The sequence below is a fragment of the Delphinus delphis genome, chromosome 16 (assembly GCF_949987515.2).
Source record: "Delphinus delphis chromosome 16, mDelDel1.2, whole genome shotgun sequence".
Lineage (NCBI taxonomy): Eukaryota > Metazoa > Chordata > Mammalia > Artiodactyla > Delphinidae > Delphinus > Delphinus delphis.
This window is the reverse complement of record NC_082698.1, coordinates 54,245,531-54,533,888: the sequence shown is the minus strand read 5'-3', so window position 1 is coordinate 54,533,888 and position 288,358 is coordinate 54,245,531. Positions and strand designations below refer to the sequence as shown.

At 51.2% G+C, this 288,358-nt stretch overlaps 2 long non-coding RNA genes across 2 annotated transcripts; both read right to left on the bottom strand.

Moving 5' to 3' along the window:
- Positions 1-11,266: 11,266 nt before the first annotated feature.
- Positions 11,267-14,671, bottom strand: LOC132439425 (uncharacterized). Its single transcript, XR_009522350.1, has 5 exons — positions 14,540-14,671; positions 13,624-13,876; positions 12,836-12,958; positions 12,058-12,308; positions 11,267-11,837 (listed from the first exon to the last, which is right to left on the bottom strand). It is a non-coding gene; the product is annotated as an uncharacterized lncRNA (long non-coding RNA).
- Positions 14,672-66,574: 51,903 nt separating this feature from the next.
- LOC132439426 (uncharacterized) lies at positions 66,575-260,699 on the bottom strand. The gene is made up of 5 exons (XR_009522351.1): positions 260,581-260,699; positions 104,299-104,442; positions 71,835-71,978; positions 67,948-68,029; positions 66,575-66,764 (listed from the first exon to the last, which is right to left on the bottom strand). It is a non-coding gene; the product is annotated as an uncharacterized lncRNA (long non-coding RNA).
- Between the last annotated feature and the right edge of the window lie 27,659 nt (positions 260,700-288,358).

The following is a 288,358-nucleotide window of genomic DNA, read 5'->3' as shown; positions in this document are numbered from 1 at the left end:
GTGGGGGCCTCATTTGGGGGGCTGTCATGGGGGTGGAGTGGGAGAGGGGCTGGCCTGAGAGCTGGAGTTGGACTTGGGGAAGAAGAAGGAAGCTGCCCTGGAGTGGAGGCAGGGAGTGAACCCCGGGTGGCCTGCAGCAGAGCCCAGCTCCACCCTCCCCAAGCACTAGCCATTGCCACCATCGCGGTTCATTCATTGTTTGAACGACGTGCTTTATATTTTATAAAAGCAATTGCATATCTTTGCTCTTATTTGACTTACTCTAAGGTATACGTGATAACCCATTTTATAGACGAGAAAAAGGAGGTTCGGAGGAGACTTCATAGTTCACGAGGGACAAACAGAATCCAGGTTCCCCCATTGCCCTGTGTTCTGAACATGCAGGTTACAATATCTGGTCCCAGGAAACCACAGACCACATCTGTCAAGGGATTGTAAAGAAAAGAGAGAAAGTTTACCAAAGGAGCTGGACACTGTGTGTGTGTGTGTGTGTGTGTGTGTGTGTGTGTGTGTGTGTGTGCTTGTAGACAGAGAACCAGTGATTAGATCCAGCCAGAAATTTTGTTAGCAATTTTATTTTGTGCTTCTGAGTGTTTTCCACATTTCTTACAATGTTACTTTTGTAATTAGATATAAAAAAGAAACAGTAGATGATATTAAAATCATTTTAAATAATGAGAGAGGGAAACTGGGTCATGGGGAAAGCAGCATGGAGCTGGAGTCAGGAAGCTTGGCCTCTGGTTCTGAATCTTTCCCTTCGCAGCTGTGTGACCTTGGCCGTGCAGCGTCACTCTCTGAGCTTCAATCCCTTTGTCGAGAGCTTGAACATTGGGCTAGAAGTTCCTGCAGAACCTTTCCCCAGTGGTCTCTCTGGGTCATGAATCGTCACTTCTAAGGAGAAAGCAGGTCAGGGATTCCCAGTCTGAAGCCCTATACTCCAGACTTCCACCCCTTTGCTCTGGGGGATCTGGACTCAGGGCATGGCCACGTCCACTCCCTGCCACGGGGGAAAGAGTGAGAAGAGGCAATTCCCTGTGAATCTGACAAGTTGTTTCCAGCTGCTGCTAACATGTCATTAGCAGCATTTTCCTAAACCTCACATCCACTTTACAAAATCACACCAGGCACAGTGGCCTTCTTTCTTGTCCTCCTTGGCCCTCAGAGCCTGAGGAGGAAAGAATGCACGCTCGAATTTCTGATCAGAGCACTGCCTGCCTCTCCTAGCCGGCTCCTCGCAGGTTACAGCTTAGAAGCCTGATCGAGACGTCTGGACACACTGATCCCTGCTTTTGCTCTGGGGCTGTGTCTCTACTACTTCCAGATGTTTACACAGCTGGCTGCATTACTTAACTGCCTTGACATCATACACCTTGATATTTCCTCTGCACAAAAACAGTTCAGATGGGAAAGAAACTGGCTATTGAGAATCCGTGCTCCACAGAACTAACCATTTGATAACCACTTGTAGAGCACCTACAATGGGCCAAGTATCGGGGTAAGTCTAGATGGACACAAAGATGGAAACACAATCATGCTAACGAGTGTACCCAGTGATTCCTGTGTGTCAGGCTCTGTGCTGAGCCCTTTGTGGCTAGTGTCTCTTTTTTAGCCTCATAACAGCTCCAGGAGATCTGTATGTTTTGCTTGGTTTTATAGATAAAGGGACAGACACTTAGAGATGTTAATTCACCCAAGGTCACAAAATCTGGTGCATCCAAGGATATCAACCCACATGTGATTGATTCCAGAAGTCACACCACTAAGCATCACTGTGTACCTACCGCTCCCTGAATAGTTCCTACACACACGTACCCACTGGTCGAAAAAGAGACACAGCCAAGTAAAGAATAAACATTTGCACCACCAGAAGTTGGCAAGTGCCACAATCAAGACATGCGTCAAGTGCTAGGAGGGCTCTGGCTGTTGGGGAAAGGCTGCCTGGAAAAAGGGCCATTTGGGCTGGACTTTGAAGGCTGAGTAAGAGTCTACCTGACAGAGGCAGCTCGGGGGAGGACACTGCCACTAGCTGATGACGTTGCCAGGCCCTGACACGGTTCAGTGCTTCCTGCACACTGCCGCTTTCACAGCCTTCTCATTTTAGGAACCGCCCAGAGGGTTCTGGGTCTAGATGTCACTTTGCGGCCAACAGTGGCTTCTTAGCACAGTCTCTCCCTGCCCGTCAGCTCTGTAAAGCCAGGGTCAGGGCCCATCTGGGGTTTTGCCCTGGCACCTGGCACCAAGCAGAGCACAGTCTGTACTTGCTGGATAAATAAACGTTTCATTTTGCAGGACCCATTTCCCAAGCAGCAGCAGCGTTAACAACTAAATTTGTTGAGGGGGGTGTGCCAGGCATCCTGCTAAGTCCTTTTCATGCATCATCTTATTTAATCCACCCAAAGCCACGCTCTGAGTGAAGAACGATTATTTTCCCTACTTGACACGTGAGGTTAAATAACTCATCCAAGGTCACACAGTGAGCAAGTGGTGGAGCCGGGATCATGCCCAGCCTGCGAGGCTTCAAAGCCCGTGGCTTTAACCCCTCTGCCACCGGTTTCTCTTTGTCGTGCCCTCGCCGCCCTCTTTGTTCCCCAGGGAGAAGGGCTGTTGCAAGCAGGCCTGATGTGCCACAAACCTCCCAGCACATCCTGCCCCTTTGTCCTCTGACATCTGTTTATCATTTCCCTGCTCCGGAGCCGGCTGGGCCCTGCCTCCTGCCTTGCCATGATTCAGATGTCAGGGAGGATGGAAGCCAGAGCCTGGTGTCTGAGCATCTGAACTGGCAGAGAGTAGGACAGCCGGTACGCACTTGCGTTTGTTTTGTCAGCCTGCAGCACGGTGTTTGTCAGAGACGGGGACTCGTGGATGCCACCCAAGTCTCCCCAGGCTTCTTGCCGTGGCCCGCCAGGCAGCCTCTCGCGGTCGCCCCCAGCTCTGGGGAAGGTGACACAGGGGGCACCCTGCTTCTTGCCCGCCCCCCTCTCCTCCACTCGCTGATACCACTGCCTCCCCCACCCCCAATTCTGCTGCGAGCCTCCACCGGGATGGAATTCCTCCTTCCCTTTGGAGTAAAAGCAGGAGCAGCTCTGGAAATTTCTAAAGGCAGCATTTCTTCAAAGCATGTTCTCTACAACATTGGCCCTGAGAGATGTCCTGCGAAAAAAACAAAGGAAAAGAAGAAGAAGTTTGGAGAGATGCTTCATGCTCTGCTCTGCTCTCGTGGTTCCCAGTGCACACTGGAGTGATCCAGGCACTGAGAAGGCCTGCAGCATTTCCCAGATGACGCTTTATCCTCGGAGCACTTGCTCTGAATGGGAGAACACACTCCAAGGCTGGAGGGGAAACCAGGCTCAGGCGGGAGACGCAGCGCACACGCCCACCAGCAGGAGACACTCTTCTCTGTGGACCTGTGCAGCCTGGAGTCCCTCCCTCCTGCTGTGTGCGCTGGGCATCTCCTACCCTGCCAGGAAGTCCCTGATTCACTCAGCATCCCCAGGATGGAGTTTTCCTGGAAGTCCTCAGGGCGAGAGCAAAACCAGTGTGGGGAGGCAGGGACAGACTCTGCATAAGCGCATTGCACTTATGCAGAGCTTCTCCGGACCGCGATGAAGATGTGTGTGCGAGGCCAGGCAGGCCGACTATGGGGGCGGGGGCGGAGGGAGTCAAGCTTCAGAGGGAGGCTGGCCTCTTCCTACCTTTCAATTCTAGGACACTGGGAATGCGCTCAGGGAAACTCGAGTGGCCCTGGATAGACCCTCCAGGTGCAAACCCCTGTGACGGCCCCCAACACACTTTACACTAAGATGTGCTTACCTGTCTGGTTCCCCAGACGGAGAGCCCACGGACGGGAGCCCACACAAGGTGTTCCATCTGTACGCCTGTCCCCGGTGCCCGCGTATGTCTGGTCCATGATGGGACTAGATGCAGATTTACTGAATATGCGTTACGTTTAGGTCAGTGACTGTTGCATGTTGGGTCCCCTGGGAAGCAGGCTCTGAGCAGGAGATTAATGTGGGATGTTCCTGGGATCCACACCTGTGGAAGAAGGGCAGAAAGCAGGCGTGGGCCGAGGGAGAATCAGGCTGCAATGAAGTCAGGGCAAGCCCTCAGCTGCCCCATGGGAGAACGCTGAAGCTGGCGGCTTTCCACAGCGGTGCTGCGTTTAGGCGTAAGGGCTGGGCCTCTCCACCTTGCCTGCTGGGGTTGGAGGGTGTGACCTTGACAGTGCAACTCTCTTCAGTCAGCTAACTCCTAAAGAGGGCTGACCATGGAACACTCTCAGCTGAAAACCTTCCCAGCAGCTGGAGGAGAAAGTCCTCCTTTCCTGCGGGGGAGACCTGGACACCCAGGACATCACGAGAGTCCCATACTGCTGACCCCGCCCCCGGCTTTGCCATCCACTGATCTGGGTCTTCCTTCTCCTCCTGGCCCCTCTGCCCAGGCCAGCTCTCCCCTTCCCTCCTTCAGCTTTACTTAGTGCAGGACAGGGGCTCCTCCGAGGGACAGCCCCCTTGCATTGGGGGCTGGAGCAGGACATGGTCATGCTCCGTGTTCAACCTGGTACTCCAGGACCCTGGAGCAAAGAAGGGCTCCTTGGGCTGTCCCTGCTGGGTCACCCATCTGGGCACCCCTCAGCCGTGTGGCATGTGAGACACCGCCGCCAGGTCGTGATCTCTGGGCTGTGGACCTGTTCTGGACAGAGCCCAGCAGCCCTGCCGTGAACCAGGAGGGCCAGCACCCAAGCCCACCGCGGCAACCATCGCTAAAGAGCATCCCAGAGTGGGGGACACATGGGGCTTTGTAGACCGCAGCTCACGTTTCAGGACATGAATAACTGTGTGCATTTCTGTAGGAACTCATGTCTCCCAGCATCAGTTTCCTCTGTAAATGAGATCGACGAGAGGCACAGAGGAGACACTGGATAACTGTTTGTAGGGCAGATGGGGGAGAGCGTGGTGTGGACCACACTGCTGGGCGACCCCGGCCGGCGAGTGTCCAACCAGGGCCGGGATCAGAGCGAGCTGACAGCATCGCGGTTAAGAACAAGGGTGCAGCCCAGCAGGTCCTCCATCCATCCACTAGCTGGGTGACTTCCACAGTTTGCCACACCTTCTGCTGTTCATTTCCTCTTCGTGAAGCAGGGATGATGGGGCTCAGCTCAAGGGGTGCTGCACCCCGAGGCTGGAATGAGAGTATGAAGAGCGCCATCCACACTCAGCACACGCGTGATTTTGTTCTCACTATTATGCTCAGTTCTGCTTGACTCCATGTTCACACAGCTCTTCGTCGCCCCACACAGCCCACCCCCTCCCCTCCAGCATGAATATTCTCTGCATCATTTCGTGAATAAACTCATGATCCAGACCTAGCAGGGCAGCCCGCTGCTTTTGCCTGGAGTCTGAGCTGGTCCCTCCTGCATCGAGCCCTCAGAGAAGCTAGTGAGGTTCCCAGGAGGAAGAAATGGATTGCTCGGCCAGGGACTTTCCCCTGCTGTTCTCTGAGCTGGCTGGGGGTCCCATTAGTGAACCAGCCCAGCTTTCCCCCAGCAGGAGAGGGCACTGGCATGTAGGATGGCCTGGAGCTGCGGGAGTGCCCAGCTCTTAATGGAAGGGGACGGCAACCCCAAAACGCTGTCCATTAGCAGCCTCTGCTGTGACCCCAGCCACTCCCCACAGAGTGCATCTCACCATCTCCCGGTGTCCCATCTTTGCGGATGGCAGACGTTTTCCTGGCCCAGGATTCCTTGTTAGCGCTGATGGAAATGCTCATGCCTCAGAAGGACTTGGCTGCAGGGCGTGAGGGGGCTTTCTCAGCAGGCTGGTGAGGAGAAAGGAAGGGGCCTTGAGTGGGCAGTGGCTGGTCTGCCAAAGGGGTAGCTGTTGTTTATGCACGGTGGCCCCAGCCAAGGGTGGCCATGCAGTAGCAGGAATCTTCAGCTAGTGGTGATTTGGGGAGTTTGGGGGGGCCACAGCTCCATGGTTTTGGGGTTGGCAGCAGTTGGGAGGAGTCTGTTCGGTTCCACATTGGGCTCCCATCAGCGAGGGAGGTGGAATAAAGACAGCTCTTAGATGGGGTGTGTTTGGGAACTGGAGTATGAGGAATGCTGACACAGGGGATGACACAGGGGCAGGGCTGCAGGCACAGTGCAGAAGTGGGGTAGAATATGGGTGGTGGGGGACTCTCTTTGCAACCACAGTCCAGGAAAGGGCCCGGTTGTAGTGCCTGGGCAGGCCCACAGGAGTGAGGGAGGGAGGAGGTCACACCCCAGCACAAGGCTTAGGAAAACAGCAATGAGATTTTTTAGAATCACTAATCGAATGTCATCATTCCACTGCTTAAACCTTCCAGTGATTGCCTGTGCCATGTGCCCTGGCCAGTTCTTCACCCCACCTTGCGTCACCTTCCTCTCCTCCCAATGGTCTAGCTACTGCCGATTCCTCACAATTCCTCTTGAACACTCTAAAAGTCTTTCCCTACCCCAGGCCCTTTGTACATGCTGCTCTGTCTGGCAGGAAAGCTCTGACTGCCTTGGGCTTCGGTACCAGCCCCTACCCCGATCTTCTCAAAGTCTTTACTTAAGTATCAACTCCAGGGAAGGACCATCTCTGCCCACCTTATCTAAATTATCCCCACCATCCTAGTATCCTCTATTTTAACATCCTGTTTCGTTTCCTTTAGGCTTCTTATCAGAATTCATAGTTATCTTGTTTATTTGGTAATTCACTTGTTTATTGTCTGTCTCTCCCTCAAGTTGAAAGACTCCAGGAGGGTAGGGACCACCTCTGTCTCTCTCACTTGCCATTATTGCCAGCCCCAGACATTCAGGAAGCTCTCAGTAAGTGTCAGCTGTTATTTCTACTATTTTCTTACTGCCGTGGTGGTTGTTACTGTAGGCGCGCAATAAATATCGCCTGAACGTTGAATGAATATCAAGATTCACTCTAGGCCCCACTAGCCGGGGGGTTGTGACACCAGCCGTGCTGCAGGCCCTGGGCGACAGGAAAGACCTCCGTGCTCACTTCTGCCCCTGGTCCTTTCGGGGGCCATCTCGGCGGGGCATGCCAACCCCCGGCCCAGGATCACTCGGGCTCCATCCTACCTCTTGCAGGCTTGCCCAGCTGCTGGAGTCATCCCAGTGTTTCCCCAGCACACATACTATCATCTCTTCACCGTGAACTGTATTTAAAATGTAAATAAAAAAAGGCTTTTAGGAGATTTAACTGTTTCCCTTGGTATTTAAATTATTCAATTATAACTAAAGCTATTAAAATACAGTTAATTAAAATTGTTAGATTGTTTTCCTTTGCACTGATCACAGCGTTGCCCGACTTCTCCCTCTAGCTGTTGAATTCCTATTAAAAATGATAATGCCTCGCTTTATTCATAAATGCAGCAACCTTCCCGCACATTCTTCAAGTGATCTCCTCAGTACAAACCGCGCTGTTTTCTTTTCTTCTAGCAGCGAAGCGGAAATTCTGCTGTAGTCTTTAGAGGTTTAATCAGCAGTAAAAGTACTCAAAATTTAAACATTAGCATTACCGAGTCACAACAAATAATACAAACCCCTGTAAAAAACTGTCTAGTTCTGATGCAACGTAATGTCATTAGAGACCAGAGGAGAACCCGGAGGTTTAATAAAAGGTGGGACCTAAATAAAGGTTTCATAACTCGCAACATAAAATCACCAGATCCACACGTTAAATATTTTATTTGAAAGGTTTCACGGCATTTCTAGTGGGAATAGATCTGTCGTGGAAGTATGGATGGGTTAGTGCTGCCAGAACAAGAAAAAGAAAAAATGAAGGAAGGAGGAAAGAAGGCTTCTAGGACCAGCTCACATCTCGAGTTTGGCGTGTTTAAGATGATGCACCCCGAGAAACTAATTGGTTTTAGTGTTTAAACTCCTGGGCTATGTGTTCACACAAGGATAATGGCTGTTCCAGGTAATGGTGGGCAAGGTGGCAAAGGCACTTAACTTTTCAGAACGTGGCAGGTGCCACTTCCGGCATTTGGAGTGATTTGTGAGCCACGTGAGGTGGTGGCAGTGACAAGTCCTAGTTCCCACGTGCACAAGGGGAAGGTGTAGTACAGAGATGCACTGGATTCCGCTGGGGACTAGCTGACTAGGAACCTTCTGTGCTAAGATGGGGGCTGGGCAACAGCATCCTCCCCTTCAGGAGCTCACAGCCCCCCGAAGCCCCCGTAAACTGTGTACGGATGCAAGTTCAGACAGTGCTGACCCTGAAAGCCTTCCTGTGAGGGTGAGGAGGGCGACAAGGGAGGCTTGGTGCTGCGGCCGGCTGAGAAAGTCTCCATCGTCCAAGAGAGGGAGAGCACGTGGGAAGATTCAGGCAGGGAGGCGGGAAGGAGCTGGCAAGTCTGGGACACTGGGACTTTGTAAGATCTGGAACACGGGCTTGGGTGGGTGTGGAAGGATGGGGTGGGAGAAACTAAATTTAGGAACTTGATCAAGAAGGGCCTCAAAGATCATCCGTAAAGAGTTTTGGCATTTTGTCAACTACTCGGAAAGCTGCCAACAACCGGAGCCCATCAAAGACTTATACTGGTCACAGAACTGAACACTGGGAGGAACTTCGATTGCTAAGCAAACAAATCAAGCCTGAGGGTTAGGACCTGATGCATCCTACGTACTGAAGACCTACGGAGAAGCTCCAGGATTGGCTGCTGAGCGAGTGGATACCCTGTCCGAAGGGTGGTCTCTGCCAGTCAGAGCCACGGGGCCCATACCTTGGTCTGCAAGTGCCCTGGGCCCTCACGTGGTCCTCCAGTCTTCATCCTGGGCCCATCCACTTGCACGTTCTCTGGTGGGGACTTGAATGTTCACCTCTAAGCTGCAGGGTCAGTCCCTGAGCTTCCCAGGCTCACTGCATGTGCCTCTTCACCCAGAAGCGCACAGTGCCCCAGAGAAGCAGGAAAGGGAACGGCAGGGTGATAACATCCACACTGCTGGTCATTAGGAAAATGCCAGTGAAAAGCACAATGAGACATCACTGCAAGTCCATTGGAAGGGCTCTAATGAAAAAGACTGGAAATGCCAAGTCAGTCCATGGAGAAACTGGAACCCTCTCATGCTTCTGGGGGTAGAGCCACTTTGGAAAGCCACTTTGGGCAGTTCCTTAAACAGTTAACACATACCTACCATATGATCTAGGCATTCTGCTGAAATGAAAGTGACGTCCACACAAAGACCTGTACGCAAAGCGTGGAAGCTTGATTCATGACTGCCAAAAACTGGAAACAACCCGAGTGTCCATCAACATGGGACTATATAAACCAACTGTAGTATATTCATCAGATGAAATACTACTGAGCCCTAAAAAGGAATGAACTATCAATGCATGCTATAACATGGATGAATCTCAAAGCAAATATGAGTGAGAGAAGCCAGGCAAAAAAGAGTACATACTACTACTACTATTTATATAAAATTCTAGGAAATGCAAACCAACCTATAGTAAACTGTTCCCTGGGGCTGCTGGGGCTGAGAAGGGCTGGTAGGGAATTGTGACAAAGGAACAGGAGGGGGCTTTTCAGGGTGATGGTTATGTTCATTTTCTTGGTGGTGGTGATGGCGTTATGGGTGTATACATATGTCAAGCTTATCAGCGCACTTTAAATGCAGGCAATTCATCATGTGGAAAGTATACCTCAATAGAGCAGCCTTTAACAAAATTTAAAAAGCCAGGACTTTGGAGTTTTCTGTTTTACAGTGTTAATGTTGACATAGCTTTAAATGCATTGAGTGGCAAGAAGAGTCAAGCATCCCCTGCACATCCTTCCCCAGGTTCTCCAGTTGCCACATTTGTCTCAGTCATTTTATTATTCTCTCTCTCTCTCTCCCTCCCCACCCCACCCCCATCTATTTAAGATGGGGACACTGGGGACACTGTTCCCTATTATTCTTAAACACTAAGTGTGTATTTCTTAGGAACAAAAACTTCTCCTACATTTCCATAGTATAGTTATGAAAATCAGGAGATTTAACATCCATACAAAACTATTTTCTGATCTGGATTCCATATTCAGATGTCACCAGTTGTCCCCATAACATCCTTTATAGCTATTTTTCCTGCCCCCCAGGATCCTCTCCGTACTACGTTTGGCCACCGCGTGTCTAGCCCCCTCTGACTGAGCTCAAATCCTGACTCCATCACTTACGTATCCTGTGACCCTGGGCGTTCACACCTGTGGTCTCTGAGCTGTGCAACTCAACCCCGACGCCTACTCCTGGGGCCTGAGGGAGAGAGAATGAGAGGACTTCTGGACTGTGTCTTCACCACAGGGCTGCACACAGGAAGCATTCAGGGAATAGGATTATAGTAAAACAGCCCAACGCACTAGAGCCATCGTCGCAGACCCTCTGCAAACGCCCAGGGCATACAGGCTGACCCCCAGCTGGGCCAGGGCCCTGGCAGCCCTCTCCTCCTGCCCAGCCTCTCCCTGCCCACCCCTTCCATCACCGGCTGCTGTCACACCGACCCAGAGCACTGAGCTCTTCTGAGCAGTGCATCCTCCAGTGAGGGAGGCAAGCGGGTTGCAGTGTTGACTTTTCAAAAGCTTCCGTTGATGACACTTTCCTTCTTACATCTGAAAAAAGTGCCTCTTCCCTTTCCTCTCCCTATTGCATATTATTCAGTTCTGTAGGAAGCTCAGTCTCAGCAGTGAAGGTGCCACCAGCCTATCTCCAGTCATCTGTCCTGCCCTCCTGGAGCCTCCCTACGCAGATGGGAACACATGGCCGGCCTCCCTGGCCGCAGCTGAAGGAGCAGGGCGGAGGGCCGCTGCCTGTGAGGTGGCCTGGGGTGAAAGCTTTGCCCTTTGGAGATCATGTGGTGAGCTAAACCACCAGGTCACCTCTCTTGGATACTTTGAATGTAGTCAGAGAGTTGGCTGGTCGGTATATGTAAAACACGGAAAGACCAACAAGCAGACGGACGCAGCTCGGGCTGCAGAGAGCCTCCAGCGAAGCAAAGCCCCCGCGTGCGGGCCTGAGATTGAGGCACACAGAGGAGGGGGAATTGGTGGGCTGGTGGCAGCTGGAAGTCAGCGCAGAGAGACCGAGGGGCTGAGAGCTGCCAGGGTGAGAAGGAGAGTGGGGAACCCACACATGATGGGAAGGACCAAGGGCCCCCTGACCTGCTGGTCCTTATGGCCTTGGTGGGCTTCCCCTGTATTCTTACACTGTACAGTTGTATTCACTTCCTAGGGCTGCCTAGGTAACAAATGACAACAGTCGGGTGGCTTGAAGTAAGAGAACTTTATTCTCTGACAGTTCTAGAGGCCAGAAGTGTCCGCAGGATTGGTTCCTTCTGGAAGCTCTGAGAGCAAATCCATTCTAGGTCCCTCTCCTAGCTTCTGTGATTGTCAGCAATCCCTGGCATCCTCTGGCTTATGGACCCTCACTCCAACCTCTGTCTTTGTCTTCACGGGAATCTTCACAAGGCCTTCTCTCATGTGTCTGTACGTCTTCTCCTTTCTGTCTCTGGTAGGGACACTTGCCACTGGATTGAGGGTCCACCCTCCTCCAGGATAAGCTCGTCTCAAGATTCTTCCAATAATTACGTCTGCCAAGATCCTTATTCCAAGTAATGTCCCAGCTTGTGGGACTACAGATTCTGGTCTTCACTATGGCTCCCTGGATCCTTACTGTAAAACTTGAAACCTTTGCGAACCTCATGCTCTGGAAGAATTGGTGAATCTCCTGGGAGGGAAGAGTCATGGGTTTTTCCATGAATCAAAGTGTCTCCGGTGATCTGTGAGCCTCATTCTTCCAGGCCTTCGCTTTCCAATGGCCCTGCTGGTCCAAGGCTCTTGGGCAGCTGGTGGAGAAAACATGAGGAAGGAAGTGAGGGTTTTGCAGAGGAAAGACAGGTGTAGCCCTAGAAACAGAGGTGGTTAGTGCGCTGTAGATGGTGCAGAGATGCCAGAGCAGGCAGAGGGGCAGGGAGGGGTCATGACAGGAGAGGGACACCAACTGGGCTGCTTCCCAGACAAGTGGCATTCGACCCATCTGACCACTCTGAGCCTCAGTGTTCTCACCTGTAAACTCGATTTCACCAGTGCCAGTTGAGTCCCTACAAGGTGCCAGAACCACGCTGGGTGGAGGGCATAAGGCAGTGAGGGGGCATGACTCGTAGGCCCGACGAGCTCCCAACGTGGTGGAGGAGGCTGGTGCAGGAAGGACCCAGGAGACCCTCAGGTGGTGAGAAATGCAACAGCCTTCGGTATAAGCCCTCTGGTAACACTGGCAGCCAGGTGGGCAGGGGACCCCTGAAGTGGGTGATGCTGAGCTGCTGTTAAAGAAGCATAAGAGCCGGTCAGCAGGATGAGAGAGGCCAGAGGTCCAGCCTGAGCTCATGACCAAGCAGAGGCACGGCCCCTGGAAGAACTTGGTGTATTCAGAAATCACAGCATCACCTCCAAAGACTGGACGGTGGGGCTATGGTGGAAACTCCAAGGAAAGGGGCTTGTAGAGAGAGGGAGCAGTCCTTGAATGCACGGGAGTTGAGACTTTAGTCTATAGCTTGTGGGGCTGTTGGAGGCTATGACACCAACCGCAGGATGAAAAAATTTGCGGTACAAAAAGATCACTCAGACAGCAAGAGCGGACGAGAGGGCACAGGCTGGGAGCACGAGACCATGAGAGGCTATTGCAATATCCCCAAGAGATATACAAAGGGCAGTGGCGGAGCAACGGAGAAGAAGGAACGGACGCGAGAGGCATTTGAGGGGCCGCACGCGCGGGGCTTGGTGACCTCACATCAGCCTGCTTCTCGAGCCTGTCTGCAGGTCACGGGAGATAATGGATGCAACGCACTCTGAAGACTGCAGAGCACATCGTCAGGGTGCTGCGGCGGGTTTCTGCTGGATGCTGGAGGCTTTCATGAAGTGAAGCCTCTCTCCTCCTCCCTGGCTCATCTCTGATGATGCTTTCTTTTGCCTGTAAGCAAGGGGGAGGGGGGGCGGGTGAAAAACAGAGACATTAAGTGCCAAAGCTTATGTTAATATAGCATTAAGGTTGAAAATGTAATCTCCTAGGAGTCAGGAAATTCTGAACCCGGGGTTTCCATGGTAACCCAGCCACACTGCTCCTCTGTCCATTCGGGCCCTGTTTTCCTTGTTAAATATGATCCCGTCGTATATTATATTTTATCGAGCTAAATGTGTTACCCACAGCATGCAGAGCCCCAGTCAGCAGCAGCGCGGAGCTGCAGGAAATGTGGTGTGTGTGTGTGTGTGTGTGTGTGAGAGAGAGAGAGAGAGAGAGAGAGAGAGAGAGAGAGAGAGAGAGAGAGTGTGTGGTGTGTGTGTGGCAGGGGTGGACCTTCCGAATTCACCTGATATAACACAGCCACATCTTAGGTCCTTGTATCTAATAAATGGAATGTAATTCTATTAAGAGCAGCTCCTGTGAAAATAAATTGAGCAACAGTGCTGCAGCCCTGTGCTCTGAGGGGGGTCTATCAGGGTGCCCACTCCTCCTGGAGGGACCCAGCCGGGGTCTCACAGCCTTTTCTCAGCACCCTCTCAGCCCCAGGAGCAGGGGCCACACTCCACCCCGGGATCCCTCCTGGACTGAGTTCTGAGGAGGTGGATTGGAATTACCTGGTCCAGTGGTTCTTCACCCGCGCCAGCCAACTGAAGCTCATCTGTCACTGTTCGTTAGCATCCCAGGGTGCACCAGGCTCCGCAAACAGATGCAGAAAGGAAATTCGATTCTCCTCCAAACCCTCTCTCCCACTAAGGCAGCACAATGGACAAAAGCCTTCCTTGGTGGCAGCAGAGATATTAGGAAGGAGGAGGGAAATGGCTTGTCAGGGAGGACAGCTCAGTGGTGGAATGTGTGACAGAGAAACATCTGTAGGTTAATGTGGTGGAAAGACCATGGAATGTTAGAATCAGGCTGCCCGGGACTCGGCTATCTCCCAGCCATGTGGTCTTCAGCAAGTCTCTTTATTTCCCTTTGTCTTAGTTTTTTCATCTGCAAAACTGGGATAAAATTACCATTAACCTCACACAGGCTTGTTGAAGGATTAAATGGGATAATTGATGCAAAAGCTCACTGTAAACGTCTAAATCCCTACACAAATGTTACTCTTACAGGGAGCTCTAGAAAACCATGCTGGATTCTAGACTTATGGGTTCCAGAATTAAAGGATAGATCTAGAAGAGAAGTTGGCAAATTTTTTTCCATAAGGGCTCAGATGGTAAATATTTTAGGCTTCGAGGGCCGTGCTGGGACTAGTCAACTCTGCCACTGTTGCTCAAAAGCAGCCAGTGATAATACATAAATGAATGACCGTGGCTGTGTGCCAATAAAACTTTATTAACAAAAACAGGAAGTAAGCTGGAATTGGCCTATAAGCTGTGGTTTGCCAGCCCCTGGCCTAATACTGCCTTTGTAGAAAGCTGTTTTCTTTTTTTGAATGCTGCTTTTTTCTGCTCAGAATTTAAATCTGCTTCCTCTCCATCCTCCACGCCTTGCCCTGCCCACCTCCCACCCACTCAAACACATACCTACTTCTTTATCTGGACAACTTGTAAATCTTCTAGAGTCAGTAGAGTCCCCTCCTCCAAAAGCAAATAGCAATAATCCCTTGGCCTTTGTCTGCTTCCCTCATAGCCTGTGAGATCCTTAGGGCAGCCAACTCTGTCACCCCAGGCCCTAGGCCCTGGTAGAAGTTCAGTGGATCTTTGCAGAATGGATATAAGGGAAGACACAGCATCCAAGGGAACTGGGACATTGCCGTTCTCTCACGAGGTCTGTGAACTGGGGTCGTTTCAAAACTCTTAGGTCTGGCATCTTTCATCAGGAGCTGCTCCATCAGAGCTTCTAGAACAATCAGAAGGCAGAATCACCTTTGCAGACCCGGGTCAACATACGCGCCTACCTCATGAGCCAAGGGGCTCACGTTCTCTCTCTGGAGGCATGCTGGAGCCCTGGGAAGCAGGCCGGATGAGCAGGAGGGGTCAGTGCGGAGGGTCTGGCTCTGAGGTCGTGACAGTGTAGTAGCTACTCACTCTGCCCTCAGGGAGCCTCTGCCTCCACTAGCCTGGACAAGTGACATGACATGTGGAAGCTTCCAGAAGTGCAGCAGCCCTTTCAGAGTTCACATTTGCAAGCCTTCCTCCTCCTCCCCCTCCTGGGCAGAGCACACAGGCAGAATGGAGTTGTGTAACTCACCTCTGAGTCACACTTCCCCCTGCACAGTATTTGCTTTCTGCCTGACAAAGCCCAGTTTCCCCAGGACAGCCAGACAGGCTGCTATTGTTCCAAAGTCAGGGCCCGGTGGTGGGCTCTTCTGCCCCCAATACACCAGCTAAGACATCATTTTTCATTGCCACGTTGGGGGAGTAGACATGTGGGTGGGTGAGCCTGCAGGGTGGGAGTTCACGGGTACATGCAATGTTCGTGCATGCGTTCACACATGGCGTCCATGTGTCCTCAACAGTTTTGTGTGCTGCATAGGTGTGTGACCGGGGCCCATGTGCCTACGTGTGAGTATTTAGGCATATGCTTTCTTGTATATGCGAGGCTGTGTTGTTCCGACACGTGCCTGGGAATGTCTGCTGGTCGGGCATGTGCGTTTGTCTGGCTCTGTGCATGTCTTTAATTTAGGACTCTGCTTCTCCTGGAAGAAACGATCAGTTCCGTCCTCTGGCCTCAGCAGATGAATATTTTATTACCTTGCTTTTGCCATGGCATTAGGCAGTTTTCCTGTGAAAAGCCAGAGCATGACACACTTCAGGGAGGTGGAGATGTGGACTCTGATATTGGAGCACCAGCAAGGAAATCACCCCCTCCTCCTGAGACGAAGCCCCAGGAGGGCTCACAGATGCTGCCTGCTAGTGTCATTAGGAACTGATGAGTCAGCCGCTTTTCCCCTGTCCCTTGATGGCGTTCTCTCTAAATACAAAGCCGGCACACCCATTTCACAGGAGGCGTGGGAGAACCCCCTCCTGCCCCTCCTGAAGCTAGCCTAAAGCAGTTTCATTTTTTCCCACCTACCTGGTCCTCCCTTGGAGGAAGGTGCTTATGTCCTGGGAGCCGAAGGTCACTGTATGATCCAGACGGCCAGCAGAAGGTCCTGACTTCTCCCACACCTTGGCATGGGGGTGAGGCAGCCACGTTGAGGAAAAGCCAGGCGACACTGGAGCCAGGAGGCCATGGAGACAGCATCTCCCAGCCACAGGGCCCTCCCAGTCCCCAGCCATGGAGTGACCCAGCCACACATTTCTCTGTAGCTGGGCTGCCAGGAGCAGTCCCTAAGACTAGGATTTGGGTGCGAGTAGTTTATCTGGGAAGTGACCCCAACCTAGGAGCTCGGTGGGAACACAGGGAACAAGAGAGTAAATACAGACAAGCAAATTAAGCACGTATTAATGCAGAGGTATCTAGCTCATTCCCCCGGGGGCCGTCTGTGAGGCCGAGGGACTGAGGCGTATGCCCACCAACTCTTACCTCACCAGTCCAGGCTTGGCTGCCCCATAGGCAACTAGCACCCTCTGCTGTAGAGCCTGGGCAGGCCAGGGGCGTAGGACTCTGCTGTTCCCCGGAGGGGCACGCAGCCTGGCCCACATCTCTAGGTGGCAGGTGCTAACCCAGCCCCCGGACCTCTCTCGGTTGCCCTCTGCGTCCTCCCTGGTCCTCGGATGGTGGTGGAAGCTCTCCAGGCTGCCCTCTCCAGAAGGGAGCAGGGATTCCCCACTGGGCCTGTGTGGGGCGGGGAACGCTGACCCCCGCTGGCCATGAGTACCCGATGGAAGCTCTGGGAGCCAGACATTCTGGAGCTCCTGCTCTGTGTCAGGCCTGTGCTCAGCACACATTATTTTATGTAATCTCCACGGCAATGCGATAAATTAGGCACAACTACCTGTGTTCTACAGAGAAAGAAACTGAGGTTCTGAGATGCCCTCTCACTTCAGGTCACTCTGCCCAGAAGGGACAGAGATGTGTCCGGGCCGGTGCCAGTGGAGTGGGTCTTCACACATCTGCATCTACTTCCTACTGGTCTGTGAGCTCCTGGAGGGCAGGGCCTGACCCATTCCCTCCAAGCTCCTCCAGAGCCTGGAGCCTTGTCCCCTGCGGGTGGTTATTAACCGGAGGCCCTTTCATCTCTTCGATTATCTATCTACCCAATCAGGAGTCACTGTGCCTTGGCCAACGTCCAGTGGAAGGGCCTGCGAGCAGCTCCAGCCTCGGGCTTCGAGCCGGCCGCAATGGCCTTCCACACCGCTCCAACCAAAGAGCTGAGTGTGGGTCTGCCCCGGTGGAAACAGGCAGGCGGTAGCGTCACATGGACTTGGGTTTAAAATTCACTCCCCCATGACCCAGCTGTGCGGTCCTAAGCAGGTTGCCTAGCGTCTCTGCACCTCTGTGAGCTCCAGTGGCGGATTTGGCCTCCCACACAGCATGCTATGAGGCTGGAATTCGAGAGAAGCATGTCAGACCCCTAGGCTGACTTTCAGGAAGCTCTTAGTAGAGCTTATGGGTTCCACCCCGACCAGAATGTGAGCTTTCTCAGGGCAAGGAAAGGGGTTTATTTGTCTCTGTCTTGGCCACACCCATCCCAGGACCTAGCCCTGCGTGGACGCGTGGTAAGTGGCGGTGCCGTTGAGCTGTCCTCAGTTCAGTGGTGTTTATAAGGACTTGCCCTAACGCACAGGCTTCAACCAGAGGACGGACAACTGAGTGTTTTGCAGCCAGGACTCCAGCCTGTGTGTGCAGCTCTTTGAAAGCATAGTGGTTCCCTTCTTCCCGTTTGTTTTCCTTTGGCCGGCCTCCTCCGTTCCACACCTGCAGTCAAAGGCTGCCAGGGCCAAGTCCCCAGGCTGCGCTGAGTGAGAGCTCAGGGCAGGGGGAAGAGCTGGAGGGCCTGCAGACGTAAGAGTGAGGCAGGCCAGCTGTCAGGATGTTAGGCTTGTCTCCAGCTCCCTGGCCACTGCAGGGCCACACCCTGCCACCCAGCCCTGACCTCTCTTGCTAGCCTAGCTCTGCTGGGGTGGTGGTACCATCTTCCAGCTGCCAGAACCCCGAGCTGGGGCCTCCATGGCAGCCCGTGCCTCCTCCTCCCCTCACATTGCTTTCTTCCTGCCCCATCTCCCAAGGGTGTCCAGGGGTGGTCCCTCAGCCCCCTTCGCTCCTCTCCTTCCCCGTCCTCTGTGTTTGGAGATGCTCACCCCTGCTCTAAGTTTTTCTGGTGCCACAATGCTTTTCTCTTTCCCCTTTGATAAAATCCTTGCTTCTAGCTTCATTCTGTACCTTCCTGACTGTGGATGGTGGTGCCGCACTGATGAGTCTGGCTCATCCGTGGGCTGTGGAGAAATTCCCACGTGGTACACACCATCCGTACATCAGGACCCTTCCTGCCAAGTGATTGCTCCGTGTGCGGCCAGATCTCCGCTTGTTTCCTTGCTGCTTCTCCCAGCGCAGGATGCCTCTTTCTCCTCCACCACATCTGGGTGGACTGGGGAGCCGCTGAGCCCAGTTCTGCCCCGTTCACCCACTCCTCCTACAGCTGGGGGCTCACGTGCCAAGCCTGGCACTGGCGGCAGGCGCCACGGAGGGCAGACGACTAGCTAGGGGATGAAAACCTCTATTCAGGACAATATCAAATCCCTGGCTCCGGACAGAGAGACAGGTTTGCTCCCGGTCCGAGACATCGCCTGCAAAGCGAAAGCCGATACCAAGAGAGGAGCGTCTCGTTAATACGGGCTCTGTTCTTTTCACCTGGCAGGCCAAGCACAGCGGCTCACTTGTGCCTCTGAAATCCTAACTGGCTCCTGGCTGGGAGCTTTGGGAACTGCTTGGGAGACGTTAGGCAGAGTGTGCCAGGTGTACACCTAGCCAAGTCCCAATTCAGCCAGGGCAGGGACTGGAGAGAAAGACCCCTGGACGGCGGACCACACGCGCGCCATGCGGTCACTGTCAGGACGAGGCTGGAGCCGCGTGCTCCAACCTCCCCAGTGTCCTTCAATTGCCTTTTCTTCCCCCCAGACTCCTTTCCAAGCGTATGCCATAAGGTGGGTAGAAAGGACTCATACAATATGGGTATGGAGGGCCATGAGTAATTCTTTCACTCTGTTTCTCAACTTTTTAGGGTCAAAAATCTCTCATAAACCTTGAATGCCATAGTCATTCTCCCGAAAAAAATGTACACCCCCAAATTGAGCATATAATTACATGGTATTCACAGACCCCAAAAGCCCCCCCTTGGCTAGCTCCATGGGGTCCATGTTAAGAACATTTTCCAATATCTCCTTCAACGGTTGGGAGAACGAAGGCCAAATAGGGCGACCTCACTTTCCCAGGAAAACAGCATGCTGCTGGCAGAGACTTGATCATATTTAAATTTTATTTGGTTAAAAATAAGTATGACAATTCACAGAATGTATTTTTCAAATAAGAAATATCAAACTAAGACAAGCCAGTGGGCTTGCACAGCATCACTAGCTTTTCTTCCATAGATCCCTTCTCTCCATCCTCCACAGTGGAAGAAGTTTTAGATGGGCACATGGAAGTCTACAATTCCCAGCATCCCTTACAACTGTATGGTCTTGCCTCTAAGTGTGGCCAATGGCATGTTATCAGATTTCTAAGTCATATCTTTGAAAAGAACGGGTGCACTCCCTTCCTCCTTTCCCTTATCCCACCGGTTGGAATGCAGATGTGTCAGAGGGAGTTGGAGCAGCCATTCTGGGCCACATGATCAAGGCTGGGTATCAAAGATGGCAGAGAAACGAGATAGAAGGAGTCTGGGTCTCTGACTATCGTGGAATCACCATAGCAGTCTGGGACTGCCTACCCAGTCTTTTATCTTCTTTCAGCCACTGATTTGAGTTTCTCTGCCATAGCATTAGAATCCAAATTTTAACTTACAATCTAAGAGACCAGAACATCCCTAGATCCCACTTCCCACCTCATCCCAGTGGTCCCCAATCCCATCAGCAATGAGCATCACTATCTCTCTTTCCTCTTCTTCTCCACCCATTGCCACTACTCTACTCCAGGCCATCTCCCTCTTGCCCCTGAACCACTCCAGGGATCCCCTGGTTGGTAACTGCGTTATAGCCGTTCTGCCATCCAGTCCAAAGCACCTTTCCTGAAATGGACACCCAGACCGGACGCTCTACTCTTCAGCCCTTCAATGGCTCCTTGTTCCAGCAGAGTGAACCTCACCCCCCCCCCCCGCAGTCTGGCCCCTCAGCCTGCCTCACCAGCCCCAACTATTGCGACTTCCTTTACGTACCCTCTGCTCCCAAAACATGGAATTGCTTGCCCTTTTCCAAGCACCCTGCAGCCTCAAAAGCCTTTCCACCATCTCCTGGACAGACTGGTGTGTTCATCCTTCAAGGCTGACCTCCTTGGCCAGCCCACCCAGCACCTCCTCCTGCGCACCCCCCGCTACCCTGTCCACAACTCCAATACAGCCTGTAACCGTGTCATTGTTATTGTCCGTCCCCCGTGCATGACTTTCACTGCCAGAGAACTAGAATGGCTCCCCTAGGTGCCCACCACACAGCGGGAATAGAGGCTCTGCTCAAGAAAGCTGTTGAATAGAAATGTATTTGCTGGAATAAGAGCTAGAGCTGAGCTTCCTTGACGCCTCTCTCAGGGCCCAGTCTGCTTTGTGGGGCTCTATCACCCTAGTGAGGAATTTACTCCTTCCTTCCTGCCCTCTTTCCCTCCTTTATTTCCTCTTTCTGTGAGCATAACCCCAGTGCCCCCGTGATGCTGGTAGAAAGAGCAGAAGAACTGCTGAGTATTTGTAGAATTCATAAACACATGCATTTAGTGAGTGAGTATTTTATTTTACATTTTTGCTGGTCTCTGTGCTGGGCACTGTGAACACAGATGTGGAGAAGGCCCCGACGTGCCCTCCAGGCCTTCCCAGCCTGAGAGCTCAGAGGAAGCCCCAGCTGTGGAGGAAGTGGAGGCATCAGCTCCCCAGCACCTCATGGGTGGGTCTCTGTAACATTTACTTTTGCCTGAGAGATGCAACAGGACTCGAGGAACTGGTCTTTCCCGATCCCATGGGCGGGCTGGAAGAGGTGAGAGGTGGAGTGATCCGAGCCTTCTGGCAATGTGATGAAGTCATTTGCAGAAAGACAGGTTTGTTCTGAGTGTTTTTCCACATGACTTCATCCCCCAGCAGGCTATGCTTGGGCCTTAGTTTGCGATGGGCCCCAGCCCCAGCTACCTGGAGAGAATGGCCCCGATCCCTTTTCTGGGCAGCTGTGCCAGGACAACCTGAGTCGCCTGCCGCCCTGTGAATGGCCCAATCGTGGGCAGCACCCACCATGGCAGGAAGAGGCTACAAGGAGCCTGAACTAAGTACTGCAGGGGCTCCAATAAGTGGGCGCTCAACCCTGTGGTCAGGATGGGGTGAAAACTTCTCAAAAAGGGACTCTTGAGTTGGGTCTTAAAAGATGAGAAGCAGTTTTCAAAACAAAACCAGAGGAAAGGGCATTCCAGGCAGAGGGATAAAAGAGGCTGACTCAGACATCTATTAAAATGCATCTAGGAGCTGGAGGAATCAGGCTCCTGGACTTTAGACTATACTACAAAGCTACAGTAATCAAGAGAGTATGGTACTGGCACAGAAACAGAAATATAGATCAATGGAACAGGATAGAAAGCCCAGAGATAAACCCACGCACATATGGTCACCTTATCTTTGATAAAGGAGGCAAGAATATACAATGGAGAAAAGACAGCCTCTTCAATAAGTGGTGCTGGGAAAACTGGACAGCTACATGTAAAAGAATGAAATTAGAACACTCCCTAACACCATCCACAAAAATAAACTCAAAATAGATTAAAGACCTAAATGTAAGGCCAGACACTATCAAACTCTTAGAGGAAAACATAGGCAGAACACTCTATGACATAAATCACAGCAAGATCCTTTTTGACCCAGCTCCTAGAGAAGTGGAAATAAAAACAAAAATAAACAAATGGGACCTAATGAAACTTCAAAGCTTTTGCACAGCAAAGGAAACCATAAACAAGACCAAAAGACAACCCTCAGAATGGGAGAAAATACTTGCAAATGAAGCAACTGACAAAGGATTAATCTCCAAAATTTACAAGCAGCTCATGCAGCTCAGTATCAAAAAAACAAACAACCCAATCCAAAAATGGGCAGAAGACCTAAACAGACATTTCTCCAAAGAAGATATACAGATTGGCAACAAACACATGAAAGAATGATCAACATCATTAATCATTAGAGAAATGCAGATCAAAACTACAATGCAATATCATCTCACACCAGTTAGAATGGCCATCATCAAAAAATCTACAAACAATAAATGCTGGAGAGGGTGTGGAGAAAAGGGAACCCTCTTGCACTGTTGGTGGGAATGTACATTGATACAGCCACTATGGAGAACAGTATGGAGGTTCCTTAAAAAACTAAAAATAGAACTACCATACGACCAAGCAATCCCACTCCTGGGCATATACCCTGAGAAAACCATAATTCATAAAGAGTCATGTACCACAATATTAATTGCAGCTCTATTTACAATAGCCAGGACATGGAAGCAACCTAAGTGTCCATAAACAGATGAATGGATAAAGAAGATGTGGCACATATATACAATGGAATATTACTCAGCCATAACAAGAAATGAAATTGAGTTATTTGTAGTGAGGTGGATGGACCTAGAGTCTGTCATACAGAGTAAAGTAAGTCAGAAAGAGTAAAACAAATACCGTATGCTAACATATATATGGAATCTAAAAAACCAAAAAAAAATGGTCATGAAGAGCCTAGGCGCAAGACAGGAATAAAGACGCAGACCTACTAGAGAATGGACTTGAGGACACGGGGAGGGGGAGGGGTAAGCTGAGACAAAGTGAGAGAGAGGCATGGACATATATACACTACCAAACGTAAGGTAGATAGCTAGTGGGAAGCAGTCGCATAGCACAGGGAGTTCAGCTCGGTGCTTTGTGCCCAGCTAGAGGGGTGGGTTAGGGAAGGTAGGAGGGAGGCAGATGCAAGAGGGGAGAGATATGGGGCTATATGTATATGTATAACTGATTCACTTTGTTATAAAGCAGAAACTAACACACCATTGTATAGCAATTATACTCCAATAAAAATGTTAAAAAAATTCTAATCACAATAAAAAAAGGAGGTAGTGAAAATTAAATACAAGTAATAAAAAAAAAAAGATGCATCCAGTGCAAACCAGGGAGACCCCAAGAGCAGTGGTATCTGCAGAGGGGCATGTCATCGCTACCCAAGAGCAGCATGGTCCCGGGGTTATATGGAGGCCCAACAATGCCCGCAAAGACCCAGACTCACCCACGTTTCTGCTCAGCCTTCCTTAGCGTACTGGCTTTTTGTTCATTGTGTGTTATCACATGATCAAAAGATGGCTGCTGAGGCTCCAAACATCACATCCGCTCGCAACCATGTTCCAGAGGGGAAGAAGAGGATGGGGAGACTCAAGGGAATGCTTCCACTTTCTGTCCTGAAGCTCTCTGGCATATATCCCTGTCTAAGCCTGTTCGGGCTGCTATAACAAAGTATCATAGACTGGGGGGCTTATAACTACAGAAATTTCTTTCTCACATTTCTGAAGGCTGAAAGTCTGAGATCAGGGTCCCAACACGATCAGGTTCTGATGAGAGCCCTTTTCCGGTTGCAGATGGCCAACTTCTTATTATATCCTCACGTGGTGGAAAGAGGGAGAGAGAGCTCTCTGGGGTCCCTTTTATAAGGACACTCATCCCATTCATGGGGGCTCCACCCTCATGACCTAATCACCTCCCAAAGACCCCCACGTCCTAATACCATCAAGGGTATTAGGTTAGGGTTTCAACACATGAATTTGAGGGGTTCACAAACATTCGGTCCATAGCGATCCCCTATTCTCACTGACTTTGTCATTGGGCTGGTCACCACCATCTGTGAGGAAGGCTGGGGAAGTGCCTGGCAAAGGGGATTAAGATAACCATGCCTTGTTTACACTGGGGCTGCTGAGGGACTGGGTACCAGAGTGTCTGCCCACCACTCCCACAGCATCAGAGCTCTGCTAGCAGGGAACACAGCTGGTTGGAAGAGAGGAATGGCTGTCGGGTCGCCAACGAGCAGGGCTGTCACATGTATCACATGTTGGTAAGCGTGAGTTTCCGTGGGGCTCAGTATAGTGAAGATGGCAGGAGAGGAGGCTGGCCAGACAAGAATTTGAATAGAAAGATTAGGGTCTGGGGCTTTAAACTAAGAGCAGCCCATCCAAGAGCTGTGGACATGAGGTTGGTTCGTGTTTTAGAACTAGAACTCTGCCAGCAGCGAGCACTACCTGGGGGGACAGAGATACCCCAAGGATGGTCGTGTCATTGTCACTTTCCGTCTGGGCAAGTCTGTGGGTCCCTGAGAGTAGGGGCGGCATTCACGTCACCGTCCTTAGTGCCTTCCACAGCGCTGCTCCTACCGAAAAGGATGGCTGACTGAGTGAATGAATGAATGAGTGAGTGAGTGAAATTCACAGCCTCTCCTAGCATCAGCTCCCTCCTCTCTATCCTGGGATCAATAATAGCAGTTCTTGTCTCGCAGGGCTGCTGGGAGAATCAGATGAGCTGATGGCTGCCACAGTGCTTAACAAACGGGAAGGCAGTGGGCAGAGAGGGGGAGGCAGATAGGGAATGTGGGTCGCCTCGAACCCACACGATGCCAAGCACAGGCCCCCGCCTGCTGGCACCACTCACCGCCTGACCACACGGAACTGCCTGGAGGGGCCTGAATGGCCGTCCGGGATTTTCAGAAAAGAAAGCAAGGCGACGCCCAGTGGGTCCTGCCAAAGACAGTGATGGGAGAGTGATGAAGATAAACAGCTGTCTGTCTCTGGTAACGCAATTAGGAGCTAAAATATTAAACGCTTTACGGCAGGACATATATCTCCCACGTAAGGAGCTGCCTCTTGCAAAAGCAAGCATTGCCCAGGCGGGAGGCAGGCAGGCAGGCCCACATCTCAGACCCAGCAGCCTCTGAAAAGGGCAACGACTTCACATTCCATCATCATTTGGGGAGCTCCTCTTACTTCCTCATCACCATCATTGCAGTTACCGTTTACTAAGTGACTACTGTGTGCCTGGAGCACTGTCAGAGACTAGCTTGTAGGCTGAACCACTTTTTCTTTTCAAGGGAAAAATGGCCAGTGGGGTAAGGGAGATATGCAGAAACCAAACTCAAAGATATTAAGTAACTTGCCTACCGTCAGCCACCTCGCGAGAGGCAAAGCTCCTTGGCAAGTACTGTCCTTTGCAGGAAGCCAGCACAGAAGCTGGAGATGGAGTGACTTAGTAAGTGGGGAGGGTGAGATTTGGCTTGTCCTGGGATGTCCCACAGAGCAGGTGCCCTGCTGTGCCCCTGGCTTCCCAGGTGCTGGGATAGATGGACGTGAGACTGATTTGGATGTGAAACACACAGATTTCCTGGTTGTCTGTGTCTCAGGGAAAGGTCTGTCTCGCCACCTCTTTGCTTTGATGGTGAATGACTGATTACTCTAATGGGCTTTGAGTTGACACAGATTTGTGGTAAGAATGGTGGAATTTCAGGCATCAGCAAAGAGTCAGGGCACCTCATAGCACTTCTGAAAGCATACTTCTTAGGCAGCCAAACACTTCTGGGCACGTGTTTTCAGAGCCCTGTCTATGTCTAAATCAGGGTCACTGCTGATTCTCGTTGGGAGGTTCAGGAGGAAAATCATGCAGCCCTCACATGAGGTTAGAGGATGTTTGCCAAAGTCCATTTGCATTCATCATCTCATTTTCTTCTCAAAAGAACCTTGTGAGAGAAATGCAGTTTCAACCCATTTTATAGATATGGAAACTGAGGCCATAGGCTTTTAAAATGGCATGTGTGGCCCAAGAGACAGAACGCATGTTTGCTGAGCACTTGCTATGCACTAAGCTTTGGCTGTAAGAAACAGAAGGATGGGTGTGTGCAAAGGCCCTGAGGTAGGAAGGACCTGCCATGTTTCTGGAGCTGAGAAGTGGCCAGTGTGTCTGTGGGAAGGTGAGCAAGGCCCCCCTACACTTGCAAGGGCCCCTAGGTTGTGCTGTGCCTTCTGGTGGGTATCTAACTTTGGTCTAGAGCCCTCTCCATGCATCCGGAGGACGTGGTCAGCCCCGGCTTTGAGCAGCAGCCCCATCTTGCTGCTAGGAAGCCCCCCTCTCTGCCTGCCCCCCTCATCTGTCAGAATCCCCCAGTGTGCACAGAGCCCCACCACTGTGGCCCCGTGCTCCCTGCCGGGTGTGGTCCCTTCACCTCTCCTGGCCCCCCTCCTTGTGTCTGCCTCCATCTCTAACTGGCAGCATTCCTAGAAGCCAGTGGGTGGGTGCTGAGGGGCCAGCCGAGGGAGGGCTGTGCAGGTTTCCACGAGCGTTACATCTGGAGAGGGAGACCGGAATGTTTGTGTCTGAAATTTAGCTAATATCCCAGGAATTTCTCCTGGCGTTTCAGAGGGTTCCTAGGGGGACTGCAAAGCTGGGATGTCTGGGTTCTGGGGGCGGGCTGGCCTTGCTCAAAGCCTCTTTGTCTACATGGCTATGCCTGTGTCGATCTGGCTCTGCATCTGTGTGGCTTTGTGTGTGTCTCTTTCTGTTTAGAGTGGATGTGTGCATCTCTGTGCATGCCAGTGTGTGTCTGGGTGTGGATGTGTGTCTGTGTGTGCCTGTGTATGTGTGTTGTATCTGTGTGTGTCTCTGTGTGGGTCAGTGTGTGTGTATCTGAGACACACACACTGTCGGCGTCACAGTGTCTCTCGGTTTCTTGGTGTGTTGGTGGGTCACCACAGGCCTGCCTATGTACCCGTCCCTCTCTGAGCTTTGCCTCTGCAAAGAGGTAACTCTCTCTGGGACTCTGGACTTCTGCTTTTGTCTCTCCCTCACCACCCTTGGGCTGGGGTTGGACCTTGCCCTCCCTGTGAGTAGCGAGTGGACAGTAGGGAGAAAAGAGAAAGAGTAAGTAAGAGGCAGGGGTGGGAGGGAAGGAGAGAGTCAGAGAAACAGGCTCCTCTGTGAGTCTGTGTGGGTCTGAGTGTGTCTGTGTGTGCACACATGTGTGTATGCATGTGTGTGTGCATGGCTGCCTGGCCGGGAAAGCGTCCTCGCAGGCCAAGCCTTGCTTTCAGCACCACCACAAAGAGACCTGAGATGCCCTCAAGCTACATTTTGGTTCTCTGGACTCTGCAGCCGGAGCCATGACCCACCCTCCTGCCCTCGCCCCTCCACGCATTTGGTCACAAGGCATTTCAGCATACATTCTCCAGCTGAGTCAGCCTCTCCCCTCGGCCCCCGCAATACCTTTGCCTCTCCCCCCATAGCCCACTGCTCTGCCCTGCACCCCCCCCCCCCCACCAAGTCCTGTACACAGCCACGGCCACATCACACTCCCTGGAGCATCTCACGGCTCCCTGCTCAAAGACCATGCAGACACCGCCACTGAATGGTCAAACTTCATGGAACCAAACCTACCGCTTCTGCCAGGAAGTCTCCCTGGACACCCCAGCCCGGGGAGAAGCCTCTTCCACCTGATCCCCTTGCATTTTGCCTGCATGCCTCTGTGACTGTCACCCTTTGGGCTCCAGGTGTCCACCTCACCGACCCCTGTAGACAGGAAGGGACAGGGCAGGATTCAGCTCTGGTTTCCCACCACGTGGTCCACTGCCTGGAACTCAGTAATCTCCACTATACCGGTCCCTGGACCAGTAGATCACTCCCAGGGCCTTCTAAGGTAGATAAAGAAGCTGGGGGACTTGATTTTCCACAGTCCCCTGACAGCCACTGTGTTCTGTGTCTCCTTTAATGTATCACCACCTCCCAGAAACACAGCACTCCAATGCCCACCTCCAAACTCCTAAGTGGGCCGAGGCACCCTGGCTCCTCAAATGCGCTCAGCATCCTTAAAGCCCAGGTGCAGGCCGCCTCCCAGCAACGTTGCTCACAACCTGGCTTGCTGGCCTCGCAGCCCCCCAGAGCCTCCACTGAACAGTGAGGCACCCCTCAGGGCCCTCCCACTCCATCAGGGGACCTCATCACCCCACCACTCTGAAAACATCTCAAACACATGGGTAGTCTCTTTATCTTAAATTTTTTATTTTTCATGGGGTGTATTCGTCGCCTAGGGCTGTGGTAACAAATTACCACAGATTGGGTGGCTTAAGCAGAAATGTATTCTCATATGGTTCCAAAAGCCAGAAGTCTAAAACGAAGGTACCGGTGGGGCCTCAGTTCTCCCCGAGGCTCCAGGGAGACCCCTTCCTTGCCTCTTCCAGATTCTGGTGGTCACTAGCAATCCTTGACGTCAAGTTCCTGGGCTTGCAGACGCATCACTCCAATCTCTGCCTCTATCCTCACCAGGCTTTCTCCCTGGGGCTCTCTGTGTCTCAGATCTCTAGCTCCTTATAAGGATACCAGTCAGTGGATTTAGGGCCCACCCTAAATCCAGATGATCTCATCTCAAGATTCTTAACTTAATTACCTCTGCAAAGGCCCTATTCCCAAATAAGGGAATATTCCACATTCACAGGTACTGGGGGTTAGGACTTGGGCATATCTTTTGGGGAGACACAATTCCACCCACTTCATGGAGTTATCATGCTAGAAACTCAAAAATACCTCTTTGGCCTAAACAGCTGATGATAACAAGTAACAGAGACTGCAGGGTTGTCTGGGTTGGAGGTGACCTAACGCACTTGGTGATAGATGCCCTACATGATCTGCATGTCGGCTGAAACATCTGCAGGGACAGGTAGCACATCGCCCGCTGGGCACGCCAGCTGGCGAGAGAGGCTGGGTGACTGGTGAGGCTGTCAGGGAGCCCCGGAAGGAAGGATGGTCACGCACTCAAGACTCCTCCCCCTTTCCTGAATACGTGCGGCTCCTGCGCTTTTTGACATCAAATCAAAGAGTGGATCCTGGCAAAACGAAGAAGAATAACTCAGGGGGTAAAAGGCAGCAAGTGCTTCCAGGCCTTCGGAAGCAAGGCTCTCCCCAGGACGTGACCGTGAGCAGTGCGGTGGCAGAGTCCTGCTTGCAGATCTCTGTGCTAATCCACGCTTACAGAACGGCCCTGAGGGAGGCCAGCCTTCAGGGCTCTCTGGGCGTCACCTATGTGGTGGAATCACCAATGCTGTGGCCCTACATGTCTCAAGGTCACTGCAAGGCCCATGTAACCTATGGACCCGAGCCACTGTGTGCCTGTGAAGGCCAAGGCTATGCTCATGGTGAGGGAAATTGCAGCATCTGGGGCCCAGCAGGAGCACAGCAGGCAGCTTGCTTCTATGAGCTCCTTAACCCCCAGGAGCTCTGAAAGGCGGGAGGACAGGCAGGCTCGTGGCATTATTGTGCACCTACTACGTGCCAGGCATTCTGCGAGGCCATGGCCTGCAGGATCTCATTTAACTCTGCCGAGCGTTCTGCCCGGCACAGGGGTTAGGAAACGCATGTCTTTTTACAAGAGGAAAGTGGAGCATAAAAACTGACCAAGGTCATGTCACCAGAAGACTTTTGAGTGTCTACAAAGAAGTCACCAAAAAGTGGCTTGAGGTGAGAGCCAGTGTGATGAGGGTCAGGTTTAGAAGCTCAAGTTCATTCTGAGACCTGGATAGACGTTCTGGAGCCAAAAATAAATAAATAAGCCACTGATTTCCCTGGAGGGGACTCAGGCCACCTTACATTATTTCATTGGCTCAGGAGCCATAACAGCTGCATTTTATCATTCCTCAGAAATCCATAAAAGGGTTGGAAAATGCTGGTGCTTGTGGGGAAAATGGATGAGCATTTCAATTTAATTGTGGCCCACTGCTCTGTGACGGGGCCTTGAGATATCACTTATGGGGCCTTGGGGTCCCAGGTAGAGCAGTGGCGAGAAATGTTTCACCTCCGGGGCTCCAGTCCTCATGAGTGATCTCTTCTGCCCAGCCTTTGGCCCCAGGCCCACCCTGACCACACCTTCCTCTGGCTTCCTGCCCCAGCCAGGGAGCTCCTTGCAGGAGGCTGAGTTCTCCCAGCCATCCCGGGCCTGCCAATGGTCACTCCTGCAGGAGCTGTCCCTTCCCTCCCAATAAGGGCCTTGCTGGGTATTCCCAACTCATCCTTCTTAGCTAGAACAACCAGGCTGAGCTTCAAACTTCAAGGTTAGGCCTTGGCCTGGCCTCAGGTACTAACTGTGAATCGCACAACGCCCAAGTCGTCGAGCGTGCAAGAGACTCGGGAACTCACGAGAGCTTCATTGTGCTACAACCTCCATGAGCATGTGAATCACCCGGGGCCCTGGAAAAGCACAGATTTGGATCCAGGGGCCTGAGATTCAGCCCTTCCAGCCGGGCTCCCGATGCCGACCTTGAGTCGCAAGGCTCTTGGTCATAGATTAGGTGAACTGAGGCCCAGAAAGGGGCAGAGTTGCCTGAGGTTGCACCATGAACGAGAGGGGCTGAGAGGGACCCCACCTGCTGTTCTGCCCCCTGTTCCAGGGTTCACACTCTCAAATGCCTCAGGGATTGCAAAAGCAGAGAGACAGGTGCCAGCACTCCTCTCTAGGGCTGCCTGCCTTGCACACTTCATGCGGCAGGGACCCAGCCTTCCTGCTCCCAAATGCTGGGGCCAGAGCGGGTCACTTCCAGTCCCAGCCCCGTTCAGGAGAGGGGTCCAAGGCAGCAGACGGTGCTCTCTGAAAGGCAGCCTGGAGAGCGTGGGCATGATGATCTGGCCAACTTGGGTACCAACGCCAGCTCCACGCACTCTTGACTGTAGCCTCTCCCAGTCTCAGTTTCCTTACATGTAAAGTGGAGATATTAATGGTACAGACCCCACAGAGATGTTGTGCTCACGGAATGAGATGCAGGGGCCAGTCCCTGGTCCAGGGCAGTGGCTCAGCCAGGTGGGGCCCTCTCCTGGTGCCTGTCCTCCTGATACTGCTCTAGACACCCTGCCCACTGCCAGGAACCCTTAGGTGCTGCTGCCACTGCCCACGGTCCATTTGGTACTAAGAGCCCTTTACCCTGGCTGGGTCTCCTTTCCTACCTTCTCCTTTTTACTTAAGCTCTGGCTTTTCCAGCAGACATCTGGCTCCAGAGCAGCAGCTTCTCAGCAGACCATGTAAGGATGGAAGCTCAGATTCGAGCTTCACTAGACTGGAAGTGGCTTCCTGGGCCACTATGGCCGGAGAGGAGCTCTGAGACAAGTCCACATCCGGGGGAAGAAAGTGCTGTGATCAGTTAGCGATGTCTGCCCTGGGTTCAGAAGTGGGGAGTGATGGCGTGAGTGCACGCCACCCCTTGCGGAGCAGACGTGCTTTTCAGGCAGCTCTTCACCGTCCACTTTCTTATTCAATGACTGCTCAAAGGCACACTGTGACGTCACCGGTGGTACCCCCATATGGTAGGTGAGAGAATCTGAGACATAGGGAGGTGATGTGACTCGCCCAGAGTCCCCAGCAAGCACCGAACGTAGGACTAGAGCCCAGTTGTGCCTGAGCGCCCTTCTCATGTTTCGCCTGCTGGCCTCATTTCTCCCCATCCTAGAATGACCAAGGTCTGGGGTCAGGGGGATATAGGTTGGCAGTCCCAGACTTGCCCCAGCGCAATGTTTGGGGCCTCTCTAAGCCTGTGCAAACATATCTCAGCGAGAACACAGGCTTTGACATCTCCAGACCAGCCTGCCTCTCCCTCGGAAGTGCCTCTCCATTTCCAGGCCTGTCTTCCCATCTATGTAGTGTGGAGAGTGGTGCTTCCTCCAGAATGAATGGCCAGGTGGAGAACGGGCCTGAAGGGCTGGCTTCCCAGGAGATAGCTCGCAGCTCTCCCCTCTCTCCTGTTCTTCCCTTCCCCTGTCCAGCAGAGCTGACCCCTGCCAGCTCTCAGAGAAGGACCTCTGACCCCTCTCCAGCCTCCCCCATAGCCGTGACTCAGTTACAGGCCTGTAAACAGCCCCAGGAGCAGCGTCCTGGTGGCCTGCAGAAGGGGAGGCAAACAGGAACCTCCCACAGGCCTACCCCCACCCCCTTGGGATGCTGCCAAGGCCGCCACCAGCAGGAAAACATTTCTGCCCCTCAGGCCACCCAGCGAGGCCAGGCTGGGCCTCTCTGCCGTTGTGCGCCAGGGTCCGGGGTCAGCGCCCTCTCCTGCATGCCCAGTGAGAAACCGCAGCTTCTGCCTGGTAAGCCACGGTTGCTGGTGGCGCCTGCCCTGCGCCCCATCACCTGGCGGGAGAGAGTGGGATGAGAGAACGTCTGGACCGGGATCCGGCCATGGTGAAAGAAAAGCTCTTTGCACATGTGGCTGAGCCTGCACTTATTTATTTATTTTTGTTTGCGGCTCTCAGCCCGGCTCGGCAAACCGGGTCGTGACAGGGAGAAACTCAATTCTCTCCTGCAGCCTGACTTCCCAGGAGAAGGCCCCAGCGTTACAGTTCTTGGGGTTCCCAGCAAAGAATAGCACTCCGGTTAGAAGCTCGTGAGGACCGGGAAAGGCGATAAACCACCCAAGAACACGAGGGTATTTTGGGGGGTGGGGGAGGAAGTGAGGGGGTTCTAGGAACAAGGTTGAGATGAGCATTAAAAACTAGAGCATTAATTTAGCCCCTACTGTGTCCTAGGTATTCTGCTGAAGATTTCATCTCAGCTCTTTTATCCTGAAAATGATCAATTTGAGTCAGTGTTTTCAATCCCGTCTGAGAGCTCTTAAACACCACCAGTAGTTCTGATTTATTTTGAGGGGGTGGGTATTTTTGAAAGCCCTGCAGAGCCTTCTAACATGCAGCCTGGGGTGAGAACTGTAGCCCAAGGCAGTGCTTCTCAAACTTCAACCTTCCTGGGAATGAATCTCATGGATCTTGTTGAAACACAGATTCCATTTCAGCAGCGCCGGGGCAGGGCTGAGTGTCTGTATTTCTGTCCAGCTCCAGGGGACGCTTGAGCTTCTGGTCTTTGGACCACACTTTGAGTAGCAAGTGTGCAGCCTGTCAACTGCACAGCAAGACTCTCACTAGTTCATCGCTGGATCCCAAGCAGCACTAACAGCACTGGGACAGAGTAGACGCAGAATAAATATTTGTCAAAGGCAGAAAGAAACGAACAAGCCCTGAAGGCGTGTGTTGCATGGTTGCCATTCTATGCACAAGAAACTTGAGGTCGATGCAAGGCCATAAGGAAAGTAGGCTCGGAGAGGGGCTGACTTGCGTGTGAGGTTGCCAGCTGAGTGACCAGGGGCTCTGGGGCTCAGGGATGACAGTGGGCAAGGAAGGGCTCAGGCTCTGGGATTTGACTGCCTGAGTCCAGATCACGCCTCCAGCTTCCACTAGGCGACTGGACCCGGGAGATGGGCCCACAAGCCGGGTTACGGTGCATGCAAGGTTTATTGTCTCATTCACTCCGTTTGTCATCTGAAGGGTGGGAGAAATCGCATTTGTAATTCCAAAGAGTTATTTTGAGGATTAAATGAGATGACTCAGACTGGATATTAGATGATATTAAGAATGGTTGTTTACTTTTTTTGGTGTGATAATAGTTTTTGCTTTCTTTTTTTAAATTTTGTATCCTGTAGCAATACATACTGCCGTATTTACAGGTGAAAGGATACAATGGCTAGGATTTGCTTTAGACATTCCAGCAGAGAGGGAGGGAGATGACAGAAAAGGAGGAGGAGGAAGAGGAGGAGAAGATAAAAGTTAGAAGGGATGGGGCTTCCCTGGTGGCGCAGTGGTTGAGTCCGCCTGCCGATGCAGGGGACACGGGTCCGTGCCCCGGTCTGGGAAAAAAAATGTTAGAAGGGATGGATAAAAAAAGAATGACAAACATCAATCATTTTTTTAATATAAATTTATTTATTTATGGCTGTGTTGGGTCTTCATTGCTGTGCGTGGGTTTTCTCTAGTTGGGGTGAGTGGGAGCTACTCTTCAATGCTGTGCGCGGCCTTCTCATTGTGGTGGCTTCTCTCGTTGCAGAGCATGGGCTCTAGGTGTGCGGGCTTCAGTAGTTGTGGCTTGCGGGCTCAGTAGTTGTGGTGCATGGGTTTAGTTGCTCTGCGGCATGTGGGATGTTCCCAGACCAGGGCTCGAACCTGTGTCCCCTGCATTGGCAGGCAGGTTCTTAACCACTGCACCACCAGGGAAGTCCCAACATCAATCACTTTTGAAGCTGGGTGATGGGCCCCAGGGGGTTCGTGACTGTCCTGTCTTTGTCTATCCTTGAACATTTCCACAATCAAAGGTTCACAATGATAAATCAGAAAGCGATGAAGCAGGTAACATGCCTGGCTTGGCTCCCGATTCATAGTAAGTGCTCAGCGAACGTCAGCTCCTGTTCCTTCAAGATAAGCCAGGCTCTGGCCGTGAAGGAGATGCTCAGGGGCCAACCAGGTGTGTCCCCCAACCATGAGTGATGTGCCCAGGGTCCCACTGTCGGTAGGAGCAATGCAGAGATTTGAAACCAGGCTTCCGGAGTGCTCATCCCACAGGACCACGAGGCTGGAGGAGCAGAGTTGGTTTGCCTTCTAGAACAATCAGCAGTAGGGGTGGTGCTAAAAATAATAACCACTATTGAGGACGGACTATGCCAGGCCTTTTGTGGATGTTACATTATTTAATCGGCGTCCCCCCACCCAAACCCTATGAGGCAGAGGTCGTCCTTCCCACTTCCAAAATGACTCAGATCGCTGAAGTGCCTGGGCTGGGGACACACTGTCTGCTGCTGGACATCCCCGTTCCACAGGGGGCAGCCGCTCTGCCCACCCATTCCCTCCTCCGCATTATTTAATGTCTGGCCTGCTTTGGTTCAGGGCTCTGAGGCTGGTCTCAGCTCCTGGGGGTATGTCCTGCCTGCCCTGCTCTGACCCACCCCCAGTGCCTGCACACCCAGTGTGGACACACGGTCAATGGCTCTTGCCTGCCCGCTGGGCTCTGCCAAGGGTGCTCAGGCGCTCTGAGGGGACAGCCCCCCCGCCCTCCCCTCCCTGTCTGAACCCAGCAGGGTGGGATTTCTGTCCCTGGCCTGGCTGTTACAGGAACGCGGCCGCCTGCTCCCCTGGGCGGCACACCAAGTCCTGCTGCCCCACCATGAATGGCAGCCATTCTCCAACCCAACTCCAGCCTGCCACCTCCCCGCAGCCTGGGAAGGGAGACCTAGCCTTCCCCAGGCCTGTAAACGCCAAGCCACACACGCAGCAGGGCCCCAGCAGCCAATAAATCTTGGTCCCAGGGTTCTCTTAAAGAGGCAGAGCCAGGACAGACACCAGCCAGGCCCTAGGTAGCTGCGGCGACATTGTGTAACCAGCACTCCGCCCGGCCCCTCCACTGCCCGCCCCACATGAAGAGAGACAAATCACACATTTAGCAGGCATTCCCCGTGAGCTTTTGCTCTTGCTTATAACACCTAACTTTTCTTTCCTCTTTTTTTCCCCCTCTGCTTCTCACCCTGGGGATAGGAGAACAAGGAGACCCACTGGTGGGAATGAGCACACGATTCATTTTCTGGAAGATGAGCCCCTGGGCTCATGGCCGGAGTGGAGTGGGGAGGCAGAGGTCTCTGGGCTTTGCACCCAGGCAAGCCTCAGGGCCGCCGAGGGAACAGTTGGGGTCAGATGGGGAGCAAGCCCAGCCCAGACGCATGTTCTCTGGAAGCAGAGTCTGTCCCGATTAGGCATGGTGGCCTCTGGGAGGACTCTGAGGCCCACAGAGCTGGGAGAAGAGAGCCTTAGGGATGACATTCTTTCATTCCACCCCAGGGAAGAGCCAGGTCCCTCACCGGGGGGTCCACGGCAGAGCCATGGTTAGACTCTTCTCCATTAGAGGTGTTTTGATTTGTTTGTTCTTTGAATATGGACGTACCCTCACGTGAGGAGTCTTAAATTGCATTCTCCTAGAAATAGTGTGTCCAGTTATTTCCGGAATCAAATTCCCACATGTTCACAAACCCACCAGACAAACTACACGGCACCCCTACAGTGTGCGTCCTGACAACCTCCTGGTGCCGTTAAGTGTCAGGTGCTGGGGGAGACGTGGCTCCCGCCCTAAGGAAGCACACAATTTGGTTGCAAGTCGAGGACTCTCCTGCCAGCTCCAACCCAGTGCCCTTTGATCACCCATACCGAGCACCCCGGATAGACCTTCACTGTTACCCACGATCAAAATCAGAAGAAAGAAGGGTTGGGTGAGAGAGCGAGGGCACAGAAGGCTTCCCTTCCCGAGGGGAGGAATGTGGGCCAGGTGGGAGGATGGGATCAATTGGATTCCAAGTGTAAGAGCTGGAGGGCAAGCAGGCTGGGCACACGGGCTCCTGTGCAGCACAGCAGAAGGAAAGACCCAGGTGCATGCATTCTAGGGAAAGTGTGTGAGAAGACTGCGCCAGAAAGGGAAGAAGTGACGCTTGAGGTCGCCTGGTTCCAGACCACTTTCCAACCTTTGAATCCATCAAGAAACGGTGCCCTCTGCAACTACCTCTGAATCCCAAACTCTTATTTCACAGATGAGCAAGCCGAGGCCACAGTGGAGAAGGTAACTGCCCAAGGTCACCCAGCTAATTGGGGTCAATCCAGATCAGAAGAGGTGCCCCTGAACCTTGCCCTGGCTGTGTGATTTTTATTATCCCCAAGTATGTGGAAATGGGGTGTTTGCTTGTGTTTAGAAGAAATGATTAACTTCTGACATGCTGACCTTGATTACCTGGTTGCCAGAGTGCTAATTAACCACTTGGCTGGTCACCTGGGCCAAAGAGGGCTTGGGAAAGGGCCACAGCCCTCTGCCCCAGGCCAGACCAGCTGCACTGGCTGTCCTCTGCATCCTGGCACCCCAGGAAGTTCCAGCCGGGAAGGCTGAGAGAACTTATATTCCCTGCTTGGAGAGAACAGTCAGGCCCAGAGAGGGAAAGGGATCAACCTGGAAGTCAAATAGCTGAGGAAGACGGGCACAGATGCCCCCAGACAACGAGGCATACAGCGCGTTCTTGAGGACCGGAGAAACGATCCATCCACCAATCAGCACTGGCTCTGCCCAGCCTGGCCCCAGCCTGGTGTGGCGGGGAGGGGTTGGCGGGCACAGGAAGCTGTAGACGCACTGAGGACTCACCATCCCAGGCTCCAGCAGTGGATTTTATGCCTGATCCTTTTCATTGCTCTCTACAGCCCTGTGAGACAGGCATCGTCGTGCCCATTTTATAGATGGGGAAACCAAGGCTCAAAATTATAGAGAAGGATCACACATTTTAAAACTGGCACAGCCAGGGTTCCAACATGGTCAGTCTGACTTGGGAGTTTGTGTTTCCTCTTTCTCCCTCCCCAGGTAGTCCCTGCCACTGAGGGTGAATGTTCCAGCAAGAATGCCCCAAACTCTAAGGACAGGGTGAAGCCCTCTCCTTGCCCCATGCTGTGCACTCTTAGAGATGAGGGTGTGAAGCATCAGGACGCCCGAGGCCTGGGCTGTCAGGTGCACCTCGAGGGTGGGGGGCTCTTTGAGGAGAAGCCGATTGAGGATGGCACAGGGCAACATCTGTCGAGCCACCCTGCCCACCCGTGTGCCCCGAGGCTCAAGGGGAAGGTTGACAATTTGGTTGGAAATTCGTCACTTGTCTGGCGTTGGGCTGTCTCCCAGGTCTCAAGGAGCCAGGGCCCTGCGTTCTGAATCCCTCTGTCCCTCCTCAGACCCGCCCCCCTCACCCTCACCCCGAGTCCTGAAAGTCTGTGATAACATGTAGGGACTGGCTCTGGGGTAGAGAATGGAGCTGGGAGATTTGCCACCAGGATCAAGACCTGCCTTGACACCCAGAGGCCAAGTCAGCTTGGAGAGATCACTGACCCTCTTGGGTCTTGGTGTCCTTATTGATGAAATAGACATAGGTCTCCACTTTGCAGGGCTGCGGAGGAAGTAGTCCAAGCCATAGAAATGGGCTACCCGACCCTCACGCCTATGTATTCGGGAAATCTCAGAACTGATACCTGGTGTCGCTCTGCCTGCTTTGCTAAATTGCCCCCATCTCGGGCAGCGTCTGCGGCTTACTCCCTCGGGCAGCAGGGGCCTGGCGCACGGCAGGCGCTCGGGCAAGTTCTGGGCAACCACACTGAAGACCACTGAGTTGCACAGCAGCCCCGGGTGCCCTTATCCCTGGATTGCCAGCAGAGCACTGGGCAGGGCTGGGCCACCACACCTCGGTCCTCTGAGGAGGGTCCCCAAGACTGAAAAATTGCAGGAAGTCCCCATCCTGAGTGTCCCCTGCTTGGGCCTCTGCACTGTCACATGGTGAAGGTGACGGGCCTGGAAGAGCCCCCAGAGGCCATCAGACAAGCAGCCGGACATCACACACTCCTGGGGAGTGGCAAGGATGGGGACTCTTTTCAGATTAGTTATAGGAATTGGCACCAGCCATGACAACAATGACAGTGACAATAATCATAGCTCTCATTTACTGAGATCGGACCCGGGACCAGGCACAAACCCTGTTCACGCAGACAGCTTCTAATTCCTATTTCAGGGTCAGAGGGGAGTGCTGGCAGAGCCCCTTTATGTGTGAGTCCCTGAGCCACCATGAGGGTAAGCAGCTCGTCAGGCTCTCACAGCCCACTGCGGACAGCCCTGCAGCCCGGACACCCGGCACCAGCAGGCACTCTGGTCCAGCACGTGGGCCTGACACCTGTGTGAGATTTTGCTCAATAAGTGTATCAGTGACTCGTCACTGCTGCGCACCCTGCTGCCAGTGCACAGGCCCCCGAGGCCCAAGGGCGACATTCCTGAGGCTTTTGAATGGTCTTCAGGGGGCCTGACCCTATGCCCACCCAAGGCCTCCACACGAATGCAGGGCCCGAGGTCCGGCCAGCTCTCAGGGACACAGGTCCTACAGTGGCGGGTAGGGGGGAAGGAAGGCAGAGTCGGGGGATGGACAGGGATGGGACAGGCTTGCTCCTGCTGTCGCCCCTTCCCCTGCCCTGACGGAGGGGAACCAGGTCACTATTGAGCGCCGTTTTCTAAAGGTCTGTGTTTTACAAACTGTGCGGACAGGAAGGCATCCTGTGGAGCTGGGAGGCCGGTGGGCACGGGAGGTGAGCAGAGCGCCTGGGAGAAAGGAAGCCTTGAGAGCGAGTCAGACGTAGGCCGCCTGAAGGGTGGCCTTTGGGTTCTTACGTAAAAAGAAGGGGCCCCAAGACTTTCTCTCTCTCATCCCGTTGCCTTTGTACTTGCTCTTACGGTGAGATGGAAGCATCTGGAAAGGAGAAAACAATGTCTTTTGACATGTAGGAGCCCCGTGTCCAGAGAGTTTTCAGCTGTGACGACAGACCCCTGCCCCCATCCAGGGCCTTGCCACCCCTGACAGACTCTCCTGAATCCACCCGGTGGACCAGGGAGTCCTTGAGCCCACGGTTTCCCAAGCCTCCATCACCCTGCAGGCCCTCTCGTCTCACCCTCACCTTTTACCACCTAGACTCTTATTGGCTGATTCATTTTCATTAGGTCAACTTATTTTTAAGCTTCCACAAGTGCATTTTCAAAGACCATTTCGTATCACTCTCATAAAAGGGAAACGGGTATTTTTCTAAAACATTAAAATAACTCTCTATGAAGATGTATGAAACAGCTTCCTGTGTACCAGCCCAAATCACCTCACTCCCCACGGGATGCTGCTTCATCTCCACGGGATTCTCCCCTGCTCACCCAGCCCTCTGCCGTGTTTGCCACTTCGTGGCTCAGACACCTTCACAACTGGCACCGGCTCACACAGCTTGAGGCCCCACTGTCCCCTTTCAGACCTGCCAATCCTGGGTCAGATCCTCCTGTGTCCTCTGCCCCACTCCACGGGAACGACTTCTGCACCAGCCAAGTTCAGCTGTGGAGGGCACGCTTACCATGTGGGGAGCTCCGGGGCCATAGCCTGTGAGGGATTAGAGGAAGCACCTGGCCACGTATTGCCCACAGCTCCGCACGCCGCCTCACTCTGTCTCTGGGATGCATTCAGGAGTTCATCCCCTACAAACGTTCTCAAGAATCCAGTTTCACCGCTTAGTTCCAACTGAAATGTGTTCTCCCTAAAGCAATTCAAACACTAGCTCCAGAATTTTCTCCACCAACTAGATTACTCCAAGGTAATTCTTGGCCAGCTTTTATTACTTGTTTCTCTTTGAGAAGCAAAATCCTCCAAGTGTCTCTTCCCCCGTTTACCTCCTTCTCTGCCTTCCCCCTGGTCAAGGAGGGTCACCTGTCCTGCTTTCCTGAAGCACCAACACCTGTTGTAAGCCATGCCGCCATCTGATTTCCAATCCCATGGCACTTGGCAAGGGAACATCTGGTGAGTCGCCTGAATGCCTGAGGATGCCCTCGGGTTAGCCGCCTAGCCCCATGTTTTTCCTCCTCCCTAGAGGCAAACACCACTGGTCAGATGCCTGGGGAGAGCGGCCCTACCTTAACAGAGCACCTACTGCGCTCTAGGCACTGAGCTGGGGCTTTCCCACGCTGTTCCACAATTTCCCACAGCAACTGGGTCAGCTAGGCTTTCAAAAGGTGCACGGATCCCTCCCCGTTCCCACCACCTCCTCTGCTCCCTCCTGGTCCAAGCCGTCGTTAAATGGCTCCCCCAGAGTCTGGCAACAGCCCCCTGAGAAGTTTCCCTGCTTCCACCCTTGCCTCCCACACGCTGTGCCCCACCAATTCCTGGTCTACCCAAATGGCATCTTAGTGGCTCCTTCTTTGGACATCTTACCGGAAGTGGTACCCCAACCCAGGCATTTCCTTCTCCCCTGCCCAGATGGAGTTTTCTTCTGAGTACTTCCCGCCTTCTGATTTTAACGTGTATGTTAACTCGTTTATTGTCCATCTTTCCCTCCCAGCCTGCCCCTCACTATTAAAATATCAGCTTCCCAAGGGCAGGGACTATTGCCTCTTTTGTTCTCTGGGGTATTCCTTGCACACAGTGACTGACTGATTCCAGGGGTTCAGGGACTATGCTACCATTTGATTGAGCAGTCTGAGAAACGCTCAGAGAAACTAAGAGTGCTGCCCAAGATCCCCCAGCTGTTAAGTCATAAAGCAGTTACCAACACTCTGGTTTATCTGTCCTCCATACCATGCTGCCTCTTACACCCATGCCAATGGTTCTGCCAACCATGGTTTTGTGTGTTTCAGTCCCTGTGCAAAGCAGTAGAAGCAGTTGCAACCAGATTCCCCCAGGACTTATTGGTCTCCCAGCATCACGGGTTTCCCAGATGAGAGACCCCTTAGTGACAGCAGCTGACAGGGGCCAATAATTCAGTGCCAGTTGCTGGGAAAGTGAGACTTTTTTTTTTTTTTTTGCTCGTTTTGCAGGAAAGGAAAAATGCCATTTGGCCTCAGAAAGATGTTCTTGCTGCCAAACACATGATTTTTGCACATGGTGAGGATGTGTGATTTTTACATATGTATTTTTTTCCTTTTTTCTCTTTTAGTAAAAACAGATTCATCTTTGGCAAGAGGGTGAAAGAAAGCGAGTATAAGAAGATTACTATAGAAAACCGTTACTTTGCTATTACAGAGGCCAAGAGCCAAAAGTTTGGAATCTCCATGGATAAAAGGAAATTTTTTAAAATGCAGGGTTGGGGGGGGGGCGGAAGTGAGGCAAAAGATCACCAGAGTTTATGAAACAAGAGGTAGATTTGGGAGCCGGCTCCCATGTGTCCATTCTAAAGCATCCCGGGTCTTCAAGGGTACTTAGATATTCCTTAACTCTGAGATGGCAAAGGAAGGGCAGAAGTGATGCCACTCCTCTAATCTATACCCAGGGCAGACATTAGTAATCAATCAGCGTTCTTTCTCACCAAGCAGGGATGCAGACTCAAGACTTTAGGAAACCTTTAGGAATTGAGGAGAGTTGGCAGGTAAGATGAAATAAGGTCGCTCTTTTGTCCTAATTAACTCCTTCATTTTACATATGAAGTGACTGAGACACAGAGAGAAGCAGCAGCCTGACAGAGGTTACATGAAATATTCTGCTGCCTCCCAGGGTAAGACTTACTTCACTAAACTCCCCGTTTCCTGGGTGTCTCCCAAGTCCCTTCACAGAGGCGAGAAATTCTGAGGTGCCTGAATACCTAAAAGAGGATTCAGAGCATAAATCTGGGAGCTTAGATTTCCTGCCTCCACAGACTTTCCATCAGAATCTATACAGAATCACGTCAGGACAAAATGGCTGCCAGAAAGAAAGAAACATCTCCATCCCAGCAACACGGCCTTTCACGTGTTTATGAAGATCACTCTTTTTATTTATTTTTTTTAACATCTTTATTGGAATATAATTGCTTTACAATGGCGTGTTAGTTTCTGCTTTATAACAAAGTGAATCAATTATACATACACACATGTCCCCATATCTCTTCCCTCTTGCGTCTCCCTCCCTCCCACCCTCCCTATCCCACCCCTCTAGGTGGTCACAAAGCACCGAGCTGATCTCCCTGTGCTATGCGGCTGCTTCCCACTAGCTATCTATTTTACGTTTGGTAGTGTATATATGTCCATGCCACTTTGTCACAGCTTCCCCTTCCCCTTCCCCATATCCTCAAGTCCATGCTCTAGTAGGTCTGTATCTTTATCACTCTTAAAAGGGAAGAACTGTTAACTAGGAAAGGTCGGCATTCCCACAGGAAATTGTTACCACTCTAGTTTTCCACTAGATTAGCATTTCCAAAGTGCTTTTGGAGAAGCACATTCCCAAGATGTTCTAGAAGATCTTCCACAAGATAACATAAAATAAAAACACAAACAAAATAAAGTGGAAAAGATTTATGGCCAAATATGGAGGAACTAAGCATATCATACCTCTCTTATGGAAACACATTACATCTTCAGATATTAAAGGTGCTGAGAAGTCCTGCAGTAAAGTCCTGTATGTTATATTTTTCCAGATGCATTTGTCTACAGAAATCTGTTTGCATGTAGCATTTATTAAAATGCTGCTGGACCTTCTTTCAAAAACACCAGTTTAACTGCAGCACATTAGAGGGGAAAGAATGCAGGAGTCAGATTTGGAAGAACTAAATTTGAATCCTGGTTACATGACTTTGACATTTTATTCTAAGGCATTTATACTTCAGTTTCTAGGTAATAGAAAATCATCTAGATTAAGTTTAGGTTTTAAAAATATATTTATTTGTTGGAGATAATATAGGTTCATTATAAAGAATTCGGAAAATATAAAAAATGTATAGAAGAAAATTAAAATTACTCATAATTGCATCATCTAGAGATAATCACTGTTAAAAGTTTGATATATTCTTTCAATCTCTTTAGTCTATTAAAAGACTCTGTAGACACATACTTTAAAAAAAAAGCAAAACACATTAAAATGCTCATAGTTTTATATTCTACTATATTTTTTTGGTTTTAACAATAAGAAGTGTGATTAACTAAAATATCCAACAATACTCTCTGCGAATGTGAATTTAAATGATGCTATAGGATTACATCATATGAATATGATCTGAAACCCCTCAGGCCAAATGTTTCAGAAATCAGAATTATTTAGATTTGAGAAAGGTAAGACCTGGTAAAAATGGTATCTTATGAAGCCCCTGCAATGGAACATTAGCAGCAGCCTAGAATCAAATACAGTATCTGAGCAAGAAAACATTTGAAGAATCACATGAAGGGAGATAGATAATGGCTGTGAGAAAACCTCCTTTCAGTTTAGGTCAGATTTTTGCCACCAATGAACTTGCAGCAAACTTAACAAAAATCTGTCAGTTCAAAGAGTTTGGTGGATTTTGGAATTGCACATACTGAATTGTAGGCCTACACTCTGATTGCCAACTGAGCCAAACCTTCATTGTTAACTACTTGGGTTGTTTCTTAATTTTCATTATTATAAGTAAGGCTATTAAAAACATACTTGCCCATACATTTTTTGCACATCCATGGTTACCTCCTCAGAATATATTCCTAGAAATTGAACTGCTGGGTCACAGAGAATTAACGTTTTCAAGGTTCTCAATATATCTGCCAAACTGCTCTCGAGAAAGCTGAACAATTGACACTGCCAGCAGCACTGTGTGAGAGAGGGGCTATTTCCCACCCAGGAGCAACAATGGGTATTATCAGTGTTTGAAGAATGAATTCCAATTTGAAGAGCAAAAATTTCCATCTCTCTCTGAGTCACATTCCCTTCATTACTAGTGATAGTCAACCTTTTTTTTTAATATGTTAACTGAATGATTATATTTCTTTTTAAGTGCCTTTATATTTCCCATGCAGATCTTTTTATTAAGATGTTCATATTTCTCCTCTTGACTTGTAAGAGCCCTAATAGATTATGTATAGTAAAACACTTTGGGTATATGTTGTAATATTTGCCTATTTTTGTCGTTTGACTTAACGTTATTGATGATGTTTTAATGGTTCCCTAAATTTTAAAAGTGAATTATGTAATACGTGTGGAATATGAAACACTAAAAAACACAGAAGAATGTCAAACAAAAGAGCTTCCTCGTTAACTCAGTCACCCAGAAATAGCCACGCTAATATTTTAGCATAGAATGCCTAATATTTTCTGCTTCTTTCAAACAAGGGTATGTCATTTTGTATATGATTTCATATACATATGAAAAGCATATACATATGATTTGCCTTCCCTTATTATTGTGAAGTTTTTTTCCATTTCAACAAATATTCTTCTATGACTCGATTTTTATGATTGTGTAGCACTCCATTGTATCCAGCCATCATTTACTTAAATATTCCCTGGTTTTGAATATTCAGGTTGTTTCCAATATTTATCATTATTTTTAGTGCTGTGTTGAGTACCTTCTTACCACCATCCATTCTCACATCTCTAATTATTTCTTTGTAATGAATTCCTATAATTTCTGGGACAAAGGGCAGGTACATTTTCAATTTTTCATTGTTTTTTTTCCAGTAATTGATATTTATTAAGCAAATTTTAAAAATATAGAGTGATTTTAAAGGAAATAGGAATCATCCTTAATTTTCCCACCCAGAAACAGCTACTATTGAAATAGACTTTCATCTATATCTTTTCATCTGTGCATTATGTTTGTATAAACAGAACAGGGATTGCCTTGGACATACTGTCTTCTAAATGCAATTATTTGCTATATTATAAACATCTTTTCCAGTACAAATGTAATTTAAACCAAAATACTTTTACTGGTCACATAATACTATGCTGTTTGGATGCCCCATAATATAATATATTTAATCAGCCTTTCTTTACAAGGAATTTCGGGGGTTTGTTTTCCATTTCCATACAGTGCTGAAGTTATCTACAGCACTGTAATGAACAATATTCCGGTATCTTTAATTACTTCTTTGGTATACATTCTTCAACATGAAATCAGTGTGTCAATGATGTATACATTTTTTGAGGATTTTTATATATACTGGCGGTTTATGCTGTGGAGTTTGATGTAATTTATGCTCCCTCCCATGTTGTTCAAGACAGTTTCCCAGAAGGCTGACTAGTTTGGGGGTGAGGTTATCTTTTAATTAAAAATATTTGGTGAAACGTGGCATCTTATTGTTGCTTTAATGTGCTTTAAAAAAAACAAACCAGCCACATTAAATATTCTTCCATATATTTACTGACCATGTTTTTTCCTCTTCTGTTAATTACTTATCCCTATTAGCTTATTGGAGTGTTTATCTTATTGTTTTGTAAGCTTTCTTTATAAGTTAAGCTTATTAACACTTTCAATGTGCCATTTTTTTGGATGTATTTTTCCAAGTTTTACACTTGCTTCTGATTTTTAAGATGTCTTTAGCGTATAGCAGCAATCATTTCATATAGTCTAACCTATTGGATTTGTCTCTATAATATCGTCTTTCAAAATCTTCCTTAGAAAGACCCTCCCCAGCCCCATATTTTATAGAGTGACCTACATTTTTTTCTAGTACTTTGTGACTTTATTTTTATATACATATCTTTAATTCACTAGGGGTTTATTTTACTTTATGACTGAGCTAAGCATTGGAGTTAATTTTTTCCAACATCATTTATTGAATAATCTATCCTTCCCACAAGGATTTGAGATGTCTCCATTATCACATACTAAATATTTATACATACTCCCTTCTGTCCCTGGGCTTGTGGTTCTGTCCCATCGATCTCTCTGTCTATTCTGGGGCTGAGGGGTGAGAGATTTCTGGGGTAGAACAGGCAGGACTTGATAACTGATTAGACATAGGGGGAGTCAAAGATGACTTCAAAGTTTGAGACTAAATAACTGGATGGATAGTGGTACCATTAATCAAGAAAATGGAGGTGGGGGGAGGGATTGCTCTATCCTGAATCTCGCCTCTCTTCAATCCATCACTCACATTTCAGGCAGAATAAAAATTTTAATACATATTTATTTAATATATTGGAAAAATAATGCATGCACATGGTAAAAAATATTCCATCAGTACAAAATGTTTGCAGTTTAAAGCAAGTCTCCCTCACAACTCCTACTCCCAATTCTCCTCCATAGAAGCAGCACTGTTAATCGTTTTTTGTGTATTTTTATAGACTTGTTTTAGTTGTATACAAGCATAGATAGATAGATGCCTTCACGCGTGCACCTTTACACACATCTTTCAAACAAATAAAACCGTCCTATAGACACCATACAGCACCTTGATTATTTTAACCTTAACAATTTATCTTGGAAATGGTACCGTATGAGCACATATAGATCCACCTTGTTGTTTTAATAGCTATTTGAGGTTCCACTGAATGATGTACCATCACTTTTTACCCGACTTCTGTAGAGGAACATTTTGGGAATTTGTTCCAATTAATTTTTCTTCTTAAGCACAGAGCTGACCGTGTTTCTCTTCTGTTTAAAATTCTCCCTGGCTCCTCACTACTCACCAAAAGCCCTGGTTCTGACTAGTGGAGTCTTCACACATAGCCACCCTTCCCTCTGAATGTCATCTCAAGCCATTTCTCAGCTTGGCCCTCTGACCCACCACCTCAGACTTCTTGGAAGCCCTTCCGTACCCCTATGTGCCTTTTAGATACAGTCCCTGTTGCCTTAAATCTCTACTTCATCTTGTCCAACCGGGGAACTCTTACTTTTCCTTCAAAACTCTGCTCAATAGTCACCTCCTCTGTGAAGCCTTCCCGTAACCCCCTTCACCTCCTTAAAAATATGCACTTCACACCCCCCCCCCACACACACACACAGCCAGACCAAATGAGCTCGTTCATCCTCAGTGCTCCTAACACCCACACCTTACGCCATTGTAACTACTACTATCCTTCCTAATGTAGCTCAAGGGCAACCTCCTCTGCGCGGCCTTTCTTGAGCCTTCAGGTAAAACTGACCACTCCATCCCTCATCTCACTATCCTATACATATCACAGGACCCACAGGTCTTCATTTCTAGCATTTCCATGGCCCTTTTCTTTCCTGGAGAGGAGAGGTTGTAAGCTCCCTGACACCAGCCATTATCTCCTTGGCCACGGCAGTTCCCACAGTCCGACATTGCTTCTGACAGCTGACATGACATAGAGTCGGATGGCCACACTTTTTTGATGCCCGTGGTGGGCGGGGGGAGGTCCTAACTCTTTTCCCAGTTGCCTGTGCCGATGCCACCACTGAATACCACCTTAGTGCTTGATCAACGTTGTTGATTGAAGGCTAACCATTGTTTACATGTCTATAATTCTCATTAGACTACCTCTGACACAAAACAGAGTGTCATATTTATTTTTGAATCCTCAAGGACCCAAGGCAGTGCCTGACATGTCAGAGATACTCAGTGAAGGCAGCTGGAAGAAGTGAGCAGATGAATACATAAAGAAACAATTTGCTTTGGAGCCTGTGCTAGGGAAGGCTTCCCACCCCCTTCAGTTACTGTTTCCCATGCTCTTAGGCTGAGAACAAAGTTCTTAATGGGGCCTACCAAACCCTGCACAGTCTGGCTTCTGCCTTTCTGTATGAGTTAGGCTTGTGCTCAGCTGTGAATGATAGAAACTCCCGAATAGCTGTAGCTTAGATACGAGAGGAGGGTATTCCTCCCTCCTGAACACAAAGAGACAACTGGTGGAGGGCAGGGAATGCAGTTCCTTGGTCATCAGCGACCCAGACTTCTTCCCTTTTGTCATTCTGCCATCCCTAACACATAATTCTACAGCATGATCCACAGTGACAGCTCGGCTACAGATATACTTGGATTTCACCCACTCAGAAAGAGTAATGGACAAAGAAGCATGTGCCCTTCCCTTTAAGAACATTTCCCAGAAGGCACACATAGCACATTCCATTGGCCAGAACTTAGTCACATGTCCATGTCTAGCTGCAAGGGAGGCTGAGAAATGCAGTCTTTGTTCTAGGCTGTCTTAGACTCATTTAAAATAAAAGGCTCTCTAGGCAGAAGTAAAGAGGAAACTATATCTTGGGGGACAAAGTTCAGTCTTTTCCATACTTTCTCTCCACCCTGATTACAGCCATGCTCCCTTCAGTGTCTCCTCTGCTCACCACCTTCTTCCTGCCATGCTCCCTGGTAACATGAGATGCCTGTCCACGTTGTTACGTCTCTCCCCTCCCACTTCTCCTAATTCACTCCTGGTCAGTCACTCCCTTCAGAACTCAGTGTACCCTTTACCTCCATAGGAAACATCCTTACTAAGTCAAAGAATCCATTATTGTAATTCAAAGAATCATGTATCTCTCCTTTCAAACACTTGTCAAAATCCCAGGTGTACATTTGCAAGATTATTTGCTTAACTAGACTATAAGCCCCACCAGGTAGAGAGTGTGTCTGCATTTGTTCACTCTTTATCTCCAGCACCAAGCACAGGGCCTTGTTCATAGCAGGTTCTCAGTAAATCAGTGTAGAGCAAGTTGATTAATTCCTTGTACATATACTGGGAAGTTTGAGATAAAGCTCTGGGGCTGGGGGAGGCTATTAGACTAAAGGTCTTCATTTGGAGTTCCTCGCACAGAAGTGAATGAAATTGTGGGAGTAGCTAAGATTTCTTAGAGGACAAGAGAAAGAGAGAAAAGAAACCAATACCGTTTGTATTTGCTGCATTGATGTATAAGCAGAAAGATAATAAGAAAACATAAAATATAAAATAAAAAGAGAAAAGAAGAGGAGGCAGGTTTGACAAGCCCTGTGCCAAACTCCTTGTTTGGATTATCTCATTTGTCCTCGAAACAGCCCTGAGACCTAGCTCTTGGTGCCCCAAGGAAGAGAGACAGACTGAGGCTTAGTTAAGGGACCATGTGACCTGTTCAGGAGACAGATCAAGTTGGCTCTTGGCCCATGCCTCTCGATGGGGATTCTCTACTGAGAATGTGCTCCTGAGGAGGGAGGAGAGGATAAGGAGAGGGCAGGATCCAAAAGGCTATGGACACAAGTCCTAAAGGTCAAGAAGAGTCAGAAGGGCCTCAAACAGAGCAGTGACTGTTGGCTCTGCCCATGGGAGGCCACTGTGGATGAGCAGGCCCAGCAGAAGCGTGGCAGTCCACAGGACAATGAGATGAGCAAGTCTATGTCTCTGGGGTCTGTATATTCTATAAGTACTTAATGTTAAAGAAAACAGACAGGGCTCCATGGAGAGGGTAACCAGTGCTAGCTATTGCAGTAGAGGAACCCCCAAATCTCAGTGGCTCAACCCAACAGAGGTTCATCTTGCTCCCTTCATAGAATGATGACAGCTCTGGCAGGTGTCCTGCATGGTCCTCCTACAGTTGGTGACTCAGGGACCCAGGCTACTTCTACTTTACAACCCCTGAATCTTGGAGACCTTAACTTCCAGCTATTAAACAGAAAAGAAAAGAAAAGAACGTGGGTGGAGAAGGCTCGCCTGCTCTTAACTGCCTTTGACCACAGGTGGCTCCTCACTTCTGCTCACCTTCCATCTGCAGGAATTAGGGCTATGACCTCTCCTAGATGCATGGGATCTGGGGAAATGGCAGGTGCCCTGGAAGAAGAAGTGGCTCCCTAAAAACACAGCATTGCCTCTGCCACACAAATGTTTTCTAGACTGAAGGAGGATTTGACTCATTTATAAACAGAGGAAAAGGAACTGGCGGAGAGGGAGGTATGAAGACAGAAGAGGGCAGATGAGGCCTGGCGAAGGGCTCTGGCTGGAAGAGAGCAAGGTCCCCTCTGAGATTGGAAGATGAGAGAAGGGCTAGGACCATTTCAGCAGCATACATGCATGGAGATTAAGAGCTCGGACTCTATAACCAGACTTCCCAGATGAAAATGCTCCCTCACTATTTGCCAGCTAAATGACCTTGGGTGAGTTACTTAACTTCTCTGTGCCTCATCTTATCATCTGTAAGGTGAGAACAGGACTACAATCTGTACCACAGCTGTATGGATTAAATACGTTAAAGAGAGCTGGGTGGAGTACTAGACATATAATAATAATTCAAGAAATATCCTAGACTCTTACAAACATTTATTTGTAATATATGTACATATATGTTTTTACACAAATGAGCGTACACACCACGAGTTCCCTGAAACGACTGTTTCCACTCCAGGCCACACGCAGTCCCTTATCAGAATGCTTGTGTAGCATTCCATTGCACACAAGCACCATCATTTATTCAAGCAGTCCCCTACTACTGAGTACGTAGTGGTTTCCAGTCCCTTACTGCTACTAATAATATAAACAACACTGCAGTGAACATTCCAGTACTCTCGTCTTTGAGCACACGTGAAAGTCTACCTGTTCTGGAAGTGGTCCGTTGTGCTCAAAAGCACACGTGTTTTCATTTAGAGTCCCACTCCTCCAAACTGTCCTCCATGATGTGGAGGACAATTGTGTGTCCTCCCTAACTCCTCCTGGGAGCCTGGAACGAGGGCGCCAGCTTCCTATGTGACAGATGTCTGTTTAAGGAGTAAGCAGGACTGTTTTATATATCTGGCACCATAAAGTCTATGAAAATCTTAGAGATGTGGAAACATACACACACACACACACACACACACACACACACACACACACACACACTCCAAATTAAGGAAAGAATACTGCAAACTCAAAATGAATAAATATTTAATTCAGTGGCCCCCAAACAGAGAGGCAGTCCTGCAGGGAGATAAAGAGTAAAGGCTGTGACAGGCAGCGGCTGCCTTGCTGTCCTCTGCCCCACACTGTGTGACCCAGGGAAGCTGCTTAGGCTGTGTGAACCTGAACTGCTTCCTCTGTAAGATGGAAACACAGGCAATTCCTGCCACGTGGACTCCTTCTAAGGATTAAAAGATAACACATATACATATAAGTACCTAGGAACATGCCTGATACATAAGAGGTCCCCAAGCATGTCACTTACTAATGCCCTATGTCAAGAAGGCACCCACAATTCATCTCGTTGTTATTTATAAATGATATATAGGTGAACTGCGGGGTGCAGGTGCATTGAATATCGTGAGATGTTGAGGTGGAGATCCCCAAGCAGGAAGAGAGCCCAGGGCCCTGAAATGGCCACGTGAGAAAGAAACAAGCTCGTGAAGATGGAGAGAAGGAGTTGACGGGGAAGTGAGAAAACTCGTGTCCTGTGTCTCTTGCTGAATGTTCTCATTTAAAATAAGGGTGGGGACCAAAGCAACAAGGGCTTGGAGAGAGGCTCCCATCTGCGGAGACATACATGTGGGGAGCTCAAGGGCATGGCTGGTGCCTCCAGTGACACTGAGTCCCGCGTGGAGAAAGGCACTGTGTTTCAGTCTCCATCAGCTCTTCTATAACTCCATGTTGTCTGTGTGTCCCTGACTTACATTTGATTCCTGCTGCTCTGTGCCTGTCCCTCTAAAGACAAGCTCCTTGAGGGCAGTGACTTCTGCTCGTTTAATTCACTGGCGTGTCCTGAGTCTTAGGAGCGCTTGGCACATAGAAGGCTCTTAATAAACATTTGTTAACTGTGATTGAATGAAACAGGAAGTTTCGTTTGGGGGCTAATATGTCTCTAACAACCTCTAACGCTTGCTAATCTTCCTTTTTTGAAACAAGAGACAGGAGTTCTCAGGCTCTGAATCTTCCGTGGCAAGAATTTAACAGCACCTCGCTTTGGTTTCTTTGTATTGACGATGGTCAGCTGTCATGGTGGCCACGGGGCTGCACACAACATAGCTGGCCATAGTCTAGCTCTCCTCTCCCTCGTGACGCTTGGTGTGATGGCAGCCCCAGTACATTTTGAAGGTAGCCAGGCCAGTTGACTTGCTTTGGCCAATGAGATGGGACCGGAGGTGACAGGGGTCCCTCTCAGGCAGGTCTTGAAGAGACAGTGCGTGGTTTACAACATGGCCTTCCTTGCCTCGGCGGTGGTGGGAGCAGACCATGGGGTTGGCGTCGGCCTGCAACTCTGGGTGACAGTGAGGGGCAGAGCTCCCTTGCTGACCACCTTTGCATGTGTATATAATGAGAGGAAGCGCCTTGCTGTAGTCAGCTACTGAACTTTGAGGTCTTTTTTGGCCCAGTATGACCCAGCCTGGTCTGTCTGGTATCAATTCCGCTGAAGGACAGGAAATGCCCTTGGAGTGGCCAGTGGGGAGGAGGCACGGATACAGGAGTCCTGGACTCCAGTTTCCTCCATGGGCATGGCTCCTGCAGGGTCGCCCTGTCTCTTCAGGTGCCCCAGGAGGCGTCTGGCCACCACATGAACTCAGAGGAGAGAAAAGAAGAAAGCCAGGGTGGCCCAGGGTGCCTCCTGACAGAGGATGGAGAAGGTCCAGCTGAGGGTGAGACCCCTAAGGGCAGGGACCCTGGCATAGTCAACCTCTGTAACCCTCCCTGAGTGTCTAAAATGGAGCCTTGCCCATAACATCTTCCTGGTAAAGTTTGCGGGATAGATGGATTAATTTTAAGCAAGAAGGCTAATGGAATGTTTAACATTGGGGGCCCTGAAAATGGACAAACCTGGGCTCAAAACCTAGCTCCACAACGACCTGCACATGTGACCTCGAACATGCCCCTTCAGCAATCTGAGATGCAGTTTCCTCATCTCAAAAATGGGGATGCCCAATGTTCATAGCAGCGCTGTTTACAATAGCCAAGACATGGAAGCAACCTAAGTGCCCATCAACAGAGGAATGGATAAAGAAGATGTGGTACACACACACACACACACACGCATGCACACACACACACACACACACACACACACACACTGATATATTACTCAGGCATAAAAAAGAATGAAATAATGCCATTTGCAGCAACATGGATGCAACTAGAGATTATCACACTAAGTGAAGTAAGTCAGAGAAAGACAAATATCATATGCTATCATTCATGTGTGGAATCTAATTTACAAAAAAATGATACAAATGAACTTATTTACAAAACAGAAACAGACTTACAGATATCAAACTTATGGTTACCCAGGGGGAAACATGGTGGGGAGAGATAAACCAGGAGCTTGAGATGAACACACACACGCTACTATATATAAGATAGACAACGAAGAAAGACCTACTGTGTAAGACAGGGAACTCTACTCAATATTCTGTGATAACCTATATGAGAAAAGAATCTAAAAAAGAATGAATACATGTATATGTATAACCGAATCACTTTGCTGTACACCCGAAACTAATACAACATTGTAAATCAACTATACTCCAATAATATTAAAATATTTAAAAAAGAAATATTTTTCAAAGCTATAGAGAAATAAATAGACATAGAGATAACGATTTACTTAGCTGAAAAAAAATGGGGATGATAGTAAGATCTATTCATGAGATGATAGTGAGAGTTACATGAAGTAACATGTGCAGATCGCTTCACTTAATACCAGATGTGGGGGAGCAAAGGCCGGCTCTGCAGCCAGACACAGGTTTTAGTCCTAATCTGGTCACCCAGGTCAGTTATTTCTTCTTTGAAGCCCCTTCATTGCTAAATGGAAATAATGCTCTCAGGCTGGACATAAAGCACCTACGGCGGTGCCAGGGCGGTCAGCGCTTTCCCCAGTCACTCTTCCCGGGGGAATCCCATGGCATCCCAGCGGTCTCAGAACCAGGATGCCTGCAACACCCACCAGGGCCCAGATTCCAGCTCCCACTTTTTCAAAGTAGCAGCTCGTTATGACAAATGAAGCCGTGTAGGGGTGTTAATAGGGGGCAATGGGTTAATTTGTTACCTTTCCTGGGGTCAAATTTAGAACTTCTGTGTCACTGAGCGGGTCTCATGGTTTTGCTAAGGTCCTGTCAAAAGGCTGGTGTGGCGGGACAGGGTAGTTAATGGTGATCCACCTCTCGGGGCTGTTGGGACGAGGCTGACCGTGATCCTTTCTTTTTCGCAATGGCCCTCGGTGCAGCTGTCCTAGAGATGTTGGCACTCACAGCCGGACAGCGAGCTCAGGGCTGGAGAATTCAGAGTGGGTGTGAGAGGCTCTCAGGCCCAGAGAACTTACTCTTCGCTTCTACGGCTCTCCACCCCTAGCCCCAGCTGGAACCTCTTACCAACAGATCCTTTACAAGCTGTTATCAGTCTGATACCCAGATGTCCTGTCTTCCCCACATCTGGAAGTGGCTCTCTTTTCCAATAACATTTATCAAGCACCTACTATATACCCATGCACAGCACTTTCCCAAATGCCATTACATTCAGCCCTTCCAGGAACACTGTGAGTTATACATACGGCGTCAACCCCATTTCCCAAACAAAGCATTGAGTTTTGGAGATAATAAATAAATTACCCCAAATCAAGGGGACGATGATGTATGTTATCCAGGCCCAAAATCCAGTTCATCTTCTACCTCATTACCTTGCTGCTCCCGAAGGCGCAGAAAGTAAAGAAAACCTGCAAGGGTGACAAACTAAATGTTCAACAAGAGCTTCGGGAAGAGAGGGGGGCGGGCTGTGACGGATGGGGTCTCAGACACTGTCTGATGGTGATGGGAAGGGCGGTGCCGCTGAACAGACCTCCCCAGGGATGCTGCCCAGACTCGCCATGTGGAGGGGTTTGGAAGCTGCTCAGCAGGCCTGAACCATCACAGCATGAGAGCTCCTCTCCAGAAAAGAAAATATCCGTTGCCCTTGACAAGTGGAAGTGACTCCCTAGAAAATGGTATTATCAAGCCCTAGAGCCCAACCCAGTAATTTCAGGGGAAATCAGTAGTTTCCCCATGGAACTGGGTGAGCTGCTGGGTGAGGACCTGGCCACCCATCCTGGGTTGCAATAGGCCATGGAGGCTGAAAGGGTTGGGCCCTGCTCTGTTGCTCTGCTCTCCTTCTGAGGGGCACAGGAGGGTACCCTGTGCACGCAGCACTTGGGGGGTTGGGAGTGGGGGCCCAGTCACTGTTCACTGTGGTCACCCCAGCCTCCCCCTGTCCAGCTCAGTGCTGTGCCCAGTTCAGGACCCCTTAGCAGCTCTCCTGGAAGGTAGCAGCTATACACCTAGCTTCTCTCCCAGCCTCCTTTTCTCCCACCTTCCCCTGCAAAGTTAGAGGATGCAGAGCCATGCGACGTGAGAAATTTTTGAAGAATGACCCTGGAGCTATTTGGCCTGCAAAAGAGAAGACTTGTGGGGTATAATGCCACTCTCAAGTCTCTGACAAAGGGGCCAACAGACTCTATGTGATCCTGGAAGGCAACACCAACATTGATGGGCCAAGTATCAGGGATGCGGTGGAGGATGTGCTGGAATGAGAGGTTTCAGGTCTCCCTGAGTAGCACCGAGACTGCCCCATTGCACTGCGCTTCCTTTCCACCTGTGAAGATTCGCTGGCACAGGGATGGTGGTAACTTTCCTATTAAACCCAGCAGCTTGGAGGGAGGTGTCAGGGAAGATGGAGGCCACATCAGGGTTTGGAGGAAAGGAGTGCTATGATCCATTCACAAGGGCTGGGGATGTGAGGGGACCTGTGCTCGGCACTTGCTATCTCTGGCCTGGCACTGCTCTATGCACTGGAGAATTCTCAAAAATGGTGCATGAAATGGAATGGCTTTGCCTTGGATGTGCTGAGCTGCATCCAGCCATGACAGTACGTCTTCTGATACAAACTGCCGGGGCCCTGAGACCCCTCTCCTACAGGTGGGCTGGGAGCAAAGTGGGAGCCTGCAGGGGGTCAAGTTACATGGTCTCCAGCCACGCAGGAGGATGTAAAACCCACATGCGTGCATGTGACCGTCATCTGTCTGGAGAGAAATGCTCACAGGCTCCCTGATAGAACCTGAGCGTAGTTTATTCATGTCAGTTGACTTCAGGTACGTGAAGTACAGAGTGCCTTTAGACAAGCCCAGAATAATTAGAAGACAGAGGAAGGACGTGGATTTTGGCATCTGACTCACCTAATTTTAAGTCCCAGTTTTGCCATATCTTGCAAGTGTGTCCTCTGTCACCCTCGAGACTCTCATCTGTCCATGGGGCCCAGTGAAAGAACCTCCTACACAGGTTGATGTGGTGATTACACGAGGTGACGCAGGGAAATCAGTTTGCCCAGGGCCTGGTTCATGTCAGGTTTAACAAATGGTCGCTATGCTAATTAATATAGTTTTAATAAAATGCAGTCCCCTGGGAGCCTGATTGAGTGGAAGGATGGTAATAATTTGTAATCAGCCTGTCAGCAGTGTCTATGCAAGTGGCTACCTTCTGAAGAGTTCCAAATCACCTATTTCATGGAGCCATTGAGACATCCTTCCTACAAACGTGATGGCACTCTTGGGCTAAACCAAACTTCTCTCCAGAGGGGGAAGCAGTACACGTCTCCTAATCACCTGCTCTGGACCAGGCACTTTCCCTTCCAGCCTCTCGTTAAGCCTCTCGAGGGCTGAGATGGAAGTGTTATCATCTCTGTTTTGCTGGCGAGAGGACACAGTGCTTTCCCTGGGGCTCCAGGGCTGGTAAGGGGCGTGGCAGGGGTGCAGACCCAGTTTGCTTGATTCTCCATCCAAATCACTTCCCATGACCCACAGTTGCTTCTAGAGAGAACCAGGGTGCCCCTGAGTCCAGGCTGTGCCCCAGAATCACCCCAGAATCTTAATCGGGGTGGTTTCCCCACTAGTCTCAGTCCCATAGATGGGGCCGACCGGGGATCCCCATCCCTTGCATGTGGCGGCTTTTCTCGCTGAGCACCAGAGCAGCTGGGAGTGGGTGAGCGGGGAAGGCAGCTTTGAAGTCCTCCCTCATGCTGAGCTGCAGAAAGCACTTGCTGTCTTATGCAGAGAGCAGTTGAGGATATCAAAGGGAAGATGGGATGTTAAATTTTGAGTGATCAGTGTTTAATAATCAGAGTTGTAAGCTGTCATGAGTGATGCTCCAGGAGGGATTCTGCGTGAATTACAGGGTTTGCAATGCAATGTCTGGGGGAGGATCAGCCCTCCAGAGTCCCCGAGTGGAAGCTCTGGTGCAGGGCCCATTCATGGACGTGTCTTGGGGACTTGACCAGAGCGTGGGCATGGTTAGGGAAGAAAGGGTGAGGATACAGCCTCCCTCTGCCCCTGGAGTACCCCTTCCTGCACTGATCATTCATCCAGCAGGTGCTTTCAGGGTAACTAGGTGCAGATGGAGGTCCATGTGGCCAAAAGAACCTACGGATCTAGCACTTGACAGGAAACATCTATTTGATTTTTCACCAAAACTTCTCTGGAAAATGCCAGCCTTGCCACAAGGCACCAAGGGAAGGGGTAAGTGTCACCTCTGTACTGAGGCAAGGGGCAGTGTGGATTCCAGAGACAGTGATGCTGGGATGGAGGTGGCCTCTTACCCTGCAGGTAAGGCCAGGCAATGTACACTGGTTTTCCTTTCCCTTCTGGATATCCTAATATCAAGTGAGTTCTGTCATTTACTCGGATAGCTCAGAAGAGAGGAGAGAGAGACCATATCCCCTTGCCTTGTGACCAGCAGACCCCAGCAGATCCAGGCCCCAGTCTTCCCAGGACCATGAGAAATGTACTGTCCACCGTTGCAGACTACCACTGCAGCAGAGAACATAGGCATGAGTTCCAGGTCCAGGCCTGTTTCCTCTGGAGCTCACACTTTCTCAACAGGGAGGCCATGGACAAGGCCATGCGTGGGGAGGAGCTCTCCTTAAAAGCTTTTTTGGCTGGAGAGCAAGAGACAGGCCGAGGTGTCCCCCTCTTCTTCTGTGGCCAAATTCGGGCATCACAAGAAAAACTAGAGAGGCTCAAGTGAGTACCAGGGGATCCAGCCGAGCCCAGGGTTGTGGAGAGAAGCAATTGGCACGAGGGCAAACCTGGAGCTCCAGCCACCTGTGTCAGGCGGGGGTGCTGGACTGCCCGCGGGCGCCCGCCATCTCCTTAGCAAAATGCAATTTCACAACTCTTTGGGGGATAAAAGATTTTATTTACTTCTTTTCCAAAGCTTTGGAATTCTTTCTGAACATCAAATAGCTTCTGGCAAACACATCCTGATGAGTAACACGGAGTGAAATAGAACCAGATGGGCACACACACTCCGGGCTGTGCACTGGAGGAGGAAAGGCAAATCCCATTTGGAATGAGGTCAGGCCCCGGGCCACAGGAAGTCCACTGGGAGGGGTTACAGCCTTCCCCGGGGGCATTCAAGGTCCCCTGGACCTTGCCAGGAGACGGGGCCATGCCGCCTGCTGTCTGCCTTTGCTGGGAAGAGAAATGAGGAGAGGCCCCAGCAGCTGCAGCCCGGGAGTGCCCATCATGTCCCACTGGCAGCGATGGCCGTGAGAGGCCCTGGGGCAGGGACTGGGGTTGCGTGGTGGGGAGTTAGGGTGCCTCGGTGTTACGTAGAATCCTATAAAACCTGGTGGGGTGGGCTCAGCTAGCTGCCTAAACAGTATCCATCTCTCCTTTCTTTCTTGCAAATGGAACCCCTGAATTTGTTCAAATCAGCTGAAGCACTACATTCCCCAGGCTCACTTTCAACCAGGCCATCTGGCCAATGAAAGCCGCAAGCGTCTGAAAGGGCTGCCTGGAAAGCTTGCTTTTCTCCTATAGGCACTGTCCCTTCCTCCTTGCCACTTCCTTGATCTCCAGGAACATGGACATGACCCTACACACCAAACACGGTGGACAAGATGGAGAAGCCCAGACTTCAATGGCTTCATGGAGCCCCCTTGCCTTGGACTCTGGCCCTCTGGACAAAATGTTTAATGAGAAAAATAAACCACTCTTCAATTAAGCAGGTGTTCTTTGGATTCTCCATGACACACAATCCAAAGCAAATCCCACACCAGAACTGGCAGCTCCAGTACTGTACAGGCTCCTGGGATTTGCTACTCTTTCCTCCTCGAGCTCGACTTCCTCTCCAGCTGCCATGCCATCTCCCACAAGATATCACACGTCTGCAACCACTGAGGCCTCAGGCCATCCCATTCCTATCCCATCTGAGACCTTCGGCTGTGATGTTCCGTCTCACCCCTAGTACCTCTTCCATGCCAAGGTCCTGTCTCTTCAGGCAGAACCAGGACGTTAGATTCATGGATCTTGGCTATAAGATGGCAGCCCTCTAGTTTGTTCGCTACTGAGGTGTTTCAACATGGGACTTTCTGAGTTACTATGGGGCACATCCAGGGCAAAGCAGAATGAGTTTGTCACCTTAAGATGTCAGAGCCTCACAGGAACTTGGGGAGCTGGTCCGGTAGTTTTACACATGGACTCTTACTAGCAGAACCATTCGTCGGACGAAATCTTAGGTGCAGCCCCAGTATATAAAACAGCCAGACGGGACTGCTCTGGGAAAGTCCTGGAGATTCCACCAAGCGTTACTAGAAATCGTTGTAGCCTGGAAGGGAAGTGACACGTCCAGTCACCCAGCAAGCTGGAGGCAGAGGCAGGAGTGGCAGCTGCGGTGACTATTGCTCTAGGATCTTGCCTCCCCGAAACGAAGGCTCTGAGATTGAACCTGTGTCTACCCTCTCCTTTCTTCTTGCACCGTCCCCTCCTCTGCTGCACCACCAACTCTTCGTCATTCATCCACCTGAGTAATCTTTCTCAAAGATGAATCTAATGATGTGTTCTCCCATTTGAAACACTTTTGCTAACTCCGTGTTTCACTCCATGTTACTTCACTTGACAGTCAAGGCCCTAGCCTCTGGCTCCATCCTCACCCTCAGGCTCATCTTTCACCACTTCTGCCCTCCTGAGGACCCTTTGCCTCTCCATGCTTCACCCTCATGCCACATCCAGTCCCCTGAGGCCCTCTCCTTTCCCTGAGCACTGGGTGGGTGCCCCTTCGTGATCCTGAGCCTATGCACGTGCTGTCTCCCCGCCCCTTTCCTCTCTGCCCTTGTCAGCCTGGCAACCCCTGCCCATCTTGCCTCTTTTTCAAGGCCGAGCTCTTTTGCCATCTCCTCTGTGAAGACTTCCCTGACTGCCTCCTCCCTAGGCCACAATGCCTGGGTCATCTGGTGTTGCAGCACTGGGCCCACTGCCTTTCCCTGTCTGTTTACTTAACTGGTACCAGACCCAGGCTCTGAAAGGGCTGTCAGCATTAGGTCCCCAGGGCCGACACATAGTTGCTTGTAGTCAGTTGTTGAATGAATGAATGAATCAATCAATCATTCAATGAATGAATGAACGAATGAGTTTCCTCCAAACGGGGTATGTATTATTTTAATTACACAACGGTTGGTGGGAATGTAAACTGGTGCAGCCACTACGGAAAACAGTATGGAAGTTCCCCAAAAAGCTAAAAATAGAGTTGCCATATGATCCAGCAATCCCACTCCTGGGCATATACCCAGACAAAACTATAATTCAAAAAGATACCTGCACCCCTATGTTCACAGCAGCACTAGTTAGCATAGCCAAGACATGGAAGCAACCTAAATGTCCATTGACAGATGAATGGATAAAGAAGATGTGGTATATATATATATACACTTATATATATATAATGGAATACTACTCAGCCATCAAAAAGAACGAAATAACGCCATTTACAGCAACATGGGTTGACCTAGAGATTATTGTACTAGGTGAAGTAAGCCAGAAAGAGAAAGACAAATACTGTATGATATAACTTATATGTGGACTCTAAAATATGACACAAATGAACTTATTTACAAAACAGAAACAGACTCACAGACATAGAGAACAATTTGTGGTTGCCAAGGGGGAAGGGGGTGGGGGAGGGAAGGATTACGAGTTTGGGGTTCACAGATGAAAACTATTACATTTAGAATGGATAAACAACAAGGTCCTACTGTACAGCACAGGGAACTATATACAATTTCCTCTAATAAACTATAATGAGAAAGAATATATGTATATACGTGTAAATGAATCACTTTGCTGTACACCAGAAACTAACACAACATTGTAATTCAACTGTACTTCAATAAAATTTTTTTTAAAAAAGAACAAAAAACAAAACAAAAGAAAAACCAACAGTAATGCACATTTGTCATGTTTTGTTGGCTGCCCCCCCCACCCCCGCCCTCCACCTGACACTCTCTCACTAACAGTGGCCTGATTTCCTTCCGGAACTTGCCTCTTCTACATTGTGTGTGGTCTTGGTGGAGGGGAATTCTAGTCTTCTGCCTCCCATTACAAAAGCCAGCTTTTTACATCTCCTGGTCTACCCTAGGGAGCAGGCACATGTCCTGACATCTCTCCTGGGACTTTGCATCTGGAATGAGTGACACAGGGTGTCAGCCAGGCTTATTGGTTGCTGGCAACAGAATCCAACCTGGTGAGATTGAAGCAGGAAGGGGGATTTATTCAAAAGGAGGTGAGGTGGCCCACAGACTCACTGGGAAAGATGGGAACCAGGCACAGAAACAAAGAGGCCAGACCACAGCTGGCCACAGGCAAACCATCCTCAAGAAGCCAGGGCAGTGAGGACCATGCTACCACACCACTTGCCCGGGCACTGACCAGTGGTGCTCCCGGAAGTGAATTTTGCTGCTGCAGTTGCTGTCTCCAACCTCTTGTCACCAGCAGAGATGTGCCTTGCCCCTGTTCCGTGGCCTTCTTGCTCCTGGCTCGCTGTATGGGTGGGGGGCTTGGCGGTTGACCAGTCTGGGCAGGAGCCCCCGTTCCCTAGCTGCAAGGGATGCTGGGACCACGCCAATCCATCACTCCCGGTCCACACTGGGAGGCTGACTCTGCCTCTTCCCCTAAAGACCTTTAAGATAGAGAATTTCTCAAGCCTGGGAAGGAGGGGTCATCAGATGATGGACAACCAAAAAGAATGGCAAAAGCCACCGAACCCAGAGACAGAGGAGAAGATTGGAGGTCATTCGTCTCAGCCGTGGCGGCATGTAGACCAGATGTTTCCTGCTACCAGGTGGTGGCTGTGGTTCTTAATCTAGGCCCTCGGGAGAGGCCTGGGCCCCCACCCCTCTCCAAGTCTGCTTCTCTGGGCTCCTGTCACTTCTGTGAGCTCCCGACATCCTGCCAATAAATTCCTTTTTGCTTAAGTTAACCAGTGTTAGTGTCTGCTGGCTGCAGCCAAGCAACGCTAAGTGAAACCACATGTAAACACGAGTCCAAACTGCTTGTAAAACACTAAGGCAGCCTTGATAAGGCCGTAGGCTTCCTGACACCCCCCTGGCCAGCATTCTTCCCCAAGGGAACCACTGGTATGAGCTGGATGTGTGTGTCCCAGAGCTTACTGGTCATGCTTCTATACAAATGTGTGAAGCCCTAGTAAATATTTCCTGGAAATAATGTTCTATCTCATTGTGCCTAAGACATCTCCAATTGTAAGACATGCCATTGTTTTATGTGCTACCAAGAAGGAAGAAAAAGTTGCCAGTGAAACCATGACTCAATGTTAAGATGTATCAATTATAAACCACATCTCAATTGCTGGTTTAAGATGTGGAAAAAAGATGTGTATGTTAGAATAGATGAAATACGGTCATAGCAACAACTAACTTATTTAGCCCTTACCGTGGGCCAGGCATTCTCATAAGTACTTTGCTCACTTTAACTCAGGTAATCACTTACTCCATTAAATAATTTCTTTCCTTTTTTTTTTTGGCTACTTTGAGTCTTCATTGCTGCGTGCAAGCTTTCTCTCGTTGTGGTGAGCAGGGGCTACTCTTTGTTGCAGTGCACGGACTTCTCACTGCGGTGGCTTCTTTTGTTGCAGAGCACGGGCTTTAGGCACGCGGGCTTCAGTAGCTGTGGCATGTGGGCTCTAGAGCGCAGGCTCAGTAGTTGTGGCGCACGGGCTTAGTTGCTCCGCGGCATGTGGGATCTTCCTGGACCAGGGCTCAAACCCGTGTCCCCTGCATTGGTGGGCAGATTCTTAACCACTGTGCCACCAGGGAAGTCCCAACTCCATTCAATAATTTCTTGAGGTGGAAATATAATTATCCGTATTTTACAGATGAGCAAACTGAGGTACAAGAAAGTTAGACTATTGCCTAAGGTTACAAATTTAGGAAGCGGCAGAATGATGATTCAGAGAAATTCTGGATTTAGAGGTTGCTCTCCTCACCACCAATGTTCAGTGTTCTGTTTATGAGTGCATGTGTGTGCGCCTGTGCGTGCATGTGCGCATCGTGTCTGTGCATGACTATATGTGCATATGTGTGTGTACGTTGTGTGTCTCTGTGTGTGCGTGTGTGCATTGTGTCTGTGTGTGCATATATGCATCGTGTGCCTGTGTGTGTACGTGGGCCTGAGTGTGTGTTTGCGTGTGCGCATGCACAAATGTTTTTTCACTTCAGGAGGATCATGTTATATGTGCATTCTGCACTGTGCTTTGTTCATTCAGTACTATCCTGGAGACCCTTCTGTCTTGTACCTAAGTTTCTCCCCCATTCTTTCTAACTGCTGAAATATAGACCCGCCATAAGGCCTCTAGACATTCTCGCACTCATAGGCATTAAGGCCGTTGCCATTTCTGACTCTGCCTAACAAGCCTGCAATAAACATCCAGCAGGGCTCCGCGAGCACGCGCGTGAGTGTTTCTCTCGGGTAGACGGACAGAAGTAGAATCGGTGCATCAGGACACACGTGCATTCTGAGTGTTCAGAGATAAGCCACCCTCCCCCCGCCCCACCCTTCTTGGTTCACCTTCCATCGCTCCGCTGGTGGAGCGGTAGATGGTAGACTGGACATATGTGTGTACTCCTACCAGTGCCTGCATACGATTTCTACCCCAGACTCCTCCTTACCAAATCTGCAGGCCATCTCACACCTCACCTTCCTCGGCAACTGAGGCATTTGCACCGCTGACCTACTCCTTGTCCTGGACATCCTCTCCTTCCCTTGAATGGGAAAACCCACAGCCTTGCCACTATACATTTCAATTCCTGGTCGCCAACTCCTCCCTCCTGGCCTGGCATCCACGTTGCCTAGAAATGAACTTCCCAAGGCGAGTGGCAAGGGATGTTAAAAGGCATTCTCAGGTGACAAGAAAGGGCACCTTGGTAGACACTGGGAAAATTGAAGTTGCTGCAGGACTTCTCAGGGTCTTTACTGAGTGAAGCAAAATGCAATTGCAATCTCCGGTGAACTCAGGACACACAAAGAAGGGCAGCCCCAATTGGCTCCATGACCAGCCAATAGAAGTGCACCCTGAGTCAGCCAGGAGCGTCAGCAGCTTTGGACCTTCCTCTCCTCTTGCTCCCCACTGTGGCCCTGGCACCCTGGTCCTCCCTGGGGCCCCTATCACCTTTCTAGGTCTGCCTGTACCATGCCCCACCCTCCACAGTCCTCCCTGGGTAACTCAGAGGAAAGAGGGCTAGCTAGGGGCAGAAGATCTGGTCACCTGAAGCTAAAGGCCTTGGGCCAGTTACTTAACCTCACTACGCCTCAGTTTCCTCACCTGTAAAATGGGGGGAAATTCAGTAGCCATCTGGGATACTATTGTGCATTAGTATAGAGAGAACAGACCGAAAAGTGCTTTGCACGAAGTAGGTCCTCAGTGAACCTCTGCTAGAGGGAAGCAGTAGAACTGAGTTCCAGATCCCTCCACTGCCCACTCTCTGTTTGTCCCTGACCACGTCACCCTCTTCCTCAGGATCTCTGCTTCTTCATTTGTTAGTGGAGGCACCTGGACCACAGTGGAAGGCTAGGTGAGTCCCTACCTTCAGAGGATCCCAGCCTATGTCTTGGTCAACCTGGGTCTCCCAGAGCCTGGCATGGAAACTACCATGGAGCATTGCTCAGTGAAGTGGGGTGAGCTGGGCTGAATACAGGGGTCCCTGGAAGGAGAAAGAGGCACTGGCAATGCATCAACAGGACAGACAACAGCAATGGGGCAGGCTCCAAGCAGGCGGTAGGGGCAGAGATGTGCCAGGCAGGGAGCCTCCTTGCACTCCTGAAACACTCAGGGGTGTCACTCAGATCGCTAGGAATCTAGAAAAGTGGAGAGGAATTTAGGAAAGGTTTCACGAAGAGGGAGCAACTCGAGATCAGCCTGGAATGACGGGAAAGATTTTACTCGGCCCCAGGGAGCAAAATTGGATATTGCAAGAGTGATGTTCACAGAGCAGTCACAAGTGGAGAGAGCAGAGCAGGGGGTAGAGCTTTAGTGGTGACGATTCAGGCATCTGTGCAGATGTCTGGGGACCTTCACTCTGCTCCGGAGTGAGGCATGCCCAACTTCCCTGCCCCGCCTGAGCAGAGATCAGATCTGTCCCCCTGGCAAACAAAGCCAAGGTCTCCCGCCCCCTTCCCCAAGCTTGCGCAAGGAGAGCAGCAGTGTGGGCTTAACCATCCCCCAGAGAAAGAGGGAGTCTCCTCTTGACAGAGACAAATGAGACGTGACATCCTCCTGGCTCTGCCGCCTGGGAGACCCAGGCACCCCTCACGCCCATTACGAGCTTCCTTCCTCTGCTCCCTCATTATCTCTGCTGGGGTGTCCTCAGGCCAAAATAACGTACCCACCCAACCCCTGCCCCTACCTGGGTATCATTATGACGACTCCCACTTGAAATTATTTGTTTTTCTCTATTGATCTTGGTTCGACACTGGAAAAATGTATTCTTTGTAAGGCATTCCCAAGGGCTTAATTTGTCCGTGTTGGAAGCCTTTTTTAATAGGATTCTGCCCCATTGTTTATTCTGAACATTGAGTTCCGAGAGCTGAGATTCAGCTCTTTTAATAGAAACTCATTACTGGGGTCCCTCTGCATCAGAAAGCTGATACTGGCGCTGTGAGGAGGAAGCAAATTAGGAGGCTGCCAAGGGCCCGTCTGATCGGAAGGCCCCCTGGGAGGCAGAGTCACCATCCAGCCTCCACCCCCCTCCTCCTGTTAGAGGGACCTGAAGAGTGATAGCCACCAGGCCAGGCAGGGAGCTCCCAGGCCTGTGAGCCTGCCCCAGAGCTCACTGGTGACCCAGGAAGCCCTCCATCCCTGACTAGCTTCAGCTCTCAGAAGCTCTTCCTACCTGGAACAGACACTAGTCTGCTAGAGCAATGTTTCCCGAAGTACGACCCACAGTAGCTCCACATCAGAATCCCCTAGGGTGCTGCTGTAAATTCAGGCTCCCAGGTCTCCTCCAGACAGTACTCCCCTGCCATGTGGCTTACACCTCAGGGGGCTCCCTGCTTTGGAGGGCCTTCCTGGTGCCCAGGACTGGCCGGGTTTATAGTGTTATCCATATGGTGTTCCCATGCCTGGACCTGGTCCCGTATGAATCCCAATCCCCACTTGTTTCTCTTCCTCAGAGACTGTGTACCCCCGCTACCACCACCCCACTGCCCCCATGGGTTGACCAGATGCCCTAGAGAGCTCCTAGCACTCACATATATGGGGTCATCCCAGGGCCCCATGGTCGGGCCCCGTACCAGGCAGAAAGCTTGGCAAATGAATTGCTCCCACCAGCCAGCAAAGTATTTCTTTCACAGGATCACATGAGATTGGGCCAGCAGAACGGTGCTCACATGATTTTGAGCGACTCAGAGTGTTTTGCCTCGCCTGCAAAAAAGAAAAAAAAAAAAAAAAAAGGTAGTGGCCTGGGGCCCTGTATGCCCTACGGGCAGCCCTGCCTCAGACCCACTAAAATAGTATTATAGCATTGAAGAGGAAACTCAGGAATCTGTATTTTTACAAATGCCCCAGGGAATCCTAATGCTTGCTGAAGTTCAGAATCTACTGGAAGTGTGGTGGTGAAAGGGAAAGAGAGTGGTTTTTAGAGCTACTAAGAACTGGGCTCAAGCAGTGATTTGCAGCTAGCCAGTTGGGTGACTAAGAGCAAAGTACTAAACCTCTCTGAGTCTCACTTTGCGCTCATAAATATTTTCGGTCCATGGTGGCTTTAAGAGCCCTTTTAGGAGCAAAGGAGTCTGCAAATCTTGCATGTATAAGGCTGAGACCACGCCCAGTTCCAAACCCAACATATGGCAGGGATCTAAGCAACAATGTCTGGTATCATTCGATCAGTCAACAAGTATTTATTGAAACCCTACTATGTGCAGGGCACTGTGCTCAGCGGTGGTGAGACAAAACAGGCTCAGTCCTTTGCCTTCATAGGGGAAGACTGATATGAACAGATGAAAGACATTTCATAAACATTTATTTAGTGGCAGTAGTGATTGGTCCTACGTGGGGCAGAGCAGCATGGCAGGGAGAGCAGGGGACGTGCTCATGTAACCAACTGAGGGTGAGTGAGTGAGGGCTTCTCTGAGGAGGTGAGGTATCCCACTAGGACCTGGAGGTAGAGCAGGACTTGCCAAGTGAAGAGAGAGACCATGTGTACTTTCTGGTCTGGTTTCTGCATTTCGGGGGCCCCTTCCTCTCCCAGAGACAGCTCTTTTTGGAAGTAAAGATGATCGAGTTGACAGCTGCTCTGCACAGAATCCAGATGAGCTCAGTGGGTTTGCAGAGGGCACGCAGGCAGACGCATGGCATCACCGAGGTCTGAAGGTGTGCCAGCCACGGACCAAGTGTGTCCCACGTGCCATCTCATCAGATACCCACAGTAGGTCTTCATGTGGGTTTTATGGTTATCCCCATTTAACAGATGAGGCAGTTGAGGCTCAAAGGGGATAAGTAACTTCTCACCTAAGTAGGGTCACAGAGCTAATAAACAGTAGAGCCAGGATCCAAGCCTGGGCAATGTGACCTCTCCTGCCCCTAGGCTAAGGACCCCGTGCCTCACCTGTGACACTGTCTTCAGAACCCACTCGGGGGGGGAGGTCACTTTTCCGTGTAGAGAAGGATCGAACGCAGCTGAAAGTCACCTAAGAGAGAGTTGATTTGAATGATATGAAACTGCACAAAATGTGCAGCCAGCAAAAGGGCTGGAGAATAGTGGACCTGAGATCGCATCTTGACAGCTTCCAGGACCCAGCGACCCCATTTACAAGACGAGGAGCTTGGAGCAAGGCTGTGGTTCCCCAAATGTGTTCCTTAGAGCTCTGGGCTCCCTCAGAGGTGCCTCAGGGCTGCCCTGGCTGGGTGCTGGGCTATCGCTCCCATCAGACCCCCAGATAAACACCACGGCTTCCCAGCAGGCAGTTTTGGAAGACAGCCTCTGAGGCTGTGACAGCACAGACGATCATTACAAGCTTTACTTCTTTAACATCACTCTTAAGTCAGTCAGCATTTGTGAAGCACACATCACAGTGTGAGCTGGGTGTGGAGGATCCAGACAGGTCCCTGCCCTTGAAGAGCACCTAGGCCAGGGGAGGAGGTACCCAGATCCAGTGCCCAGGTAACCAGGTGCCATGAGCCACAGGGAGGGTCCTTCCCTGCTTGGGCAGAAGCTCAGAAAAAGGCAGAGGCCAAGTTGGTATTTAAACCCAGGATTCTTGGCACCAAGTGCCGTGCTTTCCCCCCACCCTACCTGCATCAGGTAATTTGATCTGGGCATCAATGAAATGACCATTTAATGGAATAAGAAGATCTAGGTAGAGTCTCGGGGGAGAGTGGAGCTGCAGCGACAGAGGCAAGGGGGGAAGGCAAGAACCGAATCATCAGACAGAGGCAGAGGATCAGGGCAGAATCTGTAGCCAAGCTGGGTTTGAACAAGAGCTCCTGACGGTCATGGTCAAGTGTCTGCTGCTGGGGAGGCAGGATTACCAGGGCATCTACTCGCCTATTACAGTAACAACCCTACCAATAATAATCGCTAATATTTGTTGAGCACCGTATCAGTCAGGAAGAGTCTGGGTGCTGCAGCAATAAGTGGCTACAAAACCTCAGAGCCTTTACCACAACAAAGGTGTGTTTGCTGCTCACACAACGTTCATTGTAGATCCTGGCAACTCTCCAGGATGGGTGATCTCCATGCAGTGACTCAGCCACACAGCTGACAGGTCCTTCACCATCCAAAGCTGCCCCATGTGACCTTCTCGGTCACGGCTACAGCAGGAGAGACTGGCTTTTCATGATCCCAGTTCAGAAGTGACATCTGTTACTGCTGCTCAGATTTCATTGTCCTGAACGTGGCACTTGGTCCACTCAACTTCAAGGGCATTGATTAAGCACCTTACATAGGTTATTTCCCTTTGCATATAAGGAAACGGAGACACAGAGAGAATGAACAGAAAGAACTTAACCAAAGCCACACAGCTAGTAGTGGAAGACTAATAAATTAAACCCAGAAGGTCTGGGGGCTTAACCCTCATTCTACTTCCTCCCAGACTCTCAGTGGTCATTGGTACTTCAGAAATGGGCAATCCGTTGTCAGAGTGCCGTCCTTCAGTTAGCCCAATGAAGGCATCCATGTCCTCTTGGCATTAGATAAATTCAGAGAGGGATGCCATGCTCCCCTGTGGCTTGGGACCATCCCTAGCCATGTGGAAGAGAAGTCGACAGACTAAAGTGTTTCTCATGAGGAAGGGAGGCAGGTGCCATGGAATTGCAAATCTGCCGTGAGTGGCTTCTGATGGCACGGTGGTGGGGGGAAGGGGGGAAGGGGGTGCTCCCTGGAAATCGTACAGCTTGCCAACCAACTCTTCAATCACAAATTCCAAGTGCAGGGGGTTATAAACAGATCATCACTGTGGTTCAATCCATGCACTGGGGTCTGAGATTTCCATTTCAGGACAGGGGAAATAATAAGTAACCACTGACTAGCATATCCAGGTTTATTGACTTGAAAGGTCATATATTGATGGACAAAAAGCCAAGGTCAATATTTGATTTTAAGGAGCAATAAATCTTGATATCCATGAAAAGAAGCGTTAATGCAGGTGCTGTTGGGGGGGGGAGAGGGATGCCTTCGCGGCGAGGGACTCCTCCCTCCTCTGTGGTGGGTGAAGGGCACTCTTGTTTGGTTGGAATATTAGGAAGGAAGCCTGTGTGTGTTTAGCAGTTTTTAGGTAGCTCCGGGTGGGTGCATGTTTTGAAGAAAGCAAAAAAGAGAAGCGTGCACTGTTTTCAGAGGACTGCCATTTCTGTCCCTGTTCACACAGAGGAAAGAAAAATACCTGCCTTGCACACTATCCCTGCTGCCTGCTCCCCCCACCTGCCAGTATCTGAGATTTACCTCCACTCGCGCTAAGTTGAGATGTGATGGAATTTCCCTTTGTCTGCTTTCCAACTCTCTACCCACCAATCCTTCAGTGTCTTCTTCTCCCCATGCAGATTTGGGTGCATTCCCAAAGAAAGGCATGACACTGAAACCACAGGTGATGCAAACCCTTCATTATCTGCCTTAAAGAGGCGACTCGCTCCATTCTCCTCCCTATCCAGGCCCCACTCTGGGCCCCGACCCCACCTCATCCCTCCACTTCACAGTAGGGCCACCCAGACCGCTTGCCAGCCCTGTCCAGTTGGGTATCTTGGACCCTCGTGAGTTTGCTTGTGCTGTGGCCGCTGCCAGAAATCTCTTCTCCTTTTGCCCCACCCTGTACGCCTCCTCCTGGGGATATTTTGCTAATCCCGAAACTCCCTGTTTGACACTGTCTCCTTGGTAAAGCCCTCTCTACCCCTCCCAGGCAGAGCAGCCTCCTCCTTCCGTCTATCCCCCCATCCCTCCATCTACCCCTGTATCCCTCCATCCCTATTCTAGCTCTTGCTTCCTTCCTTGAACAATTTTTGCTCACATGTCCATTGGTCTTCATTTTTCCTGGATTGAATGCTTGAAGGACAGGGCTGGTCCTTAATTCTGAATCCCCATTGCCTGGCTGTAGTAAATACCCAGTATGTTTGCAGAATGGGTGGCTGGACAGTGGGAAGGACAAATAGACCAGGTAAGGGACTCTCAGCAGAGCTTGGGCAGGAGGAGGGAGGGGGACGCAGGGCCTGTAGGGACTGGGGAGGGGCAGGGGGCGCCCCCAGGCAGCGAGCACAGGAGGCTGCTGACCAGCATCCTGTCTGGCCCCTCATCCTCACCGGCAGCTGCCCTGACGGTATTAATCAAGGCCAGAGCGCGTAGAAATATCAGTCCACTGTGTTCTATTCAAGTTCCCTGGAACTAAATTATGTTGTCAGGATTGGACAGAGCAGAAATGGAAAAGACCAGGCTGGATGACATGGGGCTGTTAAAAGGAGATGAATGAGCCCAGTGGTTTCCATTCAATTTTTCAAGGTTTCCCAAGGCAAGTCTGACAAATACCACCTTATGATTCTCAGGCACCCTGCACAGTGCCTCTTACACTCTCATTTTTTTATTTCTGCCTGTCCGATTAGAAGGACAAGGGATTCTTCTTTCTGTCTCGCATATGGGGAAATGGAGGAACTGGGGTGAGGGGAGCACTTTGACCAGAGTGAAGGTCAGGCCAAGGTCAGGGCATAAATCAGTGACACAGTCAGCAGGAGGATGCAGACCTCTGAGTTCACAGTGAAATGCCCTCTCCATTACCCCACCTGCTCAGCTTCCTCTACAAAATGCAACTGGCCAGACCTGCCTCTCAGGGCTGCTGCAGAGCGTCAGGGAGAAAAGGCACCTGAAAACACTTTTAACTGAAACAGTGCTGTTCATTCATTCAACCGGCATTTTTTGAGTACATACCACATACCAAGCCATGTTAGCACTTCGTATTTAAGAGTTTTCATAAGGATGTAGAAAGAGGCTGAGAACTAGAAATGGATACATACGGGTTTTACATCTGTCTCACCACTCGGTAGCTGTGTGATATGGGGTTGGATATAAAACCTCTCTGATCCTCTTCAGGTGATTGTCGGGATGGAATCAGTTAAAGACAGGACAGCATCCATCACGGCACCCATCAACTTTCTTTCCTATGAGGAAGAAAGTTGTAAATAAGAACTTATTGAATCTGAATGTGTCCTCCCACAGAAAAGCAAGTGTCTCTCTTTCCTCTCTGTAGGAGGAGCGTCCCTGCACAGGGGATGCATGTGCCTAGCTTCCAGCTCTGCCGTGTGCTGCAGGAAACCATATCTCACAGCCCAGCCTCTGTTGTAAACAAAGGACTAATTAAATTAGCATAAGTTATTTTATGTAAATGAAAGATCCACGTTATAGCTGTTTATTGGTAGCAGCGTCAGATCTAGCCACTGCATAAGCTTGTGTAAAATTAATGTGCATAGATGCTCCAAATATCATATTATTAATAATGATAATAATGTTGATGAGGATGATAATAATGAACACATTCTCATAACAGTGCCTCCCGGCTGGCTCTAAAACCTCAGCGGGGAGTGTGCTGAGTGTCACAGCTCCTCAGGGAAACAGCCAGATTACACAGCTCCTTCTCAGCCTCCCAGCCCTCACTCATCGCACCATTTTGGCTTCTACTACTGGGTTCTGCTAAATTTTGGCCTCTTCAAATCCTGTCCATCTTTCAAAGTCTTACTCAGAGCCACTTCTATGAGTCAGCCCAGCCAAACTGAACTATATAGAGCTCTCTCCCTCCTTTCAGCTTCTGAAACAACTTTTCCACATCACTCTTTTCACCTATAATCTCCTCGAACTCAGATCTGTGAGGTAGGTAGCAGGTGTACTTAGGATTCCCATTTTATAGACAAGCTAACAGAGATCAAAGAGTAGAAGCCACTCAAGGTAACATAGCTAGGAAGTTACAGAGCCAGGACTCAACTTTCCCCAGCTCGTATACACCAGAGAAGCCCCTAGCTAAGAGACTGGCACATAGTAGATATTTAATGAGTGTTTGTTAGGAAGGAGGAAGGAAGGAACACATGAAGGGATGAGTGAATGAAAATTTTGCAGAGTGTAGTCTTTAAAATCCCTTCATATAACGATGACCTTCCCTCTCTATCACCATCTATCCACGAGTCAATCCATCAATAAAACTGCATTTATTACTGACCACACATCTATAAGAATCCCCTGAGTCTAAGCCCAAACATCAGAACATCCCCGTTGCTCAAGAGAAGATGTACCCAGAGAACTTCGTGAGACATTTAGAAAGGCATCCCGCCCCAAGCAGGCGCGGTGACTGAGCCAGAGTTCGCTTCACCCTCCTGGCCAGTGGCCAGCCCACACAACCACAGGTGGCGGCCCTGGATTCAGCAAGGGTTTCAGAAGGCTAGAAGATTGAGCACTGCTGCCTCCCTCAGAGTTCCATGTCACTCTCACTCCTCATGATAGCACCAGGCAGGGACTGCCTGCCTACAGGGGGGTGTGTGTGTGCGTGTGTGAGATTCTTAAGTACCAGACATCAGGGGGTTGTAGGGCAAACGCTGGTTTCTGAACCACACCAACTTGGGTTTAAATTCTAACCCTCACCACCATCATGGATAGAATTCTGGGGACCCATGAAGCTGGATGGGAAAAATGACATGTTTCAATTACAAATGGAGGCAACAAACCACAGTCGTATTTGTGATAGCTGAGATTTTTGTCACCGTAGAAATCACGATTTCTACGGGATTCAAGTTGTTGCAGTTATTTCAAAACATTGAACACAACAGGGGTCAGCAAACTTTTTTGTGAAGTCCAGATTGTAAATATGTTAGGCATGGTGGGCCACGCATTCTCTGTTGCAACTACTCAGCTCTGCTGTGGTAGCTGTAGAGCAGCCGTAGACAATAGGAAAATAAGCGGGGGTGGCTCTGTTCCAATAAAGCTTTATTTACAAGGGGCTTCCCTGGTGGTGCAGTGGATAGGACTCCACGGTCCCAGTGCAGGGGGCCCGGTTTCGATCCCTGGTCAGGGAACAGATCCCATACGCATGCTGCAACTAAGAGTTCACGTACCACAACTAAGGAGCCTGCCTGCCACAACTAACACCCAGCACAACCAAATAAATAAATAAATATTTTTTTTAAATGGTGATCCAGGTCGTAGTTTGCTGATTTCTGATATATCCAAGTCATTACTTTAAAATTAAAATAGTTATTAGAATCTTGTTATTTAGTGCCTTAACAAAGAAGCATATAATTTACTATATCAGGCTTTCTTGTTATTTTGAAAACTGTATTTCAGAATCATTGGTTGCCCTTGTGAGCCTATGTATTTTGTTTTTTGCATTTAAGAAAGTTATTCTGAATTGCGGTCCACAGACTTCACCAGTCTAACCAAGGGGGTCCTTGACCCACTGGAAATAAAGAGCCTCTGTTATTTAATCTCTCTCAGCTTTAGTTTCCTCACAGCAGTGGCAAAGCGAATAATAATAATATCTATGTCAGAGAGTTTTTGCAAGCATTCAATGTAACTGTGAATATAGAAGTTCTTTGTTAACTAGAAAGAACTATAGAAATTTAAGATATGAACATTTCCACTTCCCCAGCAGTGCCTACCACAGTCCTCTGTACACAGTAGGTACTGAGCAAATGCTTGTGGCAGTGAGATTAGTTGAGCCTACAGCCTGGCATCCCTCCCCCAGGAGACTTCTTGTGCAATATGTGAGGAAGAGGGAGAGAGAAAGACTGCAGAATCCCGGAGGTTCTGAGGATTCTCTCACAATTGTCTCTGCAGAATTCCCAACCATCACATCTATTTAGACATCACACTGGGGAATGAAAAGAGGAAGGGAGAGATGGCCATGTTCTGAGCGGAGACTTCCTGCTGACGCGGCTGGTTTTAGGAGTGCGACTTTGCACAGTTTGTGAAAGCACGTGAACCTTGAAATAGAACCACGGACCTCTTAATTCATCTCTCCGTTATTTGATAAAGTATAAAGTAAATGAATGCAGAACGTTTTTCCTTTAATTACACAAGGGGGAATGGGCGGGGGGTGTGAGGCGGGCGGAGCAGAAGATTGAGGGTGAGGGGCCACTGTGATGCATTGTGCTTCCAAAGCAATTGTGCAGCACGGATGCTGCCTGCGTGAGGGCTTCTCTGAGATTTCAGTGGTGGGGAAAGAGGCTGAAGCTATGGGTCACAATGAGACCTACCCCAGAACCCAGCAGCTTCCGATCAGGTTGCATCTGAGACAGCAATGGGACAGGGGGGTCTCTGCCCTCAATAAGCTTACAGTTCAGTTGAGAAAACAGTCTGAAATGCATAAACCAGGCATCAATATTTGCTGTGTGGTTAAGACCGTGTGGTTCAGTCCCAGCTCCAGCCCTGGGCGGGGGACCTGGCCTCTCTGAGCCTCACTGTGCTGTCACGACAGATGTCCACCAAATATTTCCAGTTCTGCCCTCATGGAGATGGACAATGCAGATAAACCTCCGAGTAAATAATATGTCAGACGTGGGACCTTGGGTCTAAACCCTTCCTCTCCTCTCTTTCCGGATTCTTTGACTAACCATCCCCTTCAAATGACTGCAGATAGATGGTCGCTCCAGGGAGCGTGGACCCGAGGCACAACCAATTTACGTGGCAGTAGTTCAGACTCATGGTGTCGCATTATTCAATTATTTAAAGCTGAAATTGTTCCTTCCAGGCTGCTAAGAGCTCATATTTTATTCAATTCGATTATGATTTGTTAAATTAAAAGTTGGTCTGGATAACAAGAGGATAACTTAAGTGTTAAAAGATGGGGGTTCATTATGGATTGAATTATGTCCTCCCAAATTTACATGTTGAAGTCTTAAGCCCCCAGAACCTTATTTGAAATAAGGTCATTTCAGATATAATTAGTTAAGTTGAGGTCATACTGGAGTAGGGTGGGCCCCTAAGCCAATATGACTGGTGTCTTTTTTTTTTTTTTTAATTTTTATCGGAGTATCGTTGATTTACAATGTGTTAGTTTCAGGTGTGTAGCAAAGTGAATCATTTATACATATCTATATCCACTCTTTTTTACATTCTTTTCCCATATAGGCCATTACAGACTACTGAGTAGACTTCCCTGTGCTATACAGTAGGTCTTTGTTAGTTATCTATTTTATATATAGTAGGTGCCCTTTTTAAAAGGGGAAATTTAGATACTGACCCGGATACACGGAGAAGTCCATGTGAAGATGAAGACAGAAATTGGGGTGATGTGTCTTTGGACTTCCAAGGAAGACCAAAAGTTGCCAGCCAACCACCAGAAGTTAGCAGAGAGGCATGGAACTGATTCTCCTTCACAGGCCTTAAATGGAACCAACCCTGCCCACACCTTGATCTTGAACTTCTAACCTCCAGAACTGTGAGAGAATACACTTCTGTTATTTAAGCCATCCAGTTTATGGTGTTTTGTTACGGCAGCCCTAGAAAATGAACAGAGGTTCTAATTTGGCTTTCTCCCGGCTGAATGACTTGAACAAGTTATTAGAGAGGCAGTACAAGTAGTGGAGGGCAGGAGCTGGGAGCCCACCTGTTTGGCTTTGAATCCCACCTCTGCCACCACAAGCTGTGTGATCTTGGACAAGACTCTGAACCTCTCTGTACCTCCATCTCCTCCTCTATAAAAAGAGATGAAAGACTAGGTGGTCTCCAGGAGGCCTTGCAGCTCAAATACTCCACAAGTCAAGCGTATACACCTTTAAAATATAGCAAGGGGCGCCTTTGGCGAGATACTAGGACCATCCTAACAGGATCCTGAGGAGAAATAGCCACATGGCAGAAGGTGCAAAATAAAGGGACATGCGGGACAGAGCCAGAAGATGTTCCTGCTGACATGGCTGATTTTTATCATAGGGAGGATGTTTGCGATCTGCTCAGGTTACTGGACCCTTAATTGAGTAGAAAGCTCAGAGTGGGTGAGCTCTTAGCTGACCACACGGTAATGGGCGTGGCCAGCACCTCTGAACCCAGAGTCAGAGCAAAGGAAACTGCAATTTGGCCACTGAAAACAGCTTCTTGCTCGATGAATTTAGGTATTGACTAATAGTTCAAAATAAATATTTTGTTTTCGTAAATATTTGTTCAGAGTCCGTCCTGAAATCAAAGAGTGGCTTAGATTCCAGACCCTTCGAAGGCCTAGGAGTGGCCCCCCTCTCTGCACTGCTCTCCAGGGAGGTCCCCAAAGGAGCCAGGTCCCCACTGTCGCTCCTTACAGGCTGGATGGCCCCGCATAATTAAAACCTCGGTGGATTTCTTGTAATGTTTTATTGCTAACTTGAAAAAGGGCTTGTGGAGACGGATTCTTCGTGTTGTGTCAGGAGCACAGCGTGTTCCTATTTCTCTGTCAAAAAAAAAAAAAAGAAAGAAAAAGAGAAAGAGAAAGAAACACAGCCCAATGACAGCACAACCTGCCCAGCAAAACGGCCAGCTGTTCTTGTCATGAAGCTGCAAGGTGCCCAGAGTCAGCTGTCTGGGGCCCAGCCCCGGCCCGGGTGCTGTGTGGGTAGCAGAAGAGACAGGGCAGCAACCAAGACCTGCTCAGAGAACAGTGCAGCTTTCCCCATGCATTCCTACCTGAGCAACGCCCAGGTTGTGATTTCAGCAAACAGCTGAAATCTGACGGTACCGGGCGAGGCAAACATCCTGCAACGGACCAGCCAATTCACAAGCGTTAACCGCACTGGGGTGAGATCTTGGACAAAGCATTTGGTATGGCTGATCCTCTACACGTGGGTCACACACTGATCAAAGTCACACATTGATACAGGGCTGTTGGGTTCACGACCAGGACTCTAGAGATCCTAAGGTCATTTTTGGTGACTCAGTAGCAGGTTGAGTACCCGTTCTGTGCCGGGCACTGTTCTAGGAGTTAGGACACAATAGTAAATCAGTAAATAAAATAGCCAATATGTCCTGCCTTCATGGAGTTTGTATTCTAACAGAGTGAGGGTGGAAAGTACCAACGCCACCTGCAGCATTTACAGAATCGCTGCGAGGATTCAGCCACAGATTACAGTGTGACTTGGAATGTCATTGTCCCTCTTCTGGGCTTCACTTGGCTCATCTGTAAACTGAGGCAGAGGCTGGTATTCTCTTGCGAAGACACTGGCAGTTTCCCATCTAGGCTGCATCCTTCAACTAGCTTTGTGACTGAGGGCAAGTTCCTTAACCTCTCAGTGTCACAGATGCTTCATAGGAGTGTTGGAGAAACAATTGAGTTAGTACAGGTCGATGGCTTTGCAGGCACCCAGCACACCGGGGACACTCAGCAAAGGTTATTATCATCCAAAGAACATAGAACCAAGTGAATTTCATTCCTCCCTCCGCTGTCTTACCCTCGAGAGGTTTACTTCTCTCCAGAGAGAAGAGATGCTACGGGTACCTCTCCAGGCCTCAGCTTCTCTCTCACTTCCCCTCACCTGACCCAAGTCACCTGTCCCTCTGCACACTTCGTCACACTCCCCACAGCAGGAAACTTCCAGCCGTGGGACTCGCTTCCTGGAAGAGGCATGATGGCACAGTGGGGGACAACTTGCTCCGGGGTCAACGTAGCCAGGTGCAGACCCAGGCTCTGCCACCTCATAGCTGTGTGACCTTGGGCCAGTTACTTAGCCTCTCTAGAAGGTTAATAACAGTGGCTACGTCACAGGGCTGCTGTGAGGATTAGGTGGGAGGATGACGGAAGGTGCTTAGGATGGTGTCACGGAGAAAAGGGCCAACACATGTCAACAATGGTAATAATAAACTCCTACAAAGACCCACAGCAGAGAAGAACAGATGTGTGGTCTCCCGGCATGACTGAGCTCTCTGTTCCACCGCAGCAAGGACATAGCCAGCACCTGCAAAGGCCTGGGAGAGCCTGTGAACATTTCCACTAATGACTGGAATAAGGACATGGAAAGCCAGCTTATCAAATTTGAGTCTGACATGAATTTGAAAGGAAAGATAAATGAATCGAATGAAAGTCTGATCCAAAAATCTTTCAGCAGGTAGGACTGGTAAGGAACTGAACAGATGGAACTGAACAGAAGAATCTAAGTCCTGTGCTTGATCCCCCCGTGCGACTGCACATGCTTGATAAGGGACACAACATTTACCAGCAGCGAGGCTTCGAAAACGTGTGGCGCTTTAACCGAGAGTGAGTGTAGAAAAGTCCACAGTGTGGTGTGGCCGCAAGAGTCTTTGCTAACTTGGGTCGTGTTAATAAATGTCTAGAGCCTATAGTAGGGGAGGTGAGCGTCTCCTCTTCTGCCCTGAACAATCAGAGCTCCATTCCTATTTTGGGAGCCGTTTGTCAAGAGGGATACTGGTATCCTAGAACATGACAAGGAAACAGACACCAGGGAGCTCAAAACCGAGCTGTCACAGGATAGGTTCACCAGGAAACAGATTCTAAGAGGGAGGGACTCGGCCGGGGACCCTCAGTAAACAGCACTCCTGGCAGCTGTGGGAGTGCGATCCTGGCAGATGCGTGCAGCCTGGGCACCACATCACAGTGTCCACCACAGTCCACCCCTGGCAGTGCCTGGCTCCACTATTTTATATAAGTTCTTGGAGCAGCTTTTGCTCCGTCTCCGGTATTCTGGGTGTCTCTTTTCCTGGGGAAGCGTATAAAAGGGGAGTTAACGGGACAATCTGTAGACACCACTACTGCAGGAGATGCTCATAATCTCCCTCCTCCGCTACCTGTTCTAGAGTCCCTTCACTAGGCACCTGGCACCTATGCTGGTCTCTGTGGCTCATCTGGTGTCCTGACCCAGATCCTGATTCCTGAGGGGTCTGAATCCCTGGTTGCCATACTCTTCTCAGACCTCTCTGTGTAAACGGGACTTACTTCACAGGTTACCGTGTTTCTCAGTTTACCATCAAGTTTGGGCAGGAAAGAACAAGAGACTCCCTCGTGCCTTGGTACCAAGCATATTCTTCTCTGCCCTTTTTTTTGTTTGTGTAGCAATAACCTTACTTCCGCCTGACAATCAAGGTCCCTTAACCCTACTACGTTAGTGCCTTTTTCCCTTGCCTACTGGTCTTTCAATATAAATAAGCAGCCCAGAGAGACTGGGTGACACCATACCCTAGAGTTTAACGAGACTCTTCCTGTGTCTCCTAGTGAAAACATTCCTCCTCTGAAAACCAGGACTTCCAGTGTTGTGGAGACAGGAAGCACAGATTCCCCAAGTGGGTCTCCGGCAGTGATGGTAAACAGACACCCTCCTGTTTCTACCTCTCATTACCCACACCCATTCATTCTGTCTCCTGGAAATGTAGCACCATAAAGTGGTCATTGATTTAGAGTCCATCATGCATCCTGGAGAATGGTGTCCCATACGCATAGGCATCATCTCCAAACTGGTGCCCCAGCAGTACACTCAGAGGCTGTCCCATCACTCTATCAGGTGGTAGTGTCTGGGGGTACAGTTTGTGGTGGACCTGAAAGATCCTGTGCTCTTACGCCCACTGCCATACCTCGTGTGTCTTAAAATGATTCTCTTGAATCATTTGGTTTGATGTTATATGGGGTCCAGAGTTGGTGGGTCAAATACTGCCTAAGCCATCAGACTTGGTGCAGGCGGAGGCCCTGCAAGGCAGGAAAGGTAAACCTATGCCCAGAATGTATGTCAGTTCAAATCAAAATGAATCAATTCCCCTTCCAGAGGGAAAGGGGGTCAAAGTAATCAAGTTATCAGCAAGTGGCCAGTTGATCTCCTTGAAGGACGGCGCCGCATTGGGGTATCAGCATTGGTCTGTGTTGCTGGCAGCGCAGACATTGGACAATGGCAGTATCTAGGCCGGCTTTGATGAGTCAGGAGCCCTTGCTGTTGGGATCACGTGTAGCCTCTATTCTGGCCCCATGACATCCATTTGTGCCAGCATGAGGGTGGCCAAATGGCAGAGGCTGGTCGGCATCATGGCATCAGAGTCATTCTGTCATTCTGCCTCTTCCAGGGTGGATGCTCTCTCGTGGATGGTAACGTGTAATACAAAGATCTTCACACCACGTGACCACTCCCATAGTTTCATCCATGTGCCTCTTGCCTGGACCTTCTTATCACTTCTCATCTTTCTCCTTCCAAGACTGTGACCAAGAGCTCAGTTATGCATTGCGTCCCATGAGTCCATATGTGTTCCACCTCAGGGATTTCTCTTTATATACAAAACTGATGATTAGGTATACTGCTTGGGGCTCTGCCCACTGGGAGGATTTCCCCTTTCTGCTGGTTTTCAGGGCCACCGCTGAGTAGGACTGTAGCATAGCAGCAGTTCATTTCCAGCTTTTACCTGTATATCAAGTCAACATATCCATGAACAGAACTCGACTTTTTTTCTACTCCAGCAGCTAGTCTTAAGGTACTCCACCCATGAGGGCTCAGGTGGGAGCTGAAAAACAGTGATAGACACGACCTGGGGGTTTGGGTCTCTTACATGGGCAGCTTCCTGGTGTCATCTGGCTGCTTCATGCCTGATCCCAGATGTACCACCTCCACATTACACCAGTCTTACGACTTGGTGTCTCTGCATGAACCCCGTTTATGCTGAACACGTTTGGCTTCATGGTCACTTGATGTCTCATGGTCAAGGCTCCATCTGTACCAATGCCCAGTAGCATGCTAAGAGCTACAATTCTCCACTGCAGGTGGCATGGCCTTGTTCCGGAACCCTAGGGGCCTGTGCGGTAATTTTCCTTTTGGAGCTTACTATAAGCTCCACACAGCTTCTTTTCCCATCACAGATACCTGTAATACCATGGAGTCGACCCAGCCTTGTGGCTCACACAGCAGGGCTGTTTGCACAGCAACCTGGACCTGCTGCAGGAATCTTTCCCACAAAGTTAGGGGTCTTCCATGTCACTTGATACACGGTTTGGAACAGTTTTCCCAAGTGCAGCATATGCTGCCTCCAGAACCCGAATGGGCCCACTAGGTGTTATACTTCCTTCTTATTGGTGGAAGATTTAAGATGTAATAATTTGTCCTTTACTTTGGAAGGGATGTCCTAGCACGGCCCAGAACACCAACCCCTAAAAACATCACTGAAGAGGTGGCTCCCTAAATCTCTGTAGGCTGATCTCCCATTCTCTGGAGCACATGTCTCACCAAGGTCTTCAACATCCTTGCAACTTCTTGTTTAGCCAGGTTTATTGACTCGGTGTCATCAATTCCACAGACCAACGAGATGTTCTACAGATTGTCTAGACGGTTCTAGACCTTTGGGACTCTATGCTGATAGAGGATAAAAGAGTTAACTACCCCTGGTGAAAGACCATAAATGTGTCTGCTTTTCCGCCTCCGTGAGAATGTGAATTGCCTGGCCCTCCTTCCTGGTGTCATCGGTGAGCACACACCATGTACCCGGAGCTGTCTTTATCTGCTCTAGCAGAATCACGGCAGCTGCAATCAGGGCTACTGCTTGGTCAGACATGTGGTTCACCCTCATCCTCCAAGATCCGTCTCATTTATGGAGGCTCCTGCTGGTGGATTAAATGATAAAATGATGGGGACCACCACCCCTGCATTCTTTAGGACCTTAAAGGTGGCACTAATCCCTGCCATTTCCCTTTCCATCTTAACTGAGGGTGGGGTGGAGAAGTTTCAGAGGCTTCCACTCAGCCTTTCCCACTAGGATGCCTTGTACCCCATAATCCGAGGAACCAATGCAAGGGATCTGCCAGCTGCCAGGTATATCCATTATCACTATGCATTTAAGGACCGGGGAAATGTCCCCAGAGTGGCTCAGCGAATGCTGTATATCCGCATGAGTCAGATCTGTTCCAGGAGTGTATTTATAACCTGACCCCACGAGCACCCACTCCAGTGGTGACCACGATGACTTTGAGTCACTGTTTATCAATGTCAACTTTGAGTATTTGTCATTCCTCAGTATATAAATCCCCAAGGACTAGGATAGTCACCACTGAACCCAGTCTCCATGGTGATGCAGAGTCCTTCCTTATGGACACCTAGCCCCTCCTTCAGTCAGTGGGTTCCCAGCCTGAAAATCGTCTCAGATCCAGAAACTGGGCAAGGGGTCATAGGGTTTTTGTTTTTGTCTTTAACGGGGACAGCTTTTAGCCCACTGATCATTCATCTTTGAATTCTTTTGATTTTGTAGATTTGAGCGATGCCTCTGTTAGCTTCTTCTACCCCGAGGGGAGGGTGACGTACTCATCTCGGTTTGAGTGGGATTTTCTTGGTTTTAGCACTGAAAGACCTGTTCCCAGGAACCCCGTCAGTCCTGAATACACCAGCACAGTTGGTCACCCTGCCTTAGGGACACCTTGATCTCCAGCCACACCCATAAATCTGCAGGTTGGGCACACCCGTCTGCCATTCTGACCTTACTGGTCACAGCAATCATCGTGTCCACCCTGCTTCCAACAGAGAAGCCCCACCTCCCGGCCTCTGTTCTTTCCTGGGATCCCAGTTGGTGGCAGGGAGAGCAGGTCTGTAACAATATCTCCTATGGCCATGCCTGGTCTGCAGACCACACCCTCACTGAACTCCTCCCTGATGCTGGACCTCCTCACCAGCACATCTCCCACTGCTTTGATGAATGGCGTATAATCCAGGCCATTCTGTGGAACAGTCAGTTGGTGGGGTTTCCAGCCTTAAGTATAACATCCTCTCCACACACTCCTCAGAATTTTTTGATTCCCTCTCCTGCCATCTGCCACGGTAATTCTGGCATTTCTACTGCACATAGTGTGGGCCATGTCTTCTTCCAAGCTTCCAAGAGCTTCCCAAGCAGCATGTTAGCATCATTTCCCAGGGTCCTTGTCAGGGTATGAAATCTTGTATCAGGGGAGAGTCTTCCGTATTGATAAACTCACTCATCCAGCTTTATGCTCCATCCGTAGCAGCCTCAGTTTGCCACGTGTACACCCCTTGCCAGTACGCATGGTGGGTCCCACACGTCCTTGGGTCCCAACTTCCTTTCCTCCCCTAGAAGGTCCCCCACTTCCCTGGGAGTTTGTGTAGTGACTTGCTGGTTGGTCCAACGTCCAGGAGGGGAATAGGATACCTCCTGAGTGGACAGATGTTGTCATGTGAGGTGGAAACCTCTACATCATCTTCAAGCAAGGGAGGGGTGGCACTAGACTTTAATGGTGGGACGTGGGCTCAGTGGGTCTGGGGTTTCAAAGTTCTCAAGTTCATTGACCCCAAGCCTCACAGTTCTGCTCCTTCCAAATCAGGGCCCTGATCTTGGCATCACCAACTTACGCTGGGTGAGGATTCAGAATGTAGTCTTCTCTGAGCTCCACCCTTAGGATTAAGTCTGGGTCCTGAGCCTCAGCTTTCTCTTCTCTCCAGCTGCTGGAGAAGTGAATCTCTCTTTATATGTAGCCAAGGAAGCCCACTGGCTTTCACTCCTTGCCTTCAACTGGTCATCAATCAACTACAGACTTTCATTGTTTGTTTGTTTGTTTCCAATCCATCGGTTGAATTCAGCAAGAGCCATACAATTCCACTGTCCTTATAATTACTAATTTCCCCGAGCCTCTCAACCTCCTGAAATAGGCACCCTGCCCTGCATTCCCTTCCACCAGCATCCCAACCCAGTTTCTCCAGCAGGAAAAGTCTAACAACTGCACAGGCAGGAGCTCTCAGTCCTGCACCCACCATTAACAATGGGGTCTTCATTGCCCGTTGGCCAGTGGGGGATCCAGTGCCACGATCCCATCTGGAGTCCACTTCCTCAGCCCACTCCCTGTTTCATTTGTCTTTGGTCAGGGTCCCAGAGAGTCTGCCATGAAGCTTGGCATGCGGGAAGTTTACTGGGGCGCGTCCTCGGATCAACTCCTGTGGGGACTGAGGAAATCACGACTGGGCGGGGGGGGGGGGGGGGGGGCGGTGGGGGGTTGAGCTGCAATGCGTTTGCAACAGGGCCTCAGCCACCCCACGGCAGCTCTAGAGTTGGGAATGACTTTTCAGAGGTGCTTCTACCAGTCATTGGCTGTGACTGCCCCCGGGGAGGGGCAAAATCTTAGGCCAGCCAATCCCTTCGGCCCAGGACAATTCCTGAGAAGGATTTTTTTTCTTTCTTTTCCAATAATTAACCTTAGCCTTCACTAGGTTAAGTATTTGACTTCACATACTGTGAAGCCAAAGGAATGGTCCCTTTAGTCCTGAGAAAGGAGACAGATGGAAAACTCACGGCGCTTTTCTTTTTAGGTCAAGGGGAGGAGCACTTTACCTGGACTAATCCAGGCACTATTTAGGATTCTGGAACCATCAGCAGGATTGCCTCTTGGACCGGAGGTCATCTGGGAAATTATTGCTTGTAGCTCCTCTGATGCGGGACCCACAGGGCCTTGGCTGGATGAGGGAGACCCAACATCTCCGGAAGGCAGTGTGAGCCATTGACAGGCAACACTCCTGGCAGCGGGAGAACAAGCAATTGGGTCCTGTGGGGAATCTGGGTGGTGCTCCTCTGCACCCACCACGCAAGCCGGGAGAGGAGAAGCCAAAGGAACAAAGGCCAGGAAAGAGGAGGCTCCAGGGACCTGATGCCACACTCAGAGCTCTGAAGGGCTGCGTGTGCTCCGAGAAGCATCCTTGTTCTGTAGGATTGCATGGGTCAGCTCAGCTACAGTGGGCAATAATTATAATACAAATTTCACCTCAATCAAGGGAGGACCTTTGAGCTTCGGACTCTTAGGAGACAGATCGGGGCAAACTCCAGAAAGATGGCGCTCCCTGTCTCTAAGGTATAGAAGCAGAGACTATCCCCCCAACTTTGAAGCTGTTGTTGAAGCTTTAATGATGACTTAAGCATCATTCATTCTCATCTTGAGCTTTGGAGATGTGGACAATTTCTGCCCGACTAGTCCAGCAGATGTAGCTCTGCTCTTAGGTACTTAGGGCAATGCCCCTACTCCGGGTCCTGTTTTCTTTTAGGGTTCCAGAGGAGACGCTGGATGGGTCTGAAGAGGGAGACAACAGGGTGGGCAGATTTAATGGCTGTGCAGCGAGCCGTGGAGTCCATGGTGACGTGGGCTGTCCTCCAGAAGGAACTCTGCGCGCCGAGCCTCCCTGCTGTCGTTGCGTGCCCCTCCAGCTGGAACGCGCATCCGCCGGTTCTGTGCCCAAACGGGTACGCGTCCCTCTGTGTGTACACAGACATGCACACGAGGTCTTCCCAACACAAATATATATTTAAGATTTACTGTTCTGGAAAACCTAGTGAATAATGTAAATGATGAAAGCCTGCGTCTGGCAGAAAATATTGTTCAGGCTGCCTCATTGACATTCAGCCTCTCATGCACACTTGGTAATACACACGCCATATGAATTATGGATTCCGGGCTTCATCTCTCACACGACACATGAATGTTTGATAAAGATTGTTTCCAATATTATATTTTGTCAAAATGCTCATCTAAAATTCAGTCAAAAATGCTTTCCGGTAATTATGCACTGACTTCATAGGGAGCAGAGAAGGGGAGGTAGCAAGTGCCCCTCCGTGGGGTCATTGCTTTATGTGTGTGTGTGTGTGTGTGTGTGTGTGTGTGTGTGTGCGCGTGTATGCGGCTTTTGTTACCCCGGGTATTTTTGCTGAAAGGGAGGGGGAGACCGACAGTGTTTGTGCTGAAATTCTTTATTCCTCCTGCACGCCCTCATTACAGAAGCAGCTACAATAAGGTCTATCCTTTGCCTTGCAGACACCTGGTAGTTCATTCGTTCCTCAGATATTTTTAAACTCACTGCTGGCTCATTGGCACCGTGGCCTTAGTCTGGCCTCCTAGCAGCTTGTGCTCCCCAGAGCTTCCAGCTGATTGTCTCCAGCGCACATTCTTAGCCCTCACTCCTCAGCCCCACCCTTTACTTTCCTTCAGTGGCTCTTCATCTCTCACAGCAGAGATGGCAAATCCCTACACTCAGACTGCCAGCTCCACTCCTGCAGCCAAGCAGGCATCACTAGTAATCATGTCCTTCTTTCCCCCCGACTCCACCTCAGAATCTTTCTTAACACATGCTCCAGGCAACCACTATCAATCCGATGATGATGACATACAAAAGGAAGCCTATTTATGCTTCAAGGGTAAGTTCCACCTCTGAAGCGTGGCATTCTAGGCCCTTTAGGACCTTTCCACAGCCTGTGGTTTCAATTTCATCTCCAGCCTTTCCCTTTCCAACTTCTCCGTGTTCTCTAGTCCCCACTCCACGCCTCTACCTGCTTTTCACCCTCCTGGTATGCTCTTCATCTCCGATCTCCTTGGCAAACTCCTACTCATACATCAAGAGCTCTATAAAGCCTTCCTCCTCTCCGCCAGGTCTGGATACACTGTCCTCTGTGATCTCAGGGCACTCTCTCTGTGTACATCTCTCTACGTATCACAGAGTGTGAAACCCCCAGGGGAGTTTACTAATGGGGTGATCGAGAGTAAGGAGGCTGCCTAACCCAGTCACCAGGAGGGACTCAGTAGATGCAGTTGAGTCACAGTGCAAAGGAAATTGAGGTTCTTTGCTCGCAAATGGCCCTGGCCTCAATGGAGCCACAGCATAGAAGATAGAACATTCATAACTCAGATATGGGAAGGATATCCCCTTTATCTTCCCCAGTATCTAGGAAAATCACTAAATCACTATGCATATGGTAGCTGTGGCTTTAACAAAAAGCAAGGCAGGCAAGCATCCTTGGAGGTGCCCAGTGTTCTTCCGAAACCTCTTCACTCAAGTGTTCCTTTTCTCTGTGGGGGTCAGTCCCCTACCCAAACCCCTTCCAGCACCTGCCTTGATGCATCTCTCTTCCTCTCCCTCTGCACTCACTACCCATGAGAAATGGGAAGTCCATCCCAGACGCCCTTTGAATCCACCCCCTTCTCCGTTTCTGCAGCCCCACCATGCTGCGGGCCACCAGTATCTTTCCTCGAGAAGACTGGAATAGCCTCCCGTGGTCTTCCTGCCTCCCATGCTTCCTCCGACCCATGCTCCATTGGCAGCCAGCGTGATCTTTCTAAACCCGAATCTGATCATCTTACTCCCTGCCGAGAACCTTTTGATGCTTCTCCATTTCTCTTAAGCTAAAGGCCAACTTGCCCTCTGTGGCTTGAGGGGAAGGAGCAATATGCATAATATTGAGCGATCAGTAAGGCCTGGCCATCGCCCATCAGAAGAGATGCAGAGAGGGAGTTCCCTGGTGGCCTAGTGATTAGGATTCTGGGCTTTCACTGCCGTGGCCTGGGTTCAATACCTGGTCTGGGAACTGAGATCCTGCAAGTCATGCGGCACAGCCAAAAAAAAAAAAGAAAAAGAAGAAGAGATGCGGGGAAACAACCATGAAGACCAGGGATTGAGGATTAGCTCCAGATGAGCGAAGCAGAAGGCCTGGGGCCAGGTCCCATCCTGACTGCTCTCTGCAGCCACATCCACCTCTTTCCCCATCCTTACTCTCTGTCCTCCAGCCCACTCCTCTCTCACTTCGATGTTTCTGTCGTCCCTTCAGCAGAGAGGACACCACATCACAGCAGAGAGCTGGGCGCAAAATACGTGTTTGAAAAATATGTATTGGATTTAATGAAAGGCCAGGCAGTGCAGCAGCCCCAGGGGTCCATCAGGAAAGTCTGCTATAGCAGCAAGCAAGGCTCCCCACATATCAGCCAGGCATGTGAGCTGGAGCTGACAAATGCAGCATCGGAAACATGGAAGCATGTAAGCAGGGGTGCTGACAGCCCCTAAGCTAAGTGCTGAACAAACGCTGTTCTCTAGACATTGAATATTTCAATATAACTGGTGTGAGAATTACAGCCCTGGATTTCAGCTGTTCCCAGGAGGGCTGGGAGCAGAGAGTATGCCAACAGGGAAAATCCCTGTGAGAATCCCCGGATGTGTTTGTTATATAGTTTGTGTGTATCTACAGCCTTCCTGTCTTTCTTCCACAAACGCTGCCTGCCTGCCGACTCTTTGCCAAGCCCTGTGCTGGGAACTGGGGATACAGTGATGGAGACTGCAGGCCTCTGCTTCCAGAGCTCTCACATTCTAGTGGGTAAGTCAGACGAGCAAGCAGACGTGCTCTGGGATCAGGAGAGGCTGGCCAGACTGGGATGAGAACCCACAGGTGGAGGACCCTACCAAGACTGGGCATTGGAAACCCAAGTTTCTAGGAGAAGGGGCCTCAGGGCTAAGTCCACACGGATGAGTAGGAGTTTGCTGAGTGGAGTTGAGACAAAGGACAGAAAGGCGTTTCAGGCACCAGGAGCAGCACATCCGTAGGTCTGGAGGCCGTAGAAAGCCCTGGAGTGTGGAGAAATCGTCAGGGAGTTCATCAAGGCCAAAGCCAAGGGCCAGATGAAAGGTCTGTATGCTGAGATCAGGAGTCTGGACACTGCCCTGAGGTTTTAAGAGGGCAGTGTACACACAGGTCTTAGAGGGAGTCAGAGCCAGAACTGGATCTTGAACCTGTGTCTGCTTTGATATTGTGAAGAAATAAAATAGATAAATCACTAGCTAAATGAATCAAGAAAAAAGTGCAAATACATATATTTAGAAATGAAAATGGGGAAATGACCATATATAGAGGAAATTAAAAGAATTACAGCATTACTCAGTTTTGAAAATAGATTTGAACACATGGACAAATGGGTGATTTTCTAGAAATATAAATGATGAAAACTAACCTCAGAAAAGATAGGAAATCTGAATAATCCAATTACCAGAGAAGAAACTGAGAATGTTGTCAAAAGCCACTATTCATTAAAGTACTAGACCCAGACAGCTTCACAGGTAAAATCCATTACAAGTTCAAGAAGTAGATCACGGCAATGCTTTTTAAAGTGCCCCTGAGCATTGTGGGAAGGGGGAAAAGGACTTTCAAGTGAATCTAAGAATCCAGTAATGGTGAAAACAAAATCCAGAAACAAAGAACGCCACCACCAAAAAACTATAGTCCTATCTTTAACACAACGTAAATGCAAAACGCTAAATAAAATATGATCAAGGAGAACACAAATATATTTTTAAAGGGTAATATGCGACCACTACATTGAGTCTATTCCCTGATGCAAGGATGGCTTTCTATGAAGGAATCAATTAATATAATTCACAATATCAAATATCAATAAGAAAACCATGTCATTCTCCATATATTCTGGGAAAGTAGGTGATAAAAAATTCAACTTTGATTCCTGATTAAAAACTCTTCATTAAATAGAAAAATATGGAACTTCCTTAATATGAATTTTTACACATATATACTTATATATATATGTGTATGTATATATATATATATATATGTACCTGTATTTACCTATACCTGTAGTTATATATACATGTCGTGTGTGTGTGTGTGTGTGTGTGTGTGTATATATATATATATATATATATATATATATATATATATATATATATATATATATATATATATATATCACAACTCAAGCCAAAATTCACAGTCATTTCTGCTGGCAAACCACTAGAGTCCGTTCCATTAGGGTCAGGAAGAAGCAAAGAATGCCACTGTAATTTGCTCATTGTGCAAGTCTTCATCCCTCCCTGTGTCCATGTCATTAGCCATGCGATTTTGCAGTTTCTCCTCTTAAAGACAGGGTATCTTTCCCACCCCACTGAGGTTTGGTTTGGTCATGTGACGTGTTTTGTTTGGTGGGAAGTGGGCAGAAACGACAGAGTGCCAATTCTGAGGACTGATGTAAGCAGCATCATGTATTTCTATTCACCACTTTTGCGTTCCATCATCATCATAGAAAAGGATGCCATAGTTTGCTAGCTGGTCAAGGAAGATGAAAGATACACAGAGCGGACCTGGACCCACTTGCAGTCTGGAGCCAAACCCAGTCAAGCCCAGCTTGGATCAGCCCCCCTCAATTGACCTGCAGATATACGAACGAGGATAAATTATTATCTTCAACTGAACTTTGAGTGGTTTGCTATGCAGAGTTATTGTAAGCTGATACACCTATTGTCATGACTAATATTAAACATTGTTTTGACCTACTAGCCAATGCAAATAAAGAAGAGAAAGAATTAGGAGGTAGAGCATTGAAAGGACCATACAAAATGATCATCAGTTATTGGTCATCTGATTAGACACTTTTAAAACAAGGAGAAAATCCCAGATTTTTAAAAAAGTGCAAAAACCACTAGAAGATTTTAGTAAGAATCAGTATATTTAAAAATAAATAGCTTTCCTATATAAAATAACCAATTAGAAAATTAAATGAAGAAAAGAGCCCATTTACAGTAATAAAAAGATTTGAAAAACCTAAAAATATGCTGTATACAAAATGAGCCTAATCTATAGGAAAAAAAAATTATCAAACTCTACTGAAAGACATAAAATTAGATTTCAATAAATGAAAACGCACCTTGTTCTCGGATTAGAAGAGACCTGCTGTAAAGATTCCACGTCCCCCTAAATTGATCTATTAGTGTGATCCAAAAGTCCCAACAGCTAGCACCCAGGCGTATGACCTAGACTCTGCCAGGTGATCCCACATGAGACCTGGATTAGGAGAGGGTAATAGGAAAGCAGGTGCCACACGTGATCTGAGTTGATGGGGGAGGTGGTGGAGACACCAGGCTTGTGGGTGGGAGAAGCAGGGGGTGGGGGCTCCTGATGACCACACTCACCCCCAAGTGCCATCAGGGAGGGCTTCAGATTTGTGCCCAGAGGTGGCAGCAGCAATGGTGTGTTCCCCAGAACAGTCCTCCAGGGAGGCCAGCTTCCTGGCTGCACAGCCACCAGGTCTGATTCTCTGGCCTCCCTGGAGAGTCCCCCAAGAGATCTTAATAAATCCCTTTTCTGCTCCAGTTGGCAGAGTAGGTTTCTTTGTTTGCAATTTCAAATCCTGAACGGTACACAGACTAAATGAATAGAATAGAAGGTCCAGAAATAGACATATATATCTGGAGGGAATATCAGTAATGATAGCATTTATTGAGAACCTACTCTGTGCCAGGCGCTGTTCTACATACTCATAATTATCTCATTAGCCCTTTCAACAACCCTAAATTATTATTTTCATTTACAAATCTGGTAACCAAGATACAGAGAAGTTCCTGCAACTCATATACTGTAGTAAAGTTGACATTTTAGTTCATTAGAAGAAGCATCACTCAATAAATAATTTGAGGCTAACCAGCTGGAAAACTAATGTGGATCTCTATCTCACTCCTTACACTAAAATTAACTCCACATTGATCAAATAGGAAAGAAAAAAAAATTAAGCGATAAAATAAGTAAAGGAAAATATAAGAGTACCTTTCATAACATTAAAGAAGGCCTTTCTAAGACACAAAATTCAGAAGCCATTAAAATACTGATAACATTAGTCACATTAGCATGAAACAATTCTTCCTGGTAAGGAAGAGAAGTGGAGACAAACCCAGATTACAAGAATAGCAGGCCATCTGACAATGGGCTAATATATGTAAAGAGATCTTGTAAATCAATAAGAAAAACAACAACAATCCAATGTAAAGAAAGGGCAAGGGCATTTCAGAGAAAAACATTCATATATAAATGACTTATAATCCCTCATACTTTTAAACATGGAAAGTAAAATAATAATGTGGTATAATGTTTCACCTATTAGATAGAAAATGGAAAAACTCAATAATGTGTGTCGTTGAAGAAGTCATGTGGAAATAGGTGTGTGTCCCACTGTTATGGAGTAATTGTCACGTGAGGAAAATTTTCCAATAAATATTTTTAAAATTACGTACATTTTGAACCTGTAAATCTACTTGTAGAACTGTATCCTGTAGACACACTCGTGCATGGACATAAATACATATATAACTAAAGTCTGTGGTAAAGTTGTTTGTAACAGCAAAAGTCTGAAAACAACCTAAATGTCCATCGCTAGGGAACTTGGTTAAACAACTAATGATATGCAATAATGATAAGGAATGAGGTGGAGGCATTATCTTTAAGATAAAATTCTTTTTTTTTTTTTTTACAAAATCAAGGTGCACAGCACTGTATCAACTAGACGCCATCCACTAGAAATTTCTGTGCTGTTGGAAATGTTCTACATCTGCACTGTCCAGTAGGGAGCCACATTCAGCTAGTGATGTTGGACGTGCAGCCAGTGTGATTGTGGAGCTGAATATCTAATTTTAATTTTAACTTATATCGATCTAAATTTAAATAGTCACATGTGGCTCTGGTGCTCGATAATGCAGGCTGGAAACACATCTGTGCATGTGAACAAAAGTAGCATTTCTGAAAAACTATAGAAGTGGTAACAATCATTGCCCCTGCCAAGGAGAACAGGGGTGTCAGATATTTCTGAGAAGAAGAGTTCTTTGTCTATTTGTATCTGTAATATCTGAATGGTTTACCATGTGTGCAGTGACCCATTTCATATTGAACTAATTCATCAAAGTCCAAAATGAAAAGTTAGGAAGTTCTTGAGTGAGCTTGGGTTTTTTCCATGCAACAGCAGTCAGAGTGGTGTGGGAGAGTGCAGGGAGGGTTCGTGGGCAATCCAGGTCCTGAAGTGAGTCAGTTGTTTGGGCCAGAGGTTGAGAAAAGGGGCCGACTAACCCCAAATGAAGGAATCCTGAGCCGTGGGGAGCATCTTGCTGCCTTGGAAGCCAGCAACCATGAGGAATGGAAGCCACGCAGAGGAATGATTGTTGCCAGCCGCCCACATGTAGACACTTGAGTCAAACAATTAAATTATTCCCAAGAGACATGTAAACAGAAGAGTTGAAGAGGAAGGGATAGATTGGATTTGCAGAGACAAAAAAGGCAGAATCAACGGAATCTGGCAGCCAATCTGATGTGGGCACTGAGAGACAGACACAAGCTTAGGCTAGCTCTTGACTCTTGGCTTGTATGACTGAATTGATATTGTGGCCATTGGGGAAATAAGGTTTCCAGGAGGAGCAGGATTGCGAGGAAGAGATCATACCTTCAGTGTTGGCACGTTGATCCAGCTGGAACTTTCTAGAAGCCTTCAGATATTTAGGTCTGAAGCTCAGCAGGGAGAACTGCGCTAGAGAGAGCCATTGGGCAGATAACCAGATGTGAGTGATCATTGAGGCCAAGAGAACTGTCAGACTCACCCAGAGAGGAGGTGTGCCAGGGGCAGAGCCCATGAGAGCGTTAAGCTAATGCAAAAGGCTCGGGAAGGGGAACCAGCAAAAGACACTGAGGATGAGCACGGAGGGAGGGAGGCAGGAGGGAGAACTGGGGAGAAGGGCCAGGGAGGAGGCGGTCTCAAGAAACAAGAAATGCTGTGCAAGGTCAGATGCCATAGAGGGGTCAGGCAAGATGGGGCACTGAAAAGCCCATGGCACTTGGCGATTAGGAGGTCATGTGGTGACTTCAGTGGGAGCAATTTCAGGGGAGTACAGAGAGGGAACACATGATTTCAGCAGGTTGAAGGGTTAATGGGAGATGAGAGAGTGGAGATCATGAGAGGAGGCTCTTGTTATGTCTGGACACTAGGCTGCGAAAGGAAGGAGACAAAAGGAGCAGTGTCTAGAGGGCAGGCTGAGGAGAGGGCTGTTTTTTTTTTATGTTTGTTTGTTGCTTTAAGAGAAGGGAGACGGGATAGGATTACAGATAGTGGCGAAGGACTTCTCAAGAAACCAGGCATAATTAACAAAGCAAGGTCCCTGAGGAGGCAGGGAAAGGTGGGCTCCGTGATGCACGGGAGGTTAAGACCTGATCAGGAGACCTCCTCTGAGAAGGGCAGGAAGGGGGTCCGACACAGAAACGAGAAGGAGGGGTGGGAGGCCAGAAGCCGAGCAAATATTTTTGCATGGTGGCTTCCACGTCCTCAGTGACATCGGAGGTATGATGACGGAGATAGGAGAGGGCAAAGCGTGGTCGTAAGTAGGGTACGGAGGGGTTGAGTCGAGTAAAGATGGCTGGCTTTGCAGAGGGTTCAGCTGAGACTGGGCCATGCACATGGAGGGGTCCAGAGGCTCAGGTGAACGTCTAGAGCGCTCCATCAGTTCACAGCAGCCTAAGGACTTCTGCAGACCCTGTCACATCTGACAGGAGGAGGCCACCCATGGGGGAAGGAGCAGGGGAGAGTGTTGTTCTATGGTGGGGGTCTGGGGCGCACTCTCTACAGTGCAGCTCTGAGCCCCATCAGGCAAATGGGATTAATGTTTTCCACCTCATAGATAAAGCAATTAGCCTAGAACTTGACACCCAGACCTCTCATTAAAGATCGGCTATATCACAATGAATAGTATGGGGTTAAAGATACCAAGGGGCCTGAAGAGAAGGGTGGAAGCAATATTCCAAGGAGTCTAGGTGAGACAGTCCAGTGAAGGCAAGGATCAGAAAACCATGTCCTGAGACCAAACCCAACCCACTGCCTGCTTGGTAAATAAAGTTTTATTAGACGCAACCATGTCCATTCTTTATGTAGCATCTCTGGCTGCTTTTGTGTTACAAGGGCAGAGTTGAGTAGTTACAACAGAGACTGTATAGCCCACAAAGCCTAAAATACTATCTGACCCTTTAAGAAAGAATTTGCAACTCTGGGCTAGAGGATAGGAGGGCTGGAGAGAGTCAAGCTAACTAACTAATATAAAATAAAAACAGGAGTAGAGGGTGAAAAGATCTGGAGAGATGGGAGGTTGAAGTCAGAGAATAAGACTAGGGATGAGGGATCCGGATGTGGAGCCTGCCCTGCAGTGGGCAAGGAGGAGTGGGTGCCTATGGCCGAGGCTGGATGAGGGCTTTGGAACTCAGGAGATTGACCCGGGAAGTATCAGGCTCTCATGATAAATTGAGAATCAATGGCTTGGTGGGTCATTAGATAGAATAACCCATGTGGATGCGGGTAAGATGAAGAACATCAAGGCTTTCAGTCACAAAACACGGTGCCTGGGAAGTCACCAGAAAACGCCTCCCCAAAAGCCATTTTCGACTTCTTTGCTATCAAAACTTCGATCTTGTTCAGAATGACAGTGTGCCCTACCCCTAGAGATGAATCATGGTTTGTCCGGACCAATCAAGTATTGACATTCCCTTCTGGCTGATGTTTACTTTCCCAGACTACCTTGCAACTAGAAGTGGTCCCATGATGAGTTCCAGCCAACGGGACATCTCAGAAAGTCAGCTTGGGGCTTCTGGGAAAGCTTGCTTTTTTTTTTTTTTTTTTGTGGTACGCGGGCCTCTCACTATTGTGGCCTCTCCCGTTGCGGAGCACAGGCTCTGGATGTGCAGGCTCAGTGGCCATGGCTCACGGGCCCAGCCGCTCCACGGCATGTGGGATCTTCCCGGACCGGGACACGAACCCATGTCCCCTGCATTGGCAAGCGGACTCTCAACCACTGCGCCACCAGGGAAGCCCAAGCTTTCATTTTTTGATGACAAAGAGATTTGCTAGTGCTGCCCTTCTCCCTTTTTTGCCTTGAGCACAGAGCTGATGCTTGGGGCTGTGGCAGCAATTTTGCGACCATGAAGCAATAAATATAAGGGCATACATGCAGCATGCTGAGGATGTTGGAGCAGAAAGAGAGCCTGGCCCTTGACTCCATCATTAAACCCCTGCGCACCTCTAGACTTTGTGAGTGAGATGAGGGAATGACTTTATTGCTGAAAAAAAAAAATGTTTTCTTTTTTAATTAAAGGAAGGAAGTTCAGAGGTAGTAGCTGGGAGCTGGAAGAATGGCATGTGGGGTTGGAGGGAGAGGAAGCGGGCAGGGGGCTGCTTTGAGCAGAGAATGTGTGAGTACAGATGGGATTGGGAAATGGGTGGTTAAGAACAGACAGGAAGAGGCTTTGGACGTTGGGTTTTGAGGAGTTTTGGTTTCTTCTGCAGACCACGGGAAAAGATCACTAAAATTTCTTTAAAATCATATAGATCATAAGCTTGATGTAATTGATATTTGCCAAACTTTGTGCCTTCTTCAAATGTCCTTGAGACATTTACTTTTCTGCCTTTTCTTGAAAAGAAAAAAATGGCAATGGATTTGCATTATTGTAACAGTTTTTTTTTTTCTAATTATAAAAGCGAAATATATTTAGACACTTTACAAAGCAGATAAGAAAATAGAAGAAAACATTTTGGGTGTTTGACCTGAGGGTGGATGGAGGTTGAGACAGGAAACAAGAAGATTCATTGTAACTCACCTTCCCTGGGCCTCAGTTTTCCCACCTGGAAAATGAGCAGATAGGCCTGCAGCTAGGGAAGTCTCCACCCAGCCTGATAGCCCAGGGATGCTCGATGCTGTAGCGTGTTAACACACACACTACAGATGCCCTGGGTCATGGTGAGAGCCATGGTTAATACCCAGGAAGCTTGTCCATCCATCTTCTATGGGTTCACACACAGTGGCCATTTAACTCTCACTTTACAGATGTAAACTGTGGGCTTGGAGGAGATAAGGTGATGACCACAGCCCTAGAGCTGTCCCGTCTCAGAGGTCAGAATCACGTCCAGTGCTCACTTCTACTCCCCAGAACCGACACCCTCTCTCCCGGACCTGGACCTCACTTCCTTCAGTCACTCAGCAGTCCATTCCCCACAAGCTCAGGAATGGCAGTGGACTGGGATGAGGGCGGGTCCGGAGGGCTGGCACGTCACTCAGCAGGACCAGCTCAGAGAACACCAAGGTTCCTCCACCTCGTGCTGGCAAGGTGATACCACCTGGTTCTGCTGCGTGTGTGTCTGATGCCTGAAACGGCCAACTTTGTCCACCAGGGTACCGCCGGGGACCAAAGAATACAGGGAATAGCTTCGAGTTTATGTGTCTGGTGTTAAAAATCAATAATGTCCCTCCTCGGGAGGCACACTCAGGGGCAAAATAGAGCGAATCGCTTACTGGCTTCTGCGTGCGCACGGGCAGATGATGAAGCAGCCCAGGAACCAGTCATACATCGTAATAAAGTACCCTTCACCTCTGTCTCTGCATCAGCGAGCGTGCACCCCACCCCACATCGACCAGGAGCCATTAACCCCCACAGTGCTGGGCCGTCACTCACCCCTAATCCCCAGGAGCAGCTTTGGCATGGAGGCTGCCGGGGGCTTCCCCAGGAGGAAGGCATTCAGAAATATAAGCATGAGCCTCCCAACGTCCTCCGAAGGTGGATAAGTTTAGAGGCTCTGTCTGGCTTTCGAGGGAGGCGGGCTGTCAGTGGGCTAATGCCAAGTAAACAAGCTGCTGCAGTTTACCCCCCACTGTCACCCTCCCCTGGGCGCCGCGTCCTGGCTCATCTATTCTAGGGCACTTTGCTCCCCCGTGAAACATTCCATCCCTATCCATAGAACAAGAGCATGTCTGAAGAAGAAGAATTCTGTGGCAGCGGCAAAACTGCTTGGGGGTTCGGCACTCACCACTGGAACCATCCTCAGCATTTGCCACATACTGGCCCTTTGGACGCTTACAGTAACCTCGTGGGAGACATGCTGTTATTACACCATTATAAAGATAAGGAAACTGAGGTCCAGGAGGGAGAAGGAGGAGGTCAAGCAACTTGCATGTCTCACATGTGGTGACGCTGGGATTGGAGCTCAGGCCTCAGCTCAGACCCTGAGCTCTTGACTACTCTATTGTTTCACCCATCCCTGTGGTCCCTCCACCTTTGCCTCATTTTACAGTTAAGGAAACTGAGACCCAAGAATCAGCAGAGATTGGTCCAAGGTTCCATAGCCAGGCAGCCCGGGATGAGGCCCAGATCACAGGCTCCCATCTGAGGCTCTTCCATGGCTCCGTGATGCCACTTGCTTTCCTCTAGGTTCTTGCCTTAGAGCAGCAAAACCAGGCAGATTTGGAGTTAAAATCCAGGCCTTCTCAGAGCCCCAGGGCCTCCAAACTTCCATCAGTCTCAGAGGAGCTGGCATCCTTGGACCTCCAGCTTCACAAAATGTTAGTAACAAGTGTGCACGCACTTCACCGTTTACAAAGCTCTCTAATCACCATACACCACTTAATCCTCATGAAAAAACACTGTAAAAGAAGTCTGACCATGGTCTTCACTTCACAGACAAGGAAACAGAGATCTTCTCTGTGGGACAAGGACTGGCGTATCCCCAGCATGGCCCAAAGGTGCGCCATGTGCCACCCCATGGACCTTCTGCCAGCAACTCTGTCCCTAATCAGCCTTGAGAAATTGCTGTCATTCTTCCTTACAACTTTATGAGGCCTTCTTATAGCTCAGACGTCCCCTGGCCTCAAGCAAGAGGATGAGGAGACCCAAGTCATTGTCTAAACCAGCAGAGCTTGCTCTTGGCACCCTCTGCTCACCCTTCCTGAATCCTGGGAGTCCTTGGATAGCTCCCTGAGCTCAGAGATCAGGTTTCGTACTTACTTGTATCCCCAGAGCATTTATCACAGGGCTTGCTAGTTAACATAAACAGAGAGAAAGGGATGGAGGAAAGGAGGAAAAGTCCTTTCATACAACATTCACTGATTCAGACCAGCCACCCCAAGCTGGTATACATGGGTGGAATTTTTATTTATAATTATAATGTCACTAAGCAGCTGTGTGACCTCCTGCAGGTATATTAACCTCTCTGGGCCCCAACATCTCCATCCATAAAGGAAAGTAGGAAGATGGGATCTCAGATGGAGGCTATGTGGCATGTGCTTCCACCTCCCCCTACAAGACCACAGATATCCCAAATCAATCCCAGCATGTTTCCCATGTGTTAAGGGGTGGGGATGGGGATGACGTTTCTTAGGAATCTGAACTAGACAAATGTACTTTTTCTTTTTGGTTCCCAGCCTCCAAATCCGATTTCTATTTGAGAGAGGCCCAAAGTATGTGGGGTGCAGGGGTTCAAAATCCCTCATATTGTCCAGGAAGTGGACATTTCTTTTCTCAGCTTCCAGGACAGGAGAATGGGGTTTAGAATTGGCCAACAGGATGGTCCCACTCAGGACTCTGAGCATAAAGCAGGTGACACAAAGACACAGGCATAGTTAAAAGTTTCTCAAGGGATGGTATGGTGACAGCAGTGGCCAGGCCAGGGGCAGCATTGCAAACACCCTTCCTGCTGTGTGAGCTGACTGTGCTTTGGGCCGCCAGCTTGGCTCCGGTCTATTTTGCAACAATCGAGGGGAGGCCGTGTGGTCCAGTGGTTAAGGCTATATCTTTGAAGTCAGGTAGATATAGGTCTGAATTCTGTTTGTGCCGTTTATGAGCAACAGAGCTGTAGGTAAGTAATGTACCCTCAGGGAAAACTATTCTCTCTTCCGTAAGGCAGACACAATAGCACGTACTTCATAAGGGTGGTTGTAGGGCTCACATAAGGGAACGTGAGTGGTGTTCCTAGCCCGGCGCCCCAGAGGGGCTGAATCAGTAGAGGTTACATTAACAATGAATGAGGAAGAGGAGAACTTTGAGGACCAGTTTCCAAAATGGGGGACTGAAGCCAGGGCAGGTGCACCTAGCTGCGAGCAGCCTGAACAGCTGTCCTGATGCAGAGCAGCTGGGGAGGGCCCATCACGATGGGTGCTCCAGGCAGGGAACTGGCCTTCTCGGGGAGAACCGACCTTTCTCTCTGATGCTACTTAAACCTGAATCATCGAGTGCTTTGCCCTTGGAGGAAGCTCAGAGGTGCAATAGGCTGGTGCCTGCGTGAGCACAGAGGCGACCCCTCTGTGAGTTAGAGGACCAACCTCCGCTAATGCCAATTCCCCCAGATGGAACACAGGGCCGGCTCCTGATCCCAGGGTGTGCCAGCCTGGGCAAGCAGGCGTGCCAAGAGCCTGCTTTTCCGAGGTGTGTGCCAGCGTCGGGGGCCAGATGCTCCCTCCCAGGCCTTCCATCAGCAATGGCATCTGCTCTTCTCCCAGGCTGGTCCAGCTGCCACCCAGGTGGGAGGCTCATTTTTCAACCCAGACCCTTCTTTCTGCCACCACGCCCACCCCGGGCATTCCCTTGGAGTCCCAGATCTCTGTCCTTCCTTGGGTCAGTGTGGCCTCTAGCTGCAATGTCCACTTTCTGCCAGTCTCTGTTTCCGACTGTGATTTAATTGGGAGCCTGGAAAACCCTGATTGTTCGATAATTGTAAGGCAGAGAAATTACCAGGGCATCAAAGGTTGCTCCAGTTGCTATATTAATTGTCCTTTGTTATCTCTCCATATAAAAGACCACTTGATAGAGACAAAAGCCAGCTGGCTTTAATTCCACAGCCTCTGACAAGAGGATGAGAGGCCATTGTTGGCTCCCATCCGTTTCTTCCCAGATAGAAACCTTTGCTACTCCCTGCCCAGCACGGCCCCAGCAGGCCATACCCCGACCCGAGACCAAGAGCGAGGCCCAGCACCCTCCGCCCACAACCGGGCCCAGACCCTGGTTGTCTCCTGGCCCAGTGGCTCACAGAGGCGAAAAGCCCCGATTCTTGGCTGCGTGTTTCGATGTGCTTTTTCTCGAGTGCTGGTGTGTAAGTGCACGTGGGGACACTGCAGGATGAATAGCTAGCGTTTACTGAGGACTTCCTACCTGCCAGGTGCCACGCCGACCGCTTTACATGCCTTTCTTGGCAACAGGAGTTACACATGTTATTTTTCTCTTCATTTTGCAGACGGGACTCAAAGGGGTTAAGTTACTTGCCCCGGGTCCCATAGCAATGGCGTGCTAGAACCAGGATCAAACTCCAGGTGCTCGAACGGAGCCCTTAGTCCCTCTGCAGCGCTGTTCTCTGAGTACACTTGCGGGGTGTGTGTGGGTGCGTGTGAGCGAGGGTGCGAGAACGTGTATGAGTGTCTATGAATGTGTTAGGGGGTGCAAGTAAAGGACAGTATCTAAGCAGTGGGTCCAGTAGAAGAGGACCAAGCAAAAGGCATGAATGAGGAGATTGTCAAAGCATATTGGCACGTTTGATTTGTTTATTTTTAAAGGCCCAGCCACGCCTTGCTTAAAACCATTGGAATCTAGCAGTAAACAGACTCATGTTTGAATGTTGAGCATCTACTTGTGCTGGGCCCCGTGCCCTCAGCTGTAAGTGGCCTGGAGAGGAGTCAACCACGTGTCTGCCCCCTGGGCTCCCTGCCCGGTTCCCAGCCACAGATATAGGGATGGGCTTCCACCGCCTCTGCTTCTGCTGGGAGGACCTGGGAAGGCTGTCTGGAGTTGCCTTAAAGCCATTCATTTTTTCAAGCCGTTTGCCAGTTACCTCAAACATCACCTGGCCGGCCAAGATCTAGACTTATTCAACAGTTGATTATCCTTGGAACCAACAAGGCTGTGTATCACTAATTCACAATTTGGCTGTGGTTCTGCAACTGCAGCTACATTCGTGAATAAAAAGAATGGGGTGTAGAGCTCTGTCATGGCCAGGCCTGATGGGGCATTAGCTGTGATTTCACGACAGCCCTCCCGAAAGAGACCCCGATCCTGTGTGCCAGACTGGGACACTGTAGCCCAGGAGGTCAACGTGATCTTCCCCAATCATACAGCTCATAAAGGGGAAACCATGGCAGGAGTCAGACTACCATCCAACGGCGACTCTGCACCATCATAAGTTGCTCCATCTTTACCAACAACCCATAGATAATTTACAAGTCGTGGGTTTCAAATAAGAAAACCCGGAGGAAGTAAACACCAGTGCCTGGAGCCAGGTTCAGTCCAGACGCTCTGGATAGTTCCCAGGCCCTCTTACCAGCCCCTGACCAGGGCACAGACCATGGGAGATAAAGCTGAGGGCAGTAGCTCACTGGCAGCTATTCCAAATCTATGTAAGTCTGCAGTTTACAGCTAAGCCAGGAGTAGCCTGGGTCCTATTTCCATCTCCCCAGGTCCATCCTAAACCAACCAGTGGCCAAAGATGATCAGGATGTCTCAGGAGCATAGGAATGATGTAGAAAATAAGGGATAGGGCATCTAGGCCTTCAGGGGTAAATGCCTTTCTAAACTTAGGGCTAGAAATGGTCTCCCCTGTTGAGCTGGGTGATTCCTACCACTAAGTAACCTGTTCTGTTTTCATCCTGGTTTCCTGGAAACTGAAAAAGAAGAGTTACCTTCAGTTGTTACAATTCATCTCAGCACATAATTCATGATCTAGTTTTATTCTTCTACTCTCTCCTCATTCATTATTCCACCCTATGGAGGAGATATTATTATGCCCATTTTACAGATGAGAAAACTGAGACTTCAAGAAGTGAAATGATAATGCCCTGGTTGTATCTGACCCAGTCTCTCTGGTCATCAAGCCCTCCTAGGATTTTCCTTCCCACTGGAATCAAATCTGACCTCTCATCCTAGTCTGTGATTGGCAGCCCCCAAGTTCTCCACACCATCTCCCATCTTGTTTGCCCCTCTCACTCACCATGCTTCAGCCACACCAGCCCTATTCTGATCCTGAACCTACCAGACTTATCCTCGGCCCCGGCCTCTGCACCGTTCCTTCCTCTTCTGGAAACGCTCTCCCTCTGGAGCTTTGCATGGCTGGCTCTTATTCGTCATCTAAGTCTCAGTTTAAATGTCACTTCCTCAGAGAAGTTCTTGACCACGCTACCTACACTGGCCTCTGGTCGCTCCCGCTCATATTTTCATCCTAGCTTTGCTCTCTCCTGTCCAGTAATAAACACCTCCTGTGTATTTGTGCAATGGGGTGTACCCACCACTAGAGTATAAGCTCCATGAGCGCAGACGGGGTGAGGCACCTAATAGGAGCTCAACCAAGTTTTGGTGAGTGAATTAATCAATGAATGAATAACTCACTGGGATTCAAATCCCCTGCATGGAACTCTCTACCCCTCAGCCCATATGACGCCCAGGCAGGGAATATGCTTCTTCTAATTTCACAAGGAACGTGCAGGGGTCTGTGTCCAAACCTCCCAGCTCTGAACCAGGCAGCAGATAATAAGGGGGACCGGGATGTCTTCTGGGGGTCCCAGGACAGCTCCCGGCATCGGGTTTGGGCATGTCCAGCTACGAGGAAGCAGCACTCTGCCAGGAGAACTGGTCCGGCCCAGTCCAGCAGGCACTGGTATGGCTGGAGGTCCCCAGTGAAGGCTCGGTGAGCAGGCCTAGTGAGCAGCAGTGATGGTTGCGTCAAAAAATGCAGGAAGGAACCGCACCCTTAGCAACTCCCAGAACACCAAGGAAGGGAAGTTTGCAGGACTCTGAAGTTCCCGCAGCAGCAGATGGACTCAGCATGTGAGACACAGGTGCTCACACCCGGACGAGAACCAGCACGGGAAGACCAGGCCGCTTGGGGTCAGGCCTGACTCTGAGGCCCCAGCCGGCCCTGGGGGCACGTTCCCTTAGACACTTAATACGTGAGGTCACCAAACGCTGTCAGGGCTGAGACAGGAGTTCTGAAGCCAAAAGTAGCCCAACCGGAGTGCAGAGGGCACCAGAGCCTGAGAGGGGAACACGGGCCAGGCCAGAGCCCCATGCCTGGTCCATATCAGAGGAAATAGCCAATCGAGGTGAGAGCCAACCAAGGAGTCAGGGTCATGGGCAAATCGACGTGCAGTCAGGGAAGGAGCCCCAAGGCTCAAGGGTGGGCCAAGGCTGCCAGGTGGTTTGGGCTATTACCTGGTGAAGGTGGTCAGAGCCTCCTCGGAAGGTCCAGCCTCCAGGGGTCGCGGCCTCCACCAGGCCTCTGAGGTGGGCATCTGACAGGCCGATGCGGGGAGCAGGCGTGGGCGGAAGTCCGTTTGAACTCCCTCAGCCCTGTATCTGAGGAGGGAATTAAACCGTTCTGTTCTACTATGGCGTTTCATTGACTTCTGGCAAAACACGATGTCCTGCTTCAAAGGAAAGGAAACACACAGGCTTAGGAGGCTCGTTGGACATCAAAGAGCTATTAGAGAACAGCATCCTGATGAGCTAATTGCAAATGCAGCCCGAGCAGACGGAGCACATTTGCCCAGGAACATATGGGCTCACACATCCAGGGAGAGGGTGCTGGGGACAAGATGTATGTGGGGCTTTGCTGAACCCAACGTGTTTGCAAAATAATTCAAGACATTGCCTCAGCCTGGGCTGTTCTCCCCTCTGCATTCCATCAAGCCGGGTGGGGGTGGGGAGAAGGAAGCTTGGTGCCTCTGCAAAAGGAGGCCCCAGGGAGCAAGTAAGCAGGACTGGGCCCAAACAAACCGGAACATTCCCTGCAGAGCCAGGGAGACACGTGGGTGGAGAGAGCCTTCTCTTGACTCCCAGACGCCCCTCCAGACTGTGTGCCCCAGACCAAGTGCAGAGGGCCAGGGGCAGCAGTGGGTTATTCTCCTGGACCTCCCCGGCCTCACCCATCCAGTCGGGGTACGGAGCCCCAGCACTTTCAGCCCTGAAAATGTTGCAGGAGTCTCCTTCAGCTCCATCATTACAACACGTCTGGAGACCACACGGTCCGGGTCGTCTACCCCAGGGCTCCCTGGGGTCAGACCAGTTGTGTGGGCAGGGCCCCAGACCCTCAGCCTTCACAAAAAGCTGAGTGACTTTGCTTCCATCTGGTTTCTATCAATGCATCAGGAGAGGACATAAGATTTTCCTCGAAGAAAAGGGAGTTCCAGATTATTAATAAAAACTACTTCTCTGGAACAACGATTTCATCTTACCAGTTGAGGAAACTGAGGCTGAGGGGGCCATGACTACCCAGGGCACACAGTGAATCAAGGGAGAGACCAAAGCTAGAACCCAGGACCCTGGCTCCAGGCCAATTTTCTGGCCACCCCGCCAGGTGGCCCACATCCTGTCAGGTTCAATTCTAGACAAGTGTCCAGGCCCACAGCCAGGCCCCAGCCTCCCCGGGCCCCCTGAACACAACAGCTCTCCTCAGCCCTCGGGGTGGGGGGAGCATTCCTCAGCAGGATCTGTGCCTCAGCAGTCAGGAGGACACCTCCGTGTCACCCTCCCGCCCTCCAGGCTGAGCCGATAAAGGGTAGAGGCAGTCGGGAGGCCAGAGGGAGCTTCCAAAGTAGAAGGCAGGGAGACAAGGGGGAGAAGCCAGCGTGTGAAACCGACATTGACTCTGCTGCGTCTTCTAAGACAACGAGCTGGGGGCCAGAAGTGGGGAGGGAGAAAATTGGAGAGATTGTATGGGGCCTTGGAGGTGGCCTGTTCATTGTACAGTTGTGAAATCCAAGACTCAGAGGCCGGGAGGGGGAGGTTGGGGGCTGGGGGGTGGGAGGCATGCCCAGCATTCCCAGCAAGGTCGTAGCTGAGTCCTGCCCTGGGTAAAGCAGTACAAAGGCATTGGGCACCTGGAAGAAAATCTAAACCCATATGCAAGGCTGAGTCTACCCAGCCTGGGTTTCCAGCCTCCTCTGCTCCCCCTCCCTCCTCACTCCCAGCTCTTAGACACAGCATCCTCGCCTCTTTCTTCACTGCTCTTATTATAGTCTTAAGTGATGAACGAGTTTGGGTGATTCTTGTATTAATTTTCGTCTCCCCCTGCCCCAGACGAAAAACTCCATGAAGGCAGGAGTTGGTATGCTTTGCTCACCTCTGAGTCCTCAGTGCTCAAAATATATTTGATGAATGAATGAATGAATATATCATGGCTCTTTCTGACTTCAAAACCTGCCATGGCTCCTCCCCACCCCTATGATTTCACTGGTAAGCCCTTTACCCAGTACTGAGGTCATTTATGATCTGATCCAAGTTCCTTTCTGGTCTCATCTCCCACCATGATTCTCTTCATACATATCTCCACCCCACACAGTACAACGGCTCTGGACAAAGCCCACTACTACTCCAGAAGACCCTGCCTTCACATGCCTTGATAGCTTAAATACTCCTAAAATACTAAACTAACTAAACTAACTCCTAAACTCCTAAAATACTTCTCCTACTTGTCTTTATCTAGATGACAGGATCCTACTGATTCTTCTATACCCAGCTCAAACGTCACCTCCTTTCTCCATGGTGAGCCATCTCCGTCCAGGCCCTAGGCAGCATAGGTGGCTCCCTCCTTGGTAGGCAGCCCTTGAATATGGTGCAACAACCAGGATACTACACAGGCATATAAGATAAGCATTGGTTTCCATCCGATTCTACCATAAGAGACTAGGCCTACCATAGGACAGGAAGTATGGCTTACCTACCTCTGTGTCCCAACACCAGGAGTTTAACCAGTTGGAGGGCACAGGGCCCTTGACCCCTAACCCAGTTGGTGCTCTTTCCACCACACATAGATCAATTTCACATCATTCCATTCCACTTCAATATCCTCCCCCTCTTCTCTTTCTCTCTCTCTCTCTTTCTCAAAACCCACATCATCTGGAACCTTCTCTTGGCTTCCCTCTTGCCTACCATCCTTCCGGTCATTGCTATTCCTCAGCAAGGAGGGTCCAGGAAGGAAGCTCAGGTGACGCCCAGAGTGGCAGGCTGGTGCCTTTGGGTTCAGGCCGGTTCTCAGACCCTCCAATGCCCGGTGGCCTCACCTAGAGAAGAGGCCTCCAGTAGTCTAGACCAGTACCTGAAAATTTTAAAAGCATCACACAACTCTATTTGTCCTGTGCAATGCTTTTTAAGATCAGTACATTTTATAGACAAATATAGATTTCCAGTTCCTCCTGAAAAATTAAAAGATCAAACCTTTCTGGCACTTTCTCACAAAGCATCAACAGGGAGGAAATAATAGCAGCTTCCCGTTTAGACAGAGCCTATGCTCCCTAGTTTGCCATAGACTCCACTACTCGCTGTTGCCCATCAAACCCCCCTGCTTCGCTAATGACCAAAACCTGCCTGGCCTGTTTAGGCATTTGGGTTTGTGGTCTAGAGGAAGTTTGGGAGACTTTCTTAGCTCCTAAATCAGAGATCATTCCTCCGGCCCAATGCCTCCCCTCTCATTTGTTCCAGATCTCTCTCTCTCTCTCTCTCTCTCTCTCACACACACACACACACACACACACACACACACACACACACACACACACACACACACTGACTCTAAACCCATAAGGGTGCAGTGGAACCCATAAGCCCAACTGCTGAGTCTGTGGACACAAGTGTCTCACTAGGGAGTATGGGGAAGTAAAACACTCCAGGGAAGGGGAGGGGAAGAGCATAAACATGGGTGTGGAGACATATTACATTCCAAGGTGGCTGCCTGTTTTACATTCCACCAGCAATGAAGAAGAGTTCCTATTTCTCCACATCCTCAACACTTGTTATTTTATCTTTTTGATTATCGCCATCCTAGTTGATATGAAGTAGTATCTCATTAGGATTTTGATTTGCATTTCCCTAATGACTAAAAACGTTGAACATCTTCATGTGTTTATTGGCTGCTTATATATCTTCTTTAAAGAAATGTCCATTAAGATTTTTTTGCCCATTTTAAATTGAGTTAGCTTATTATTGGGTTGTAAGACTTGTTTATATACTCTGATTACAAGTCCCTCATCAGATACATGATCCGCAAGTATCTTTCCCATTTTGTGAGTTGTCTTTTCACATTCTTGATGGTGTCATTGCAGCACAACAGTTTTAATTTTCATGAAATACAATTTATCTAATTGTGGGGGGCGTGGTCACTTATGCCTTTGGTGTCGTATCTAAGAAACCATTGCCAAGTCCAAGGTCATGAAGGTCCATACCTACCTTTTCTTCTAAGACTTCTATAGTTTTAGCTCTTAGATTTGGTCATTGATCTATTTTGACTTAAGTTTTATATGTCGTATGAGGTAGGGGTTCAAATTCATTCTTTTGCTTGTGGATATCCAGTTGTCCCATCACCATTTGTTGAAAAGACTACCCTTTCCCCATCTTATTATCTTGGCACCCTAGTTGAAAATGGCACCTTTGACTATGATCATGAGGGCTTATTTCTGGACTCTCAGTTCTATCCCATTGATCTATATGTCTATCCTTGTGCCACTACCACATTGTTTTAATTACTATAGTTTTGTAGTAACTTTTGAAATCAGGAAGTGTGTGTCCTGTGACTTTGTTCTCCTTCAAGATTGCTTTGGCTCTTTTGGGTCTCTTGACCCAGATGAATTTAAGATCAGCTTTTCGATTTCTAGGTCTAGCCATTTTTTGCCACGGGGGAACATGAACCTTTTTTTAATAAGTCTTTGTATTTTAATTTGGATTTTTTTTAAATATGATATTTCCTGGTTTAAAAGAAGAATTCAGGCCAAACAAAACAACTGCTGCAGGCTAAATCTCAGTGCCACTAGTTTGCAACGCCAGCTCAAATCCCAAGTCCAAATTTACAAATGGGGAACTGAGACCCAGAGAGAGAAGGTAAATCTCTCAAGGTCGTACAGCAAGTAAGGTGTGCAGATGGGGCTCAGACCTAGAAGTTGGGTTTCAAGACCAGAGCTTCGGGCATCCTCCTCTGCTTAGTTCCTCTCCAAGCAATATCTCTGGAAGCATACACCACACCCAGCACATGTGTCCAGTGATGTCTTAGGCCAGAAACACTCCTCCATCCCTTGCCACCCAAAGATGCTGGGCTCCCGAGATGCTGGGGGCTCTCTTGGTCTCAAGGCTGAGGTTCAAATCCTGGTGTGGCCAATGATCCCAAAACATTCTGACACCATCATAATTTTCACCAGCTCGTGGCCTGGAAAGACAGGGTTCCCCTCTCCAACTCTCTCTTGCAACCTGGGGAGTAGACTCTAGGCAGAAGAATGAATTGCCCTCCTCTCCGCCACCACTCTTTCGGTTTCCACAATGCCATTTTAGGAAAGAAAGAAAGAAAAATAATCAAACAGAAAACAATCAGCAGTAGCCAGTAAACTTGTAGTCTCCAGAAAGTAATTTGGAGAGGTAGAGTGGAGAAAAAAATTTGTCAGATGGAGAGCCGGGCATGTCATGTGGGCCGGAGCACGGGGGCTCGGGGGAGCCTGCTGGCTGCAGCCCTGCTCCTGCAATTAAGATGATAGCATCGAGACCGCCATAATCCTCAGGGTCGTAAACTGTGTCACAAGGTGCTTCCTCGGCAGGGTGAATCCAGCAGGCAGCTGGTCATAATTTTTCTGAGGCTTCCTTTTTGTGTTTTAAAAATTTTTTTTAAGGACAATGATGCCAGTTCTGATTTTACTGCAAGGTGCCAGGTTTTCATTTCATACTCTCTGCAAAGATGGATTCACTGGAGTGTAAAACAAGAGAAAAAAAAAAAAAAACCCACACCCAGACACACCCAGACACACCCAGACACACACACACACACACACACACACACACACACACACACACCACCTTGAGGCGTCCCACATTCTCCCTGATCATTTCTGAGAAATTAAATCTTACAGCATAGTGATTTTCAGGGGTTCTTCTTTAAATAGTTTTTTTCTAAGTCACTCATATTAGGATACGTAGAATCCAAAAAAGGAACAGTGAGAAGTGTCCTTAAAGCTTATTGCACACACTTCCCCACCCACCCATCCACCCACCCCAGAACCTTAGAGTCGAGGATGCTAAAGGCCAGAGAAGAGGGGACTTTCCTGACGCCCACTGTTTGTGGCTGAGCCGGGCTGAGAACGCACATTCATTTGTGTGCAGGGCGTCTTACACCCGAACACCCATTTAGATATCATCAACCTCAGAGCATTTCATTTTATAAAGTGGGGCAGAGGCCCGGAGAGGGGAAGGGACATGCCGGCTCCACGGGGGAGCCGGGTGGCAGCTCTCACTGTAACACAGGTCAGTGGAAACCTAAGCCACAGATTGCCCTGCTTGACCAGCGGGAGCTCACGGCCTCAGGAGAGGAGGGGGCATGGATGGGAAGAAGAGGAGGCCAGTTTCGGGCGGGCCGGAGGAGTAGCGTGAACAACAGACAGACCGGAACAGCCCAGCAGCCCTCTTCCTCTGTGCCCTCCCTTTGTCTCCTCTCCCAGATGTATCCCTTGGAAATGGACCAAGGTACCCGTCCCAAGGCCAGCATGTAACCAGTCTTTCACAGAGGTCGGTGGCACATGTGATCAGCTCTAGGAGGAGCCCCACACCATGACCCACAGAAGGTAGCAGGAGGCTCTGGGAGAGAAAAGCAAGTCAACAGGACCCAAAGGTTTCCTGAGTGGTGGTGTCCTACTTAGACCACCCTTTATTCTAGAAAAGGCAGAAAGATGTGAGCTCTATTGCCACAGGGTTGGGCACAAGTTATTATCCAATAACCTGTGAAACTCCAGAACTCTGCTGAACATGGGTTCACAGCGACAAGTAGAAGAAAGTGTCTAGCTGAGGGCCACAGGGCTCTGTTCTCTGTACTCGGCTACTGAGAGTTTTTACTAGGTTCCTACATGGACCGTAGGCTGACCCAATCAGATGGGCGGGAGAGCAAGTGTGAAGGACGGCAGCTTCAGGATTCCAAAGAGGGTTTCAACAAGCATTTATTAAGTGCCTACTGTGTGCAAAATGCTTCTGTCCCCTGGGCTCGTGAAGACTCTTTGCCCTGAGGAGACTGAGGAAAGAATGCAGTGGGGCAACTGAGGCAAGAAGAGCCCCTGGGTGATGCAGCAGCAGTCCAAGGGATTATGGGGACAGGGCAGCCCAGCAGGACCCCAAGGGCTCCACACTGCCACCCAGACCCCTCGGGTGGGGGCCTCGCACAGGAGAAGGGCGGCAAGGCTGGGAGCAGCTGAGTGTTAGCAATAAGCTGGCACCAGCCTCCCTGTCCTGTGAGCACCCTGCTACCCCAGCGTGACAGTGCAGCCGCTCCGGGCGCCAGTTGCTAAGAGACAACCCTGAAACCAGAATCTTTGTGGCTGCTAACCTGGGGTGTGAGAGGGAGGGGTGCCAAGGAGCTACCACCACCACCAGCTGCTGCCCCTCCCTCTGCAGGCCTGGTGGCCCTGTGGGATAAAGGCACCCAGGAGGTATCTCCTGGAGGCCAGTCCTGGGCACAATGAGGGGCTCTCAGCTACCCCACCCAGATGCTCCTCTTTAACCCAGGCCCCTCTCTCCAGCTTATCAATCAGTCCCAAGTACCACCACCCACCCCCAGCCTTCAGCTCAGTCTGCTTCCTCCAGGAAGCCTGAAGAAACCCAATACTCTGCTCTCCTTAGACTTGGGCAGCCCTGATTCACCTGGCATGGGTCTTTCCTGTGCCTGGCGACCATGCTCAGATTTCCCATAGAAGCTTAGAGAGCCCTGCCCCATCTCTCAACAGGATCCATCACTCCCCTTCTTTAAACCTCTGCATTGAATCTTAGCTGTCCACAGCCACAGTGTGAGGCGGTGTGGGCTCTCTCTGCCCAGACTGGGTGCTCTGCGCTTTGTTTATTCCATGATAAGCCGTATGCCAAACCCTGAGCTAGGTGCTCGGGATGCCCCGGTGAACAAGACACCAGCCCTAACCTTGGAAACTTATTGTATAGTACAGGACAGAGATCAGTAAATGAACAGTGACAATCCAGGGGCCATCCTGTAGGAAGGCAAATCCTGGGGCCTGCAGTAGCACCGCACGGCAAGGGCACCTAACTCACATCAGGGGCATCTGGGAAGGCTTCCTGGAGGAAGGAACATGTACGATGAGACCTAAAGGATTAGCAGGAATTAGCCGGGTGAAAAAGGGGAAAGAGTGTGTTTTTCCAATAAACAGCACTATTTTTTGAATGTCTACTTTGGACCAGACACTGCTGTCTATTCCAGCAGTGAATAAGGCAAACACAGTCCTTGCCTTGATGGAGCTTAGAGCATGGTGTGGGCACTGATGCGACATGAATAATTACAACACTGAATTACAACTGTGTAAGAAGAAAAGGTCAAGACATTCAAAACATAGAGTGGGAATACTTAGGCTGGGCTGCGGGTGGAGACAAAAGTCCCTGGGAAGGCCAATTTAGGCCAAAGCTTGAGGAAAGAGGAGAAGAGGTCTTCCAGGCAAAAGGGATGCAGCAGGGAGGAACAGAATTACAGGCAGAATGACCTGTGCAAAGGCCCTGAGGCAGCAAGGGATTTACTATGTTCATAGATCTGAAAATAAGGACTAGAACAGAGAGTTTTGTGCATAACGGCAATGCTTTAGTCACCCTTCATTATTGCAATTAACATTGTTGAAAGAATTTAGAGGTTCTAATGTTATCACATTTCTTTCCCATTACAGTCATCACAGGTTATGGTGGAACATTCTCCTCACTTCACAGATGATGAAATTGAGGCTCAGAGAAATGAACATGTGCCTAAGGTCACAGAGCAGGAAGTGGTTATGAGGATTCAAATCCAGAACCCTGTGACCCCAAGGGAGCCTCTTTTCTCCCCTCCCCATGGCCCCAGTATGCACCCAGCACCACTTCCTCACTTAGTATAGGTGTGAGGTTATATAGCTCAGACCCAAGACCCAGGTCCACAGCATCCCCCGGTGGAGGAGGTGTCCTGGCCCCTCATCTCACCAGCTGCACCCACGGACATGCTTACTGGCCTCAGATTCAAACACTAATTGCCCATAAAGTTTTTCATCTCAACAGATCCCAGCTGTGACCTGGAGGGAAGTGGGGGGCTTAGGAGAGGAGGTCGTTAAAATGAGGAATTTGGAAATGGCCATCTCCTTCAAAAACAAAAGCATGTTTTCGCTACAGGCATCTCAAGGGCCTCTTGTCTCCTCGGTCACCCGCCAGACTATGCGTTGCTTGTCAAGTGATTCCATCTTAATCGAGAATTCAATTGGCCCAAATTACATTATGTATGTAAATTTCCATCTGCAAATCAACACAGCTTGGACATCACTCTTGTCGGGCTGTTGCCTTGGTCTCCAGCTCCAGAGCCTGCCCTCGGCTCAGCCTCTGCCACCCAGGGAGGGGCGCGCTGGGAGCCAGGAGGGAGACGAGGGCTGGCGCTACACACCACAGAGCTGAACTGTCCACAGGTAGAGGCTGGGGGGATAAACCAGGCTCCAGGTGCAAGTTGGGTTTCCACCATCAATTTCCAACAAGAGCAAACGGGGAAAGCAACTGCAGTGGAACCACCAGCCTCTGATTTTAAGTCCAGGCAGCATCTGAGGACACCAAACAAGGGCACTATGTCTCAGGGAGGCACTTGTGTATAAGAGACAGCACATGGGCTCTGGAGCTGGACTGTTTGGGTTTAGATCCCAGATCTGCCACGTATCTGCTGGGTGACCTTAGGTAGTTTGACTAACCTCTCTCAGCCTCACTTTTCTTTTCTGTAAAATGAAGATAAAATGATATCTTCCATACAGGTTAGTCAGAAAGCACTATGTAAGCATTTGCTGTCGTCATCTTCATCATCATCATCATCACTGGTACTACCACTACTTTGCTGCACACCAGGCTAGAGTATTATCCTTGTTAAGCGTTAGAACGAACCTGCTAAACTCCATAGGGTACAAGCTGGGAATACCCTTAATTTTCCTCCGCTCCAGGGCTGGGAGCAGGGGGAGGCAAGGGAGGCACTTGTGGCCTTGGGAACAACATATAGGAAGGCACCAAACATCCCAGTAATCAAAATAAATCACATTTTAATGCAATATTTTTAAAAATCAAAAGTAATGCAAAGAAAGTCGTGAGGTACAAAACATCAAAATTTAAACCTACGTGGTCGGCGTGCTTCTTTCCCTGAGTTGAACGAAATCTCAACAGGTTGGTCCCATACTTTTTCCTGTTACCCTTGGATAATAAAAAGTCATCTGGTCCCTTGAGTAACCAAAAAGAATCTTATTTCACTAATTAGAATCTCCGGTCCAGTTAAGACCACACTCAAACCCCCTTTCCGGCCTGTCCCCCCCTCCTCCAGTGGGGCTGGATGCCGCTGGCCTTGAGGGAGGAGGTCCCCTCTCCTGTGACCTCTGCCCTCCTCCTCCAATGCACGACCTCGGATTCTGACCTCTTGGCGTGAGGCGCAGAGGAAAAGGGGATCAAAAACAGGCTGCCCAGCCTCCTGGAGCAGGGTACCTTGGACCCGGTGCTGTCCTCTCTGGGTGGGTGGGGAAAATCCAGCTCCTTCTCACTGGGGCTGTCACAAGTTCTCAGATGAGTCCCCTGGCGGGAGCTCTGCATCATCACCTCCAGATCCTTCCTTAGCCTTGGGCATCTGAGGGCCCTCTGAGGCCATGCTGCCCTCTGGGCCTGCTTCTTTGGAAGAGTTCCACAGCCGGCCTAGAACACAGGTGCTCACCTGTTCCCTTGCCGGTGAGAGAAGGCAGCTTCCCTCCGTACATGCCTCACTGCCCCTTCCGTTGCTTCACACTCAGCTGCTCCCTTGCAGATATGCCTATCGTTACACTTCCCAAACTTTGGGGCACCCTTGCCAAGCCCTCTGTGATAATTAATTTTATGTGTCAACTAGACTGGGTTAAGGAATGCCCCGATGGCTGGTAAAACAATATTTCTGGGTGTGTCTGTGATGGTGTTTCCAGAAGAGATTAGCATTTGAATCAGTAGATTGAGTAAAGAAGATCCCTCCTCACCGGCGTGGGTGGGCATCACCCGATCCCTTGAGGACTGAAATAGAACAAAAAGGCAGAGGAGGGGCGAATTCCCTCTCTCTTCTTGAGCTGGGGCATCCCTCTTCTTCTGCCCTTGGACATCAGAGCTCCAAGTTGTTGGGCCTTTTGGGCTCCAGGACTTACATCAGCACCCCTCCCCCCAATTCTCAGGTCTTCAGATTCTAACTAAATTATACCACCAGCTTTCCTGGGTCTCCAGTTTGAAGACAGCATATCGTGGAATAGCTCAGACTCCATAATCACGTGAGCCAATTCCCATATTAAATCTTTTTTTATATCTCTCTAGATAGATAGAGCTCTCTCTACATATATATGTATATAGATAGATATATAGATATATCTAGAGAGAGAGAGAAAGATACAGATAGACACGGATATAGATATCCTATTGGTTTTGTTTCTCTGGAGGACCCCGACTAACACACCCTCCTTGAAAGTCTCTCACTAGGCCAGAGGGGAGAGGGGCAGGACAAACACCCCCACACTCCCACACTTCCCTCCAAGGGCACTCTTCTTTTGGCCCCTTCCTTAACCCTTCTATATGTGAGTTGCTGTCACCTGGCTCCCTTGAAGCCCAGCCAGCTGGTCTAGCGCCTCCTTTGGATGGGAGGGTAGTTAGCATCACTTGCTTAGTCCTCAGCCTCCGGCAGCTCAGCCCAAACCGAGACACAGAGTTACACCTGCATTTCCTCCAGCCCTCACCAGACCCTGAAGGGCACATCTGATTACTTCCACTCATAGCTGGGGCATCTGAGGACCCCAGAGGCAAAGTCCCATGGCCAGTCAGTGGCACTGCTGAGACATGAGCCCTCGGCTTCCTGCCTTCCCCACTGGCCAGGCAGACTGGTGGCCGTCTAGGAAGGACACTGGTTCTAGTGGACAATGGATAAACAATCAGCCCTAAGGGGAAAATTCAGGTGGCTGTGTATGGGGGTTGACAATCTTCATAAAGGACATGACCGAGCCACCTGTCTTTAGTAAGCACCTGCTGGCTGCCCAGGCCCACTCCCCGACCTCAGCGAGTGTGGCAGCCAGGTGACCAAGACTGACCCACACATAGGGCACGCGGGGAGAGCAGCACAAATTGGAGGCCCTGCCTGTGACTCAGTCCCCCAGAGCCAGAGAAGCCGCAAGAGAAGGCACCACCCAGGGAGCACGCTGTGGGAGCTACAGCAGGGCCTGGACGCGTCCACAGTCCCCCAGCTGGGGATGCTTTTAGTATTTGGAATGTGATACGGGGTTTCTTCTGTCCCCTTTGGCCGGACACAGGCTCCTTCTTAACCAAACACACAGGCGAAGCCATCCGTCTTAGGACCGTGCTAGACCTGTGTGACCTCTGGCCCATGTCTTGGCCTTTCTGAGCCACTGAGCCTCCACTTTTACATGTTTGTCTAACAACAATGATAACAGTACCTCACAGCACAGAGCTGTGGGAAGAATAAAATGAGATCATGCAAACCCAGGGCTGAGCAGTCTCCATGCACACTCAGAAGTGCTCTAACGTTAGCAAAGCAGTGCCTCTGCTATGTGCCGGGGCCCACCGAACAGGGCCAAGTCCTTCAATTCCCGGTCTGCACTTTCCATGAAGGAGAGAAGAATGTTCTCTCCAGTGCTGACAGGTCAGACATTCACTCAACAAACATCCACCAAGCACACAGCCTTGGACCCAGCAGATGCTCCATAAGCACAGAGCCCCCAAGTACAGCCAATGAGAACGGTGAGAATATGAGACCAGTGAGAACTGGTTTAAGGGAAAGCCTAGTTGGAAAGGGGGTGAAGGAGGACTTCCTAGAAGAGGTGCTGTTTGAGCCAGGCCTTGGAGAGGGAATGGGAGCTGCAGGAAGACAAGACAAGGGCAAGGAGAAGCCGAGTGAGGGCCTCCGAAAGCCCCCCGGGGAGCCCCAGGCAGAGGATCACTGCCCAGCTACCGGGGCAGCTATAGGTTCTCCAGCCATGGGGGGTGTGTAGGGCTGTGCTCCCCTTCTCTGTCTGCCTCCCCCTCTGTGCACTCCCCGGGGCCAGGACCAGATCCACACCAGTCACCAGGGTGGCCTTGGCCACCAGACTACCGCTGCCCCTTGGTAGGTGCTCAGGAAGTATTTATCTAACTGCTCCTGGGCCTCTGGAGACTGGGCACTGGCGGTTCCTGGGGCTCTAAACCATCCGCTCATTTGTCCAGTAGCTGTGGAGCACCGACTTCTGTGCGGGGCACCTCTGCAGGGCTGCAATGCAGAGGTGGCCTCCGCCCTACCTGAGGGGCTGAGAGTCTCCAGCAGGCTGACCCTTGCCATAACCCTAGGATCTGGGCAAATAAAAGGCCTGGGAACCATGGTTACAGGCCCTCAGGGCACAGCCACCTCCCAGGATCCTTAGCTCTTCTTGACCGAGGCCCAGGCAGTCCTGGGCTGCACTGGCCTCCCCGCAAGGCCCCAGTGAGGACCAGGCAGCACACAAAAGGGGAAGGGGCCCGAGTCCAGACCTCGATGGGGGACCGGGTCTTTGTGTCTGGCTGTGAGTTGTGCTGAGGTGTCGGTGAAAATTCCAGCCCAAGTGTGACCCCTGGAAGCTGCTCTCTATGTCTCTGCCCCTCTGCTCCCCTGGTGTTCCCTACCCTTCCTTCCAACCCTGCTCTCCAGGCTGTCAGCCCCAATACTAACCTGCCAGCCCTACATCCTTCTACCAATCCATGCTCCTTCCACCTGGCGTGCCCTTCCCCACCTTCCTTACCTGGAAAATGCTCGTTCCCTCATTCATCCAATGAACATCTACCGAGCACATTATCCCGTGGGCCAGGCACTGTTCTAGACGGTGAGAATTCAAGGGTAGCTAAAACAAGGTTCCTTTTTTAAAGGGGTCCCCAGCCTTGCTGGGGACACAAACACATAAACGTATAAACTTAGAAGCACTTTCAGGTGTAGTGCAGGAAACAGACACAGTATAATCTAGGCCTCACTCAAGAGTCACCTCCTCTAGGATGCTTTCCTAACACCAGACAATCAGGGGCCCCTCCCGTGTGCCCCTGTAACACCTTAAATGAACATCTAGGAGGGCACTTATCACACATTGTTTTATGGATACTTTTAAGTTGGAATGAGAAACAAAGATATATTCACTTCAATATCCCCAAGATTGAGCACAGGTGCTTGTGCTGGTCAAAATAGGTTGAAGGAAGGAAGGAAGGAAGGAAGGAAGGAAGGAAGGGAGGAAGGAAGGGAGGGAGGGAGGGAGGGAGGAAGGAAGGAAGGAAGACAGACCATTATCAGCTTGTTCCCCTGTGGCTATTTGTATTTGCACACGCATTACTCTTTACGCACGTTTCTGTTGAGCTAACCATCTCTGTGGACACGACATGCCCTCCCTGTGTGAGGCCTCTTGCCGTGTCCTGGGGCCAGTGGACAAATGGGACATGGCTCCTGGCTACAGATGGCATGGGTGACAGGGCAGACAGGCCCATAAACACACGGCCGCATCCAGCCAGGGGTGCGCCTGACCTGTGTGGAAGTGCATTTCCACGTGAGCCGGGCCATTTGACTCTCATTCCCTGAATGATAATTGGAAACTGGCTGGTGAGTCCATCGGACCCAGTCATCTGAGAGTGATTTTGATGATATGACAATCTGGCCTTGAGCGAAAAAGCAATGAGGAGAAAGAAGGGAACTTCTGTCTGAGGAGCTGAAAGCTTGAGTGCAGCCCAGGGAACAGGGACAGCGGCTGAGGAAGGGGATGGGGGCAGAAAAGAGGAAATGGGCCATGGCGTCTACCCAACCAAGCAGCTTTGGGACATGGAAGACCGCGGACAATGCCAGGAGAAAATACCAGCTCAGAGGCAGTGCTGGCGGTAGTCCTGCAAGGCAGAGCCCCCCGTGGGCGCTCACCCACTCCCTCTTCTCTCCCCACCCTCCTCCACTCGGCGTCACCTCCCAGAAGTGCAGGGACTCAAGGCCTTGCTCTCCCAGCAGGCAGCACGTGGACAGGAAGTAGCATTTGGTGGAGCCCTGATCAGGGGTGAGAACACCACCGCTTCCCCAAATTGGTTTTCCGACAGTAAATTATAATTGCTCTAAGTGTTCTAGAACTCGGGGACGAAGATTAATTGCAGCTCCGTATCCTAGGGCGCCCTGAACTTTAAGCACAGCATGACGTACAGGTTGTTAATAAGAAGGGGTGATCTGAGAGGACTTTTCAGATGAGCAAATAAGAAAAGGAAAACAATTTGAATTGGCTTCTGCACCTACCAAGGGGGAGTCTTTGGGCCTGGAAGGATGCTTCCCATCTTTCCAACCTAGCCACGGATAGTGTTTATGATGGTCAGAGGCACAAAGTGGCTCCCAGGGCGTGGGGACCTGTGGCAGACCTCCGTCCCCCTGGCCCAGAATGGAGCCAGCGCCCAGGGCTCACAGGAACAGCAGTCACAACTCAGACGGCAGCCCAGTCAGGAAGGTGAAGGAAACTAATAGCGCTAGCAGGCAGGGGACACAGCAGCGCAAGGCAGACACTGGGGGCCAGGGAGCCCGTTCCCTCAGGGGCAACCTCGGCTCGGCTCCAGCTGACCCTTGTTACCTGGGAAAGCAGCCCATACTGCTGGGTCTTCAAGAGCAGAATTCCAGGTTTCTGTACAAAATCTCTGTGTTTTTATAGTTGGAAGCTTATTATCATTTTAACATATTTTACGGGGCCAGATAAAATATATCCATACTGGAATTTGGTCCATGGGCCAACATCTTGAAACCTCTATATAGCAAGCAGTTACTTCCCCCCAGTGAGTGGGAGGTTTGGACCTGTCTCTTCCCTGAGAGAGGAGAGTTTCCCACCCTTCTGCCTCCTGGTTCCTTCCCTCCCGCAGCGTTTCTCTCTGCCACCCTTGCCACAGGTGCCGTCCTTATCTTCTCATCTGTCTCCCTATTAAAATTTGAGCCCCTTGAGAAGCATGGATTATACACCTCTCTATCCAGAGCAGCTAAGAAAAGGCCCAAGTGAGGGCTCAGACAACGTCTGCTGAGTGAATGAATAAGCATCATGCGCTTTCAAACCTCTCTGCATTTGCCCATTCTCTTCCTTCTACCTCCACAGTGCCTAATTTAAAACCTGACACATGCATCCGGTCCAAGCCTCTGTCCCCTCTGTTCCCTTCACCACATCTCCAGCTTCCCAAACTGAGATCAGGGCCAAAGAGGATGAGAAGTAGAAGGGACATAGAGTCCATGGTGGCCATGATTCAGAGGCAGGAACCAATGTCTGACAGGAAGAAAGGATTTGCATGAGTCCAAACCATGATTCGAGCTGAACCTCCTTTCTGGAGGGGGGCAATGGATGTCGCTGATACCCCTGCCCTGGGCCCTCCTTCCCTCTCTTCCTCTCCCAGAGCACTGCCCGTGCTCTGGGGACCAACCATCCCTCCTGCCCCCATCCTGAGGACAGGGCTGGAGCAGCACAAGCTCCCCAAATCCCACTTCCCCAGCAGAAGGCCTGAGAGCCACCATCACCCCAACATGCACTCAGCTTGAGATGTACCTGGAAAGCCATTCATGTAATACAAAACAGAAATTACTATTTAGAATATGAAATCAACGCATTTTATTAAAATGTCTTTTGGAGCCACATTCCATGGCTGCTGTATCTCTGCTGTTGGGCCACTCAGGGGACACTGACCCTGGCAGCCCTGGGCTGACCCACCCCATCCCAGGGCAGCTGCTTGCTGAGATGGGGACATTCAAGCTGTTATCTGGATACAAGAAAGAGATTCAAAGGAAGAGTTCATTTGTGCTGGGAGCTGACTGGTTTCCCTTCTTGCTTCCTTTTCCCACGTGGAAACCCAGTGGGAAATGGAGGCAGTCAAGGATAGAGGTCAAGAATGCATTGAGTTCAGGCTCCAGTGTTTACTAATGTGGGACCTTATATCAGCTCTTTTATCTCTCTCTGCTTTGGCTTCCTTCTCTACAAAATGGGGATATGTGAAAAGAATACAAACCACTAAAGTTCCAGGTAGAAATATCTTCCATACTTTAGATCATTTAATCCTCCTAACAACCGTATGAGATAAGTACAGTAATAGACTACAGACTGTAATAATAATAGTCTCCATTTTACAGATATGGAAACTGAGTCACAGAGAGGCAAATTGGGTTCTGCAACGTGACACAGCCAGTAAACACTGGAACTGTGATTCAAACATAGCTACACATAACTCTAAAACCCGTGTTCACCTTTTCTTAACTTTTAAGAAACTTAAGAAAACATAAACATGATTCGAAATACAGAAAGCATCAAAAAGACAGGGCAAAGCCTCCTTCTCATCATTATCCTGCATCTTCAACCATCCTCCTCTCCAAAACTATTCTTCTACATCTCTTATTTTAACTTCCGAGTTTCTTTAGGCATACACAAGCAAGCACGAACACACATTGTACCCCTCCCTTTTACATGTTGCTCTGCACCTTGTTTTATTTTTAAATGATTTAAGACTCACTTAGAAGTTCCAAAATAGTACAGAGAATTCCAGTGTACCCTTCACCCAGCTTCCCCCAATGATAATATCTTAAATAACCATAGCACAACTATCAAACCAAGAACTTGGCAGTGGAACGATACAATTAAACTTATTCGGATCTTACCAGTTTAGGTGCCATACATTTTTATGTCGTGGTGAATAGCTCTATGAAGTTTTATCACATGTGTAGATTTGTGTGACCACCACCTCAATCAGGGTTCAGAACTGTTCGATTACCGCAAACAAGTTCCACAAAATACCGCTTTATATTTACACACGTCTCCCAACCCTAACCGCTGGCAACCACTGAGTTGTTCTCGACCACCATGTTTTGTCACTTCAATAATAATAAATAATACACAGGGAATATACCCAACATTTTATAATAACTATAAATGGAGTATAACCTTTAAAAATTGTGAATCACTCTGCTGTATACCTGAAACTTACATCATATTGTAAATCAACTATACCTCAATAAAAATTGTTTAAAAAGAATAATAAATAATAAATGGAATTCACAGTCTGTGACCCTTGAGTTTGGCTTTTTTAACTCAGGATAAAGCCCTTGAAATGCATCCGACGTGCTGCATGTATCAACAGTTCACTCTTTGTCCTTGCTGAGTAGTATTTCATTGGGTGATAGCAGCACAGTTTATCCATTGACCTGGTGGAAGATCTTTGGCTTGTTTTTATTTGTAACTATTACAATTAAAGCTGTTTTCACATTTCTGTATAGGTTTCTATATGGGCATAAGTTTTCATTTTTCCTGGGCGAATACCCAGGAGTAGAATGGCCGGGTCATAGGGTTTGTGCATGTTTGACTTTGTTTGTAAGAAAGTGCCAAACTGTGTTCCAGATCGGCTGTTGCATGTTGCCTTCCTCATGACAGTTCTGTTGCTTTGCATCCTCACCAGCACTTAATATTGTCAGCATTTTTATTTTAGCCATTCTAACAGGTGTGTGGCAGTACCTCATAGTACACCTTACTTTTTTAACTTAGGAGAACTTGGTGCTCTTTCTATATCAGAATACAGAGCTACTCTTTTTTTTTTTTTTTTTTCTGCAGCTGCATCGTACTTCCTTGTACAGATATACACCAAAATTTATTTAACTGATCCCTTTTGGGTTGGCTTTTGAGTATCTCCAGTCTTTGTTATTTCAGTTATTTGAGCCCCAAACTCTCAACCACCACATTTAACTGCCTTTGCAAATATCTAAGGCCCTGGGCATGTACATCTTATGTCTTTCAGCAAAGGATTCTATTAGTGATCCTTTCGATTATAAGTGAAAGAAGCCTAACTTGAACTAGTTTAAATTGAAAGAAGCGGAAGTGATTGGATCATAGATGGCAGCATTGAACGACCGAACTGCAGCAAAGGCGGGGTCAGAACACTCAGAACCGGATGGCACCTGATCTCTCTCCACCTCCCTTGTCTGTCTGTTCTTATGTCTGGGTCTTTCCCCCTCTCTTCACTGGGCAGCAAGCATGGCCACAACAGCCCTCCATACTGTGGGGGAACTGCCTCTCTTTGCCAGATCTAGATCAAAGGTGTCAGAGAAGGGTTCTGGCCCATTTGGGGAGGGAGCACCATTTTAACACAATCCTGGCCATCTCTGGTAGGTAAGATAGTTCCTAATAGTTGCTCCTGTGTGTGCAGAGGAGGAGTTGGAAGATGAACCCCAAGATACAGAGATTTCTCCTGTCTTGGGATTGACCACATCAGATTTATTCCCATATCTCCCAACACAAATAGCCACTCTCAGCACACATTAGATGCTAAAGGCGTGCGGCGCATTCCGAACAAGGTATGTGTCAATCAATCACGCATTCTAGTAAATTGCCTCTTATTTCTTCACATGCTGGGGAACCCACCATTTAAAATAATGCCGTTAAATTCCTCCACAAAGCAGGCTTTCTTCACCTAAATGCTCACAGCAGGATTTGCTTAAAGTGGGGCATGCCTGTAATCTCAGCTCATGGGGGAAACCTTTGATTTTCCTGACAACCCACTGAGATAGGCGAGGATGTTACGAGGGCAAATGGTTAATGGATGTGAAAGCTTTCTGTGACCTGAAAGTAGTACAGAAATGTAGGACCTCACCATGACTATTATGATTATCCTTATTTCATCTCTTCTTTGAAGAGCTTTACACTGTAATTTTGGAAGTGGAATTGGAGACACCTCTCTAACAGTTCAACCTCATACTTCTCCTCTAAGTCTCAGTCCTGGGTCTCAGAGCATCATTTCCCACCAGCCTATTGCTTCTATTAAATGCAACATAAAGAGGTTTCCGCAGCCAGAGGCCTCCTCGGACGGGAATAAAGGGAGGCAATGAGGCACATTTAACCATCTCTAGACCACCCTATACCAGAACAGTCCATTCTAGCCCAAATTTGGGGATTTGATTTCACAGTCTTCCTGGAACCCCTAGCTCTATGCCAAGCCCTGTGCTGGATGCTGGAATCCCAGGTAGCCCACAGTCTGGGGGAGGCCGGTCATCTCTGTAACTGCTTCCACGCAGTGAAGGGAGACGCAGAGGTCCCCAGGACAGGGGATTGGGAAGGTGTTTTGGGAAGAGCCCCAGCTCTGACCTTGACAGAGAGGTGATGTACATTTGAATGACACCGCTGACCCTGGTAACCTCAATCCTTCCCCAGCTGCCCCTCTAGTCCTAGGACCCTTATAGCTACACAAGAGTCCTTATAGTTTACCCCCAAATTCTTTCTTTCCTTCTCTACATTTTTTACTCCCTTTCTCCAGATTCCTTCTCCTTGTTTCTCAGTACCTTTCCCTCCCTTTAAAGTCCACCTCCATTCCTACCACTCTCCCAGGCTTGGTTTTGCAAAGAATCCCACCACCATCCCCTTCCTTCCCTTGCTCTGCTGGGACACAGTGAAATGTATGTAGCTCCTAGACCCTTGGTCATAAATCAGTCTCTCTGGAGGCTCGATCGTTTTTATTGCTCTTCTGTGAGCATCCTGTCATTCCTCTCCCTGTTTCAGATATTGGCAAACTTGGGACTCACAATCCTCTTCCCGGATACGTCTCATTAGAGACCTGCCAATGGCTGTGCACCTTTGCACTGTGAGGCTTCCCTGGCCGATTATCTTGACTCCATCATGACTTTCGGCAGACACTCCAAAAAAGGCAGTGAGTGTCGAATCTCCATTATTAACTGGGAGTCTCCCAGGACCTCACCACGCTTGTCCTTCCTTCTTCCCCATTCCCATGAGGCAGCGCATCTCCAGGAGACCCAGAAATCATGGCTGAGACTGGACACCAATGTTAACGGCCATCCAGAGCCCCTCAGCCCAGAGAGAGGTTGAAGGGCTCAGCAAACATCCCAGTGCTGTCCAGAGGCTCTGTGATATTTACGGTGCATAGAAATGTTGATGAGTGGGCAACAGTGATCAAAAGGAAATGAATTCTACTGAAGGGGTAATATATCACAATGGTTAATAAACACAGACTATCTGAAGTCAGTGAACTCGATGGAAAATATACAAGTCACTGGGACCTTGAGGAAGTACAGACAAAGCAAGGCGTGGAATTGCTGCAGACGGTTTACGTCCTTGCCATCTCAAGAGTGAGGTGAGCTGAGAGCCTGCTGGAGTTTGACCAAATGAAGCAGGGGTTCCAACAGAGGCTGGTCTCTGCATGAGCTCCTCCCTGTCTTAGAAGAGAGTCACAGAAAGAGAAAGGCAACATGTAAGTGCAGTTATTGGTACTTGGACATGGACCGACACATCATCCAATTAGTACTACCGTAAGAGCTTGGGAGAGGGCTGTGCTAGGGACGAAGGGGGAGCGTTTGAGGGCTATGTCAGCTTAAATGGGTGTGTGCTCTTGAGAGGCCATGGTTTCTCCCACTGACTTGGGGTGAAATCAGCCCAAATTATGTCACGTGACCACATGTCCACAAGGTCCTAACCATTCTATTGATGGGCGTGGCTGCCTGAAATAACTTTGGCCCAAGGGACGCTTGTCAGTCAGTTTGGTTGCAGAGCACTTGTATCAGTCTGATGCTTGGATGCTCTACCTACCCTATTGCCCAAGAGAGCTGGACCCTCCTGGAGGGGGGTAGTTGGGATAAAACAAGGAATCAATAAATGGAATCAATTACTCTTTCGAATCTTAGTTACTGAGAATCTACTATTGCCAAGCACCATCTTCAGGACTAGGGATACAACAGTGAACAAAACGGACCCCTCTCTGCCAAAATTCCTGCCTTCATGGTGTTTATAACCTAGTTCCCTGAATATTTTCTAAAAATCAGATGACCCTGTGTGGGGGTGAAATTGAAAGTCTTTTCTTTCTTAAATCTTCCTCTTCCCCTTGCATTCTCAACCACAGAATCGTTGATACAATAAAAACACCTAAACCTTAAAGTATAGTTCAGAGAGAAAGAGAAATATGTTTCAGTTAAAGTGGCAACATTAAGCAAATCCACTCACAATTTCATAGTCAAGAACTGAACAGCAGTCTCTATGTTAGGTATAAACATTAAAATAATCAGTATGGGGACCATACAAACATTGTTCAAGAAAAAAAAAAAGGACCCAGTCTGGAAAATAAATTCCAAGTAACAGAAGAACATTGCCTCATTATAATAAGGCTTAAATAAATAAATAAATGTATCAAAATAAGAAGGTAAAGAACAGATGATAAAACAATAGAAAAACTTTCATTTGCAGCAAAATGAAGAGACAAGCACTAGATTTACCCTATCACCTGAAACAAGCAAGAAAATGGACAAAATATATGAAACAACAGTTTTCGAGATGGGGGACAGGCAACAAAGGATGGGGATCCCTTAAAGATGGGAAACAAAAGAGATGAGCCTTACAATCGCCCCACTGTGTGGCCTGGAGCTTCTAGGCATCAACACATGCAGGTGCTCATGCAGGGTGGGAAGACTTCCTGTTCCCACCAGGCAGAATCCACAGGCATTAAACAGAGTACTTAAACATTTTCTTCAGGCAGTGAAGCAAAATTGGCCCAAGACTAAATGTTGCCGTGGTCAGACCTAACAAAGCTTAAAAGCAAACATGAAAGGATTAAGTTTTTAAGAAACTTAAGTACATTCCAGAACAAGACTTTAAAAAAAAAGTGTATATATATATATATATATATATATATATATATATATATATATATATAGGAATATAAAACTAGCACCCAATAAGATAAAATTCAACATTTCTGATATACGACAACAAATTATCAGAGAAGCAGGAAAAGATAATCCATAATAAGGAGAAAATATGATCAATCAAAACTGACCTAGAAATGACACAGATAATATAATCAGTACACAAAGACATTAAAACAGTACTTATTATTGCATTTCTCATGTTCAAGAAACTGAGGGAAAGAGATATGGAGACTGATGATATAAAGACCAAAATCAAAATCCTAGAGATGAATACTACAATGTCTAAGATGAAAAGTAAACTAGATGAGATTAACAGCCAATAAATCATCACAGAAAAAGAGGATTTATAAGCTTTGGATACAGCAGTAGAAACTATCTAAAATTAAACATGAAATAAATTTGAAGATAAATGAAGAAAGCTTGCCTAATTGTTGGACAAACTCAAGTAACCTAATGGATGTGTAATTGGAGTCATAAGGAAATAGCAGGACAATATCTAAAAAAAAATAATGGTTGAAAATTTTCCAAATTTGATAAAAGCTGTAAACACAAAGATCAAAGAAGTTCAACAAAGCCCAAGCACAAAAAACATGAAGAACAGTACACCAAGCCATACAATAAAAAGATTGCTTTAAAGCGGTGATAAAGAGAAATTCTAAAAGCAGCCAGAGTTAGGACAAGATGCATCATGTATAAAGAAATACAGATAACAACAGGTTTCTTGTCAGAACCAATGTGAGCCAGAAGACAAGGAGCAATATCTTTAAAGTACTGAAAGAAAAGACTTGCCAACCTGTAATTCTATACCCAGCAAAACTAGTCTTCCAAAAAGAAGGCAAAGGAAAGACTTTTTCAGACAAGCAAAAGCTGAAGGGATTCATCACAACAAGCCCATCATACAAAATATGGAAGAGAAAAGCATTCAAGCAGAAAAGAAATGATGCCATAAAGAAACTGAAATCTACACAAAGAAATAAATATCACTGGAAATTATCACTATGTCAATAAACATAAAAGATGTTTTTTTATTATTTAAATCTATTTAAAAGATCATTGACCATTTAAAACAAATTTAATCACAGTGCATCAAAGGGCTTATAACACATGTAGAAGTAAAATGTATAGCAACAATAGCTCCAAGGCCTGGTGAGGAGAAAGGAAGTATATGGTTGTAAGGTTCTTGTACGATACATGAAGTGATAAAATATCAAATAAAGGTGGACTGCATTAAGCTGAAGACATATACTACATACCCTAAAACCAAGACTAGAATGACAAAATAACTAAATAAAGAGGTATAGTGTTAATAAGCTAACAAGGAGATAAAAAGATTACCAAGGGGTGCAAGGACACTTTGGGGGTGGTGTATGTGTTCATTAGGTTGATTGGTGTTAATTGCTTTCATGGTGTATTCATATGCCAAAACTTGCCACACTTTCGCTTTAAATGTGTACAGCTTTCTGTACGTCAATTATATCTCTGTGAAGCTGTTTAAAAAAGCTCTAGACCAATAGGAAAAGGGAGCTGCAGAGGCAATGAAACAGAAGGAGAACCATCATAATGCAATTATAGAACTAATAATTAAATCATAAGAATGAAGAACAGAATAAATGCAGAGGAAAAATTAATTCCTGATATCAAATAAAAAGTTGTGAATGTGCTGTCAAGTGGTGCAACTCCAGGGAGTTTTCATATCTTAGTCCATGATGTGAATGTACTGCAGGGGCCCCCCAGAGCCCTGCAGTTCATAGCCCTTGTGGCCCTATGCCACCCCTCCGCTTGAGATGATCATGGTGAATGCACAGGAAAAACACAAGAAGATCAAAGAATATAGTGAGATTTTAGTGGATTTGGAGGACAAAGTTGATCTTATGTTAGAATAACTGATGCTTTCATAGGAGAAAGCACCATAAATGAAATAGAAATGTAATAATAGAAATAAAAAATCCCTGAAAAGAGAAATTATGGAACTTGCTGATTAAAAAGCACACCGTTCCCAAGGGTCTTGGGGCAGGAGGCAGGGAGATGACACCGAAACATCAACATCCAGACATAACCTGGCAATTTGCTGAACTTTAAGGACAAAGAAAGAATGCTTCACCAGTCCAGGTAGAAAAGTAAGTCACTGATAAACTGTATTGAAACAGATGGACCTTAGAATCTTTGGCAACAATATATAATTCCAGGAGACAATGGAGGAATATATTCAAAATTCTGATGGAAGGAAAACGTAAGCCAGGATTATTATATCCAGCCAAGATGTCATTCAAGAATAAAGGCCACAAGAAGACATTTCCAACTAGGAAAGAATTGAAGGAATTATAGCATGCTTGATTCCTTGTTGAAAAGCTATTTGATTTTGAAATCCAGCTAGGAGTGGTAGAAACCCAGTGGTGGAGACTTATTATTACCTTCTCATGTCTACTTTTCTGCCTTCTTTGGTCATAAGAACCCTGATATTTCCCTGGGGACATTGTCACCCACCTACAAGACTACATTCTCTAGCCTTCTTTGCAGCTAGTTATGGTCAAGTCATGAAGTTTAACCAATAGTATATAATCAGATGTGATGTGTGCAACTTTCAGGAAGTCTAGTTAAAGGGAAGGAGGGCATCATCTTCAACCGTCATCCACCCTGCTGCCTAAAATATAGATGTGATGGGTGGAGTCCTGGCAGCCATCTTAAACCATGAGGACAAAAGCTAAACCTAGTGATGATAAAGAAATCAGCTAGAAGGAGCTTGGCTGCCTAATAAATTTGTGGATCTGCCAAACCTCCTCTGGTCTGCTGCTTCAGGTTTACTTTATATGAAAAAGAAGTAAACTTTCATTTTGCTTCAACCACCATTTTTGTTGTTGTTGTTCTGTGGATGTTATATGCGGTGGATCCAAATTCTAACTCATATACCAGTCGACTAACAGTTATATCTGCATAAAGAACTTAGGTATGGAGAAGCTATTGTTCTACACACAGAGTTCATTAAATGTACTTCTAAGACTTAAAAACTGGTGTAATTATGCCTACAGAATAGAATAGAAATGTTGTAAAGTTTAAAATATTTTTTTAAGTAATAAAACTAACAATATCAGGTACGAGAAGAGGGAGGAGAGGGAAATATAAGAGTGCTCAACCCCTCATCTCTCTCAGCAGGAAGTCAATCAATACTGTGTAAATTTAAAAGATGTGGTTTTAAACTGACTCCCACCTCCTAATGCTTTCTATAATCCCTCAGAGGGGATCTGTTAGAAAAGAGTATCTCTTGTGCTGAAGAAATATTTGTCTAAATGGAGCAATTCCTTCCATTTTACTTTAGATTCTTTTTCTTCTTTTAAACTAAACTAAAATTAAATTTAATATTTTTTTTATTAAAAAGTAGCTTTGTGGGGCTTCCCTGGTGGCGCAGTGGTTGAGAGTCCGCCTGTCGATGCAGGGGACACGGGTTCGTGCCCCGGTCCGGGAAGATCCCACATGCTGCGGAGCGGCTGGGCCCATGAGCCATGGCCGCTGAGCCTGCACGTCCGGAGCCTGTGCTCCGCAGCGGGAGAGGCCACAACAGTGAGAGGCCCGCGTACCATAAAAAAAAAAAAAAAAAAAGATATATATTGATTTCTGAGGGTTACATTTGGGAGAAGATTATTTTTTTACTTAATAGTTTTCTTAATTTCTTGAATTCTTTATAATGAGCACGTATTACTTTTTTAACATCAATGAATTGATAGTGTACTTTCTGTTGTATTCACTTAACAATTACCAAGGGCATGCCTCCAAGTCATTGATTAATATCCTATAGCATGGATGCACATTAATTCATTCAAACATTTCCTTATCCATGAACATTCAGGGTTTTTTTATACCTCACCTCACCTTCTTACACCATAATTTTTCTGTAGCTTCAACTTCCAAAACTGGGGGTTCTGATCAAAATAATATGCACATTTTAAACCTTAACAGTGAAAAGACTGTACCCTAATTACACTCCCACCAATTATGAGAGTGCCCATTTTCCCTCTCCCATAATGGATACTACCAACACTTTCAAATTGTGTCAATTTGGTTTAAAAACTGGTCTTTCGTTGTTATTTTCATTTTCATTTCTTTGATTCTTTGTTAGCGCAAGCCTTTTTTTTTTCTGTGTTATTGGTTATTTGTGGCTTTTTCTTGTTCATTTATCTATCAGGTTATTTGTCTTTTTCTTACCCACTTGTAAAAAGCTCCTTCTAGATAAAGGCTATTAATTTTTTGCAATACATCCTACAAATCTTTTCTTCCAGCATTTATCATATGTCTTTTGATTTTGTTTATGGTGTCTATTTCGAGACATATGCTTAATTTTTATGTCACATATATCACTTATACCATAACAGTGAGGGCATTTTTTTAAAATGCTCAAAACAGAAAAAAAGCAAAAGCAATGCTTCTGTCCATTGCATCACTTCCAACCCACACCCTCAGGCTTTGAAGTCCAAGCTCCCCCAGTGCAGCTTACAAAGCCCTCCATGAGGGTCCTGTGCACTGGTCAAGTGGGGCTGCCCCTTCTCTCTTAGGAGACTGTGTCCTCCATAAGGGCAAATTGCTCCTAGCTACTGTCTCACACACATCGAGGGGCCTCCTGTCGCTGAGCTGCTCCTCTGCTGTTCCCTGCTCTTCGCCAGAGCCCACTGTCACTTAAGACTTTCTCCTTCTCTAGGGGGATTTCCCTGAATTCCCCCTTCCTGTCCACCAGCCTAGAAAGCTCTCTTCTGGGATCCCATCATGCCCTGAGCCCAGCCCGTGTCCATCTACTGCACATCTGGATGCCCTCCTGAAGCCCACCTGCCAGCCACCACGCTGATTAGTCAGGGCTTAGGCCTTATGTGCTGTTACTTATTTTTAGTATCACCGCTTACCTGAGCATGTATCTACTGCCCTTATCAGAATATATTTTAAATATCTATTTATAGTCATGTCCCCTAGACCACCAGCTTCCCGAAGGCAGAGCTATGTCTTATTCATCCTTCTGTCTTCCACTCCTGCCTGGTGAGATGAATGGATGAATGAACGGAGGAAAGTCCCCAGAGGTTTGTCAACATCAGAGTGTCCGAATACGCCCAGCAGAGGGCAAAGGCTGGGACAAGGTGACACCTTCACATTAGTGACATGTACAGCTGATATCTTAAAAAAAACCTTCCTTTCCCTTCTCAGCATCTCCACTTCCAAGCATTCTATCACAAAAATAAATGAAATTAAACAACAAAATAAAGCACACATAGACCATAACTTCTCTCCCTAGCATCGCGTACGTTCTCAGCTATGGCAATTTTCCAAATCACTCAAATCTATCACATCCTTGGAATCCCTGAAGACCATCATGAGGGGGTAATGTAACCATTTTACAGGAGGGAAGACTGAGGCTGGGAGAGGCCAAAAACGTGGCTTGACTCTTGAAATCTGGTATAATAAATCACAGGCTTGGTTCTGGAAATGACTCCAAGATACATTCTTGTCCAATGCTATGGCTTCAGATTGATAAGGTACGGTATCTCAAAGGGCCATCCCATCATAGCTTACCCATTTTCTGATTTGTTGTTTCAAGTACCTTGGGATACGAGACACCGGCAATCACGTACGCTCCAGTAATCAGCAGCAAATTGTTCTGTCTCTGAACTTTCTGCAGTTTGCCAAATGCCTCCTCATCTGGTCACCTCAGTATAAATTGCTCTAAAATATTATTTTATGAATATACAGGATCCAATAACAAATAGTATCTTTTTTGTGAAATTAATTTCAATTTAGCCTTAACTAATACTAAATTGCTATGGAATTACATATTACATACACATTACTAAAGAAAGAAGTTCATCATGATTAATGTTATTACAGTGAACACCAAAGGAATTAATAATGATTTGCAGTTATTATAAAGTGGTGCTGGTGTAGGAAAAAAGGTGAAGTCTAATTAAATGCTGGCAACCACTTTAGGGCTCTGCAGCAGTGAGGATGCTGGGGTTTATGTTAATTAATTCTATATGAAACATTGCTGAAGTGTTTTAATATTGTTCAAAGAGCCAGGATTTTACTACCACTGTGTGTTTTGATTTTTTTTTTTCCCACAGTGACCTGTCGGCGTGGGCGAGGTGTTAAATTCTTGGGGCTCACCAGGTGTTAGGAGGCTGAGGGTTTCTTATTCCGATTTCAGAGTAGCCGTGCTCGGTGGTGAGACCAGCGTCTCCAGGGAACGGCACATGCTGGAAAATGGATGACCTTTCTTTGGAAATGGATCTTGGGTTTCCCGAGTAGCTTTCTGGGTTAGACGCAGCTCCACGGTTGCCCCGACGCATGGATGGCGTGGGCAGCCTGGGCATCCCAGAAGGGTCCCACCTTGCCCAAAACAGGACTCAGGAAACACAGCGCCTGATCTTCTACTATTATGAATGGAAGTCAGCATGGTGAGCTCAGGGTTTGGGAGAATCTGAAGATTCCATTTTCGTCATGGTTCTGTGGCTCATTTCCTTTGTAACTTGGGGCAAGTCACTTAAATTCTGAGTCTGAATTTCCTCAGAGTTCACAGTATTGTTTTCAGGATTAAATCAGAAAATGAATAAGAAGGAGAGGTGGGAAACTCTGAGAGCTAAACAATTAGTGAGCTTATTCGTGACGTTAAGCTGGGTGACGTTCCACCTGTCACACGTCTAATTCCTACACCCAGACTTCTGAGGTCCTCAAAGATGGGAACAGACATTCAAGTTAAATATTGCTCCTGTTTCATGCCACACAGAAATATTTAATCTAATACCTCAGATAGTGACGTTTGGTGGGAACTTGTTTTCATTAAAGTGGATTTTCTGCCTGTCACAGAATATGGTTCAAATAACTTTCAAACAAATAAACTTTAGTTGGAAGAAAGGATGGATGATGGATGGATGGATGGATGAATGGGCATCCTGAATTCTCTTACCAAATACAGACATAGCATTTGTGATCATTCCGTCAAGGTCAAATCTGAATCCTGACCATGGTCAGTGGTCACTCTTCCAGCCTTGTGGGCATTTGGCAGATCTGCCTTCAGCACCCCTGCTCCAGACCACTGTGCTGGCACCTGAATGCCTCCCCAGCACCCAGCAGCTACTTGTCTTCCAATGTCCACTTCTATTGCCTTCTTTGGAGGTGGTCCTTAAGCCCACACCCCCATCCACGACGATCTTTCCCTCCTCTGGGTCCATGGAAAGCAAAAGTCTAGCCCAGAGGGTTTCAAACTTAGGGGGCATGAGAATTGCCTGGAGGGCTTGTTAACATACAGATTGTTGGGCCCCGCCCTCAGGATTTCTGATGGCGATTGAGAATTTGCATTTTAACAAGTTCCCAGATGATGCCGCTGCTGCTGGTCCAGGGACCATACTTTGAGAACCTCAGGTTGGGTCCATTAGTCCTATAGAACTTACCACAGCTGGTAACTTTTTCCTTAAAAGGGGGTTATTTTGAGCCAGTAGTTTGTTGAACACTGACATGGCAGCTCCTTTCTGCCTTCCAGCAGGGATCCAAAGACGGTGCCGTTACCAGCACCCTTACCTTCCAGAAGAGGAAGCTGGCTTTTGGAGGGGAAGCAGCACAGTCAAGGTCATGGAGTCCAGATCGTCTCCCGTGACCCTGCGCTGGCAGTCAGGCTGGAAAGACAATTGCCACAGGAAGAAAAAAAAGCATTTCTTCCAGGAACAGTGGCTGACAGTGAAATACACACTCCGGGAGACCCACAGTGCCTCCCAAGTGGTGGGTGGGCACCGACGGTAGATTGCTTAAGGGTCAAGTGTGGAAAGGACACTGGGAAGAAGAGTCTAGCCCAGGGCACCTGACCAGCTCCGTGATTCTTGGCAGGTCAATTAACCTCTCTGAGCCTCCCAGGTCATCTTTCCCAAAGCTCTCACCCCCTTCTCACCTCTGACTTTCATGCACCTGCAGGTCTGAATCTGTCTAAGAGCCCAGTGAAGTGGGTTTTCCTCGGGGGCTTCATGCCTTCCACACCACCAGGACAGTGGGGAGGAGAGCCAGGGCTGCCGCTTTGGCCCTTTCCATCCCTCAGCATCAGGAGCATCTAATTGATCCTCCTGTGGCCTTTGTAGGGCCAGGGAGGAAGTTACTGGAAGCCAGAAATGCAGACAACAAGTTCCTGATTAAAAGGAAACCTATTGTGTGGAAGTCATTTTAAAAAAAGAAAAAAAGGTCACCATGGTTCCTCCAGCGAACTCCACCTTTCAGGGCTGTGTCATCAGCCCTGAATCCATTCTGAGTCCATTAGCAGCCCGAGTGCTGGCACTAACGCCCCCAGACTCCTTGGAACCTCGAGAGTGAACCTCTGGGGAGCTGACTCAGCCCTTTATCCTCTCAGAGGTAGAGAAATTGGATTCCAAGCCACAGAGGATGGCAGGACGGCATCCAGAAGGCGGGAGAGACCAAGGGCTTCTGCCAAAGAGGACAGCAGCCCAACATTCCCGTCGAGACCAAAGGTGGGACAGAGGAAAAGGAGGCAGGGAGGGAGGCAGGGAAGGAGTGAGGGATGGAAGAAGGGAGGAAGGGAAACAGGGGGGGAGGGAGGGGGAAGAATTGATTGATTGCCCAGGGTTCCACAGCAGGTACTGTGCATGCCACGTCATTAACGCTAACAACAGGGTTCAACGTAGATATTACCCCCATTTTACAGTTGTCATAACAGAGGCTTAGACTGTGGAGTGACTTACATAGCTCAGTGGATTCGGCAAGAGATACAGCATAAATTCAGAATCAGATGTGTTGAATCTCAAAAGCCACCACGCACGTTTCATTGCCCTACGCAGTGACTCGGGGTTGGCTGCCAAGAAGGCTGCATAAGGAGAGAATGGCGCCATGGTGAATGGCCCTGGCAGGTACCTCCCAGACACCCAGCTGAGGCCCACCAGACCCCGAGCCCAGGAACACATGGTCCCTGCAGAGGGATATAAACAACAGGCCTTACAAATACCGCTGCGGCTGCTGCGAGTGGAGGACGGACGTGCTGCATGTCCATTAGTGCTCACTGTTAACGCACTGGCAGTAATGTTACCCTAAGCTCAGGGGCACTGATGGGCCAGGCTCATCCTTAAGACAAGCACAAACGCAGACAGACCTCTAGTGGAAAAGTCCCTGCTCTCTGGGAAGCCTGGCTGGGTCTCCAGCTCAACAGGCTGACCTCTACCGTGCAGGTAGCTATAGGTGTGTACCTCTAGTCTAGTCCTTGGACCCATCTTTAACCAACTGTATCGGGTGTGATAATTCCCCCACCTGACCGTGAGCATCTTAGGGGGAGGATTCTCTCTTCCTTGGCTTCACAGACTCTTCACCCTTGGGCTGATGAGCACAGGATGTAACAGAAAGAGACTAGACCACGGCTGTCCGGTAGAATTCTCTGCACCCTCCAATGTGGCAGCCACTAGCCACGTGTGGCATGTGGGCATCTGATATGTGGCTAGTGCAAATGAGGAGCTGACTTTTTCATTTTACTCTATTTCAACTAATTTAAATTTAAATGGCTCCAGGACTAGACACTCCATAAATATATGTTGGGTAGAAGAGAAGGAGAAGAAGAAAGACAATGAGGATGAAGAAAATGCACTCCGAACACATAGGGAGGGTAGGAGGGAAGGAAGGAAGGAAAGAGGGAGGAATGGGAGGAAGGATGCAGGCTGGGAAGGAGGAGAAAATGTTGACTACAACTCCTATCAGACAATATCGAGGAAAGCCGCAGGTTGGTGTCTGGCTGACGTTTGAGCGCTTCGCCATTTTGCCTTGGAATCATGGAGAAGCACAGACCAGCTGAGCGCACCCAAAGCTCTCTTTGTCCTTGGTAAGCATGGCTCCTGGAAAAGCATAAGTTCCAGGATCTGAAAGAACATCCAGTGCTGATCAAAGCCTCAAAACTTAGAACCAGAGACGCAACAGTGTCGGACAGAAAGGGCCCTCGGGTCTCAGCTGGCCTACCCTCCTTGCGGCACACAGAGGAACTGAACCCAGAGGCAGGCGAGAGAGGGACTGGAGAGAGGTGATGCGTCAGGTCACCTCCTGCCCCGCCCTCCACACCCCTCCCCCTCCTCCCTCCCTCCCTCGCTCTGCCTCCATCTCCACGTTAGCAATATATTTCCAGGACACTCTAATGAAGTACATCTTGAGTCTCCTTTTCACGGCTAATGAGGAGACAACAAGAATTTGACTAATACTAGTACAATTACTGGAGCAGTGAAGCGAGGGCCTCTGATTAGACGTGATAATTTGCAAGGCTGGGCTCTTCACATTAAGTTTGCAAACAGTTTAAAAATCACTTCCTCTATTTATCCAGCTAATCCCTGTTTAATGACTCCAGACCCAAGAAAGAGAAAGGGGAAATGTCTCTTTAAGAAGTAATAAATAAATAAATTAAACACTAACAATCCCAACCTTATTTGCCCAGACAGGAGAGATGGCAGGAGTGTAACCCGATTGTCATCTTTTCAGGCAGACTCAACCAAGATTTCATAGCTCTGAAGGACTTTGCAATACCCCAAACCTTGGGCCTTGTGTTCCCTTCAGCCACTAACCCAGCCTGGGCTTCCCCTAACAGGACTGCTTGTCCAGCACAGAAAGAAAGGTCACCTCCCTGGTGATGGGTCTAATGGCCTGATTCGGGGACTGCTTTGGTGGCCACCAATCTCCAAATACTGTTGAAAGGATGGACACAGGTGAAATTCCATGGTAGCAGAGGTCTCTTTATAATCTTACCAAAGTGTGGTCCTGGGCCCAGCGGCAGGGGCATCACCTGGGAGCTTGTTACAAATGCAGGACCTTGGACCCCACCCAGACCTGCCACTTGGAATCTGCCCTTTCACAATCCCCCGGGTGACATGTGTGCACGCTGACATTTGGGAAGCACTGCTTTATAATGTATCATTTGCCTGACTGGGAGAGTGACCCAGGGCCACGTGGCTTTGTTGATTTCCATACTATTGATTCCGTTGGTGTGCGCTTGTCAGAGTGTATTCTGCAGAGATTTATAGCCGGGATTATGCAAAGAGAAAAGTGGATTTGGGAAATGCTGGGTTAAACCAAATTAAAATTATTTGTTTACCGCGTCTTTTTACAGCATTTTAATAATACCAATAAGCATGTTAACGCCTATGAGGGTGTCTGTTTGCGATGTTTCCCAAACTCAGTTGAAGCCAGAACCCCTCTTGGTGAGTGTGAAGCATTGAAGTTCCCAAGAGCTACCAGGGACAGCGGGACATTCTGTAAGACACGTGTGGCTCTCTGATCCCAGCCATGGGGATTCTCCTCTGCAACGAAGGTACATCCAGGAAAGGAAAGCAAGGGGCTCCGCGGGTCTATCCAGAAGCTTCCCTCTCCCATCAACCGCCTCTAGCACTCTCACCCTCAAGCAGAAAAACCCACCCCAAGTATCAAATACTTAAGACCATCAAATCCAGGCTTTTGGACAAGGCAAAAGATCAGAGGGTGGGGGTGGAGGATACGATCCTCTTTTTCATAATAATTCACCTTAGAGGTGATGGCACTGGTGCTATTTCTCCTCCAGTTCTTGGTGAACTAAGAACTACTAATGTGATCTGCGAGCCTCCCACTGTGTCAAGAGCTTTCAGCGCTTAGTCCGTCAAATCTCCACGAGACTCTGGAAGTGGCCACTCTCATTGGCCCATTCGCAGATGAAGCAGATGAAGCCCACCCAGGTTCTATGGCTTATTCAAGCCAAGCCAGCCAAGCGAGGGGTAGCAGTGGGATTCAAACCCAAACTGACCCGCTAGGCCCTGCTCTGCTCCGTGCAGACGGTACGCAATTGTAAGGAAATCCTCATTAACACACACAGGCACCCACGCCCTCAAGTATAGGACCCTAGTTCCCAAACACTCCTACGCAAAATTAAATTCAGCTTTGCATTCATACGTGAGTATACAGATACAGGACAACATTGTAGTGCGATTTCTTTTGCCTGCAAAACTTGGAAATCACAGAATTGGGAAGAGTTTGGTACAGTTTCCAAAACAAGTAGTTCACCTCGTCCTCAGGATGCCCCTGGGGGTAAAACAAAACAGACGTTATACCTCCACTTTATGGGAGGGAAAGCTGAGACGAGAGGGAGGAAGTGATTTGTCTAAAATCACACGTTCACCAGAAGATCTTAAGTTTCCCTGGGGCCTGAGCCTGCCCTCAGACCACCAGCAGAGGTGGCCGCCCGCCTCAGGCTGTTCCCCACCTCCAAGTGCCAAAGGAATCTCTAGGCCACCCAGGACCTATAGATCTTTCAAACTGCATCTCTTTGGAGAATGAAAAAAGTTCAAGACCAAGAGATCATGGAGGGAAGGCTGTGGGTCTATGTGTTTGAGCCTTGACTGCCACACACACATGCACATACACACATGCATACACGCATGTACCCAACATACACATGTGCACACACATACATGCACATGTGCACACATACATAAGACACATGCACACACATAATCAAGATACGCAATACACACACAAACATATATACACAACACACACATACATATATAATACACATGTCCACACACACATGTGCACCATACACAATATACGCATGCACATGCATAAATGCACACATGCATACACATACGCAATACACCAGGACACATATGTACACACAGTACACATATACGCAAATAATACACATATGCACATATACACAATACATTCCTACACACATGCATGCACACACACAGTCAGCCCTTGAGTTTTACACTGACGAGGATGTTATTTCAGCTGCCGACTTTGCCAGGATTTCATGCACAAACCCCTCTGCTGGCAGAGACCGCCTTAGCCAATGAACACGAATGGAAATGGAGTTTCCTGACCCATGGGCAAGGACTGAGAGGAAGTGGTCATCTTGAAAGAAGCCAAGAGGAAGCTTGGAAGGGAGGCACACCGACACTGCCAGGTAAGGAGGGTGCTGGCTTTAGGCAAGCTGGGGCCTGGATGGATGCCCAGACTACCAGTCATGGGACCTGGAATCTACCCCAGTTCTGCTGCAGTTGGATTGTGTGACCTTTCCCCTTCTCCCTCCTGCCTCGGTATGCCCATCTGTGCAATGAAACTGTTAAATCGTTTAGCGGCGAGCTTCTGTGAGTCTGACATTAAGCCTGGCAAGTGGGCAGAGAAGCCACTGTGAGCTTGAAGCCTAGGAGTTCAGAGGAGAGGAGTCCTCCTGGGGAGCCCTCACTCACATACAGGCGAGCATCAGGAACCCATTGGAGACCAAGTGATGCTTCCCCTCTGGGAGTTGCTAGTGCGCAGCTCTGTGACCTTGACCAAGTTCCCGCCCCTCTCTGGGCTCAGGGGCTCCATGTGGCTCCTGAAGAGGGAGGACGAGGTAGCTCTATATTCCCCAGCAGTGTGACATCATGAAGAGGAAGGAGTCTAGACCCAGACTGCTTGGGATCCAAATCCCAGAGTTCATCACTCACTAGTTAGCCCTTTAGGTGTGTTACTTGATTTTGCAATTCCTCAGATTCCTCCCTGCAAAGCGTGAACAGTAATGCGTCCACATGGGAAGGGGGGAAGAATCGCAGGAGAGCATGGCATTAGCAGGGCTGTACAGGGAGGGAAGACTCGGGCACTTTGGGTTGGGGTCCTGGAAAAATTATAAAATGCCCAGCTGGGGAATCAGCCCAGTATTTGTAGGCACCTGGGTTTTAAAACTCAAAAGCCTGAAATGATTATACTCAGCCCTTCCAACAGAGGACTACACAGGTCTCCACGTTACCAGCGTGGAGGGATCTCCAGGTAAGACTGTTCAGTGGGAAAAAACAAGGTGCAAAGCAAGGCACACAGAATGCTTCTGCTGGGGTAGGAAATGTGGGCGATCCAAGTGCAGCTAGGTGGCTGCTTATTCTGCAAACAGAAACACTGGGTGAATAAACAAAACACAGGGGCTGGGGGGGTTGCTATTTATAGGGGTCATGGGGGCATGGCCAGAAGCAGCAGGGTTGGGGCTGAGTATACCTTTTCATTTAGTAATCACTTCTGAGTCGTATTCAAAAATATTCAAAAATAAAATAAAACAAAGCTCAAGGTACCGTATAATAAGCAGACAGCTTGGGGGACTAGCTTGAACCAGCCAGCTCCACTAAGCCAGATGGACAAGCAGACAGATAAACAGCCCAGAGGCCAAAGTCACCGAGGGCTGAGGAACGGGCCAGCCAGGCAGCCCTCACTGCCCCCTGCCTACCTCACCCCCGCCCCAGCCCGCCCCAGCCCAGCAGGCAGCCCTGCGCCCTCTTACCCACACCCCTGCTGGCAGGGAGCATTCCACTCCCTGAGTCTTCCCGGAATGAATGCTTTCTCTAAGCTCATTGCAAAACATCCTGGCTGAAGCTGCAAGTGGGAATCCAGAAGTACCCCCAGGAGAGAGGTAACCCGTTTCCTGAGGACATTCCTGCTTGGTGCGAGGGCCTGTAGTGGGAAAGGGCAGCACAGGCCAGGCTGCCATTTGCAGCTGGGTCCCACCTGGGTCCCATGGTGGGCGAGGCCATGTGCTGAGTGGGCGCTGCGTCTGGACTGGACCGGCCGCCCAGGTTCCGGCAATGTTGGGTGTTGGAGGGGCTTCCCCAAGCCCCACTCCATACTCACTCCTTGGAGCCCACCAAGCAGAGAGGACCCCCGCTGCTCTGAACAGCTTTAGGGGCTGTGCAGGTCTTGCTGAGGGAGAAGAGAGAAAGGAGCCCCCGTGGCAAGTTCTCTCAGCCCCCACCCCCATCTCCCCAAGGCTCTGTCAAACAACAGAGCCCAGGCTGCAGTCAGGGGCCTGAATCATCACCACTGCCACCATCATCAAATCATCACCATCTCGCCACCACCAGCATGATTATCACCACCACCATCTCCATCACCATCATCATAGCAACCATCACCCGCACTTTTCACCACCCTTATCGCTCTCACCGTCAGTATCACCGTTACCCTCCCCACCTCCCAGGTCTCTCATCCTCTCTATAGGCCTTTGCCGAACGACCCTCTACCTGGCACGGACGTTCTTCCTGGATAACAGCTATAGTCATGACCATCATGGTTTGTAACTGCTCACTGCCCCCAGAAAAGTTCCAAAGACCTTTGCATTTGTCCATTCGCACTCTGACTCCAACCTAGTGTTCCAACCGCATCTCCCACCAAGCCCACCCTGTATCCCAACAACTCGAGGCTCAGCCTCACCAAACACTTTTGTGAGCACACCCCACCTTGCTACCTGTGTCTCAGTACACGCACCTCCCTCTCCCCTTCTCTGACTCCTGAATCCTACGTATCCCTCAAGGTCCGGATCAAATTCCTGCCTCTAGGAAGAAAGGATCAGTCTCCCCACCTGGCTCTGAGTCCTTGCCCCAACTCTCACCTGAGTATCCAGTCATATTGACAGCACCTGACAATTTTATGATTGTGGTCACTCCCCTGCCAGACGGTGAGCTCCTGTGACCCCTAAACTTCATCTCTCTCTTTGGTATCAGCCTTGTCACCGTTCCATCCCAGCACTGGCCTGGCACAGGGCAAGAGCCTAAAGAAAATTTGATAAATAGGGGATGGGTAAGAAAGTTGGCTGGTATGCAGGCAGGAGAAATGAGGAAGGAATTCTAGCCGTGTCAATTACAGACCCAGAGCCCAGCCCAGGTCTGAATCGGCCTCTTCCCCGGTACCAAACTCCGGAGGATGGGAGGCCACTCCATGGAGAAAAGAGAGCTCTTATCTCTCCGGGTCCCTCCTCAAACAGAAACATCCTACCACCCTCTCAAGTCAGGCCTGGGGAGGGGCTGCAGAAGCAGCAGACGGTTCACAGCATCCACAAGCCTACACCACGGGGCTGGTTCCAACCGCCCATGCTTCTGCCTTTCTGACGCATCAGACTCAGCGCGGTGGGTGGATTCATTCACTCATTCACGGGTATTTATCGTGCACCTGCTAATTGTCCGGCCTGATACGAGGGAGGGGAATTCAGCAGAGGTCGACTCGGGCTCATCTTGCTCTTTTTGAGTTGGATTTGAGGCTGAAGACCTGTCACCATGTCCACCACCATCACCACCATCACCCCCTCCAACATTGCTCCAGGGACTTGGGGCAGCCACTTCCTCCATATATCATTCCTCAGGAAAGGCGGCCCATCTCATTGAAGCAGACCCTGGGAACAGGCCACTGTCCCCAATATTCTCAAGTCAAAAGACCAGCATTTCTGCCCTGGTTCTAGAAAAGACTGCCTAGCAGCATGCCCTTGGGCAAGAGATGTGACCTCTGTACCCTCTGTTAAAGAGGATGTCCTCCTGCCTCAAAAGCCAGAAGTGTAACTTGACTCTTACCTCCAAGGGGCTCCAGGTGGCTCCAGCCAGAGGTGGTGCTGGCTGCCACATCTGGGGGTCCTAGATCCCGCGCAGGGGTGGGTGAGACAGACTGGCCCATCCCTCCAGCCCTGCTTATGGGACTCTGGCCACAGCTCTGGGCAGAGAGGGGGCTCCAGCTGAGGGAAGAGGGGACACGGTGACTTCATCCTACCCTACTCCACCCTGACACTCCTCTCCTGACCTTTGCCCAGAGCGCCAGCCCGTTGTGGATTCTTGAGGCGGATTCTTCACTAAGCAGGGACCTCCCCTTTCAAAGGAAATGCTTTGTGCAGGCCTCCTAATGCTCCAGGCTCCTCTCTCCGAAACCTCCGGGCCCAGACAACAGCCATTTAGCTGTCTTGGGCCTGGTCCAGCTCCTTACAATGTGATACTGCCCCTTGGGGGTCATCAGAGGCCCAGCCTTTCCTGGGACAAAGATGGGAAGGAGACACCCAGTCAAGGGGCTGGAGGGGCTGGTGGACAAAGGCTACGTGCACGGAGAACAGGAACTGGAGAGACAGGTAAACTCGACTTTCAAATAATCATCGCAAAGAGGAAAAAGTCTGTGGCTGCCCTCGTTCAAGGGGAGGGGGTGTGACGCCAGGCTGCCTGGGTCTCCGAACTCACAGGGCCCTGAGGGAGCACCATCTTGCAGAGGGGAAACTGAGGCCGGGAAAGGGGTGCTCTGCATAGGGCGCTCGGAGGGCATGCTGTCGGGCCAGCCAGCGCCCAGACTCCCGCTGCCCAACCCACCTCTGAGTAGAGCCACCGGTGCTGGGCAGCCCGGTGCCTCACTTCACAGCTCAGCGCTCCTCGGGGGGCCTCTTCAGGGCAGGATCTGGGTGTGCCCACTGGCCATGGTAGGCTCGGGGGCACCACAAGACTTCCTGGCCTGCAGGTAGCCTGGGGACACCTGGCTCCGTGCTCTGAGCACACTAACCAGGAGGGGCCCGGGCCAAAGGCTGCAGCGCCCAGCGAGGGAGTGAGGGCCAGCCAGACCCCCAGTCTAGACCCCTTTCCTGCCCCTTCCCTGTATCCTCCACCCTGTCCCTCTGTCCCCAGGCCCTGGCCTCGCTCACCCACTTCTGCTCACTCACTCTTCTGCCCTCGTTTTCAACTCCTCGTGATTTCCCCAATTCCTGCTCTCTTCCTCACCCCATATCTCTTCTCTCTTAGTCTTTCTAACTTTCTCTGTTTCCCTCTCACTCCTTATTCCTCTATCTTTTTTTTCTCTGTGTGTCTGTGTCTCAAGGTCTCTGTGGCTCTGTCTCTGTGCCTCTCTCTCTCTCTCTCTGTCTCTCTCGTGTGTGCGGGTGTGTGTACGTGTTCATGTGCATATTGGGTCTGTTTACCTCTCACACAGCATTGCAGTATAGTTGAGAACGGGCTTGTCCGTTTATTACCTCATTTGCTCTTGACAACGACTGTGAAGAAGCAGGGGGAAAAGGCAGAGGCTCAAGAGGCTGTCTAAAGTCACACGGCTGTCAGGGCCGCCTCCCGACAGGACCATCAGCCCATATCGCTAAGAGCGTCTGTGCAGGGTGTGTTCTGGCCTCACCACGTGCCCAGCGATGCCCAACCACCTCCTTACGTGGCTGCAATGAGCTGCCTGAGCCCTGAACTTCTCTGGGCTTGTTCTGACCCCTTATTCTTCCAGATCAGCTAGCCTGACTCCAGAGGGACAGCTCTGCCGTCCCTAGTTGACCCCAGAGGTCCCTGGACGTGCCAGTAACCGGAAGTGCCATGATTCCCGGAACCAAGTCTCCGGGGACCGCGGCCTGGCCCTGCAGAGTGGTGTGAGGCAGTGGGTCCCAGGTGGGGACGAGTGGCCCCTCAGCTGTGCTGGAGAGGGGCCCCCGCAGAGAGCAGCCCTGTGCTGGAATGGAGGGGGATCCTTTGTCCTGGGCCTGGAGCATGGCCAGCTGTGGAACAGCCCAGGAGGGATCTGCACTCAGTGTCACAGGGGAGGCAGGCGTGACCGCGATGCTTCTCCGCAGGGAGCTGCTGCCGGCTGGACCTCTCCTGGGGGTCTCCCAGGCACCTCCAACACACCACGTCACATCCGAGCTCAACATCCCCGCTGGACACCACTGCTGACCCACTCCTCCTGGACGTGCCTTCAAGGAACGAAGAACACCACCACCCACCCCCTGAGGTCATCGACCGCTCCGCAGAATCTCTCACCCCCGAGCCACGCCCCGTGAAAGCCACCTTCAAACTGGCTTCCTCGAGGCCTCTCTCTCTCCCCACTCCTGCCATGTGGCTCTGTTCTGGATTTCTACACTTGCCTCCTGCCTGGGCTTCTGCCTCTCATCCTTCCCTCCCTCCATTCTACTAGTGTGACTTTGGGCCAATTACTTACTTTCTGAGCATCTTGACATCAGTGAGCTAACTCCCTTGACTCTGTTTTCATGCTTACCAAGTGACCTACTAATTATAACTTGACTTCCTGCTAGAATCATCTACCAGAAGAGAGTATGCTGAACAAAGGGATGAGGCTAGTCTACTCAACATGACAGGTGTAGCTCCTTTTGTAAATTTATTAGTTGGTATTCTTGTTTGCCTAAAATAAAATAGAATAGGACAGGACAAAATGTCCAAGTTAGATGGACAAATCTGAGAACATTCACATAACAACGACAACAAAAACAATGAATAAGGTGAGAATGTGTGGACTGTATTGCCTTCAAACGCCTAGTAGGCTATTATAGAATAAGGTTTATGTTTGTTTTTGCAGCCTTAAGCACACATGTGGACAGATTTAAACTAAAGTACGTAACTACTACCTTGCTAAACAATTAGGTAGTGAGCTGCCTGTAACTGGAGGTATGCAAGAAGAGGCTGAGCAAACCTTGGCAGGAATGTTGCAGAGAGCTGTCATTCTTGAGCCTTCCCTCTTCCTTTCAATTACTAACATATTCACTCAATCACAAAGCACTAAATGACTCTTAAAGCTGTCTGTTCCAGTCTATCCCCACAGCCACCGCCCCGGCCCATGTCACCATTTCCTCCTTCCTAGATGAAACAGCAGCTCTGGGATGCTCCCCTGGCATCCAAGCTTGCCTTCTCCCCTTCATCATTTCCGGAGGTGATATTCCTAAAGCAGGAATAAGTTCCTTTGGTTCACCTACCACAACCCCACCCCCAGGCCTCCACTGCCCTCTGTGTAGAGTTGAAACTCCATAGCATAGCTACCAAGGGCTCCTTAACTGGTCCTGACCACCTCTCCAGTGCACTGTCTCCACCCACATCCCCACACGTGATGCCCAGCCAGGAGGAACTACCTGCTGCCTGCTCTTCTTCTTCCTCTTCTCTCCCCATAACCCACCCCGCAATTCTCTAGCTTTGCAGACACCACTGTCTTTGCCTGCAACACTGTCTATTACACGCTCCTTCCCCTGGAAGGGGTCAGCCTGGCTGACTCCTGCGTCCACCATGTTTGAGCTTCTACCTCTCCCCAGAAAGCCCTCCTAGGTACCCCATACACACACCCAGCCTGGGCTAGGCTCCTGGAGAAGCTGTTTGCCCCCGCTTGCAACCCCTATCACACCGCATCATCTGTGGCTTGTACCTTTCCCCGCAAGAAGAAGAACTCAAGGCCGGGGGCCATGCCAGCTTTGCCACAGTGGCCCCGCCCGTGCCTGCCGTGCTGAATCGGTTCAGGAGTGGCTGGTTAAAGGCAGGGCAAGAGAGCAAGGTGGGCACAAAGCAGGAGGCCAGGCAAGAGGGCTGGACGCTGCCCTTGATGCCCTGGCCCTACCTGCTTCTCTAGAGCTTAGTTACGAACACAGGGAAGGAGGGCTTGTTGCTAGATTGGGGCCCCCAGAATAAATTTCTGCACTGCCACTTGGGCCGCTGGCTGCCCAGTGAGTGCCACGGGACCACCCGGTAGAGACCTGGCAGGAAGGAGCCAGGAGAGTTCCTGGGAGTCTCAGGCCATGTTTCGTATTGGTTCGAGTAACAGTCCCCGGGCCTGGGCAGGGCCACAGCTGCCCCAGCTGCTCCTGGGCACTGAAGCCTCGGCACCATTTGGAACTCATCACAGGGCTCATTCAGGCAGGGCTGCATTGAGCTCTGAATCTGGCTAACATTATCTTGGAATTTTCAGGGTCTCACATGTATACCCCAGCTCTTTCCCAGGAACCAAGGACACAGAAATGCATGCCCCACTTCCCGCCCCTTGCTCTCCATGTACCCACCAGGGCAGCCAGACAGGAAAGAACAGGACAGGCAGGACCCCCAGGCCACAGCTCCCCATCTGGGCCCCAGCCCTGGACATCATAGCAGGAGCAAAAAAAAAAAGCCAGAATAATGGCCCAGTCCCCTCCTCAGACCCAACGCACCCATTTCTACCACTGCTACCACTAATCAGTGCTTACTACCACTAATCGCCAATAAGTTCTATGCATGTTACGCATATAAATGTATTTAATCCTCACAACAACCCTATGGAGTAGGTGCTACAATCAACCTTGTTGGCAGATGAAGAAACCAAGGCACAGAGCAGTTTACTTGCCTAGAGTCCCACAGTTACATGTACAGGGCCAGGATTTCAACCCAGAAAGGCAAGCAGGCTAGATTCAGGCTCGACAGCTTCCAGAATATTCTGTGAACACTAGAGCTGGAACTAAAGGCCTCGCCCAACGTTGAGTCCTTCCAACTCGGGCAGTGAGTACTTTGGGGCCCTAGTCCTGGGCGGTTTTCTCTGCAGCTCATCTTTGGGATCATCACCTTCCTAGGTGCTAAGAACTGAAAGAAAGATATTTCAGACACGAGAGTTGAAAAGGAGTTTACAGTCCAACAGACACAAGTGGAAGCCATGCTGGCGCCCTCGTTTTTTAGCACGGTAAAACGGAACCAAAGGATTTCGAGGAAATTACAGGAATGACAAGGAAAGAAAGCGGCAGATCTGGTCCCAGCCTCGGCTCCGTCTCCCACCACTTCACAGCCCCAGTGGCTCATTTCACCCCACTGAGCCTCAGGGTCTTCCCTTGTTAAGTGGGCTGATGAATCCATCCTCACGTTAAAAAGAGAGAAGGTAGGAAGCACTTGGCCTGGGGCCTGGCACATAGTGGGACCTCGATTGATATGTTTAAATCTGGATCTGAAAGCAAAGTGAACGCAGCCTGAGTCCTTCACCCCAAGTAGGGCTGGTGGCTTTGGGACATGCTAGAACTGACGGGCGCCCACAGGGATGGAGAGCAGCATGGGGCCTGTGGAAAATGTGCAAAAAGCTGTGGAAGGGAGAGAGGGGACACCCTTCAAGGGACAAAGGCCCACAAGTCCCCTCTTGGCTTTAAGCCACCTTCCAAGAGTCCGACGAGAGCCCATTCAGCTGGGTGGTTTCATCCCGGGACAGCAACGAAAGGGGCCCCTGTTCCATTACCCTCCACCCACTTTGGATTCACAAAGAAAATACACTTTATCTGGATTGTAGATCAGGGGCTGGTGACCGGGGAGAGGGAAAGCCTGAATCGCAATTCCCAAGGAACACTTTCCAAAACCCGTGGAGAAAAGTCATTCTCCCCAGCCCTGGACGCAGGCCTGCGGGAGGAGGAGGGGCCAGAGCTGGAAGTGACAGTTGTACATATAAAGCAGCCCAGCCCTCAACATGGGGCACACTGGGAACGGGGACCACAATAGAAAGAAGAGCCTAGCCAGGCTCCCTGGGTGCCCTGGTGGCAGAACTGGGTCTAGAACCTGTCGCCTGGGTCGGGTGGAGGAAAGTCCAGAGGGTAGGACCCCTCAGTGGAGCTCAAGGAGCAAGTCTATGAGTTGAGACAGTGCCCAGGGTCCCCTTCTCAAAGCTAGGAGCCATGGGGACCAGCAAGATGGAGACTGTGCTCGGTGATGGAGAGATGAAGGGGGTGTCAAGGTACCCAGCTCAAAGCCTGCTTCCTCCCCTACCACTGACAGGGGGGAGCCAGAGCGGAGTCCCTCTGCCCTCTACTTCCACACCTGGCAAAAGGAAGGAGGCTTTTTTGCTTTCGAAAGCTGCTGGGAAGATTCACTCAGATAACTTGTACCAAAGCACATCCCGTGCCTGGTACCCGGAAGGTTCTCAGCCGATGTTCATGAAGTCCCAAACAGCTGGGGGGAGGACCAGGGCAGCCTATGGAATGTTTGGGCCAGCTGGACATCTGGGCCTGGCGTCTGCCGAGGCCTGACAGGGCACTTTCTCCTGAGGGTCAGAAGCCCCAGCCTGCCAAGGATGTCACCCATCCCGGAGGATGGGACGGTATACAGTGGAATGGGCGCTGAACCAGGAGTCAGGACACGGTTTCCATTGGGGGAGCCTGGGTCAGTGGCTTCCCCTCTGTGGGATTCTGTTCCCCCATCTGCAAAACCTGATCTTCGTCTTTCACCCTCTCAAAGTACCGTTGCTGCTCACATCGCAGTACATGCAATCAGGAACCATCACTGCTCCTTCCTGAGCCGCAATTTCCTCCTCTATGAAATGGGACGGCATCGCCTCCCTCTCAGTTCTGGCCTAACTTGCTGTTGATTCACTGAGGGGGGGGGGGTTACGGCACTGACAGCACAAGTCTTGCTAGGAGCCCCTCTCCTTCCACGTGATGTCCTTAGACATTTCCTCAAAGACACAAGCAGAGAGAGGTGAGTCACACAGGGGAGGCTGCAAAAAATCAAGGCCTCCTCAAGCCATTAGACCCCAGTAACCTGGAAACCAGTGCTTTGCACCCCCATTTCTCAGGTGCTCCTAATACCGGGGCGGGGTGGTGGCGGGGGGGGGTGAGGGGGGCAGCAGCAGACCAGGACATGGCACGCTCAGTGCTGTGAGGAGGGAGGGAATGTACGATGGGAACCCAAAAGATGGAGTAGGCACTGCCATGACTCCTACCTGGGAGGACAGGAGACTCAGCCCAAGACTCCACTGTCACTTCCATACTCTGGTGCCCAGTGTCAGTCTCAGCCCAGACTCTCCCTGAAGGGCAGAGTCCTCATCCAGCTACGAGTGGGGGTCTTTCTGCCTGTGCTGTGGGCAATTCAAACTCAGCTCAGCCAAACCCACCTCCTCATCCTTGCATCTGTTCCTCAATCTTCCTCTCTCTCTACGGTCTCCCTCTTAGGGATAATCCTACCATCCACACATCCGGAAACCCGGCCGTCACTCCGAGCTCCTCTCCTCCCTTATACTTCTCCTAACTGAACTATTCCCCAACTTGGGTCCATCCAAATTCCCTTAAGCCCTCTTTCCCCACATCCACTTAAACCCTCATCCAGGTCATGCAGTGGTGGTCTGTTTCCTCCACTAGACCGGCAATTCCTTGAGAGATGGGCAACTTCTCACTCAACATGTTACCTCCAGAGCCCAGAACGTTGGTACCCAGTGGGTCCTTAATAAATGATTCTGAATAGAAAAAATAGATTAGGAAGCCTTCCCAATGGGGGAGACATCGAGGAAAGTCTGTATGCATGAGTAGAAGTTAATCTGATGGGCCTGAAAGGAAGAAGTGTTTAAATGACCCCCTCCACTTCTGTCCCCCAGGCCGATGGCCCCTCCTAGCAGAGCCTCGGAAGGGTGATGGAATGCCGAGGCGCTGAGGCAGGAGAAGACACACGGCCAGATCTTAAAAGGCATTGAATGCCACACTAAGGAACGTGGTTTGTGGAGGGCTGCCTTTATTTACTTTTCTTTTAGATTTGTCTTTTAGGCAAGGAGTACTCTGACAGTACTTGAAGGAGGCAAATTGTGAGCCCAGAGCAACACTTGGCTCTGAGAACCTTGCCCTGGCCTCTCATGAGATCAGATTTCCCTGCTTTGGGCCAAACTCTTTAAAGCACTTTGGCGTCGGGTGAAAGATGCTCGGGGCCCGAAGGCTGCCGGGGGGCAGCTTGGATGGCACCCGGGGTCACTCCGGTGCTTTGCCCGCCTCCTGTTCTTACTTCCCATCCTGATGGCTCTTCTGAAGCAAGGAAATGGGCCAGAGGTGGCCCAACTGGGCACAAAGGGTGGGACGGAGACCTGGGCTTCCACCCTACCAAGGGCATCTGCTGCTACAACTGCAGGTCGGTGGTCCCACAGGAGTTGGGTTGCTCCTTTCTCGATACCTTCGCACGGTGCCCCAGCCAGGGCTGCCCTCCTGTGCTCGACTCCCATCTCCAGGAGGTCTCAGCAGTCCCCACCCATCCTGCCTCCTGGAGCATAGGCTTCCTTCTAGATGCAAAGTAGCCATTAACCGCGTGGCACAAGAGGGCGTGGAGAGTGTGACTGGGCCCCTCGAGCGACCTCAGTACCACTCCTCCCCTTCCTTTGCTCAATGCCACCCAGCCAGACCCTGCCCGTGGCACACACATATGGCAGGGCCTTCCTGGAGGTCCTGGGCTGCACCCTCCCTGCACGCGCCCACTACCTCTACTGACATCTGCCAAAGCACCAGCGCTCTGCTCGGAAATGCGGAAGGGCACACTGGCTGTGCCCTCTCCAGACTGAGTTTCTTCAGGGTGTGCCTCATTCATTTGGGTGCCCTGAGCCCAGGACCCGGCAGGTGCTCAATAATGTTCCCTCAAGTCCACCAGCAGGAGCCGGGAAGGGAGGCTGGGAATGGTCCCAAGAAGAGGGGCCCAGCTGTAGGGGCAGAAATAGGGTCAGCAAGGCTTGGACGGAGAAGGGAGTGCATGTGGCCGTCTGGGCTTGTGGTCCTCAGACTTGCCTGTGCATTAGAATACCTGGAAACTGGTTAAAACAGAGAGCTGGGCCTAGCCCGGGAGCAGCAGGCCGGGGCTGGGGCCCAGGAACTGGTATTTCTTACAGGTTCCAGTGATGCTAGAGCTACTGGTCCCAGGACCACGCTTTGAAAAGCCCTTCTGGGTTGAGTGAAGGTGAAGCCGAGGGTATAGAAGAGGATGAAGAAACCAAAAAACAGGAGATGGGCTGGAGCCATGCCGTGCAAGGCCTTCCACGGTGGCTTGGGGGAGTCACAGCCTGGGCAAAGACAGGGGGCCCAGAGGAGCCAGGCAAGATGCCGGGAGCCAGAGACCCCAACGGTGCTGAGTCTGAGTCCCCCTCTGCCCCCGACTCTGTGCTGCCTTAGCCAGCTCCCCCCCAGGGGGGCCTAAGTCCCTTCCTGTGTGAAAGGCACACGGCCCCCTGCCCGCCCACCTCCTCAAGGGGCAGGTGTGCCTCTCGGGGAGATGGACATGAGACGGGGTTGCAAACTGGAAGGCCCTCAGCAGATGTGAGAGTGATTATTATAATCCCCCTCCCCCAGATGGCACGATCCGGGCTGCCCCCTCCTCTGCCTGCCAGGCCCCTTTCCGTGGTCCCCAGGGACTGAAGGGCCCGGCCGGTCCCTGGCTGCCTCCGGGGCCCCCAGCCCCGGCTCAGCGTGGGCCAGCCTCCAGCTCGCAGGGTCTTTCTTCAGGTACAAGGACCCAAGTAGCTGTCAGCGGGTGGCTTCTCGGCAGGGCACCTCGGGTGGGCGGGGGGTGGGGGGGTGGGAGGGGGGCAGGGGTGGCACTGTGCAGCCGGGGAACAAAGGCCGGCTGGGAGCTGGCAGGGCGCCATCAGGGTTCAATGCACAATGGCCCGGGGGCTGGCGGCTTCGCTCCTGGCCGGCATTTGCATAATGTCTGGGGCAGGAACAGGTGCCCGGTCAATAGGCAATTGTGAGGCTGTTCTGTCAAAAGAGAAGAGGCCTGTATTGAAGGCTAGGCTCGCCTATTGCAATGCAAATAGGATTCAAAGCAGACCGGCCCAGCTCGGGCTCCCGGGAGCTCCAGCTTCGTGAAAGCCACCGAGCAGACCCGGCTGCTGCCTCTGCTGGTGCCCGCTTTGTCTGAGGCCAAAGGGTGGCACCGGCACCGGGGGCTGGGAGCCCGCGGCAGGGAGAGGGAGCAGGTCAGCCCACCCATCCAGGAGGTCTTCCCGGAGGAGGAGCTGATGTCATTGAACTTTGGCCAAATATTTGAACGAAGCTCCGCAGCTTCTTAGAAGAGAAGCCCAAAATAAGGCTGCTAGCCCAGCTGGAGTGCCGTCATGAAACCTGCCAGGGCCCCCACGCCAAGCCACCGCTCACTTCTCCCTGCATGGGCCCAGGCCCTGAGATTCCAGGTCCTTTCTGTCACAGCTAACACTGACTGGCACTGTCGTAACTGCACGTGAATTAACTCATTCCACCCTCACAGCAACCCTATGAGAGAGGGGATGTTACTATTCTCATTTAATAGATGAGGAAACGGAGGCACAGAGAGGTGCAAGATGGCACAAGTAATACTGGTTAAAACCACGGAAAGGGCCCAGGCAGGCTGGCTCCAGAAGCCACCTCCTTACCCGCTGTGCTAGGTAGGGCTGCAAGTAGGAGCCCCTCACTGTTTAACAAAGGCACTGCCGTCCAGAGAGGGACCAGAACTGCCTGCTGGCTGGACCAGAACCCAACTTTCCTGGCTCCCTGCGCTGTCTGGTTTCTCTCTCTGCAGACGCAAGCGTGTCAAAGAGGGAAAGGCTCACGTCCGACTTGGGGTGGGGAGACACACGGATGGCGGCAGTTGGACTGGACGATAATACCAAGATGATGCTTTTCCCCACATCAACGGTGAGGAAACATTTCCTTCATAGAAATATTCCAAACTGTGGGGACTTTCACTTAGCAGGCTGTGTGGTTTCCCCTGAAAAAGTGGAGGGCTAGCAGCTGGGTTCAGGTCCCTGCTTTATTGCTCACAAGCCAGATGACCTTGGACAGCTCACTTCTGTTCTCTAGGTCCGTTCCCTCATTTGTTACAATCGTTCACATTCTAGGAATGTGAGACATCAGGATAATGCCTCCACAGAGCAGGTCCTACTAGTGTCAGCTCGCTTCCCCACGCTGTATGCTTTTTGGAAGCTAGTGCTTCAGAAATATTCTACCCCACCCAGTTTCATGTGGAGCTGAAAGAGCACAAGCATTTGTGTGGGTGTGAATTAAGTCAGTTGCTCGCATTCCATTGACTTTCCAAGAGTTATTCCTTTTTTTTTTTCTTAAAAATTTTCAGGGAACTCCCCATTGGAAGCCATTATGTGCTACACAATACTTGAGATTCTTGAACCGGATAAAAGGAAACTCCCTATTAGACGGACAAGCTGAGGGACTCTCCAAGCTTCTCTCCGGGGCCTGAACCCTGGGACTCGTTCCTCCAAGATGTCAGAGAACGTGAGAACTCATCCGGTCATCAAAAGACAACAGATTCCTTCTCCCAGCCATTCTGATAGATGGGAGGCTGTGTTGAGCAAGTTTCTGAAGCAGACTCCAGGGACGGCAGGAGAGAACGCTGTGATCCACTAGTGAGGTCTGCCACAAGCACTGGACAGAGGAGGGGCAGTGTATGTGTTATACATTTACCATCTCTGATCTAGTGGCTACATGGGGAAATCAAACCCAGAAAAGAGAAGTGGCTTCCCCCGAGTCACGTGGTGTCAATGTTAAAGCTGGAGATCTTGATTTTTTTTCCCTTAAAAAAATGTTTTACCGTGAATCTGTACTACTTCGGGAATTCGAAAAATAATAAGATATTTTCAGTTGAAAAGTTAAACAATCAAGATGACCCTACTGTTACACAAGAAAGGAAGGCACGGGGTGGTCGGGGTAGAGCTGGGGTGTTGAAGACGTTCTAATGGCGGGGATGGTTATGTGTTTTATCAGTGTCATTGCATGTACTGTACGCTGCTTTACAATTTCCAAACTGCATCTCGTCCTTTTATCCAGCTGGTCTTCCCCAAAATGCTGTGGAGGTAGGAAAAGCAAGTACTATTTACTCCCATTTTGCATATGAAAAAATTAAGGCTCAGACAGTGGATAGGACTTACCCAAGGTCACAGGGTGTGTGAGTGAATGAGTGACAGAACAGAGGTTCAACCCCTGGGCTCAGGCTTTGGGAAGAGTCAGGAGGGAACCCCAGGCAGCCCAGAGGGAACCGGAGACCTTCTATTCATAGCCAGGGAGGGTCTCAGCATCTGAGAAGGCAGCCGACCTAGTCAGACTCACTGCAGCGCGTCCTGCACAGACCTGCTCATGCTGGGAGTCTGGGCTGTCCCCAGAGGTAGACGGAGCAGACAGAGCGTCCTCTGGTTGCCAGGCCCCTCCCAACCCCCCCTCGGCTGACCTCATCAGCTCCCTGGACACAATGCACCCTTCTTCCCCCAGCTCTTAATTAAACTAGCCCATGGTAGTCGTCACAGCGGAGGCCTAGCCAAGCAGCGCCTCGTTCCTGAGCCGCCCATTGTCTCCCCCGGCTGCCGGATCCAGCCTCCCGCGGGCACCCATTTTGCCCCAGGGCCCGGCATCTGATAGGCCCGACACCTGGCCACAAACAGTGAAAATACCAGCCTCACAACAAGGGGAACCCGGATTTCTCTTTACTGAAAGTCTGCGAAAGTAATCACAAACCATTTCTGAGTTCGTTTCATGAGACATCAAATAAACCCCTATTAACAGTAAAAACAAAAACAAAAAACAAAAAAACGCATGCTGTGGTAGAAAGATCTGGTGTCCCAAGGCAAGGGTTTAAGACCTGATTCCACCGTTGACAAACCAGGTGACCTTAGGTGAATGTTTGCCTCTTTGAGTCTCAGTTTTCACATTTATAAAACGGGAGTCGTAGACAAATGCAAGCAATGACAGGAAAATGCAAACCAAATGACCAGGAAATTTAGAAAGCTCAGCTTAATTGGAGCCAAATGCATCTCCCCCAGACCCTATCTGGAGGGAACCTCCTTCCAGCCCTTCCCGTTACAGCTGTAAGAAGCCTGCCTTAACCTTCACTATGTCCGCAGAAGAAGAAAACAGATCGTTAAGAAATGCGCTGCTTCTCTTCCCATGGATGAGACGGGGGACTTATGTCACCTGGACAGCAGCTCGGGGGTGGGAGAGGGAAGGATCAGTGAGTTGGTGGGAGCTTGATGATAAGATCTTGCCCTTGCATCCCCTGACTTAATCAGCCACATACTTGGCCCTGACGCTTGGCCACCGATTCACAATTCTCACAGCCCTGTGAGCACACCCAGCACACGGAGCTAAAATCAGAGCTCAGGCTCCAGAGACACAGGAACCTGAGTTTGCATCCTGACTCTAACCTGTGAGAACTTAGGAGTCAGTTATCCTGAGCCTCAGTCCCCACGTGCGATAGCATTCACTCCACTCACTTGTCAGAGTCACTGAAGATGAGCAAAGGCTGGGAAAGGCAGGCAGAGAATCAGGCACCTTCTCTCCCCAGACCGCTCCCCACCCTGCCTCCAGGAAGCTCTTCCCAAAATATTCAACATAACCCATGTCCGGCCCCTGTTAAATCCCTCAAGACCCCCTCACTGCAATAAATAATCTCTTGCATTTCTCGCCTGCCACGTTCTTACCAAGACTCCCCAAAACTGTGCTCCGACCACAGCCTGGTCCCCAGATTGTGCCACAATGTCTCCAGGCACCTGCCCTTGCAGGCCCTGCCTCTGTTCTCCACCTGACCCACTCCCAGACCTCTGGCCCAGCTAAGAGACTTAGGAAGATGTCTCCTTTTCATCTTTCTTTGAAAAAAGGTTAACGGTAGCTACTTTTTTGAGTAGGGAATACCTTCACAAGATTCAAAACCTAAAAGGCACAAAGGTTATACAGTGAAAAGTCGCCCTCTGACCATGTCCCCCAGCCTCCCAGCTCTTGGCTCTGCTCCCCAGAAGCAGCCATTGTTCACAGGTCTTGGTCCTCCCAGAGGTAAATGTACAGGACCGTTTATGCATATATGTGCATATGAATATATAATGCACGTGCTACTTATATTGTGTTGTGCATAACACCAATTATGATGCTGTTCATATTAAAATGAAGAAAATGAATATATATGTACATTACATACACATATGTATATTGTATACCTATGTGTACATATATTTTCATTTTCCTCTCCTTTATACAACTAACAGCATCATTTGTATTCCATTCCATTGCATGCCTTGCCCTTTTCACTTACAAATGTATCTTGGAGCCCAATGCATATTAGCGCCTAAAGCTACTTCCTATTACCCTTTTTTTTTCTCTTTTTCATGACTGCATAGCGTTCAGTTGTACAAATCCACCGTAAATTATTTAGCCAATCCCCTAGTGAAGGACATTTGGGCTGTTTCTAATCCTCGGTGATACAGAAGATGCTTCAGGGAACAATGTCATACGTGTAGAATAGTCTGTCCATGTAGAGGCGGGTTAACTTTCTGGAGGTAGACTTGCTGGGTAGAAGCAGTGCTGAAATATTGCCAGGTCACCCTCCAGAGGCACGGGGTCAAAGTGATCTCCACGGTATCTGTACCGCGGCACTCTGTCCCCACCACGCAGCAGTGAGTGCCCGCCACACACCCTCATCAACAGTCTCGAGCAATCTGGGGGTGGGGTTGGCATTGCAGTGACATGTCATGTACACATCTCTCGTGATGAGTGAGAGTCAGCCTTTTTCACACGTCATTGGTCTTAGAGCCCTTTGTACTCCCTTTTTGTGAGCTGTTTGTTCATATCCTTTGCTTGGATTCCTGTTGGGTTGTTTATTTTCCTTAATGATTTGTAGGAGCTCTTTATTTACCAGGGAAATCAATCTTTTGCTATGACTTGAATTGCAAATATTTGGGATCCTTTGTGGGAAGGCTTCTTCTAAAAGGTCATACTTGAGGGGAATTGGGTACCTCTCATCCACGCTAGGTGACTGCCGAATGAATTGATGGATAGGAGATTGAATGAATAAATGAATGAGTGAATGAATGAGTCTCCTTCCACCCAGCTTGTTGTCTGCCAGGAAGACCTGCCCCTGGCCTTCAGCAAGTTGATAAATGACTACGATCCCACCTCGCCTGAGCAGCTGCCCAACCTGAACCCAAGGTGGGCCCAGGGACCTCCTGGAGCTTCCTCTGCCTTCTCCCCCGACACAGTCCCCGCTTCTCTGGACAGACCTGAACATCAGCCAGAGCTCCACAGGGCAAGGGAGCAGGGCTGCCTCTCCCATCACAGAATTTATCTCTCTTGTTGGTCTGTCAGAAACAGAGAATTTATTGCCTCATTCACTTTGAACAAAACCTGTTTCTGGAGATTTTTATGATGGAGGAGTAAGAAAAGGAGTCAAGTGAGGGAGGAAGTGTCGATGGGAGGGATGTGGCCTGGAATGTGTAATCTCACGGAGAGAAGCGTTTCGGCAAGAGGCCAAACATAGGCTCCGGGCATCTCTGGTTTCTGGGCAACCTTGTTCCTGGATGCACAAAGAGTTGCTCATCAATGTGCGCGTGGGAGAGACTAGTCTTCTTCGCATGGAAAACCAGGGCTCGGCATCTGCCCTGCACCCAGGTCGCCAGGCTCTGGTCCTCCCCCTGGCCCCGTCGTACTGTCCACTCTCCGCTCAGCCCAGCTCCAGGGCTGCCCACATTGCTCCCTCCTGGAGGCGCTCAACCAACTGTCACAGCCAGGCTCCTCCACGTGTGCTGGGCAGAGAACAAGGCCAGGAGGGCCCCTCGCCTCACAGAGTCCCGCTTGAAGGAAAGACACAGCTGCCGTCAACGACGGATGCTCAGAGTATCGAGCCCAGCTCTGGGCCGGCGCTCCACGTGGGTTAGTTCCAGGAGTCTCCGGGTACTCCAGGAGCTCAGTACCGTTACCACCCACACTTCACAGAAGAAATGGCTGAAGAATGACAGAAAAGACAACCAGCTTGCCCAAGGTCACAGCTAGGATTCAAACACGGGCAGTTTGATCCAAAAGCCGCCAGCTCAGCCACTGCGCCCTGCTGCCCAGCAGGCGTTAACAGCTGCGAGGAGCCTCAGGCGGGGCAGAGCGGGGAGCTACGGGTGCTCGTCAGGGCAAGCTCCCCGGTCTGGAGGATGCTGAAGAGTACCTCTGAGAAGAGGCAGGGAGAGAAGTGAGGACAAGAGCCCCCAAGGCAGTAGGAAAAGCCAGTCCAGGGTGGATGGAGGGCATGAAGCGGGGCCAGATGGTGGTGTGGGAGGATGCAGGGTGTGAGCAGGATATGGGCAGGCTGGGTGTGGGCAGGTCAGTGTGGGCAGGGCTGGGCAGGAGTGGACAAGAGTGGGCAGGTGTGGGCTGACCGGGCATGGGCGTCCCCTCTTCTCTCCCTTAGGCAACGCCCTAACCCTCAAGATCTGCCTCTGCTGACCCTCTCCATAAAGCCCACCTTTCCTGATTCTCCATTCCTTGCAGCTCCTACTCGGCTCTTCTTCCTTCCTTCCTTCGCTCATCATGCCTGTCGTGAGCCTTGTTGTCTACCAGGCCTGCGCCAGCCACTGGGAATAGGACCATTAATAAGGCACGTGAATAAATCACGGTGTCTTCTAAAGAGAAGAGCAGCTCTAAGTGCCATAATAAAGTGGTGTGTGAGTGCAGAGGAGGGAGCAATTAAAACTGTCTGGGAGAAGGAGGGCAAGGCTCGGGAAGGTGCTTCTGAGGACCTGACACTCCAGCTGGGTCTGAAGGGCCGGCAGAGAATGGCACGGAGGACAGTTCCACCGAGGGCCGGCTACCCCGGCAGACAGAAGGGGCTGTATTCCGGGAGCTGTGGGTCTGACGGAGGGACAAAGGTGGAGGGATGCAGAGCATAAAGAGCCTTGAGTATCCAGGGAGGAGCGGGGGCTCCTTCAGCAAGACTGGGAGTTTTTGGTGGAGACGAGGGGCGTGCGTGGTCAGATGAAGACGCGAGAAAGACCTCTTTCCTGCAGGAAAGGAGAAGCCATGCCTTCTAACTCTGGGGTCCCGAGCCCACCCCCTTCTGACTTTATTTTTCTCCATAGCACTTCACACCATCCGTATATTTCACTCCTTCAGTTAAACTGTATGAAATGGCCAGTTTTGTAAGTCAAAATTGTGGGATATTAGCAAGCTTAAATAGTTCAACATACTATGTTATTTATTGTTCATCCCTCCAATTTCTCCCCACCCTTCTTCCATGAAGAAAAGGATTTTAATCATTCTTTTGTTCATCGCTACATTCCCAGTGCCTAGAACAGCGCCTGGTAATGATGAACAGCAAGTATTTGCAGAATGAATGCATAAATGAATGAATGAATGAATGAACAAATGAACAGGTAGAGAGTGGGGGGCTGGAATTCCTGTTTAGTCTCCCTTCCTCAACACGGAAGCCCGAAAGACAGAGCTCTTTCACTCAGCTGTAGGTAGTGATGGATCTTCTTACTTTCTGAGGGACCCTGAGAAGGAACTGACTTCTTTTTTTTGGGGGGGGTACTTGGGCCTCTCACTATTGTGGCCTCTCCCGTTTGCGGAGCACAGGCTCCGGACGCGCAGGCTCAGCGGCCATGGCTCACGGGCCCAGCCGCTCCGCGGCATGTGGGATCCTCCCGGACCGGGGCACGAACCCGCGTCCCCTGCATCGGCAGGCAGACTCTCAACCGCTGCGCCACCAGGGAAGCCCGGAACTGACTTCTTTTTTAAGCTTTGGTTTCTTCATCAGTAAATGGGAGCAGGGGCAGATGCCTCAAGTGTGTATTAGTAAGATCATATCAGAAATTATGGGAGGGAATTCCCTGATGGTCCAGTGGTTAGGACTCAGCTGCCAAAAAAAAAAAGAAAAAAGAAAAAAAGAAATCATGGGAAACATAGCACATAGCCCCAGGCGTGCAGCAGGCACTCCATAAATACTGTTTCCTCCTCCCTCTCTTCTTAATACACCGGCCCCCTTTTACCCTGTTCACACATAAAGACCTACAGAATCGAGATTTTTTTAATATAAAAATGGATATGTTTTGAGTTTCTTTTCAGCTATTATTTTATAGTCTTCAAGAGAGAACCCACCCCCCTGCATGGAGTAGGGTCGGGGCTGTGCCATGGTGAGAAGCAGTGGAGGACAAGCAAGGGGACTCGGGTCCCCCTCGCTGGCTCTGTGGCTCTGAGAAGGTCACTCAGCCTCTTGACTCCTACTCAGTCATAAGAGGGAGGTGGACCAGCCCCCCTCAAGTTCCCCAGCCCATTTGTTTTAGGGAAAGGTCCCCTGAAATGTTCCCCGTGCTCCCTAGAATCCAGGCTTCTACCTGACCTTGGGAGTGGAGGGCACTGTGCCCACTCAGAGGGGGATGCAGCTGACGACAGAGTCAGGATGGTCGCCTCTGCCCCGGCCAGCCTCCTGCCCCCCACCCCGCCTCCCTCAGGTGAGTATCTTACCCACCGTGCTCTTGTGGGGACAGCAGGAGCGGGACCCCAGGAGCCTAAGCCCTGCCAGGCTCCCACAGAACCGGCCTCCTGAGGGCTGACGCACCCAGATCTCCACCATGGTGGTACCTCCACCACCGTGTGCCCTGTAGGTCCCCAGCATTATAACTGCTTTTGGGTCCATGTTTTGACGCAGCCATGTTGATGCAGAGACATGTTGATTCTGCCTAAGAACCAATGATTTGATATTCAGCTATCATTTTATAGTCATCAAGTAAGAGGCAGAAACGACGGTTGCCAACTCCCTCCATCCTCAACTTTCTGCAGCCGTCACCCGGCCCCACTCTTGGGTGAGGACCAGTGAAGGGATGCGAAGCCAGGATGAGATAAGGGGAGGGAGGGGTCAGGATGGTCAAGAGTTGAGGAAGGGGGCAAGGATGTCTGTTGGGCATATTCTTGGAAATAGAGGGCGGCGATTTTCACTTTGACATGGGGCCTTTGATACAGCCAAATCAAAATGCCCCCTTATCAGAACACCCTCCTCTGTGCCTTCCAGACTTGCCCCTAAATTTCAGGCTGCAGAGCTGTAGCCCAGCAGCCCAGGCGGGGAGACAACGGGCAGTGGCCGTACCTGATCGGGGTGGACAGGACGAGCCAGCCCCAACACTGCCAAGCAGAACCTCTTGGGAGACTTCCTCGAAGTATTTATGAATCACAAAATCCCACACACTCCCTATTTCACTCAGTCTTCATCAAAGATGGAGAAACTGAGACTAGAAAACATCCCCAACCTCCATGAACTAACCAGAGGGGAGCTGGGAACAAAAGCTGAGTCCCCTGATTCCACATCCCAAATTCTTTTGATCCTCCTGATACTCCCAGAAGGTGGGTTATACTGTTATACAAGTGTTAACCCCATTTTACAGATTATAAAGTTGAGGCACAGAGAGTAGAAGAAATCTGCTGAAGGGGGCCCTCTTTGCCAGCAGTGGAGGAGCTCCAAACCCAAGTCTTTGGACTCCTGACCCAGGACAGGAGCACCTTCTGGTGTCCTGGGGCAGAGATAACCATGACCCATGGGAAGAGTTGAGGAGTTGACATCGGTGGGGACGAGGAATGCAGAGAGCCAGGGATCATGAGGAGGAAGACTCCAAATGGACGCAGGGACCACTGACAAATGTGCCAGTCACATCCCCCAGCAGACAGAGCCTTTAGTGCCAGTGGACAGTCCCCATGTGATCAAGCCAGAATGCACTGGCGACCACAGAGGCTGCTGTGTTCCCCCAAACCCCATGTGTTAAATCGCCGGCCCAGCCAGCCAGCCCCCTGGGTGCTGACGCTCCTTCTGCCCGTCAGACAGATTTATCTGGAGCAGCATCAGGGCCCAGGGGAGCCCAGTCACACACCCCCTATCAATCCCAACACAGGAGTGCGGGGAGCGGGAGACGGAATATATGTAAGGTCGTTTGGAGATGGAAAAAAATCATTCACTGCACTCTCGAAATAGCCCATCTCCACTTCGCAGCGATTGCCACCTTCTTGGCTCTAAATCAAATTCTGCTGCAAGAAGCAAACTCAATCGCTCTCTCCCAAGTTTTGCTTTTTATGAGTTTGGCAATAAATTGGGGCATGTATGGAGGAAAGGCACCAAAGGTCGTGGGAATCGGGACATGCCTATGCGGCCTGGAGGAGATAGAGAGGTGAGGAGAGGAGAGAGGAGAGCCTTGGGCTTGAAACGGGGCTGGTGGTGGAGATGGACAGCCCGGTGTCTGGGTGCTGAGTCAGTGCCGAGTGAGTGAATGAATGAATGCATGAATGAATAATACATACATATACACATACTTCCTGATTTGGAGAATCTTTCACTCAGGTTAAAGAGAAAGCGTCTGTGGCTGCCTTGTTAGAGGCAAACAATGAGGGCTGTAACACCTGCCTGTGGAATTGGAATTATCACAGCCTGGGGGGCAATTAACCCCTCTGGGGTGTCAGAGAAGCTCCCTGAGATGTGGAGACATTCAAGACCCCTGCACCCCCAAAATGTGGGTGTTTCTCTGACCTCCGCCTTTGGGGCTCTTCTCTTTTCACTCAGCATTAGGGTTCTCCACCTGAGCACTGCTGACATTTGGGCTGGTTATTTGCTGTGGGGCTGTCCTGGGTATGGTAGGATGTTTACCAGCATCCCTGGCCCCTACTCACCAGATGCCGGTAGCACCCACCAGTCATGACAACCAAAAATGTCTCTAGACATTGCCAAGTGTCCCCTGGTTGAGGCTCACTGCACACAAGCTCTCTGGGGTCTGAAACACCTGACGATGGCCCAGCTCCCTCTCCGGCACCAGGCCTGCCTGCTAAGCTCCCTATTCACGCCATGGGGCCATCTGCCTCTGGGCATTGCTCCCTGATGGCCGCTCAAACGAGTAAGTCCCATAACAGGAGGCATAGTTCCCCCACCAGGACACCCCACCAGCCCTCTCACCACCCCCAGCTCCCCAACCACCCACAGAACTGTGCCTTTGGGTGAAGGGTCCATGGCTTCTCAATGTCTCAGAGTTAAATCCAAACCCTGGGGGTCCACAGGGGCAGCCCTGCACCCTGAGCACACACCCACTTGCACACACACATACACACATGAGTGCACAGACACACACACATACATGCATGCACATGCACACACACACGTGCACACACACATCATGCAGCCTATCTTCCAGCCGTGACGGTGATAATAACACTCTTAACAGCTGACATTTGTTAAGACTTTTGGCTCACTGGGCACCTTCTCACCATTGTAGGCAATCCTTTATTTACACCTCAGAACCACCCCATCAGCCAATACCCCTACTATTCTCACTTTACCAATAGGGAAACTGAGGCACAGAGAGGCTGTGACAGGAAGCAAGGGGCACAATTAGCTCGCTCAGCCACTGTGCAGCACTGTTTCTCCATCCTCCACGTGCAAGGACCTCAGTCTGCCTGAATGCCCTTCCCATCCAGGCCCTTTCCCTGGAATATTCTTCATCCTTTCAGACTCACCTTAGCTCAAGCTTCCCCATCAGAGAAGCCTTCAGGCCTGGCCAGGGTCCCGTCTCCAGAAGCCCAGGTCTCCCGCTGATGGAGCCCAAGGCCTGGGCCCCGCTGACAAAAGTGGCTCTGATCTGCCGAGCACACAAGCTGGGCCCACGGACGGCACCCCCCGCTCTTGCAGAGCCTAGGCCCTCGGCCGCTGCTCCACAGAAGCCAGCCTTTCTGGGTCCAGGGTGCCTCCCAATAGACCATGAGGTGGCAGATCACAGGTAGCACGTTCAGGATGGGCTTCTCCATGTGTGGGTCAGCACAGATTCTGCACCTGGCTCTCAGGTCTTTTTGTAACTTGAATTAGCTAGAGTCTCATCCCATTGTTTGCAACAAAGAGTCACGACAGATACTCTCTTCCCCTTGCCTATTTTTCCAAGTCTTCCTTCTCTATCTTCTAGAAGGCTCCATCCTCTTTTCTCTACTTTTCCATTCCTTCCAGGTCCAACTCAAAGGCCACCCACCTCCAGGATACCTTCTCTGACCACACAACATAGTGTCTTTGGCAGTGAGCTGCACCCCTGCCATTTCCTGCCTGTGTCCCCTGAAGCAAATATATGTAGGCATCACATCTGAAAAACGACAGTAACAATAATAACCATCTCCTAGACCTGTGGTAGGAACAAAATGATATTAAATAGGAAAAAGCACCTATGGGATCATTTGTCTCCCATATGGCAAGAGTTCAATAGATGTTTATATGAAAATCTTAAAATAATTAAGCAATAGAAAAGATGGGAGAGAATGACCTTATCACATAATCAAATGAAACACTGCATTTCAGTGCAAGAAATATCACGTACTACACGGTCGTCCTTTGATGAAATAATCAATAAGTGGATGAATGAATGGTAAGAGGCGTGTCCTGATTTCCAGGAAATTAGGACATTTGTCGGCGAGTGCCTGCAACGTGCTGAGCCCACACCGTCCTCCTCGGCATCCCTGCCGTCATCCACCCAGGTGAGCTTGTGCATGGCAGGTGTTCGGTGAAGTCTTATTGGTTAAACACCACAGAGAACGATAATTCCTCCCCACATCTATCTGAGAAGGGAGAAGGAAAAAGAGGCAGGGATGGATGTTTATAGGAGTAAAATGGAAACAGACCCCCAAGGACAAAATTCTAGTCTCCCACCTGGCAAGGGTGTTAAACCAGAAGAGGCTCAGGGCACAAGGACACCATTCTCTGGGTTTTAATCCACATGTTTTGCCAACCCCAAGGAGCTAGATGGATGGAATGGAATCCAGCCTATATAAAGACCAGTTCTGAGGATGTGCCCAGCTCCTTTTATTAAACAAGGATTGTGGTGCAGCCATCATTGTCTCAAGGGGGTATCCTCAGGTGAGATTGTGACCCTGCAGAAAACAGCACAGCCCTTTTGAGGACACAGCCTGGAAGGAAATTCTTGCTATAGGAAATTGTCTTGGTTGTGTGCCTGCTAGAATTGGATTTAGCCATCAATTCCCTTGGTGGCCTTCCCTTTGCTGAGTTCCCCTCTCTGGGCTGCAGTGAGTTACCTTATATATAACATGCGGGGCTGGCTTAGATGATTTCAAAATCCTTTCCAGCAATAATATCCTAGAGGTCAAATCATCAGCCTGATGTTTAGTTCCAGACTGTGGTGTGTGCATGCGCATGTGTGTGGTGTGTTTGCACGCGTGCATGTGTGTGTGTGCACACATGCTCAGGGTACACGTATGCATGTTTCCAGTGTCCTTTAACATGATTGTTAATGCCCCACATCAGATGCCAACAATAAACACAGACCATGGAGACTTCACTTCTAGCTGCCACTGTCTTGAAAACAGATAAGGGTTCTGGGAAAACATGACACTTCTGACATGCATAAATACGCCTGTCAAGCTTTTGAGTTCCTAAGGGGTTTCTTTCCCCTGGCAGGTATGCTAAACGTGTCCATATAACAGTGTGATAAAAACTGTATCCAGCTCTGCTTAACAAAAAATCTAGTGTCTCGGGCTTCCATGGTGGCTCAGTGGTTATGAATCCGCCTGCCAATGCAGGGGACACGGGTTCGAGCCCTGGTCCGAGAAGATCCCACATGCCGCGGAGCAACTAAGCCCGTGCGCCACAACTACTGAGCCTGTGAGCCACAACTACTGAAGCCCGAGCACCTGGAGCCCGTGCTCCGTAACAAAAGAAGGCGCCGCAATGAGAAGCCCATGCACCGCAACAAAGAGTAGCCATTGCTCGCCGCAACTAGTGAAACCCCACACACAGCAATGAAGACCCAACACAGCCAAAAATAAATAAATTAAATAAATAAATTTTTTTAAAAAAGGAAAGCTGATGTGCTATCTGATGAACAAGGCTGAGACTAACCGTTTTTCCGAATAATTATATTCTGATGGCTGCATGGACAGACCGTGAGAGAATCAGATTATTTTTATACAGCAAGAAGAAAAGTCGAGTTAAAGACTCACGAGTATTATCACTAGAATTACAGGTGAGCCCTTCCAGGAATGTGGCCTGTTTGATTCTAGTTAGATAACAGAATAATTAGAAAACTTATTGTTCTCCCCATCATGGGATTTTTAGGTATTTTTAGATTAACTTGTCCCTTTTCACTCTTTGGAGCTTCATTAAATACATATATTTTAAAGAGGCTACGATAAAAGTCTTCCAAATATTCTAAATATTCTGTTTCTCGATCATGCACCCTTTGAGTCCACGTTCTATCCACACCCACAGTAAGTGACCTAAGAATAAATACATAAAATGCTGTCATTCCCTTTCTCAAAAATTATCGCTGGGGACTTCCCTGGCGGTCCAGCGGTTAAGACTCCGAGCTTCCACCAAGGGTGCGCAGGTTCAATCCCTGGTCAGGGAACTAAGATCCCAAATGCTGCGTGGTGGCGCGGCCCAAAAAAAATCACTGCTGACCTCTGTCAGGTTGAAGTCCAAACCCCGCAGTGTCCCTCAAGGCTCCTCAAATTCTCCAACTCGCCCTCCCTCTACCGTCAGTCTCGTCAGCTTTCTTGCCAGGATGTTCTCTTCTCACCTGTAACCACATGGATCCTCTCTCCAGACCCCCGAGACGCAAGCTCTTTCTCTGACACCCCCAAGCCTTTGTGCATACCGTGTTCTTCCCCAACATGGCCTTTCCCGACCCTTTATTCACCTAGAGAACTCCTACTCCTCTTTAAGACCCGGCTCAAATGTTTATTCTTCAGGAAGCCTTTCCCAAATGTCCTCATTCACTTGGTTAACAAATATTTATTGTGGGTCCCCAGGCCCAGGTGTTAATGATACAGAAATCAATAATGAGGGCGACACACAGAGACACACCAAGAGGTCATTTGGAAACCAGAAGCTGTTACCGAGGCAGCAAAGCAGAAGTCCCCAAAGTAGCTGGCCCTGACTGCAGCACCCAGCACGTGGCAGGCGTCCCTAAATGGTGGTGGAAGGAAGGGAGGCTCCAGGGACGGATGAGTAATTCACCTGGGACACAGGGAAGCTGGGAGGCCCTCCTGGGAGCTAGTAAAAGCAGCTGCAGGCTGATCCCATGTGGTACCACTAGGAATGTCACCCCATCCTGGGCAACTGGTCTGGCTGCTGGCACTGCCAAGGCCTAGTAGAGGATGGGGCCCTGCCCTGAAGCTGAGCCGGGTCAGGGGCTGGCCAAGGATGTGGACGCAAAGGGAGCCAGGGCTCAGGGGGATCTGAAGTAGGTGGGCTGGGTCTCACCCTGGGGAGACAGGAGGGACTCTGGCAGAGTTGCCTGTGGGGCAGCCGGGAGGCCAGTCCACAGGATCCTGAGGAACCAGCCAGTGGATGGGGGACTTGGAGCTCCCCAAGAGCAGAGTCTCCGCCCTGCTACACGCTGCCTGCCCGCAGCTCCGGACGCCCCTGGCATTCGCTGATCACTTGGTACAGACCTGCCTAACCACTGAGTGAGTTCGTGAGTCCAAGAGCAAATAAACACGTGAAGCAGGGACAGCCATGCAAGACCTCCCCACGCGTGAAAATATCAGCCCTTTTCTTTGGGGGCCTCCCTCAGTTTCCCTTTGAAAGAGAAGCCTCCCAGGGCTTCTTTCTGCACGTAGTGAGACAGGGGAAATGGAACCCCCCGAAGAAACAAAGCAGGAGTCATTTTCTCTTTTCTCAGGCTCTCAGGATGCTTCGCAGACCCTCAGGAGTGGCATCCCAGCCTGGCACCCCGGGAGAGCGCTTGGTGAAGGAGGGTTGAATGCCCTCGGCGGGGCCTTCAGCTCTGCAGGTGTTTGAAGAACATGCCCTCTCCCCCCACCCCACCCCCAGCCCCAGGTCACACTACATCTGCCTTACTGGGACCCCACTAGCAAGCTTCTGGCTGTGGTGGGTGCCTTAGTTATGAAATGCTTCTCCCAATAGGAAAGTATTATTTTTAGAGAGATAGAAATCAGTCAAATATAGCCACGACCTAAGGCCCTGCTTGGTTGGACTCTAGTGCCGGGGAATCTCATTCCTCCTCCCCATCCAAGTAGCTTGGAAACGTCCTACCAGGCAGAGTGCACAGCTGTCAAGGAAAGAATGGATCCCAGGCAGAGGTGAGGGAGGAATCAAGCCCAGCCCAGCCCCCAGCCCCTCGGAGGAGAGAGACCCACGGTGGCCACATCATCTGCAGGGGGTCCATGGTACAAGGAGGGAGGAGTGGGGGGTGGGAAAGGCGGTGGAGGTAAGTTGAGAAGAGCTGAGACACTGGCTGAGGAGTCTGACTGAAGTTAACAGGCACTAGGGAACCATGGAAGCCTCTGGAACAGAGCAAGAGCTAACCCAAGGTCAGCCAGAATGCAGGGGAAAGACGGGAGCAGAAGAGCGGCTGGAGGCCCTGAGGCCATCCAGGGTGGAAGGTGCACTTGAGGCAGGAGCGCCAGACCCTCTCCAGCTGAACGTCTAGAACTCCAGCAGGGCCGTCCACAGACAGGGACTCCATCCCGTGGAGAAGGATCCGGAGACAGTCCTTTTAGGCCCTTGCCTTGTCTCAGGAAAAACTCGTCCACGAACAGCAAGTGAGCAGCGCAGGGGTGGCGGTAGCAGTGGCATTTGCTCTGGATGCGGACAGTGTGGGGTTGGAGCGTCGCGGGAGCCTCGTCGTGACTCTGTGTAGGGTGGGGTTGGTCCGAAGCCCTGGTGTCAGGTGTAACGCATTGCCTGGGGTGGGGGATTTACAGTGTTGGTTGAAGGGAGAGTCTGCTCTTTGTCTCTGATCCTTGGTCCCTTCTCCTGCAAGATCCCTCATCTGGGGTATTTGTAATGCACTTTGAACACGGTAGAAGCTCCCTAAGTGGTTTCATTATTAATTATCCTTCATAGGTAAAGAAAGTGATCAGTAGAACTCAAACTGTGAAAGGGAATGAATGCCTGATTGAACATCTATAATTTTTATAGCTCTTCACTTTCCAAAACTTGTTGATGTCGATAACTTCTGGTGGGTCCTGATGACCTGGGGTTAGTGTTGAGATCGCCCCCAGGAGAGGGTTTAGTCGCTTGCCTGGGGTCACATGGAAAGTCAATGATGGACCAAACCAGGGGCTAGTTGCCCTGCCTCCGAGCGCAGGACCCGTCCAGCCCTTACCACAGCTGCCTTGGTAAAGAGCTCAAAGACAGCAGAGTGACCTGGTGCTGGGGGGGTGTCTTCTCAGTGGGCTGGTCCTCTGTGGGGCGAGGGAGCTGGAGGATGGCAAGGCTGGGAGAGCCGTGAGCAGGCGGGACCCTGGGGGACTTCATGCAGGGCTCAGAAGGATGCATCCATCTCGACCATGGTTCTAAGATGGTGAGGAGGCTCCTGGGGACTCTAGGACCCTCTGGGCAATGATGCTGCCCTCTGGGTCGTCTCTGGAGCTAGTCTGGGATTTGAGGCAGGGGCAGGGAGCAAGTACCTCCCTCCAAGCTATGATGGGTATAAGCTAGAGAGAGACGGTACAGCTCACCCAGACAAGTCGGGGTTCAGAGCTAGGTGCCAGGCTCAGCCAGGACCAGAGTAATAAGAAGGGAAACTGAGGCAGGATTTCTATGGTGAAGCTTGAGTCAATACAGCTCACCCCAGTCCTGCAGATTCTGAGCCAAAACTACCCAACTAGTTTCAGGGCTGCCTGCTGCTGGGGCTGACTCTCCTGAGGCTTCCAGTCCTGTCCAATTTTCTAGACCCTCCCTCTTCTAGAGCAGGTCAGCACTTCAGAGAAGCCACAGCTCATACCCACAAGCTCTCTAGGCAGGGGCTGGTTGGGTGTGAAGGTCAAACAGCACTGGTCTCTTTTGATATCATACTATAATTCTGCAAGATGTAACCACCAGGGGAAGGCAGGTGAAGGGACCACTCTGTACTATCTTTGCAGTTTTCTGTAAATCTAAAATTATTCCTAAATGAAAATATACAAAAACATGGAGTCACGACACTGGTCTTCAGCCCCTGATCCCACCAACCCGATGATCCTTTGACAGTGGCACTCAGCAACCAAGCAAAGACCCCATCCCAGCTGGGACCTTCTTCGAGAAGAAACTGTGCCCAGGCTCTTCTCCCCCTCCTTCCCACCACCACTGCTCTGAGCCAGACTTGCGTTTCCTTTCGCCTAGACTCCTGACCCTTCCTCTAGCCCCCTGTCTCCACTCTCTCCCTCTACTTTCCATCCCCTATCTCACCACCAGAATGTCGTCTCTAAACCTCAGCCCTGCTTCTCACCCTCCAGGGGCCCCTAATCCTTTGGGGCTGAAGTTAAGCTTCTTAGCAAGCTCTTCAAAGCCCATCACAATGTCATCTCAATCCACATACCTTCCCAGCTTCATCTCCCCACACAGCCTCCACCATCACCAAACCCCAGACCCCAGACACCAGTCACAATAGCCCACCAGACCGTGCTCAAATGCACCACCAACTTGTCCTGCACTTTCTTAGCCCAGGCAGTTCCAGCCACCTGGTAGACCCCTCCCTAATCAACCCATTCTATCAACCCTCCTCTTCCCCAATACTTAGCTCAAAACCCTTTACCACCCTGACCCACCCAGTGGAAGCACACCTTCCTCAGGGTTCTCACGGCTCCTAAGAGGGCTGCAGACAGGCTCCTTGTGCTCTATGGGTGGCTGAGTCTTTGGGAGCCATAGGGAGTGTCCTGGGAACAAGGCCCGGGCCTGGTTCGTCTTTGGTCCCTCTGGATGCCTTGCCCACTGAAGATGCTGGATGGATATTTCTGGAATGTACTTGTTGTTGATGGAGACTCATTCCTCAGTGCAGAGAATCAACATTAGGGTCCCAGAAGAACTGGGCAGTTGTTTTGAAAAGGAGTGGAAATTACTGACCTTCAAAGCAAATTTGAGCTGAGGGTGTGTCTGTAACAAAACACAAAAAGGAGGTGGGAGCAGGGAGGGGACACGAAGACCTTCCAACTTTGGTGGCGCACCCAGGAGAACATCTTCCAGAGCCAAAAGGAGGTGGAGGTTGGGAGGGATGGGAGCGAGACCTCCCTCCCTCCTCCCTGCTGTGTTTCAGGATGCTGCAGTGTATTTAATCATGTTTTTCTCAGGATGGGAACAGGAGCTGGCTTCCTCTGAGGAGGTTCCCCTGCACAGGGGGCCCTGGGTCCCTGGAGGAAGGCAGAATGTGAGCAGGGCTCCATCAAGCCAGTCCAGCAGAACGGTGCACGTCTGGCTGGCCGCATCGATCACCGAGGGTGGGAGGAGGGCTGGCGGGGCCAGGCCTGCTACGCTCAGCGGGTATCTCATCTGCTCTCCCCTTGGCCGTGCAGCCTTGAGAGTCTGTTTGCAATTACAGCCTGTTTTGATTATTAGGTCAGAATATTCATCTCCATAGGCTTATGATAAAAGGCCAAAGCATGACAGTATTTCTCATTTCAGACTAGTCTCCCCCTGTGTGTGTGTGTGTGTGTGTGTGTGTGTGTGTGTGTGTAGTTTTTGCCTTTTCCTTGTTTAACCTATGCATTCAGTTCTTGACTCCAGGAGGTTGGTGGCTGCAAGAGGCACCCCAGAGACTGTGAACTCAGTGGTCCTGTGTCGCAGGAGTGGGAGGCCTGGGCAGCTCCCTTGGAGCCCCACCCAGCAAGGAGGTCAGAGCTGGGCAGGCTTTCAACTCATGCAGAAGGCAGCTGGCTGCCGAAAGCAGAGGCTGGTGTTAGGAGAGCCCCAGAAGCCCAGGCCTAGAAGGGACTTTGAAAGCCAACTGTCCAACCACCTTGAGCACGTGCTTTGTTGCTTCTCCACAACACTGCCAAGTAGTTAGGCAATTTCTGCTCCCATTCCTCCAGGGATGGGGAGCTCACTACCTTTTGGGGGGCAGCTGGTTCACTGAACATCAACTCTAGAAATGGGAATGCTCCTCTCTTAGAAGATCAGTAAATCCTTGGCCGGTAAGTCTTCTCTGGGCCAAATATCCCTGTTTCTTCAACACACTGAGTTTGACATGGATTTGAGTCTCACTATCATCTGAGTAAATGCAACATCTCCCTGTGGCCTGAACACCCAGAGCAAGCAGCACTCCCACCTCCTTCCTTCCAAACAGCCTCGCTCTCTGTGCATGGAGCCCGTGCAGCTTTTTGACAGAACACAGTTCTAGACCTGAAGCGGGAAATGCTCTCACAGGGCACACGTGTAATCACTGCCGTTCCCTCCCCTGAAGCCCAGTCACCTGTCCTCCCCGCCCAGGCCCCTTAAGCTGAGTCCCTGGGGTCTTCACTCTTTGGCTCTACAGAGCCTCAGGAATCTTCAGGACAAAGAAGAAAGGGGACAACAGAGAGAAAGGGAAGTCACTATCCTCTTGGTCCCGGAGTAGTCAGCACGATTTCCTTGCCTCAAAGATGGGGTGGCCTGACTTCTGGAGGGGAAGAGAGACAGAGACAGAGAGCTGGAGAGAGACAGAGAGATGGCACAGTCTCCTACAGAGCCTTGAGAGCTTCCGAAGATCTTTCTCATCCATGTCAGTGTCACAATTCTGGGAAACGGACACTTGTGTTATTTAGGTGATGATCATTTTACAAAACTGAAGATCAGAAAGTGAGGAGTTACCAAGCTAATAAAGGTTGGCACTGAGACAAGAGGCAGAGAGCTTCTTCAGGGCAGAGGCTTGTTGACAGTCCGATGGGCAGGCCTGCAAAGTGCTGGGTTTGTTTTAGATGGCATGATACTACAAACAGTTATCGGTCATCATCCGAACCGGGTCTTCGGGGCTGTGAAGAGGCACTACTCACGTCTACACAGAAACACAGGCACAAATCAGGTCCACCCCCGGCAAACCGGGGCATACGGTCCTCCTGCCACGGAGGCATCCAGTTCCAGGTCCCCCCAACCAGCCTCTTCTGCTCTAACATGCCCACCTCAGAGAGCCCCACGGCACCCCTTACACAGTGGCATCTCTGAGGACACCACAAATTTCCTCCGCGCTAGCTCAGACCTTCTTTCTAGGATGCAGATTTTTCCACCCAATTACCACCCCCCCAACCCCGAACACTTCCTCCTGGATGACTCAAAAGCCCAAAAACGCAGCCTTGTGCAGGTTCCGGTTGCATGTGGGGATCTGGTCTACCCCACAGCATATACAAGAATCAAAATAAAGACTAATTCTCAGCACAGACACAGCCTTGAGCTCAGCCTCACCCCTTGAAACAGACAGTCCAGCAATTCTGGCCGCTCTCCTCATTCCTGCCAGACCCGTGGTGTTTGCTCTCCAGTTGGAAATGGATGCCCATTCCTCCCTTGCTTCTCCCCTTTCAGCCTGGTTCTGAGTTTAGGTCTCAGTTTCCCTGCCCTGAATTCTCTGAGAAGCCAAGCCCCTGTCCGATTCAGGTCTTGGTTCACCTTGAGTCAGTGCCCACATCCATCCTGGGCTCATTTCCATCATGTTCACCCCCATGTTCACTGCTCACCGAACGCAAACCTGGACAAGGGAACCCACAACCTCTCCCCAGAACTCATCCTCCTCCTGGATTCCCGATGTTAGTAAAATCCACCACCAGGTGTTCAGCCACCAAGGGGAGCCCTGTCGGTCCCCAGAACTATAGCCATGTTAAGGTGATTGACACCCCTGTCCTCCTATCCCCCATGAGAAAAATCACACCCATGTCTGGGATCACCACTTAATTCTTTGCTGCTTCCCCTTTCCCCATGCACGGTGCCTAGCCCAGGGCTGGCCCGTGGTCAGCTCTCAACCACTGTTTGTTGAAACAAAAGGCAGGATGAATCAATGAATGTCACCAAGCCAACGGAAGCCCGATCGGGAAATTTAGCTTCATTCTATTCGAGTTGTTCCAAAAGACTGGATTGATTTAATAGGAATGCTTCCTAACGTGTGAACAATTATTATTGTTTTAAATTAGCAGGAATAAAATTCTACCATCTTTCTCCCTGAAGCTACTTCCAGAGATGCCAAGCTGTAAATTCACAGTGCCCACGAAGAACTAGACAAACATTCATAGGAGCTGCAAGGAAATGCTGCAACTAAAAACATCTCCGATCCGTATTTCTGCCTTAAGGGAAGGAGAGGGAGCTGAAGAGATGGGAGGAATTTCTTTTTTTTTCCTTTTCCTTCTGAAAGGGAATCTTATAACTCTTTCCTGCCCTTCTTTCTAGCTTCAGGAGAGATGCCTGAGGTTGAACGTGCTTGGCTGAGTGAAAGAGGAAAACATGAAACAAATTGAACTAAGTGAGGCAGCTAGTGGGTTTCATAGCAAAAGCTGAGCGTGTTATGTAGTCTCACACCCACCTCGGCCCGGTCCCTTCCCTTCCTCCCCTCCATCCGTACACTCACTCTTCAGACTTTGATTCTAGCTGCAAGACTGGGCTGAGAGTTCAGGTGATTTAGGCTTCGTCCCAACTCTGCCCCCACCCACTGTGTGAGCTCGTCCCTTCTCTGAGCCTGGGTTCCCCCATCTGTCCGTAAGTCCTGACGGTGAGGTTCTCAGCAGATAGTGATGTTGATTGATTTTTCTCCCTCTCTTGCGAGGCCAAGTCATATAGGACCTTCTCTCACCCCTACACTCAGCACTTCTTAAGAAAAACAGCAAGGCACCAAGCCAGGCTGGTGTCATAATCCCCTGGGGGGCTCATGGACATATGCATTCCAGGACCCCGGGGCAGACTGAGCAAGTGGGACTGTGCAGGTGATTCTGATGCGAGGCCCAGTTTGGAACCATGAAGCGTACTGGGATCGGGCTGTGCTACAGCCGAACATCACTCCAAGTCCTCTCCCCGCAGAGCACCCTCCCCTGCTCTGGGGGTGACCGAGCACCATCACTTATGTATCCATCGGATTGTACTGACTCCTTCCCACATTTCAGGACCTGAGCCACATACTAGTGCAATGAGGATGAAGAAGATGCACCTCCGAATGTGAGAAACAAGAGGCGGTGCTGGGCACACAGCCGGGCGCCTCGAATGCAGACGAGAACCAGCACGGAGGCAGGTCAAGGTGGGAGCACAGAGGAAGGATTTCCAGTTGAGGTGTCCAGCAGTATGATGCTGGGCAAGACACCAACCTCCAAAGCCTCGGTCTCCTAGTGTACAAGATGGGAATGAAAAGAGCATGCCCCTCTTAGAGTGATTGGGGTAGAAATCTGTGGTCAAATGGATATAAACGAGCCTGGCACAGATGCTGGTATACAATTATCCTGGGAATACGGCCAGTGAATCTAGATGTGTTCACCAACTCCCAACTTCCGTCTCCACGATTCACCCAGTGTGCATGGTGTGTACACGCACATACACACGTACACACACACCCCCCATCACCCCCAGCTCCAGCTTCACCAGGGTCACTCTTGCTAAAGATTTTCCTCCGCCAACATCCCCAGCTCACGGACCTGTCTCTGCGCTGCTCCCCCACCGCAGCGCACACCACGCCCTTCCTCCCTGGCCGTCCTGTTGGAAATTCTTGCTCGGCTTGGGGGACTGGGCCACACGTGCACATGGGCTTAAATAAGCAGGCCAGTGTTGTTTGTGGTTTTATAATCAAGTTTCCTCGGGAACAGAGAAGTAGGAGCTGAGGGGCGAGACAGGGGTGCAAAAGGGAAGGGAGGGGAGGGGACTACTGGGCTGGAGAAGGATCTTGGGGACCAGCCAGCTCGGGGGTGTGCCCTAGGCCTCCATAAAACCATATGTGGGACACAGGGAGAGGTACAGGATTCCTCAACCAAGGAAGAGTCCTTCCAAGGGCTGCCGGGCCATCATGCAGGTAGGAGAGAGGTGGGACCCTGCCAGCCCCTTGGCCTCCTCCCCTCCCCCTCCTTCCCTGGAGGCCCAGCAGCAAGCCCTGCGAGGCCCCTCCTGCTGGCGTGGCCCCCACCCCACTGCGGGGAGGAGGCCTAGCTGCCCAGGGCCAGTCCACGCTGGCCGAATCCTGCCCTCCCCCGGCCCTGCTCGGCCTGGTTAGGCCCGCCCTCTTCCATGACCCCAAAAGGCTATAAACAGCAGAATATTATGCATGACAGAACTCTCCTGCATATTGGGAGGTTACGGGACGTGAGTATAGCACAGAGCGCAATGGGAAACAAACTGGATGATTTGACAGGTAGCAGGAGACTGACTCCTGGGCCCTTCTTCCCCACCCAGAAGAGGGTCTGTCCACCCTCCCTTTTCTCTGAATCCCTGCGGCCCCAATCTCTCCTTCCTCTTGAGCTTCCAGGGGGAGCGTTCCTACTACAGAGAAGCAAAGAGGTAGGAGGATGGGAGGGAGAGAGGGGAGGAGGGTAATCAGGAAGCGATTACCTGTGCGTTCCACTTCACCCAGTCTTTTCCCAGAAACCTGGGAAGTAAATAGCGTCTCTACAGGTGAAGAGCGTGAGGCTCTGAGAGGTAAGAGGAATCTTCCAAAGGTCCATATTTAGGAAATGGTGGAGCCGGCTCTCTTTTCACCCACTTACCCGCCCATTCATTCAACAGATATTGATTGCCCTGCTCGGAAGCAAGGGCTCCCAGACGCACAGCCCCAAGTCACTTCACAGCCAAGCGGGAGAAGCCTGGGAGGGGCAGAGCCTCCGAAGGTGCCAGCAGGAGCCTGGGCCCTGGGTCTTTCCCTCTCCAGCTGTCTCTGGCTGGCAGAGACACCGTAGGGAGCCCCGGGCCATGGGCACGGTAAGCTCGGGGAGTTTAACAAATGTTTATAAAACCTTTTCACATGCAGTTAATGATCCTCATTAGGACCTGAGAAAGCTGTCGCTCACGCCACTCCAGCTTTAAGGAGCGTTTTATTATTACACGCCACACCACAAATTAATGAGAGAAACCGTGGCCCATTTGTCAGCAGGGCCAACGCCTGGGGATGCTGGCAAAGAGGGCTTTGTCCTGGAGCTGCCTGGTCCCCATTCCCCACACCATCTGCCCTCCCTGCTGCCCCCAGACGCCCACCACTCTTAAGCTGCCAGCCCACCAGCTGCCACCCCGGAAAAGGGCCCACCTTGAGGCTTCCGTGGCCGCAGCTCCCAGTGCCCCGGGCCTGAGCCAGAGCAGCGCCCCCCCCGCCCCCCGCAATGCTGTCTCTTCCCTGAGGCGCTGGCATGAGGTATTTCCCCATCCTGGGGGAGACGGAGGAATGAGAAACACAGATGCCCGGGCCCCAGCCCCAAATCTGAATTCTTATCCAGGTGCCCAGCTGGTCTGAAGACCAACACTTGGGAACCACCGAGGCCTGAGACATGAGCTCAGATGCCTGCACGCGATTCCTGGCTCTGCCCGAGACTGTGTGACCTTGGGCAGAGCTCTTCGGTTTTCCTCAGTGTCCCCACATGTAAAATGGCGATGTCATATCTGTCACCAAATGGTTTTTGTAAATATGACATCATCCTGTGTGACCAAAGTGGGTTTTGTCACGATGCTGCCAAGCCTGCCTCTGCCGTTCGAATCATGGAATCGTAGCGTTTAGAGCAGGAAACCAGCAAGGTCAGGGTGAAAGACAGCCGATGGAACTAGGCAGAGGTGATTGGATATATGAAATACCCATGAATTATCTGATTTTTATGTTATGTGAATTTTACCTCAATACAAAAAGAAGAGAAAACGCAGCTCCTTTCCGTCTTAAATGTGACATGCCTACCAGCCTCTGAACCTTTGCCCAGGTGGTTCCCTCTGCTTGGTAAGCTCCTACTCACGTTTCAGGGTTCATCTTAGAAATCATTTCCTCCAGGGATCCTCTGCTGGTCTCTCAAGGAGGTGCCCCCTAATACCATGTCCTCCCCCCACCCCCAGGAGGGGACACTGTCAAGACTGTTTGGTGTCCATCTGCTGGTACCTCAGTAAAAGATGGGGCAGAGGGTGGTTCCCAGCCTCAGCTGCCCCTCACCGGGCACATACTAGGCACTCAGTATAGTCGTCCCTCAGTATCCACAAGGGTTGGGTTCCGTGATCCCCCGCAGATACCAAAATCCATGGACGCTCAAGTCCCTTAAATAAAATGGTGTCGTGTTTGCACATAACCTGTTCACATCCTCTCATACACTGTAGATCGTCGCTACATTACTTATAAGACCTAATACAATGTAAGTCTATGTAAATAATTATAAATAAATGTAGATGCTTCATAAATTGTTGCTGGAGTATAGCAAATCAAGCTTAGCTTTTGGGAACTTTCTGGAATGTTTCTCCCCAAACATCGTCCATTGGTGGGTATAGAATCTGTTGGTGTGGAACCCGTGGATACGGAGGGCTAACTATACTTACTTGTTGAATGGAAGATCTGACTCTAACCCAGCCCTGGTTTTAGAGACAAAGCTGGTACAGCCCGGCAGAGGACCAGGCCCTGCCCCGGGGTCACACAGTTGCTTAGGCGGTGGAGGAGGTGAAGGCCAGGCCTCCCTGTGCCTAGAAGAGCTCCTGGGCCTTCCCCTTCCCTGTCAGCAGCTCCCTGTGGGCGGGAAGCACAGCCCAGATGCGTGAGCCTCTCCTTCCAGCCATTAGCTAATCTGGCCACGGCCTGTGTGCCAGGGCCTCTGTCTGCCCTTCCTGTTTCCCCAGGACACGGCTGTTGACGTTGTCAAGAGCTTATCGCAAACAGGCAGGCAGAGACCCGTGTCCTAGGGAAACTTGTCCCCAGAACCTCCTACCAACACAAGGCCTTGGCCCTGGGGACCTTTGTCTTCTGTGTGTTCCGGCTGGAAACGGCTTACACACGGGGCCTCAGTTTCCCCACCTCTAACATAACTGACCACAACCACTTTCTGATTTAACACCATGTCAAGTGAAGTGGCTGAGGGTTGAGCTTCGCAATCTGACCACCTGGGTCTGAGCCCCAGCTCTGGTCCTCACTGTGGGACCCTGAGCGGGTGATTCCTCCGAGGCGTGCCTTGCTTCCCCTCTGTAAAATGGCTGTGATCCTGGTACTTAATTTTCCAAGGGTGTAATACCTTGCATGTATCAATATTTAGAACCATGCCTACAGCACTGTGAGCATTTAGGGATGCAAGCTATGATCTGTATAGGTCCTTTCCCTGCCCGCCATGAGCTTAAATCTGGTTGCCCTTCCCTTCAACGTGGAGGGTTGTAGCCCATCATGGCGCTCACCACTGGGGGACCATCAGCCCCTGGCCGGCACTGGTCACCAGAACAGCCAGAATACACAGGTACATGCAGGGAAAGCCTGGATGTGAGCCCTGGCTCTGCCACCTTTGACCTTGGATGCATCGTGAAAACAACCAAAAAAAGGCGAGTTTACAGAGGAAGATCCAGAGACCCAGGGAAGGCTGAAGCCACCTTCACTCACCCAGGCACGCAGAGGAGGCCCGCACAGCATGGTGGGGAGAATCCAGGCCTGGGGCAGGGAGTGGGGTCTTGCCTCTGCCTGAGTGCTCAGACCACTCTATGACCTTGTTTGACCTCTGTTTCCCCGGTGATAAAATGGTCACATTAATCCCTGCCCTGACCAACCCTCAGAAGGGACACAGTGAATGTGGAGGAGAGGCTGTGAGCTGCACCTCCTGGCAGGTGGGCAGGACAAGGCACCTGCTGGTTAGCAGATACCATTCCCATGCTAAGGACAGACGCCCAGAGCTGCATCTCCAGCTGTGGCCTCTCCCCGGGACCCCAACCTATGTCACCTGATTGGCAGCTCCACTTGGCTGTCTCAGAGGCATTTCAAAATCAGAGGCCAAAGCAAAACTCTTTATTCCTGCCCCAGCCCCCAGATCTGCTCCTCTCCCAGTGAAAATGACTCCCACCACCCACCCGAGGTTCAAGATCACAAACTTGCCCTTTCGCTCTCTTCCTACATCCACCTTTCAGCAAAACCTATGAACTCTGCCTTGAAAACACACCCCAAAACCACCTGTCTCCATCGCCGCTGCCGGCCACCACGGCAAGCAGCCGTCACCTCGACCTGGACTGTACAAAGCCTCCTGGATTCTTTTCCAACTCCAGGGCTCAGGCCCCTACTTTCATTCATTTTAAGAGTAACTGATCTCATCACTTCTCTGTTTAAAACCCTCTTAAGTCTCCTCATCTGGTTGGAATAAAGCACAAGCCCCTTACCTGCCCCACGGGCAACCTGACAACTGCCTCCCGTCCCATCACTCTCTCTCTCTGGCCCCATCCCAGACACACAGGCCATTCTCCCTGCCTTGAACAAGCCAGTTCTCTCCTTCCTGTGTGCTCTCCCCCTGGTTTTCCCATGGCTGCCTCTGTCTTATCTTTCAGATCTCAAGTTAAAGTGTCCCCTCCTCTGAGAGGAGTCCCCACTACCCCAGTAAGGACCTGATCCGGGACTCAAAAGCCCATCAGATTCTTTAAGGACTCTGTGGAGAATGCTCACCATCTGACGTTTTTCTTATCTGTTTGCTCTGTTGTCTCTCTCATTCCCCATGAGACTGAGGGCAAGAAACATCCTTCTGGCTCCCTGGTATGTCCTAGCACGAGCACAGAGCCTGGCACATAGTAGGTGCTCAGTAAATATTTGCGGACTGAATGAATGAAGGGATGAATGGGTAAATGAGATAAAGCTTCAAAAGGTCCACACTGGATGCAAAGGTGTACCCGAAAAGGGGACCCAAGGCCTCAAGTGAAGAAATGATTCCAGTGGAGGCATCTCCAAGGCAAGGAAGCAGGAACCAATGGCTCTAGATGCCAAGTCTCAGCTGTGCAGTTTCTTCTGCTTATGAACGTCCTTCTCCCTCTTCACCTGACTGTGAAACTTCTCCTTATCTTTCAATGCTTGACTCCTATCACCCCATGACAAGCCAAGCCTTTCCTGACCCTCTCCCCCAAGTTGTCAAATCTCTCATTCCTCCTTTGCCTTTCTGTAGACTCCCTCCCACCTCTAGCCTGGCTCTTGATCTGGACTGTCTTTGACCCCTGGGGCTGGGGCTGAGGCTGAGCCACATCTGGGTGCCCACCCCAGAGCCTGGCATTTGGTACTGAGTACCACTGGCACTCAGTAGATGTTTGCCCTTTAACCATGCAGGCAACCAGACGATGCCAGGCTCTGGGGAAATGGTGATATAAAGATGAGCTCTCTGCCCTCTGAAGTGTGCTTGCAACGCAAATGGAGAGACATAGATGAGCATACGACAAGCTACTGGCTGCTTTAATGGAGATAGACATAAAAAGTGCAACCGGATCATAAGAATAAGCAAAAATAAATCAAGTTATAAAATGACACATACAGTGGGACATCATCTGCGTGGAACTTTAAAACCTGGAAAACCAACCTATGTATTGTTTATGAACACAGAAATACATAGTAAAAAAAAATGAAAACTGTATAAGAATGAGAAACTCCATCTCTGGGGAGATGAGAAGAAAGACAGAATTTTGGAGGTTCACATATGCGCTTTCAACCATTTCTATAGTGTTTAAATTCCTAATAAGAAAAATCTGAAGTACATACGGCGTAATATTAAGATAAGATAGAGTTGGGTGGGTAGTCCTTGGTTGTTTGTCATAATATGCTAGTAGAGGATAAGGGTTTGAAATATTCCAAGATCATTTTTACATTAAATTCAGTGTGATTAAAGAAAAAGCATCCAATCTGTTGCATGAGTGCCTGATGGGTAGGCGGATAAGTGGATGGGAGAATGAATGGGTGATGGGTGGATGGAAGGATGGTGGAGGATGGATAGGTGGGTGGATGGAAGGATGGAGAGATGGATGGCTAGTGGGTGGGTGGAGAGGTAAATGGATGGGTGGATTGATGAGTGGACGGGTCTGATGAATGGATGGGTGAAACACTGCTGGAGATTCTCAAAGTTTACCCTATTCATTCCACTTGACCACATGTCAAGCCCCATGCTAGTCCCTGACTGCGGTGCATATGGGACTCTGACAAGTCTCTTCCCCAGCCCCCCTCAAAGCTGGGGCCAAGATTAAGGCCCAATGGGGAGACAACACACATTGCTGCAGACAGTGGTCACGGATGTGTGTCCACTCTGCTGAAGGGCCAAAGTGAAAGGGGGGGACAAACTCCCATAGGGGCTTCTCCACAGGCAAAGCAGAATTTCTGCTGTTGTCCTTGCAGCATGGATTGTTCTAGAGAAGAAAGGGAACCTGTTATCCCAGGCATAGGGATGCCTGAACCAGGTGAGGAGGAGTGGGGCCACAACGACTCTGGAAGGGCTACTAGCAAAAGAAACATGGTAGAAGGGAGAAAAAAGATAAAGCTGGCAAGGGGAGTTGAGTCCTGCTGTGAAGGGTCTAGATTATCACACTGGGAGGTGGGACTTCAATAAGCCAGAGATGCCCAAATCAGACCAGTTGTCAGAATCATCTGATTGGGCTGGAAAGAGGTTAAGCCCAGGAATCTTTACGGATCAAAACCTGCCCTCACATCAACCAGGTGCTCTCACTCCATCCCACTCTGGTTCATGGAGGAGATCCCCAGCAACTGGCTCCTTAAGGGCAGGACTAGTGGAGATGGCAGGACCCCCGTGCATGGTCTCTGCAAGTGTCCATTTCACACTGGGTTTCGTGGCCCCAGTACCTGAGCAGGGGAGGGAGGTGCCTGCACGTTGACCCTGATGCAGCATGTTTTTATCTCACCAAACAATTCTCCAACAGGAATCTTCATTGCTCGGCACAGTCTCCCAGCTAACTAGGAGAGCATTTTTCTAATTACATTTCCCTTGAAATATACCCGGGTTTGAGTTAACACCTCTTCAGTCTGCCAAAGCCTAAGTCTTTTTAAAATTAGTTCTGGAGGTTTTGCAAAAAACCCCACCAGGATAGAACGTTCCTTTCCCACCAAGCTGCAGGCTGAAAACTCTCCCCAGACACCAAGAGTGATTTTCCTTGGAGGCTATGAGGAAAACGCCCAGGGAAGGGCCCACATCCTGGCCTGCCAGGCTCTCCTCTCACTCAGATCTGTTGAATGGCCCTCGCAAAGCTGCCGAATCGATAGCATCATAAATGCATTTTGCCCTAAGCAGTCTCACTGATACTTTTTAAAAACCATGCGGATGGGAGGGAAATATGATCCATATGGTTCTGAATCATTAACACTTAAATCGGCAAAGTAGGGATTTTTTTTTTCCTGGAGAAATTTCATAGCCAAGGCGCCTTTAGCAGCTCTTTAATAAACTGTTTAGAATTCTGTTGTTCCCCCCAAAACACGCAAGCACAAACCCACAATGTGCCGCACGTGTGCGCACAGCCCACTGGCTCTGAGAGGGCATCACTGGGAAACGCAGCCCATTACACACCATCTATTAGCAAGACACGGTGGGTCGGTGGCCATTGAGGGACCTTTTGAGCACTGGGTGGTCAACGAAATCTACTTGGTTCAGTTATTGAGGGTAAAGCGTTCCATACAGCTCTGGAGCTTGTGTGGACAAGCCCCTTAACGGGACAGTTGAGAAAGCTGAGGCCCAACAAGGCTCAGACTCTTCAAGATTGAGTAGAAGTCACAGAGGAGTATTTCAGGGTAAGGATGACGCACCAGCTGAGTGCCTGCCATTATTGTCCCACGTGACTATATGGTAGGGTGTGAGGTAGGGATATGGTCAAGAAAGAGAGGCCAGGGACTGATCACGGCACACATCCCATGGTTCCCCATAGTCTAAACACATCAAGCTCCTTCCCTAGCCTGGAAGTCAAAACTGTGGGAGAGGGGCCCGTCTTCTCCATAAAACACAGGTCAGAGCCTAACTCTAGAAGCAACAGAAGGGACGGTTTAGAAACATAGGGTGATGGTTAAAGCTCTTGGGAGAAACGATGATGGCATGGGCTTGAGGATAGAAAGGAAGGAGCAAGCCTGAAAGATATTTTGGAGAGAAATTTGATAGCATTTGGGACCAAATGAGCATAGGCAGTGATGGAGAAGATTAGGATTCTATCAGTTTTCCATGGCTGCTCTAACAGATTGCCACAAACTTACTGACTTAAAACACACACTTTTGGGCTTCCCTGGTGGCACAGTGGTTGAGAGGCCGCCTGCCGATGCAGGGGACACGGGTTCGTGCCCTGGTCCGGGAAGATCCCACATGCTGCGGAGCGGCTGGGCCCATGAGCCATGGCCACTGAGCCTGTGCGTCTGGAGCCTGTGCTCCGCAACGGGAGAGGCCACAACGGTGAGAGGCCCACGTACCGCAAAACAAAACAAAACATACAGTTTTATTCTCTTACGGTTTAGAAGGCCAGAAGTCCAAAATGAGACTCACAGGGCTAAAATCAAGGTGTCAGCAGGGCTGTTCCTTCCGGAGGCCCCAGAGGAAAAACCATCCTCACCTCTTCCTAGGACTGTCAGCAGTCTTTGGCCTGTGGCCACATCACTCCAACCTCTTACTTCCACTGTCACATCTCCTACTACTCACTCTGACCCTCCTATAAGGTCTGTTGTGATTATATCAGGCTCGCCCAGATACTGGAGGATAATCTCCCCATGTCAAAGTCCTAAACTTAATCTCATCTGCAAAGGGATCAGGATCTCAATATCGCAGGGCAGGGGAGAGGCATTATTCAGCCTACCACAAGAAAGAAACCCAGAGTTTTGACGCTGGCAACCAAGTGGCACTTTCAACCAAGCATGGAGGGCTTTGGTGGAGAAGATGATGAACTTGATGTAGGAGATGCTGATTCTAATTAGAAACTTGGGAGACATCCAGGAAGGGGGTCCTGATAGGTAATGATCCATGCAGATTCAGAGCAGAGGATGGGTAATCTGAGAGTGTGACTTTCAAGTCTTCAACAGTGTAGACATAGCTGTATCCCTAGGAATAAATGAAGCTTTTCTTATTTCACTCTCATTTCCTAGGCAAAAAGTGTCGAGACTAAAAAGCAGGGGAGGAAACAGCTTTGGACATCAAACAGAGGAGAAAGCATTGCTGAAGATTGAGGAGAGATCAGACAGTTGATTCAAGAGAGGGGAATGGGATAAACGACAAGGTGGGGCCGGGGAGGGTCTCACGGTGTCAAATGCAGGACAGAGACTAAATAGAGGAGGATTAAGTTTTGACAACTCATGGGTGACCTCAAAGACATTGGAACGGGGTGGAAACAAGTGGCCAACTTTCCAGAGTTCTAAAGCACTGCGGCCACACATTTCTTGGAGAAGTGGAAACAGTGAGAGAGCTGAGGGGGCAGCCTCAGGAATGGAGCCGATGTGTACGCAGAGGGCAGGGGCCCTGGGCCCGGAGACGGGCTGGTGCTGTAGAGGAGAGAGGCGAATTCCTGGAGCCAGTCTCTGAGGGACGAGAAAGCACAGGAGAAGGGAAAGAGGGATACTGGCCCTCCTCCTTTGCCAGCAAGAGAGGCTGGGCACCCAGGACGAACAGATCCAAGATGGAAGGAAGAGAAGTTGGTCTCAGTTTTGCACAGAAACAGGAGACAAGGTCATGAGGTGTGAATGGGGCCCAGAGAGGCTAGAGGTACGTGCGGGGCCGTGGGAGAGAAGAAAAGTTCCTGGAGTGACTCCTTGCGGAACGCAGGCCCTCTCAGGCCTCTGGTTTCTCAGTGGGGAATGCAGTCCCATCCCTCTGGTACAAGACGTGAGGCTGAGGAAATGGAGCTTCTGCAGGCCAGCTCTGAGGCCTGGTCTCCTTGTCTTTCCCTTCTTTGTTCATCCGGTGACAGTGACCTCGGGGTGAAAGCCAGCAGCTGATTAGACATGAGGGGAGGAGGGGACAGGAGCTGAGAGCAGCCACATGTGAGTGGGAACAAGTACCCCCCATGCCCCCACGCCTCCCCCCGGAACCTCAGCCTCGGCCTCCCTCCCACGTTCCCCAAACCAGAACTCAGTCCTCTGCACAACCCTGGCCAACTCACTCCCTGTCTCTAGGCCTCCTGGTGAAATGAGAGACTTGGAGGCAGTGACCGCCAAGGGCCCTTCAGCCCTCGTGGCCTCCGAAGCACAGCCTTGGACGTGGAAGGGCTGTCTGAGCTGCCGCAGGGGCCCCCGCCTCTTTGGAGACTGGCCCAGGCCTCTGTCATTGTGTAAACATGATGCAGGCCTGTTTGGTGCCGCATAGCTGTGGTTTTCTGTTTTCCCCAGCAGTAGCTACAAGGCCGAGGCCGCAGTTGAGACAGCCCAGCGGGAGGGAGAGGGAGGGGAGGAGGGCCGGAGAGAGTCTGTCTCTGCAGCCTCCTCTGCTCGCCTGGAAAGTTTGCAGAAAGGGAAAAACATGCATGCGTTAGACCGTTTCTCCACAGCCCAGCACCAATTCCAAAGAAAATGGGTCCTTTCTAGCTCCTTTTGTAACGGAAAACACATTCTCCAGGTCAACCCCCCTCTGCTTTGGAGCAGACGCCATCACACAGCCTTCGTGAACGTGGCCTTGGACAGGTCTTAGAGCGAAAGGGCAAGACCCAGGGGCTCAGATGTGGGTGAGAGTGGAACCCCTCAGCAGAAGCAACCACAGATCCTGCCCGGCAGGCCTGTTATCTGTGTGCACTCCAGCACACGCAGGCCCTCCCTGGGGCCAGGCACACAGTAGGTTCAGGTAATTGATGTGTGCACTCCAGCACACGCAGGCCCTCCCTGGGGCCAGGCACACAGTAGGTTCAGGTAATTGATGTGTGCACTCCAGCACACGCAGGCCCTCCCTGGGGCCAGGCACACAGTAGGTTCAGATGTGCACTCCAGCACACGCAGGCCCTCCCTGGGGCCAGGCACACAGTAGGTTCAGATGTGCACTCCAGCACACGCAGGCCCTCCCTGGGGCCAGGCACACAGTAGGTTCAGGTAATTGATGTGTGCACTCCAGCACACGCAGGCCCTCCCTGGGGCCAGGCACACAGTAGGTTCAGGTAATTGATGTGTGCACTCCAGCACACGCAGGCCCTCCCTGGGGCCAGGCACACAGTAGGTTCAGATGTGCACTCCAGCACACGCAGGCCCTCCCTGGGGCCAGGCACACAGTAGGTTCAGATAATTGATGTTTCTTAAGCCAAACAGAATTGAATCTGGGAAGCATACAAGATCATCCTTGAAGAGAAGAAACGGACATGGAGGGGGCGGCGGGTATGATTGTTGCCCTCCCCGGACCCGTTGCCGGGTCCATATCTCCATCCCCCAGTTGCCGGCGGTAGGGGGTTGCTAACTGTACCCTTCTCCACAGAACCGCCCTTAGCTGATGGGACCCGTCTTGCCAGCAGATGCTGGGGAATTTGCCCATCCTTCCAAGGGGCAGCCCTCTACCCATTACTTACAGATGCCAGAGTTTAAATCCCAGCCCCTTTGCTTCAAGTTGGGGCAAATCTTTGGAGCAATTCATACTCCAGAGCTCCCCATGTGATCAGGCTAAGAGACCGTCACCGCTCTGCTTGGCAGGAGCCTCCCCTGCTTCAGTCACTGCTCCACTGGTTTCTCCTGCGAACATCCCTCAGCAAGGCACTTGCACAGGAATCTTGCTTTTACCCTCTGCTTCTAGGGAACCTGGCCTAAGACGACAGTGAGAGCTTTCTAGACAAGACCGCGCTCGGGGAGCAGCCTTTCCTATCTAAAGCCAAGAGAGCTGTCAAGCTGCTCACCTGGCGGCAGGAGAGAGCAGAGGGCACTCCACAGCTGGCATTTGGCGGGGTCAGAGCTGACGCTGTGCACACCCAGGAGGGCCTGTGTGCTCGGCCACAGCGGTAGACAGGGCCAGACCACAGTCCAGCCTATGGAAGCCTCCGAGGCTACCCAAGGCTGCAAGACTCAGTGGGGCTCAAGCCCTGCTGACCAGTTCAGCAGAGTCAACTGGGGACCAGCACAGACAGAGGATAGGAGCCTGCAGACCACCCAGACCAGCGCATCACAAGGCAAAGAAGCCGGGCTCCGAAACAGGCCGGAAGGGTCTGAGGACTCTGCCCCGATACTACAAAGCCCTTACCTTGGGGGCACCAGAGCTACCAGACTGTGCAAATATTTATAACAAACGCAAGAGCAATTAGAATAGTGATTATAATGTATATACTGAATCAAGTGCAGCTCTGGGCCAAACCACTGCTAACGCATTGCGTCCAATTATTGGGCTGGCCAAAAAGTTTGTTTGGGTTTTCCCATAACATCTTAATGGAAAAACCCGCACGAACTTTTTGGACAGCCCAATATTTTATTCAGTCCTCCCACCATTCTCGGTGAGAATTAGAATCTCCCTTTAGATAAAACGGTGGACATGCCTACTTGTGTAGCACATACGTGCTTGGGTGTAGCCAGGAAAACATATATGTACACACCATACGCAGCCCCACGTGTCACCATTTCAATTAGCTGTTGAAGAATAAATGCAGTACTATGCATGGGGCAGTTTATTAAGGATGCTGCCCTTAAGACGGCAGCAAGAACTCCCCGATGCCCTGGCAGCTCTGGCTCATGGGCCCTTGCCGTCCCCGGCACTCCAGCAGCTGCTGCCCTCAGCCCAGAGCAGGCAGAGCCAGCTCCAGTACGCAGCCTCTCCTGCCCTGGTCCTTCAGATCTCCGAACCTGTGGCTTCTCCCCTCTCCTAGGAGGGGATGGAGCCTGGTTCTAGAGTCGCGTCAGGGAACAGCTTTGCCAGAAATCAGGGCTGCTTATTTCATCCATGCTGGGAGAAACAGATTACCCTGAGGCCATGACCTTCACCTCCTCCTCTGAGGTCAGCACCTGGGGTGCTGGGCTGCAGGGACCCAGACGTCCCGGAAGGCACCAGACACCTTCAGATACTCCCAAAGTTGCCTCCCAAAGGTGGAGTCACACCCTGTGACTCCAGGCTGAGAGCTTGGCCCTAAAACAACTACCCCTCACTCTGAGGTCCCTTGGGAGATAGGGCTGGTCTCCATGAAGCTTCTGGCACACCTGGTCTTAACCCAAGTCTCCCGCACTCAGAGATCTGAATTGAGAGTCCACAGACAGGGGTTCATATGGTCCTGGTCTCTGTGGGAGGCAAGCTCCAAGTCCCCACCCCTCCACTGCAGCTTTGGGAACAATGCACTACCCACCAAAGACAAACTACCCACCTCAGCCTCCACTTCCAAGCAATGGGGATGAAAGTGTGTGTATGGGTCAGCATTGTAGGTTAAGCTGTGTAACAAATACATCCCCAAGCCTCAGAGACTTCACAGGTTAGCTTTATTCTCACTCACACTAAGGCCTACATCAGGCAAGCAGCCTTCCTTCGTCTAGTGGCTTCAGCCTCCCAGGCCACTGCAGAAAAGGGCACCGCGGATGCCAGAGGCACACATCAATTACCTGCCTCAGCCACAGGGCCACATCCAGGTTTTGTGGGCCTGAAACTTACATAATTTAGGGGCTGTCTCTCAGAAAAGTTACATCAAATTATACAAGTAAAATCTACCTTTTCACATGTATTTTACATCTATATTTTTCAGCTGTTGCGACACCACTGTACACAGAAATTACAAAACAACATACCCATGGCCCCCAGAGACAGGAGCCAGGGCAAGTGAGAGTCCTGGAGCCCACATTCCATTAGCCTGGGCATAAATCAGCATCTGCCGGGCCTGGAAGGGACACGCCCCTATTGCTCACAATCCATTAGCTGGAACTAGGACGTGGGCCGGCGTCAGCACGGGAGGCTGGGAGGTGTGGGGAAGCACCTGGCTCTTTGTGAGCAGGAGCCTTTTCCAACAGTGTGCTGAGCTCAGGGCGGCTAGCTGATGGGAGCCGGGAGAGCGCAGGCAGGGGGAAGCCAGTTGCAACTGCAGGGATCCAGGAGGGCAGGATGCGGGGCAGGGAAGCTCTGCCCAGCCCAGGGTCGGGAGGGCAGGGCTGTGCTTTCTCAACAGTGAGAACCTGTGCGACTTCTTCAACCCTCCTGAGCCTCCCTGGCCCCCTCGCCTAGGTACGGAAACTTAGCCTGACTGCCTAATGTGATCGTGAAAACAAGATGAAGAGCCTAAAACTGCTATGCAAACAGCCCCACGCTGTGCAGAAGTGAGCCCCCCGTTGTAATTCTTTTTTGCAGAACTGCTCTATCGTTCTTTCTACGGTCACCTGAAATCTGGTGGCCCCCGGTCCCCAAAGCTCTGCCCATGGGCTGCCTCGGTCATGGAGGGAAAGGTTAAGTCTCCACTTCTCCAGGCTGTGTTGCCTTATCCTATCTGCATCCCCAGCCCCAGGGAGACAGGCCGGGGCAAGTGGAGCCTATTCAGCTGCTGCATGAACCTGCTGGATGGTCCAGGAAGAGTCTAGAATATTAGAGTTCAAATGGCTCTCTAGAGTTTAGCTTATCCATTGGAGGGTACTGAAACGGCTCGCTTCCTCCAGGGAGTCCCCAGCAGGCATTGACAGGCAAGTCATAAAGAAGCTCAGCTCTTACGGGCAGCACTCCCACCCCACAGTACCCCAATAGAGCTGTTTTTAAATCTTCATCGCTCCCCCTGCCACCCTCTCACTCTAGAATGTCATACCACATCCTAATAAACACATCAGGATGCGTCTACATCCCGCTTCAAATATCATTTCCATAGAACTTCATAGGAGCTGAGATGCGTTGAACTTAACAAGTTGACATGATGTTACATCATGCACATGTTCAATTAAACATCAATTAATTTTGATTTTGCAGTCATTTTTTGAAGCTGATCATTTTTTTTTTTCAGGTAGCAAAAATTTTTGGAAAAACAGTAACCCATAGGCCCTGGGCTTGGGGTGCCCATGGATAAACCAGCCCCTGGACACCACCCTTCCTGACGTGAAGAGCCAGGCTTTTCTGTCCTCTCAGAAGAACCCAACTGGCAAGTGGCCCACTATCTGTGTCATCCCTGGCAGGGGCTACTCATGCCCCCCAAGTCAGGGGTTTTACCTCTATCCTGCCCCGAACAAGGAGCCAAGAACCCAGTGAGGGGCTGGGCGACCGCGGGGGCTGCCAGCTCCTGTGCTCAGAGCAGAGAAACGAGGAGGAGGGGCGCAGGCTGTCAGAGGGTCTGCCCACAACCATGGTGAGACTCCTGTCTTGGCCAAGGTCACAGAGCTGTCCTGTGGCCTGGGCCCTGCCTCTCCGAGCTTCAATTTCCCCACCAGCAAGTGAGCCAGCAGCGGGTGAGGGAGGGGGAGGGGGCTCGTATCATCGCTCCCTTATTTTCCAGATCTATAGTGCTGCAATTTTATAGTATGACGTTTATTCTGGTACCTTCTGCTCCAGGGTATCAAAGTCAACACAATTAACTGCGGGTATTTCTACCCCTGAAAAGTCATCATTTGTGAAGGGGTTGTAGGTGTGTGCAGGCACAGGTCTGTGCACTTGTGTGTAAACATGTGTACACATCCTGGAGAAGAGTGGGTATGTGTGAACACGGGGTATGGTGCTGTGTGTCCATGTGTTGTGTAAGTGGACACGTCCAAATTTGTGAATTTGTGTCATATGTGAATGTATGAGTTGTGGGTGCCTGAGTGTGCTTTTGTGTGTGTGCAAGCATGTACGTGTGCAGCGTAGCAAGGGCTAGGTAGAAGGGATGGAATTCGAGAGCCCTTCCTGGTTCCTAGTTCCCCAGGGCACTTTATTTCTTTCTGGAAGTTGTTCCGGCTGCAGCCATCAGCCTGGCCTGCCGTTTGCTCCCACGGAAGGGCAACACTGTCCTTGAGAACAAGGCCAGGAACTAGGTGACTCTGCCGTTAGGCACAGAACACACATGAGTGACACTTCACAAAGGTCTTTCTCTTCCTTGTCTTTTCTTGACCCGCAGATAGAACCTGTGAGGTAAGTAGTATCATCCCCATTTTTCAGATGAGGTAACTGAGGCTCTCCCACAGGCCAAGTGACAAGTGGAGAGGACGTGGGTACGAGATCTTCCCGCTCCACATTCCTGGTCACCGCAGAAGGGCAGGTGGAGCGGGCCCTTTACGGACATGGCTCTTTTCTTGGACACGTCTTTCTCGGACTTCTTCCTGGCCCAGCAGGATCAAGAGTCAGGCAGGAGCTGAGGTCAGTGTGGAGAGCCTGGCAGGGGTGGTGGGCAGCAGCCCCAGCCCGGAAGCTGGGGGAATGGCACAGAGCCACAGCATTGGGTAAATCAGACTGCCAAGAGCCATGGACGTGTTGGGTCTCGTCTCAGCACTCTGCGCCCGGAGATGAGCAGCTGTAGTCATGGGCCAGGGAGCCATCTCCTCGGAGCAGCTGGGCAGGGCGAGGCAGTGTGGGGATGAGGGAGCTATTCATGGGCGGGAAGAGCTTCGGATGGCCCCGTGCCAGAGCACCTAGGGTCACTGGCCCAGTCCCCCAGTCCCAAGCTGGGGCATCACTGGTTCTCTGAGTCTGATACCCCCACTGTGCCTGCAGCCCAGGCAACCTGCCAGGCACACTCATCACCTGGTCCACTCCTCACAGCAATCCTACCACGTGGCTACTCTTGTGCCCATTTCGTGGATGAGAAAATTGAGGTCCTTGGAGATAAAGTGACTGGCCCAAATACATGCCATGAGTTGAAATCAGTAGCAGAAGACCCAAGTTCTCATTCCAGCTGGGTCCAGGCAGAGCCCAGAATCAGGTGGTTAGTGGGCATCTACTATGTGGCAGGAACTGTGCCAGGTACTTCTTAGGTAACGTCTCATTTACACCACACAAGTCAATGAGGTAGAGAGCATCATCTCCATTTTGGAGAAGAGGAAACAGAGCAATTAATTTGTTTGCCTAAGGTCTTAAGTAGAAGTATCCAAACCCATGTATGCAAACCTCAAAAATACCTAGTGCAGCTGGGATGACCTTCTTAAAATGTAAGTCTGACCAGGTCTCGCCTCTGTTTCCCACCGCTCCCCGGTGCCTCGAGGACCACAGGGAAATTCAAGAGCCTTAACCTGGCATCCAAGGCGGTCCACCACCTGGCCCTGAGCACTGCTCCTTCTACTCTAGCCCATCTCCCCACTCCTCAGCCCCCTGCAGCCGCAGTGCTGCGTTCCCTTGAACATGCTATGTACTTGCAGAGCTCTAGCCTCGGCAAAGCCTGGTCCATCTGCCAGCGATGCCCTTCATCCTCTTCTCTGCCTGTCAAAATCCCATGTCACATGGTGGGGGGATCAGAGAAAGTGTCCTAGAGGAGGTGTCATTTGAGTTGGAGTCAGTTAATCCTCTGGATTCACGAAACAACTTTCACATTCATTACAACTTGACATTGCTGAGGAGACACTGGTGTTTATATCTGGTCACTAGACTGGGAATGCTCTCAGGGCAGAGATGGTTAACTGTTTATCTCTGTATCCTAGCAACTAGCACAGGGCCTGACCTAGCGCAAGCATTCAACTGGAGTGTGTGTATGGATGCATGCGTGAATGGAAGAATAGATGGCTGCTTGGATGGAGAGATGTGTGGAAATAAAGTAATGGATGAGTGGATGGATGGATGGATGGATGGAAGGAATGACTGGAAGATGGATAATTAAATGGAGAGATGGATGGAGCTTGGAAGGATGGAAGAAGAAGGAACAGGTGAATTACTCATATCAACAAGCACAAGGACTTCCCTGGTGGTGCACTGGTTAAGAATCTGCCTGCCAATGCAGGGGACACAGGTTTGATCCCTGGTCCAGGAAGATCCCACATGCCGCAGAGCAACTAAGCCCACGTGTCACAACTACTGAGCCTGCAGTCTAGAGCCCGTGCGCCGCAACTACTGAGCCCACGTGCTGCAACTACTGAGGCCCTCACGCCTAGAGCCCGTGCTCCACAGCTAGAGAAGCCACCGCAATGAGAAGCCCGCGCACTGCAACGAGGAGTAGCCCCCACTTGCCGCAACTAGAGAAAGCCCGTGCGCAGCAACGAAGACCCAACACAGTCAAGAAAAAGAAAAAAGCACAAAATTATTCAGCAGCAACAGAGTATATTGAGTACCCTCTCTAACCTCCACCTGAACCACACTCAGACAGTAACTCGAGAAGCCTCCCTACTTGCCTCCCTTACATCTTTTTGTTCCAGGTTGAAAAAGACCTGGCAGGCAAGGAACAGAAAAGTGTCCCAGATGGGGTGGGAATGGACCCCCACCCTTGGTGTTGAGCTCACATCCTGGAAACCTATGGCTATGCTCTAGGAAGATACAGGGCCTGCCCTGTCCCCTGAGATGAGCTAAGCAGGGAGTAGCCCATGGTTCGTCTTTCCATTAGCTAAGAACTCTTCCAAGCCTGGCCTCTCCCGGCTCCAAATTCCACTGCCCAAGATAATTGGAGCCGGGGCCTGTGACCAATGTTGCTTCAATCCCAAAACCAAAACCACACTGGCTGGAGTAAGAGGGGCCTTGGGGTCAGCATCTAGGAGGTGCAGGGGCAGAAGAAACTGGACCAACATCTGGAGACAGCTGGAGGCGGCTGGGCCACCATCAGGGGCGGGTTCTGAGAGCAATGGGTGTGAGTCCTCTCCAGGAGCACAGGGGCCCAAGAACGGGCTCCTTCTGAGGAGGGGCAATGGCACGGACTTCTCTCCGGGTTCCACCCCCTCCCCACGTCCCCACTCACCCCTGCAGTCTCACATCTGCGAGCAAGGCCCTGCCAAGTAAACAGCTGTAGCCCACGTTCCAAGGCTCCCCAAACCCCAGCACTCCCCACAACGGCCAAAGCCATATCCCATCCATCCCCCAGCGTGGGGCCCATGGGAGGGGAAATGCCCATTAATCACAGGGAGACGGCTTCCGGGCAGCCTCGAAGACAGACCGAGGAGACTGGAGCTGGGAGGGAGCTCCCCACAAGTTCCCTGGGGAGGTCAGGGCTCCCACTGAATCCATCAGCCAGCGTCTTGCCTTCTGGAGCCCCGGGAATGTTTGCGAGCCAGCCGGCCGTGCTTGCGGCCTGGACATCGGGAGAGAAGGGTGGGTATGTCCTCTGCCATCATGCCTTCCTTCCTCTATCCACTGAAGCATCAGAGAAAGCCTCCAAGGCCAGAGGGCTGGAGTCTTGGTTCTTTGCCTGGCTGGTCGTGTGACCTTGGAACTCAGATTCTACAAACTGGCTGTACCTGTGTGCACATCCTACAATTAGTCAGCACACTGTGGGGAAGGCCCCCACTGATGCCCACACCCTCCATCCCTAGACCCACAGAGGAGAAGGTCAGCCATGGTCCTTGGCCTGATCTGAGTCACTGAACACGCTTGGCAGTGGGAGTTGATCTATGCAGCTCCAGGGAGCAGGGCCTTGGAGAAGCCATGACAGAGAGCAGGGACAGGAATGTAGACAGACAGCCGCCAGGAGCTGGGTTTCCACTCTCCCTGCTCAGACCAAGCCCCATCTCCCCATCCTCACCCTGCCTTTGGTGCCAAGGGCTGTGGCTTCCTCTTGGAACACTTGAGCCCTCCACGTCCCACAGGGATACTGTGACAGTCAGAAGCGCACAGACCATCAAAGCTGGAGATGTGCTGACTCACCCCTGACCTCATCATATGACCTTGAGCAAACTCCTGTTCCTCTCTGAGCCCTGTCAGAACACTTGGCGAAAGAGAGCCTGGCGATTTCCCATGTCTTTTCCCAAGGTCACTGGCATCCCTGGGTCAGCCAGCAGTGAGGTGGCTGGGCTAAGCTGGCCATCTGGGAGACACAGCAAGAGGCAACAGGAGGGAGACAGCCCAGGGCAGCCAGGCAGGGCTGGTGAGCAGAGCATGGGCACTTGGCAGGGTGCGGGGTGGGTGCGTACAGCAGGACTCAGGCCTCTCCACAGGCAAGGGGAAGGGGATAGAGCAAGTGATTTTTCAAGCAAATCTCTACTGAGTCCCTCCTGTGTACCACCCATCACTCTGAGCCCACTGATGTTACCCGCCTTGTGCCGCAAAGAGTCAGGTAGGTCACATCCCCTCCACTGGGGAGGGCACTGAGGCTCAGAAGGGATAAGACAAACATTCAAGGTCAAGCAGCTTAAGTGGACATGCTGGGGCTAGAGTCCAGATTTTCAAACTCCACAAAAACAGCACTTCCCTAGGGGTCAGAAGCAGGACCCTAAGGCCAGGCAGGAACCAGGATGGGACCTAGGCATGAGGTACAGTCCCAACTGCTGACAAGGCTGGGGCTTTGATTCTTAGAGCAGGGCAGGCCAAATCTCCAAGTTCCACCCAGGCCCAGGGCTCCTTAAATTCCTCACCCTGTGGTCAGCTCAGGGGACAAGGGGAGGCCAGTCAAGGCTCATTCTCAGAGAGGACCCCCACTCTTTGGGGGATATACACTCAGAGGACACTCCCACAGTATTTGCACACCACGCCCTCTGAGCGCATCCCCGCCACCACTCTTGGTTTGAGGCAAATGTATCACGAATGGGTGGCGGCACTAGGCCCTGAGGGTAAGTGGGTGACGTGGTCTCCAAAGCCCCTCCCCTCTCCAGCCCCCTCCCTCAGCCTCCAGATCAGCACAGCTCCCAGGTTGAAATCATTCCTACTGAGGACATATGCTCCCGGCAAGCGCTAGATCCCCTGGCTGCCTCTCCATTCCCATCTGCCTGGTTAAAGAATCATCCGATCTCTCGAGTCCTCGATTCCCCTAGCCTGGGCTGCTGTAGGCTTCCACTCCTCCCCCAAGAGGTCTGACTCAGCCTATGGCCTTGAGCAAGTCCCTCCCACCTCCAGGCCCCCGTGTCCACACTTGTCAAATGGAAGAATAAGTTCAACACGTGTTACCGTCTAACCAGCAAAGACTCCGGGACTGGCCTCTTCCAGATGGGTGGAGAGAGGTAGGCAAGGCCAGCTGAGCCCCTGGCTGAGGCAGGAAATGGAAGAGCAGACCCCAGGCCCACCCCGGGGCCGTTTCATCAATTCCTGCTTTTGTCTGTAGCTCTCAGCAAGCAGGTGAGTTCATCTTCCATTAAGGACAATTATCTTCATTTGCATATGTTAAACGCGACATTTAAGGGAGCAGTTCCTCCCCACCCCAAACAGGATAAAAGTCCAATGACAGGCAGGCAACCTGGGGTTTGGGGCAGAGGTGTAATTGACTCATATTAAGGGAAGATACAGGGCCACACAGGTTTTGAAATGCAAATGACAGCGTCACTCCTTCCACAGGGGCTGAACAGGGAATGATGAGGGCCAGGCTGGTGCTTCCCAGCTCCTGTCTGTCCACATCTGGGCAGGACAGGCCTCCTGACCCACAGAATAAAACAGATAGAAGGTCAGCAGGAGGCCCATTTTGCTGGAGGGAGCAGACGGACCCAGCACACCCTCCTCTCCCCAGCAGCCCGCCCTCACCCCGGCCTGCCCTGCTTTGCCCGCAGCCCCTCTCTGCCCACCGGAGTCAAGCAGATTCTGCCGCCTAAGTGCGGTCTGTTAGCATGTTGGGTCTTGGCTCAGAAACCTCCTCCAGTAGCTTCATCTGTGGCTACTGTCAAATTCCAGCCACTACAAGGAGGAAGCCAAGAGGCCCTAGATACCCCATCCCACACTGGCCTCGGCCTTTCTCTGTACTTAAAGATGCCCTTTCTACCCCACTGCCCTGGCAAACTCTCACCTGTCTCTCAAACCAGTTCAAAGGGTGCCCCTTCTACGAAGCCTGCCCCAGTGGCCCAGGCTGCACTAATGATGGCCTCCTTCTCCCCCAGCACTGGCCTTCCCACTGCGGCTGAGAGCCCTGGGAAGCAGGTTTAATTCTGATCCATCTCTGTGTGCGAATGTCTGCTCAGAGCTGCCTCCCCAAAGGAGCTCATAAGATTTGGTGGATGCGTGAAAGGAAGCACGAATTGATGGATGTTTTGGGTGCTCTCATTACAAGGCTATACCCTGCACTTGCCTGAGTGGTGACTGACGGTACCTCCTATGTTACAGATGGGGAGAAGTGAGGCTGGGGAGGTAGAGACTCCACCTTCAACTCAGTGAGGGAACTTGGATAAGCAGGGCCTGGAATACCGTTCCTGACTCCCCACTCAAGTGGGATCACTGCTGCTTGGCATTGAAGACCTCCACAGCGATGGGAGCCTTCCCTGTGGCCACCTCATCACGTGGCCCTCCCAGGTCCTGACGCAGCCCTGACTTCCCGGTGCTCTCAAGACCCAGCCACTGAGCCCGAGGTAGATCCTGATGATGTCGTCCCCGCTCTGACCGATCACTGACTCCCGCCTGATTACTCCAAAAACAAGGAAAGTTAAGTCAGCACTGCAGGATGGTAACTATAGACCCAGAGATCCCCAGCGCGGAACCCTAGGAGAGGAAACACCTGTTCATAACTCTCCTTTGCCCCAGACGTCCAGAGCTGTCCCCTGCTCTGGAGAACAGGAAAGGAGGGGAGAAGGGGGAGGGTCAGAGGAAGAGCAAAGGGGACCTTGGATGCACTCTGCCCCCGAAACCCTGACTCCCGCCCCCAAGCCTGCCTGCCTCTAGTGAGTGATAACTCCCCTCCATCTGCACCTGCCCCCTCCCTGCGGCAGCATGGGCTGAGGAGGTGGTCAGGGTTCAACTGCATTTTGCTTTTTGTGATCCAAGAGACCTCAGGCAAGTTTGGAACCTATCAGAGCCTCAGCTTCCTCTTCTGCGAGTTTGGATGGCAAAGCCGTTCCCTGTTAATTAAGCTAATCCACAGGAAAGCGCCAAGCAGGCGGTAGGTGCGCAGAGATGCTCTGTTGCCTTCCCCTCTCCTGCACCGGACCTTTAAGATGAGAGCCCCCAGGGAGCGTAGGGGGCAGACCTGCCTGCCTGAGGCTACCCCTCCTCCTCCTTCCCTAATGCAGAATCCCCCCATAGAAGGAGGCCAGCAAAAATCACGGGGCACCGCTGCTCCCCAGACATCCGCCAGAGGCACATTCCATAAAACGCAGGTGTTTAGGATTCAAAACTCTCAGCAGGCCACATTAGGACAGGAATAGAGAAAGAACAGAGAAAACTCTGGGCCTGAGGTGGACTCCACGCTCCCTTGTCACCGGACAATCCAGTGAAACCACAGAACGGAAGGGCCACGCAGCAGTTCCCTCACGTGGCCGCACGTTAGAATCCTCTGAAAGCTCTAGCATCTCCCAGGACTCAGTCGCACCCCACGCCGATGAAATCAGAATGCCTGGGGGAGGAGCCAGGCCTCAGCGTGTTTAGGATCCTAGTTGGTTCCAGTGTGACTCATACTTCGGAAACCACCGGGCTACAGGACAGGATAGTGATTGTAGGCAGCTGGCCAAGACTTGACCATATTCAAAGTGCTTTCTTATCCATCGCCCCATCTGATGGTCATCTGTTGGCTGAGGAACCACATTATTATACCCATTGTACAGAAGAGAAAAGTAAGGCCTAGGATATTGTCCTGTCTTCTGAGACAGTCATTGTTAAGGCTGGGACAAGAGCCCATTCTCCAAACCCTCAAAGTTGGCCTCTGCCTACATCGGCACAGCTACAGTGGGCCCTTGGGGATGGTCTCGAAGATGAGGACCTTGACTTCCATGGGCTCCCAGATTCTGGGGGAAATCCCATCCTTTCCTGGGAGTAGGTTCTGAGGGTGGCAGGGAGAGCAGAGCACGACTGTCCCTGAGGCAGGCAGGGAGGGCTTTGCAGGCTGGATGCAGGCTGGCACGCTGGGCCAACTCATGCCTTGGCCCCAAGTAGGCCCTGGCTCCAGCCCAGCAACTTCTCCCATCTGGCTTCATCCTGTGGTGTGTGGGGGTCTGCTCCGGGATGGTGGGGCTCAGACATGGGCTCTTTATCTGAGTCTTTCCTGACACCCCTCTGATAACAAAGAAGGTAGCGTAAGAGGGAACGGAAGGTTTACTGGGGATTTCAGCTTCTTCTCTAGGTCTGTGTTGGAAACACGGATGTTCACGTAAAGCCCAAGGTACCATTGGCAGGGAAACCAGAGGGGCCCACGGCAGCTCTGGGGCTGGCCTAGCTCCCACCCCATCTCCTGGTCCTTGAAGACTCCCAGCAACCGCATGTGCAGCCCACCCTCTCCCTGGCCCGTCCATTTCAGGGGACAGAGGAAAGGGGAGAAGATGAGGAGAACAGCCAAGTGGCACGGCACGGAAGGATGCAATGCTTGCAGCCACCAGGCTGGAGTTCAGACCCCAGCTCAGCCACATCCTCTTGCTGTGTGATTTCAGACAAACTGCCTAACTCTCCAAGCCTCGGAACTCTCAGTTATAAAACAGCAGTGAGAAGCATCCTCACCTCCAGGTAATTGTGAGACTGGGATTCAAGAACATCCACGCTGGCTGCAAGACCCAGAAAACATTGTTTTACTTTCCCTTGCCTCACTAACCCATCTTTAAAATGGGAACCATAATGCCTATTCCCAGAGATGGAGTGAGGATTAAATCCGTTAACTGAGTTAATCCACATACAATGCTTACAAGAATGTCTGGCCCACCCCAAGCACGCATTCATTGTTCCCTATTATAGCACTCCTAGCATGGGCCCTGGCACACAGTAGTTCCTTAAGAAACATCTGTTTCCTTCCTCCGCTTCCAGATACTTTCCGGATGTGGCCAAGTGTAGGCAGCTGCCTTCCTCTGATGCCTAGTGACTGGCTCTGAGCCAGCTCCTTAAAAAATTGGAAACGTTGCCCACTTTCTCTTCTCCTGTTTCATAAAGCAATCGCAGAAGAGAGGCACTGACCTTGGGCAACCTTGTACTGCAATGGTTTCCAAAAGGCAAAACAGTAGAAGTCACCACGGGAGAGGCTGGCACACCACGCACGCCCCACCTCCCTCCAGCAGCCAGGGCCCACCTGAGCAGGGCTGGCCTGTTGGTCTCTGCTTTTTCTTATATGGAGGATGTCCCCCAGGGCAGAGGGCGCAGGCGGGCCTAGATGCTCTGGAGCAGTGAGGAATCATGGAGACTTTTCCAAACTCAAGCAATGCTTACTAAGCACCACCCCGTGCCAGGCCCCAGGCTGGTCACGCTGGAAGCATTTCCTCTGATCCAAGTGCAGCCTTGAGGGGCACGGTTTCTGGAGGGGAGGCCAAGGGTCAGAGATCTTCGCGACTGCCAACTGACTATGAAGAAGTGGAATAGAGGGAACTCAAACCTATGACCTGGGACGCTGTGTCCCCCGTTCTGTCTTTATCATGCCGTGCTCTTCAAATAGTGGATAGAAGTTCCTGCAGAGGAGGGGTCAGGCTCAGTGACTGAGCTGGGCCTAGTGGAATCACTGAAAACAGATTTCAGGTCTGGATAAGCACAATGGCTAGTGGTCCCAGCTGCCCAGAGATGAAAGGTGCTGCCTTAGGGCCAATGAGCTCCCAGTAGCCCTGGGGCTGAGGAGGGATGCAGAGGAATTTGACCAAGATCCCTTCCCACTGGGTGTCTCTAGCACCCTGAAATTCACTCATTAGACAGATGTTCCTTGAACACCCTCTCGGCTCCAGCCCAGGCTCTGGATACAGGATGGACGAGACAGGAAGTGCCCTTTGTCTTGAAGCTTACATTCTAGTTGGGGTAGTGGGAGGACAACAAAACAAGTAAGAGCTCCGGAGAAAGCAAAGTAGGGTAACGGGATAGAGCGAATGGGGTGGAGCAACGCCAGGCCTCGCGGTCAGGGAGGGTCTCTTTGAGCATGTTGCTTGACCTAGGTGAAAAGGGCAGACCACAAAGACACCCAGGGGAAGGGAATTGCAGGCAGCAGGGACACCACGCAAAGGCCAGGAGGTGGTCAGCCAGGCTGGTCAGCCAGGAAGTCAGGGATGAGAGAGAAGAGAGCAGTGCCGAGGCACAGTGGGCCAGGAGGATGGGGGCGGGGGGGGCGGTGGGCAGGACCAGGTCACACAGGCCGTCTCCTCTCAGGCCCCAAAGGGGAGTGCCATGCTCTCCTGACGGCTGTGTGGAGAAGGAAGCATAGGGGTGCAGAAGCAGACAATTGAAGCCCAATTCGGAGGCCAGTTTAGTCATCTGGCAGACAGAAGATGAGGGTGTGGACGAGAATGGTGACAGTGGAGGTGGTGAGGCATGAAGAAATTTGGCATCTAGGTAGAGTCAATAGAATTGGTTGTCAGCAAGGAAAGGAACCAAGAGTGACTCAGGGCAGCATGGGGCACCCCGGAGACCGGCCTGGGGAGAAATCAAGAGGCGGATGTAAGCCACGATACTTTTGAATGGGGTACCCACTGAGGGCCTGCCCAGCCACCTGGGGTTAGGAGATGCCCTCTCTGAGTCCAGGAGATGTGGGGCTTAATGCCAGCTCCCCTCAAGGAGTTCATTCTCTCATCCGTTCATTCATCCTTCTATCCAGCCAGCCACCCCTTCATTCATCCCCTCGCTCATTAATCCGTTCATTCATTCAACAGTTCTTAAGGAGAGGTCTAGAAGAGGAAGTCCCCTAGTTCTGGGCCTGCTCAGAGCATCCAGGTTTGACCAGGACCGCCTGCAGGGCAGGGGCAGCCGCGCCTTTGCCCAACGCCTTCTGGTGAATTTATCCCATAGAAAGAAACCAAGGGGGCTAGGCCAGCAGAGTCCCATGGCTGAGCCAGCGGGGAGGGCTGTCCACGGCAAACCAGGACTGGAACTCCCAGCTCCCAGCTCCCAGCTGGCTGTGTTACCTCAGGTCAGCAGCTCCCCCACCTCAGGTAACCAAGGTATGACTGCTGCTCCCAGACAGAGGTACAGGGGCTGCCTGGCTGTATCCTGAGCTCTTCCAAGAGTCAGAAGCGTAGGCCACCCACTGACCGTGCACAGCGAGTCACAGGAATGGACAGCCAGGACAGCTGCCCTCTGCTGTCCACTCCTCTCCTGGTCAGGACCTGCTCACCACAGAAGGTCAGCAGCACGTGGCTGGCAGGAGCGCCACAGAACCTGAAGAACTTAGGGACCCAGTGGCGTGTAGAGTCAGACAGATGAGGGCTCCCATCCTGGCTCTCCCATTTACTTGGGGCGCAATGGTAGGAAAGCTGCCTGTGTATTTATTTGTTGAGCATCACTTTTTTCACCAGTGAAGTGGGGATAGTAACTGCCTATCTCATAAGGTTATTACAGAGGTTAAACACCCTTGGCTCACGCCAACTTCTCCTTCAGTTGTGGCATCTCAGAAGCTCTTCCTGGCTCCCTGGACTGGAGTGAGATCCCTGCTAGGTCATCCCATTTTCATGTTTGTCACACTGTGTGGCAATTAACAAGACACAGGTGTGTCTCCTATTCTGACTATTATGTTCACCATCATGTCCTCAGAGCCTGACACAGTGCTGAGCATGACACTGATGCTCAGTAAACTGTTGAATGAATGAATAGATTAATGAGCAAGGTGATGAATGAATGAATGGATGGATGGATGAATGAGTGAATGAATAAATGGATGGACGGATGAATGAGTGGGTGGATGGATGAGTGGATGGACGAGTGGATGGATGGACAGGTGGACGGATGGATGAGTGGATGGATGGATGGTGAATGAATAAATGAATGAATGAGTGAGTGAGTGAGAAGCTGCTTCTTCAGCCCTAGCCAACCTCCAGCTCTCTGGAGAGATGTCTCTCAGGGTCTCATCACCCTGCAGCAACCATGCAAGGCACCGGGGCTGGGCTGGGGCTGAGCAAGTACCCCAGCTTGGACCCGATCTGCACCTGATCATTTGGGACTTTGTGTAATTCCACAGTTGGCCAGGAAGCCAGGCCTCAGGAACTGAGCTGGAAAAAACGTTTACAGCTGGGAAACAGCCTCTCCAGCTAGAGCATGTTCCCCAGTCAGACCTGGGCCTAGACGCAGTTCTGACTGGACAGAGGTCTGGGGCATTGGAGGCCAGCCTGCCCACTGTACAGATGGAGGACCTTAAGCCAGGGAGGGCGGGGACTTCCCTGAGGTCACAGGCCAGTCCTTGCAGTTGCTGGTACCACACGCTGGGTTTCCTGACTCTTAGGCCCTGTGTGGTACGTGCGGGGAGAATTAGGGCAGGAAGCATGGGGACCAGGCCTTCCCAGGGCAGTCTGGGGCCATGAGAACGGACTCTGAGCCTCCTCCAGCAGCCCAGCTCTCACAGGTGACCCTCTGCCTTTCGGAAGCAGCCAGCTCTAAGCAGACAGATGGCCGACGGGCCCCTGGCCCAGCCCTCGAGCCCCGGGCACTAGGCAGGATGTCGCAGCAGCAGCAGCAACAGGAAGCCCTCCGCCTGCCAAGGCCATCAGAGGCCCATCGTCGAGGGAGGAGTGCCAGCTCCAGCCACATGGCTGCCCTGCCCTGCCTCCCGGGGCCTGGCGCTGCTCAGAGGCCAGGAAGACGGTAAGCACAGAGGCAGGGGTTGGCCCCTGCACTGTACAGATCTTGCCTGGGCCCTACTGTTGAAGGTGGTATGACTCAGTGGGGGCACATTCCAGAAAGGGCAACTCCTCCCAGGTTCAGCCACCACCCCTCGCTGCCTGCTTGTCTATGATCAAAGAACTGGGGCTCACATGCTGCCCAGAAGCTGAAGAGTCCACATCAGGCCTTTGCATCTCCCATGGGATCTCTGAGGGTCACAATGAATAATTCTAACAGTAATAGTAATTGCTAATATCTCTTGAGGGCGTACTATGCACTGCACACTAAAAGCTTTCAAGTACAAATTCAACCCTGGTAAGAACTCTATGAGGCAAGGCTATTATGATCCCATTTTACAGGTGAGAAAATGGAGGCTCAGAGAGGAGATGTAACTTGCCCTAGTCACACAGCTAAGAAATGGCAGAGTCAGGACTCAAACCCAGGCAGCCTGGCCCTAGAGCCCGTGTTCTTAGGCACCCCACAGTTCTGGCTGGGCCCCCAGCTGGTGATTCCTACAAAGCACAGCGCAGAAGGGCCGAGGGACCCCCTACCTTAGGTTCAGGGGTGTGACTTGCCAGATAATGAGGTGCCCATCCCAGGCACTCAGCCCCATCCGCACACGGGGGCTGACGTTCTCCAGGCTGGCAGGGGCCTCCTGCAGCGGGGCCAGGACAAGTCCAGGTGAGCCCTACGAGGTGGATCGAAAGGGCAGTGCTAGGGAGGCCAGGCCATGGGTGTCTCTGGGATAAGGCACGGGGGCCCTAGAAAAGCAAACACACTGACACACACTATTACACCCTCCAATGCTCACAAGCATGAACTCACAGACATGAGCTTGTGTGTGCACACCCACGTGGACACAGACACACCAGGCCATTCTGAGGAGAAGTAGGACACTATGATGACCACACGACAATTCTGGGCGCCCATAAGGCCACCGGGTTGGGGGCGCTCATCTTGATGCTTGACCCTAGGAAAGTATGAGGACGGCCCGCCCCTCTCTGAGCCTCGGTTTCCCCATCAGTGCAAGGAAGGGGTCGCCTGAGGTCATCTCCAAGGTCTTGGGCTCCATGCCGCCTGGCCAGTCACCTGCGACTCTCTGTCCCCAGAGCCTGGCAGGGAGCTGTGACTCAGCAGCAAAAAGCCCTGTAGGAGCCCCCTCCCCCGTCCAGCACACACAAAGGGCATCTTGTTACCGAAGCCTGCTAGCAGGAGGGCCGAAAGGGCTGGGGAGGTGAGAGGACAGGATGGAGCCAGTGTCAGGGGGACAGGATGGGGGGGGGGGGCATGCGGGGTCTGCCCGGCCAGGGCTGCTGGCCACCACCACACCGTGGGACAAGGTGCTCCCAAGTGGGTGGTCACTTGGAGAGGCTGCCCCCTACCCTGGCCTCTGCACAGCACCCTGTTTATGAAGTTCCCTTTTTAATTTTTAAGTTACAGATCTGAATGAGCTTTGCTCTTCTAGCAGCAGCTGTAGACCTGGAATTTCCCAGCAGTGTGGGGCAAAACCCACAGCCCAGGGCTCCAACTCAGAGCCTCTGAGTCTCTACTCTGCATGGTCTGGGATGTGAGAGCCCTTCGAAAGAGGTCATGGCCCCGTCCCTTTTCCCGTCTGTCAAAGAGAATGCTGAGCTGAGGAGAGCTGGCAGTCACTTCACTCGCAGGTAAGGGCAGGCATCCTGGAGCCAGACCTGCTGCTACTAGCTCTGCCACTGCCCTGCTGTGGGACTCTGGGCAAACCTCTTACCCTCTCTGGCCTCAGTTTCCCAGTTTATAAAATGGTTCTGAGGGGAGGCAAGAGGGAAATGGACAGAACAATCTCCCTGGAAGTTTCTGGGGAACCATCTTTCCATGTGTGTGCAGAAAAAGACACGAGGCACTCGCTTGGGTCCATGCAAGCGAGGGGATCAGTCTAGAGCACTGTGTGCCTGTGTCGTGTGCCTCTGTGTGTGCGTGTGTGTTTGCACCGGTGTGTGTGCATGCATGTGCACACATGTGAAACACGTGACTGGACAGGCGGGTGTGTCCCCACCATGAATGTGTCCATCCTTCAGGCCACCCAGGCCATGGCCCAGGCAGAGCAGGGCCCAGGGCAAAGGATTTCCGAAGCCGTTATCCTCGGTGCTCAGGGCCCCTTTGGCTACTTGTGACTGATGTGAGAAGTTCAGGTAAGCCGTAAGCTGTGGCTCTGCAGGGCAGACCAGCTCCTTCAGACACCTTCTTCTCCAGGCATCAGGCAGAACTCACTGTCAGCGGCCTGTCTGTCCCAGGACACAGTACAGCCACCTCGCTCTATTGCCAGGGGCACATACGTTGAATCCACATGAATGGTGCCCCCAGAGTTGCACCCACACCATGGCATCCTGAACTTTCACGTGTGGGTATGTCATCTCCCCAGTGCCCATTAAGACACTAGAGATTCCAGAAAAGGGTCTCTGCATGGTCAGGAAAACACACTATAGGCTATTACAAACTGTAAAGTGCTGTGAGAGCTAGTTATTCCATTGACTCCTCAAAATACCACCCACCTTACAAGGTTCTAATTCCCATTGGACAGATGAAGAAACTGAGGCCCAGAGGAATGAAATAGAAAAGCCAGGACCCAGGTGGCTTGATAAGGAGACATGAATGCCAAGCTTGTGGTCAGAAGTGGATTCAAGAGCCAGACACAGTTTGGGGGGGGGGGTGGACAATGACCCCGGAATCCCAGGCTGAACACAGCCACCACAGTGGGCACGGCACTCTCTCTTAGCTGTGGGCTTAGGGGCAGCCAAGGCCCCATTATCAGGCTGAGGAAACCAACCTTGTGTGCAGACGCTCTCTGTGCCAGGGACATATCCTGGGAGGCCCTGGCACGCAGGGCTTTCTTTCAAGCAGACCAACACTGGGGGCTCAGGTCACAGGTACACCTCACCTGTCCCTCTCTGACCTTGCTGCGCCAGGGGCCAAGAGGATGGTAAATCCCCCAGTGGGCGGATACTTCCCCAGAAAAGGCAAACTGGTGCAGGCTGAATGGGGAGCCTTCTGCCAGTGGAACTGCCCACCGGCAGCCTGAAATGAGGAGCAATTACATGGCCGCTGGGGACTGCACTTATAAGAAGATCTGCAATTGACTGAGTCCCTACTATGCACGAACACTTTGTTTTTTTTTAATTCTTAGTGTCTTATTTCTTTTAAATAGACTTTGTCAGAGCAGTTTTAGGCTTACAACAAAATTGAACAGAAAGTACAGAGAGTTCCCATATTTCTTTATACCCCTTGCCCCACATAGATACAACCTCCCCCTCCCCCCCATCGTCATCCCACACCAGAGTGGTACATTTATGACGATCCATAAACCTACACTGACACACCATTATCACCCAGAGTCCATAGTTTCCATTAGGGTTCAACCTGGGTGTTGTACATTCTATGAGTTTGGACAAATATATAATGATATGTATCTACCAGTATTGTATGCAGAGAAAAGTTTCACTGCCCTAAAAATCCTCTTGCACGGACACTTTAAATTTGTTATTTACTTAGCAAATATTCACTGCCTTTGAAGTGCCAGGCCCTCTCTGTGTACCAGGGAGGCACGGCCCTTGCCGTCACAGAACTAACTGTCTAATGGGGGAGGCCAACCCCAAATAGAGACTCACGCAAGAACCAGTGACCAGGGAGGGCTTCCTGGAGGAGGTGACATTGAGCCCAGACTTTCTGAAGGATGACTAGGAGCTGGCCAGGCAAAAAAGAAGGGAGAAACACTTCAGACAGAGAGAACCTGAGACAGGCAGGAGCAGGCAAAATGGGGCCTGTAATTTCCACAATAGCCTTGTGAGATGGGAATGGGTGTCCCATTTTATAATTGAGGAAACTGAAACACTGAAAGGCTGAGTCACCACAGAGCCCACACATCCAGCTGGGGTGCATGACCCAGACCCTACACCACATGCCGTGCCTTTCCAATCCCCAAAGCCCTGCACCTGAGCCCTGAGGCTAAGAAGCAAAGGTGTGGAGGGAGAGGCCATGTCTATTCATGCCTGCAGCCCACACACGTGGAGATGAGTAAGGGCTCTCCTTGCAGGAGAAAGACCCATATGTGCTCTCTTATCAGAGCAATGTGAGGGCCCCCGTGACAGGGCCAGGTGGCCTCTGCAGATGGCTTTGGAGCTGCTCACAAGGTCCAGCGAGGCCTCATTCCTGAGCTGTGGGTGGGTCCGTCACTTCCCTTCTAGCCTGCTTAAAGCATGGAGGCCTCAGCTTCTCATGGATACCAGGATGAGGCCCAGAGATCCTACAAGGACAGCAGTGGGGAAAGCCCAGGGCGTGTGGAGAGCTGAGGCCTTCTCCAGGCAAGGCTTCCTGGAGGAGGTGGCCCTGGAGTTGAGCCTTAAGAGCTGAGAGGATTTTGAACAGGCAAAACGGAGCAGAGAAGGGAACTCCAGGCCTGGCACATGGAAGCAAAGGCCCAGCAGTGGGAGCGCCTGCAGCATCAGGGGAATGGTCAGAGGTGCCCAGGGGTTGGGGTGTCCAGTGCTCTCAGAGACCATCAGGGCCTCAGGTCCAGAACCACCCAAAGCCCCTCATGTCCCAGACCCAGAACTCAGCAGAGGCTGAGGGCACAGTAAGATGTGGCCTTTCCTTCAGCCTGTGTAACTTCACTATGTACAGCGAATGGCGCTGGGCTCCGGACCTGGTGCGGACCTCCCAGCCTTGGTCCCTGCCCTCGTGAAGCGATGGTGTAGCAAAGACAGCAGGGGTTAAGCAAGCATGAAAGGCCGGCAAGCTTACAAAAGGAGAGGTGCCCTTGGTCAGTCCTCCCTTCATCAAGGGCTGGCACCAGCCATAGGATGGCTGAACTAGCAGATGACGGAGTTTAGAGTCTGCAGCGTTGCGCCCACAGCCTGCGGCATCCCAGAGCCCAGGAACAGGGCCAGGACAAGAGGGAGGGCAAGCAAGGTGAGATGGAAGACCCTTGCCATATCCTTTGCTGACTTCCAGTGCTGGAGGGCCAGAGCCCTGGGAGCCAGACAGCCCACAGCCCAGGCCTCTGGTCAGACCAAGGCTACAGGACATCCAGATCATTTCTCAGAACCCCGATAGGAGCTTTGGCAGACATCAGCCTCCCCGTGCAGTCTCCTAACGACCGCAGCTCTGTCAGATATATTGACGGTCCCGGAACAGAGATATCCACATTTAATTTCCATAAAAGCTTCTTTTGCTTACAAAGGGACCCTCCAAAGTGCCCTGGGCTGCCTCTGCTTGCACTTGGCGGGGAGGGGATTCTAGCCCTTTTGAGAGGATGACACTTCAACCTGGGTGGGCAGGAGGAAAGGTCTCTGTTCAGCCCCGACTGCTCTCTCCTGTCCTCGCTCTCAGGAGAGCCAAAGGAGCCTTTTGCTGGCCTTCCGGGATCCCAGGCAGGACCCACTGTCCCCTCATCATTCCTGGAACCCAGCTCTACCTGAGTCCTCACTTCCACCCCAATGCCTCAAAGCCTGTGCTCCCTTCTTTGGATGGACACTCAGGTGGGACTCTAAGCTGATTTGCATCCGACTGCACCCCTGCCACTGCCCGTCAGCTTCCCATAGGTCTTTTCAGTAGCTAACAGACCAGTCCAGCCCCCACCTCGTGCCCAGCTCCGGGGCCTAAAATCCCATCTTAAGTCCGTGTCCCAGGTTTCTACTTATTCAAGAGGCCAATGAGACCCACCTGATATGAGACCTGTTCCTAAAACAGGAGTGACCAACAAAAATCATCCTACAAGGCACCTCTAATTCAACAGCATCAGCTTCCTGGAGGACTGTATTGAGAAGGATTCTGATGCTATGTGTGGGCTCAATGGGAAAGAGTGTCTTGATTGATTAGTGATGTCTGCTGTGAGCACACTATGGGAAGAATATGCCACTGGTTTTCCATACCCGGCAAGATTCTTTAGCCATTTTAGGAAATGTAAATATGGGAAGTGCCAGTACCCAGTCTCACGTCCTGGCAGGTGTGGAACCCCTGCTCTATGTTCATCCTTGGGCTGGACTCTGTGAGGAAAGCCAAGAGGGAGGAAAAGTTCTGCCCTTTGACCCAAGTTGTTGAAGAATGACTGGAAAGTAAGGGGGAAATGAAAGCACTGGATTGGGGCTCCTGAAGTACTCAAAGTGGTCCTGAAGTTTCTGAGGTCAGAGAGACAAAGCAATTTGCCATAGGGTGGTGCAGCCTCCTGAACACACCGGGGCAGCTTCCTGAAGCCACTACGTAACTACCAGAGGCGCTGTGAGCCTCTGTGGGCCCCTGAAGAGTCAAGCAGCTACCAGAGTTGAGGGTCAGAGGATGGAAAGAGAGAGAGAGAGAGAGAGAGAGAGCAAAACTTGGGCACGAAGGTCAGGAACGCTCCCTGGGTCAGGTGAAACGGGGGCTGGACTTTGAAGGGGGTTAAAATGACAGGGGTGGAGGGCGCGGGGTGGAAGGGGAGACCCTGGGGTGAGGATTGGAGCCCTGGTCTCCTGACTTGCCATCTGCGCTCCATCTTTTAGGGCAGAGATTCAGGCTGACTTGCTCTAGGATCCCATTTGCTTCCCAACCTCCTTTTCCCCCACATAGCATAGGGACCTCCGGGAGGCTTCCCTGACCACCCAGACTAAAGAAGGTCCCACATACCCCATTATCTCCATCTCAGCACCCTGATTATTATCACAATTCGTAATTCCTCCTTTTATATATCTGTTCAATTTGTTTTGTCTGTCAGTCCCAATGGTCTGAGTCCGACAAGAGTAGAGACAGCACAGCAACAGAACTGGTTCAGATTAGGATTGTTCAATGAATAAACCACGACGGGCATGGTCACACACTCAAACGTTCACGGGGCCGAGCAAATAACATACATGAACGAGGTGGACAGGTGTAAGAATCCAGCACAGAGAGTGCCCACCTGGCCCCTCGCCCATGTCATGTTCAGGGCAGGCATCACTCTTTTAAGTAGCGTCTAGTTGACATATGTGCAAATTGCACATAAACACACGGGAATATCCTTCTTCTCCCCAGAGAAATACATATTCCATTTTACTAGAAACAAATATGCTTTCTGTCCTTTTTCATTTTCCTACTTTTGCTAGAGTTTGAGTAGAGAGAAATATTGCCCTACCTCACAGGAAGACAGTAGGCCAAGTGAGCCGATATATGGTAACCAACAGTCAGATTCAATATCAGATGGGCCGGGAGTACTCAGAGTGGGTCCCTGGACCAGCAACGTCAGCATCATCTGGGAACGTGTTACAAATGCAAAGTCTCAGGCCCACCCCAGACCCACTGAAACAGAAACTGGGGTGGAGCCCAGCCATCTGAGTTCTAACACACAAGTGATTCTCCTGCACACTCAAGTTTGAGAACCAGGACAATAGGGAGTGGTGGAGACTGTGGTAAACAGAGAGCACACGTCCTGCCCAAAGGGGCCCCCCACTTCTCAGCTTCAGCCCACAGTTGCCACATAGGAATGTGAGCCCAGGGTGGCCAAATCTCCCAATTATCCGAGGAAGTTGAAAGTCCACATTTTCATGGGAAATGTCTTCATTCCTAAGTACTGGCTGTTTTTTTTACCCCACGTAGACCAAACAACTTGTCCACAAGTCGAGGTCAACCCAGGCACAGCCAGAGTATGCTCTGAAGGGTGGAGGCTTCTCCCCACAGAGAAAGCCCCAGAAGGACGCTGTGGGGCCACGCTGTCCTGCCTAGATGGGCCTGGCTCTGAAGTCCAGGCCCAGATCCCACACTACCCTGGGAGGCCCCAGCTACTGTGTGGGACTGCTTCTGAGTCCTCAAATTCTAGACAAGGTCCTTGGCGGCCAGCACTTCTCTAGGTCAGAGGATAAGCAAGATTGGGCAGGTTAAATTATGGGCCCTGATGATCTAGGTCCAAGGCAGGCTGGAGACGGGGACAGACAGTGAGCTCTTCAGAGCCTCTACTCCATGCTAAAGGCTCATGGGCATTTTCTCCTTAATATTTGCAACTCCCCCATGAGGCAGGGGTCAGTTTGTACATTTTAAAGAAGAGGAAAGAGGGACTTCCCTGGCGGTCTAGTGGTTAAGACTCCACGCTTCCAATGCAAGGGGTGCAGGTTCGATCCCCGGTCGGGGAACAGAAAGATCCCACCTGCCGCACGGCACAGCCAAGAAAATATTTTTAAAAAGAAGAAGAAGAAGAACAAAGAGAGGTTCTGGGAGATTAAGTGACTTGCCCTAGGTCACCCAGCTACAAAGTGAATGAGCCAGGCTGGGAAATGGCCAGGGTTGGCCTGCTGCCCCCAGAGCCTGCCTCCCGGTGTGGCCAGTAAGGGCCACAAGCACCGTTGTGATTCCAGCACTAAGAAAAACCAAAACCAGCAAGCCAGTGCTACCAGTAGAGCTGCAGAAGAGGGTGATGGTGAGGGAAGGGTAGCAAACCTGCACACTGCTTCAGTCTCAGGGGGATCTGGCCCTGAGTGCAAATCTCCACCCCGGAGCTGGAGAACTTCAGGAGCCCGGGCTGGCCCTTGGAGAGGGAACTGGGCCAGGGCTGGCAGGGTTCTGGACTCAGCCAGGTAGCAAGGGCTTGGGCTGCAGCTTGGTCTCACCAACCTTATTCCTGAAGGCCTAGCGGTCAGCACTGGCCCTGGGATGGACCTCTGCGAAACTGTGCGATTGCCAGGGAAGCCAGAAGAAATGCCCCACTCCTGCCCCTGACTCTGACCCCATGGAGTGGGCCCTCCTCTGCACCAGAAGCCCCCAGAACGTCTGGGCTAGCTCAGGCCTCTGTCCCCGAGCTCCAAAGCTCATGAGAACTGCCACAGGCCGGGCCCAGAGTGCCCTCCCCACACTGCGGGCTCACCCAGCCCGGGCCCTGGTCAGACTCCGCTCCGCTCTGCTCTCGCCAGGCATGAGTCAGCGCCAGGAGCCTGCGTGTGGCCACAGCTGGCTGGACTCTGAGGCCAGCCAGGCCAGGCCCTGGAGGTCTGCTGGGGCCCTGGGGCCTCACTAATGGGAAGAGATGGCCCCGAATGACCCACAGGATCACACAAGGGAAAGGAAAAAGGCCCAAGTAGAGAAACGAAGCACAAAGCAAGAATCTCAAACCTTAAAGCGGCAGAGGCAGATTCAGTGTCAGAAAAACCATCACACAACACACACACACACAGGCCACCAGCCTTGACATGGACACACACTCTCGCGTATCCCGCACTCCAGACATACACCGCACGCATACACATCCCACATATACACACCCTCACAGTGTCCAGGCGTCAGCAGCATACACCAGACATACACATAAAGGAGAAACCACACCGACACACACACAGGCATTCCCAGAGGGTGAGCCCACACAGGGAAATCAACCCCACAGCAGATGCTCACATGCCTGTCTGCGGCGTATGGCTTTTGTCAAACCCAAGAGAATCAGACTCACAACCCTCAGCACACGTGTACAGATAGGCTTGGGGACATCGGGTCACACTCGCTTCCTCTAACGGACACGATGTTTGAGAGGTCCTCAAGGCCAGCCTGGCAACTGGGGTCCCAGGCACCCCATTCCACGCCCGCTGGTGGAACCGCCCGCCCCTGCCCACCCCAGCCAGCCCGGCTTCTGCGCCCGCCAGGAGGTCGCGGAGCCGAGCGCGGCCAGGAAGTCAGCCCGGAGTGACAGCTCCCCCACGCTGTTTGTTTATTCATGACTCATTCGACTCCACAGACTGGCTCTTCTTTCTTTTCGGGAGGAGGGGAGAGAGGAGCGGGAGGGAGGGAGGCGGGAGCGAGGGAGGGGGACGGGAAGGGGGGCGAACCAGACTCCACAATAAACAATGAGGCAGCTGAGCCGGCGGGCGAGGGAGGCGGCGCGGGCCGGGGCCGGGGCCGGGGAAAAGGCGCCCCCCGACCCGCCGCCCGGGCTCTGCGCGCAGGAGCCCCGCTCCGCCTGCTCCGCCCGGTCCATCCCATCCCATCCCATGCCGGCGCGGCCCGCCCCCACCTCCAGGCGACCGGGCAGGAGCAGCCGTAATTGGATCCGCGCCGCCTCCTCTCAGCTCCCCGCCCCCAATCGGGGAGCCGGATAAATGCCGGGTACCTTGGCAAAACAGTTGGATCCAAACCTATTATTTGGCTAATGGGCTTCCCTCGTGCGGCTCCGCAACACCCCGCAGGCTCCCCCCTCCCCCATTTCCCAGAGCCTTTCCCCGCGCCCCTCCTCGCCCGCCGCCTCCCCGCCCCGCTCCCGGAGGGGCTCGGCCGGGGCTCCGGATAACTGGAGGAAGCGCGGGGCCGAGGCTTCAAGGGCCTCATTGTTCTGCCTCGAGGGGCACATTGAAAATGCTCCAGGATTTGCTTCCTGTGAAAACAGCCTGGGAGGGAGGGGGCGATGCACGGTGGAAAGACATTATCCTCCTGGAAGCTGCCCAGATTACACAGGGAGAAAAGGCTTGTTTTGATTGTTGCTGGCTCTTTCTTTCCTTCTTTCTTTCTTCCTTCCTTCTTCTTTCTTTCTTTTCCCTTTTGGCCCTCCCCGCCTTTTACTACCCTCCCCGGACCCAACATGAATCTTGACGTCTGTTGAGCAAGTTGGAAACATGGGGCTGTTTTCTGCATAAAGAAGGCGGTGAGCCGGCAGCGCCAGATATAAAGTCTGATTCAGAGAAATTCTAAAGAACGCAGGGGCGATGAGGTGGGCAAATCCAAGAAACTCATTTCCCCAGCATGCCCCTCTGAGTCACATCTTGCACCATGAGGGGAAAACACATCACGCCACAATATGTCACATGCCTGCTGCAGAGGACTGGGCCTGGTGGGGGATGTACAGCTCCTCCTTCCTCAGTCTGGGTCAGCACGGCGGGTCCCACTCAGGGCCAAGGTCAGCTGGGAGGAGGCAGGGTCAGCCCCACCACGGGCTGTCCAAAACCCTGCTCCTCCCCTTTCTACCTGAAGGACCTTGAACATAAATAACAGTAACAGGGAACGCTCAATAGCACCTACTGTGTGTTGGGCTCTGTTCTGTGTGTTTTCCATACATAATCTCATCTAATCCTCACCACGCCCCTATAAGGCAGGTGCTTTTATTATCCCTACTTCCAGATGGGGAAGCTGAGTCCAGAAAGGTTCAGGAACTGCCTGATGTCCCGTGGCTAGTAAGACGGGGGCCACCCAGCAGGTTAGCTCTCAAGTTTGTGATCTCGGCCCCTGTGTGACTCTTCTGAACCTCACACTTCTCATCAGGAAATGGAGATAATGACCCTGACCTCATGAGGGGGTGGGAGGATGCATTCAGAAAATGCAGGCAGTGTTCAGGACCACACTGAGTACTAACTCCTTTTCATACTGCCATTATTTTCATGTAAACTAGGGACAAATAAGGACAGTTCCTTCCTAACTCCTAGGCTCGTCAGGAAGGGTAGTAAGAGACTGATTAAAGGAGCCATCCTAGCACAGTGCCTGGCCCTTCACAGATGCCCATGAATATTTGTTTTCATCTCCTTCCTTTTCCCATCACTTCTCAACCAACCTAGTCGATTCTTCTTGTCTAAAACTCTAAACTCTAAAACTCTTCCCATGGAACCATCCATCAGGGTAACCCTACAGGCACCTCTTCCCTTATCCTTACCCCGTACCACCCATCCATGTGGAATTTTCCACAGACCCAGAGCCCTTGACTAACCTGGGCCTACCCTGACCACCATACTTTCCATCTCAACACACTCCCCCCAGCCCCCTGCCCCACTCCACCTGCAGGACTACTGCTCCATCTTACAGTGCCCTGCTTCTTCTTTTTTCCATAGCCTCATCACATACTCTAAAATGTACTTCTTGTCATGTTTTCTTTCTGTCCACCACCCCACCACCCCAGCTAGAATGTAAGCTCCCTAAGAGCAGGGACCATCCTTTTGTCCCCAGGGACCATCCCCATCTCACAGAAACCCTCTATATGTATTTGTGGAATGAATGAATGGGCCTTCACACGGACTACTCCCTCTTGTGGAGTTCTCTTCCCCCTTTCCCACCCCCCTGCCTTTGTTCCCCAGGGAAACTCCTACTCATCCTCCAGGTCCCCGCCTCTCTCAGTCCTTGCTGCGGGCTTCTTGCCCCACATCCTTGGTCAGGGCCCACAGTGCACCTCCTTTCCCCTCATGCTCTGTGCCCCACCAGGCCTGACCCACCTTCCTTACCACACCTCCCCTCTGCCCCTTCTGGAACTCACTTCCTTTAAGAAGTAGGTCCACTTCTTCTTGTGAACGCAAAAAGTATTCACAAGGACACTTCCCTCTGTCCTTGGCCTTGTGATGGAAACCTTGCAACTGCCATGCCCTCGGTCCTCCCCGGGGAGGCGGTTCCTGTTTCCACATCTCACTTCCTTGAGTAGTCCCCAAGGTCCCCACATCCCCTTCACGTCCCCAGGGGTATTTCCATGATTCCATCAACCTCACGTGATGGGGTTTTCTCCTTTGAGATTCATGCCATCCAACTCTGCTACCTTGCCCCTCTCTTCCTGCCTCTCAGCCTCCACCTTCCCAGTCACCCTTGAGTGCCTCCTTGCCCACCTGCCCCAGATCACTGTCTCTCCTTTCCCTGCCAAGGCCTGCCATCAGCCCAATGATGGTCTTCGACATCTGTTTAAGTGACATCCAACACCTGGGCTCTCCAGAGCTTCAGCTCCCCCTCCCCAGGGACCTTCTCCCCTATTCAAGCCCAGCCCCCAATCCCATGACCCCCTGGCCATCACCCAGAACTGCTGCTCTTCCATTTTAACCTCAACATCCCTTTCCTTCTGCCCACATTCTCTAGCTGCTCCAGTGGTTCGGTCATCCGGATGGCCCTCTCACCAGCACCCTTGCTTCCTTTGTACGCCACCATTCCCTTCATCGGTGCAGCCTAACATCACCCAGGGCCAACCCCAGTGAACTTCACGCTCAGGCTGGTGAGAACCCAAAGCAGGAAGATTTGGGATCCATGTCAGTTGCAAGGTCTCCAGCCTCAGCTGAACCCTCGATGTCACCCCAAAGTCCCCTGGCCTGCCTTGGCCAGCGTCCCATTTCCATTTCCCTCACCAGTTCTTTGCCTCACTGACCTTCACCCCTCTTCTCATGACCCCTGTCCCTTCTGCCCACCTCAGTTCCTGGAGATGCCTAACTTCATCAAATCCATTAAGGCCTTCAGGTGTGACCTGCTGCCCCTGTTGCACCTCCAATCACAATCCCCACGCCCATCCTGATCACAACTCTGTCCAGAATCAGAGGGAAAGGACGGTCCCCCTTCTGTCTGACAGGCCACCCTTCCAACTGTGTGCTGGGCCACCCACTCTGGACCCTCCATCAATGACCCCGTCTCTCCTGGGCCTCCAGGACCTCCCTCTATTAAGACTTCCTCCTTCTACCAAGCCCCCAAATGTGCTCAGGGCTCTTCCACCCAACAAAACCCTCCCAGATTCTCGTTCTCCCTGGTGGGCCTTTTTTGGTCCTTTTCTCACCAGCGACTCTGCTGCAGTCACCGCAGTTACCCACGCTCACTCTTGCAGCCCTGCCTCACTTGGCCTGCGTGATGTCACTTTTTCTGCTGGCCTCCTGCCTCTCTATCATCTCTTCATCTCCCGGGGCGCTCCCTTCCTCCACCCACCCCCTAAAGTGCAGGGTCCGCAGGGAGGGACCCACTCCTCCCTCTACTGTGTCTGCCTGAGCCACCTCACCACTCCTGCCGTTTCCACCACTGCCGTATGCTCATCAGTCTACACCTCCATGTCTAGCTCAGGCCTCTCTCCTGACCTCCAGTCCCTGGGTTTCCAGCTGCCTCCTGGGATTCTGTCATCACCTTAACACTTCCTGGGCACCTAAAAGTCACCATGTCTCAACCTGAGATCAGTCTTGAGTCTCTAAGTGTGCCCCGCCCCCTGAATTCCTTGTGGCTTGGGTTGCAACACCGCTCAACCCCTGATAAGGCCAGCCTTGAGTCCAACCCATCCCTCATCCCACACAGCCAATCAGTCGCTAGGTCCCGACAACCTGCCCTCCTAAATGTTTCTCAACTCATCCCTCTCCCCGTGCCCCCACTACCACCGCCCAAGGTCAAGCCCTCAACCTCTCTTCCTGGGTGATTGCAACAGTCTCCCCAGCCTCCTGCCTTGGCTCCCTCTGAGTCAGCTGCCACACTCCTGCCAGGGCCATCGTTTAAAACACAAATCCAAACAAGCCGCCCTCCACCTTAAAACACCTGTAGGATGAAATCCAACTGCTAAGGAGGACAGGGCAGGCACCAGATCTTGTCCCCTCCCCAATCCCTCCATTGTCCTCTGCCTTCACTCTTGAGCTGGGCTGTGTGTTAGTTACCACAGAGTAAAGCCGTAATCACTTTACACAGCTTCATGGCTCCCTGGTTTTGTTCACGCCGCTGGATCTGCTGACAGCAAGCACCCTGCCCCATTTGCAGGCGACTTAGTTCTCTCTTGTCTTTCAAGACTCATCTCAGGTGCCTCCTCTTCCAGGAAGCCTTCTCTCACTACCCCTCCTCTGTTTAAGGTTAGAGGCTCTGCTCTGGATGTAGGATTATTCTGTTAGAAGTACCTGTTTAGCTGGCCCTCTTCTCCATAAGTTATGAGTCTTTCTTGATACCTCAGCGCCCAGAGCCTATTAAGTGCTCACAGAGGGTAAATGGAGATGAGGATGATGCCGGGCACACAGTGGGTACCCAGCTGATGCCCCAGGCAGAGGCTAAGGGAAGCTCCTCCCTCCGGCCTTTGAAAATATTAAAAATGTCATATTGTCTTTCTTAGATTGGCCATCTTTTCCACTGCGGGGCCAGGGGGTGGGTTGGTAAGTCAAGAGACACCATCTCTGCTTTTGAAATAGAAGTAATATATAATTGGGGGCCAGATCTAAGCCAGATCTTCCACCTGACACTCAGTCCCAGCTTTCCCTTGGTGTGTCTCTCTGACTCTCCTTTTCTTCCAGCTCTACCTTCAGCTCCAGCAACTCCCCTCTAAGTTCTCCCTAACTTGGTTTAGTCCTCATGCCGGGGCCTGGAAAAATGCCCCACGGAGAGCAGGAAGCGAAGTCCTACCCTTGGTTCTGCCACTGACCCCCGGTGTGATCTTAGCTGGTGCTTGCCCACTTGGGGCCTCAGTTTTCCCCTCACAGAGTGAAGGATAGAACAGAGGACCCATCGGGCCTTTAAGCTCTGTACGTAGAATTCCTGAAGGCTGTGAATAACCTCCTTGGGACCTGGAGGTTGCCAAGGGACTCGTGCGAAGTCCGCATCCCCATCCACAGGGACCCCGAAGGCCACCGCTTCTCTGCTGTCCTCTTTATGCATCTTGTGCTTCACCTCCGGCCACAAGACACCTTTACTTGTTAAAAATAAAAATTAACCAGCGCCACCAGATCCGGCTAAGACAACTCTCCTATTCTCATGGCAGTCACTAAGCTTGAGTCTAATCCAGGAAAATCAAATAGAGACACGACTTGGCCCATCCGAGCGGATCTGACCCCAGAAATGTAGGTCAATCCTTGTTGTGGTGGCATTTGAGGGTTTCACGCCAACATCACAGAGCGAGACACGGAGCACAGTGTGCGCGTGCTCAGACCACGGGCCAGGTCTGGTGGAGGACATGCAGTGCGCAGCCTACACGGAGCTGGGGGCACCCGGGAGGAAGAGGACAGCTGCCGTGCCAGGGAGGCTGCCGCGCCTGTGCTCTGCCACCGTTGCTGTCCCGAGTAGGGGGTACTTGGGACATTTAGGAACATCTCCATCGAGGAGGAGGGATTTGAAGGCGGGGTGAGGAGGAGACAGTGTCAAGAAAAGCCAAGGCGTCTCTCTCCTGCTAAAAGCCTTCCTTGGCTCCCCACCGTCAAGTGGATGAAGTCCAGACTCCCCGGGCTGGCGTGCGAGGCCTCCCCACGTTGACCCCGAGGTGACCCCTCCACTCTGGCATCCTGGGGCTGCCCGCCCTGCCCACCCTCCTTCACAGGTCCTGGGAGTCAGCCTCCTGGCCTGCTGCCCACTGCCCTCTCACTGCAAGGTGGCTTTGCACATTCCATTCCTGGAGCCTGAGACACAGTTCCCGCCCCTCCCCAGCCCCACCTTTCTCTCCTCCTCATTTAAAATCCCTTCCTCTTGCCTCAGGGCCACCTCTGATGTCCCTTTCTCATGGGCCTTCCCCAAGCTCCTAGCTGGAATCCAGCAATTTATCCTCCAGTTCTGCAGAGCAGCCCTTTATATTCAAAACAAACAAACAAATACACAGAGCCGTGCTCTGACCGAGATAGAAACAATCCCTATGAGCTATGAAATGTGTGTTGCCACCCTGCTTTCACAGTTGCTCTGTCACTTGACTCTCACAGTCTGTGGAGTGAGAGGGGACAGAGTAACACTGTCCACAATCGATGAGCAGGCACCTGGGGTTCAGAAACCTCAGACCTCAGGGGCCTTGCACAGCCACGTGGCCACTTGCTGGCCACGCCCTGTGCGAGGCCGGCTCTAGCATCTAGATTCTGGAAGGGAGACTCCCAGTTCTGACTCTGTTTGCCCATCTTTCTCCCACCCCTCCCTGTCTCCTTAGATCATCCCCTCGCTCCTTGAGGGCAGCGGCCTTGTCCAGGTCTCACGGTAGCCCCTGGAGCGTGGAGCTCAGTGTTCAGCGCACAGCAGGTCCTATGGTTTCATGACAAAGCGGCGGGCTCTGAACAGTGCGGGGCAGCAGAGAGAAGGGGTCCCTGCGGCACTGCCCGGACGGAGCAGTGTGTCTGTGACAGCGGGAGAAAGGGCAGCAGGCAGACTGGGGTAGGTTGGCAAGGCCAGCCAGGCCCTAGGTGAGGATGCGCAGGCAGTGGGGGTCGCTGGAGGATGTGAAGAGAGGTTGCTTTGAAGCCCTCCTGGCCAGCACCCCCAGGAAAGAGCCATCACTCTAAGTGGGACTCCCCAACCCATCCCAGATCCCTACGCTGCCGCCAGCTCAGCTGTAGCCCCTGTGCAGACTCAACTCAGGAGGGGCTGCTCCCCCCTGAGGTGAGAGACCTTAGAGATGTTTGTTGTGGAGGTCCGGAATCCGCACGTGGGCTGGGGTCCACTCTCCTGAGGAGAGACTGGCAGCAGTGGCAGACCCCAGAGTGGTGACCTGTCCCTCCCAGGGGCTTCCTGCAGCCCAAGGCTGGAAAAGGCTTGGCTCCCTTTCTCTCTGGAGAGAGAAAGACTGGGGAGCTGGTCCTCCCGTTCCCCGGTCTTGTAAGTCCCCCATCCCGCCAGCACCCCAGAAGGGAGGGCAAACTCTTTCTGCTGCCTTGGGCCAGCCCTGCTCAGGGGAGCACCCCGCACGCAAGCAGATGGCTCCCCAGACTGAGCCAGGGCGTCAACGCTGCTGAAGACACGGAGGCGAAGCCTGGATTTACCAAGATAGCAGTCTGCAGGGGGGAACCAATAGGACAGGGAAGGAGGCACCTCCGAGGGGCCCACGGGGCCAGCAGCCTGGGCGCCCAGCCACGCAGGGAGCTCTTAGCGGGCTCACTCCTCACGTGTTGCAGGGAGGGGCTCATCAGGGGCAATAGAGCCTGCACTTGCCCCTCCCTGGTCACCAGCAGCACACAGAGATCGGGGCTCCAGCAGGGGGGCTCATGTCCAGCTGCTGCCAGGACAGCTGCCACAAGAACGTACACCAGTTCCATCGTGGACCCAGCACGGGCTCCCCACATGCAGCATGGCAGCCGGCTCCCTGGCCAGGATCCCAGGAGGCCCTGCTCATTTGACCCCAGGGTCCCCCCGCCCCCCATTACCTCTCAGGCTGATGTCTTCCTGGATTGCCACCTCCAGATACTTTCACTCACCACTTCCCCCACATGGATCAGGGTAGCCAGGTAAAGTACAGGATGCCCAGTTACATTTGAGTTTCAGATTAACAGTGAATGTTTGGGGACTTCCCTGGTGGCTCAGTGGTTAAGAATCCGCCTGCCAATGCAGGGGGGACGGGTTCGAGCCCTGGTCCGGGAAGATCCCATATGCCGCCGAGCAGCTAAGCCCGTGCACCACAACTACTGAGCCCGCGCACTGCAACCACTGGAGCCTGTGCTCCGCAACGAGAAAAGCCACAGCAATGAGAAGCCTGTGCACCACAACGAAGAGTAGCCCCCGCTCGCCACAACTAGAGAAAGACTGAGCGCAAAAAGGAAGACCCAGTGCAGCCAAAAATAAATAAATAAAATTAATTAATTTAAAAAGAAATGCACTTTATAAAAAAAAAACTTTCTAAAAAAACCCCCAATGAATGTTTGGTATATCCCATGCTGTACTTGGGACACACTTATACTGAAAACTTATTTACTATTTATCTGAAATTTAACTGGGCATCCTGTATTTTTAATTGCAGAATCTGGCCACCCTCACTTGGCTGCCTCAATCCCTCCATCACACTTGTAGGGACAGGTGCTCTTCCTCACATCTAGGGGGTGAGCCCTGCTGGCTTTGCCTCCCGAGGGCCTCTGTCTTCCATCCTGTTCCACTTTCTCTGTTGCCATGTAATAAACTGCTCTGAAACTTAGTGGCTTAAAACACAAACTATTTTAATATATTTTACGATTTTATAGGTCAGGAATTCAGGCAGGGCTCAGCTGGGTGACTCTTCTGGTCCACATGATGTGGGTGAAGGTCACTCACCCACATGGTGGACGGGCCCATCTCAAGGTTCTGTGTTGGCTTCATTTGTATGTCTGCCACCTTGGGGGGGATGCCCGGAAGGCAGAGCTCAGCTGGGACTGTCCCCAGAGCAGCGGCATGTGGCCTCTGCAGCATGGGGGCTTTGAGGTTGTCAGACTTCTTCCACGGCAGCTCAAGGGCCCCATATAGTGTCTGTCCTAAGGAGCTCAGGGAAGCTGCGACCAACCTCAGAGGTCCCAAACATCACTTCTGTCACATTCTATTGGTCAAGGGAGTCACTAAAGGCAGCTCAGATGCAAGGGTCAAAAATTAGATGGCGGGCTTCCCTGGTGGCGCAGTGGTTGAGAGTTCGCCTGCCGATGCAGGGGACACGGGTTCGTGCCCCAGTTCCGGAGGGTCCCACATGCCGCGGAGCGGCTGGGCCCGTGAGCCGTGGCCACTGAGCCTGCACGTCCGGAGCCTGTGCTCCACAGCGGGAGGGGCCACAACAGCGAGAGGCCCGCGAACCGCAAAAAAAAAAAAAAATAGATGGCACCTCATGAGGGCAGGATTAGCAAAAACTACACAGATGTCTTTAATCTATCACACGTCACCCGCCTCTCTGTCCCCTCCACATGGGTCTGGTTCTGACCAGTCCCCCTGCCTCTGCCTTCTCCTCCATCCTCCATTTCAGTTACCATAATGCTTAATTTTTCCAAGATCCCAGTCTTACCATGTCACTAATTGCTTAAGCATCTTCAGTGAGTCCGTTATAGAATCTAAGCTCTGCAAATGTTGGGACCATGTTCTCTTTTTCCACCAGGGTATGCCCAGAACCTAACACAGAGCCTGACATGTAGTTAGTGCTCAGTAAATATCAATATTAGTGAAAGACATGCCTGAGTGAACGAGCTACAGGATAGTGTCCAAACTCCATAGCCTGATATTCACAAGTTTTTGTTATATGCCCCCCACCCAGCTTGGCACCCCACACGCAGCCCTGTAAGACTTTTCTACATTCCTCAAACACACCTTCTCCCCTCTATGACTTTTTACTGGCTGTTCCCTTGGGAACACAGCACAGGCTGTCTTTCCTCTCTTACCTACCTTGTAAACTCCTATGTAACCTTCACAGCCCTGCTTGAGTGTCAGCTCCTACCTGAAGCCTTTCCCAAGCTTTCCTGCCCCAATTCCCATAGCTTTTTCCACGTCAATCAAATATATTTGTCCCAAATGTAAATTCCCCCGTGGACCTAGCTCTCCAAACACACCACATGGGTGAAGGGCTTCCTGAAATTAGAGACAGCCTACCACGAACTCAAGTACGTTAATAAACATTTATAGAAAGCAGTTAAAATGCCTTTCCCTTCTCTCCACCTGTTCAGCATCCTCCAAAGCCATGATCAAGCTTCACCTCCCACAGAAAACCTTTCCTGACCACTACTTCCCATAAATGTGTGCTGTTGGGTATACAGTCCTGACCTCTCATTGCAGTCAGCCTGCACTCATTTGACACTTACTGTATACAGACAGACGGCACCCCTTCGATCATTCGACTAATATTCCCTGGGAACCTCCAGTGAGCAGGGCGTGCGCTAGGTGCTGGGGACTGTCCCCTGCTGCCCAGAATTTACCGTCTGATGGGGAAGACACACAAGTAAACAAGAGATGGCAATGCAGAGGCTGATGGTGAATGTAAGGGGCACCCCCAGGAGGGACCCCTCATCCTCACTTGGGTGGGAGGAGGTTGCCAGGGAAGTGAGGTCTCAGTTGAGACCTGAAAGAAAGCAGGAATTGGCAAGAGTGGTCCAGACTGCAGGAACAGCACGGGCCCAAGTCCGGAGGTCAGAAACCTGTTCCAGAAACAACTTCAAGATTTATTTTGGCGGGAACATAAAGCAGAGAGTGGGAGAGGGTTAAGGCAGGAGAGGAAACCAGGGGCCAGGTAGTGAAGGGCCTTCCACGTCCAGTAAGACATCGGGGCTCTGACACAGAAGACAATGGTACTAATTAATATTAATAGCTAACCCGTATTGACAAAGTGCTATGCGCCAGCTCGCTTGCCTATAGTCAATCCTCCTGACCATGCTTTGAGATGGGTACTGTGGTGACCGCTCCCCGTTTCCATGAGAGGCAGCCAAGACTCAAGGCTACTTTACACCTCACCTAAGGTCACACACCTGGTCAGGGACAGAGCCGGGTTTCGGCTCAGGCCACCTGACCCCAGAGCCTACACCCCAACAGCCCTGTCTGACAGGCTGAGCTCAGGGGATGGGGGAACGGTACCATTAGCACATTCATGGCCTTTCATCTGGACAGGACACAGCACCCCCATCATTAGAGCCAGAGAAGCCCTGAGCTCTTGCTGTGCCGCCTCCGTTTCCCCATCTATACAGTGAAGAGCCGATGCCAGGGTGGGGCCTCCTCCAAGTCCTCCCTCCGCTTCCGCCTGCCAGCCCCCAGGGGGACCATGCCCTGACTTGCCCTTCCCCTGGGCTCCCCCAGGAGACCTAGGAGAGGGCCAGGCCCCCGCAGAGCCTCAAGGACACTAGGCCTGATTCTGCAGCGTCAGAGCAAACTCACAGAACCCACCCTCCATTTCTTATCGGAAGTTCTTGCTAAGCAGACGCACTCACCACGACAGCGCCCTGCTGGAGTTCAGCCAGGGAGGAGGGATGGGCTCCCCAGAGAACACCACTGTACTAGTGCCCAGAGTGGCCCAGCCGCTGGGCATTGGGATGGCACACACATGAAACCCCCGATGCCTTGGGGCCAGCCCAGGTCACCTTGCCTGGCTTCCCGCAGAACGAGGCAGAGGCTCCAAGAGGGGGACGGCCTGGCCCAGGTCACAGCAGGTCAGAGGTAGGTGGGGTCTGGATGCAGCCGGGCCCGTGCCCCAGCAGCCAGCGGTTCCCTCTGTTCTCACATCATTAGTGTTTTGACTGAGAGGCTGGCTGTGGTCATCTGGTCATCCGGTCATCTGGTCACCGTCTGAGGCGCTACCATTGCCACTCTAGTCATTCAGATATAGAAGCAGCAGCCTGTGTGTCTAGGTATCTATAAAGCACTCTGCCAAAGGCTCCAGGCAGCCCTTAATAAAAGCGGGAAATGGTGGCCACAGCTAAAAGCCCCTCAGAATAGTGAGGCTGGAGGGGAGAAAGGCGTGTAGCCAGATGGTTCTGTGTTCAAATCCTGCTCTGCCTTCCTAGCTGGGACACGAGACAAGGGGCATAACCTCTCTGGGTCTGTTTCCACATTTCAGGATGAGAATTTTTGCTTCTCTCAATAGCTGTGAGAATGGCCCTGTGGTTATGGAAGATAGCATCCCTGTTTCAGAGGTGCGTGTTGAACTGTATGAAAGTAACATGCCACACGTGAAGTCTGGGGTTTGCTTTATCTCCAGCTACTCAGATGCTCCTGTGCACGCAGATCGCCTGGGGCTCTCGTTAAAAGACAGATTCTGATTCAGTAGGTCTGGGGTGGGACCTGAGGTCCTGCATTTTAAACTAATTCCCAGGTGACACTTGGGCTGCTGGTCCATGGAGTAGCATAGCTTTGAGATTCTTCAGCAACCGCATCAGCAGAAAAGGTAGAAGCGGGATGGAACTTGATAACCATGAAGTTGGGTAGTTGGATCAAAGTTCCTTATGCCATCTCTACTTTCTCGGTACATCGGGAGGAGGGAGAGGGAGCGAATGGAGAATGACTGCTACTGGGCACAAGGTTTCTTTGGGGGATGATGAAATGTCCTAAAAGTAGATTACGGTGGTGCTTGCACAGCTCTGCGAATATCCTAAAAACCAATGAACTGTACACTTTAAACAGGTGAGGTGTAAACAATAAAGCTGTTAAAAAATAAAAGAACTAACTTCTTCATGGTTTCTTCTGAGGAAGAAATGAGCGTATGTAAATGCCTAGGTCCCTGGGAAGGAGTGAAATTCCCTTCCCCTAGAAGTTTGGATTTTCACAGCCTGGAAGTCTTTGAAGCAGGACCCACATTAGCTTTGGTCTAAAGCTAAAACCAGTGAGTACTCGGAGTTCACTGCCAAGGAGGTGATGGGTTTCAGAGAGAAAAGCGTGTTGGGAGACTCCAAGAAAATGTTAGGGACTCAGATTCTGAGGCATGGAGGGACCAGAGGAACGGCTCTCCTGTCCTGACCCTGGCTGCTCCAGGCCTCATACAAGGTACGGTCAGACCCCCACCCCATCCCCAGGGCCTGAGCCCTTCCTCCATCCTGCTCTCCCCTGCATACTACTGATGGAATTCAGCTGAACCCAGGGTTCTGTTAGGTCTCCTACCCCTTGGCCCAGAAAGTGTTTCTCCCCTCCAACTTCCATGCCCTGTGCCAAGGCCATCTCCTCCAAGAAGCCTTCCCTGACATTCCATATCCCTGGATTTGCCTCTCCCTTAGAGAAGGGACCATTTTCCCCAGTCTGAGCTATTAGGACACACAGGCTGTCTCTGGAGGACTCAGTGGGCAGCAGGTACTTACAGAGCCCCTGCAGGGGCCTGCTCTGGTGCAAGGCCCCACCATGGGTCATACAACAGGGGATCATTCACTCAGTCGTACGTTCCTTCATGCCTGGCTAGGCCTGAGCCTCAAAATCACCTGCCATGCAGTTTGGTCTTGTGTCGCTCACCTATTGTGTGCAGCCTCCTTGACTTCTCACCCTGATTCTGGGGCAGGTGAACCTGCACAGGCCCCTCATGACCTAGTGTCATGTGTACCCTGGATGGAGCCCAGGGCTGGAAGCCAGGAAGTCTGGGGCATCTTCACACAGATGACCACAGGCAACAGGCTTCTCCTCCCTGGACCTTAGTTTTTCCATCAGCAGAATGGGGATAAAAGCCGTGCCTGCTGCCCTCCCCCTAGGGCTGTAGGGAATTAAGAAGAGCCCCATCTTGGGACCCACCCAGCCTTTAGAAACACTCTCCCACCTGTGAGGTCGAGCAGCTGAAGAGCAGAGAAAAGGGCCCTGGACCGGAAGCAAGGCAGCGTTACTGTCTTCCTCTGCAGGGCCTCAGTTTCCCCTTTGTCTTAAGAGGATGAGACCTCCCACACGGGACTTTTGGGAGGGGAGAGGCCTGCCAGGACCCGCCAAGACCAGTGGAGTCAGAGTGTTCAGCCAGGAGAGGAGAATGAAGGGCAGCGGGGAGGGAGACTTTATGCATAATGTCTCCTGGGGAGAGCAATGGACCCCCACGAAGCAGGGGAGGGGCCAGAGGCAGGTGACCATCACTCCTCAGGGGCTTGAGAGCATTGACTTTGGTGCCAGAATCCCTGGGTTCAAATCCCAGACTCACCAATTACTAGCTGAAGGACACAACCTTTTGGTTTTACAATGAGGATACTAATAGCACTACATTATAGGTTGTTAGGAGGAGTTATTCTGTTAATATAGGTAGTTTAAAACAGGGCCTAGTGCCTATAAACACTATCAAGTGTTAGTCATTCCTGTAACTCATTCATCGGGTACTGACTGCGCTGGGTACTGGGAGCACAGCCCAGAACAAGGCCACAGTGACCCCACGGCACAGAGCTGACAGTCCAGCAGGACAGATAGACCAGACCCAGAACTCGTGAGCCAACAGACAATGGCAGACTGTGATAGTGCCAGGGACCAAACAAGCAGGGGGTGGAGGAGCTTTCAAGGAAGAGAGAGTGGACGGTGGATGTCTTTTTGTGGCAATCAGGGAGGGCTTCTCTGAGGAGGTGTCCAAATCCACATGTAAGGCTAGAACTAAAGGGCCTAGAAGAATCAGGCATGAAAAGAGCAAAAGGCAAGGGGATCCAGGCCATGGGGACAGCGTACAAACCTCAGCACATCAAGAACAGAGCTGTGGTAGAGGAACCAGCCTGTCGCTCAGCTCAAGCAAGCCAGGCCCTGCTGCCACCTGTCTGTCCTACGTGCCCCCAACCCAGCCTTGCCTCTCTCACTCGAATCTTTCTCTCCAGACAGCTCCAAATGAACTTGGGCCTCGTGATCACTCATTGGTCCTGGGAGGACAGGGCAGCACAGGAGCCCTGGGCTCTGTGGGACAGGCCAGGCCAGAGAAGGGCTGTGTCAAGAGGGGAGATCGGGGCAGGGGGCAGCCAAAGCAGCCCACCCAGGCCACGTGCATCCCTCAGGGCAGAGCCTGGGGCATTCTGATCTGTCCTCACAGAGCCACATCAGCCTATCAGGACGGGGAGTCAGCCCCAAGAACCATCTAGTCCAGCCTTCACGGGGGCCTGCGTTCCACCCTGGGGTCCCAGCAGGGGCTGTGCAGCTTCCCCCATGCACCTCCAGTGATGAGCTCTCAAGTGGTTTTATCCTGAGCCTGGAATCAGCCTCGTCCAGTTCTGCCTTCCAGGCCAAAGAGGCCCCATCTCCTCCTCCTGTTTCCCTCTGCCCAGGACAGCCCAACCCCACTCCCTGCCAGAGCCCTCTCTTCTGAGACAGAACAACCAGGCTCAGTTGGTGCCTCCCTAGATCCTGGGATGCAGGCTTTGCCTCTGCTCTGCGTTTGCTCTGCCCTTACCTGGCCAGTCCCTAGCAGGGCGGAAGCCCAGGGGGCCACCCTTCCTCTGCTGTGTCCTATGCCCGCCTAACCCCACCATGTCCCTGGGCCCACCTTCTTACTTGAGTGAAAGTCTACTCTCAAAAACGAAGCATACTTTGTGGTGATGGAAATGTTCTCTCTCTTGACTCCATCAGTGTCAAAGTCCCAGTTGTGATAGTGTGCTGCTGTTTTACAAGATGTCACTGATGCGGGAAATTGGGTAATGGGCGCACGGGACATCTGTATTTTTCTTAAACTGCATGTAAATTACAATGACCTCAAAAAAAAAGATTTAATTATAAATAATTTATAAAAGAAAGAAGCATAACAATATAAAAGTATTATTGTAATTATTATGGTTCTTCCTGGTTTTCTTCCTTGTCTTCCCTCTCCTCCTCCTCTTCCCTCAGGCATATGGGTTTTCCAAAGATGCAGTCAGATTCTTAAAGTGACTAAGGGTCCACGGCCACAGACGCCCCTTAAGAGCAACCCCAAGCACTGGGTAGCTCTAGACACAACTCCCACTTTATCCAGCTCAGCCTTTCTCCACACCTGCCCCCATTGCACAGATGGGGAGAATGAGGCCCCAAGGGGAGGAATGGCCTGCCTGATGTCAGGCACTCACTGTGTGTTTGTGGCAGAGCTGTGGTGTTTGTGAGCTGGTCTGACTCTAATGATCAAGACACGTGACTAGCACAGAGCAGGCACTCAAATCATCACACATTTTAGCCTCTTCCTTTCTTTCTTCTTCCCACCCTCCTGCCTTCTTCCATCCTTCCCTTCCCTCTGCTTTTCCCCCTTACTTCTTTCCTACCCACCTGAGTCTTAATCAGACTCAGAAGGCAAATGTTCCAGTTATCTAGTTCTGTGAAACAAACCATCCCTAAGACTTAGTGGCTCAAATCAGCAATGGTCATTTATTTTGCTCACAAATCTGCACGTAAGGCAAAGCCCAGCAGGGAAGGTTCATCTCTGTTCCACGCTGCACCAGCTAAAGGCGTTCACCCAGAAGCTGGAGGATCCAATTCCCAGATGGCTCCCCGCCCAGGGCTGGCAAGTCACTGCTGCTGAGGACTGGAGACCTCGGCTCCTCTCCACACAGACATCCAATGGGCCCCTCCAGGCTGCTTGGACTTCCTCACAACATGGTGGCTGGGTTTTCAGAGCAAGTATCCAAAGAGACAGGAAGCAGAGGCGGCTAGCTTCTAAAGGCCTGGGAACTGACCCCTGTTACTTCTGCCATATCTTATTGGTCAAGAACTTCCAGAGCCAGACTCGAGGGTAGGGGCATAGATTCCCATCTCTCAATGGGAGGAGTGTCAAGGCATTTTGGTTTTAAAACCACTGCAGCCTATAAGATGCATATACAAAAATCAGTTGTATTTCTGTCTACTACTGATGAACAACCTGAAAATAAAATTAGGAAGACAACTCATTCACAATAGCAATTGTGAATAGAATTCACAATTCAGAAAGAAAGAAGTATTTAGGAATAAATTTCACAAAAAAAATAAAAGAATCGTGCACAGAAAACTACAAAATATTTAAAAGAAATCAGAGAAGATCTAAATAAAAGAACTAAGTAAACACTCATGAATTGGAGGACTTGAAATTGTTACGATGGCAAGTTTCCCCAAATTGCCATTAAAATCCCTATCAAATCTCTATCAAAATCTCAGCAGGCTTTTTTTTTTTAGAGAAATTGACAAGCTGATCCTACAATTTATATGGGAATGAAAATTATTTAGGATAGCCAAAACAATTTTGAAAAACAAGAACAAAGTTGGAAAACTCACACTACTAGATTTCAAATTTTACTATAAAGCTATGGTAATCAAGACAGCATTGTATTAAAAAGATAGAAGAATAGATCAATGCAACAGAGTAGAAAATCCAGAAATAAACTCATGTATGTATGATCAGTTGATTTGCAACAAAGTGCCAAGACAATTCAATGAGGAAAGGATAGTCTTTTCAACAAATAATGCTGGAACAATTGGATATTTGTATGCAAAAAAGGGGAAAAAAAGGAGAAAGAAAAAAACTTAGATTCTTACATTACACCATACACAAAATTAGCTCAAAATAGATCATAGATCTAAATATAAGCTAAAATTATACAATTTCTAGAAAAATATAGGAGAACATCTTTATGACTTAATTTAAGCAAACATTTATTTCTTAGCTATGACACCAAAATGTGACCCATGGTAGAGAAAATTGATAAATTGGACTTTACTAAAAGTTAAAACTTTGCACTTCTAAAGACTATTAAGAAAATGAGGAGACAAGCAACAGACTGGGAGAAAATGCTGACAAATTAGGTAGCTGATAAAGGACTAGTATGGAGAATATATGAAGAACTTTTACACCTCAAGAATAAAACAAACAACCCAATTAAAAGAAAAAGATTTGGGGCTTCCCTGGTGGCGCAGTGGTTGAGAGTCCGCCTGCCGATGCAGGGGACACGGGTTCGTGCCCCGGTCCAGGAAGATCCCACATGCCGCGGAGCGGCTGGGCCCGTGAGCCATGGCCACTGAGCCTGCGCGTCCGGAGCCTGTGCTCCGCAATGGGAGAGCCCACAACAGTGAGAGGCCCGCGTATCGCAAAAACAAACAAAAAAAAAAAAAACAAAAAAAGAAAAAGATTTGAATAAACACTTCACCAAAGGTACACGAATGACTAACAAGCCCATAAGGAGAAACTCAGCATCATTCCTTATCAGGGAAATGCAAATGAGCAACACTGCTATAGACCCAGGTAAATGGCTCTAATAAAAAGATAGATAATAACAATCATTGGAGAGGAAGAGGAGAAACTGAAACCTTTATATGTTGCTGGTGAGGATACAAAATGGGGCAGCCACTTTGGAAAACAGTTTGACAGTTCCTCTAAAAGTTAAGCGTATACTTAGCATATGACTCTTAGGTATCTACCCAAGAGAAATGAAAATATGTATCTGCATAAAGACTTATCTGCAACTGTTCATAGCAGCATTATTTGAAATTGCCCAAACTTGGAAGCAATCCTAATGTCCGTGATCTGGTGACTAGATTAATAGAAGGTGGATAGCCACACACGAGAATACCAGTTGGCAATAAAAAGGAATGAAGTACTGACAACCAAAACAACAAAAATGTACCTAAGAAACATTATGCTGAGTTAAAGAAGCCAGAAACAAAAGATTCCTTGTTGCATGATTCCATTTACACTAAATTTCTAGAAAAGGCAAAACTAGAGAGAAGGAAAGTGGATCGGTAGTTTCTTGGGGCTGAGGGTGGGAGTGACGGAAAGCTGGCACGAGGGAGCTTTTTGGGGTGATGGAAACGTTCTAAACTGGATTGTCCTGATGGCTGCGCACTCTGTAAATTTATTAAAACTCATCAAACTGTGCACTTCCAACGGATGACTCTTATGGTATGTAAATTATACCTCAGTAAAGCTGGTTTTTCTAAAAAGCCACAGCAAGGTGCAAGCCTGGAAAAGGCCGTGGGAGACTCTGAGGGGCAAGGCTGGCTACGGAGAGGCAGAGTGCCCTGGACTCAGACCCCTAGAACACAGACTGACTTGAGCCCCAGGAAGCCCTTTGATCATGCCCTGATCCCTAGATTCCCCCAGGGCCCCAGGCCGTAGACAGCTCAGAGGCCTCTTACCAGACTCGCGGACAGCACCATCATTCAGTCCGCTGTGCCAGGGTCGTGCTGGCCTCATGTGCTGCTCCCGTCCCCACCCTGCCACCTTCACCACCAGTGCTGTGTGGCCAGGATCCCACCCCCCGGAGCCCTGAAGGAAGTCTGGTGGGCCCCTGGACAAGTCATTTCACCTCCCTAGACCTCAGTTTCCTCATCTGCCGATATGGTACCGTCACCTGCCTCTCTCAGGGGCAAGGGGTGGGGAGGTAGGCTATATTAGGGGAGTGGGTGCGATGGTGCCTGAAGAACTGTCAGGTCACGGAGTAAATGTGGTGGGAAATTAAACCACTGAGCCCCAGGGCATCCTGGGAAATGCGAGAGAGACTTCTAAGCCCAGGACCTGCCCAAACTCTATGTTCCCAAACCCCCTGTGCACAGATGTCTCCGTGAGGGAGGAAAACCCCGGAGATGCCCACCCAACCTCTATCTCATTCAGGGTCCCTTCTAGCACAGCCTAGAGGTTGGTGGCCCAGATTGGGCTTGGACTCCTCTAGCACCGGGGGCTGGAGGCTCACTCCTTGTCTAGGCCTCCCTTGCCTCTCTGAACAACTCCAAATGTTCAAAAAGCACTTCCTACCCTAGAGGGAGGAACCACATCTCTTGTGACCTCCTCCAGCAACTTGGGGCCAGAGCACTGGGGTTTATCTGACTCCTCAGCCCCCAGAAATGGTCTGAAAATTCAGATTCTACGTTTGGGGTGATGCTCTAGCATGTGTATTTTGAAAAAAATCCCCCAGATATATGCAATGCACACACACACAAGCTGAGAAGCACTTTCTAGGACAATGGGTCCCATAGTGTGGTCCACGGACCCACAGCATCAGCATCACTGGGAACTTGTTAGAAATGCAAATAATGGCCCCACCCCAGACCCGCTGAATGGAAACTGTCTCTTGGGACCCACAGGCTCTGTTTTAACCAGCCCTCCAGGTTAAAACATGCAAAAATTTGAGAACCAATATTGTCCTAGAAAGCCTGACTTGAAAAACGGATTTAACCTGAGCACAGCAGGGAGGATCCTGAGTGTCACCCAGTGAGCCTCTCAGTTCCCCTCAGCAGCTCTTAGTTTGAAAGCTACCAGTCATGATGCTTTGGGGGGCCATTTTAGTTTCCCGGCAAGGAAAAAAAAAACATTTGATTTAAAGCAAAACCGGACCTGAAGCTTTCCCTCTGTAAGAGAGGTGATGGCAGCCCATCAGTCCCAGGCTGACAAGCACGGTGACAAAACATCAAAGCGGGCAGGCAGCCTGCGTGTTTGCCCTTACACCTGTCAGGGCCTGTCTGGCAGGCCAGCGGTGCCCAGGGCCAGGCCGCCAAGGCGGCAGAGGATGGCGGGGGGCCATTGTTCCCATCCAGCCTCCAGCAGCCCCGAGTAATGACACCGAGGTCTGACAGCCTCAGAGGAAGCTTTTTGTCTCACAGCCGTGGCCAGTGCCCATAATTGATATGGATTGTGGGGCTACCACCCTCACCCTGGCTGGCAATTAGCGCTCGAGCTGCCGGCTGTCAAGAACTCCTGACGCTTGGGGGGAGTGAAGACTTGTCAGGTTGCTGGGCCCACGTGGCTCATTATGTCAGGGGCATGGGTCCCCCACCCTCAGACCCCTTTGATCGTAGTGGGGTGGAGAGAGCAGGTAAGCTGGCTTGTCTCTCCCACTCTCTTTTCAGAAAGGTGAGCCAAGGCCACTGGTGACAGCTCTCACACCCTTTTCCATCTGGAGTCTCTGAGTCCTGCACGGGGTGACCAGTGGGGAGGGCTCTAGCAGAGCTCAGGTTGAGCCAGAGGGAGGAGTGGGCATGAAGGTCAGGTGGCCGGGCAGGTTGTGGCCTTGGGCACCTCCCAGCCTGTGGGTGTGGGGCTCGTCATTTCCATGCGGCCTTTGACAAGTCCTTTGTCAGAAAACTGAGGAGATGGACCAGATCACAAGTATTCGAACTGCTGGTCGCAACAATTAGTGGATCATAAAAGTAATTTAATGGATTGAGACAACATTTTACAAACTTAGAATGGAATATGGAATGGAATGGAATAGAATGAATGAAATGAATAGAATAGAATAGAATCCCAAACATTCATTAAGCCTAAGTATTGTTGCCTAAAATTTTGTTCCAATTATGTATGTATAACACAGATGTGTGTCTGGGGTGCGACGTAAAAAGTTTTTCTTATTTTGGGTAAATAAAGTTTGAAATCTGTCACTCTGGATGACCCCTACATTCTAGAACAGGGGTTGAACACGCCATCCGACCCAGAGTATATGGAGCCTCAGTTTATAGGAAAAGAGCCTGGAGGAGGGGAGGAAAGGAGGAGGCCCAGAGCTTGGCTTCAGGGAGCCTCCAGTCTCATTGGCATGAAAGGCAAATGGACGAGAGAAGAGACCACATGGGCCCCAAAGCGCCAAGCAGGGTCTCATTCACTTGCTGTGGTTCCCACTGCCCACCCTTGCCCAGTGTCTGGCACAGAAGCACCCCCTGAACACTCCTATAGGTGTTTTCCTAACTGGACTGATGTGGAGGGAGGAGTAGCCTTCATTGGCTGTTTCCTGTGTACCGGGCTCCCTGCTGCTTGGTCCCGAGCCCATCCAGCCCGAATGAGTGACGTGGGAACTCTCGAATTTCAAGAACATGCACAAATGAAGTCCGCAGCTGTAAGGTACATGATGTAGGTCATGTGCACACAACCTGACAGTGCACTCCAGCACGACCACATCCTTCCACCCACACGCAGCACCTCGAAGCCAGCCCTGTGCTGTAAGAAGTGCAGGAATCTTTACCAGCTGGGGTTGTGTTCAAATGAACATTAACTGGCCAGCCCCTTGCACTTTACAGTTTATAAAGCTCTGGCTCGTGCACCAGCTCATGCGTTCCTCCCTATGAGATCAGCATCTCCATCCCCAGTTTACTCAGAGAAGTGCAGCAGCCTGCCCAAGGTCACACAGCCACCAAGCAGTCAAGCTGAGAGGCCACTCAGCCTGACCTGGGCCCACAGGTCTGTAACCCTCCTTCCCCTCCCCGCCGTCCGCCAGGCCTCCGCTGCCTGGTCAGTGTGCGATGTGAGAGCCCTGCCCTCCCTCCCCTTTCAGACAAGCACAGCTATTTTGAAAAATCCCTGTTGAGCTAAGTCAGGTTCAACGGGATCCAATAAAGGCTTTATATTTTTCTCTTTGCTATTAAATCATATTTCCTTTAAAAGGCTAAAGCCCCACAAATCACCACTAAAGCAGCCTGCCCCATGCTGACTAGGCCTGTATCTACCAGCCTCCACCCACTGGAATATGCAGATGGCCTCCCCCGCCCTCCCCTCCCCCATTACACACAGGGAGGAAACATTGGAGCTTATGCTATTATATTGTATCTGTCTTAAAAGCCAGCCCCTCTTTGCAGACACAGACACTCCCCAGCTCATTTAAAACATTTATCAGTTTTATTCCTTTAATGATTCAAACTTGTGCTGCGATGAGCTACTCAGAACGGAGGACTTTATGGATTTAACAGTTTTATTAATTTAAGAGGTTTCCACTGAGTGCCAGAATGGCTCAGTGTGACAAAGAAGGTATCATAAATGAATTGATTTGTCACGTATCAGAATGTGATCCAGCGGTGATTTCATTATTGAAGTTATTTTCCTCCAATTATCTGCAAACTTAAAATGCTAAAGAGCAGCCCCCTCACCCCCACCCCCCGCAGCAGCCAGGCTGGATCATCTGAGCAGGAAATAAATGCAAATCGATGGCCCAAGTTTGCCACCACGTGTGGAGGCCACCCATGCCTCCCTCCTCCCCTCGGCCCTGCCGCCCCGAGAAAACAAAGCCTCGGGATGTAGGGTGTCTCTGCGAGGCCTGGGGGCGGAGGTCATCCGCAAGCCCACTTGCTGTGTCCAGGAGACCAGGTCTCGTCCTCAGCGGGTCCCAGGCCTGGAGGAGCCTTAGCATCTGTTCCTGAGTGCAGTGGGCAGACAGGCCAGGAGAAAGGCATCTGGCCACAGCCTCTCCTGGCTGTCCAGGCCTTTGGACTTGGGTCCGGTGCACACAGAATGAGCACTGGACAAGGAGCCTGGCCAGATGGGGTTCTAGTCCTGTCTCTGCCCACACCCCATGCCATGGCCTAGGCAGCTCCAGGATCTAATGAACTCTCCACTGTGTCCTGAAAGTGGCTACGGACTGTCACGTCGGGGCTGCCATATGTTCTTTCTTCTCAGCCTGGAAGACACCTGCCCTGCCCCACCCCCTCCCTCCTCCTCCCCTGCCTCGGCGCAGCTGCTCTCCATCTTCTCCCGCACCCTCAAGCCCAGGCCACGCGCCCATGGGGCCCTGAGCTCCCAGCTCTGAGCCCTTCCCCAGCAGCCTTATTCTGGCCCACTGAGTCCTCTGTCCACACCCTGCCCCCGAGACTTCTCCTCCCAGGACTCAGTTACCTCATCTCCTTGAGGGCGTGAGGGCTAGATAAGTTCCCAGCCAGGACTTACTGACTCCAGCAGGTCCCCAAGACCCTCACTCGCTGCTGAATTGATTTTGTTTGTTTATTCTGCAAACAGCCACCATGTGTCAGGCATCCTTCAGGGGCTGGGGAGAGAAAGTAATGAATCAAATGGCCCCTCATCCAGGCAGGGAGATAGGACATGGGGCCCAGAGCCGAAAGTGATGAGTGCCCTCACTGGACCTCTAAGCTCTGCAGAAATTCAGACGGCAGGCAGCAGGGGAGCTCTGAGTCACCAGGCTCAGCCTCCCACCGGGTTTGCTCCTCCAGCCTCCATCTCTCCCTGATCAATAGGGGCCGCCTGGTCTTGCCATGGGGCCCAGATGGGAAGGGAACAGTCGGGCCCCAGGTGACAGAGTGAGGGGCAAGGGGGAGGACCACGGCAGTACCCTCACAGGCACGCTGGCTCCCACCTACTTCTCTGGCTAAGCAGACTCGAGCCTATGCCAACGCACTCAGTTTTAAGGGGAAGGAAAGGGCCAAGAACCGCTTTATGAGACACGCCTCCTAAGCTCCAGAAACGTATCTGGGCCCTTCTTGTTTCCTTCTGACGAGATTTTACCGGTGAAGGGAGGAAGGCCCAGAAAGATGAAGTGACCTGCCAACCCAGGCCGGGTCTGAAGGGGCGACTCCAAAGCTCTCCCAAGAGGCAGTCTCCCTGCCCCTTCACACTGCCCACTTAGCTCACAGGCCCTTCTGCCTCTGCCCAGAGAAGCACCCAGAGGCTGAAGGAGAAGCAGAGAGAGAGGAATGGGGTGTTCAGGTCCACCTGGGGGGCACAGCGGCTCTAGACCAGATCCAGCTCAGTCCCTCGCTCACCGCGCACAGCTCAGCAGCTGGCCACCCTCCCTTCATCTGTCCAATGGGCAGCGGCTGCCGCTGGGACTCTGAGGGTTCTTGCGCAAAGGAGGAGAAAGTCCTTGGTAGACTGTAACGTGCTGTGCCCACGAGGGCCAGGGCGACTGTGGGGGCCAACAGCCCAGGGTGGCCAGAAAGAGCTCTTGCTCCATGTCACCAAAGGGCACCCTGGGAGTGCACTTGCCCCCCACCCAACCCCAGGCGAGTCATAGGCTTCAGGCCTTTCTGAGTCCTTATAAGGGTGGAGGTGACTCCTCACATCTGCTGGCTTATCAGGAAAGCTGGCATCCAAGAGGAAATCAGAGAGGGGCAGGCTGGGGGACAGGGGGTGCCTCAAAGGGCACTACATGGGCATTCCAGAAGCATCACCGGCCAAGCCAACAGCCCCAAGGGAGGAGAGCAGAGACCCTAGAGCAGGTCTGATTGCCCCAGCCTGGGGGAACAGAGGCCCCCAGAGTGGGCCGGGGGACCCCAGAGCTAGCTGAGGGCCTGCTAGCCCTACACGAGCCCTACAGAGAGGGCCTGAACGGAACTACCACATTTCCTGGGAAGCAGCTGGAGGTCTCCTGTCTAAAGTCTCCCAGGAATGGGAGTCAGGGCCCAGAGAGATCCAGAATCCTGGGATCCCAAGGCTGAGTCCATCTACCACCTCCCATATAAGAGCCCCTCCAGAGAGACCGGCTGCCCAGGCTAGCTCTGGGGGCCTCTGTTCCCCAAGGCTGGGGCACCTCACAAGCACTTCCCATAACGGGGAGCTCACCCCTGCACAGGCAGCCCGTCCGCTTTCCTCCAGCTCAGTTAAAAAGGTCTCTACACACATACATATGCGTGGAAACCCACTCACTCTTCACACACACACGCATACATGCACACATTCACGCCCAGACACACAGACACAGGTACACTCACAGGTGAGCTAGGTTTTTTTCATTTTGAAGTGTTTTTTCTTTTTTGCGGTACGCAGGCCTCTCACTGCCGCGGCCTCTCCCATTGCGGAGTACAGGCTCCGGACGCGCAGGTCCAGCGGCCATGGCTCACGGGCCCAGCCACTCCGTGGCACATGGGATCCTCCCAGACCGGGTCACGAACCCGCGCCCCCCCGCATCGGCAGGCGGACTCTCAACCACTGCGCCACCAGGGAAGCCCCATTTTGAAGTTTTTTAATGCACAAAACGAACATCCCAGAAACAGAACAGACGTTGACTTATTAACGATGAAGCACTGTTTAAAGAAGCCCCCTCCCAACTTGGTAAATAGGAATATAGTATAAATAGACATGAAAGAAGGTGAACATTTTAGGATTAAATGCAAATGCTAACACACTCTTCTATGCCACACTCCTGCACAATGTGCACACCAGTCAGGCCCCAGTGTGCACCCGGGTCAGACCACCCATGCAGACCCTCCCTCTGCCTGCCCACCCCTGTTCTAGGATGCTCGAGACTCCATCAGGCCGTGGGCAGTGCCTGACGGATGAGCTGACGCAGCTGAAACATGGGGGAAATGACCAGATTCAAGGTGAAGTGTGATTTCTCCCTTCTAGCTCAAGTACTTCATTACCTCTCTGACCTCCGATGGCTAATAAAGGTGTCTAATTCGTGTGGCACTAAAATAGCATCTTAATGTGCACCACGACTATCTCCTAAAATTAAAGCTATGACAAGTAATGAGGGTCTCCATTAGCTAATATCTGCATGTGGAAATTCTCATTTTCCCAGAGTGGGCTAATGTCTCTGAACGCCCTGCTTTGGGGAGCTTACCTTTCCAGGCTCTAGACACAGAGCAGATTGGAAGGCACTAGACCTTGTCACCAGGCTACCACAGACAAACAACTGCCAACCAGTCGCTCAGGGTAACAGCTTTGACTGAGGACCACCAGTGACTCTGCCCCAGGCATGGAAGGACAGGCAGAAGGGCCCAAGTGTCCCTGAGCTAACCCACGCGAGGGCGTACAAATGTCTCCACTGTGGAACCCATGTTGGGTATCATGGATATCCCCAGGAGGCTGTAACTCACTCAGCCCAGGGGAAGTCCATGAAGACTTCTCAGAAGAGGTGGTAATTCATCATCATCCTAGTTCCATTTGGTGTTTGCATGAATAAGATTGGTAAATTGCATGGGGATGTGATGTGGGCCTCCATCGTTGCATTCTCTGATAGTGGTATTAATTTCTGGGATTCCTCCCAAGATTGATTATTGCATCTGATTTAAGATTTGGGGCACAATATCACTAATTATTAGAGAGATGCAAATCAAAACTACAGTAAAGTATCACCTCACACCAGTCAGAATGGTCGTCCTCAAAAAGTCTACACATAATAAATGCTGGAGAGGGTGTGGAGAAAAGGGAGCCCTCCTACACTGTTGGTGGGAATGTAAATGGGTACAGCCACTATGGAGAACAGTATGGAGGCTCGTTAAAAAACTAACAGTAGAACTACCATATGATCCTGCAATCCCACTCCTGGGCATATATCCAGAGAAAACCATATTTCAAAAAGATACATGCACCCCAATGTTCACTGCAGCACTATTTACAATATCCAGGACATGGAAGCAACCTAAATGTCCATCAACAGAGGAATGGCTAAAGAAGATACGGTACATATATACCACGGAATATTACTCAGCCATGAAAAAGAACAAAACAATGCCATTTGCAGGAGCATGGATGGACCCGGAGATTGTCATACTGAGTGAAGTGAGTCACACAGAGAAAGACAACTATCATGTGATAGTGCTCATATGTGGAATCTAAAAAAAGGCTACAAATGAACTTATCTACAAAACAAAAGTAGAATTACAGATGTAGAAAATAAACTTACGGTTACCAGGGGATAAAGGGGGGGGGGAGAAATTGGAAGATTGGGATTGACACATACACACTACTATATATAAAATAGATAACTAATAAGGACCTACTGTGTAGCACAGGGAACGCTACTCAATACTCTGTAATGGCCTATATGGGAAAAGAATCCAAAGAAGGTGGATATATGTATATGTATAACAGATTCACTTCGCTGTACACCTGATACTAACACAACATTGTGAATCAACTATACTCCTATAAAAATTTTTTTTAAAGATACACGCATTCCAAAGTTCATAGCAGCACTATTTACAATCGCCAAAGCATAGAAACAACCTAAACGTCCATTGACAGATGAATGGATAAAGAAGATATAGTACATATGTACAATGGAATATGACTCAGCCATAAAAAAGAATGAAATAATGCCATTTGTAGCAACACGGATGGACCTAGAGATTATCATAGTAAGTGAAGTAAGTCAGACCGAGAAAAACAAACATCACATGATCTCACTAATATGTGAAATCTAAAAAATGATACAAATGAACTTATTTGCAAAACAGATATAGACTCACAGACATAGAAAACAAACTTATGGTTACCAAAGGGGATAGCGGAGGCAGGGGGCACAGGCGGGGGGGAGATACATTAGGAGTTTGGGATTAACATATATACACTACAATATAGAAAATAGGTAAACAACAAGGACCTACTGTACAGGACAGGGAACTATACTCAGTATCTTGTAATAACCTATAATGGAAAAGAATCTGAAAAAGAATATGTGTGTGTGTGTGTGTGTGTGTGTGTGTGTTTGTATGTATAACTGAATCACTTTGCTATACGCTTGAAACTGACACAACATTGTAAATTAACTATACTTCAATTAAAAAATATATAGATTTGGGGCACAGCCAAGCCCTCCAGGCCAGAGTCCTTTCCTCGCCACTGTGCATAGACACATGGTACTTGTCACGTGCTGACTCTCACCGACTCCTACCAGAAACAGCAATGACTGAAAGACGCTAAACTAGCAAGAGCCATTCAGATGCCGTCCTTCCCCCTTCCCCCTGACCTCCACCCTGAACACTCTCCCATCCCACTTGCATCTTCCTCCTTCCTTCTTTCAGGGCTCAGCTCAGACGTCACCTCCTCCAGGAAGCCTTCCTTGGTTGAGGTGCTTCTGCTGTATGCTCCCAGAGCCCCCTGAACTGCCCCCATAGGAGTACCTTCCCCATGGGATTTTCTAGTCCGACTACTTATCTCTGACTACTTATCTGCCTGCCTATCAGACCATGAGATGTGTGAGGGCAAGACCAAGCCTTCTTCTCATCTCCCACACCCATGATGGTTGTACGTAGCTCACCAGATACCTGTGTAACCTTATCCCTATTATCCTATTAGATCCTCCAGCTGTCTTAGAAGGCAGAAAGATTATTATTGATACCCATTTCACACATGGGAAGACGGAGGTCCTCAAAAGGGGAAGCAGCTGCCCAGCATCACTTATCAGTAGCAACTGACAGCTGGAGGGCTGGGACAGCGGCGTCTTCATCGATGTCAAGTCTGGTTCTTTCCTGGGGCTCTTGGCACCTCTTGAGTCGAGGACTGGGTTTGAGACAAATTGCTGTGTAGAGGGATCGATTCATCTCAAATTATTAATGGTACATTATCTGAACAAATGCTAAGCTTAGGTGCCCCAGCTTCCCAGGCATGGCATATCCCCTGCTCAGCTCTGCTTTGCAGATGGTGACCCCCCCCCCCCCGCCTCCAGCTGTGAACCCATCCTGGGATCTCTTTGGACACCTTGTGGAGAGAATCGCGGTTCCTTCTCCACCCTACGGGATGCTCTCTGGCTCCCCAAGGCCAGCCCTCCACCATCCATTTCGTCTTCTGTTCGTGTGTGGCAGTTTCAGTCAATACCTGCCCATTCCAAACACGCCTATCACCCACACACATGAGGTTCCCGTGCACGGGGGCTTCCGCTCTGGGGAGCTCCAGGGCTGCTTATCTGGGCTCAGCAAATCTAGCCCTGCATCCCCCTTCCTGTGTGGACGCCAACCCAGTGGCCAGCGGTATTTCCCAGAATGTCCACACTGCACGACCGGTGGCATAGCCCCACAGTTCTGCTTCCTCTCGGAAATCCAAAGGCACAGGGGACTGAGGGGGTGGGAGGGCGCCTCAAGGAAGGTCCTCGGCCACTGGTGTCCTGGAGCACCTCTCCTGTGTAGTCAATGGCATGGACTCTCAATCACCTTTAGCCCCCAGCCTAGTTGTCACTTCCTCCAGAAAGCCTCCTGTATTACCACCTCGGCCCTTGGTCAGAGGAGTCTTCTAGTTCAATGACACGGCTCAGCGTTTGTGTCCAGAGCGGCCAGGTACTAAAAGCTCCAGTAGACAAGCTCAGGGATTCGGACTTGCTCTTGAGGCCCATGGAAGCCACTGAGGAATTATAAGCACGGAAGGAAGATTAGCTCAGTTGTGCCTTAGGAAGACCCCTCAGTCTGAAAGGTAGAGAAATAGTTCAAGGGAAGAAGTCCCTGGGTAGAGAGAAGCAGCCGGAGACGATGGCAGTGACCCAGCAGGCCAGAGGTGGCGCTGGCAGTAGGGCGGGGACAGTGGCATGGCAAGGAAGCAGGCAGAAGCAAGGGCGGTAGGAGGACGGACCTCCCAGTCGCTGACAACGTGAAGGTACTTGGGTGACAGGAAGAGGCCAGTGCGGCCTCCAGGATCTTGTCTGGGGGACTAGGATGGGGGTGGGGCACTACCAAGCTAGCACACCCAGGGTGAGGTGAGAATTCCCTGAGATGGCTCTGAAAACTGTATGTAAATTAAGCAGTGCTGGGACTTCCCTGGCAGTTCAGTGGTTAAGACTCCACACGTCCACTGCAGGGGGCACGGGTTCGATCTCTGGTCAGGGAACTAAGATCCCTCATGCGGACTGGTGCGGCCTAAATAAATAAACCATGCAGTCCTGCTCAAAAAGTATCTTCTTGGCATTTTGTTAAAGATTTCCGCTGTGTGCAAAGTTGAGCCAGGGATTCCTCGGTCAGCTTCCAGAGCCCCTGTGTGCCCAGTCCTGATTCCTGCCTGGCCCTGAGTCCCGGCTTCTCTTGTCCTCCTTCAGGAAGGAGGACCGCCCCCCGCCCCCCATCTCTCAGGAACCTCCTCCTCCTGCCTTTCACCAGCCCCCAGTGGGTTCTGATCCTCAGACCCAGCAGTGGGTTCAGGTTCTTTCTCATTCAGGGGTCCTCTCAGCTACACAGTCAGCCTCCTGTGGGGAACACTACATCCATCTCCCCAACCCAGAGAGGAGAGGGCCTGGCTCGGGGCATGGGCCAGGACGGACACCCAGGCGTCTGGACAGCTGGCCCAAGACTCTCTTTGCAGCTGCATCCTTGTGGTGGGGTAACATGGTGGCTAAGAAGGGCGTTCAAACCCAGCTTTGTGACTAACCAACAGACGCTGTAAGTGATTTGCTTAACCTCTCTGTGCCTGTTCCCTCATTCTTGAGAGGGGATGTCAACAGTAGTAGCTCCCCCACTGCTGGGTCTGAGGATCAAATGAGTGGCTCTAGGAAACTGCTTAGCCTGGCCCCTGGCCTGTAGTAGGCGTTCAGGGAATTGCAACGATGATTGCTGTTAAAAATGTCTATGGTGCCCAGGGTCCCTCCCTGGCCTGGGTGAGGGGAAATGCCAGTAACAGTCCAGCCCATGCTCAAGGAGAGGGGAATGAGGCTGCACTTTTGAAGGCAGGAGTGTCAAAAAGTAATGGGCAGGACTTCCCTGGTGGCACAGTGGTTAAGAATCCATCTGCCCATGCAGGGGACACGGGTTTGAGCCCTGGTCCGGGAAGATCCCACATGCCGCGGAGCAACTGAGCCCCTGAGCCACAACTACTGAAGCCCGCACACCTAGAGCCCATGCTCTGCAACAAAAGAAGCCACTGCAGTGAGAAGCCCGCACACTGCAATGAAGAGTAGCCCCCCCTCACCGCAACTAGAGAAAACCCACGCGCAGCAACGAACACCCAAAGCAGCCAAAAAAAAAGTAATGAGTAAATTGTAAAGCCTCACATTTGGCACCTATATGTGATGAGATTCAACCTAATGGTCATTAGCCGTGGTGGCAGCTGGTCGAGGGCACAAGCTGGCCTCATCCAAAGTCCTTGCTCTTAAGCACTGCCTCGTGGTGCACCTAGGCCATGTGGCTGAAATCACACACCTTCTCTCTCCCAGGGCAGCAGCAGGAACCTCTGTTATTCCAACACCCCCAGGCTCAGACCTCGAGGGAACCAAATCTGCCGCCTCCAGGCCTGCTGTGCGCCCCCCCCCCCGCCGTCTGCTAGCTGAGTCCCCCACACTGAGAGGCAGCTTTGCCCACCCTGCTGCCCAGTGGAGAATGGCACGCTCCCCGTTCAAGGGTGCTCGCTGGCCCTTATCACGGGAGAGTGATGTCTGCAGCGCTGAGCCGCAGATCCTGCTTGCCTGGTCAGCACTGCGGAGGGCAGGGAGGCAGCAAGAGACAGACGCTGCGCTTGACAAACACCACGTGGCCGGGCAGGCAGGCAGGAGCAGAATGAAATCAGAAGGGAAGGAGGTGAACCTGGCGTCCTGACCAGGTGCTGGTGGACACACCGGGCTTCCGCAGGGGGGATCTAAGATGGAGAAAATCGGTGACCTTGGTCATAAAGGGGATTGATTGGCCCGGGACCCATTGTGCCTGCCGAGGTGTGGCCTTGACTGGCCCTGCTTCCTGGAGGAAGGGTGCCCTCAGAGACTTCAATTCACCAAGGTTCAATTAGCTAATAAGCTGTGCTTGGGCGGGACGAGGCTGATGGAGGTTTTCCAACTATGAACACCAGAAGAGATGGCTTCAGGGACCCGAAAGGGCCTGACCGTGACCCTTGTCCATGGGAGGAAGAGGGAACTAAGGAAGACAACGGCTTGGCTTTGGACTCAGATGGAGCTGAGTTTAAACAACCTTCTTGGGCAAGTCCCTTCCCCTCACCAAGGCTGCTTACCCATCTGTCAAACAGGAGTGACAATCCCATTTATGGGGAGCCAGCTACGCACCAGGCACTTTGCTACCAATCTCATGGGCGTGAACTCATATAATCAGAACCAGAATCCTAGGAGATAGCTACTACTATTAATATTAGCATTTACAGATGAGGAAACTCAGGCCCAGAGAATGAAATGACTTTTCACAGGTCCCACTCTGAGTTGCACACCAGGAATCAAACGCAGGCAGCCAGCTTGTACCTAAACCCTCGGCCGTGCCCCTTTTCTTCCTCTTGTCACGAAATATACCAACAACAGCAAACTAGCAGCACGGTCTATGGGCTGAAACAGTAAGAAGAACTTTCCACGGATGAACTCCCTTTAATCCTCACACTAAACCTATGAAGTGGGAACCAATGTAACCTCCATTTACAGATGAGGAAGCTAAGAAACAGAGAAGGCGAGTTACTCACCCAAGTCACCAAGCTCATGGGCGACAGCAATGAGAGTTGAGCCCAGGTAGTCTGGCTCCAGGGTCCTGACCTTGACCTTATGCAAAAGCATGAAAGGGCCTCACCCAGTGTGTAGCACATGGCACAGAGCAGGCTCAGCGAAGGGCTTTTCTACCCTGGGGCAGCCCTTCTCCCTAAAAGGAAGACACATGTAGTGAACGCTGGGGCAGGCTCCCCACATGCCCAATGCAAGCCAGGCTTCGGGAGGGTTTGGATATGCTCTTGGCAGACTCCGAGCTTCCACTGGAGAGGGCATGGGTTCAATTCCTGGTTGGGGAACAAAGATCCCACATGCCTGCGCAGCGTGGCCAATAAAAGAAGGAAAGAAAGAAAGAAATGCCTCTGGTTCAGGGAAGATGGAGGGAACACGGGGGTCAAGGGCCGCAGTGCGCGGGGGCTTCTTAGCAGAGGTGGGCTAGCAGGCAGGTGGGGCTGTGTCGGAGAAAGGGAGAGCACACTTCCAGTGAGCCACTGGGCTTGAGTGAGAGCTAGGAGGTGAGCGGCTATCGGACAGTCGAGGCTAAGGTAGCAGACAGATGTCGGGAAGGACTGTCAGATCTCCAACTCCATAAAGTCCCACGATGCCTGGCCAGGGCTGTGGGTCACGGGAAGCAGCCAGCAGGTGGGCAGCTTGGGAGAGTGACAGGAAGAAGCAGGCAGCCTTACCCCAGCCTGACGCTCAGGCTCGGGCCGGCCCCTGCCGCTGCCAGGCCAGAAACGCTGGGCCTGACTCCTGAGGGGTCCCACCCTGCTCCCCGCAGCTTTGCTCCCATCCTCCAGCCCTCTGGGGCCCCACCCCTTCAATCATTACCCCAGATCATTGAACTGGAGGTCTGTAAGGCTGACACTCCCTCAGAGAGCATTTATCTGGAAAGTCATAAAATCACACCAGGCATGGTAATTAACGATTAGAGATGTTTATCCCTCAGCTGGCTCTGGCCTGTGGGAGTCTATTGTGGGGACAGAGGTGGGCTTCCCTCCGCAGCATGGAGGTGGGCGGCTGCCGCTGCCAGGTTCTTGCCATCAGAGATGTGCCAACAGAGGAGGTGAAGGCCAAGCCCTTCAGCCCCTCGCTGGGGGGCCCTGTTGGCGCACTGAGCCATCTTCCCAACAAAGCCGTCCAGAGCTGGCTCCTAACACCTGACCTCTCCTACCCCCATGCCTTTGTATGCACCGTGCCCCTCACCAAGAATACTGTCCTGTCCATGCCTCAAGGCTCAGCCACCTCCAGGGAGCCCTCCCTGACCACTCTGGGCACAGAGCTGCTCCGTTGCAGGCCATCAGGACTCTCGCCTCCTCTGATCTTCACCTGGATGTGTGTGTCCTGTGGCTGCATCTTGATCACTCAGCCAGACCCAGTGTTCCCAGAGGGTACATATTCACTCCCATCCTCCACCCTGCCGCTCTCCCATACCCAGCACTGGACCATGCACCCAACAGGTCCTCAAAAATGAACCATGACAGCAGAGTGTCAGAGTTGCAAGAGAACCCCCCTCACCCACTAGACGATGCTCTGCATGTATGGACATCGGCACCTGGCCCTGGGGAGCAGGCCCAGGCTCCTTCTCAAAGGGACTTGTAGGCCAGACAAGGCCAAGGCCCAATGCACACCAACTTGGGAAATGGAGACCTGGACCAGAAGTTAGGAGCTTCCTCAGCATCTGACAGCATTTTGGGTGGCAGAGCCAGCGCTCAAGCCAAGGTCTTCAGGCACCCGGGCCTGGCTCCCCAGGAAGAGTGGTGGCCCACCTGAAGTCACCTGGAGAAGGATGGAGGATCCTGGCGCCCCAGGGTGTGGGCTGGCTCTACCACCAAATTTCTATGTCACCCCAGGCATGTCCCTGATCACCTGGGCCTCAGGGTGAAGATGATGAGCAGAGTATAAACCTGCCGGAGCACGGGCAAGCTCTGAGTAGGGTAGCCAGGACAAAGCGTCCATCTACCCTAAAGCCAGAAGGATCTGGGTGGGAGAGGGCTCTGTGGCTGAGTGGGCCTCTCATTCCTCCTTGGACATAGGCAGAAACACATGCACTGCCCCTTCTCACCCAGCCGGCCCGGCTCCTTGCAGGCAGCAGCTGCCCATGGCATTCTCAGGGTAGCTGCAAAGGCCAGGCCCCCTGGTGCTGGCATTCACCCACCCAGGCCCAGTGCTTCTGTGGACTGAGCCAACTCCCAGGGCAGCGGCCAGTACCCAACCAGCCACCCACCCCATAGAGCCTCCCCTACTGGCCTGTGAGTCACTGAGGCCCAAGTATCAGGTCATCTAGTCCAGCCTGGCCCAGAGCCTTGCCCCAAGATGCTCTGCAGGGGTGAAAAGGGCCCAGTACTTAGAAAAGTTATGCAGTATAGCTGGTCTTGGAGATCAAGAGCTCATTGCAAGTTAAAGGCACAGACAAGGCTTTCAGGAGGAAACAAGACTAGGTTCTTAAACAGCCTATGTATGTGCGTGTGTGTGTGTGCATGTGTTTTATGGGCACGGAGAGAGACGTGTAAAGACACAGCCCAGGCCGTTAGCATTGCCTGCCCTGGGAAGTGAGAATTACAGAGGGTGGTGGCTATTGGCAACTGCGTTATAGCACTCTATACTTCCCACTGATCATAGTGAGTATGCATTTCTTTTGGAATTAAATTAATTATTTAAATAAAGTAATGTTAGGAAAGGAAATCTGTTTAACTTTGTTTAACCCAGCAGTTCCCAAACTTATCTGATGATGAACTGTTGCTTTGTGTAACGCCTAGAAGCACCCCCGGAAGAGGGGATGTGCACGCAATATACTCTGGAGAAAGATAAACTTGTCTAGTTTTTAATAGATAAAACCATGGTCCTTTCTGACTCCGGGAACCAGGAAGAGGAAAGGGTTTGCGGAATCCAGACACTGCATCAACCTCGGAGATAGACCAGAGCCCGCAGCTCCCCAAACACCAGTCCAGACACTGCTGCTCCGCCCGGCTCCCTCTCTGAGGTGGAATGAGCTGCAGGCATGGGTGGTGAAGAGGGTACAGTGCCACAGGGCAAACACCTGGTACAGAGAGAGTGACAGGACCACAGAGGAGTAGGGCAGACCCAGTGCTGCGGGGTAGGCACAAGCCCTCCTGGGAAGAACTGGAAACCAGGAGCCGCCACACGGCCATGACATCCTGCAGCCAAGCATCAAGTCCCAGCTCCGGTCCCTTCCAGCTCCCCAACTCTGGGCAAGTTGAATTTCTCTGGGCATGAAATAGGGTCCAGATGGGATGGTCCCTAAGGTCCCTGCAGCCTGAAATTTCAGGATTCTCGGCTTCACAATGACCACTGTAGGTATGACCCTACGACTTATCACCTCCACTTTATAGGTGATATAACTGAGGCTCAGAAAGGGTAATTGGTTTTTTTTTTAATGAATGTATCTGCCTTTATTTATTTATTTATTTTTTGGCTGCATTAGGTCTTCGTTGCTGCGCACGGGCTTTCTCTCTAGTTGCGGCGAACGGGGGCTACTCTTCGTTGCAGTGCGTGGGCTTCTCGTTGAGGCGGCTTCTCTTGTTGTGAAGCACGGGCTCTAGGCGTGTGGGCTTCAGTAGTTGCAGCACGCGGGCCCTAGAGCACGCGGGCTTCAATGTACCAGAGCCAGCCCCAGAGTCAGACCACCTGAGTTTCTAGCACTGGCTCCACCTCTTAGCAGCTCTACGGTTTGGACCGGTCGAGTAGCCACTCTGAGCCTCAGTTTACTCCTCTGCAACTGGGAATAAGCCCTCACTGGTTACACAGCACAGTCCATCATGTCAAATTCACCATGGGGCCCAGCACACTTAGGTCTTTGGAAAATGGGAGCTATTATTTTTACTATAACTCTATAAATTATCCCACAGTTGAGAGAAAAAGGAGAGGTAGGCACTGAACTCCAGGTGTACTGGCCTGCGGGTCGGGAAATCTGTGTGCCCCAGGCAGATCCCAGGACTGTCGTCTACAAACTGAGTCAACTCCCACGTCAGTAGCCAGCTTGCTGCCCGTTTGAGGCTCCCATTTGGAGCCTCCGTTTCCCCATCTGTAACAGGAGGGGCTGGACTGGGTGACCTCTGGGAACACACGGGTCTATCATCTGGACAGAGGAAGGTCTCCATGAGATACTCTTTTCCCACAATGGGTTGGAGAATTTTGCTCTCCAGCAGCCTGTCATCCTTTTCTGGGGGGTGGGTGTGTGGTTGATGCATTAGGAGAAGGAGGGATAGGTCAGGGACAGGAATAAAGAGAACATGAATGGGGCACTTCCTGTATACCAGGCGCCATCCCAGGAGCTGTCCACAGATGAATGCATCTAGTCCTCAGAACAAGCCTATGAGGCCACAACTAGTTAACCCATTTTATAGACAAGAAAACTGACATCCAAAGAAATGAAGTCATATGCCCAAGGTCAGAGGGTTGGTGAAGCAGGATTTGAACGCAGTCCCCCCCAATCTTCATGGCTCCATGCTCTAAACTGCTGAGTGGTGTCAGCTCTAGGTCTCTACGAAAGACAGAGACCCAGGGAGGGAGAGATGGGACAGGGCAACAGGTGCAAAAAGAGCAGGTGCAACGTCCCAGGGCAGCCTGGGCACGTTTTCAGGGAGCGGAGTGGGAATCCCAGCTGGGAAACAATCGTTTGCCTCCATTTGGGGCCTGCTGAGTTTCAGAGTCATTGTGCCCAGACAGGAATGCACAACCCTCTCCCTGGGAGGCTGCAGAGGGTCCCACTGCCACGTCACCAGGAAGGAGGCACCTGCTGGCCTGAGAGAAAAGTGGGGCCTGAACTGCTTTGTCTAGTGGGCCCGGGAGATGCTTCACTTGCCACTCCTTGGTCACTCCAGTCCAGTGACCCCCACTAAAGCCACGCACTCCAAGACGGTTTGCTCCCCAATATCACATGCAGAATGTCTGTCAGCTCTTGACACTAATATTATTTAAGGCCCAAAGTCTAATGTAAGGCTTCCTTTTAGGGAGATTGTCTCATTTAATAAAACTCTCTGTCTCTGTTCCCCCAAGGTAAGCACGCTGATGATAACGTATTCCCCGCACTGTGATTTGATCTGGGAGTAGAATTAGCACACAGCCTTGCTTCATTGTCAGATTGGTATTTTTATTATTTTCCCCGGAATAAATAAACAGGAAGCCATCCAGGTGAAAGGCAGTCATCTGCCCCCAGGACCTTTAGTCGCTGGCCTCCTAACTGGGTCACCTCTCCTCTCCAGGGCTCACTCATTCACTCATTCATTCTTTAACTGATTCAGTCAACAAGCTGCCCCAGTGTCAGTACCCTAGACTGTACCCAGGCTCTGAGCTGGGGAGTTGGGGTGTGACTAAGACAGAAGAGTCCTGTCCTCAAGGATCTGACACCTTCACGGTATTGCCCTGCACCCCTCATCTTCCTTTAACTGCCCCCCAGCCCGAGGTGGCACCAGTAGGACTGCCAAGAGAAAATTCAGACTCTCGCTCACACGAAGGCATTGATGAGAAAGAAGACCTGGGCTCAAGGGCATCCCTGTCCCCACACCACTGTGGCCCGAGGCAAGTCACCTGATCCGTTCAAGTCTGTTCATTCCTGGGTGGGAAGGACATAATGAAAACATGGGCTTAGAGTCAGACAGAACCTGGTTCAAATCCCAGCTCTGCCTCCTACTAATCTTGAGACCCGGAGCAAGTCACTTTGCCCTGCAGTGTGATGCCATCGTTTGAGACACGACCTGCTTTACAGAGATGTTGTGAGCAGGGGCACAGCAGTGAGAGAGGAGCTCACCCCAGGAGCCACTGAACTTGCACAGTCCTGAGAGGAGGGGCCCCAGAAATGTCGTGTCCTCTTAAAAAGGAGGAAGTTTAAATGAGATGATGTAGGTCAAGTGCCCGGCTCATGGGAATTACTCAGCAAACTTGCTGTCACCATCACCATCGTCAACATCATCATCAACAACGCTGCTGATATCACTCATCTAGTGAGGAATGAAAGCTCTTTCAAAACTCTAGGGACCTAGACTGGAGGGTGTGCAAGGCTGGCACTAGGCTGGGAATTCTCGCCCTGTAACCACGGGCAAGCCCCTTCTCTTCCCTGGCTTAGGTGTCCAGCTGTGACATCCTTCCTGGCCCTGACGCCCCAGTGCCTGCGAGCGGCTGGGAGAACACGTCTCTCACACTGCTGGGCCCTCTGTTACTAGCTGACCCAGGGAGGGCCAGGGGCTTGGCGGGGCCTGGGGACTCCCCCAGCCTGGGGATGCCACAAACAAGGCTACACCAGGCCTCGAGCTGAGCCCAGCAGGCAAAGATGGGGTGCTCGAAGGTCCCAGCAGAATGGGGCTCCAGGGCTCGTCTGGCCCTGCTGCTTAGACGAGCTCTTCCTTACTACACATCACTAGAGGTGCCTGAAAAAGGAAGAGAGGTGCCTGGAAAAGGACAGGAGTTCAGGGCTCAAGTCCTGCCCTCCTGGCACTCACTGTGGGAGGCGTTCTGAGCCTCCGCTTCCTGCTATGACATACGGTGCATCGGTGACAGTTCTGGCAGAAATGATCACTCAAGAGGGTGACTGAAGAGAATTTAATGAAGGGGCTTCTTAAAAGTGTAAGCAGGGTTAAAGGAAAGCGTAAAGGACTGGTGAAGCACCCCAGGGTTAGCAACAGTGGGAGGTGCTGCCACCCCTAGAATGATTCCAGAAACGCCTGTAAGTTGGGAGCTGCCATGAAGGAGAAGACAGACCAAGAGGAGCTGTGGCGTTTGCTGGAGGAACACAGTCATTACTGACCCACGGTCCAGCCGGGAGGAAGCTCCGGAATGTTTGTGGATGGAACCAGAGAGTAAGTGAATCAACGAATCTGATCTCCGGCTGATTTATCCCGAGGCAGATACCATTTTCCAAATGGCTGCTTCAATAGCTCCCCTCGCACACACTCTTCTTATAGTAGGACTTTAACGCTCCATGAATCTGGGCACAGCTGTGATTACAGCGGAAGTGACACTATGTGATATCTGTTAGGTCATAAAAAGCGATGCAGCTTCCACCTGGTTCTCTCTGGGATGCTCACGCTTTGAAGTGAGCCACCGTGCTGTGAGGAAGCCCAAGCAGCCGCGTGGAGAGGCCACACACAGATTTTTCTGTGGACTGCCACATCGGAGGTCCCAGGCCACAGTCAGTATCAATTGTCACACAGGTGAGTGAGTGAGTCTTCAGATTTCAGATAATTCTATCCCCAGCCTTAGAGGCTTCCAGCCCGAGGTCCCAGACACTGTGGGGTTGGAGACAAGCTGTCCCTACCGTGTACTTTCCAAATTCCCAACTAATGGAATCAATGAACATAATCAAATGGTGGGTGTTTTAGGCCACAATGTTTGGAGTAGTTAGTTATGTCAATTGTTTGCTTTGGTCCATAGGGACCACGTTCCCAGAGCACAGAACAGGGAGGAGAAGGGTGGAAAAGGAATGTGAGGGGGAAATGGAGAAAGCCCAGCAGCACAGATGCCTCACATAGGGCAGGGCTTTGAGGACCCATCCAACCTGGCAGAATCTGAAAACCCATTCTTACACCGAAAGTTAGTTCCACTAACCTGAAGAATTGCCCCAGCTGCCTCAGTAGCCTTTTGCATCTCAAACCTGTGTTCCCCACGCCCCATTCCGACTCAGCCCTGCCCACGCTGCCAGAGAAGCAGAGCACCCCCACTACCTGGGCACTCCGTCCTTGACCAGTGGACCCGCTGCATACTCTGACTTGGCAGGGGAAAGAAACGGGTGGCAGGAGGGCCTGCAGGGACAGGCCTCCTCACTCTGTCCTACACATACCAGGCACCTGCACAACCCTTGCCCTCCCCTCACCTGGAACTCTCTCCTCACCACACAGCCAACACTACCAGTACCATGACACCTTCAAAGAATTAACCCTCTGCCATGGGCTGCATGTTTGTGTCCCCCTAAACATCATATGTTGAAGCCTTAACCCCCAAAGTGATGGTAGTTGGAGGTAAGGCCTTTGAAAGAGAATTAGGTCATGAGGGTGGAACCCTCTTGATGAAATTAGTGCCCTTATAAGAGGAAGCACTAGAGAAATGGTCTCTGCCATGTGTGGACAGAGCAAAATAGGCAGTTGGCTCTCACCAGACACGGAATCAGCCAGCACCCTGATCTTGGCCTTCCAGCCTCTAGAACTGTGAGAAATAAATGTTTGCTGTTTAAGCCATCAGTGTGTGGTATTCGTTATAGCAGCCAGCCCAACTAAGACACCCACCACCACTACCACCCTCCCCCTCCCCTGAACCCTGTTCCAAGATGCACATGGTTGTAATTTTCCTGAAAATGCCAACAGGATAATTTGAGGGCAGCATCTGAGTAAGAGAGCTAGCATACAGAAGATTTGTCTCCCCAGGAATGTAGAAGGGTCTGTTCTAAATCCCATGTGTGTCTTCCATCTGCAGTCCTGGGCAGGGCTCACAGCTGCTTGCTAGGAAATCATCACCAAGGCCACAAATCCTCCCGGCTCCCCTGTGCGTCCACAGCATCTTATGTCCGCTCCCCCCAGCCCAAATCTCCCATTACCATAACTAATAACTTCCCTAACCATGCTGCCACGGGAGCAGGACCCATGTCTTCCCAACACTCCCGATAAAACAATAACCACACTTGGTGTTTCAGTCACTGCTAACAAGAACATCGCATTTCCTCACTTGATCCTTGCAACATTAGGAGGAAGGTGGTTAGCATTATCTCCAGCTCACAGAGGGGACAAGCTCAGAGAGGTGAAGTGACTTGCCCAAGGTCACCGAGGAGGTGGGGACCAGAGCCAGGACTCAGAGCCAGGTCCGGCTCTCCCCACATGCCCACCCCCAGAGTGCTTTATCACCTCTTCAGCTCCAACATAGAGCAGAGGGCTGAGCATGAAGCAGGAACTCAACAAATATTTGTAAACTGAACAAAACCTTAACAAATTCTCGTTGCATGAATACAGCTCTTATACGGAAGAGAATCCAAACACCACCATCCACTCCATGCATTCTGATGCGCTGATGTCTTTTGTTTTTTGCAGGGGTTTTGTTTCCTCCAGCAACGCGAGTGGGCGGCAAGGAGGTACACAGAGTCCCCTGGGGAACTGTTTCTGCACAGCATCTCAGATGTGAGGTGGGGAAACATTCTAGAACAAATAGGTTCTGGTTATCACAACACCACTGAGAGAGAGGTGGGCAAAGACTCCAGATCCCATTTCACATATGACAAAACTCAGACCCCCAGAGTCAAGGGACCTGTTTGCAGTCACTCAGAGAAGGAGGGCCCGCACCAGCTGTCTTGATGTCCATATAGGAGACTTACAATTCCCTGGCTCCCCTACTTCCAGAATGCCCAGCTCTGAACACTACAGCCTCGTCAAAAGGATAGAGGGTACGGCTCTAGGGAAAACGTGTGGCAGCCTCACTCGATCAGACAGCCGGGCTCTGAATTCTAGCAGAGACCAAAATGAAGCTTCCTGAGGCAGAGGCCTCAGCACCCCACACACCTCCTCCCACCTCCCCTTCCTCAGTTCTGCACCCAGCAGGCAGATCGTCAGATCACGTGGGCTGAATCTCCACAACCAGGCAGCTCTTCAGAGGAAATGAAGGGAACGTCGCAGGCCCTACGCCCTGTCGGCAATTGATGGCTCTGGCTAGGAATGGGGTTCTCAGAGGACTGTGACCCTCAGAGGGGTCTCCTTGCCAGGGAGTGAGTGATTGGAGACCCCCTCAGCCCAATCTCCACTGGACACTCAGGCCCCTACCTCGGCGATGAAAGGAGGTAGAGTGGACCCAGCCCCAGTCTGGAAGGCAAAGCCCTCTGGTCCTTTGACTTCCTGTGTGACCTTGGGAAAATCACAACCTTCTGAACCTCAGTTTCTCCATTTGTCAAACAGGTTCATACTACCCTCCTTTGCTGCCTCTGGGGGTAAATGTTCATCTCCAAAGATAAAATGATAACGCTTAACTTTACACCTATTTACTATTAGCTCCCCCACCCCTGGTGCTGACTCGAGCTGTCCAGGGTGTGTTCTCATGGTCTGGAGGTCAGTCGCCCTGGCCTGACTGATGGTGAGTGTGATTGCCCGTGGCAACTGGAATCAGGCTACATCCAAGGGACAAGGTCGAGTCTTAGCTGTGAAGGCAGCCAAGGCAGTTTCTCGGGAGCAGTATTAAGCATCATCACAGAAGGGGGATGAGGCAGGGGGTGAGGAACCACAGAGATGAGGCTGGTCAGGAAGCAGCAGCAGGGCAGTGAGGCCACCTGCTCAGGAAGAAGCCCTGTTCTTGTCAGGGGACATCCACCCCATACAAGGCCTGGCAGACCACAGCCCACAGAACATGGACCAGGCTGCCAGGAGTCCGCGTGGCCAGAGCCTGGAGGCACGAGAGCAGATCCAGCTCTCTGTGTGGCCGAGAGCAGATCCAGCACCAGCACTCTTCAGCCTGTAACTGAGTCCCGGGTCAATCTGGGATCAATGTGCTCAGAAGTACCATGTGTATGCACTTGGTTATATCTTGCCTTGTTCCAAGAAAAATGATTTAAAACATACACAAACCCATAAGGGATTTACAAGGCTACCTAGAGTACTGCAATAAAACATAAATTAGAAATTGATAAGAAAGTACAGAGGCAAAACAGAGGAAAGGACATTAAATGAGACAGAAATATGACTAGTTCAGAAATGAGGACTACAAAGTTCTAAACGTTGTTTCAAAGGATCCAGATTGTCGATCTGAGCTTCCTGGTAGCAACTGCAAAAGGAGAAACCTGCTCAGTTACACGATTCCATGAAATAAAATATAAAAATATAAATAAAGCCTGATAGTTAGGAAAATCATAACTGCTTCTGATTATAGAGCAGGAATATTTCCTGGCAGTCTTCATGATAAAATTCTATGAATAGACACGAAACAAATCTCATGGAGATGTTTTCTGGGGAGTGACATCATACAAAGAGACAATTCAAGAGAAGTAGTCCTACAGGGACCAAACTAATATGCTATGGAAGCCATCCTCCCCTGGCCTAGCTTAAGGTACTGGCAGATGAGGCTGGGATATTTTAAGCAGGGAGCATTATTGCTATTACTGCTAATAGCATTGGTTGCTATTTATTTATTTATCTAAAATTCTTTCACACCACCTATACTTACTGAGCACCTAAGTAGTGCCAGCATTGTGCAGGGCATTAGAGAAGCAGAGGTGAGCAGGACAGACATGAACCCTGGCCTACTAGGGCTCAAGGTCTTGGAGGAGAACCTGTAAGTGAACAGGCAGTTACAGACCACAATTCAACAAGGGTCCTGATGGGAAGCCCAGGTCACTACGGGAGGACAGAGAAAAGGCCTAATGCTGCACATCAGGGAAGACTGCCTGGAGGAAGTGAGGCCTGAGGTGGGCCTGGGAAATACCTGGCAGGTGAAGAAGCAATGGCTAGACCACCAGAAATCAGCATGCCAAAGAACCCATCATTGCCCAGAGACGCCACTGAGAACAGCCTTAGGAGGGGCCCCAGAGGCCAGGCCTGGTTGGGTTGGGTCCCTCACCCAGCCACTGTCAGGATCAATCTCAGGCAGAACTACGAGTGTGGCCAAGCTGGGAACAAATGCCCCAGCATCCTCTCTGGGTCCTTCCAACTCGTGGGTGCTGCCCCTTCCCCCATTCTCAGAGCTTGGCCCTGCTGCCCAGGAACCATGGATATCAGGCCCTCTCGGTTGGTTCACAGCCAAGACAGACTCAGCTTGGAGAGAAGCAGCAGGCAGTCCTGAGAACAAGCCACTCCTGGATAGGAAAACAAACTCGATTGTTTTAGAGCTGCAAGTGCCCTTCGACATCAGCCAGCCCAACTCCCTCATCTTATGGAGGGGGAAACTGAGACACAGAAAGGGGAAGTTATCCAAAGCCACACAGGCTGAGAAGTCCGTAAGTCCAGAGGCAGGAGAGAGCAAAAGTAAAGAGGAGACCAGGCAAGTCAGCCAGGAGCCCTGGGGGGAACAAAGAGGAAAATTCCAGAAGAAGCTCGACAAGAGGAGGACAAAGGGCCTATATCTGAGGCCATGGACACGAGCCACATCCGAGATTTGCAGTTTTCTCATCTGTTCAATGGCAATAATACTGACCTGCCCCACAGGGTTGCCGGGGGAACTAGAGGGTACCTTGTAAACTGTAAAGTCCTGTGCACCTGGAGATGGCACAAGGGCCCAGGAAGAGGGTGACTTCAGGGGTAATAATGAGCCACACCAATCAGCGTGCTTGCTGTGTGCACGGCACTGCGGACAATAACCCTCCGATGAACGTAATCATCACCCCCATCTTACAGACTAAAGAAACTGAGTTAAGTAGCTTGCCCAAGACATCAGAGCTAAGAAGAGGTAGAGTGGGGATCAGGACTCTTAATCACACACAAGAGGGCCTGAGGCAGATCCGGATCTGGGAACTTATTTCTGAGAAAGGAGTGGGCGGAGGAAGCTGAGCAGATGCAACCCCCAGGAGATACGGAGCCCCCCCCGCCCACCACACCACCACCACCAATCCTGTACCCTTCCCTTGGAGCAATGATTTGCATGCAGAGTGTGAGCCCAGCCAGCTGCTCAGGGGCCAGGAGGAAAAGATGGTCTGGTTGGGACCTCTGAGATGACTGCATGGTACGTCCCAGCTGGCACAGCTGTACTGGTTATCTATCGCTGCGTAACAAATCACCCGAAAACATGGCACAAAACAATTTACCCTGCTTCCAGATTCTATGGGCCAGGGGTTCAGACAGAGCATAGCAGGGATGATTGGTCTCTGCTCCATGATGTCTGACGCCTCAGCTGGGAAAACGCAAACAGCTGGAGAGGCTAGATGGCTGGGCTCAGCTGGGACTGTTAACCAGGGCACCTAGACACGGACTGTCCACGTGACTCGGGCTTCCTCACAACATGGCAGCCTCAGGTCAATGATTCTTATTTCTTACATGGTGGCTCAGGGCTCCAGGAGCAAATGAGCTCCAGTGAACAAAAGGAAAGCTGCATGGTCTTTACTGACTTAGCATCACTTCTGCCATTCTCTGTGGAGTGAAGCAGTCACAAATCTGCCCAGACTAAAGGGGTGGGGACACAGAGGTTATTTCTCAATAGGAGGAGTGTTGAAGAATTTGTGGCCATGTTTTTAAACCACCACAGTCGCCATAGGTGGCCCAGCAGCCTGATAGGGGAGCATGGCAGGGACCCACGCCTCTGTGGCAGATTCACAGAAGCTGAAGGAAGTCACATTCAGTCGGGACGGACCCAGGACCCAGCCAGGACCATCTAGGCCTCCTCTACCTGTGCTACTGGGCTCTTGCACCCCACCTTTGACTCGAAGCCTCCCCCAGAATGATGACAAGGTTAGACCAGGTACTCACAAAGGCAGGGCTTCATCGCATCTCTGCTACGGCAGGACGACCTTGAGTGAGTCATATGACCTCTCAGGGCCTTGGGCTCCTCACTGCATCATGGTGAACGCTGCCTCGCTTCCAGGTTTCTGGGGAGGAATGGAAGAGAGAACATATGTGAAACCCAGACACCAAGTAGGCTCCCAGGGAACACTGGTCTCCTTCCAGGGAGAATTGGGTGGGTGGGTGGGGGGGTTGTCACATGCAGGGAGAGGATCTGAGTGCCTGACTCACAGGGTTCTTGCCCAGGGACTTCACCAGGGTAGCGTGTCTGCACTGGAAGCTCCAGCAGGCACCTCTCGGGCCTGTGGCTCCCGGCTCTAATTACAGCTTTCTCGACAGGTTTCCTGTTGGGATCTGGCAGGGTTCCCTTAGAGGAGTCACGGATAATGAGCAGCTGACGGCAGAGCCTCCATCCATGGGGACATTGACCCCAGCGCAGGCCTGAGCAGGCCTCCCTAGAAGGACAGAAGGCCCTCAAAGTCCCCGGTCTCAATCCTGCCCTATATACACACACATACACACACGCACACACGACCACCACCATGGCCACCAGATTTCCTGGTCTCTGCTTGCACAGCTCCAATGACGAGGAGCTCACTACCTTACAGGCAGCTGGCCAACCTCCAGACAGTTAGAAGCACATCCCAAATCAGACTGCCCTTCAGCTTCTAGCTGTTGATCCTCAGGTCCTCCAAGATCCTGGCAACATGGAACTGAAGAAAGGGCCCAGCTTCTGGTGGCAGGAGGAACTGGGTTCACATTCTGACTCTATCATATCTCAGGTTCTGCAGCCTTAGTTAAGTCCCTTCACCTCTCTGAGCCTCAGTTTCCTCCTCTGTAAAATGAGAATAATACTACCCAGGGGGAAGGGAGTTTGGGAGGGTGAAATGCCCAGCGCAGGATAGATGCCAAATAAAAGTCGTGTCCGCCCCCTTCCCTCTTGTACACTTTGCATTAGGGTGGCTTCAGTAGGCTCAGATTCAAACAAGCAACTGCCCCGCAGAAGCACTGGACCACCTGGAGAATCAAGGCAACAGAAGCCCACTTCCTCAGTCTCACAGAAGAGCTTCACTGCAAGATGGAGGGGGCAGGGTGGGGGCAACCTTGCGCATTTCAACTTCTAGGTGCAACTGAATGTCTACCAGATAAAAAACGGGCTGATGGATGGATGGAGAGACCAACAAACAGACAACCGAACAGACAACCGAACAGTTTCAATAAGTTTCTAAGTCTAACCAGGAAACACCCACCCTCTTTTAGTCCCAGCCTTGCTGGAGGTCATATTTTTGTTGAGCAAGTGTGTAAAGCAGGGATTTTTAAACTTTTATAAGCATCAAGGAGGATGCTTGTAAAATGCAGATTCCTGGGTCCCACCTCCAGGGATTTGGACGCTGTGGGTCTGAGGCGGGGCCCAGAGTCTGCATTTCTAACCAGCTGCCAGTTGATGCTGTTGGGCCATGCTTTGAGAAGGGCTGGAGCAGAGCAGAGCCACCGACTTCAACACTCTTTGGATGCCAAGCCGGTGTCCAGGGTGGCGTCCCTGGCTTGGGGCATTTCTGCAGGAGGGAGGAGAAAGCTGCCCCTCCCAGCCCTGGGACGCAGAGGGCGATGTGATACCACCACCACCTCCCACCTCTTCCAACGTTCTGCTCCCATCTCCATCCCATATTGAAGCAGCCGGCCTGGGCTCTCTTCAAAGCTGTGATGGCATCGTTGCAGACAGGGCTTACGTCCAGAATGAGAACACCTCCCTGCAGGGAGTTCAGGCTGCACAAAAATCCCATTAAATAGGTAGGGTGTGCAGAGGCCATGCAGAACAGCCGCCCACGACAGGCCTCCCTGCAGGAGGGAAGAACCCCGGAAAGGAGGGAATCGAGTCTCCTGGCTTCCCAGACACACACAAACACACACACACACACACACGCTTGCCTACATGCACACTCACACAGGCACACACACACACATGCACGCAAGCACGTGCCACAGAGGAGGACCCAGACCCTCCCACAGACACCCTTCCTCACGTGGCTGATGGCAGCAGAGCCTCCGTCCAGGATTCAGCTCACGCGCTAACTTGCTGCGCCACCTTAGACGAGTCCCTTCCCCTCTCTAGGTCTTGGCTTCCCCGCCTGAGGTGGCTGGCCTAGGCCTTGCCTAGGGAAGGAACTGGCATTCACTGAGCCACCATTGCATTCATTTATTAATTCTTTCATTCAACAGGTATCTATAGAGCAATTCCTGTGAACCGGGATCTGATTATAGCACCGAACAGAAGTGAAAGGAAGCTCGTGCCTCATGGAGGCGGCCCAATTCTTTGCACCGCCTGCTTTAGCCCTTTTATCTCATTTCACCTTCACCTTCTCGCGTCACCTCCAGACAACCACGTGAGCTGGATGTCCTCATCCCTGCTTTACAGATGAGGAAACTGAGGCCTGGAGTAAGTGGCAGAGCTCGGGTTCAGAGCTGGTGTTCCACAGACCATCACGTGGCCCTGAGACCTCTGCCCTAACCAAGCCCCACTTCCTCCCAGTCTCTGCTGGGTGGGGGTCATTCCCTCCGGAGTACTCCTCCCCCCAACCCTCCAGGGTCCACCGCCTCACAAGGAAGTAGAAAGGTCAGTAGCCATGGGGATGACTGTTCCCACCCCGCCCCAGATTTGGGGATTCCAGGGCTTCTACCACGGCCCCCCCTTCCACCGATTGCAGGCTAGGCTGCTCAGACCCTCCCTCAGCAGCGGGTGCCTGGAATCACTGGGTGCTCTGGGAGCGCTGGCAGGCCTTTCTAAGTCCCTCATCCCCACCCACCCTGCCCATCACCTACTCCGATTGCCCATACGTGATCCACGAGGTAGAGCGAGCCCACGGCGCAGGCTCTAACACAACACGGCTCCCCAAATGAGACAAGTTCTGCCTCTGTGCACTTATCCAGTTTTGCAATCCAGAAACTAGAAAGGGGCTAATTTAATTTCAACATACAAGGAAGCTTAGTGTTGCTATGGAAAGTAAACTTTATCCTGAGTTATGCAGGGTGGGAACAAGCATCTTCTCAGAGCTCAGGGCCCTTAAGGTCTCAGCCAGCCTTGGCCACATGCCTCTCTGTTCCACTTTGAAGATGTGCCCAATCATTTCCCAGGGCCCAGAAAACTCCCTCTCCCCTCTGCCTCTCCAAAGATGCCCATCTGCCGTGGCTCCATTCACCTTATATGTCTTCCAGGAAGCTGCTCTCGGCCCACTCGCTCTCCTAGTTCCCACTGCTCCAGCTCACAGCTCTCAGGACTGAGCTCTTGGGCCTGGTGTTCAGCCTGTGGCTGATTTCTGGGTTCCTGCGGCATTCGTCAGGTTGAGGAGCCCGTGCAGGGGTCACATCAGGAACGATCTAAGACACCTATTCTTTCAGAGACTCTGCAAGATTGGAAAGTGTTACTTGCATTATTTACCCTCTTCCTTTTGCAAACCTACAGTGGAGTTTTCCAGAGGCTTCAACAGATTGAACGCAGAAGCAGACATGAGAACCCAACCGTCTTCTCTTAAGTGAACCATTTTTTTAAAATATTTATTTATTTTGGTTGCGCCAGGTCTTAGCTGCAGTGGGCGGGCTCCTTAGTTGTAGCATGAGAACTCTTAGTTGTGGCATGGGAACTCTTAGTAGTGGCATGCGAACTCTTAGTTGCGGCATGTGAACTCTTAGTTGTGGCATGCAAACCCTTAGTTGCAGCATGCATATGGGATCTAGTTCCCTGACCAGGGATCAAACACAGGCCCCCTGCATTGGGAGAGCAGAGTCTTATCCACTGCGCTACCAGGGAAGTCCCAGTAAAACATTAAAGAGAACTGTGAAAACATACAGTGGTACCACTCTTAAATTTTTTCATTCTAGAAAATAGTTATTTGTCCTGAAAAATACGTTAATGGTTGATACGTAATGACTTATTCTCGTTGTTCTTCAAGAATAAATATTTTATGATTTCTCAGTTTCATTTCGAATGTGGTAAATATCAATAGACACAACCCCATAAACAAAAACTCTTTTGGGTCCTCAGTAATTTCTAAGAGCATAATAGGTCCTGAGACCAAGTTTGAGACCCTCTGGGTGAACGGAAAGTGCCCATCCAACTGCCGCTGACTGAACGAGAGCTGGGGCCTGACAACGGGCAGCTGGGGCAGGTGACCTGGCAGGGTGGGAAGCCGACCTTGAACTGGGAAATAAGGAGTGAATTGGGCAGGCAGCTGGGGGAGAGGGCCTGAAAGGAGGCGTGGACAGAGGCCCAGTGGAGAGTGGAGCTGCCAGGCAGCCACATCCGTGAGGAGCAGGGGTCCAGCACAGACACACAGAGAGGAAGAAGGGAACGTGGGAGTTGGCGTGGGACAGACAGAGCAGAGAGCTGGGAAGGAGGAGGCCCACTGAGGGTGATGCCAGCACTGCAGCCTCGGGGGGTTCTCTGCTGCATGGGGCCCCAGCTCCTGAGGCTCCACACCGCAGTCCAGCCTTGTCTGTAGCCCAGGGAACTGGCTCACCCCAGGCCCCCACGATGTTCCTCTTTTCATTCAGCCCTCCCTTACTTGAGGTCAGCTGAGTACCTCTGTGCTTTGCCATCCTCTGAGCCCAACCAAAACAGCCTGGAGTTCTATCCTAGCTCTGAAACCCTGGGCAAGTGCAGAGCATCCGTCCTCTTGCTGTCAACATGGACATGGCAAATCCAGCTCACGGCTCAGGGGACGACTGACATCAGAACACATGCGGGGGCCTGGCACGTGCTGGGCCCTCAACAGGTGCAGCTAATATTAGTATGCTTGCTCCTGCCTCAATGGCTACTGTTATTATTAGTGGTGGTATTAATATCCCAGCAGGAAATGGTCTTCAAGGTCACAGAGCTGCCGATGTTACTGAGGGACAAACAGGAAGGCCAGGAGCGGTCAGAAGCAGAGCTGGAGTCAGAAACCCAGAGCATCCCAGTGAGACTGAAAGCTCCTGGGGGCCGGGGACATGGCAGCAATGTCCACACTCACGACTCCATCCATTCCTTCTCTCTGCTGTTAATTTTTTGGACACATCTCATGGGCCAGGCACTAGGCCAGGTGCCGTCTGCCCGTGGGCTTGGCCCCAAATTGGTTCAATCAATGTTTGTAGATCAATCCATGGCCTCTCCCATCTGGCTGGCCACTGGGAATCTAGGCCAGGGGTAGGGTTTGGAAAGGATTTCATGAGCCATCCCCCGACCAGCAGTAACAAAAACACAGCTGTTACTCCGAGCAGATCCCACTCTGGGGCCCTCTGGGGCTGAAAAAGGCCTGATTCCTCATCCTTTTAGCTAGGTAGAGCACAAGGTCCGGAGAGGTTTAGTGCCTGGCCCAGGACTCACAGCCACGTCTGGGAGAGCCAGGGAACACAGGCTTCTCAGCACAGGCTCTGGATTCCAGAGTGTGGCTAGGGGTGGCCATGGAGGGCCCCAGCAGGTGGACATTGGTCAGGACGGGCCTGAGAGTGGGGAGCAGAGACCAGGGTCCTCATGGGCAGAGGACAGGGTCTGCAGTGGGGGGAGTCTGTTGGTGCAGCCATCCCAGAAACCAAGCCCCTGGAACAGCCACTTCTCCCTCCCTCTGCTCAACGGAGTAGCTTCACACTAAAACAGCGGGGCATGCATGCTGGACGAAGCCGACTGTCCTAAAAAAGAAGGAAGACAGAGCGCGGGTCTGGCAGAGCCGTCCGTCCTAGCCAGGGGTCAAGTGTGGAAGAGAGGCGGGACCTGGGAGAGCACTCGCTGGAGAGGAGGTGGGCAAGTGGACAGCTGCAGGGGGCAGGGGGCAGGGGGCAATGTGGCTGAGGAACCAGCTTGAGCTGAAGCTAGGAGCCCATGGGCTCCTGGAAAGGAGGGTGGAGTCGCGGGCACCAGGGCTGCCTATGGCTGGGACCCTGCCCTCCCTCTCTCCCCACCCCTACTTCTCATCCCAGCTGGAGTCAAGGCGTGTCTTCCCGGCTGGATGTGAGGCTCCCTGAAGGCAGGCCCTGCTTGTCTTGCTTACTTCCAAACCCAGGCCCTGGCCCAGAACAAAAGCTCAGCAGGTCTGCCGAGCAGGTGGCTGCAGAGGCTGGCCATGAGAGCCCAGGACGCCGAAAACAGAGCCCTGACTCCAGATGGGTCTGTTTCTAAGAGGCTTTGCCCTTGTTTCGTGATTTGTTCTGGGTATTACAACCCAATGGAAAAGAGGGTGGCAGAGAGGAGGGCCTGGCGGGGGGGGGGGAACCACCGGGCAGCTGGGTACCAGCAAGACCCAGGCAGGGTGTCAGGGCCCCACCCCACAGCCCCAGACCCCACCCACCCTCGGGGGCCGACTGGCGCACCGGGAGGAAGGACGCGGCTCCAGCGCTGCCCAGGGGCAGCAACTCTTGTGCTCTCCCTGAACACAGGATGGAGGGAGGAAAAGGGGGCTTTGCTCCAAGAGCCCCTGAGTGGGGGAGCAGGAGGTGGGCAAAATCCCCCTTGGTTGGCACCCAGCAGGCCCGAATTCAGGGCCAGTGCCACCTCCAGCCCCCTGGATGTCCTAGGCCAAGTCGCCGGCCCAACGTCTCTGAAGACCCTAAGGGGGCTCTGCCATCAGGCGAGGCCCACAACTAGGTCTGTACCCCCATCTCTCACACACACTCGCGCCCCGCACGGGCTCCTGCCTGCCTACAGGGGAAGGGAGGAAGCAGCCCAGGCAGCAGGCCCGCCGCAGGGCCCCTAACAAAGGCAGAGGGGGTTGGGCCGACAGCGGCAGCCAAGAGCACTGGGGGAGGGGGCTCAGGCTGGGGAGGGATGTGGCTCAGAGCCGAACGGGCCACCAGCAGCTGCAGCATCTGCTTTTTCTCACCTCTGAAGGGAATCGATTTGTCTCTGACTGATTTCCCTGACGTCTAGTTTTCTTCTCCGCCCGGCTGTCAGCCCAGCCACTGTGTGCGGGGAAGCGGGGACGCGCCCTGGCCGCCGGCCCGCGCGCCCGCCCGCCACTCCCGCGCACACCGCAGCGCGCACACCGCAGCGGCCCCACCCCGCCCCGCACGCTCACCCCACACGCCGCACAGGCACAGAGAAGCCCACGCCCCCCCGCAAAGCAGCCACCCGCCCAGAGAGACACGCCCACGGCCAGACAGACAGTTACACCCAGACAGACACACCACAGCACACACATGCACTCCCACGCACACCCACACTGCAGCCACCCTCCTGGACAGACACACCCACAGACAGACACACACACACACACACCTCTCCACACTCACGTTCCCCGGCACCACAGAAGCACTAGCACCCACATACCCACCACACGCGCACACACACACACACACACGCTCCCACACTCCCAGACGGCACAGCCATGCCCACACACCACACAGCCGCACAGCCGCGGGCTACGTTCCTACCGCACAGACCCACACGGACACCCCACAGTCACACCTCCGTGTGCTCCCACATCGGCCCCGCGCCCAGGCCGCCCGCAGAGCTGCTGTGAGCGATGCTGTCACCCTCCGCTGTAACCCTGGGAATCGGGTGGGAAAGTCTTGCAAGGAAACCTACCCCAACGTCCTGGGCGTGGACGGAGGAGGGGGTCGGGGGGCAGCTGTGGGCCAGCTGAGGGCATGCGGGGGACAGGCTTGCTGCAGAGCATCCTGGGTGAGGCACTAGACCCAGGCAGGGTCCCAGTGATTTGGGCTGGAGGGTGTCGAACCCTCAAGGTTACCAGGATCAGGCCGGGTTTTCCTGGTCACAAGCACCTTGATAGGGTCTCCCAGTCCTCCAAAGGACCCCGATTGGGACTTCCCTGATGGTCCCGTGCTAAAGAATCCACCTTACAATGCAGGGGACTCGGGTTCAATCCCTGGTCAGGGAGCTAATATCCCACATGCCCCGGGGCAACTAAGCCCACGTGCCACAACTACTGAGCCCGCACCTCAGCTAGAGCCCGTGTGCCACAAACCGCAGAGCCCATGCACCCTGGGGCCTGCACATCACAACTAGAGAGAAGCCCGTGCGCCGCAACGAAAGATCCCACATGCCTCAACAAAGATCCCGTGTACAGCAACTAAGACCTGACGCAGCCAAAAACAGATTAAGTAAATAAAAGAATAATAAATTTTTTAAAATAGATATTAAAAAAAAAAAGTTAAACCTCTATCTACTGGGACTTCCCTGGTGGTGCAGTGCTTGAGAATCCACCTGCCAATGCAGGGACACGGGTTCGAGCCCTGGTCCGGGAAGATCCCACATGCCGCAGAGCAACTAAGCCCATGCGCCACAACTACTGAGCCCACGTGCCACAGCTACTGAAGCCCGCGCACCTAGAGCCCGTGCTCCACAACAAGAGAAGCCACCGCAATGAGAAGCCTGCGCACCACAATGAAGAGTAGCCCCCTCTTGTCTCAACTAGATAAAGCCCAATGCAGCCAAAAATTAAAAAATAAAATAAAATTATTTTTAAAAATCTATCTACAATATGATCCAGCCATTCCATTCCTACTCACCCATAAGAAAAGGAAATAACTGTCCATACAAAGACTTGTACACAAATGTTCATAGCAGTTTTATGTGTTAGCCCTAAACTGTAAACAACCCAATGTCCTCCATGAGGTGAACGGCTGAACAAACTCTAGTACATCCAGACTATGGAATACTACTTAGCAATGAAAAGAAATGAACTGCTGGGACTTCCCTGGCAGTCCAGTGGTTAAGACTGTGCACTTCCACGGCAGGGGGCCCGGGGTTGGATCCCTGGTGAGGGCACTAAGATCCCGCATGCCGCGTGGCACAGACAAAAATATAAAAAATAATTTAAAAACAAAGGTTTTTTTAATTGATTACCCGATTAATCAACAACGGCAGCAAACAGCAATAATAATACACACTGACCCTCTCTATGTTCACATTTTCACTTCCATGACAGCACTTGATTGGATCCTGGAAACACCCACTGCGATTGGTATTGTTCCCATCTCACAGATGAGGAGACGAAGGTCTGGACTGGGAAAGGGACTCATCCAGGCGCCCGCATGGTTAGTGAATTTAGACCTCTGACTCAAACCCAGGTCTCCTGATTCCACAGCCAAAAATTCAGACCAAACCAACCGTCTCCAGGTAATGATCCATCTGCCCTCGGAAACCCCACAAGGCCAGTCCATCCTGGCACCACTCTCCGCCTTGGGGAACGTGGAGGAAGCCCTCAGCATGGGTGCTGGCGAGGCGTGTGCGTGGAGAACGCGCGTATGGACGCACGTGCGTGCCAGAGGTGTGTGTGATTGCCAAGGCGGAGGATGAGTGTGTGGAGGTGGGCGGGGCAGATGGGAGCAGGCTCTGCAGGCTGATGTTGGGGGAGGGTGTGTCCACGTAGGGTGCCTGTGACCGTGGGTGTGGGAAGCAATGTGTGTAGGGGACACGCTGCGGGAGTGATCAGGCGTGATTATGGGTTCGTGTGCGGTAGAGGTGCACGCAGGAGGGGCCTTTTGAGGGTGTGGGGCTGCGTGTACATGTGAGAGGGGTAATAGGTGTGCTAGAGATGTCCCCATCGTTGTGTGTGAGAGTGTGAGGGTGCATGCCCACCGCGGTGTGTGCCCACCGGATGAAGGGGCTCCACTCCTGCACCCTGTGTGTTTCCTGGCCCCCTGCCCCTCCCCTGGGGCTTTATCTGTCCAGGCAGCCCTGCTCTCAGCACAGACAGCAGATAATTGACAAATAGAACGCGTTCTTGGCTCTTCGAGGTCTGGTCAGAGATAAGAGGAGACGTAAGTACCAGCAGAGTGGGCGCTGAGGGTTCAAGGACCACCATCGGAGGCTTTGTCCTCCTCCCTCTTTGGCCAGTGATCCACACACCCACCACAGTAGCACATGACAGGCAAAGAGGCCCGGTGAACACCTGGAGGGTGGGGGCTGGGACAGGGGTGCCCGCCAGGCCTGGCACTGAGCAGGGCTGAGCAATGTTTGCTGAGTGAATTAGCTCTCAGCTCAGCATCCACTCATTCCTTCCAACACCTGACCCAGCACCTACTAAGTGCCCAGCTAGGGCTGGATCCTGGAGCCGGGGAGGCCAAGGAGACCTAGGCCCTGCCTCGGGGACATCACAGTCTGCATGGCCGCCCCAGGCCAGCAAGACAGGCAGGGGACAGAAACGTTAACCCCAACGGTCTGGTCACATTAGGAGAAGCCTCAGAGATCAGACCTGCAGTTATCGGGCCAGGGTCCGGAGGGAAGGCATGTTTGGGAATGAATGGACTTGGCCTGGCTGGGGGCAGCGCCGATGGGAAGGCCACCACCCACCACTGACTTCCTGTTATGGGCCAGACCCTGTGCCGCGGAGCCATTTAGAGTGATGGTCACTCCACTTGTCCAAAGCCCTGTGGGGTAAATACTGTTTTATCCAAGCTAAGGACCTTATCCGTAGGATTTGAGAGGAACGAGGGAGGTGGACAGATACGGTTTTAGAAAGACCCAGCCCCTGCACTTCAGTGTGTAAGAGGAAGATGAACGATTGTCAGGCAAGAACGCCCAGCTGCCCCAGGCAGCTCCTAGCAAGGCTCCTCCCAGGCTGCCCCAGAATGTTCCCGGGACTGATCCTCAGGATGGTCAGGGCTTCCTGGGATGAGGGCAAGAAGGCCTGGTTGGGACAGCGGAGGTGAGGGGGATAGACAGGTGGAGGAGGGCAGACACACAGGCCCTTGCAGTTGGGGCTTGGAGTCCAGGGACCATTCAGGTCCACAGTTCTCCCTTCAAGGAGCAGTGATGGCCAGTTGGTGCTGGGGGTGGATGCCAACTCCATCCTGCCAGGCAGCCCTTCTGGGACATCCCCACCATCCTGGCCTGGCCCCAGTATAGCCTTCCTGTGGCCTCCTCAACGTGGCTCACTCCAGATGGGTAACTGGGAGAACTATCAAAGGCCAGGACCAAGGGAGAAACTGAAGCCAGTGCGAGCGGGAAGTAGACTGGCTCCTGGTCGCATGGTGGGACTGGGATTGGACTTCAAGTGTCCTGATGCTCAGCCTGACCACGTAGTGAGTGGCTGAGGCCGTCTGACATGGGATGAACGTCAAGTTTCCATCCTCCTCCTCTTTCTTTTGCTACTCCTCCTCCTGCCCCATGTTCCTCTCCTGTCCTGCCCCCAAGCCCTGCCTCCGCTTTCTCTTCCTCCTTTTCCTCTCCTTCTCTCTTCTACCTCATACCTTACCTTGCTTAAGAGAAGCAATGCAATGCCCTCTGGCTCCAGATTAGAAAATTTCTCTGGGTGACGGAGACCTCAGTGGTCTTACCCGTCATCTCTGATAGGTGGAGTAATCACACCCCCCAAAATGCCCACATCCTAGTCTCCAGAACCTGGGAATATGTTGGTTACATGAAAAGGGGAATTAGGTTGCAGACGGAATTGAGGTTGCTGATCAGCTGACCTTGAGATGGGGAGATGTTCTAGGACTATCCGGGTGGGCCTGATGTAGTCACAGGGGTACATAGAATGGAAGAGGGAGGCAGAAGAGAGAGCCAGCAAGATGGCATCACTAGAGGGACACAGCCTGGGGTCACTGGCTTTGAAGATGGAGGAAGGGGCCTTGAGTCAAGGAAAGCGGGTGGCCTCTAAAAGCTGGAAAAGGCAAAGAATTGGACTCTCCCCTAGAAGTCTCCAGAAGAAACGCAGTCCTTCTGACACCTTGATTTTAGCCCAATGAGACCCATTTTTGAGTTCTGACCTCCGTAACTATAAGTTAATAGATTTGTGTTCTTTGAAGCCATGACTCTTGTGGTCTTTTGTTACAGCAGCAATAAGAAACGAGTACACGGTTCCATGTCTCCCAAAGCTCTCCAGTTGCATTCCTCCAGTGACAGGGAGCTCCCTCCAGTGTCAGCCAGCTCTGGCCATTACCACATCCCTCCTCATGGGATCCGAGCTCTCCCCTGGGACTGCTTTCCAATTTGCCAGCTCAGTCCTTCTAGGCCCCCCAGACAAGCCACTCTCTGCCTTTATAATGTTTAAAAATAGTATTCATGGGATTAATCCCCCTCCATTCTTTCCTTCTCTTTGCCCGGCATCCCCAGAAAGCTTCTCTGATTGCCCCACCAGAAACTCCTCTCAAAGAAATCTTATTCCCTCTTCCTACATTTCTTCTGAATTCTGGGGGTCACTCACACCCAGGCCAAAGTTCTCAGGAGCAGAGACTCAGCCTGCCTGCCAAGGAGGCACTGGGGTAGGATGGAGGTCATTGTCTCTGCTGGCTGTGTGATCTTAGACAAACCCATGCTCTCTCTGGACCTCTGATGTCCCATCTATAAAATGGGATGAAACCCCATGAGCTCCGTGGATGGCCACAGGGCAGAGTGAGTCTTACCTGCCCTGATTGCTTTGCCAACACAACTCTCAAGTGTTCGCCTCCTCTCCATATTTCTTGTCATTAATAAGAGAGGGGAGGAGAGGGAAAGAGAGGGGAGGGGAAAGAGAGAAGAGAGGAAAGGAAGGAGAGGGGAGCTGTAGTCCCTACAGAAATTGTATTCGAATGTTTTATAATGTGCTCTGGCTCGGGCAGCACCTTAGTTAATGGTGTGTCAGATGATGGTACAAATTTATAGCTGAAGGTTTACATCACAGACAGCTGGAATGAATGACAATAAATTAATTTAAAGTGCTACCAAAGTGTTCCCCAATGTATATGTGCTTATGAGCTCTGGGCTGATAATTTATAAATGCATGCCTTTTATAATCCTGGTCTTAAGTCTTGAAAGCAGATAGTTAAAAAGCAGTCACATGACATCAATTATTTTTATTAATATCACGAGTGCGTGATTAGGGTGGCGGGAATGCTGGTCACCAGTACAGGTTTCTGCAGCCAACCTTCGCTTCCTTCCTCTGTCTTCTTGTCCTGAGGGGTTTGAACCTCACAGTCCCAGGTTCCATTCCAGCCCAAGATCCCCTCAGGTTGCCAGGGCCTGAGCCAGTGCCACCACTCCCTGTTCCCCTCTCCTGGGTGAGAATTTCACTTCACATCCATATGGGGTCCCTCTTCTAAGGAGTTATTATAACATCCACATGTTCCTCGGATAGGAGAGAGCAAACGTGTTTTATGTGCAGACAATCAACCCATTCACACAAACTCAAAGACAGAGAGAGACGTGCTGAGCCTCAGTTGCTCCACCTGTAAAACGGGTATCACCACATTGACCTCATACAACCAAACAGGGCCACTGGGAGAACTGATTAAGGCCAAAGTAGCACTCAATAATAAGTGTTGCTCTTAGGAGTCTCTCTGCTATTCTACAAAGGGAGGGGAAGTTCAAAGTGGTTTACACAACCCAGAACTTTGTGGTTGGTTGACCTGCTCAGATCTTGAGAAAATATAAGATGACCCTACCCTCCTGGAAGCCCATTCCAAGCCCTTCTTCTTTCTAAAGCCAATCCCACTGCATGTGCCCTGGGCCTCCAGCCCTGCCATTTTCTCGATAGATCCATTAATTATTCCGGTACAGGTTCACCTTTTCCTCTTCCTGTGTTATGTTAAAGATTGCCAAAATTCTTCTCCGCTCCTCCCAATAGGAAGAGATGGAGTCTATTGCCCCCTCCCGCTTGACTCGAGGCTGGCCTGCGACTTGCTTTGACCTATAGAATGTGGCGGAAGTGACATTGGGTAATTTCCAAAACTGGGTCTTAAGGTATCTGCAGCTTCTTTGGAGCACGTGGCATACTCTTGGAAGCCAGCTGTTATGTTGTGACAATCCCAACCAAGATGGAAAGGCCACACGGAGAAGAACCACGATGTTCCCATCAGCCAAACTCCCCGCCAACGGCCAGCTCCAGCCGCCAGCCATGTGATGGGCCATCTTCACATTCTAGTCAAACATACAGGTGACCGAAGCCCCATGTGAGCCAGCAGAGCCCAGTTATTCCAAGAATTACGAGAGATAATAAATGGTTGTTGTTTTAAATTATTACGATTTGGGTGGTTTATTACACAGCAGTAGACAACCAGAACACCCCTCTCTACTGGCTGCCTTGCATCAGCGCTTAAACGAATCCAGGCTGCTCTCATCTAAAATCCTCCCTGGATCCCACCTCCCTCACCAGCTCCAGCCTTGGCTCACCCGTCCCCACCAAACTGCAAAACGAGACAGAGACGCCACGCTACAAACGATCTCCCTGTCCGTCCCCACCATCCACCCCTCACCGCCAGCCAGCTCTCCGGCTTTTGCCCCTCCCACTCTTCCAAGGGGGTCACCTCGTAGGTCACCAGGGGCTGGCCGTCCTTGAGTCCTGCCCTTTATCTCACTACCCTTGCGCAGCATGCTTGCTGATGCCCGCTGCCATGCCTTTCAACACTCGTCCCAAGGCTCCTCCAACCCTCCTTTGTCAGCACCTCTATTTCCCACACCGTTTCCTTCAGTCTCGCTTGGACACCTCTTGTCCTTCTCTTGAAATCCTGGTGTTCCTCAGGGCCCTGTCCTGAGCCCTTGGCCCTCCACATTCCTCACGCATTTGTGGGCACGCTCATCTGCTCCCTGCTCCTTGCCCGGGCCTCTCAATTCTGCATGTCCAGCCGATTCCCTCTCCAGCCCACAATGTCCAGCTGCCTCCTGGACTTTTCCACTTGGACGTCTTTGACCTCAACAGTCCCCATGTTTACTCATCATCTCTACACCCCCTGCCCCCTCCTTACTTGCTCCCCTTCCAGGGACACGGTTGCCCAAGTCCCAAACCTGGGATCTAGTCTTAATTCATTCTGCCTCCTCCCCACATAAAATCAGTCACCAGATTCTGGTAGGTTTCCCCTAAGTTGATCTAAAAGCTCTGCTTCCCATTGCCCTTGGCCAGGTCACCACCACACTTCCCTGGAATACTTACACCCCCCCCACTGGCCTTTCTCCCTGTATTTATGCGCCAAATCCTTTCTCCACTCTGAAGTACAGAGACCCTGATTAAGACTTTGCAACTTAAAGTCTTTCAGTGGATCCCTTTTGTCTTTAGACTAAAAGCCAAACTCACTGATGCAAAATATGGGCCCTAGGACCACCTCTCCAGCCCTAAATCTGACGAGTCCCCACATTCACACTGGCCTCATTCCTCCAACATGCTGTGTACTCTGTGTGCTCACATATGTTCCTTCTGCCAGGCACACCCTTCCCTCCTCCATGGTCCAGCAAACACAGCCTCCTTCAGGCCTTCACTTCCCTGGGAAGCCTTGTCCACCCCATCATGCCCTTGCCCTGCCCTCCCCATCTCGCACCCTTTCTCTGTCTTCCTTTCTCCCAGCACTGATCTCCCTCGCTGTTAACCGCTTGGTGAGTTGCTTGTCTTCTCAGCTCAACAGTCAGCTCTGGAGCGGGCAGGAACCATTCGTTACAGCCTAGCACAACAGCTGGCACAGAGTAGCTACTCAGTAAGTAGCTGTGAATTAATGAATGATAACTGAGTCTTGGGAAAATGTCATCACCTTGTTTCCTCCAACCTCCATCAAAGCCTGGCTTTAACAGATTTGCAAAGTCCCCACCTTCAGCTTCCATTCACCCCCTCAGCTACTCAACACCCATTTATTGAGTGCCCAACGTATGCCCAGCCCTGGGATGGACAAACGAATATCAGATGCGTGAATTAACAAAACACTGCTGAAATAAAAAAGACCAAACTACCGATATACACAGCAACATGGATGCATCTCAAAAGCAATATACTAAATAAAGGAAGCCAGACGACACACTGGATAATTCCATTCATATGACATTCTAGAAAAGGCAAAACTATAGGGACAGAAAACAGATTGGGACTCCCAAGGCATGTGTCATAGAGAACGAGTGAGGCAGAAGCAGGGATGTCTTTTTATAACCAGTCTTAGAAGTCATTAGGCATCACTTCTGCCACGTTCTGTTCATCAGAAGCGAGTCACTAAAGCCAGAAGGGGAGGGGAATTAGAGTCCACCTTCCAATGGAAAGTGTCGAAGAATTTGCGGATGTGATTTGAAAGTATCACAGGTACCACCTGACCACAAGGCAATGCGGTGTCCACCAGGCATGGTGGCCACACGCCCCAGCATTCACAGTATCTGCAGGCAATGGGGTACCATGGACACCTGGATGACACAAAGGCAGCTTTAAGAACATTATTATAATAATGTTAAAAGAGTATCTTGGCAGAAAAGAAAACCACCTCTATTGCTAGTTATTCTCTGTGTTACCATCAGTCATTTCCCCTCTCATTACCTCGGTTTCCTGATCTATAAAATAGGCAAAGTTATATTCCCTACCAAGTAATGTTCTTGTGAGGACTAAATGAGGTGATTGCGTAAAGTGCTTAGAAAAACACAGGGCACATGGCAATTCCTAGTAACACTGTAGTCTTTCATGAGCTGGCAGAGGAGTAAATGAGATGACCATGGAAAGAGCTTAGAGCAGTGCCTGCCTGGCGCATGAAAATACACCAGTTACATGTTATTGTTATTGTATTTATAATTATTTCTTGCTCTAGCCTCCTCAAGACCTCTGGGATAACGTGCAAACTCCCAGATGTCATTCCAGGTCCTTTGCAAATACATTCCTGCCTATCTGTCTGCTCCCGCATAACCTTCCCCACACACATACCACAAACACCATCCCTGAACATGCCCCAAACTCACAACTTCCCCCTATGCAGCTCTTTCTCCTAAGATGCCCCTACACACCTCTTCCTGGTTAACTTCTACTCAACATGAACATTGGACAGGGGTCAAGGCTGTCCACTCCTAACCATGACAGAGTAACTGGTCATCAGATTAACACTAGCACCAGCACCATAAAAAAAGAAAAAGAAATAGAAAAAGAAAACTGAAGAAACATAGAAACACCTATTTTCACATAGAGGCACAGGTCAGTGACTCCCAAGAGAAGGGAAACAGATGAGGTAAGCTCTATGATTGTCTCAGCTGTCTAACTGGACACACGTTCCAGGCTACTGAACGAAGAGAGAGAATCTAAGTAAAGCACAGCAATCTCACTGAGCCGATGAGACAGGCTGGAGAACAGGGAGGCTCAGCCTGTAGAGGAAGTCACGGGCAGAGCACCAGCGAAGAGGGAGCTAGGCAGAGAAAGTTCCAGAAATCTCCACAGAGGTCCTCTTGAGCCTTAGAATGAATTATAAACTGTGCCTGTCTGGGGGTGAGATGTGATGAGGCCAGGCAAAGTCCAACTATCAGAGAAAAATTATTACCAGGGAACTGTGAGTTTAACTACTTGCAGAGCTCACACAGAGCTGAAAGACTTTGAGTTCCAACCAGCCGGAGCAGAGCAGAAAGGCCTCATTGATCAGCTTAATAAAGCTTAAAAATAAGCCTCAAAAGGAGAAACTTGATCCACCAGTAAACTAACTAACTGCCAAAGCTGTATCTTCAGTAATCTTTCAAGAAGACAACAAAATCCGAACACTCAGCAATGGAACATCAAAATGCCCAACACCCAAACAAAAACTCCTAGACATGCAAGAAAGCATGAAAATACAACCCACAACTAGAAGAAAAGTAATTCAGTAGAAACAGACATGGATGACAGAAATTATGGAATTAGCAGACAGCAACATTAAAATAATTATTATAAGAATATTCAAGGATTTAAGAGAAAACATAGTGAAGAGATGGATGAGAACCATAAAAAGAAACAAACAGAACTTCTAGAGCTAAAACATACAATTTATAAAATAAAAATTTCATAGGAAGGAATTAATAACAGATAAGATGCTGCAGACAAGTTGAAGCCAGGGCAGCAGAAATCACAAGGGAAATTAGAAAATATTTTGAACTGAATGAAAAAATAAAAACTCAATATATTAATTGTTGTAGTATGCAGCTAAAAGACTGGCTGGAGGGAAATGTATAGCTTTAAATGCTTGTATTAGATAAAATGAAAGTTTTTAAACATTTGTGCAGGAAAGAGTTAACAGAGTAAGCCTGAGACTTCTATCATTAGAAAGTCCTGCTTGGGATTCCCTGGTGGCACAGTGGTTAGGAATCCACTTGCCAATGCAGGGGACACAGGTTCGAGCCCTGGTCCAGCAAGATCCCACATGCCACGGAGCAACTAAGCCCGTGTGCCACAACTACTGAGCCTGCGCTCTAGAGCCCACGAGCTACAACTACTGAGCCCGTGTGCTGCAACTACTGAAGCCCACGCACCTAGAGCCCGTGCTCTGCAACAAGAGAAACCACCTCAACGAGAAGCCCGTGCACCGCAACGAAGAGTAGCCCCAACTCACCACAACTAGAGAAAGCCCGTGGGCAGCAACAAAGACCAAAGCAGCCCAAAATTAATTAATTAATTAATTAATTTTTTAAAAATGCGAAGCGTGATAAAAGGGGGAAAATAATTTGAAGAGAGAGCAAGCATTAGAACCAGACTCGGATACGGCAGAAATATTGGAATTATCAGACCAGGGATTTAAAACACCTATGATTAGTATGCTAAGTCCTCTAATGGAAAAAGTAGGCCACATGGATGAACAGATGGGTAATACAAGTAGAGAGATGGAAATTCTAAAAAAGAAAAAGAAATGCTAGAAATCAAAAGCATTGATCCTGGATCTGCTGACCCAAAACATAACCTCACGCACTGAATCTCAGGTTGAGCCAGTGGGCATCACTTCCCAGGCCCAGAGCCCATGGGGAGGAGGAGCCCATGGTAGGCCTGGGCGGGGCCGGGGCTGTGCCTGCCGCAACATCTGGGATTGAGCCACGGCTTCAGTGGGTCCAGGGCAGGCTCTGCAGCCAGCAAGGGCTGTGGGAAGCAGGTGAGGAGGCCAGAACTTCTCCACACTGTCAGGACCTGGAGGCCTGGTGTGGGTGGCCTTAGGCTGAAGAAGAGGGATGCTGGATGGGCTGTGGGCAGCTTGGACCAAGAGGAGGGCAGCTTAGTGTCTAAGCACAGACTGGGTAGACCTCCCTCACTTCCTAGCTGTGTCACTTTCCCATGTGGGCCTTATTGTCCTATCTGTCCCCCAAGTGGGGTGATCTTGCCAGTCAAATAGGCATAAAAAATGCAAAAGCTGCAGAAGCTTTGACATCAACAAACCAGGGTTCTGGTCTCTGATCCACCAGTTCCAAGCGAGATGTCTTTGGACAATTATAAACTCTCTGAGCTGCACTTTCCTCATCTCTGCAGTGGGTATAATAGAACTATTACTAGGACACGACGCTATACCAAAATGTACAGCTGCAAGAAGTATCACATTCTGGATTTGTCTTTCAAGAAACTAAATTCTGACCATCTCACCTCCATCATTATCAGGCTGTTACCCTCGGCCTCAAGAAGAGGGAGGCCCCATGGTGCCCAGGAAGTAGGGCAGGGCCTTGGATCTCCACTCTGTCCTGGCCACTGCGGAGGCCCTCGTGCTCTGAGTTGTGTGTCCCTGACGTCCTCCTACTCCGCTGGGCATGAGGCTGGACTAGGTGCAGGACTGGCCTCCCAGCAATGCTGAGGCCTGGTCACACACCCGAGTCTGGGCCTGTTTTACCCACCTTCCTTCTCAGTCTGTCCCATCCTCCTTGGGGTCTTGTCCCTCGAAGCCCCTCCAGGCCACCTTACAGCATCTTGTCTGAGATGACAAGAGAGAGCTTTGGACCTGGAGCCATTTCTACTATAGCCCCCAAACCCCCGGGTAAAAGGACGCAAAGGCCTGGTCAGCAGGGGAATACCAGTATAATATCTATAAAAATCCTCCTGCGCAGAACCCCCTCAGATGGTGGGTAGATAGGAAGTGGTCCATGAAGCTGTCTGTGTCAGACATCTTAGGCTGCTGTGAAGACAAATTAAACACACAGAAGGTGGCTGCCCAGTGCTGGCCCACAGAAGGGGCTTCCAATCCCCTGTACTCACATCCTTTGATCCTTGCAATCCCACAAAGCAGGCACTGCAGATGATGTAGGAGAGGCCCAGAGAGGGTAAGAGCCTTGGGGAAGGTTACACAGCAAAGCAGGGTGAGCACTCGTTCCCTGCCTGGAGGCCTCTATCACCAGGAGAGAGGGTGAGGCAGGCACATCCCCCAGGGTATCTGGTTGCCAGCCTTATAGGCAATGCCGGTCCTAATGCGAGTTAAAATTAGAACTAACTGGAGAAGTATTTTTATTACAGGGTTGAGCATGTGGACAGCAGAGGAGCCCAGCATCACAAGAGCAGCCACAGGGCTAGCAAGGAACAGCATCCCTCCTCTTGTGCAAGAGACTGTGTGCTGGCCAGAAACTGAGGACAGTGGAAGCGGCAGCGCAACAATGCCCTGGAAGCAAGCAGAGAGAGAGTTTTCTTCTTGACCAAAATTCCAGAGAGTCAGGCTCTGAATATGAGCAAGAACATCTAGACTCTCACTCTGGGCCTTAGTGTACCTTTCTCGGAAGTGGGTACAATGGCCACAGGAGGGCTGTGAAACTCAAACACCCTTCTTTCCTGCCATTAAAGAACCTTTGCCAAAACAAGATTGCTATGGTCCGAATGCTTCCTCTGGAAATTCATAGGGTGAAATCCTAACCCCCAAGGTAATGGTATTAGGAGGTGGGACTTTGGGGAGGTGATTAAGTCCTGAGTGTGGAGCCCTCATGAGTGAGATTCGTGCCCTTATAAAAGAGACCCCAGAGAGCTCTCTTCTACCATGTGAGGACACAGTGAGAAGACAGCTGTCTATGAACCAGGAAGCAGGCTCTCAGCAGACACTGAATCTGCCACCACCTTGATCTTAGACTTCCCAGCCTCCAGAACTGTGAAATATAAATGTCTTGTTTATAAGCTACCCAGTCCATGGTATTCTACTGTAGCAGTCTGAATGGACCCACATAAAGGTGCTCCCGCTCTCCACACTCTCCATCCAACGAACTTCAGGAGAAGGGGGAACAGTAAAGTTTCCTCAAGTACAGTTTCCCGGCCTCCTCAGCTCCTCCAAGCTGTGGCGTATCCCCAGGGAAACCTAGTCCAGGTGGCGGAGGATCCTTCATCTCTAAGAATGCCTGTGACACTCACAGGGAGACACATGTCGGGGAACTCTTCACTTTACAGAAAAGGTGCTTCCTTCACGGAAAGAGATGGCCTTCGAGTCCCTGCATCAGGAGCTTCCCTCCCATGTCCTGGAGGTGGGGAGGCCGGAGTTGCGGCAGGGGAAGTGTACACAGATGGCCCAGCTGCTGCCCTGTTCTGGGGGGACTTCTTTACTTGTAAGGTGAGGGGTTGGAGGGAGTTTTCTCAAGGACTCAGGTAGTGTCAGGAGACTTGAAGCAAGAGGTTTAGGAAACCCAGGGGAAGAGGTCAGTGAGAAATGGAAACTGTGGTTCTCAGGTGGACCTGGATTGCCAACACTTCTCAGGGACACTGGGGCTGCTGGGAGGAGGAGGACACCCTATGTCACACCTGGCCGCTGGTGTGGGCTGGGGTTCAGGACCCCTTAAACCTCCAGTTCCTCCTCCCACAGGGCATGACAGCTGAAGCTGGGAGGAGGCCAGTGGGGGGAATCTGTCCTGGGCAGGAGTCTGGCGCACCATCATGGTCTGGCCTCCATGATTCTTGCTCCTGGTTGCAGGGGGTGAGCGTGGGCAGGGGTGTGGGGTAGGGAGAACATCACCTTATTTTTCTGAAAAGGAAGGCAAAGCCCCCTTCAACAGCCCCGCAGCCTCTACCTCTCCCCTGCAGTCTTCACCCACACTGATGCCTACATGATCCTTCTGGAACATGGTCTTCATCGTGGTGCTCCCTCACTCACCCACCTTCAGCAGTTCCCCACCACCTCTGCCAATTCCCCAGACCTGGCTGACAATTGAAACTTCCTGAGGCCCCTGTTAAGCAGACAGAGACCCCAGCCCCCTGCCTGACAGCCTTCAGAGTCCACCAGTCTCTCTCAGGGATATCTCCAAGTTTCTCTCGTTGGATGGCCAAGCCAACTGATGCTCAGAGAGGCTAAACAACTTGCCAGAGGTCACACAGCAGGAGGACTTGAAATTCAAATCCAGCTCTGGTGACATGGCTAGAGCTCATGCCCTACCTACAGAGGGGCCACGATGCTAGGATGGAAGCTTCAGGAAGCTCTGTCTCTCAGCCTGGGCACTGTGTGTGTGGGGAAAGGCAGGTAAGGAAGGAAGAGGTTGGAATGGGGAGCTCTGAAGGCAGCACGGTGTGGTGGGCAGAGTCCGGACCATGAATCCAGAGGCCTGGGGCCCAGCCACCTCTGCTGTGCCTCAGCTGCCTCCTGTGGGAAACGGACGATAAACCCCCCGCCCAGATGCACAGGTTCCCGAGGGAGTGTGAATACGCAGTAGGTGCTGCAGAGCCCAGCCCTGAGCGGGGGGCACAGCAGGTGTTTACTCCACACTTGTTGCCTTTGCACAGGATCCAGAGGCTCAGGGCTGTGCGTGCAGCCTTCGGGCCGAATCCACCCCCCAGCTGCAGCCCACGGTGAGGCTTTGCAGGCCCAGTAAACAACCCCTCACCGCCCTCACCAAAAGGAAACTTTTTTTTAAAGCAACAGAAACCAACATCTCTGCAGGCTGCCTGTGTTGGTAACGGAAAAGGAGCTTCTGAGAGGAAAGGGCTACGGGGTTGGGGGCGGAGGCCAGGCAGAGGCAGCAGAGCGGAGGAGACAACCAAGATCTGATAAGGAGCTCTGCTCTTCAGGGCCTGGGGGCTGGGGGGGAAGGGAGGCTGGGGTGCAGTGGGGGAGGGAGGCTCAGCCCCTCCTCAGCCCTGCAAGCAGGGAGCTGGGAGGTGGGGTCTGAGATGGCCTGGGGAGTGGCCCTCAGGCCACAGGACTGCAAAGCTCAGCCATTCTCCCCTCCCTTGGGGCAAAGCCCTTTCCCTGGATGCAGGAACCAACCAGAGGCTCAAGGGTTGGCGGTCCCTTAGTCTGGCTCTGTAGCCACTCGCCCATGGCCTTGGGCCAGTCTCTTGGACACCCAAGGGGTCTCAGTGTCCCCCTGCCCCAAAAGAAGGTACTGACTGTCTATAGCGACAGCATCAGGACATGGTGCCAGCCTGGGAATCAGGAGGCTCAGGGCCTGGGCTTGCTATTAGGCCCTGAGCAAGCAGCCCTAGCTAGGCTGATGGAGACTGTCCCAATTTAGCAATGAAAGTCTGCATCCCAGGAAACCCCTTGGTCCTAGGGAAGATGTAGGTCACCCTTTGCCCCTCTGGGCTGGGATTTCCTCTGCTGAGACTAGAGGACTTTCCCAGCTCCCTGCCTGGCCCTCCCCATGACTGAGGACTGGGCCTGCCCTCTTAGACAGACTCACAGACTGACTGCAGAGACTGGATGTGAACCTGTGCCAGGGAACCCAGGCAGCTCCTGGGACAGGCAGGCAGAGTGAGCAGGTATCAGAACCCGAGGGCGAGCGCATCCAGGGAGGCTTGGTATGGCTTGGGCTTCACGGAGGAGCCATCCAAGCAGAGCAGAACAGGGAAGGGCTTTCCAGTGGGGATGACAGCTTCCCCAAGGCTGAGCGGCCACATGGTGGACTCAGCACTGCGCAGCGCCCCGTACTGAGTGCTGGCCTAGGTGGTAGGGCCCCAGCAGGCCCTCAGGGGCCACACAGTTGAATTTCTAAACGTACGGCCTCCACTCTCTGAATTCCCCCGGCTGTATCCACCGCCCAATGATTTGCATAAAAGCAAACACATAAAAAAGAAAACCAGCAACAGACAACAAAAGTTTGTCTTTTTTTTTTTTTTTCAGTGAAGATGGGCTTTTCACAGAAATTAAAAGCACCCACCGGGGCTCTGGATGCGTATGCCCACGCCCCGCATGCTAACCTGACTCCCTGTGCAGCCCACCCAGCAGAAGCAGACCCCCCTAGGGAGACTGGAGGCTGAGTGGAGAGGGCCTGCCTCGAACACCCAAGGGTCCACCCACACCCCAGAGCACAGGGTGGCTCCACCTGGCCCGGCCCAGCTGCCAAACCCAACCCCTCAAAGCATCTCACCAACAGCTTTAGGGATAGCAGGGAAGTCACGAGCCCATCCTAGTTTCTTGTGCCCAAGAGCCCCCCGCCCCCGCACTTCCTAGCTGAGCTGCCCTGAACAAGTCACTTACCCTCTCTGAGCTTCAGTTACCTCATCTGCTAGAGGAGGGCAATAAGACATGCCGAGGGTGGAGGAGGGAGGGCATCTGGTGCATGTGCCAAGCTCAGCGGGGAGAGGGCTTCCAGGAAGCCCAGCAAAGGCATCTCTGACCCTCTTCGGAAACCGCAACCGCCATCCCCCAGAAGGGCAGCGAGAGGCAGGAAGAACAGTGAGTCCCACTCTTACCTGCTAGTCTGAAAGCTTGGGCCCGGTCCTGTCCAGAACTCTCTGCTGGGAGGAGGGAAGGGCCGCGGGCCATGAGGGCAGAAGCGCTAGAGTAAATGCTATCGCTGTTCCCGTGGCCGCCTCAGCTGGTCTGAGGCCTCAGTGGGGGCCAGGGCTGGATCTGCCCTTCCTCTCACCCCAAGCACTTGCTAAGCGCTTCTGACCTCTCACCCGGTCAAGTTACATGATTCTCCCCCCAACCCCCCAAACCATGCTGTGTGAGTTACATACCCCGTGGTTCCCTCTCAGTGACCCTGTCCCGAAGGCCTTGGTGCTCACGTTTCCTTAATCAGTCAGCTGAGGCTCCGAGAGGCAGGGACTTGCCCAGTACAAAGCAGAGCAACTTCGGAACCGAGCCTGACAAGAGCTCAAGGTACTTTCCACTGCAGGTGCAGGTCCCAAAGCAAAAGGCCCTGGCAGGAAAGGGGCCCTCGGGAGCCACCAAGGTTCCTGAGCAGAGGAGTGGCGTGATCAGGGGGCCAGTGGGAAGTTGGACTGAGGGCCCTGAGCCTGGAGCCAGCGAGACCAGCACGGAGGCTACAGTGAACGTGCAGGCAACTGGGGGAGCCGAGGGAAGTGTGGGTGCGAGGGACGCTGGGAGGGCAGACCGCTGTGGCTCTCAGCCTCTGGGGACTCAGGGTTGGGAGGAGGAGGCACAGAGGGGGAGAGGGTGGGGTGGGGAGGACATCTAGAGTGTGCTCACAGCACTCCCCGCTCAGCACTGCCTTCCACCTTCCAGCTCGCCACGCAGTGGGCGCAGCAGGGTCATCACCTCACCTCCCAGGTCGGGAGCAGCCGGGGCTGGGTTCCCCCAGTGCCACTTGGCCAGTGCGGGGCTGTCCCCACTCCCTACCACACACCAGGCTCCTGCACCCACCTCTTTTTCCAGGCTGATTCCCCATGCCAGATTGATGAACAACGTAATAAAGGGGGCAATCACATTATTCCTGAATGCATTTTAATAAAAATCAAATAAAAGCAATTATGTGAATTTTCAAAAGGATCACCTCTGCTCCTTTCCCTGAGGTAGGAAACAGAATGAATTCAGGATATCATTAAAATCAGAAACCCAAGCTGCTTGCCACCACCCCGCTGGCGGCTGTCACACAAAGGCAACAGGGAAACCCAGTCCCCTGCGGCAGAGCGGGTGCCTTTCTTTAGCTCTTTGAGTGGAAATTCCACCTATGGGTGAAGAAGGGTAATTAAGGGCCAGGAGAGATGCTTTGAATCCAGGCTGCCTTTGCCCCTCCAGTACAAACTTCCCAGCTTCAAAGGGGCCTCAGACTCCCCAAGGGAGAGCTCTCCAACCAGGCAGCTCAGGGGCCTGCGGGGAGGGCAGGCACAGGGCTCAGAGAGGGTCCCCAAATGAACACGCTCTCCCCTCTGTGAGGGACGTGCAGCTCTCAGCCCAGCTGGGGGCCAGAAAGAAGAGGTCCCACCCAGGGGCCTGTTCCCCACCCCAGCATCCCCAAAGTGGGCATGTGCAAGGCCCTTCCCATCTGATCGGTCTTTCTAGCCCCTCAAACTGGTGTGCTCATTCGGGGCTGAGGAGGGCGAGGCACCCAAGTTCACCCAGCTGGTGCGGCAGCACCAAGACAGAGCTTGGTTCTCCGGAGGCCAGACCCCAGTCCTGTGGACCAGGCAGTCTGGACACAGTGCAGCCTGGCCTTGCAGGGCCACTTACAAGAACAAGCGCTGACCACGTGTCGGCCATCTCCTGGGCACTGGCCTGGGCCACCATCCCCAAACACCTGGAAGTGAGCATGTTCCTCCTCTTGGTACAGGTTCAGGACTGCGCTCCAGCCAGGTGAAGCGGCCTGCCCACAACCCTGCAGCTAGAAGCGAGGAATCCAGGGTGTGTGCAGGGCCGTCAGAGGCAGTTCCTGATTGCCAGGCCGCAGGGCATCCTCATCACAGGAAAGAGGCCTTCACGCAGGGCCTTCCGGGTTGCATTTGGGCGTTAGGGGGAGGAAAGGCAGGGATTTTCCCTTCCTCTGGCCTCCATATGCACACTGGGTAACCCACGTCCCCCTCCCACCTGAACAACAGGCTAAAGGAGCACCTAACCACCCCCAAGGTCATCTCCCTCAGCCACTGGGTCCTGGTTCTCAGATGGAGGCAAGCTGGAAGCCTGGCAGCCATAGGTCCCCTTTAGGGCAGACTGAGTTAAAGGAGCAAACAGGGCTGGGAGGCAGAGGGCAAGCACTGGTTGTGCGTGACCTTAGGCTACTGCCATCGCCTCTCTGCATGTGCATGCGTGCGTGCGTGCGTGCATGTATGCACGTGTGTATTTGTGTGTGCACATGCATGCATGTGTGTGTGAGTGTTGGGGGGGGGCAGTGCCCGGTCCCCAGTTCAGACCTTTGGCCCTGTTCCACACTGTCCTGTCTGACTCAGCTCAGAGCTACCCTTAGTCCCTGCTGCTGCTAACAGTTATGGCGCCCTCCTACAGGACGCTCCGGGAAATGTCGCTCAGAAAGTGTGGTTTCCAACAAGGGGAAAGCAGAGTGACTGGGAGGATTCTGGGCAGCCCCTCCCAAAACCAGGTTTCCCTGGGAAGTAGGGGTTTCTGGCAGGCCCTGTACCATCCGGCACCCAGGACTGGGAATTGAGCACAGAGCTTCTGGTCTCGTCCACCTGTCTCCACTGGTGCCCCTGTCTGGCCTCTGAACTTCAGGGGCTTCTAAAGGGAAGAGGAGACAGTGGCATCTGGCTTCTAGGGCTAGTGCATAGGGGAGAGCAGGACGGGTAGCTGGTGTGCAACCCCTCTGTCATTCCTGTCCTCTCAGGGGCCAGCTGCCCCCTACTCTGCTCTGCCCAGCTCCTCGGGTCTTGCACGCCGCAGGCACCCCATAAACGTGTGCGGTGTGATGCTCAGGGAGAAGACAGGCTTGTGCAGGAGGGGGAGCTGAAAACAGGAAAAGGAAGTGCCCCTGCTTGTTTCCTCGGGGCCTGTGGACTTGGGACTACGTGTACGCACACGTGTGTAAGCACATGTGTGAACGTATGTACTCCTGTGACCACACCCACCAGCTGACATACCCACTGGCTCGCACAATGTCTTGCACACACACATCAACACAGCAGATGGGTAAGCGGCGGCCCCAAGCCTCAGACAGTCTCCTCCCAGCCTCGCACCCACATCCCCCGGCAAGACGGACATTGGAGCAAACTCGCTAGGACCTTGGAGGTCCAGGCCATGGGGTCCAACGGGGACATCCATCTGCTGTCCCCTTCACCCAGATTCTATCCTGGTCACTCTGGGAACATCTGCCCAGGTCTGACAGCGGCTATGCCTGGGATCTGGGGATAAAGGCTGCTCTTGGGAGCTACTAGAATATCTGCCCTGCGATAAGGGCTGACAGAGGGATGTCCAAGGACTCTGACAGGGTAGAGGAGGGCACATCCAACTCTGCTGGGGGCTGAGGGGATGGGGATCACAGGGAAGACCTCCCAGCAAATGGAACCTTGGAGTGGGACCT